This window comes from Struthio camelus, chromosome 1 (genome assembly GCF_040807025.1).
Source record: "Struthio camelus isolate bStrCam1 chromosome 1, bStrCam1.hap1, whole genome shotgun sequence".
NCBI lineage: Eukaryota > Metazoa > Chordata > Aves > Struthioniformes > Struthionidae > Struthio > Struthio camelus.
Window position 1 is genome coordinate 78,116,257 of NC_090942.1, and position 243,553 is coordinate 78,359,809.

General features: G+C 39.6%; 4 protein-coding genes and 1 long non-coding RNA gene across 17 annotated transcripts; 2 read left to right on the forward strand and 3 right to left on the reverse strand.

Annotated features, from left to right (window-relative positions):
* Positions 1–6,802: 6,802 nt before the first annotated feature.
* Positions 6,803–15,318, reverse strand: LOC138067863 (uncharacterized). The gene is made up of 3 exons (XR_011142319.1): positions 14,224–15,318; positions 13,520–13,658; positions 6,803–7,018 (listed from the first exon to the last, which is right to left on the reverse strand). It is a non-coding gene; the product is annotated as an uncharacterized lncRNA (long non-coding RNA).
* A 1,188-nt stretch (positions 15,319–16,506) lies between these two features.
* Positions 16,507–126,199, reverse strand: EFCAB6 (EF-hand calcium binding domain 6). Its single transcript, XM_068951150.1, has 30 exons — positions 126,059–126,199; positions 120,596–120,739; positions 118,603–118,823; positions 117,274–117,362; positions 114,980–115,046; positions 107,814–107,950; positions 99,337–99,449; positions 96,700–96,824; positions 94,865–95,013; positions 89,666–89,779; positions 89,277–89,397; positions 82,590–82,760; positions 80,135–80,295; positions 76,265–76,432; positions 69,754–69,925; positions 64,412–64,526; positions 60,956–61,089; positions 59,632–59,867; positions 57,109–57,205; positions 56,023–56,141; positions 54,180–54,407; positions 44,827–44,982; positions 41,532–41,727; positions 38,205–38,393; positions 28,005–28,217; positions 24,599–24,826; positions 23,623–23,800; positions 22,599–22,783; positions 19,956–20,105; positions 16,507–17,503 (listed from the first exon to the last, which is right to left on the reverse strand). Exons 2-30 carry the CDS (start codon positions 120,729–120,731, stop codon positions 17,381–17,383), a joined length of 4,491 nt encoding a protein of 1,496 aa, XP_068807251.1. The 5' UTR covers positions 120,732–120,739; positions 126,059–126,199; the 3' UTR covers positions 16,507–17,380.
* A 5,823-nt stretch (positions 126,200–132,022) lies between these two features.
* SULT4A1 (sulfotransferase family 4A member 1) lies at positions 132,023–162,478 on the reverse strand. 2 transcript variants are annotated; one of them, XR_011142331.1, is made up of 8 exons: positions 162,194–162,478; positions 145,097–145,227; positions 143,598–143,678; positions 143,362–143,488; positions 139,959–140,053; positions 138,291–138,429; positions 135,359–135,482; positions 132,023–133,728 (listed from the first exon to the last, which is right to left on the reverse strand). XR_011142331.1 is itself a non-coding variant. In XM_068951231.1 (7 exons), exons 1-7 carry the CDS (start codon positions 162,360–162,362, stop codon positions 133,616–133,618), a joined length of 855 nt encoding a protein of 284 aa, XP_068807332.1. In that variant the 5' UTR covers positions 162,363–162,478; the 3' UTR covers positions 132,023–133,615. The 2 variants fall into 2 exon arrangements, 1 of the variants encoding a protein (XP_068807332.1); XM_068951231.1 differs by lacking the exon at positions 135,359–135,482.
* Positions 162,479–170,360: 7,882 nt separating this feature from the next.
* On the forward strand, positions 170,361–217,843 carry LOC104146640 (patatin-like phospholipase domain-containing protein 2). 11 transcript variants are annotated; one of them, XM_068951190.1, is made up of 12 exons: positions 195,214–195,623; positions 197,606–197,649; positions 200,002–200,158; positions 200,826–200,884; positions 201,252–201,484; positions 202,416–202,481; positions 206,232–206,441; positions 207,583–207,643; positions 209,784–209,999; positions 210,990–211,122; positions 212,361–212,477; positions 215,782–217,843. In XM_068951190.1, the coding sequence occupies exons 4-12, from the start codon at positions 200,872–200,874 to the stop codon at positions 216,071–216,073; spliced, it is 1,341 nt and encodes a 446-aa protein (XP_068807291.1). In that variant the 5' UTR covers positions 195,214–195,623; positions 197,606–197,649; positions 200,002–200,158; positions 200,826–200,871; the 3' UTR covers positions 216,074–217,843. The 11 variants fall into 11 exon arrangements, with proteins under 11 accessions (XP_068807326.1, XP_068807263.1, XP_068807298.1 ...); XM_068951218.1 differs by having other exon boundaries at positions 200,002–200,087; XM_068951197.1 differs by lacking the exon at positions 197,606–197,649 and having other exon boundaries at positions 195,212–195,623.
* Positions 217,844–219,218: 1,375 nt separating this feature from the next.
* SAMM50 (SAMM50 sorting and assembly machinery component) lies at positions 219,219–237,091 on the forward strand. Of its 2 annotated transcripts, none has more exons than XM_068951245.1 (15): positions 219,219–219,411; positions 221,627–221,737; positions 222,477–222,578; positions 223,722–223,809; positions 224,744–224,850; positions 226,868–226,998; positions 227,695–227,782; positions 228,334–228,462; positions 229,140–229,211; positions 230,334–230,420; positions 232,846–232,916; positions 233,743–233,810; positions 234,888–235,034; positions 235,928–236,069; positions 236,875–237,091. In XM_068951245.1, the coding sequence occupies exons 1-15, from the start codon at positions 219,391–219,393 to the stop codon at positions 236,918–236,920; spliced, it is 1,410 nt and encodes a 469-aa protein (XP_068807346.1). In that variant the 5' UTR covers positions 219,219–219,390; the 3' UTR covers positions 236,921–237,091. The 2 variants fall into 2 exon arrangements, with proteins under 2 accessions (XP_068807346.1, XP_068807357.1); XM_068951256.1 differs by lacking the exon at positions 219,219–219,411 and adding an exon at positions 219,572–220,232.
* The last annotated feature ends 6,462 nt before the right edge of the window (positions 237,092–243,553 follow it).

Below are 243,553 nucleotides of genomic sequence, written 5' to 3' on the forward strand. Positions count from 1 at the left end.
GTTTGCGTTTGCATGAGAATTTTTCCTCGCCTAACAACCCGTATTATTGCTTACTGCTAATGTACCTGATATATAGCAAATATAACTGTAGATGTTGTTCTCTGTCAGGTACATTCCAGTCCCTTTCTCGAAATGCTCTCTGCATCTGCGATTTTAGAGATATTTTGGTACCCTGAGTTCCCTGGCTAATTATGCGCACTGCATGAGAACAACAGTATTTCGCTTAGCCAGGGACGTTCGCAGCCATTCGATTTTATTGACTATCCCTTTGTTCTCTTTTCGTGTGAAAAGTGTAAACAGGAGTACTCATATGTACCGTCTTTGTGCCATTTGTTTTTTTTTTTTTAATACTACCATTACGTCGCTTTTTACTCACTTCCCCCAGAAATTAAGATAATTTAGGTCTAGCTGTACTCTAATCCTAAGCCTTTACTTTCCCATCTCCGAAACATGTCCTCCCTCTCTCTCGCTCGTTGACAGATTGATTGGGAATTAGTGAGAACAAGTGATTCCTAAAGAGGACCGCCTGGGCCTTAACGTCAAACCATCTGCATACCGTTCTCTGCTACTTTCTTGCCTGATCTTTACCCAGTTCTGTTCACTTGGGTAGGAGTTTTTGGTATTGTTGTAACAACTATTTGCAATACTTAGTGGCGGACTGGGCTGAGCTGCCTGCCAGCCCAGCTGGGTTTTTCTCATTGGGAGACAACAGCTGATTTCCACTCGCGTCACGAGCATCACGTCTGTCATCCCACGGTGCCTTGCAGGGAATGTGCCCACATGGGAATAATCCCTTCATCCCAGCCCTGACCCAGTCACCTGGCTTTGGAGGCCCCTTCACAATCCTCTGTTCTTCTGGTCTTGATTCTTAATTCAGGGTTGCCTCTTCAGCTGAGCACGCTGAACAGCCCCGGGCCCAGGGCACGTCGCTGAGCAGGAGGGTACTGATAGTTGTGTGAAGTTGGACCATTTCTCAGCCTGCTTTTTGCTTTCTCTTCCTTAGCGAGTGTATAACCTGTGACCTTCGCTGCCGCTCAAGAACAGCTCTTTCACAAAGATCTTTATCGAAACCTTTGCAGTTGTCCACACCAATTATATCAGCGCTATCTCTCCTTGCCAGTACTTTGATGTACCCAATACTTTCAAATAGATTAAAGGAACATGCTTGTCTTTTCCAGAAACTCTTTGGCTTCTCCACCCCCAGCAAAGCAAATTCCCCCTTTCGAGCATGACGGGTTAAAACTGAGTGGCGTGATTAACCTCACTGCCTGTCACTGGGCCAGCGAGCAATGTGCCCTCACACTCGGACCATGTGCACTGATAAACGGTGTAACCCAGGCCTGGTTAGCTGACAAATTGCTTCCCGTCACTGGAGAAACCACCGTTGGCTTGCCGAGAGCGAACAAGGTAACGTGTCCGCTTCTCCCCCCCGAGTTGTGCTGTGGGAGCACCGCTGTGTAATGCTGTTAGGGTCCCAGCTAATCGTGGGCATCGTGTAGAGGACATGGGTAGGAAAAAGGGACACAGACAGGTTTGCCATTGCACTCACTCTCATTACATTTTCATGTAATGCTACTCTGAGCAGCTTGAGGAAAGCCAGATGGGAAAATGCCGGATGGTTTAAGCACACTGCAGTGGCTTACGGTAGCATTAAACAGCAAAAGCAGGAGAAGGAGGAACCTTGCAACCAGCCGGCGCCTGGATGCTCCCTGTCGTGCTGTCAGCCTGGCCCCGGCTCACGGGAAACGCACAGCTCGACCGCGGCTGCCCGGCTGGTTTCCATCTGCATTTCGGGTAAGTGGCACCGTCTCTCCACCCAGAGACACAACGAACACAAACAAGTCCCTGTTAGTTGCAGCAGCGCTTTTCCTTCCAGACGTGCGGCGTTACGCCTTGCCTCCAACACGCTGACTGAGGAATCCGCGTAAATAGAAATACTCTAACCCACACGGTGCTATAACCTCCCCCAGTAGGCTGCTGCTGCTGCAATCTAAAATTTCATAGACTTTTGCAAACTTTACCTCCTACTATAACAGCTTGGGCCAAATTTTCTCGAAATAATGAATTTGTACAGGATAAAGCAATTTAAATGGAGTGCGCAATTAAAACCGTACTTATATTGTTTTTGCCGTTTTATAAGGCTCTTGCCTAGCACAGCCATTCCGATTGCATCTGTTACCTGATATTTTAAAGTGAAACAAGAGCTACTTAGCCAGGACGTGTGTTGGCTGCCAATTGTTTTTCTTTTGTCACCGCCTCTTCTGCTTCACGCTTTCGGTCTCGGCCACGTTGTGCTGCTCACAGGAGGACTTGCACAAGCGTGGCCCTGCCACCGGTGCGACCGCGGGGAACGTGACGGAGCCCGAACGCCCATTCGCTGCCCAGCAGCACGGGGGCCCAGTGGGTCGGACCGAAGGTTCGTCCCTGGCGGAGCTCTCCTGGCATCACCCCACAGCTGAATTAAGCCCTGCACGCTGCCCGCCGTTGCAGTCATGTGCAGAAAGCGTCAAGAACAGATTTATTAAAATCATCTTCAACAGCAATCGCAGAACGCTTCTCCAGTGTCTCTGGGGAGCGACACAAAGCCGTCTCACTTCCTTATAAGCAAAGAAAACAAAGTTCAACCTGAAGGAAAATTAACTTTTTGCCAGCAACGTGGTCTGAGAGGGAACGACACCGGCGCGAGGCCTCCGGCGCTCCCAGACAAGTGTGCAGCCCTGGGGCAGGTGACTTGCCACCCAGTGCTGGCCCCACATCAGGCGTCCCAGACCCAGCCGGCATGTCCACATGGCCGCAGCACCTGACTCCTGCACCCGTCCCTGCTGGGGGCCGGGCCATCTGTGCTGCCCGCGTCCCTGTCACTGTGACATCCCACGTGTGCTAGTGAAGCTACCCTGGCTGTTGCACCATGATGCGATTTTCCCCATGTTTGGATTTCTTGAAAGAATACATATTTATTCTAATGACACTAGGTGTACTGAGTGTAATCACTTAAGTACTACCGTATTCCTTCATTTCATTCATTTTAAATGTCAGAATTTACATCAGGCGCCACTTACTTCTGCAAAGAGCCAGGGTTGCTCTGTGGGTTATTTCCAGCCTCTTTGCTGCAGGTACCAGCTCCGTGAAACGTGCCCAGGGTCCAGTGACTCTGAGAGGCAGTGGCCAGCAGCAGCACAGGAGGCTTATTGTGTGTGATGTTTGGTGACAGTGGCATTATGGGGCTGAATAACCGTCTTTCATCTCACTTGCTTCCTCTCAAAATTAGCAAGTGTTTGAAAAGGCCGATTTACCTCTTTTGCAGTCGCTGAAGAGCCCTTGTTAACATTCTCAGGCGGCGTTTGCCCTTGTTTAAGATGGGGAAGGTGTTGCTGCATCCATGCAATGTGCCACCGCAGGGATCCTGTGGAAGGGCTCAGCTCCCTGGGTGCCAGACGGTGACCCTCTGATGGCCCCAGCCTCCAGCACCAGGGTCCAGAGACTCCCCGCGCCGGCCAAGGTGTCTGTGCCAGTCATAAACCACAGGGAACTTCTCTATGCCAAATTTCTCTAGTCTGTTTCTGAAACTGTGTGAAGTCTGGCATGCAGATAAGCACGTGGCCTGCCTGAGCCCTGTCTGTGGGGCCACGCTCTCTCTGGGGCTCCCCGGCAGTGACATCGGCTGCTAACTGTTGAGCCACATGGTGCAGCTCTTTGGCTGCTTGTTTTGAACCTGCCTCCCCCTCCTTTCACTTGGCACCCTTTGGTTTCTGTGCTGAGAGCGATGAGGAACAGTACTTTACCGAAACACCAAGAGTACCATTTTTTCCCACCTGCTATCCTTGCAACACAGCCAGTATATAATTATGTTTATTGCTTTTTCAGGAAGAAAGAATAGCGCTGAAGTGTTACCTATCCAGTTCACTGGATGCCTATAACAATAATTAATCATATGTATTAACATACGGTCAAGAGACTTGTCAAAACTGGAGCTCTCTAGCAGTAAACACAACTCAAACAATTAGTCTCTGTTCTGGAAACTCTTGAATCGATTCATTGTTTCTCCAAACACCTAAGAAAGCAATAACAAGGAAGTAATAAATCATGAAAACATAGACAATCATCTACTCAACAAACTACAATGAAGATATGAAGATACTCCATCAACTGTCTTTACATTTGCTGCAGGGTGCTGCACTAAATATTAGTTCGGCTTGTTACATTATAGCTGTAATGAGTAAGACCTCTCCAATACTACAGTAAACTTGAAAATACTGTGGTGTCTATGTTAAAAGTGGAGAATTTCTTAATCACTTAATTCACTTGCTACTGAGCATATGCTGTCCCTTATAATAAAAGTATGAGGACTTTTAGCATATATATTTTAATCTAAAGCATAATTTTGTTTCAGCCAGGCTGCCAAGGCTGAGTAGACCAGAAGGGCACCTCATGCAGCTGGCTGTTATCCTGGAAGCAGATGCAGCTACCAAACTGTGGGAAAATGCAAACTACAGTAAAAGCAGAAGCAGATCCTTCTACCGATGACAGCCAAGCTCAAGACCCTGGAGCAATAGCATGAGTAAGACACTCTGCTCTCCTGAATCCTATGTATGCTTTGTTATAGCAGCTCCTTTTAACTTGCAGGAAATCAACATTTGCTATAGGAGGAAAAGCAAAAGGACAGCAGTGGCAGAAGAGGAACAGTTCCTCCAAACTTTGAAGCTAGTATTATCTATTAAAAACAACAGAAAGAACTCCAAGCCAGGAGAGGGAAAGTAACAAAACATATAAAAGCAAATGACTTGAATTGTTTTCTCAGAAGTGACCGGGATGCATCTTCCTCCCCATTGGCTCCATTTCTGTTTCTGAGCTAAAAAGGATAGCGTCCTTTTAAGAACCTTGTTGCCTTGATAGTCTCCGCATTCACATTATTAACAGTGTTCCAAAATTGTGCTGTGTTAGTCAAAAATTCTCTGACTCAATTCATCAGAAAATCGCAGCCCGCACATATGGTCAAAATAGGAAGGTGGTGGTGGTGGTTGTTTGGTTTTTTTTTTTTTGGAATAAGGAAAAAAGGACTATGTTTTTATTCTTCAAAAGTTCCTTTTAGATTTGAAAGGCAGATACTTCTCTTGATTCCTGAACAGTTTTACAGTACCTGCCTAAATGTTTTTTCCTTTCTTACGTATGTGGCCGCTAAAGACTACAAAGCTATTCCCACAAGAAGAGGGTGCTTATGCCTATAGGGCTGTGAAGCTGAGCTGAATCTGTGCAAGACTGTATCACAACCCTAAGGTCCATTGTATCTCAAAACTAACTTATTCCATGAGAAGCAAAATACGTGAAGCCCAATTTCAGAGTTGCTCAGTTTGGGCAGGACCTCTGGGGGTACCTGGTCCAACCTCCTGCTCAAAGTTGGACCAGTTAGAGCAGGATGGAGATTTCATAACCTCTCTGGGGGTCCTGTTTCAGTGTTTGATCACCCTCGTGGTGAAAAACGCTCTTCCTTACAAAGGGAAAGTGTGTCCCCTGCTCTGCTGCCCATCCCCAGCAAACCCCTAACCATGTGTGGTTATGTGCATGACCTCCAAGCAAGCCACCGCACAGGCAGAAAGGCCAGGAGGTCACGGCTGCTCCGAATAGGCAGGGAGCTGAGTTCAAACCATCTTTCACTGGAAGTTTAATTTGGTTTTCCCTTCTCTTGCAGACACCAAATGTCACACAGCTTGCAGAAACATTTTTTTAACCTCTCCCCATTTGTCACATCTGATTGAAGTTCTCCAACTAGTTGAAAAATTGTGTTGGTGAAGAGCTGCCAAACAAGTAGCGTAATTACATAAACTTAATGCACTTAAGGACCCACAGCAAAATGCTAGAGCCTGCTGTTCTCCTTCTAGGAATGTAACTCTGACAACTTCAGTGCAATGACTTGATTTACTTTAGTTATTATGAGAAAGCAGAAAGAAGAAGCAGCAGCAGGAAGCAGCAGCAGAATAGTCTATTCTGAAGAAATGTATATTGGATTAAAACAACTTTTCATTTACTTCCATTGTTTAAGTCAATGGAAGTAAAAGCACTGACTTCAGCAAAGCTAGAATCTAACTCCAAAATTTGGGTCAAAGGCATCCTACTATGACTACACCCTGAGGCTTAAGTAATTTTAGGAGCGTTTTCAAGAGAAGCCATATTTAGTTCTGCAAAGTGACTTTTTCTAGCTGGTGTACTCCAGAGAGACTCAAGGCATTCTGCAACATCATTTACCCTGGCCAAGCAAAGATTACGATCCTTTCTAGAAGAAATACTCTGATCATGCTTTGATGAAAGATTCTGCTCATTATGCCTGAATTTACAGTCCACTTCCATTTTATTTTTGTTACTGTTTTCCAAGGGGCATTTCAACTTTCCAAGGGAATAGATTCCACCCCCCTTTTTTTTTTCAGTGCAGAGCAACTTCCCAGCATGGCACAGATCAGTACCCCTGTGTCAGTGGAGCTTTATTTTTGTAAGAGATGCAGACATTCAGAGTGTTTGGTTTTGTACTTATTTGCAAACTGTGGCAGTTTGGTTCAGGTTTAGCTGGGATATGAGACATCAAATGCAGGAACTAGAGCTATAGCAAGCAAAAAGATTTGTTCTTTGAGGAAGGATTTTGCTTTAGAAGTTGTTCAGTTGATGATTGCCTTTGATAAGTAAATACAGTACCCAGTCTTTATTTTTGTCATGATATAAGTGTTAGAAATTCTGTGTACTGAGACAGTGAAATTCAGAAAGCATTTCCTCATTGTATACCAGAAACAAAACAGAAAAAAAATGTCATCAAAGAGCAGGACTGACTCGCTGTTGTGGAGAAGAGGAGGAACAGCATTGTCCAAGGGACTGGTTGGCAATAGAGTGATGAACTGTCACAGAGTCACAACTCAAAGGATGACTCTGATAACATCCTGAATTCAAAAGACATCCATGTGCTGATTGATGGTGCAGCTTCGTTAAAATACTACTCAAAAAGGAGCTGAAGGAGAAGAACGTCCAGGTTATCCTGCTGGAGATAAATGAAGGAAATCAGAAGATGTAGGGACCTGAAAGTGAAAACGTTGCTTAGGTAAGATGCATAAGTTAAAGAATTTGGGGTTTATAGGAAACCAGAAAAGCTGTACAGTCTGGAAGAGCTCTTCCTCCGTGGAAGATTAGGCTGGCTGGAGTTGTTAGGAGGGGATTCAGTTAACAGCAAAAGTGTATGAAAAGAAGGGACCAAAAAACCCTCAGACCATACATAATCTTTGTGTTGGCAACATATAACAAAGATAAAGACTGTGCTGTGCAGAAATTCATAAATTGATTATACATCAAGATTAAAAAGCCCAGGTAATAAACGCAAGGAATAGAAATTGCTTGTTTAGAAACATGCATTTGAACTAGCTGATATTAATGAAAGCTAATAAGATGGCACATGACAGGAATGATGATTAAGTTGTTTATAATCTCTTTAGAAAAGATCAGCTAGGAAAAAGGGAAATAAAACTAGCTCACAGTATAACATGGTGTCACCACCAACTATGAAATCAGTCAGCTGGAATATTTATAGATCGACTGGACCTAAAAAGTAAGGCTTATGGTAGCTTACTAGTTGGTTTACTGTGCACCCTTACAGCATATTGAGATTAGAGGATAACTACTACTTAAGCATTTATCAATGATGTTTGCAAAATTTCCCACACTCATCATCATGAAGCAGTTCATTTCAAACAGTATAAATTGGAAATACCAGTATGTCAACATTTCTAAAATCCCTGGATGACAATTTTTCTAACAAAAAATGCTACTTTGAAGAGGAATAACATCTACGTTACATTTCGTCTCGATGGATAAGGAGAACTTGTTCACAGAACTAAAACACTGAAGGAACTTAGGTATCAGCAATCATGGCTTTGGTCAAATTTACTATGTGAAAATAAAATAAGGAGATATGATAATTCAGAAAAATTCTTTGTGTTTCAAAAAGGACAGTTTCACAGATCTGAAAACTAACAAATCAGTTGGGAGAAAAAACATTTAAACAGGAAAAAACTGATGGTGTTTGCAAACTATTTAGGAAAATTTGCCAAAGAACAGTCCCAGAATCCAGAAAGAGAGCCAAACTAGTTTTCCAAAAAAAAAAAAAAAAACCCCTAAAATACAAACAAAGCCAAAACCAGTCTGGTTTTGAAGGTAAAGAAAAGCAGATCTAAAAGAAGATGTATAGCAAACTGATAAAATGGGAAATTTTTCTTGAATATTGAGAAGGGATACAAAAATAAACAGGAGTATCAATGGCTTGAAACGGTAATGAAAAGAAGATGATGGCTAAATGGAAACTGGAGATTCAGCAACAGTATTATTAAAAAGGTGGAATTCTGCAATAAATATTTTTGTTGTGTGCAGGCAAAATGGCCAGGTGATAATGGGACATTACACAGTGTTGATGATCAAGTACTTTCCAGCCCATAAGTCCTTGAAGAGTACATTAAACAGCAATTACCAAATATTTTAAATCAGCAACTTCGCTTCTAACATTATCCAAGAAGTTGGCTGAGGAGCTTTGAAAATGGCTCATAATGATTTTTCAGACATTTTAGGACATAAGAGAAGTCCGAGCAGTCTAGAGAAATCTGACATTGTGCCAATATCTTAAAAAGGGAAACAGGATGGCCAAAGTTAGTGAGCGTTAGCATGACTTTGATCCTCAGAAAAAAGTAGTGATGGAATTGATTGTACAAGACTTGAATAATAAAGAATAAAAAGAGGCTAATAAAATTAAATGCTAATCATGGTGGGTTTAAGTAAAATAGATCTTCTCAAAGTAATTTGATATCTTCTTATGAAATTACAATTTTGGATGACAAATGAAATACTGACCTAAGGTAATAGACTCCTGTAAGGCACATAACTTGGCACCATTGCATAGTATTTTGAGTAGGAAACTGCAATGATATAAATTTGACACGGCACACGTAAAATGAATTAAAAATCACCTAATCAAGGTAGTTAAATGAGGAATCATCTTTAAGTGGCTATATGTTTTGTAGGGTCCTGCAGGTATTAGTTCCTGTCCTGATATGATTTAGCTGCTAGATCTTGATCTAGAAACCGCTTCTTCCCCCCAAAGCGTTAGTGAAACGTTTTGCAGATGAACCAAGTACTAGAATGCAGGAAATATTGAATAGGAAGGGGCACAGCTATACTGCAATCTAGATTTTTTTTTTAGAAAATGAGGCACAACAAATTAATCCACATTTCAACATGTGGATTATATCTGAAGTCATATCTCCTGACACAAAGGATATGGGCCATAGTGACTCTGCCTTGGAAAGAGCAGCACTAGAAAAGGGCTTAGAGGTGGCTTTGCATGGCAGAACATGCCTGAGCTTCCCAGCTGGGGCCATGACCAGAAGAGCTAATGCAGCAGTTGAATGGGCAAAGCAGGGATAAGGAAGTTATATTTCCTCTGAATTTGGCTGCAATTTGAAAACATCTCCATTCTGCCTTTTCTGATTCAAAAATGATTTTGAGAAGTTGGAGGTGACACCACAAGGACCCATGAAAATGACTATAGGATTGAAAAAATTGCCTTAAAAGGTGAAAATCTAGGGACTTTATTCTGTTTTGATGAAAAAAGAAAAGGTTCAGGATGATTTCACTGTAACCTGTAAATAACTACAGGGTACACAAGCTGAAAGCTGCACATAGGCAAATCAGAGCTGAAATAACATCATCTTAGAAATACATATATATATATTTATATTTATGTACATAAAGTTATCTTTACAGAGAGAGTAATTAATCACTAGAACAACCTTCGAAGGATCATGTTGATTCTTCACAACTGGCAATTTTAAAATCAAAATCTGAGGTTTATCTTCAAACAAAAATTAATTATGGAAATCCTATTCATGAGAAAAACAAACAAATAAAACCAACATGAAGCCCTTTTAGCTTAACTTACTGGGCTGTGGATCAGGCCCTTCCTTAATTATGGGGAAGCTGCAAACTGACCACTGACCAGAACACTCCCACCCCTGTTCCTTTGCTGGGACTATTGCAAACCACTGCAACTAAGAAAAACGCTCCTTTACCCAGTCATGTCATTTCACACCCTGGCAGGCAATTAAAATGCAAATTAAAAATGTTAATTAGAACTGTTTCAACATCTATTCTAATGCACAAGATGGGAATTCCGCATAGAGTGTAGAGAAAGATGCATTGTTCCTCAGGCAAAACCCCACTTCCACACTTGCTCTAGAATGAGCAGAAATAGCTGCTACTTTTTTGAAAAACTGATTGCCGCAGACAAGGAAATAAGGTACACAGGTCTGATTCTCATCTCATACAGGCTGGAATAAATCCACTGAAGTCAAAGTAGTCACAGTACATTGTTGATTTAATGAAACCTGAATTGAGCTCTATAAACATACTGCTATTGAAAGCAGATGCGAAAGGGTATCTACAGCACAACGAGCCTTCTACGTTATACTATTTTTCTTTCTTTATTTTTTATAATCTCAGCCAATCTATGGACAGTGATAAAGACAGACACTAGCTACAGTGAGATTCAAATGCACTGGACTGCAGCCCATGGATAATCTCATGACTGTTGAGTTGATTATGAAATTTCTGCCAGCAAGTAGCCTCAGGGCTGACAGGGCAACATCTAAACAAGACTAGGGGAGCCACCAGCAGCTGTGGGGCACAGAAAAGACAGTGCTGGAAATGCTGGTTCAAAGCAGAAAGAAAGATGGGCTAGAAACAAGCTGGTGGCAAATGTTATAGAATTAGAAGTCTTTTTTAGTATGAACTCAAATTTACTGAGGTGTAATGTAAGCTAGGAGGAGTCATTTGAAGGAAGAAGTTGGCAAATATGGTGGCAAAAAATGACTCCTGTTCTTGGTGTATGTCACAGCAAATCCTTCCCAGGGAGGTGAAAGGAGCAGTGTTACCATTTGTCACAGGAAGTGCTGCTAATATTCACTTCTCAGCTAGTGAAAAAGAGCGTAAAGGCATTTTTCATTTCTTGCTTTTAAAATTTTATGGCAAACATTTCTGAAATAGGAATGTTACAACAGCATTTCACTGTTTACAGACACACAAGACTGTGTTCACCCCATATGCTTTACGTACAGATCTGAGACTGGAGAAGTGCCCGTAGATGCCCCAGTCAAGTACTGCAGCTGTAAAACCCAAAGACCAACTAAACAGGCCAACCAGGTCCCATTTAGAAATAGGTTTTCCATTTATCCATTTCTATATACCATTGCAATGGTCTCAGTAGCTAAACAGACAAGAGAGCGTATTTACCTTGTAAGCAGTAGGGATTTACAGCACTAACTCCCAAAAATGCTTCTGCTAGGTATGAAGCCAAAGCTGGAAGTCACTTTGTTGTTCCAGTCATAAACCTGGCTTTACAAGCAGAAGTCTGCAAGGGACTGGCTAGCTTAGTTTGTAAACCCAAGATACATGGGTCCCTCTGTGCCTATCACTCACTTTTGTGAAAGTTTTTCTCTTTCCAGAATCCTGTTCTTCTCTCACTGCTCCCAGAAAGCGAGGCTGATAGAAAGGAAAGGTACATGTGCTCAGAGAGGGTTGGGATAAATCTGAAACTAACCATAGCAACTATAGTTTGACTTCTTTCGAGCTTTTTGATTTTTCCAGGTGTGCAAGTGCCCCACGCTGGGGCAGGTGGAAGGAGGAGGCTGTGCTATGGTGCTCTGCTCAGCTGCACTTGAGCCCGCCCAGTGTGCTCAGACATCAACAACTCAAACTGTTGCAGAGCTTGCTCTGCCTTGGGGGTATCTTAAATCCCCCCAAAATAGGCAGTTCTAGAAGCTCCTCCATGAAGTTAGATCTCACCCCCTAGCTAAACCAGCAACGACGTACTCCCTTACTGAGCAGTAACAGACCCAGCTTTTTATAACAACGGCTCTGTATACGCACGCCAGCAGTACTCCTTTCCGTGTTAAATACACGGTTGTTCCATTAAGGCTCATCCCAACACAAGTTGATGTTCAGGACAACTTTATTCCCTTTTCCTATTAAAAATCTATCTACATCAAAGATGAAATCTAGATGCTCCCAGAGCTGTGATGAGGTTGTTTTTATAGCTATTTGAGCAGCATGTTATACCTGCTTATTTGAAGATGATGATATTTGTATTGTTGCTAAGAATTCATGCCAAGCATAATTTTGGGGAGTTGTGAAGATATCATATTTGCATATTTTAAGTATTGATATAATACAGAATTCTTTTTATGTCTCTTTTCACAGCATAGTAATGCTTTTTCCATTGCATGACAACCTTGAGTATAGGAAAAAAAAAAATCAAAAAGAGAAGTTTTTTTTTTTAGAAAACAGATATTTTTTTATTTGACTTTCATTTTGCCATCCCTTCACTTTGTCACTTCAGTTTGGAGCATCCCTTACGGCTCATGACCTGCTTTATATCATCTGGATAAAAACAGTAACTGCATATAGATATAGGCACTTCACACAGTAATGCCTTAATCAAACAATGAAATGACTGTATTCTGAACAAGAAGTTTGTTTTTTTTTTTCTAATGCTCTATTTCTGGTCTTGCGGGCTTTATGACAGACCCTGACATAGAAGATAGCCAGCACAGATTCTATGAATCTCTTCCTTCTTTCCTTCCTCTTCTGCCCCTTTGATTAATCTCAGTCCTTCCTCTGCCCTTCCCTCTCTTCAACCTTTAAGTATAGAGAGGCTTTATTTCTGGCCCTGCAGGCTTTGTGCCAAGCTCTGGAATAGAAATAGCTACCACAGCCTATGAACTTCTTTCTCTTTGCTGACCAATTTCAGTCTTTATTTCCCTTTCCCTACTTTCTCATGCTTCTAGTAAATAGCTTTTCTGCCTTGCATTTCTGCCCTGCTCAGAAAGCACTCTCCTGAATCAGCCTCCTGTCCAGGCAGCAAAGCAGCCCACCTCCAAATTAAAGACTGCTGCTTGGCAATAGAAGCATGCTAGCCTCAGGGCAGGGGATTTAAAGAGAGCAAGCAGCTCAGTTGGGCTTCAGGATGTGCTAATGAGCAGCACATGTTACTGGTGCAAGTCTGCAGTTGTAGGAGCTTTGAAGTGAGGAAAAAGCTGAGAGGGAAGGTGGGGAAGAAGGGAATTAAGGGAAAGATATTATCTCTTCTTTTGTACTCTAATTATACATAAGGTTCACTTTCTGGGTAGTGAAGGGTATCTATAGTGTGTTTTAATTGTCTGGAAGCCCTCAGCTGCTTGGCTGGTGCATGCTTTTGAGCTGTGTGGACTCTAGCACGGTTGTGCTTGCAGAGAGCCTGTCCTGCCAGGCAGGCTGGCTGGTCTGTGGGCTCTTCTCTACCACAGTGTCCAGCACCAGGAGCCTCAGCCCTTTAGGGTTTCTTTGAGGAGGTTTCTGTCTGCGTATGGATTTTCAGAACAGTCAGAGTACATAAATGTGTAGTAGAAGTAGCTAGTGGGAGACCTCTGCCTCAGTGGGCATGCAACTGTCCTGTTGAGGGACTTACCAATGAGCACAAGGACACATTGATGGGGCAATGACAGTAGTCTGGTGAATGGATGGTTGGTCTGGCAGTAATATAAGACTCCTGTACAGCAGCAGAATTTGTTAGTCACTTCAGTTTCCTTTCGTTAGCTTATTGCATTCTAGAATTAAAAAAAAAAAAAAAAAGAAAACCTGTAACAATATTGAAACACTGCTGAGGGAGGAGTGTTTCTTTAGCCTTAGAAAAACCTTCCATCTCCAGGTCAGGAGAGGCATACAGACAGCCATGGAGCCAGTTTTGGGGACAGAGCAGTAGAGAAATGCTGAGGTTGGGTAATAGGGCCCAGAAATGCTCTCACAGAGGACAAGTTGCTCTGTGAACAGCTGAATTACTTCCTATGGATTCTCATCTTGCATTGCTTAGGCTTTCCTGGGGAGGTTGCTGAAGCAGGATGTCTTCCCTGATTGAGGAATGTGTTTTACCTCACTTAATGCTCTGCAGGAGCCTAGCAGCATTAAGCTTGATTAGCCCAATCTGGTGCTTGATGGCTGCCTATTGCCAAGTCAAGTGCAAGGCCCTGGTTATAGTTGGGACTTTATGCCCAAGCATGTGGTGTAAGGAAAATACCTTCCTTCCTAGCATGCATTTTAGCATTGTCTGGGAGGGAAGTGAGAGTACTTGCTTAAGAGTCAGGGCTGTACCTACAGACAGCCTCCAGCCCTTACCTTGGCTCTGTAGGGTGAGGAATCATGTAAAGCTGTAGTTGTCCTGGCCCACCTGGCTGCAGCATCTCTCATCCTGTGGCTCTGCAGGTCCAGAGGTGACTGGCCCAAGCCTTGGTACCGACCCTGCAGCTCCTGGAATGACAGAAAATAGTGAGCCTTCTGTAGCAGGCACGGGAGCAGTGTCAGCGGCTCAGAAATGAAATTTCTTGCTTTGCCTTGATGTTTTTATTTTCAGAACTGCCTCAGCATTTACACAGAGCAGCAGGAGACCATTATCATGGGATAATGCTCAATTCCATTGACATTATCTACCTCTTAGTGAAAACAAATGGGATCTCTGCCAGGCAGTCATTGCTGGATGGCTGACCATTCTTTATGGATAACGGTTACAAAAAACCCTCTTTTCCATTACAAAGTTTATGCATCTAGCAGTTGGCAATTTTAATATGAAAAATTACCTAGGTTATTTCAAAATGCTGGCAGTTGAAATTCAGTTTGTTTTTGAGGTTGGATAAGCAGTTGGCAAGTGCCAATCCTGCCTTTAAGAACTCACTAAAAAACCCAGCATGATTTGATTTGTTTGTACAGCAAAAAGATTGTTCTTTAATCCCTTTGGAGTTGTTGGATTTCATACTCCTGCCAGTAGAACTAATGAAAAATCCTCTGCCATGATGTGTCAAGAAATCCAGAAACAGCCCCCTTACAGTGTCACTTCTCCTGAAGAGAGCAGATATCTTGAAGATGGTGGAACAAGAGACACAACTCCTGGATCCTTTCATGAAACACATTAACTGCACTACATACTGTAAAGCAGTTCAGCGATGACAGTCTTATTGTATTTGATCTAAAATTGGACCTAATTATTGAACAGGTGCTGTAGAAGTTAAAAAGAAAACAAATCATTTAAGTAGTTTATTTTTTCTCCTCAGTTAGATCAGTACAGTAATATCCACTATTTTTAAAATAATTATTGTAATATTTGTGTTATATCTTAGGTATTCCAAATAGCAATTAATTCTTTAATGAATATCAATGATTAATTCAGTATGTAAACTGTATGAAATAATAACAGAGATTAATTCAGGCATGTTGGACTGGATGGGCACACTTCTGCCAAAATAGAAATGGGGGGGGGGGGGGAAGGAAAGAAGTTCTCATTAAGGAAGAGAGCCATTTGAAGCTTCACAGCAGTTTTAAGAGTAAAATTAAACAAAAATATAGGCTATCAAGATCTTAAATGGCCTACCCTGCACCTCTCTCAGGTTCAACTCAGTTGCTGAAACATATTTACCTAGTGCAGCTTGAGGTGCCCTAGGACACTGGAGACCTCCCCATGGGGCTGGCCGCTGTTAAGTCAGGACCTACAGAAGGGGCAGCTGGAGAGACTGGTAAGAATATCTAATTCATTCAAACACAGTCACCTACATTCAGGCAGCGGAATCAAGCCCAGTCCTTTCAGTCATGTGCTAAAATGTACATATTTTAAAAATACACCATTCTATTAATGAAACTAGGAATTTCTGAATATTGGTTTAGTACAGGAGAACATCCTTAAATAGCTGTAGTTACAATTTTCTGCGTTGATCAAATAGGTAAGCAGCAATTTCAGAGATTTACAGACAGCCAACAATTTTAGAAAAGAAGTCTAGCCAAGCATTTTTTGTTACCAAATGCATTTGTTTTATACTAGAGTATAAATTACACTAGTCCTAAAAGCTGTAAGAGAAACTAAATACAGACCATCCAAACCGTACAGCTCCAAGTCTAACCTGAAACCTCTTCAATGCCCTTTTTCAGAGTCATAGAAAAATCTCCTGAAAAGTTCCAAACGCAATGAAACGTTTTCTCAAAAAGGTATGTCTTAAAGTGTTCTTATGTCATTGGGAATCATAGCAATGGTTTACAACTTCACCAGAAATAATAATAGCAATAAAGAAACCAAGATTCCATTCCTTTGCCCTTTTCCATTCCATCATGACTTTTAAGAGTTATCCTTTTATATATGGCATATGTGTGTATAGATATATACATACACACACACACACACACACACACACATATTTGTAACTTCCTCCCAATTTTTTTTGTTTGGTTAGTTTTTTGTTGACTCATCTTTATATGCTACTTGGGAGAACAAAACAGACCAAATATATATAGGTGATGAGGACAGGGCTTTCCACTGTACCAATGAAAACTAATTCAAGAAGCAGAAGGTGATGTATTTATCTAACAGCTCTTCAGAGGAGGTGCTTAAGTGCTGATATAATCCCAGGAAGCAGGCTCTAATGATCATATATCCTTTAATTATCACAACAGTTCAACAGTCAAAACAATTATCTTTTAATTTGCTTGTCAAGATCAAAGTGTCTCACAAGATATTCAAACATAACTTTTCTGAATGGGGGAATCTCACCAGAGGTTTTACTTGCAGTTTACTGCTTATTATATAAAAATATGTGTTATCCTTAAAAACAAGCCTCAAGGCTAGAACTGGGAATATACCTCTGCAGTTAAGAAGCCAACGCTGGTTAGTAAAGTAACTTATTTTTTCAACCGTACCAAAGGAGGTAGAAGAATGGTTTTAACAGAAGAAGGTGGCATGTCCATGCACAATTGGCATCTGCTCAAATTTTAACGGCCATTCCATGTTAACATGTAATGTCATTGGCAATACAAATATGGCACTGCATGATCAAGTAGAGGAAAAAGATGGATTGTGAACAGAATGATTTTTTGAATAATAAAGGATAATAAGTTAAAAGTAATACATTTGGAAAATTGAGGAAATTGAATAGTATGCCTTGTAAACCTTTTTACTAAAGTCAGAGGATGTCATTAATAAAATGCATAAAATTTTAAGAAAGAACTTTCTTAAATATATTGCTTTTGGATATGTCTTAGGAAGCATTATTTTGACATCGTTAATCGTTGTCTTTTTCTTTTTGATAAATGGATTATGCAAAATTAATTCCCTCACTATGTAGATTTAATCCACAACACAGGACCACTCTGTCAGAATTGTTAAGTATTTTGAGATTTCTAATGAATAGATACAAAAAGGCCATACTCAATTAATTTATTAGTTTGAAATTTGAAATTATAAATCAGTCACTCTCTTTATCTACTTTATCTACAGCTTCCTTCATTCGACCAAATCCTACTGTAAAAATGCCCGGAGAAAATCATTATAGGATATTTTTGAAGACAGAGTTTTATCATAATATTCCAAGATGTTAAATAACTCTTCTTCAGTTAGGTTAATGCTGTACTCACGAAGAACCTACAAAAGACAAATAGTAAAATTTATTCCAGTGCTTTGGATTAGCAAAAAGGAAAAAATCAGTTTATCTCACTAAAATTTCTTTAAAAAATAGCTTAATGATTCAGCTCTACTCCGTCTTAGGTTTCTCAAAATATTTCAAAGTCAAACCATCCCTATCATCTCTTAGCTTTCCAATGCCGATATTGACTCCATAGGATGCATTCCTATGGATCCATAGCACATAAAGGGATCCATCCCACAAGTGCTGTGTAAGAAAGCACTTTGGAAATGAGTAGCACCCATGTGCTTTGAAGCTGATTTACAGAAAGTATATATTCAAAAGGCTTTCAGTACTATTTGAAGATGGGACCAAGAGGTTGAATATTCTTCCTTTCTACCCTCCTTGGATGATCTGCATTCTTTGCACCCAGAGTAACAGAGGGAATAATCTAGACCCTCAAACTGTGCAAACCTGTATATATGTAATAATGCTCATGAGGCACTCTGGGCTTTTAATTCTCCAGAGACAAATGCTCAGCCTACAAGCACTCTCTCTGAACTCTTCCATGAGAGCCCAACTTATCCAGGGAGCATCTGGTTCAGCAGATGCTAAAAGCCAAGTTAGAAACCTGCATCTTTCAAAAATTCCACCCAGTGCATTTTGCAGCACTTCAGTAGCTTTAAATGTCCAGCCACCAATGCTCTGACATCAAAGATAAAGCATGTGTTAATTTCTGAGGATTACTTCTGGTTTTAGATGCACTTGGGAACTTAAGTCTCAAAAGCGACCATCAACCACTGACTATGTGTCCTTGAGCACTATGCCACTTGTCATTGGTTTTCTAGCAAACTCGGATTAGTTTCCACCTTTCCCTCTTAACTCAGTATCTGAAATTGCCTTAAGAGACCCATTGCGGATAATACAGCCATGATACTGGCGTTACTGAAGGTAGGAGAGGGTAATTTCCTTGTTTCAGTACATTAAGTTACCTAGGAGATAAAGGGATCCATATCCTCTACAAATCACTTGCTGTCTTGTCAAACAGCAGATAAACACCTTTGTAGTATTCTGGAATCGGGGTTGCTTCTCGATCTAGATCTATGTGGAGGTTATTTGGTTTTTGTGTGCATGTGCTTTGCTTAAATCGAGTTAGGAAGCTTGATTTCAAAGTCATTGACATTGATTTAACTGGAAATGGTAATCATCATAGGTCCTAGAGAAACATGGCAATTTAAAAGAAAATGCAGTGGGCCTGATCTTCACTCCCACTCCCCTGAGCCTGATCTGCTGAGGCAGTACCTAAGCACTCAGAATGCTACAATGATAAACAGGGAGTCTCAGGCATAAAGTTGATATAACCACCTTGATACCTGCTGCTCCTCAGCCTTCATAAAGGGGTGGGCAGGTATAAAGAGTTCAGCTACGTGGTGAGGCCAGAGCACATCATGTTCCCATTAAACCTAAATAAATAAAGATTTACAAAGAGAAATTCTGTGACAGGTGCAATCTCACGGGTTTTAGATTGGTTCTAAATTGTGCCATGCGACAAGCTGGCTTTCTCCACTCCAGGGGCAGGGGAGCTCAGAATCACACCTTGTTACCGAGAAGTGCAGTTCAGCATTTGCTTACTGGGACTGAGCATCCTGTCCACTGGCTGATCATTCTTTAAAGCAGCAGTGATATCAAGTGGTGTCCTAATGGATGCAGTATTACATAGGTTTAGGGTCCCATGCAATTTTTTTCTTGCAACGGAATTACAAAGATTTAAAATTACTCTACAACAGATTGAGATTATTATTTCTAGTTAAAGCACTGTCAAAGACTTTGAAATCAATAAAGCTTAGGCTAAGCAAAAATCAAACACCTCATGGATCTAGATGAAGAAGCAATTCCCAATTCAAGGCTTATAGGCATGTTCTGCTGTTTGAGGAGATGCGATATATCAAAATACTTGCAGAGGATATGGATTCCCTGCCTAGTACAACACTTTGCTGCACTCAGAAAAGCAAAAAGAGAAACCAGGGCTAGAGACTCTCAAATGGGGAGTACTTGACTCTGCTACGTATTTAGAAGGGAACACACCAGATCACAGGTGTCACACTGGATCACAAGATCCTAAAGCTGTAGCAGTGACTGCAGGGAGACCTGCCAGAGGGATCCATTCAATGCAGCCAATTCCCTTCCCTTGCATTTGTGAAATCTGCATATTTAAACTCTGTAAAGGGACTAAGATTTTCTTATTTGTATCTATTTATCTTATTTGTATCTAAGTTGCTATTGCACAACCCCACAAAGACTGCAATATTCAAGGAGCTGTATGTGGAGAAAGTAACGCTCAGAGCTAAAGTCACAGTCAGAAGCCAAGATGACTTTATACACACAAGTTCAGTACTGTTTTTCAGAAAACTTTCAGTTAGGAAGCTTAGATTACTGTAATTTTCTGACTACTAATTGCTAAATACAACTTACTTGTCTGAAATCTGGAATATTTAACAATCCAGTCCGACTTTCATCATAGGATTTAAAAGTTCGCCTCATAGGTCTCCAGCAGTGCAGGATCTGGGGTTGAATTCTCAGCATTGCACTGAAGAATGATGTGGTTTGTGGTCCAGGACTCATCTGGCAAAGTTGGGTCAGAAAGACTAGCATTTACTAACACCACGAACACACTGCACATGACTATAATGCAGAATGAAAAGGTGTTGGAATGAAATACTGACTGAACTTGTGATAGGCCGCTGAATACTTGTTTACAAATTATTGCAAGATACTGTTTACACAAGATTATTTTAACTTATAACATTTTAATATTCTTGGGATGTGTAGATGATACGCTTACTTGATTGCTGCCAAAGTCCTATCTTTTTATTATCTGAATCTAATTCTGAAGTCAGTGTTACTTTTTCTAAGATCTCAGTGTTTTCACACGTATCATACTTGTCCTCGTTTCAACTCTGTCTTTCAGTCATTACTAATTCTCTGCGGTATTCATTTTTCAGAGTGAAATTCTTGCTAAAAGGTGACTGAATGCATAAGGCAACTGTGGAGTAATAGGGTATTTAATAAAAACAAAACACCACTATACGTTTTTCCTAGCACATAAAATGCCTTGTGACCAATTTTTGAACATTTCTACAGTTCAATAGCTGGAACATAGAGTTAATTTTTATTGGGAAATGTTTTTTTTTTTTTGTTTTAGCCTTACTAAACTTGTTACATCATTGAACCCTGAATGCATGAAGCGTGAAACTATCCATTATGGCAAAATTCATTCCGCTTGAACCAAGCCGTAATACTTGAGTTATGATTAAGGGACTTCGGGAAAAGTCAGCAAGCTTCAATCCGCCTACAGGGTCTGGATCTCTTGTACTGCCCTCTTTTTCTACAGCTGCATCTCAACTTCCCTCCACATTTTCCTGGTATTATTATAGTAATTGGATTAAGTCAATAGCACCCCATTGGTGCCAGTTGCACATGCTACTAGAATCTACAAATGTCTCATTGTGAAAGAAATGTATGGTTGATTTTACACATCTGCCACCTGGATATAGATGCCTTGCTGCACCTATATGTGTTGCAAGCGGCCTAGGTGCCAGCTGCAGTGTCTTTCTTTGCTCTTGTGTGTTCCTCCTTCAGAATATGCAACTGAGGAAGCAGTGGCTACATGAATAATGCAGTCTGCCACCCAGAATACTGAGTACCCCTGTGGTCTGAAGGGAGGGAAAGAGCATTTTACAGTGACTGTAAGAACTTGGGCTGTTTTCATAGCTCAGAGAACTGGATGCCTCCAAGAAGCCCTAGGCCATTGATTCTCTCAGGCTTTTGAGAATGAGGAGATGTGCCTGCCACAAAAAAAAAAAGGTTTTATTTGTTTTTATTATTCCTTTTGATGTGTGTCTGTATACTTATTTGGTGGAATGGGCTGAGCAATCTATGAAGAAAATTCACTTTGAATATTACATTATATAAAGATGCTCAGAACATGGACTGAGCTCTTCATTGTGTTGTCTGAATAGAATAAATAAAACAAAAATGATTTGAGGCAACTACATAGGGACTTTAAAATTACTGCTTTATCCACTCCAGAATACTGGCACGGAATTTTACAGCATCACATTTGTGTATAAAGGAAACCTTATGAAAGATAATGAAGTTCTTTGATGCAAAACTTAATAGTTTTACCTTACTCTCCCTACTGGCAGGGAATACTTGATAATTCCTAATGATGCTCTCTTCATACCTTGGTAGCAATCTGTTCTACAGTTCCACAGCTGAAAACAGTTCAGTAATGTAATTTCACCATAAAATGCTGTGACTAACCATATCTAAGCTAATTAGGCACAGTCAGAAACAGTCTAAAAATGTAACAGGCTCCCTGAATGAGCAGATTTGGAATCTGGCACTGCTCCTATTTCATAACTTGACTGGGACACAGTTACTGTTTTCTTCTTTCCTGGGCCAATAGACCCAGATTTCTAAATCTCTTCTGATCTTTTCTGCCCTAAACTGGCACCATGGGCAGAGGGGAACAGCCCCTGTGTAACTGTCTTGCTGGGACTTCTTTGCCTGTTCATTGCAGCTTGTGGAGAGGGTATGTATGATAGGGAGAACTGCAAGGGCATAATTTGTGCTGACTAGTCATGGCTATTAGATTTTTTTTTAGAAACCATTAACAGCAGTGCAAGTGAGAGTTTCCTCTGAACTTTTCTTACTGTGTTCAGTGTGGAGCTGAAGCATAGCTCACTGACAATACCTCTAGCTGGGACTGTCCTGAGAGACATTCACTGCAATTTTTACTTCTAGTTGATTTTATGTAGCTCAAAGTCTCTTAGAACTTCAGCTCCTATGTTTTCTATTTCTAACCATTCTTCAAGTTTTAGCAAATTTATCATATAACCTGGATATGCAGAGCATGATCCCAAGGAATTAAATCCTGTAAGTGAAGAAGATACCAAACGAATATCAGGCAGCCAATATCACAGGATTAAGTGGGAGAATGTTGGAAAGTGCCTGCATAAAGTGACTATAGAATTAGGCCATGAAATATTCTGTCACTGCAGCAAAAATTTAAAAAAAAAATTTTCTTTTAATTTTTAAAAGCTTTGTACATACCGGTATTTGTGGCTTCTGTATAATCATTCTTTGTAGCAGTGAGCTTTCCTGTGGCTTTAAAAGCAAGATGCAGCTCTGAAGAAAGTCACAGTATGCAAATTTTCCATTATTCTTGAAATCATATTTTGTTGTTATTTGGTTAACTTCCTCTTCACTTAAATCCAACTTGAACTTCTCTGCTATAGCTGAAATAACAGAAATGCAAAAAAAGAATATTCATTTTGTCATTCTTAAAAACAGCAAAACATTGTATTCTATTGACAAGTTTTAGTGGAGATATGTTGACAGGCCATCCGTTCAGTGACTGCTGCATAAACATGTTATGAAGATCTTGTGCTATGAAGAGATACACGTATATGCCTACACCTATAGGTGTGGCAATTCACATTGAACAAGGTTTTAGCTGATTGATAACATGTTATTATCAAGAAATACTTCTTGTGCAAAATAACTGCAATAAAAGTTCTGATAAGCTAACATGTTTTTATACCTGGGACTTCACATTTGATTATTCAGGTGCATGCTGTCTTATTGCATGTGCAAATGTCTTATACGAAGGCACAGAAAATCATCCCTCTAGATGAGAACACAATAGAAGAGTAGCATAGCTCAGCTCTTCTATGGGCAAAATCTAGGGTCCTTTGAAATTAGCAGGCACTCAGCCACCGAGATCAGTGCAACCACGATTCCACCATAAGTACATACAAGTGTACAAAGGAGAAATCTGGTAAATGTATTTATTCCCATTTAGGACTAGTGTATTGGGAAGGTGATCAGCCATCCTGTATATATGCCATGAGCACCAACAGGCAAAGCCACTCTCCCCTTTCCCAAGGAATAGCTAAGTCTGAATAAGAATGCATTGCACCCAAGGCTACCTTAAGCTATTCTTGCTATAGCAGGATGGAGCAATCATACAGTGGATGCCACTTGCTAGGGGCCAGATGTTCCTATAGCTGAGACACCAGAAAGAAAATGAAACACATCTTAGAATGAATAAAACATTTTTCAGATGGTAACAAACCTAGGAAGTCTGACACTGGGATTTCTCCTTGCTTGCGGACATCCTTCTCTTTGCACTCTTTCAGTATGCCTCTCCAAGAATGCTTGATGTTCTTTCTTATCTTATTTTCTATTGGTTCACAGTTAAGGACAAGTCCAGAACATGCTGCTGTTGTCTGAGGACGGCTGGATGCTGGTATCTAAAAGGAGGAGATAATGGTAATTTTTCATCCCAAGTTTTATTGGTTGTATAGACGAAACCCCAAATGATAAATTCAGTTTCTAGCCTTCCACATTTGAGCTCAATGTACCTTTTGAGCCATTTCTAGGTCTGATTTTAATTGTATCTGTAAAACTGTAGGTAAAAATGTTAAGACAACTCCTGGTGTCAAAATGACACTATGACACAATGACACTCTCAGATCACTGGCCTTCATGACAGGCCTACCAGTTAGACTATCAGCCATTAACAGCTGTAATTTGTCACCCACCAGAAAGTAGAACAAGACCATGAGAATGTGTTTGGACAGGCCAGCAAACACCATTTGGAAAACTGCAACTGCCAATTTTGCCTAGCTTTGGCAGATGACCGCAGATAAACGGTTTATATTTGTTATGTTGCTTTTGCAGCTATAGGGCTTTTGAAATTTGGGCTCCTTACTTTATTCTCAAAAATTCGACTGTGCTTAAATACAGACATTTTATTTGCAGTACAGCTCTGATGTGAGTAAAGTAAGAAGGTATGCTACTGGTATAAATTGATACAAATCCTTTGACTTCAGCAGAGTTAAGCTAACTATCTGACCCAATTTTTGTCATTGTAACACAGTTTTGCAAATTACTACACTTACTTATTAACAGATATTTGTTACGGATGTTTGTTTGCCTGATCTTATTAGCAACTAATAGAGATACCTTCACTGAGTTCCACAGGTATTATTTGCAGCCTATGCACAGAAATGAAAATCCAGAAAATTCCTAAAATGACTGTCACTTACTCTCTTTTGCCCTCCCAGAGAAGATGATGTCTTGGGATGTTCAGGCTGAGAAGAAACCTGTGGCTCCAGCATGGCACCGGCAACTGGCTTGGCAGAAGATGCAGAACTAGTTGTACTGGAAGCGCTTGATGGTATCCTTACAAGTTCTGATCTGAACTTCTTCAAAAAGTCCTGATACTTCAACCGTCCACCAGCATTGACATCCACTGTGTTCCAAAGATTTTCAAACTAATGAAGAAGCAAAAGATGACTTTTGTAAATGATTGATAGTTTAAAAACAAAAATTGGAATCCCCTTAGGTGCTAAACATATGATGAAACGTATTGAAAAGGAGAAGATGGCTTGGAATAGTAGGAATCCTAGAGCCCATTGTATTAAAAAAAATTACAGTTTCTCTGCAGAAGGCTGCACAAGGCTAGGAAAGCAATGAAAAAGGGATTTCTGCAGGACATTTTTAAATTGACCACCAATTTATTTCACCCTGAGGGCAAAAATGAATTATCACAAAAGAACCTAGCAGAAAATCTTTAAGCCTTTAGAATCATATATGGTTACAATATATTGTCAAGAACCATACCTCTGCAGAACACACAGGCTATAGAAGACTTAGGGACAGTTTTTGATACCCTTACTTCTGTTGCTTGCAGCACCTTTCAAGGTCAAGGTGGCACAACGCAGCTCAGGTAGTGTGCCTTCATGGTTACCTATGGCATTCTAAGGAGAAGGTTGTGCTAATCTTCCACTGAATAGCTCTTTATTCCATAAGTAACTGCATTGAATCAAATGGGACTACTCATGATATAAGCTAATAATCAAAGCCAGGATTATCACAGTCTGCCCTTAAATGAGCTGCATTCATTTTGTAAGCATTTCAAGAGCCATCAGTATGCCTTTTTAGGGCCTTCATTATTGATTTTTAATATAAATCTAATTGGGAACTTCAGATTGCTTTTGACTGGATCTTTTTCGGCAGAGACTTAAAGCCTAAAGGAAACTAGTCACCTCTTTGATGCATGTGCCAAGCTGCAGTCAAACTTCAAAGGGCAAAGGATACATTTTGAATTTCCTTTTAACTTTCCCCCACTGGCCAGGCTGCTACCACATTATGAATTATAAACAATTCTATTTTGCGCTTGTGATTATATTTCACACTTCATATGAAGATCTCAAAGTGTATTGCAAACTTCAATTAAATAGAACAATACCCTGATGAGCTGGCTTAGCTGTAGTTAGCAACTCTTTCAACACCCAATGAAATTTAGCCATTTGGGGGACTGCAATGGTAGTTCAAGCAGAGAGGAAGAAAGTACCTTAACGGAAAGGGGGATTTTGGTAGGCAGGATATTAATAAACACCTTGCTTGCAGTGTGTTTACCATCTTTAGCCTTTTATGAAAAAGGTCACAGGATCAGGAATTCAGAAGAACAAAAAGCCTAACATCAGGAAGAAATTCTTCATCCACAACTCTATATAGATTCTAACTGAGCCTTGCTAATAGCAAACAGTAAGCGGCCATCATCCAGAAAAGGATAAAAGAAGACATCATCTGTGGAATCATCCAGGATATGACTATTAGTAACACTTTTGTAATGACTCTGAGCAGTGACAACAGCCTGAGCAGCAGGGTTTTGGATTAGCAGTGGCAAATCCTGTACCCAGATTGGAAGGCTCTCCTGGGGCATCTTCATATAGATCTACGTAGGCATATCTTTGAGAGGCCTGTCAAAATCAAAATATCTCTGGAGATACAGGGCTTGAGTTTCACTCACAGAGAGGCTGCTGCTTATATAAATGAGGCTCCTCAGGCCTGCTTCTAGTTCCTATTATGGATGACAGTTTCTATCATGATTTTTTTTCTTCACTTGTCTGAGGTTCTTTTATGTATAAAATAGCTCCTATTTCTCTTCACTTCTTTCTGAGTGTAAAGTAGACATGATCTAGTTTGGAGGACTTTCCAGCTGGAGAGACCTGCCTTTCCACTTCCAAAAAAAGAAAAAATAAGAGATTTTTCGTAACTCGGTTTGGAGCCTGCGCATTCTCCTAGGCCAGAGCTCAGCTGTGAGCTCACCCCTGACTCTTTGACTCAGCATTTTGCAGGGATGAGGAAAGAGTAACACCAAATTATCACTTAAGTTTTCATCTGCTGTTGATGTTCTAGGCTGAGATCTGGCACTTGTACTTGGTATCTCACCAAGTGAGAGATGACTGCTAAGACTAGAGCACACAGGTCATTTGTTCTTTTATGTTATTTTCAAGGGGGAAGTGGAAAATACTGTGACATTTTTCAGTGCTTTAATCTGCAACTTCTCACATGCATAGCACTGCCTGAAAACATGGCAGACTGTGCAATCTCTTCACTGTAATTACAAGCAGGCCCTGCTCTTGTCTGCAATGTATAGTCAAAGTTGCTAGGTGGGAAATACAGGGCCAAGAAATCAGAGAGTATATCTGCAATGATCGAAGTCCTGCAATAATTTTCTGTGGTGCAGATATGCTTATGAGTTTGGGAGCTCTGTGTCTCTCAGTTTGCTGCCAAATGACACTGATGCTGTTCGGAGCATGAAGGTTAGAGTGCCGCTGAGCAAAATCTGAAATCTTGTAGTTCCCTCTGTTTTATTATTCACCTAGTCTTTGGACTAGGAAAAAAATCACACTGAAACAGCATTAACAAAGATAAAAAATGGCTTCTTTCGTTTTAAGCTTAGCAGAAACAGAATCCTACGAAAGACTGGATTCTCAGGTTCCCCTGAGATTAGCACTGTGCATATCAGATAGTTTGTCCTGCCAGATTCATGTTATTTCTTAAGTCACTCAAGCTAAATTCAAGAGTATCGAAGCTCTGCTGAGGCTGATCCACGGGAATCTTTAACACAGAGCAGTAGCAGAGAGGTGGCCAGGAAATGTCAAACATTTGCCCCTTTCCTTGTCCAAGGAAGGTAGGACAAAATAGTTACTGAGAAAAAGGGATTTACATTAGATCCCCATGGAAATACTTTCAATTCTATGCTGAGAATGCTTTTTTCCCCTGTCAACCCTGGAAGTGAATTAGCTTAAAACTGAGAAAAGAAACTTTTTAAAATACCAAACACACAGATATGGAGCTAGTGAAAGAGAGTTACTATGCTTTAAATTCACACCTTAACCATTAGCATTAGCATCTCCATGAGCTTGCTTCAGAAAGCCTGTGATTATTATAGTTCACAACCATACTCAGAGATAACAAAAAAAAAATTTCCCTCAAAGGTAGCAACAAATGTTCCCGGAATGATAGTCTTAAAACATTTTCATTTCATCCAAATTGTTAAACTACTTGCCTATGCTCAGCACTATGCAAACACATTCCTATAGCCAGAGACAATTTACCCAGTTGTACACTTAACAGTACAAAATAAAATAGTTTTCTTACTTGTTCTTCAGTCAGCAGCAGAAAATGTCGGTTACATATATCCCAGAACTCCTCTTTTGATACTGTGTTATCTTTTGAAGAGTCAATATCTTTAAACTCTTGTGCAATTGTACTAAAGCGAGCAGTCACTACTTCTTGTATCCGGGAGAGGATGCCTTTCTTTGACAGCTCCCGAGAAGATTTAGGTACAGTGACTTTTTGCCCTTGCTTGGTCTAGACAAAACATACACACAGAATCAGTAATGGATCCACTGAATAAATTATAAATCATGGTGTGGCATTCAGCCAGTCAGAGAGGGAAAAATCCATGGAGAAGGTGGCCTTAGAGATCCTGCAGGCAGTAAAACCGACTTCCAGGAATTCTGGCTTGTACCACAAAAGAGAAAAGGGGCCATATAAGTAGTTGAAGGGAAAAAAAGAGAACTCTCTATAAACATGATCTAACTGGTGACAGGCCAACAAAAGCACAGAATTCCAAGACTGACCTAAACTTTTACAAAGGTCTAAAAAATTGGGTGATCTTACAAAGAGGGCTATTCTATTAATGCAGAAAAGGGGAACTGAGTGCTAACTAGTCCAAATATCCTGAAAGTATTCTTCTCATCTGAATAATCTTTAGCACACAGCGGAAATCTCATTGGTTTAAAAGGGTAATCAGTCCTAAAATGAAGGAGATGGCAATTATTTCCCCTTCACTTCTAAATTCCAGATGTATTTGCTTTAGTACTTTTTTTATCTGGTTATCCATAGCAGTTGAAGGCTGCAAATGTTCGTATGTGTAAGGCAAAAGGGGAGAAGTGGTTGGGTAAAAGTGTGTTAACACTAGAGGAAGATGCACACAATCTTTTTTCTTTGTACAGCTTTTAAAATCTACCATTAAACCTCATTACTAACTAAACTCCCCATTATGCATTCTGCAGTGTGAAAACCCACACTGTGAATAAATACAGTAGAATTTCATATGGCAAGCAGAAACAAAACTACAAGATATGGTTGCCTGGAATAAACCCATTTGCAGAGTAAAACAGTACTTGGTTTTTGAACGGACATATTGAGAACACCAAGATCCTACTGTGCTTGCAAAAAGCTACATTTCATAAAATGTAAGCATTAATGAAGTCTATTCAACATTCACTTTCTACCTCTAGAAGCAGTAGCAAATTTCAGTTTTTAAAGTGGAACAAAGTTTTACTTATAAAATTTGTCTCAATGGCACAATGTAGAATAATAATAAAAACAGAACAGTATCAGAATTTTGAAAAGAAACTACTTATTTTCAGAAATGGAAGCCAACTTTCCACCCAGTGCAGTGTCTAAACTAAGTATGTAAAATATCTTGAAAGTAAAGTTTTTCATAAACAGTTTCATAAACGACAGCCAGTTTTACTATAGCTGTGGTAACAGGTTCTGCTAAAAAAAAAAAAAAATCTGTTTTGCTTCAAAGGTATTTCTTTGTAGGACGTTAAATGTTGCTATTATATTTTATACCTCTAAGTTTAAGCATATAAGCTTTGCCACCTTCTTGCTCCATGCAATATGAAATACTAAAAGAGAAACAGATGGCTTTTGGTCCTGCGCTCCTGTTTCCTTGTCACTTCTCACATGATTATTATAACTGAATGGAAAAGAAAATACATTTCTTACAGAACTACAAGAAACCTGTCTCCAAATCAGAAAAGACTCCGCTATCTTCAGATGTAAATATCACTTTTCAATATTAACCATGCTTTACATAAAACATATCAGCAGGATAGGTATTACAGCTGTATTATTAAGAGAAGAAATATGATATGTGGAATTATGCAGGCAGACGTGGAATCAAGTCCACGCTGTTGTCAGGAAATGAAGATTGCCAGGCACGGTACAGCACAGGGCATACTTTCTGCGTTTCTGACATTCTAAAAACCTAAAAAGCGCTACATCTCTGTTTTTAATTAGTCTAATAAAGCCAAAGACTTAGGGAAGATATTACTGCCTGCAATCTTTTAAAGAAACATACTTTGAAAGCACAAGCTTTCCCAATTTATTTAATTTCAAGAGCTTTCTGTTTATTTCATAAGACCTCATCCACTTTGATCTTAAAATTGTTAGAAAGTCAATATAAAAAAAGATTACTTGTTCTTCTTGTAAAGTACAGATTGCAAACTAGAAAATATTCTCTATTCAAGTTATTGCGTTGCACGTCTACTGTATATTCAGTGCATATCTATAGCTTTGTTCTCTAGAACTCAGATAAACACCTATAGCTGAAATAATGGAGCTGAAGCCTAAAATTTTGCGCTCTGGCCTGGGGATCTGGATATTTAAATGCCATTTGTGTCTCTGATACTAACATGCTACACAATGTGGGCACATTTCTTAGCTTTGCTGTGTCTTAGTTTAACCTCCTGAGTAAAAGGAGTAACAGGAATGAATCTCCTTCAGAGCTGTGCAGTTTATGTCCTGGAATGCGAGGGGGCATTACTGTGAGGCTTTTCTCATGAGCCATTCGATGTAGATTACTTGCTGTTCAAAAGCAGGGCTGTTTTCTTTTATTCTTTAGAAAGTTCCTTGCACAGCCTCGTGTCCTTTTCTATAAATGGCACAACCATGCTGATTAGTAATAAAAGAAGGCTCCACCACCCACACCTGCTCAGTGAAGCTCCATTCCTGCAGCTCCTTCCTGGTTTTGGAAGATTTATCTACTAAGAGAAATTTTTAATTATAAAATAAATCAGTACATCAAGACAAATTATAGTTTCTCTGGTCCTGTTCTCTGCCCTACCGCAAGTCTGACCTCTCTCCCTGTCTGGGGATGAACAGAAGGCAAAGGTCTTGGGAAACTGCTTACGCAAGAAGCCCCCTGTTTCTTTTCCCTGAAAGAGGATGCATTTTCCTCTTTGTGCATAAGGATGACCTTTGCCAGAAGTAATAATCCTGTTGAAAGCTTACACAGTTTTAGAAGTTTGTGTGCTTAGCCCGTGGGCCCATCCCTAACAACACATATCTTCCAGTTATTTTCCATAAAAGGTTCTTCCCTAATGATATGTAGAAGCAGCAGAGTTAGTTGCCTAAGCGTGGATTGGGGTGGAAACGCATATTGTTCTAGGGTTCAAATACTGGAAATTCACCAGGCAGCCAGTCCTAGCTTTCACATTCTGATTTAGAAGTTCCAGTGTTATAGAGAAGCTTGTGTTTTATCACTGTGTTACAAGGAGAGCTGTATCCTCATCTGGCAATGATCAGTCTAGCTCCATTAACCTGAGTGCTGATTTACGCCTGCTGAGGATTTGATAGATGGCGTGCAACAAGAGCTTGCAATAATAAACACAATTATAAATAAAAGATGAAAACTCCATTGAGGCTCATTCTGTAATGTACCGTTTTCCTTTTGACCAACTGTTTGCAACAGACAGATTCAAGTTCTGAGGTCACATTTTCAGGATAAAATACTCTTTGTAGTGTTTAGAATTTGTAATGGGATACAATGATTTGACAAAAATGATTTGACACAGTGAGTCAAAGATGACTCACTTACCAACCTTTTCCTTGCCTAGAAAAATTCCTCATTCCTCTTAACATAATTCAAATAGTTATGATATTAAACAAATATGAAATATTAAGCAATATAACTCTATACCATCTTTTTTTTGTGCAAGCTACTCAATTAGGCTACACCTAGTAGCGCAAATGCAAATAGTATGGGACATTACTGCTTCACACTGACTTCTCCAGGGTATCCTAAAGGATCAGGCTATGAATAGGAAGAGCTGCAGGTGTGAAGTTTGATTTGTTTGTGAAGTTTGAAAAGATGTATTTTGCCTCTCAGATGCCAGTTTGAATCTCACAGGAGGATGAAAACTATTTCAGGTTGCGTTAATTTTCCTGCTTGAATCACTCTATATTCAATAACTTCCCTATAGGAAGACCTGCATACCGGCCTCTGGTGGGGATAACTTTTTCCAAAGGACCAAAAGGACCAAAGGAAACAGGCAGACAGGTTAGCCAGGAGCTGGTGGGGGCCTGAAAAAGTCCAAGTTTGTTGACATGGGGGAACTGGGGAGTCTCTTCCCCTGGGCCCCACACAATCTCCTACAGTAGCTCCTTCATCTCCTAGAGCCTTGCACATAAATCAGTTTAGGTTAAGTATCTCTAGGTTTGTTTCTCTAGATTTGTCACTCTTTTCCTCCAAATTCTCACTCCATTCATCTCTCTCTTTCCATATCTCCTCCTAACTTTCACTTTTGCCCATGTTATCTTCTCTAGATTTTTTTGCTCTTTAGATTTTTTTCTTTTTCTCCTCTCTTTCCTGTTTTGTCTTATATTGTCCTTAAGAATATCCTCCAACAGGGAGAGGTAGACCTAGAAAGCATTTCTCTTTAGATAAAAAGCAAGCATAAAATAACGAGCAGTTTGTGCCTTCACTGAACAAAAACCACAGAGAAAATGTATGAAAATGACACTGGGCAAGATCTACCTGCAACCTGGCTAGTGCTAAATGGTGAGAAAGCAGCTAAATATTCCCAGGAAGCTCAGCTGAATCTAACTCCTGCTGCTGCACAACATCCTGCCAGCCACCTGAAGCAACTGTGGAACAGTGTCCTCCCCAGAGCAGAGATGGACCTACATAGCACAGCACAGAGAAGCAGGAGACACAGTGAATATTCCCTATCCCCCTCTCCCCACAGCAGTGTCCAGCAGGGCTTGACAACAGCAGAGAGGCTAGCCCATATGCAAAATATTTGATGGCTTGTTCTCAAAATCATTATCCCTACTTGCTCCTTTCACTCCTCTTCTATTAAATATAGAGCAACCCCGAAAGGCATTCCAAGGAAAAATGTGCTATTTAAAAATTTTTTTTCCTGCCCCTAAATAAAGGCAGAATCACTTTTTTTTTTTTTTTTGGTAGAACTTAAATTCCAAAAGATGCTGTTTCAAGAGGGCCAGAGTAGTTTGTCAAGGAATTTGTTTTATGAAATGAAATTTTCTGAACAGTTTTGGCTGCAGAATAGGAAACTATTGTTTCCTCCAGGTACTTTCATTAGACTATTTTCCTCATCACTCAGAGCAAAGAAGGAAAGAAAGGTACCGCTTCATCAGGTGTTTTCCAGGGGAAAGGATCCCAAAAGAGTTCTCCTGGCACAATGAGGGATAGCACATTGAAATGATGAGGAGGGCAGCGTATGAAAGAGTAAGGGCAAGGAAGGGAAACTTTCAAACTAGTTTCACTACAGAGAAAGAGTAACATGGGGTTAATTCCATACCGTTAGGAAAGCTTTGACATTTGTCAGCTTAAAGCAGATGTAATACCGCAAAATATACACAAACATGCACACATCCCAAGAGGGATATCTCCCCCCAAGCACAGCTGTTGTACGTGAGGACAGTCAGAGTTTGTGGTGCTGCTGACTGAGGGCTGGGAAGTGATCAGTAGGCCTGCTAGTCCCTGCTGCTGGTGCCGTGGGCTGTGACTGATAACAGTTAGTTGTCTGATATGTCTCCAAGACAGGGGAAAGCACCACATATTCCTGGGACAATTTTATAGCTACAGCTTAGCAACTATGGAATTCTGCTCCTCACTCCTGAACACAGTTGGCAAGGATTGGTTTAGTAACCCTGCTGCCCTTAGGAAGCAAGGTTGTAGGAAGACTGAGGATTTCACTTCTCTGTTGCATGTTTTTTTGAGCTCCTAAGTGACCTGGATACAACAGATATACTGCAGGATTGCACTGACTGCATTTCATCTTTCACAGGCAACGGAGTGTTTGAGAGAGTCATAGCACAGAGCCACCCCCTCTTTGTAAGCTGGTAAGCTATGTCAGTGCTGTCCCCTCTGTTGATTTAGGATAGTTTCCAAGATCTTGAGGAGGCTGCGTTGTTTGCATTTTCCAGGAAGGGTTGTAAAATAGCTGCTGGTCCTGATAGCAATGTGATGCGAGAGCAATGGCTTCACCTCTGTAGACTCTCCAGCAGACCAAAAGAGATGACCAAAAGAGATGGAGAGAGCCATGCAATGCTTTTCACTAGCGAATAGCGGACCATAGTCCTGGAGCTCAGTCCTGGGACCTGGAGATACAGTTTTCACAGGGGAGTCTTCAAGAAGAGATGTGTGCTTGCTATGCTGGGAAAATCCTCACAGGACTACTGATGCAAAGAGCTGCAGCTTCCTCTCCTGGGCAAGGACAGCATCAAGCATGAACAAACACACCTGCAGTTTCGCAGGAAGACAGATTAGACAGAACTGGCTGAAAATAAGATGTGCTCAGCTAGTCAAGAAAGCGCTCTGCAGTACGAGATAGACTGCAGGAAAACTCAGAACAGAAAGCTAAACACAAACAAAAATGGAACATTTGGAATGGAAACAGGAAGTTCAGGACAAAGCTAAATGAAACATCTGGTTCAATATTGAATTGTTCTGCATTTTTTTCTGCAAAAAGATCCTAGAAATCAAAATGATCTCCAAATTTCATCATTTTTGATGAAATCACATTTTTCTAGACAAAAAGTTGTATTGACTATATTCCTGCTCACTCCAGTAATTCCTTTTCTTAGCTGAAAGACATACATACAGGAAATCCCTTGTTAGCTCAATTCCTGCCCTTGAATGGGCATGAACCATACCATGGTCTGTTCCTTCTCGCTGTCATCTCCTCAACTTGACCTGCTCTCTCTCCTCACTGATGGACTTGACAGTTCAAGGTTTGCTAAGCTTGCAGCAAGTCACTCAGCAGCAACAGCTTCAGAAAGGCTAAACAGCAAAGTATTTGGCCCTGATCACAAGCTCTCCTTTCCTCACATATTCCATATGTTTGTGCTGCTGATTCTGCGTAAAACACTTGCCGTTCTAGACCTGACCAGCACTCCCTGAGTGACAACTTTTAACATACGTTCTTTATTTTTTTCCCTCCCCAACTGAAATAGCTCACACTGGGAAAGGACATTTGAGCATATTTTCTTTAGGGGAAGGAGGCGTCTGATTCCCAACTGCCACTTCCATTAGACCGGACTGTATTAGCTACTTAATTTAATGTAGAAGAGCTCCACTTAGGCCTTATTAATCACAAGACTAGCAGTCAAGAAAGGTTCATGATGCAGACTTCCAGCTCCAGGGTCAGGATTTTTTACAAGTACCCTCAGAGGGTCCACTGGGGGTTAATAGCATCCCACCTAAGACAATGTCCTCTCTGTCCGTTTCCTTTTTCTTTTCTCAGCTCTTCTGCAGGTGGTTAGTAACATTAGGGTTAAGTAAAGTAATCACAGTTCTTTCTTACCTGAATACTAAGCTACAATCATATTGCTTAAAATACTTTTCATTTCTTTAGTTCTATTTTTGTAGAATATAGCCCTACAGAGCTGTGATTCAGTGGGAACCCTGTTCATATAAATCAGATCAGACCTACAAACGCTGTAGTGTGTATTCTAGAGAATTAATCAGAATGTAAAGCTCATTAGCATATGTCAAAGCCATTAAAAGATCTGCACGACACATAAAACATTTAGAAATAATTTCCGCAATATTTTTTCATCTCTCCTTATTCAGCTGTTTTGTAAGCATAAAATACAATTTAAACCAGTATGGCTTTTGGGTTTGTGAATGTTTGCCTTTGTGGTTGTGGGTTTTATTTATGAGGTGCCATTTGAGACAAAAGTCATCCCAGGCTCATACTTTACTAGTTCAGTAAATTTTCCATACTTTAATGATCAAGCTGCATACTTTACTTGTTACTTTTTAATATACTTCAGTGATCAAATTGTATAGTGTAATGATAAGTTTTCCTAATGTGCCTGAATGAGTTGCATACCTCATTAATTTAGTTACATACTTTACAGGCCAAAATTGTAGTGTGTTTGGATGAAGTGAATAATTTAACAACCAGCCTTCTCTCAGAACCTGCACAGGAGCCCAGGGATATGTGTGAACCCAGGGTGGGATGAAATTGCAAAGGCATGGGGAATTCTGGTTTGAACTCAAATGGAAAACATGAGATTTCAGAGCATCTGGAAGCTAAAACAGCACTGTGAACCTGGATCATATTTGTTTTGTCTTTTAAAAAATGTTCCCATGTGGATTAATTTGGGATTTAAATGATGGATTTATCCCCTCTACCCATGACACAGCACAGAAAAGTGTTCAAGGAGAATGTGTTATACCAAAAGAAGCAGTACAAGCTCCACTCCTTTCATGGTCCAAGAACCTCCTGAAAGATGTGGAGGTGCCCTATTCTCTGCTAAGTCGAGGTGGAAAGTACTCAGGGTCTTGAAGGACTGTTAAAGAGATTTCAGGTTAAAATGTACACTCTTGCAGAGTCTGATCCTGGCAGTGCACAGCTTGTTCAAGTTGTTATGAAGGCTTAGCACCTACTTGGGAAATGAAGAGACTTTACAGCAAAACCTTTCCTAACAAGAGTAGTTACCTATTCTGAAGTTAGCATGTAAGCCTGCTAATGGGTCAATATTAGAGCACACAAATACATTCTTAAAATAATTATACAGATATTTTATATTCCATACGATTGATCTTTGTGCTGGTATGACTCAGTTGAAATTTACCGGAATTTATTAGCGTAAAAGCAGGATAAAGGGCAAACGCAGCATGTTCTAACCTACACAAAGTATTCCAGTGTTTTAGACTTGAGAACCACGTAATCTATTATATCTGTTAAGATTGCATTTTAATTTTAATAAGCTTAAAATATAAATATTTTAAAAATTTTCAACTATTTTTAAAGTAACTCTAATTAAATGTAGTCCTGCCACTAAGGACAAAGTAACAGTTGCGCTACTATAAATATTAATGCTAAATTTACAGAGAATAAAATACATTTCAGCAACCTTATAAAATTTTGAACGAAGCTACGCTTATAATAAACACTCTGGTAAATCTATGCCTATTGGTAACTGACATGCACGTATAAAGTCTATAACACATTCTAGAAGTTATAACGCATCACAAACATTTTGAAGCAGTTTATGGGTCCTCCTTCGCATGAAAACTGTGGTCCCTCTCTTTCCTCTCATGAATCACTGAAGCCCTGCAGTTATTTAAAGCAGAGCAGACTTTTTGACTTGCATTATTAACAGATGGAGATAAAGATCTCACTGGTTTTTCAGTTCCTGCTTTATGACACAAGATTTAATTACCATATAGTTCTATATGGATTTGTTCTGCACAACATTCTATTACTGCCATGGCAATAAAGCGGTAGGCTTTTTATGTGGTTTTCCATTGGGTGATGATTATTATTTTTCTCATTTTATTTGTGCATCAAGCATATATATTGAAAGTGAAACATAGTTACTTCATAGACCGTAAGACACAGGCTACTGCTTAGTTTTTTCAGAACTGCTAAGTAAACTGCTAGAACGTGGCTTTCACACGCTCAGCCAAATTCAGAAATGAACGGCAAGGTAACGTCATTTGTATTTCTTTACATTCAGACCTGCTTACGCCCACTTGCCGCTGGGAAAGGCAGCCTAAGATGGGAGAAACTAGAGGACAGGGAAGGACTGTGAAATTAAAATAGGAGAGAGACTGCTTTTACTTGCACCTTTCGAAATGCTCCTGCTATTTACAAGTGCAGTGAGGATTTCTGCACGTATAGAAGGACGTGAGCATGAACTGCAGGATCTGTTCCTGCAATCTGCACCAAGTGAACAAGATAGAGTGAGACACAGCAGACATAAACCTCTGCCACAGAGGAAAAGCTTGGGTGAATGTGGCACAGTTAACTATTAAGTGAATATTGGTCTCTATACTTTAATTTGAGTTGTTGCAAGATGCATATTCAGAGCATCAGAAGATTATGTCTACAACTGCAGCCAAACATACTTAGGTTTCCATACTAACACCTCTTCCTGCTATATGTACACTGCTATTACTGTTTGGGTGAGCTTCCCACTCCATCCACCTCCTGCTCATACAGTACCTAATAGGTTGGAGAACAGAATTCACTGGGTGTATTTAGATATCCTATGTTCTATGTCATCCAGTCGGGGCAATTTGGCTTCATCTGTGGTCATGCTTGTACAGACCCATATCCGCATAATTGCAAAGCTTAACGTCAGAGAGCAGTTTATAAGGAGGTAAGGACTTTATGGAGTTCAAGAGAGATCAACAGAAAGATACGTGAATTTACATGCTTAGTTAGTTAGACAGTCACTTTTAACACATTAGATCTTATCTTTAGAAGAAATATCTTCTAACTTGCTAGCTATTCTTACCTCTGAGTTGAGGATGATGTTTTTCAGGAAAATCTTCCAGTTTATTGTCAACTCCTCACAAAGATTAAGGTTCTTGAGAAGGTACTTGAATTGTTTGTCTGATAACTTAAAGCAGAAATGGTCAAGTACCTGCCGAAATTCCAGCATTTTAATCACCCCAGTATCTTCTTTATCAAACGGAGAAAATGCCTGAGAAGCAAAAATTCGTATTACTTAAGGAAAGCTAAACATTCCAAATAGATTCCAAGGTGAACTATTCTTTTAAAAAAGAAATGCAATTTTTTAGATAAGGCAAAAACAGCCTGTATCTCTGCCAAATGTATATATAAATATGCAAATAAACAACAACCTGCAGTAAGAGCAGAAAAGTATCATATCAAGTATCCAAACATTGCAGAATAGGCAATGGTTAAGGCAAGAGAGGAAACAAACAAAAATATTTGAGGGCTGCCTTAAACAATTTTTATTAAAAATATTTTAAATTAAACTCAACTGAGCATATTTAATTTGCCTCTTCTTACCAAAAGAAGAATAATTCTCACTGGTTGGGTAAGTTTATTTTCCTCTATCTACTCTTTAAAGAACTTGATAGTCCTTCATTCTCATTACACTAGCTTCAGCTCATTCTGAAGGCTTGTTTGCTTTGATTTTGTTCTCCCTAGCACAAAGCACCCTGCCTATCCTTCACGGGAGTTTTCCGAAGGGCTCCCAGGGGGAACAGATTAGGTTTATCACAGTTGCAGCTGGAGAGCATTGCAGAAGTAGTAGTTTCGGAGTAGTTCAGTAGTTCAAGTAAGAGAGTAGTGCAGCTGAGCAAAAGGAGCACTGAAGTCTAGGAGAGCTGTGGGTCATATCCTCTCTCATTCTGTCTGGCTACTACCAGCTGTCCCCTTGTTTTATTCTGCCACTTATTTATAATATTGCATATATAAATCATTGATTCCATAAATGCAAATAAATATTGCACCACTCAAAATTTGAGGTTAAAGTCCTATCACTCTTCTAGCAGTATAACATTCAAGTATAATACGGCATTAGAACTGTTATCAGTAATGGGTTTAAAGATTTATATTTTTATGTACCTGAACCATGCTGAGTGGCAAAATAAATACTACAATATCCAAATGACATTGGAAAGGCATCCTTGGAGTATGAAAGAGGATCCTGTAACTTCTTAGTAAGATATTTTAATCTTTGCTTAGATATTGAAGATCTTAGGGAAAAAACAAATCACTGAGTATACAGTACGCACTATTCTGAAGTACGGTGAAAATAAGTGGGAAATGATTACACTGGCAGAGAGGACCCATCTGAATTTTTAACTATTTGTTATAAAACTTCAAAGGTTTGTATAAATGTTGTGGATGGAATGTGATTTTTTTTGAACTAGCTGGACTCTAGGAAGTGTGCTTCCAATCCTGCCTCTTTCTAACAAAATATTTTCTTAAAAGCTTATGCTGCTTAGTGTCCCTCTTTACATACATAGCAACAACCATTATTCAAAAAATGGCTCAGAAGCAAAGGGAGAACTTCATATATAAACTTCACATAAAGGAAGTGAGTAAAATTCTGCTCTTCCACAACATGGTGGACAAAGTGTGGCTCTCTGTGGAGAAACTACGTTAGTCTCTAAAGCTATTTTAACCAGCTAATGGCATTCTAAAAGATCAGATGGATGTTTTCTTCATGCCAGAGGTCATTTTCAAATCATACACTCAGCAGACAAAATTGTGACCTTCCCCATTCCCAAGGCACCCAGGATGAGAAGATAGATACTGTCCTCCAGGAAGCCTCATGTCTCCCATTAAAATTTAACAAACACTAACCCATGCTATTGAATTTATCTATTTCTTATTTTAATAATGCAAAGCACAGTAAGGATTTTTTGCTTTACTGTGAAAAATGTGAAGTGCCTATATGAATATTTCAGTATCCTGTTTAATAATCAGACTATCTGGCCAAAAATGGCAAGATGACCCCAATAAGTTTATAAACATTACAGGAGTCTCCAGTGTGAAAAGAGGTTTCTTTAAAGAAACAGCATCTCCTGTGGTATTACTTTTTTTTTTTCCTCACCATTGATATCATTAGTGATATATTTGTCAGAAGCCTGTGTTATTTTTATCTGCATGATACAGTCCATAGATTGAGATTTCAGAAATTCAGACATTGATGAAAGGAAGGGTCTACCCCCACTCCATTCCCAGCTGCTCTTCCCTTCCCCTTCCTTGTGCTGCCAGTAGCTCTCGAGTGCCTGTGCACAACTGATCAGGCCTTTGCAGGTTGAAGGTCCCTGACCCAGATCACTGGGCAGGAACACAAGTACTAGTATTGGCACAAGGCAGGTGGGAGGACCACATTGCTGGGGAATGGGAGGTAGCAAGACCCTGTTTGCAGGCAGAAGCCTGCCTATAAAGCTGCGGGCTTAAACTGGGTCTCACACTGCAGGTGCAGCTGACATGGCTCTACAGTTCCTTGTGACAGAAATGTTTCCTTCAAGGTCTTTTTGATTATTCGTACCCATGCTTGAAAGCAATCTTATTGTGGCATCAAGAACTATTTACTCTGAGAGGCTGCTGCATTTCCGTAGTCAGACGTAACAGTCTACAACTACTTAATATACAGCATTTTTCATTCAGGGTTTTCAAAATTCTAGAGAAAAGTGGTTATTTTTTTTGTCCTCATTTTACAAATGGGAAAACCAGGGGACATGCTGCTTGACAGCTAAGGCACCTTATCTCTCTGTGTCAGAATGAGAAGGGGACAAGAGCATAAATGTAGATAGTTGCAGTGGTCTGGCTGACAGGCGCTATCTTCTGCAGCCACTGTAATGTGCTTGCATCTGATCATATGTCCATATCCTCAGTCACTACATGATCCTTTCATCTTACACTGATAAAACTATACTGCCTCATTTCAGTAGCACATCATATCTATGTGTAATAAGTTTTAGCTTAAGAAACTCAAAAGAGCTATTTGGAAGAGATGTATTATTTACATGCCTAGCACACAATTTAAAGACAACCAGAGGAGAAAAGGGAATTGGGAAAGAAAGGAAGGTTCTGACAATTTGCTCTTATCTTTTTTCTTTCCAATCCTTATAATCACAACACCTCTAGGCTTGATTTGATACCCTTTTATTTGTGGAATTACCAGAATACAATCAACTAAAACATTTGCAGTTGTCAGAAGATGTAATTTCTACAAAGGCCAAGGTTTTTGGTAGCACTCAGTTAGCAGCAGCAAAGTTCCTAAGCCTTTAGGCTGGTCCCCAGCCAGGCAGAAAAAAAAAGATGAAATAAAATGTGATGACCACACGAAACTTACCTTGTACAGCAAATCATAAGATGATGCAACTATTTCTTTTATCTTAATTAGGGTCTTTTCTAAGCTGAGAGCTGCAAAGCTTGCAGGTGGTGCAGCCTGCTTTTGTCTCTGTTGGTATTTAGATGCTCTGCCATCATCAATTGCTCTCAGAAAATCAAAATAAGAGAGCTTGCTGTCATGAATGCTGATTCCTAAGCTAAAAGAAAAACATAGAAAGAGATATCAATGATTTTAAATAGTTATCTCACTGTTGTCTGTACTGATTAATTATGATGATACATTATTTGTACTTCAGCAGCACTTCAGGACATGCCTGTGCTGTCAGTTTGTAAGTCCTATTAGCGCCAGCCCAAGCTCTTTCTCAAGTCTCAGACACCACTCCTATCGATCAAATGCAACCACACTCTCAGACACAGATTTAGGCCAATCTCCAGATGCCCAAGAGGAAAGTCAGAGCTAACTAAGTGCTTTAGCCTGGGCCAAAGTGCACAATATTCCAGTCCATCAGCATTCATTTGATGTTTCTTAAGCATAGCACAGTGTTTTGAGCCCAACCTACTACTGAGCTTACCATCATCAATGTGGATAGAGAACATGCAGGTTGTCAGTCCTGTCCTAAGATCTTCTCATCCTGTCACAGTGTAAATACAGGCTAATAGACTCTGCTGAGGAGCAGATCTTCATTATACCAAGCACTGGTACTTGCCTTCACTTTCAACTTTATAAAAGTAACTTCGACCTGCAGATCGCAAAGAAGCTCTAAAGTGCTGCTCAAGCCTGCCAATATGTCACGATTATCACAATTTCAATACCACATGTAGTCTGGTAAAATGTTACTCGACAGAAGCTAGTACATCCGCTACAGCTCTGTGGTTCACTGCACGGGTCTACCAACTCCCATCTCTACTTGCTCAGTTTCTCTACACAAATTAGTTTTCATATAAAGTTTCTCCTTATGTTTGTGATGGAAGGATGTAACATCCTTCTGAACCTGTAGCCAACCAGAAAATTATTTTACAGAAAATTATTTTACTGGTGTCAGTGGAAGCAGTTGAAAGGTTTTAACCTGAAGTGTGGGCAATACAATGCCAAGTGACAGGCAGGACTCAGCCTCACTGTGTCTCAGGCAGCAAGCCCTCCCTCCCTTGGTATATGCACTGAGCTGCAGAGAAGGGCTGGTGCATTTGGCCCAGCAGCTACTTTCTCTGGCTTGCAAAGCACTCTGGTAAGGAGGTCTGTTCTGACCATTTGTGAACCTAAGAGCCCAGCACAAAGTCTCTGCAGACTGCTCTCGCAACTTTTGAATTTCTGTCTGTCAGCTGAAGCATCTGCTGGATCACTGACACTGGGGAGTTTTACGTTCTGTCACATCAGAAATTCAGTGGGTTACATAGCTGACTAGAGATAGCTCCAGGTAACAACGGTGAATATATTTTTGCATCAAATATCAGCATGGGGAAAGATGAGCTCTTGCATATGATTTTGGGGTTTTTTTGCAGAGGACTTTGTGGCAAAACTAAATTAATTTTTATTCAAGAATGCTTTACAATAAAAAGACTTGAATTAAGGTAAGCTTTATATATGCAGAAAAAATGCAAAAAATAGAGGTTATTTAGCATCAAAGATTAAGTTGGGATGAATAGCATTAACCACAACATGAAAAACTACTTTCTTCCAATGTCCTGTGGCATGTTACCATTCAATGAAATGACACCCAGTACATTTAAAACAAATAAAAGGAAGGACTTCAAAGCTGTTTAATGAGTCTGTATAACTCATTACCACACAGGAGTACAATAGCAAGGGCATGTTCTACACTTGCTTACCCGGTAAGTATCCATCGTAGTCAGTTTATGGAATTTCCTACCACTGAAAGACAGGAAGTCTCCAGGCTAGATTATACTTAGGTCTTTTGATACAGAGCTACAGAGTTACAACTGCAGAGGGATTTTTAATAGACTTCAGCAATTTTATAGGCCATTATCAGAATTGTAGATTCTTCACATACATGTAATAGGTAGACAATTCCTCTGCTGCAGGGGAAAGGCCGGACTTTTTCTTGCTTGCGTTAGGCTTTCTAATGAGAGTTATGGTCAACCAAGTCCTAGAGAGTGAAGCCTTGACAGCAAAGATGGCCCCGATACGTAATAAATTTCTTGTGTAAGACTGAATTACTATAATGTACTTTCATCATCTGTTTCCACAGTAAATCACTGGGGACCAATGCCTCAGCTACCAATCACCAGAATATCCAGCTACAAAAATGTCTAATTAATGGCAAGAGCCAGCAAAACAATGAGGACGCTTTATAGAACAGGCTGGAAAAGAAATTAACTATAGACCCAATATCTGCTAGTAAGAAAAAAATATTCAAGAGCCCTGATTTTGCATCTTGCAGCTGCACAGCACTCCCACATACTACCCGTGTCAAGCTGGCTCCAATACTGGAGACAGTGTGTGGAAAAGGAAATAATCAACACCATTTCAGCAGAGAAATAAATTGCCAAGTGGGCATTAAAATTTTAGTAATAAAACTAAATGCATATGCTAATCTACTCTGTATTATTTAGAAAAGACTATTTTGGATCAAGAAAGGAATAATCTGCACAAAATTACAATGAATAGAGGTGTTTATCATCAAGAGGTCTTTGAGAAAGAAAAAAGCTGCAGATTCTTATTAGGGTTTCAATTCATAAAAAGTTGATCATCCAATTAAAGGTGAACTGTGAAATGACTTTGTTAATTTTATTTCAAAAAAAGAGTCTGGTCTAGCAAGCTCTAGACCATAAAGCCCAGTACTGCCAAGAATATGATCTTTGGGGGGCTGGGAGAACCCCATCTACCTAATATTGGAGCACGTCATTTGTATTCTTCAGCCGCTACATAAGAGAATTTTCTTCTTGCTCATATTAACACACAACATCAAACACACAGCTTTGCATGGCAGCAGAATTTAAAAATTATTACTATTTTATAACCTGCTATAATTCTTTTTCTATTTGGAATAGGATCTCTTTCACACATTTCCTCTATTAAATTGAAATAAATAAAGAAAATAAACTAGCAAACAAATATACATATACAGAACATACTGGTTTTATGTAAGAAGCCATTTCACTCTCATAACCAATAGCCTAGTCAATAGCCTAGAAAGATTTTTCACTCATATACAGTTTTAAGCGTGTGGGTACCTCCATTACTTTTAACAGAGCTTTCTTACATGCTTAATGCTGAGTGCAAGCTTACAGGCTTTGCTGGATGTGACCAGAGATGCTTAGGAGATAATTATACAAACCTATTTAGAAGGCCATTGAACTGATCATAGTCAAGGAAATAGTCAAATTCTTGTAGTAGCCTGTGCAGGTCACATACTGTTATGTAGCCATGTCTATTCTGATCCATTTTTTGAAAGACCTTGTTGAAATCTTCAAAGTAATCCCTAAATTTATCCCTGAAAGAGAGCAGTTTTTTTTTTCAGCTCCTTTGTTAAATCAGATAAAAAATGATAAAAACAAAGATACAACATAGGAGTGGAAGGGCAGAGAAAGATCTTGAGCTTATTTGTGTGTGGTAAGTTCACATAATTCATCCAAAGACTGATACAAAAAAAATTATTGGAGTGCCAAATTGTTCACAAAATTCATACTTTCTCCCCCATCTCCCCTGCTATTTAATTTGCACAGAGAATTGTAATGGTAAAACCTCCTACTGCAAACAAATGACTCTTGGATGATTAACTGACTGCTCTGCCCATTCAGAAATCCAGATACAAAACACAGTTCTCTACCTTTTAAAAGTCTACCTTGATCACAGATACAAAACACAGCTGTTACAGTGATAAGGGTTTGGTAAAATACTATCTACAATTTGAAGTTGCTGAAACTTTGATATAGTAATAGGAACTATTTAACAAAAACAATTAGACCTGAGCAAAACTGTGCCGAGCTCCTACTGACTTATGTGGGCTTTGTAACAGTACCTTAAAACTTCTCTGAGACATTTACCATTTCCTGCACACCATCAAATTCAGGCCTCAAAATCTTAGCTCTTCCTCCCACTTATTTTGTCACTTGTATCTCAGCGACATCAGGAACCGTATGATGAAACTTTGGAAACCCAAGCAATATCCCTCCCAGCCTTGCTACTCTTGAGTCAACACAAGCCTCTCCACATTTTGGCTCAAGACGACCAGGCAGGCACAAACTCTCTCATTACTGCACATTCTCAGTTCACTGCCAAAGTCACTTAAGATTAATGCAAGATCAAAATAGCTGTGAATTATGTCTTGATGGAGATTACCAAGCATAAATAAATTATCTACATATATTTATCACTTACAGGATGACACCCTTATGGAAGAAATAACAAGTTTTGATCTGGGTTAACAACTACAGCTGCACTCCATTTGCTTTGGGACTGCTCTTTCTGACAGCCCTAGGGTACAGAGTGTGGAGTGTAGGTTCTTTAGAGAATCAGGATTTGTGCTATAAAAGGCTTATTACAGAGATAATGCCATTCAAGATTGTAACTCACATAATCAAGCGTGATTCATTGCCTCAGTCTCTTGCCAAGCCTGTCTGTGGATCCCACCAAGAGCTTGGGCCAGTTCATTCTGCTCCCTGTTAAGCCACTGTCAATGGGCCAGTATCCATTTTTTACATTTGCTCCTTTGTACAAATACTGTGTAATTAGTTGTTATAAGACCATTAAAGGACATCTTAAGCCTCATATACTTTTTAGCAATGCTCAGTGAGTCCCCTCAGAGCTCTGCAACCTCTCATGGATCTCTCAGAGGCAATCTGGTCTCAGCTCTAGTTACTGGTGCTGTCTTTCCTCTCATAAAACTGCAGAATCCTCAGTTGTCCATTTATTTTCAAGAGGCTGTATGCTCAGTATTTCCCTTTACAAGATCAATACATTTTCCTTGTCAATTGTTTCTCCTAAGAATCTGTCCTTCTGGAGTTTGTACTTCCTATGAACACAGAGTAATTTCCCCGCAACGCTCAGAGCCCAGGAAATACCATTGTTTACATGAACAGCATCACCTATCATAGAATATTTGAATTATAATATGACTTTTGTGGGTTGTTAGCAATTTATTATACGACTCAGACCCACTGTACCTTCCATTGTCATTTGGACAAAATTTGGAATACTAGGATTGTCTGCTTGACAACATTTCAGCTGGCAATAAACCATTTTTCAAAGATGTGTTCTCAAGTTCAGGAAAAGTATGGGTCTCTTCTGGGCTCCACAGCCTACTTGAACTGTCTTTTAATAGTTTTAACTCAGCTCACCATTGAACTGAGGCTATCTAGATTGGATGGAACATGTTGCAATCATCCCTTACAATCATTTCAAGTCCTAGCTGCTGAACAGTGGACCATTGCTGGACAAAATTTCTGGGATGCCGTACCCAAATAAATAAAGTGTATCCTATGACATGTTCCGATATTAAATTATATCAAAATTCAAGTTCAGGTTAATGCCTAAGTTGGATACCTACAACAGGTTCAGATGTATCCACATATGCTCTTTTCTTTCACATTTCTGAGTAGTCTTATGAGTTTCCTGTACTTTGTGAAGCATGTCAGGTTGTAATACACTGACATTGCTGAGTTGTTACCTCTCAACTGTATGCCACTAAACACAGAAAGCTCTAATCCGAATTGGTGATACGGGCTTGGCATGCAATGCTCTGGCTACCTAACAGGTGGTAATCTTCAGGATTTTTTGCATTGTGCTGTCTTCCCTATAGCCTCTGCAAACCCAGCCCACTTTCTTCTGAAATCAAATAATTCTCCTTTTTTTTAAATTAAATTTCCATGTATTATGTCATTCTCTGTGTTGTTTTCAAGAACAGATTCATTAATGCTCTAGAAAGTATGTCTTCAATCAGTAATTATTTCTCCAGTTTAAACTTTATTGTCAAACTGAATGGTTTTAGCTGAAAAAAACAAAAAAACCACCAAAAAGTCACAACATTTTTATATTCTGGAAGCTAATCTTTCTTTCGCTGTGGTTACAAAGTGGTTTGTATCAGTTCCGACCATAACAGATCAATAAACAAACATGTAACATTTCCTGCAATCATATAGCAGATTCAGAGCCTTGTCTCAGTCTGTGCCTAGAATCACAGTGTTCACAAGTGCCTTAGAGCCACAGGCTGCACATTCGCATTGTTTATTTTTTCAATAATATTGCCTGTAAGCCTTCTTTTGACAACTTAGTCTATCTTCTAGTGTCAAGATACACAAGGTTAGGAGCTGTCTTTACTAATGCCTTAAATTTAGGAACTCTTTTCCCAGATTGCCAGCCCGGTATGTGAATTTCATGTAGCGACCCAAAAGCTTCTTGCACAGATTGTGAGGTTGCGTATAAACTTTCCTGTAACTTTCACTATGCTAACAGGCCTCTGGATGCCTTCCTTACCTTTGTGGACAGCATAGTTGTAATGGCCCTTTTGTGTCTTGTTTTCAGTTAATCTTTTATGTTATTTCACTGTCCTTACATTTGTATTTCTGTCTGATTCTACTTCTCAGACCCTCTTGGGTGCTTTTTTCAGGTTCCCTACTGGACATCTTCAGTATCTATTTTAGCAGCCACAGTTCCTTCAAGTGAATGGCCTTTCTTACACTTCTGTGTGAAAACTCAATGAATTCTTAGCCAAAAGAAAGTCTGTGAAAGCAGTATTTCCTGTATGATGGACTAAAAGTGCACAGTGTTGAACTCCTCTCACACACGGAATTTTGTTTGGATACAGCAGAAGAATATAAATTTGTAAAAAAAGTTTATATACATTTGTGCAAACACATGTAGTTGTTTTCCTCGAAATATCCTCCATAGGAAAGCGTTTGTCCTGACACACATATTTAGCCTCACTGGTTGTAAGGACAATCTGAGTGACTTGTCTTTTTCTCTTACTGTTGCTAAGTGGCTTTTCCATTTTTAAACTTCCCACCATTATTCCTATGTGATCTAGTTCCTTTATAAGCTTCTATCTCACGACCAGAGGAACATTTGTAATAGCACATATTGTGAGAATACAGTTTTATATTCTGTGTCTACTTTATCTCTGACATTAAAGACTCCTGGGAACTGACCCGTGTTTATGGTTCCTTCACCAGATTCATTGCTTTAATCAAGCCTAGAGATAGGCATATTTTTAGACCCAATATTAGCTCTTCATGCCCATAAACTTAAGCTTAAACTACTGTTTTTATCTTTTCTTTTCAATTTAAGTTCATACAATCCTTCAGCAAGAATTTGATTCTCAGTAAACACCCTCAATTTCAATAGTCTTTCTTTATACGCAGAGATTCCTGATTCAAATTTTTACAGTGTTTTTCGAAGTAACGTTGGCTGAGCACCAATTTTGAATTTAGAGGTATTTATTCTTAGTCTGCAGCTCCCTGTTGCAGCTTTTGCAGAGAATCCCTGTGTGGTGTTTCAACGCACTTTTGGTTTGTCATCATCATACAGATTTGAGATGTGTGTTAGGTATTGCTTTGTTTCTGCTTTTCCAGTTGCAAGGTCTTGCAGAACAACTGTATTTTACTATAGCAGCTGCAGTATCTCCAAACTCCTGTACATAATTTAAATCTGCCAATTTTCCCATATCTCATTTTTGCAACTTCTTGCTGTCTCTTCAAAGCTGTTTTCCATTTACTTTTTCCAATAGTCAGCATGTCCTGCTCCCCTTCTGATATCTTCATACTGTCCCTTATGACTGCCGTAGCTTGTCGAAACAGATTTTCCCCTTATGACTGCCGTAGCTTGTCGAAACAGATTTTCCCAACTCCAGATCCTAGCTTCCTGGTATCTTTTCTGTAGCTCTGAACTCTGATTCTAGCCACTATCTGATCCCTTACAATAGAATCAAAATGCCATAGCTACTTGATTGATTTATTATTTTAAGATTAGCCAAAAATTCTTCAAAGGATTCCTCCTTTAGCATTCTCATATAAAACCTGCATCTTGCAAGAATTTAACTTTCCTTGCGAGTGCAATGTTCCTTCAACTTGCTTTCTATAGCTGCATGGTTTGCCCTCTCACCCTGGCTTGGTTTCATACCATTAAAAACATTGATAGCTCCTACGCCTGTAATATTCCTGAAGATAGCTGTGAGCTTCCTTCTGATGAATCTATACTGTATAGAGGTTTCAAAGCATCATGTGAAAGTTTTCAAGGAGCCTGCGATATTGCCGATGTGTTTTAGAGTTTCTAAAAGCCCCTAAAGAGCTATCGTCTTTTCTCTCACTTCCAAATCTCTTTTTCTCTAGTTAATTCCTTCCTATTTTTCACATAATGCTCCTGTTACCATGTGGTATTTGGGTTCCACTCAAGTAAGACTTGTACTGGAAAGAATACAGAAGAATGCTGCAGAGAGTGCTTATCAGAGTGGGGCCAATGGCTCAGGCTGGCTTCACTGTCTTGAATCTCTATGTATCTAACCACTGACTAACCAGCTCAGACTGCCTCATCCTTTTCCTAGATATGAGACCATATAGATCCAATATCTGCTGATTATATGTCTGGGATTCAACTTTTATTATGTTCAGCGGCCTACAGATTTCCCTGCAGAGGTGAAATCTAAAATCTACTGACAGAGAGTTTGCTTTTTTTGAACTACTATAATATCACAACTTACGAACCAGGGCTTTACAAAGAGAGTGTAAAGGGGAATGGTGGAGGAGGCTGGGTGCTGGGCTTCAGTATACCAACACACCAAGACAGTCACACCTTAGGAAGCAGGGTGTAGCAGCCTACAAGTCAAAGACAACTGACTCCTTAAGGGTACTTTGTAAATTCGTTGAGAAATCAATCTTCTCCAGCCCCAGAAGGCTATATAGCACTGCTCTTCCCATATTGTAAGGGTGTGCTTTAAAGGATGTGGTCCACATTGTATCCTCGCTGCAGGAAAATACTGGAATCCTTTACAGTTTTATGTTACTTGAGCGCTATTCTGTTAAATGATAGCACTTCATCACTATTATCTTCCACTTATACCTTGCCAATGAGAGGATGAGATAAATTCAAAACAGTTTTTGAGATTCATATTTTTAGAAAATTGAAGCAAGCAACGTTTTTTGGACTGAGTAAAGGTTTCCAAGCAGTAATTACTCCACTTGCAGCAGTAAATATGTGCATGGAGTACATGAGGTTTTAAACCATAGATCAAATTACACTGCCAAAAAATACATTCTTGCAAATGTTTTGTATTTTTCTTGAAGAGCTGGAGAGCCACTGTTCAATGTCTGTTTCTAATTTGGGATATTTGTTCCTGTGAGTTACAACAAAAAAAGAAAAAAAAAAAAGCTCAGCAGTATGTTTTGAATTTTAAGATGTCCAGAGCCTTTGTCTGCCTCACAGTGCGCAATCACGAGGCACCAACACTGCTCCAAAGCTGTTAGGGTGAGGTTCACAACCCTTGCAGAAAGCCAGAAGAAAGGACACAGGTTGGATGCAGCCACCGTGTAAATGGTAAAGGGAGAGCTTGAGCATGATCACACAAGGGGGTGTGGATGCTGCTGCTGGTGGTACTAAAGTTGGTCCTAGAACTTCACTCCTTGGGGAACTGACTCCTCCTAAACAGAATTTGACAGGTGAAAGCAATCAATTTCCCAACTCATTGAGAATGGAGGAGGGGCTAAGAGCCATGTGGATGATCAGGATTATGTTTTGTAGCCACCACATCTGCTCTCCTGTCCAAGAACAAATCTCCTTACACTGACTTTTATGGTAGAAGGGCATGGTGCCTGTTTCTGTTTCCTGTCTCTCATGCTGTATTTTCTCCTTAAGGAGTAGAACGCTCACAGTCCACTGGATTGTGGCCTTCACAGTCACCACGCAGATGGATTTCATTCTTCAAACAATGACTTTGGCTTAAGACTCATTTACAGCTTTCCAAGGCCCTGTGTGAGGTTTGTCAAGTTCAGAGTCCTGGACTGATCTCCTCTTGCACTTCTAGCTTTCCAGGAGAGAAAGCCACACAGGATCTGCTACCACAGAACCCACTCCCACTGGCCAGGAAGTAGGTAAGAAAGTGTGAGAAACAAGAAGGGAACATTCAGTGGAATTAAAAGGTGGGAATAATTGATAGCAAGACATAATTTTGCAGACCACAAGAAATAAAGCTGTGGGACTCATTCCCAGAAGAAGGCATTGACTCCAAAAATTTGAAAAGATTAAGAACAAAACTGGATATTTTATTTTTTTACATATATATGTATATATATGAGGAAAAGCCAGAATAGTAACAATTAACGAACACATCCTTTGTGAAAGGGATGTGAAAATCTTGTCTGCAGGCATAAACTAAATTCTGTCATAGTCCAAGATGAGACAGCCCTAGTTTAGGGAGCAGAATTTTCCACGTCCATCTCTTATAAGGCTGTTCCACCGTAACCAGAAACATCTGGCTTTGCTTACTACCAGATAACTAAACTAGATGGTCTCTGATCCAGTCTGCCAATTTCTGTTTTCCTTCAAATGATGATTAAGCAATCACTGTGCACTGTATGTATGTATGTATGTATAGGTTTTCCAAAACAAAACAGTTCTAAATGACTTTTTTTTTATACCTTGTGTGTCTTCCTCATTGATTAAATTACTCTCCACTGCCTCAGGATGAGTATCTGCATCTCTGGGCCACGCTGCATAATTTCTGCTTGCAGTACTGCTTTTTCCCTACTTGCAGGATTACTTATTAGTTATAGCATTGGAGGTAGGGCCAGATTGCACTTGGGCTTGCGCTAATGAGTAAGAAATAGATGGTTCCTGACCAAAAGAGCTCTTCATTCAAGTGTAGGATTAGAGACAACTGGCTCGTACAGCAAATGGAATGGAAGATCCCAGCACGAGACAGCTGGGCCTAAGCTTCACATCAGATAGTTGCAAATACAGTAATAACCAACGCCTATGGCACACCGGCTGCCTAGCAACCTCTGTTGTATATTATATAGTTTTTTCACAGGTGGTACATTTTGTTGATACCTGTGTGTATCATGAGCGCAGATTACACCACAGAGAGCTGTAGTGCACGTGGGAGAGTTGTGATGCTGGACAGAAAGGAGAGTTTTGCCCTTCACTCCTTCATGCTATTTGGGGCACTGAAAAATAGCACTAAAAAAACAAGATAAAAGCCAAGTGCTAGCTTATAGGCTTCTCTCTTTTTTGTTTTTTTGTCTAATGATTTCTGAGGATGACTCTTTCCCTGCAAGAGACAGTTTTTCTTCTTTGTTTATGAGTGTAACACCTGTACCAGCAATGTCATGGGGAATTATCATTATTATTATTAATAATAATTTATTAGCTCCTACAACATCCAGATACTTTCCCAGCACAAAGGAAAGGAACTCTGTGCTCTTGGGGCTATATATTTCTATATTGTCTTGCTCCTGAGAGTTTATACTAATTTAAAAAAAAAAACAGCCCTAGAGGAGGGAAAGCATGAGCAGAAAACACGATAAGCACCCAGGTGATATCTGGCCACAACCTGGAATACAAAGTTTTAATAGCACTGTACTGGGGCAGTGGATTCTCCTCCTGCCTCGTTCTGTTGGCAGATGTGGGGATCCTACCCACAGCAGCAGGCTAATTACTGCTAACTCACTAGGGCAAGCACAGATCATTAGACCTCACTCTGAGCAGGATATCGTTTTGTCATTTGTTTGTCAAATGCTCTTCTCAGGAGTGATGCCCTATTCACTCTGTGAGTGTTGATTTTGTTTGAGGCAGAGACTCCTCTTGCTTGGAGACAAGATGTTCATTTCTCTCATACGGAGCGAGGGTCCATCCTTCTTGTGGCTGTTTTTGCGCTGCTTCTGCTGAGGCGTATACTGATGTTTTAAGTAGCTGTTACAAGGCTGTGAAACCAACTGTGACTGCTGCTTTGCTCTTATCTGAGGGGCAGGATAGGATATGTGACCAAAGTGTACTATATGTCCAGCCATTGCAAGAAAAGCCCCTGCTGATCATAATCAGGTAGGTCTACGCCTACATAGCCAGGAGCAGCCTGAGAAGGAGAGAACCGCAGGGCGACAAAACTGCACTTTCTTGGTCTGAGCTGACAGTAGTCAGGACTGTCTATAGCACAGGCTGTGTCTATACCAATTAACAGAGAATGCTCTGGCCACAGGGGCCAGCTGACACATCTCTGCTAGTGAACCTTCTTAGCCACCAAAAGAGAGCAGCTGCCTGGAAACTGCCTACTAGGCTATGGTCCTTGAAGCATTTTTGCTCCCAAACTGTGCTGGGAGTGATCAAGGAGAATATTAATTGACATAGGCCAAAGTGCAGCAAGGATTGTTCCAGCAGTATAACAGCATAGATGATCTCATTTCAGCATCCAGGAATGTTTGTGGACGCTCTGATTTATCAATATAGATGCTTCCATAAAAATCTATAAAAAGAGTAATATACAGCCTTAGAGAATAATTTAAAAATCACTTCACAACACTTGCTGAGCTAGACTCATCTCCAGGAAAATCATGGGAATAACACTACGTATAAACCTCATCCAGTACCTTCTAAGACTCCTTTTCAGGGACTTTTCTGGTAAAATTACACTTGTATTATACACAATGTCATCTTAACAAACTAAACACAAGCTTAGAAAGTTATACGCTAAGCTCATAAATAACTTACTTGATCTGCTTTTTCATTTCGTTTACATGCAGAGCTTTTGTTTGCTGTTTCTGCTGCTCTTCCAGCTTTGAATGCTTCTTTTGCTGATTATTATAATGTGCTTCTAAGTGTGCATACTTGTCTTCTGTGATAAGTCTGCTGAGCCCTGTGTCAGCGGGTGAAAACTCTATCCCCAGTTTCTGTAAAAATTCTTGGTGAGTAAGATATCTTTTTGCATCTGTATCATACCTTGAAAAAGAAATGCTCTTTTTAAATATTCATGTATTCCTCATAGAAAGGCATTACAGATGTCCTTAAGTGACTTAGCAGCTTAAATCTCACTGACTTCCCTTCCTTACAGAGGTGCCATACCACACTGAGAACGAGTGAGTGACTTTATATGAGACTCAAAAGATAGAACTTATGCTTCATAATCACACAGTCATTTCTGAAAATTTTACCCTGAGGACCAAATTGTCAGGAGCATTCTCCAGCTCTCAGTACAGCTGTTTTGCAGTGTCTAACTTGAGACACAGAGCCCTTGACTTCTAAAACTTCAGCCCCAAATGTCTCAAACAGGTCACACAAATCTGAGATGCTCAGAACTGTAATAACCCTTCAGCAATATACACTTAACTTCATAAACATTTTTCATATTTTCATAGATATGAACATTTCCATAGGTTTATCCCCTGCAGTCTCTCCCACTGCTAGCGCTCCGATGCATGGTAATGCCTAATTTAGCCTCAGCTTCACTCTAATTCCTTTATTCAACTTACAGACATATCAGGCACGTAAGAGATTTTATCTATTCTATAAAAGCAGTGGCTTATGGGAGTGAAATTGTGCAGCAGATGACTGCATGAAAAGGATACTCTTCAGTGTGCCACAGCATCCATAAGGAATAAGAATGGAAAGTAAAATCTAATGGAGTAGAAAATAATTCAGAGATGAATCAGTGCTAAGAAAAAAAACATATAGTTAATGCAGTTTGAAACCAAGATGCAATACACTTGGGTTCTATATGTTGGAGAAGGTGATTATTTTTTTAAATAAACCTGTAATGAAGGTAGGCTTTTATATAATGTCACATACAGCTGACATCCATGCCATTTCAAAGACTGTTTATAGCACAGCTCTTCTTAGCTGAGAGCAGACAAGTATTTTCCCCCCACTTCACAACAAATTACTTGTCTATAAAAACATTTCATGATATTACTTGCCATCTTTACACAGCATGAAATTACCTTTCTTTCTTTTGTTATGTATTTCGTATGTAGCATTTTTCTTTTGACTGAATCACTTTTATTTAGGTTGAAAATGTTGCAAGTAAATTTAGTGCTCTGAAAAGGAGAGGCTGGTAGTACTGACTTCAGACAGATGTGTAATACAGACACTCTATGGAGCTCCTTAATGGAAGTTTTGTGTGCGTTTCCCAGCTGACCTGAGACACTTGGAACTGACTTTCACTCAGAACAAACTGAGGTAGGCATTTGCGTGTATAAACAAAATTGATGAAAACCAAGCTAATTTAACTTGTGACCCCAAGGTGCCTAACTTGTGACCCCAAGGTGCCATCCAAGATGAATGTGTATATTAAATTAAAGGGATCAGTAATACTGAAGTCAACAGAAATCCTGACTGTGAATTCATTGGAAACTGATGGATTTAATTGTATTCTTGAGCTTAGTACGATACAGTGTAGCTTCCTGTAACACAGTGTCATGATCTAAGGTCACAATCATAACAAAATAAAAGTTTTCTTGTGCAGTGTAATCTATTGTAATTCACTGCACTGCCAAAGGCTCTGTAATCCTATAAAAGATACATTATTGCAAGAGCTAATCATTTAGGGTTGTCATACCTTGCCCAAAGCTTCTTAAATTCTTCTGGGGTGACTGGAATGCCAAATCTGAACAAGACTTTTTTCAAATCCTCTGGCTGTATAATGCCATTTCCTTCACTGTCGTATTCCTGAAAACTCTGGAATGTAGAAGAAATCATCACTAACAAGAACCAACAAGTTTGACAAAACATTTGATCCCTCTATAAAGTTAATGAATAATGTGAATTGAGAAAGAAATGGAAAATCATGCAAGTCTGAATTTCATTTTTTAACCAAGCCTGAATTTCTTTTTTTAATGTTTTTTTTCATTTGATTTTGAGTATTTCCCACTTTCTACTATGGATGTGCAACTCTCAGAAACATCTCTTGGTAGACTGAGTCTGTGAATACAGGGATGTAAACACTAGAATTGTGTATCCACCTGTGGGTATGCCCACTGCTGAAGCATGCCAGTGGAAGACGAAAACTGTGAAATAGCAGACCTGCAGATTTTCTCCCTAACTTGTTATGTAGCTAATATGTATCAGATTTTGCTTTTTTTTTAACCACTCATCTTACAAGCTCATATCACAAGTACTATTGTCTCACTTACACAAACATTCAATTCAATTTTTCCTTGTGATACTCTGTTCTCCAAGTATTGCAACTATTCAACAGTCAAAAAAACATATTAGAATTAATTTTTATAGGGTTGTTTTATGAGAGTCTCTTTGGATGGTCACCCTTATCAAAGCTTCACTGAGCTAGGCAACAGTGGGTGTGAGCATGGGAATGGGTGTGTATGTGTTTGTACAGCATCTAGTCAAATGGGCCAGATGAGACCAATTACCACTCTTACAATAGAACCATTAAATAAAACCAACAATAGTAAACTATGAAGAAAGTTTTAGGAACAACTATAATAGCAGCTACTACATAATTAACCCCCCCCCCCCCCCAAATTGAATGGTATTCAAACTGTTGGTCTTTTTTTTAACTCATGTAGTAAGTTTTTATCATTAATGGACTGTTTTGAAATGGTCTTTTTGAATATTTATCAACATTGCATAATGTTCTGAAATATATTAGTGCAGTTTATTTATTTAAAGAAAACATTCCTCTTACCCTTGCTAGGTCATGCCATCTGGTTCTTGCTTTGTTAACAAGGTAGTAATGAGCCTGATCACAAGCTAGCTCTGCATCCGTTATCATCTGTTTTTTTCTCAGAAAAGAAAAAAAATAAAATAGCAACTAACTATGCTGTACGTCAGTGAAACCTTTCATCTCCACAAGTTTCCTTTCCTTTTGTTGTTCTTTATGGTAGTGGTGATTTTGCTTCCTAGATTCTAAGATATACATTAAAGACTGTTACTTCACATTTGTGTAAACTTAATTCATTAAATACTGCCTTATTTCCCTAGCTGCAGGTTAGCGAAGATGTTTTAAATTTTGTAATTCCCTATTTATTTTCAAATCAATGTTATTCAATTCTCCCTCAAACTCAAGAGCCAAGCATGGATCGTTTATACACATAGAAGGAAATGTTAATTAGCTCAGAAACAATTATATCCTGGAGTGACTCCAGGAAGATTATCCTTGATTTACTTCAATAAGTTAGATCAAAACTGTCTTTGTGCATTAACAAGACATAGCTGGTAAGTTTAGGGAGTAAGACCCAGATTTGCAAACAAACTCTGTCACCATGATACTTAGCGTTATAAGTGCTGAACTTTTGAGGGTCTGGTGCTTCTGGGGGAGTCCAAGTATGCAGGGATTAACAGATCCTTGGAACAGGATCCAGCAAAGCTATTGCACCATGCAGAAAGCTGACTAAATCAACGTGCTCCGCAAAGACACACCTAATTGGGAACTGGGGGGAAGGGATCTCATATCTCACTGTTCTTTGAAATAGTTCACCTTCCTCCACGTTAGAAGAGCCCTTCTTTTGGAGCTCAAAGCTCTTTAACTTTCCCAAGCACTTTCAGACAGAAAATTGAGGAAAGGCTGCTCATTTCTCTTAACACACACCTGTCCATCTCATACTACTTCCTAGCACCAATTTTTCCTCTGGCTGTTGCTTTTTAAGAAAATGCTGCAGGCATATGGCTTCTGCACCCAGTTCAGCAGCGTTCTTGGACGACACTTCACAGATCAAGATCTCAAATGAGAGGCAGAAGAATATTTAGCCTGCAGACCATGTTAAATATGATCATTTGTGAGCTGCCCACCAAGTTCTCATATTACTCATGGCACGTGCAGAACCAGAACTTAGGTCCTGGATAACTGCAATATTGCAAACTGAGTTACATCTGAACTTCCAGAGCTCCAGGCCTCAACAGCCTTTGCCTATGGCTCAGTTTGGATTTGGCAAAATAAATGCCACATTAAGGTATACTAGGTGCCCGGGAACTTTCTGATTCTCAGAGCTTCCCAACTCCCACTGTATGGGAGAAGATTCCATAAACCATTTAAAGTGGTATAAAGACCTAGCTGAGAAGCTGCAAGCATTCTCAGGGCTTTCAATCACTTTATTTTCACTGTTAGATTTCTAAAACTGTAACAGGTTTTGAAATGAGAAAATTTTAGAGCTAAATCCAAAATGAAACAGAAATAAGAGCAAGGACATTAATTGGTCTCAGACTTCAACCATTAGCAAGACCCAGTGATGATCATCCGTTTTTTTTCTTGTTCTGGATTGATGTCCTTGATTCACTCAGTTGCCCAATTCAGGAAAAAAGAAAAACAAACCAAGCAGATAAATATTTCTAGCATCTGCGCCAGCCGTAACACTGTAAGAGACAAATAAAAACTGGGAAATAAGCCTATGTGTATGTATCACATCTTCATTGCAACAGCAGAGATGAGTTGCTGATCACGAGCTTTTTCCGTCCTCCTGAATCTTGTCATTACTTTTATCAAGTTACCTCTGTTTCCATAGTTAAACATAGTTTCACATTGAGGTTTTAGAATGAATTTTTTAGTGCCTAAGTGATATTTATCATTAAAGAAAAACTCAAGCTTTAAAATTCCAGACATTTTAGACAGTATCACTTCTTGGAGTAAAAGAGGCTGCTGCGATATCTTCCCTATCCTCCACCCACTCTACAGCACTTCAGCATTTTTGGACACCTCACATGAACTTGTCTACCCTCAGTACTTTGGAGTTAAAAAGATCTGGGTCGTGGACCCCCGGACTACTGTAACTCACACTAACGATGATGCTCGTCTCAGAATTGATAGGGACTGTGGCAGGCTGGTAATACCCTAGCTGTTCCTCAACTCAAAATAACATCCCCAAACTGAATGTTCAATTCTGCATGCTCAAGAGATACAGTTAAGTTGTTTAATTTGGGGGTTAGCTCAGCTCTAAGACTCTGATTCAGGTACCAGTATACATGTTTAATCTTACGGATTTGAACAATCTCCATGGGTTATTCACTCATTTCAGCTGAAGGTTGGACTCAGTATTTTATTTAACTGAGTCCTAAATCACTGAGAACTTCATAGAGCTACCCAACCTCAGCACGATAAAGATGTGCTTTCATCTTTTTTCAGTCATATCTAATATCAACTTTCATACATACAGCATATTCATTTCTATAAACACATCAGATTAACGTAGGCACTACATAACTTTCTCTTTCTTACTTATGAGGTGGAATCAGCCAGGGAGGTACCTCCTTAATTTCCTGGGTCTGGAACAGTTGACAAAATTCCTGGTAATTTAACGTGGAGGTCGGGTTCATTCTCAACACACCAAGTAGGCGCAAGAACTCCTCATCTCTAAGGCTAAACAGAAAGCTATCCAAGAGGTGTCGAAAGTCAAGCATGTTGACGATACCATCACGGTTACTGTCTGTGTTACGGAAGGCAGAATAGGTGTCCTAACAAGGAACATTTAACTAAATGTAGTTACCATGTCAACAACATATTTTAAAATATAAATAACAAATGTTTGCTCTAGACTTGTTTTGACAATAGACAAATATTTTAAGGCAGTTTGAGAATATAAAGCATTTATAGTATCACCTTACTAAACAATGCTAACCTACTACTTCAGGCTATATAGGATAGTCTGCAGTAAACCACAGTGCTATTGCTTTCATCACACGCACGCACAGAACTGAGCAAAACCAGAGAACCAGCCCCCTTGCAAATCTGCAAACTGGCCTCCACTTCCCATCAATCCTGATGAAGGACTGAGAGGTCCTTCATTTCTGCCCTTCATCTTACACATGCTTGGAAAACCTGTTATGAAGAGAGGCTTAACAGCAATTAATGCTGCAGCTAGACAGCTTCTCCCATTAAAATAGACATTAAAAGTCCAAACAACTTTAAGAATGGTGAAGAATTTCAGAAATCACTTGTTAGCATGACCAGCTTTGGTGGGGGTGTCCAAGCTGGTTTGAATAGAGGATCCCTTTCCTGAAGCTGCTCTTTCTATTTCTCCCAGGGAACAGGAATGGAATGAATTGAGCAAAAGGCTAATGCCAGTAGCTTCTCTCCTTTTGTGAAATGTGACCTCTCTTATTCTATGTATATCCAGGGCGGGATTTCAAGGAGTATATTCTAATGGTAATTACAGATAATAATAAGCAAAACAGAACCTCTTCTTGATAGACTGTACTCATGTGTTCATGGACTATTCCATGAAGAAGTAGTACAGAGATATTCCATGCTAAGTGCAGAATCTGTAATAGCTACACACTCACAAAAGGATGGGAAAAAATAACTCATTTTTTAACTTTCTGGCAAAGGCTGCAGAGAAGGCAGTTAGAATAAACAGTTTTTGCTTGAAAAATGAAGGTATTTGAACTGTACTTTTCTGAGACAACAGAAAACATGAAACTCATCATAATCTCTAGGGTCACTTTTCTGACAGCTCCCCCAAACCAACTTTTAGAACAAATATTTGTATCACAATAACAACTAGCTTCACTGCCAAAAGCAAACCATGGCTCAATGTATTTACCCCATAGACTTCCATCAGCTTATCATTAAGCTGACTGAGACATTGTTCAGCAGTCATGTAGTGATATTTAGCATTATTTCCTCTGCAGTTTGGACTGTGACATAAGGTAGCTCCTGGCCCATTCAATCTGGCATCTGGAATAAGGAAATCAAAGCACAGAGAACATTGAAATGATGATATTAAACATATCTGATAAATAGCACAGTAAAATAACATAAACAAAACAAGAAACCTGCAATCGTGATTTTTATAGCCCAAATACGACAAAGTACAATAGCTGTATACAGTATTAGTGGCGCCCATCTGATTTCCAGGAATTCCCTCAGCTGCTACGCTTACTTCCTAATACAAGCTGAAGGAAACTTCTAGAGGATAATCTCGACTGAAGAAAGCACAGCTCAGACAGGTTCTTTTCCTTTCGCTTTAGCCTTTTCTAGTTCCTGGTTGTTTTGAGGAAGGAGAGTATCAGACTGGAGGAGGAGAAAATGAATACTAAGCAAGGTGTGATTTGCTGTCACATTGCCTGTCTCTGTAAGGGAACACTGTCTGCAGCTTCTGCAGACAGTGTCACAGAAATTAATTTGTCACATCTTTGACTGTGTAGCACAACTGCTGCATGCTAGACCATCTCCCCTAGAGTAATTGTATTGTGGCTAACGCCGCTGCTATTTTGAACCAACACAGGGTATTTCAGGAGCTCTGCCATCAAAAGACTTCTTACTTTCTAGTTCATCTACAGAGTGTCACCCCGATACTATTTTTCCTGATGTTCAGGACTGCACAAATGGCAGCTTCGTATTGTCACAACTTTAACTTTCATCATCTCACAGCCCAGCAGGATCAGGAAAGTGAGACCGCCAGCTTCCCAGCAGGGCACACAACAGGTACTTCCAGTCCTGAAGGGCTACGGTATTTTTAGGCAATAGAAAAGCTATTTTGGTCACTGTTTGAGATTTTTCTGATTCTTTCTGCTCACTGTACTGGGATACTCTAGGTACCTATTTTGCCTTGCTTTTGGGGAAGAAGAGACCAAATAGCATCTTTTAAAATCTCTTCAAAATTTTAAAATTTTTCTGCAACATATAAGCCATATAGAGAATATACAGAAAAAGTAGAATTGTCACCAGGTAGCAGGTAAAGAGGATTTGCTGGGAATGTGCTCTTGTCCATGAAACCTTCACACTGCATCCCACTGTCCCACCTCACGTGGACATGAACACTGTTCATTGGTATGTTTGGATTGCTGAAAGGGTATTTAAACAGGTATGTTTAAAAAAGGGTATTTTAAAAGGGTATCTAAATCTGTATCTGTATTTGTTTGGGTCGATACAGACAACATTTCATCAAGACAGACACTAATCCGATAAAACTTAGCCAGATGAGCCATTCCCTTGCAGCAAAGTCGTTTACATTGATGAAGCTACAGCAAAATCACACTGTACAACACTCAGCCTCCCAGTCGTTTAAATGTTGTCACCATCTTGCAGGTATGGCTTCCTTCATATGTTTAGCAAATTTCTGTAATAACTTTAACTAATTTGTCTCAGATTTTTAAAACGGGAAAAACTCCCAAAGAAAAATGTACACACTGACATTTCACTACACCCTACTCCTAACCGATTGGAAAGATCCTAAGTTAATGGACCTTTCTAAAGGAATCCATTCATAAAAGTGAAGACAGAAATAACCTACACACAACAAAAGCCTGTACACATACTCCAGTGATATCACTAAACTATATTCACTGTGTCGTTTTCCATTTCTTGTGACTTTACCCTGTAACCCTCCTCCCCCCAACACACACACTATCCCTCCTTTTTTTAATTCCAGTCTCTATTGAGGTCTAGTCAGGAAAATTTCTACTCATGTTATCTTCCCTCTGAAGTCTACGAGAAGAGAATCAGGTCTCTCTTTCAGCACTCTAACTACAGCCCAAGAGGTCAGAGACTCTCCTCCTCTCCCCCACAATTAATCATGAATCACTGAAAAATAAGTCACGGGTTTTTTTCTTTCCCTTCTGGTTTTTGAGACTTTATGTTAAATGTGTGTTACAGTTTCTTTTACAACTATGAGATTTAGTAACCTCTTGAAAGAAAAGCTGTGATTCTCATGACTGTCAAAAGGAAAAGCTTTAAACACAGACAAAACACTTCTGATTCTTGACTTAAATCAGTGTTGTCACACTTACTTTCACCAAGGTTAACTTGTTTCAAATATCTTTTACTAGGCTACTGGATGAAAATATTTTGATGGGCAGATGACTAGCTGACCATACTCACATACTTCTAAACACTACGCCTCAGTGAAGTAAAACCCGAATATTACGTCAGCCTCCCACAAGTCAGCTCTCCCCCATTTCTCAGTTCTAAAGAGAAATAATGACAGCAGCAAATGTGGGAAACAGTGTGGGAAAAGTAAATAGACACCTCTGAGAAAAATAATAAAGAGATACATAATACAGAAGTTAAAACTGGCCTTCTTGAAGTCAAAGGCAAAACTCCCATTGACGTCAATGGCATCAGAATTTTATCCAGAAAATCTAGATTTATAGCATAAAAGAAAAATATATAAAATAAATGAGAAATGAATAACTACCTACTAGACTCAACTTTCAGCCAGCGTTCCAGCCTAAGAAAATGAGTTCAGTTTCAATCAGTTTCAAAGAGTCAAAATGTGAAACCTTTACTCATATTGCTATGAAATCAATGAAATTACTGATGGAGTAAGGTAAGTAGCTCAACTGAAAAAATATTAAAAAACTATTCCTCTGGGTTGCACTCCTCAGCAACAGTAAATCAATGAAGACCACATCCTCATTATATATGTGGACAATATACCTGTGTCTACACAATCTCATTGGGATTCTTCATACTCCAGTAAAGCTATCTATCTGTTACGTTACAGACAACTGCATTTCAGCACCCTCTAGTAGCAAACTCCCTTAACAGCTTTAACATTCAAAAGCAATACTTTAAATTAAAACCATAAACCAGTAAGTAACCAGACCACATCACAGAGCTCTAGTTGCATATGCTGCTACTAAAGCCTATCACTGAAGGCTTACTAACAGAACTTTTGTACCTGAAAGGATTAGTTACTGTCTCCTGGCCTTTTAGACAGAACGAGTAAGAAATGATGGGAGAAGGATCTACACAAGCAGAGAGACCAGTCTGTCACTTTCTGCAGCCTAGTAGTGGTAACTACATCACACCTCTCCTGGCCTTTACTTAGCCCACATCTCACATGTTCCAGTTTCCCTGAACCCCTGGGTTAGACGCTCAGCAGGTTAACCAGATCAGGAATCAAAGAACTACAGAGAGGAAGGCCATCAGTGTCCTAAAAATCACACCACTGATCTCTTCCTAATTTCACCAATAGCCTTTCCTTGAAAGAGAAAGTTCCACATTTTCCAGGAAAGGTTTGTTTTATGCTGTGTTGGTATTAAGATTCCTTTACCTTCAAATATCGCCACAAAATCCAGATAACTCAACCCTCCATCTGGGAATCCTAACTTTTCTGTTAGTAGATTAAACTGATTGTCATCCATTGGCATGCCATGATTCTCCAACACCTGTCAGACGAGAAATAAAATAAGTTATATTAGTATCTATTTTGTTGCTTAACATACCATTTTGAATAGTAAATGTTTGGGGGTTTTATGCCATAGCTCAACTTGAAATCATTCTGAAAATTCATCTCTCTTCCTTACACATACAGTTAACTATTTACATGTAGATCTACTCCATACAACTTCAATTCTATATAGAATTGAACTGAATTTGCAGAGAGCAAAACTTGACTATATTTTTGAGACCGGCATTTTAAGCAAAAGCCTTGAGTGCCAGGCTAAGATTAAACTTCACCTGGAAAGTGGAAAGTGCCAGAAGCAATGACTTCAGTTCATTTAGCAGACTGAGGAAATCTGTCATTTGTATAATGTGCTGCTACCACTTTTTCTCACAAGACCATCACAACTAATTCTTGGACAAGGAATGCTGTGAAGTGGACTCAGGCCCCTAAACCACATACAGCTACAGTGAAGTGGAAAATAGGATTCCTTCTGGATGCTGCTCTTTTTTTCAAAGCAGATTTGGGGATGCATTTTATGTAATCCATTTTGGCAAGGAGATTTCTGACCATCCTGCACTCTACCCATGTCTGCTTCTGGAGATCTCTGTCTCTAACAGGTACAATAGTCTGGAGTAGGAGCAGTAGCAGCAGTCAAACATTATACTCCTCCTCTGTTACCTGCCAGTTGACTCTAGAGGGGTTTTCTACTCCTTTTCCTACCTCCTGCTTCCCTGAATAGCTCCAGTTGCAGCCCTTTTATTTCCTTCAGCTGCTTTGTAACTCCTGATTTGGGCATAATCCTTTAACTATCCTGCACAGCTCTGTCCTGACTTTCCAAGTGTTCCTACAGCAATTACTCTTCTTATTATGTTTTAGTTAATTGTATAGATTAAAAGAAAAAAAATCATTAAACGGCTGAACAGCATAAGGACTGTTAAAAAAGGAAGCGAGCATAATTAGCAAATTATCATTCCTTTCAATGAATGTAAAGCTTTTCAATGAATGTAAAGCAAGCACAGTTTTTGTGCAGTTGAACAAGTATTTACCATCAGATCAAATGCTTAACACCAGCGATAAGGAAATCTGGCCATACAAATCCAGTCAAAGCTGGAGAGAATCAGTCACAATAGCAACGATGGTGACTACAGCCCCAACTATTATCACTTTCATCTAGAGAAAAAAGGTGATAAATCTCTGCCAGATTGCATACAAGATTAAGTTGTATTAAAGTCTAAGACTAGGTCATTGTCCTGTGCTGAACGGCTCACAAAATGCATAGTTTCTGCATATTTAAAGGAAGAGGAAATGATGACCATCTTACAGTGAGGAAATATTGCAAAATGGAGCCAGACATCCAAATTGTGGATGTCACCGAGGTCCTCCGACAGAGCTTCAGTTGCTGTTCTCCTGAACTTGAACTCTATTAATAATCAGCCAAGTTTCAAGGTGTGAAGACAAGCTCTGTGCCTACTTGCCCAAATCCTAAGAGAGCCAGGCCAGTGAAGCCAGAAGTACCATGTTATCCCCACAGCAAAGAAGGTGGAGTTCTGCATCCCCCTTAACCCTCCTCACACCTTTGGTACTCCACAGGCAAGCAGCTAAAGGGAGTCTTTATGCTGTAAGCTGTAAAGAGAAATACAGAGAACTGGCAGTATTGGTATAACCCTGCAAAGGTTAAGCAGTGATTTGGTGTCTACAGTTTTCAGTTATTCAATACCAAGAATACCCTTCAGAGGAATCTAAGGGTGTATTCTGCCTCCTCCCTCCATATCACTCTAACCTAGTGTCATACAAATAACCAGAACTTACCCACTTCCAAGGCAGCAGCATTTGCCCACTTCTATTGCTTGGCCTGGAATAATAAACCAGAAAACTAGTCCCTTTTTATAGCTATCACTGCCACATTATACTATGTACCATTTGAGTAACCGACTCAACCTCTGGAAGACAAGCAGCTCTGTCCAGCTGTACACTACCTCCCTGGCTGCTCTAAATGAGTCCTCTCTTCTGTGAATCAGAGTAGCACTTCGTAAAACTGACATTAAGTTGGAAAATGGAGTGGGCACCACATCTGTCCAGCTACAGAGTCAGGATCTGGTCCAAGAATACTGAACCACTGCAGAGGACTTAAATTTCAGTTGGGCCCCAAAATGCTTTACAACCGACCCACCTGGATGCACTTGGACAAGGTTCTATTCCCTAAATATTGGTAGCTAGCACCATTTGCTGTAGCCTGATATGTCTGAGACATTTCTATGAGGCTGGCAGATGCGATAGAGGGAGACCTACATCCTTCTGAAGCAACAGCTGGAGGCCAGGAGAGATATCCTACAATGCCTAAAATCACAGAATCACAGAATGGCCAAGGTTGGAAGGGACCTCTGGACATCATTTAGTTCAAGTCCCCTGCTCCAGCAGAGTCATCTAGAACACATTGCCCAGGATTGTGTCCAGGTGGGTTTTGAATATCTCCGGGGAAGGAGACTCCACAGCCTCTCTGGGCAACCTGTTCCAGTGCTCTGTTACCCCCACAGTAAAGAAATTTTTCCTCATGTTCAGACGGAACTTCTTGTGTTTCAGTTTCTGCCCATTGCCTCTTGTCCTGTCGCTGGGCACCACTGAGAAGAGTCTGGCCCCATCTCCTCTTAACACCCTCCCTTCAGATACTTGTACACAGTATAGACCTCAATTTCTAGGTGCTCTTCACCTACCACTGAAACTCTACTGCCTCTGGGATGAAAAGCAGCTGTGTTCTCAAACAATATAGGGCAGGGAGTGATGAACATCTCAGTAGAAGCGCCAGGGAAACTGAACTAGGAGGAATTTAAAACCTGCAAGTTGGAATTCTGCCTGGACAACAAGCCTAAAAAACCCTTTCTTTTGCAAAAGGGGTGGAGATCTTTAAAGACCATGAGTGAGAATCAGTTTTGGTTTGCATTTTACCTGAAAACACACATGCACAGGCAGTTCCCTGAGACATGAGGCAGTCTGTCACTTCAGCTCTAACTTTTTAATCACCCTCACTCATACCAGAGCTCTCATCACCATTCATTTCAGGACAGGCTTATTTCCCTCAGCGTAAGGTAGGGCAGAACAGGGCCATTACTGGGAACCTTCCCCTTTTTTGAACGTCAACATCATCATCACCAGGGCATAGCTGCCAGGCAGTATTCTACCCAGATGAACTTTGCTGAGTTTGCAGGGTCCAAGAACATGCAGTGATGCATATCCCTGGATGCAGGTATATGATGTCTTTTTATCCTTTGTGTATTGCCAAAACTTAAGGAATGCATCATCTGTAGCGTAACAAAAGAACAATGAAATCACAAAGACTGACTGTTCAACAGCTTCAGGCAACATATAAGCCTCTTAGCTATCACATTGCAAGTGTTAATCTCAGTAACCAAAGCCTATGTTCCAAAGGTATGTGCCACAGATGTCAGATCTGTATTGGGGGGAAGGGTTGCAATTTAACTAAATTCTTAATAAGTGTATTATTAATAATAAAATATTAAGAAAAATGAAAAATGTTTTATATGATTTCTTCCCTCCTCTTCTTCACCCCCTTCATTTCAAAGTGATTTTATTTCCTGCACACAACTGCAGAAAGATATCCACTAGAGGGTAAGAAGATGCAAGGCTGGATGCAGCTACAATGTCTGCAGCGGAAGGCTCTATAGTAACATAGCCTTCATCCTGTCATATGATGTGGAGCACATACCTCACGGGTCTGTGCCGAGAAGGGTAGAAAGGAAGACTACAGCTCTATCATCTCCTTTCAGTCATTACATTTGCCCCTCCAACAGAAGCCGGTGAAAATATGCATAGCCCATGATACATGGATGGGAAGATGATGTTTATTACTGAACCACAGTAAAAAACAGGTTAGGACAAACTATCCCAAGGGACCATGCAGGCTATTTTCAAAGGTATTTTGATCTCTGCTGATGCCTTATCTTCCCTCAGCATCTAGACAAAGGGTAGAGTATGAATTACTGTCATAACAATACCCAGCAGCAGTTCTTTGCTTGAATTTAGAAAGACGAGGGAAATGTTACTGCCACCCTGTCTCTTTTCCTGCCCAATGTCAACTTTCAGCAAAGTATTTTTTATTTGCAGTATGAAAAGAAAGAGATGTACAGCTGGGTGCCACAAGCATTACAGCTACAATCCCAAATCCACAACCTCACAAGTCCATCCAAAGGACAGCATGCAGAGTTAGATAAGCAATCAATCAAGGCTGTGATGAGCCCTGGGAACACCACAGAAAACCGAACCTCAAAAAAGACACATACAAAATTCAACTACATTATCTGAACACATTCTCATTGTTGTAGATCCCTTTAACACTGAGATGCTGTACCCAAATCAGCTAACAAAGCATCCAAGACCACCCACAGATCAAATAATTACAGTGGAGAATGACAGTGTGGTAAAGTCAACTGAACTCAAATAAGAGCTACAGAAGGGGTTTCCTCTCCTGTTGGGGACCAGTCTGTGCCCTGAAATGCTATTAGATGGCTGAAGGTTTCCCTGACACAAGCAAGCACTGCTGACTCTTTTGAAAATAGTGCAGGAGCGAGCAAGGAAAAGAGTCAGGGATCCCAGGGAGTGTCCCCTAGTCCCAGAGTGACTACAACCAACACTTCAGTCCAAGAGCCTTTCATTGAAGGCTGCAACACTAACTAGCACAGTGAGCTGTTGCAGGAGCTCAGAAATCTGAATAATGGCATATAAATAGCTTAGGTCATTCTCCCAAAGCCATGCTGTATCTGTTAACAGTCTTGTTCTTCACTCAACTATATCCAGTTGTCTATCAGCTACTACAACAGTTACAAAGAAGGCTTAAGGACTCTGAGTCAAGGATGAGAAATTTTTTAAGATATGCCCACTCACTTTGCATAAAGAGTGCATTGTGGGTTGACATTAGATGTCTGAGTCCCATCCATGTCTCCCTAGTCTCAATTCATACATATTCCTTTCGGCACCTGGGAGCTGTGGAAGTTTTCGAGGTGTACTGCTGCCATAGATGACCATTTTTTGTCTTTTTAAAGGAAAGCTGAGAATCTTCTCATATAATAACCTATATGAGGCCTGTTTAGCTCATTGGTGACTGAAACAATCCTGAAAGATTTAACTCTAGCTGTGTGAGTCAAAATAATGCTAAGACAATAATCATCTTTTTGGGAAAAATACAGGGCAAAGAAAAAAATCTAACATTTTCCTACCTTCCGCAAACCAACTTTAGTAATTTTCCCATTTGATTGCTTCTTGTAGGCAAGAAAGCTGTCTTTAATAGTTGCTGCCTGTTGTAACACTTTGTCCTTCAGCCTTTCAATTACTTCATCAACAGTTCTATTCTTGGCATATTTGTTAGCTTGATCTTCAATCTGTTTCATTCTAAAATTGAAAGATTGTGCATGCAGACAAGTCACTTATTTTTTGTAGTTTCAAACATTTGATTCAGCAATAATGAACTGCTTTAATGACAAACAAGACATGGGACATGGGAGAAGCTCTTTTGATGCAAACAGACAGGCTGATCAAATTAAAGCACATGTTGATTCCAAGACCTATATTGTGCAACCATTTCTTAAGTACAGTTTGCTTTACAGGAAAAAACAAAAAGCTGAATGATACTCCCCTGAAGTATTTATTCTGCAAATGGAGATCCTAGACCTCCAAATCACAGGCTTAGTTAGTGCATCAGACTACATCAGCTAAGGAGCCATATTCATCCTTTAATATCCATTCTGTCGCCATAAGAGGGCTAAGCCAACATGAAAGAAGTTAATTAGTCTTTCCATTGATTATAAAAGGAGAAGATATCTCTTATGAAGTTTTCTCTCTTCCTGGGAAGGTGAAACTTCCACTTCATGCATCCCAAGTAAGTCATCTCCACTTTTTTCCCCTTGTGAGGAATGGCCAAAATAACTTTATTTCTCAGGCCCTATAAGAAAGTCCATAGATATGGACTATATACTCTTCCTGATGAAATACCACAACCTTCATCAGTAAGCCATTAAAGTAAGTCACAATCAAATACTTAATAACTTTTAAAGATAGAAAAGAAATTAAATTAAAGAGTATGTAATGTGTCCCACTTGTATCTATTTTACATCTGCTATGGATTTACTATAGCTCATGAAAAGGGAAGTTAAAACAATTATTTTTAAGTCTGAGAGCATGTATTACCATAGAAGCAAAATGCAGAATTATTCAGCAGTCTTATTTTTATAGATTTATTAAGTATGTTTTATAGTATTCCTTAAAATTGAAGTTAATCTTTAAAATTTAACTCCCGTTCTGAAAATACGTTCGTGAAAAGAGTTTTGCTTTGATCTGAGCAGCACACAGAGCATTAATGCTAAGCCTCCCAAGAGTAATCAAAAGATGACAATGATTGGTGACTGCCTCCTGAGGATGCCACATGGACCCATCTGCTGAAGGGACCTGGTCTCCTGAGATGTCTGCTATCTTGCCTGAATGCAAGAGGTTACCAAAGCATTACCAGCTTTTCCCACTCCATCACATTGACCATTATATTCTTCTGTTCATCCACAAAGGCCTTGTCATGAATGACCCTGAAGAGATGAAAAAGTAACCACAGCGCAGGTGATCAAGATAAACTCAGATGTTATTATTTATGCCATTCCTCCTAATCAAAGTTTAAGATGGTTACTTGTAGGATGTCATTAGGAAGACCACCTTCCCTGGCAGGGACTTATATGTCCATGGGCTACTGAATACTACTAGAACACATCTCACCAAAAACTGAAAAGCTCTCTTTTATCTACTACCCTGATAACCTAGCAGGGAGGCCTTGGATTAGGATTAAAGAAAGGAGCTATCATAAAAGCCCATGGGAAAGTATAAACCACAGCAACTTAGCTAACGGCCTAAAAATAGATGAAATTGGGTTATACATTACAGGGTCATAGAAAAGAAAAAAACAGACAGAATGGATCAGTCCATCAAATATGGTCATTGTCTCTATACGAATATAAAAAGAAAACATATAGCATAAGCAACAGGAGCTGGAAGTTTTAAAATAATATAAATTATAAATTAATTGACATAATTAATGGGACAACTCACATGACTGGAATAAGCAGAAGGCTTGTTACTGAAGGACAAGTGAGTTCATGAAGACAGATATATTGCCCTTTACATCAAGACTGCTAGAGAGATTTTTAGAGATACTTATGATTCAGTAAACTAAACGCTACTGAGAGTTCTACCGGTAAAAGCCTATGAGAATATGGGTGCTAAAACTGTGGGATGCCTACCATGCAACACCAACAGGGAAAACAGGATTTGGATTTGAAGCTTTTGGAGATCTGGAGATTTTTCTGAGCAAAAGAGAGGCAAAATCTTCCAGGGAAAGGAGTTGGTTATAATCAGCTGGATAAGGATTACAGCAGAATACAGGTGGCCTAGCAGACTATCAGAATTTATCCGTGACATTCTGCTGATATCACAAAATCTAATGAAGGGAAAGTCTTCCTAAATTTTATCCTAACATGGAGATACTGCTTGAAAAGGTGAAATACAGCTTAAGCAGGAAGGATGATGGAATGACAGAGTTTATGGCCCTCGGAAAAGGAAGGAAAGAGGATAGTGAAACATACAGCAGATGTCTACCTACTCAAGGAACAAGTATCTCATGTGAAATGGATCTAAAGGGAAAGTGTCTTAAGGAGAGCTGCCAGCTCATGAATGAAACACGTAACCATAGTGTAAGAGAACAGCATGAGTATATATGGCCAAAATCTGAAAGGCCATGACACAACATGAGATTTGATATAAAAAATATCAAGGATAATACAAATTCATTCTATTAATACTTCAGTAAAATCAGGGAGAACAAGGAAAATTTTGGCTTACTATTCAACAGGAAGAGACAACTATCAACAGATAACATGAAGGGTTATGAAATACTTAAAGCCTTTGTTTTACATTGCCCTTCAATAAAGAAGTCAAACATAAGCAGATGGCTTGAACAATGAATACTAACAACAAATAAGGAAATAAAGTAGTATAGAATATTGCTATTTATTCAAATTGGTACTTAAAGAACCGGCTAAAATAGTCTCAGATTTGATACAGAACTTTCAAAATTATGAGGAAAAGCAAATACACTACCTAACTTAAAAAAGAGGGCAGGATAAGAGCTGGAGAGTTACTGACATATTTCCAAGGAATCTATTCCTGCTTTCAGGCAGCAATTACACAGTCACAGAGAGTTCAAAGCCTGTTAAGAGACACAAAAGCCACTAGGGATTCTTGAGATCTATCCTGATTTCAGGCAAGCTTGTATTTTAAATTGTCCTCCACCACTTTTACCTTGGTTTCCTAAGGAAACAAGAATAATGCAATCAATCTTTAAATCCACGTGTCTGTCAGCCTTCCCCCCAGAATTGGAGCCATCTACCAATTTCAGTCAAATTGGGGGGGTGGGGGGGGAGGGGTCTTAAGATATACAGGCTTACAAGTTTTGTGAAACTGACAGTCATGAAAAGGAGAGAGACTCCTAGCTGGGAAGGCAGGGAAAACTCACACCATTATCTATTCCATTTGTTAGCAGCTAGCCAAGCAATCAGCATATGTGTTTCCCTGGGCTAACCACCTGCTGTCTCTTGCCCAGCTGCCACCTCGAAGTATTCAGTGAGAACTATAATCTTTTTCTACCTTCAAGTAATAATCTCCAAGTACATTTACGCTGTGTGAGATGCCAGACTGGAGCTGGGTCTCAAAGTTCTTCACTTGGATGTAACGACTGCCGATCAACTGTAACACATCAGCCCTGGATGACATAATGCTTGCTGAAGGTATGGATAATGCTCCAGATAGTGGCTCAGCAGAAGTCAGGGACAGAAATGTTTATTAGTGAGGCCATTGATACATCCTGAGTTTAGTGCACTGTGTCCCATTGACAGAAATGTCATCTGTGTTGGTGATTCATTTGCATTTTTTATCTAGCTAGCTCTCTGCTCTGACAGTCTTTCAGTAGAAATGGCATTAGACCTCTCCGTAATACTAACCTCAGGAAATTTCTGAAAAATCTGTTCCTACCTATAGGAAAAAAAAGCTCTCTTGACCTCAATGACAGGCGGAACAATTTCAGCGTGCAGAAAACAGGTTGATTTCCTGATTGAAGTATAACTCAGATTCTGCTTTGAGGACGATCTTGGAACAAAACTGCAAGATCATTCCACTCCCAAAAATACATTACATAGAGAGTGCTAGCCATAAGGTCTTAGATATCGCCTAGTGTCCTGCAAAAGCAAATTAGAAAAGACCGTCAGAGACAGAGTGAGCCAGCTAAAAACCCTAAGGATTAAGCTGAAGGTCCACTGTGGAACAGAGTCTTTCACAGGTTAGGGACATTAACTATCCCAACCTGTGAAAGAACTTAAGGGTAGAAAAGTGTGGGAATACGAGGGTCCCACCCACTGCAAACTGCTGGTCCTAAATGACAACTTTGATAAGAAAGAGGCCAGATTTACTTTCCTAGAGACTTCAGGTAGTATTTCTTTTCCGTTACTAATCATGATTTCTCATTCAGGAGAGCAGCAGATATAATTTGGTAAATCAGAGCCACCCAGCATCCACAATGTGACAAGCAGAGAGGTAACATTCAGCTGGGTGCTGAAGTTTTGTTTGAGCAGTTTCAGGAGGAGGGCAGAAGCCTTGAACTCTAGGCTAAGAGGTATAGAAGGTGTTGATACCAGAACTGCCTTAGCCAGGCTGGAGTGATCAGAATTATCAATGCCATCACTGGACAACACTGGAACAAGAAGAACGGAAGGGAAGATGTAAGCTAGTGCTCATATACACTGAAGGAGAAACTCATCCGACATAGACTGAAGACACTGATCAGCTCAGGAACCAAAAATCCAAAGTTTCTGTTTTGAATTCTTCAAAATGCCCATGTCTGAAGCAAAAGGATCAAAGTTGGTATGCTCCCAATATAGTTACCTGCTTTCTGCACAAGGGATTGACTCATTTCTGTGCTGTCCTGACATGGTAAAGTGACTCAAGCCATCTGCCTCAGAACTGATGCCATGTGAACTGCTGACAGGTAGTCAGGCAATAGTTCCAAACAGTCGACCACTTCTCAACAGGCAGTGACTGACAGCACGGTATAAAGCAGTTCAATGGCCTCTCAGCCAAAACCCCTTTTGGCAAGAAGGTAAAGGGAAATTGCTACCTTCTTTAAAATATCCCAGAAGGCTCCTAACCTTCCAAGACCTCACTAAGCGAGAGAGAAGGATGTCCCAGTGCCTGAGAGGCCTTTTGAGGATGGGTAGTATGCTTCTCCTCTACTTTGCCTTGCTATAGCATAGTTTGGCAAAGGGAGAGAAGCAGACTCCCGTGAGTGCTAGCTGTCCTTCTACGGGGTCCTCAGAAATCCTGCTGCTAGTATCCTCATAATGCCAATTCTAATGCCAAATACCCACTGCCAACCACTTTTATGTTAATGACAGAAACACGAAAGTCATGGTGAACCTACAACCACCCATTATGTTGTAGGTGTTGCTGAAGGCTGCATTAAGTGTGGCCCTGAAATTGGTATTCAGGGTTAGAGTTCAGATGCCATTGTTTATTGCCCATGTTTGGTGTCCCTATAGCACTCAGTCTTTTTTTCAAAGTGTGTAGAGGTCCTCTGGCAAGCTCTGAGACAACAAAATGGAGACAACACAAATGGGCTTTTTGAGCCATAGGAATAAGCTCTCAATTCTGAGGATGTGTGAATGCACTGACAAGGCAATGTCTAGAGGTGCTTTGAAGGGGATTCAGGTAGAGATGTAGGAAGCACACAAAGATCAGATAGTTGAAGGAAGGAAACAAAGAAGTCTGAGAATTCTGAGAAGAATCACTGACAGAATTTCTAACTTCAGATCCCCCGTCCTCGGTGCTGTTAACAGGAATGTGAGCTTTGCTCACAGCATTCTCTTTTTTATGAAATATAACCCTTCAAATGAGCAAAGACAGGCCTTGAGCATGCCTCCATGGACATACCTGAGTAAAGCATTATCTGGGCTCAAGTGAAATACATGTATCCAGAGTTTGAGCACACATGTAGATTTCCACATTAAAAAAAAAAAATTTTGAGGGAAGCAAAGCTCATTCCATACAAGAGATACTTCTTTCCGCATCCCTTCCCACCCCCCACACCGGCTTATGCAGGCGTTTCCATATACTAAAAAGCAAGAAGTGAAAGGACTCAGTAGCTCATATATCTTTGTAACCTGGGTGCCGGTAGCAATGACGCCAATTCAGTTGGAGGCTGTAGCGATAGCCTGCAGCAGTGACAGCCATCAGATGGAGCGGAGTTCCTGATCCTCTGAGAATGTTCAAATCCAGTTCCTGAGTAGTAAGCCACACTGGTTCTACAGAGGATCACAAGCTTACACTTCAGATGTTATCTAGAGGGTAAACCCCAACTGTTGAATGATGCAGTGAAATACAGTCCTTGTGGACCCTGTAAAGTGAGCTCAATGATTTTTGCCTGAATCCAGGAGTCTTTGATGAATGATCCAGACACGTGTGCTCTCCTGATGCAATTCTTTGAGTGTTGTACAATTTTGAATATATCTCTGTGAAATGAGAGATCAGCCTAGGACAGTACTTACCATTAGACAAACAGCATGTATACTCTGATTCTTTCTGAAAGTATCTGTTCCATGTGTATTTTTTCTTTACATTAAACAGAAAACATTATTAACAGCATACCTTTTTGAAAGATCTGTTTGCCTTTTTTCCTCTCTTTGTCGGCTTCCCTTTGATATATGTGAGCTGATACCATTTAAGTCATCAGGAGAAACAGCAACCTTTAAGCTATTCAAAAGCATGTTGTAAAAGATCCCACCAGAAGAATTATCCTGATATTTGCAGCATAACCTGGATAAAATAAGAATTTAAAATACTTAGAGAGGTTGGGAACAATGTATAATACAAATATAGTAAGACAAAGATGATCAAAGGAACACATTTGCTTTCCATATATAGTTAAGGATATTATTCAGAAGGTTATCTTTAGGCTTTAGAAACCAGCCTTCCTAGACTCCTTCTATAGCCTACAGAGAAATCAGGAACCTAATTTAAACACTGAATAATTATCCAGAGGAGCTCCATTGACTGTAGAAGGAGCCTAAGGCAACAAGCCTCTCCTGCCAGTAGATAGCCTTAGTGAATACTCAGTATCATTAACACTTGCACTATATGGTGGACAACTGGAAGAGACTTGGCTCATCTGACACTGGCCTGTCAAACTTGGCTGCAACAGTGGAAGAGGTAGCTAAGATCACAGCCACCGCACAACTAAACCTGAAAGAAATCATGAATGAAAGCCCCTGTTTACCTTAACTTGCAGCCTGGCACATAAATGTAAAACGAAATCACTAGCAGCTTAAATTAATGCTCCTGGCTGTGAACCTTAACAGCCTAGGAGCAGACACACTGTCTGTACAGCCCCCTCTGTTATGCTAAGGGTAACTTCCAAAGGAGAGGTTGGGTGGGGAGCTCGCTGAGCTTGTTAAATTACCTCCTTAAATCATTCCTGTATAAATTAGCAGAGTTCATGAATCAGAGCCCTTGTCATCACTGTGTCACTGCTTCACTGAGCTGTTTAGCCTTCCAAGATTTCATTCATGTTCATCTAGCTTTTGGGTATTCTTGAATAAAAGCAGAAGGCTCCTATACTTGTACTGCGCACTGCGGAAGCATGGCATTCTCTGCACTCAGCTTATCCCAAGTGCCAGCTCTATTTAGACTGCCACTAAAAAATAACTAAAAAAACACTTGGCACTTAACATATCAAGTGCCTTCTTTCTGGGGGAAAAAAAAACCTAAATCAAAACTTCCTTTTCTTTTGAGAAGTCTAATCTATAACATATACACTGCAGGAGAGAAAGTGTCAGAGGGATGAGAAGGAGGGGAAAAATCTCCATATTCTAGTATTTGCTAAGCCCTACTCAGTTAAAATAAGTGTAGCCTTCACATAGACAATGGCTCTGAACACTATAGAGCAACATCTGCTTTGTGAGTGTAATCCATAAAAGACTTCCAAATGCCCTTAAAAATTGTTCCCTCTTTTCTCCAGTCTGAATGTCATCTTACAGGAAGCCATCTGGGACAACCATCCCAGTTATTCTGCTGCAGCTATAGCAGCATTGTCCTCAGGTGCCTCAGGATGAGTCACATCAAGGCAAAAGTCCAGTTATAGTAGAAGCCCCCCAAAGCGGAAGTATCGTTTCAAATAAATAAGACTGATGAAGCTGCACTCCTGAATTCAGAACGTAATTCAGTCACTTCATCACCTTTTGCTCAAAAACCCTGCACCCCTTAAAGCACCCATGTTAAATCCCCAATCTGGTTATAACACTCCCAGCACAGATGTGATAGTCTTAACCCAGCATGTGTATTTAAAAGAATCAATTGCATCTTCTTTACTTATTATTTTAAAACATAGCATTTTTAAACCTGGCATCTCTTACTACTTAAAGCAGTGAACAAACAGTGCCATCCACTGTTTCTCTGCGTAATCCACAATATTTTCCTAGGGTAGTTTTAAATAAGGTTTAACATAAAAATTAATACCACATTTGAAAAAAACTATAGATTGATAAAAAGATGTGAGTAAAAACATATTTTTAAGGAGTCAGGTTAAATCACTGAATGACAACTTTAAAAATAGATTATCACCAAGTAGATTTTTCAAAATATCTCTTCAGCTGTGGATGAGCCATTCTAACTTAATTAGCTAATTTTTACTCATTTATTTTAATATCAAATATTTCTCCAATCAAGTAGACCATCTTTTGCATTGCCCAGTATAAATCCTCACTTCATTTTACTACAAGAATTAAATTTCTTCCTCAATGTGGTCATTTGCTCTCTGGAACATGGCCCTGATATTGCTAAGAGCAGGGGTTTTTTAGAAATGTTTACTAGAGAAGAATTAGCAATACAGTAGGAAAGAGACTCTGTTTTCATGGACTGAACATGGCCATGATTATATAGTAATTGATGTCCCTGAAGGTGTTTGACAATGGAATTCAAACCTTATCTTTTAGACGTATATTTAAGATGCTGCCCTTATAAGATTACAAACTCATCCCATCTACGGTGAAACTTGTCTGCCTTTGGGAAACACATATTGTTGCATTGTTCAATAGTGCTGCAGTTCGACAACGCACATACAAGAATGTGCTCAATACTCACCATAACAGGAATCCTAAAAGCATTATGCACACCTCTTCTGGTGCTTTGCTAGAATACAACCTTAGCTGCTAGAATTTGCTAGGCTGATCTCACAGGGCTTATCTTCTAAAACAAAGGCAAAATACCCACTGTCCACAACGATGAATGAATTAAACCCCAAAAAATTTCCTTTCATGGCCTTCCTCTACATCATCTTTCTTATAGCGAATGTTTAGAATTTCAAGCAAAGGCCACTTTACAATTCAAAGCAGCTGTAATTCCTGATTTCTCTTATAGTAGAGATCTTTCATTGACACAAATAATACTAGAAATAGTATTTAGAAAATTGTATAACTGCTGAGTCCCAGGTAATTCAAAGGGTAATTATTTGTTCATGATCAATGACCAGTGATTATATAGTATACAACACAGAGCTATAAAATTGACAGATGATGAAAGCATATAGTTATAACACACTGCACTGGGAACATGACTTTCATGAACCCAATGTATAACACCCAAAGTTTTCTCTAAGACATTTACAGAAAGGCAAATGCATACAGTCGAATTCGTTTTACTGATCACGCTCATGCTCATTCATATTTCAGGATCAGAGATTATTTTCTAAAGCCATTTCCTATTGATGCTGTTGTGTTTGCTCCTCATTCACAATGATTAGCAGGACATTGGGTTGTAAAGGGTCAGACTGGAACCGATTTTGATTTTCCTATTATGTTTTCAAAGGTAGGAAAGAATTCCACATCTTTCTGAAAGTCACTGAGAGTGAGCAGAGAAAGCTAGAGCCCATGCGAGAGCAGATTAGACCTGATTATAACCTAATTGAATTGTTATTGCAATAAAATGCCTAATACAGTTCCCTCCTCTTTGGATACAGATATTTTGACTATATGCTCCCCATGCTCCCCAGTTTGGGGTTTGTGCTGATATTCAAAATGAGATTTCATGTTGACAATGTTAAAATTCATACTGCTGTTCATTACAGCAATAATCTACTGAGGAAAGACACAACATTAATTTAATTAATTTTGTATTACACTCCGTTTGGGAATACTAAATAATGTTTGATAATGGCTTGGATCTCCACCATATCAGTTGTTCCTTTGTAGAAAAGGCTTATCTTACCTTTGAAATGGTGAAATTATGCCCAACTCACAAGAGTTTCCAATATAGAATTTTCATGGAAATAAATAAGGGATTTACAAGCTGATCGCATAAGGAATGAAGCATCTCTTCCACTGATTTTTTCTTTTCTATATGCTTAAGGCAAACTGAAATCCTAACTACTCCAGTTATAGCTATCACATTAAAAGACAGGAAAAAAGATATGGTAAGAAAAGAAATTACACTAAATCTGCTACAATTCATACATCATCAACTTACTTCATAAATTGTTGGTCTGACAAAGAAGGGCAATACATCTGTAGAACTTTTCTTAGATGACTTCTGCTAATAGTGCCAGTACATTTAGGATCATAGGACTGCAAAGTCTTATGAAAATCTTTCCAGTTTTCTGTGATTGTATCTGAAAGGATCTTCGCCACCTAACAATTGAATGAATTAGTAAGGCGGGGGGGAAGGGGGAAGAATCCTTGAGGTTAAACTATGATAGTGCTACCACATGACAAAAATGTACTGAAATGACAAATCTAATGTTAGAAGATCAACACCTATTGAAAATGGAGCACGTTATTACATACAGTATTCCATATTACATATAGTATTTCAAAGCAAGATACAACATCAGGCAGGACATTCACTCCCCAACATCTACCTTTGAAAATGTTTGTTCTGAAAAGTGACCGCAAAGTGACTGCGTAAGAAAATGTATACCTCACCTCACAGATCTGCTCTCCCCTCAGTCCTGTAAAACAAAATTCACTAGGACTGAATGAGTTGCAAACAGCACTCATCTTACTCAGGGCATAATTTGAAGACAATAGACTTGCACAGGAGATGATAACAAAATCTGGCTTACTGAACCTGCTTCAGGATCTCTCTGTAGCATTAGCAGTTAGAGTAAAAGTATCTTTTCACTTGTAAATTGAGTATACTAAAAACAGAAGTGTCTGAGAAGAAACAAACATAGACTCTCAGTTTGACAGAGAATCTCAGCATAACTGCAGATCTGACTGAGCACTGCACTATGTCGAATCTCAGGTGAGAGGAAGGAGGCGGAGGTTTGTGTCATTTTAGTTATCTTAGCTGGCTGGGAGCCCAGATTGTTTACAGGTTCTGGTTCTGCCCATTGCTACTTTTAGGTCTCCTCTGACTGAATCATTCCCCAAAGGAATAACATAAATGCAGAGATTTCTTAAAAAAAAATGTCCTCTTTTATTTGTAGAAGCTATAATCTGCCTCTTCTAGAGGATGAGCCATGTTGATGGAGCTGGCAATACTACTCAGCACACCAATGGAAAGGATTCCTGGACACTCAGGCTACCTTGCAGCTGCTCTTTATCAAGAGAAGGCTGCAAACTAGCCACAGAGTCCAGAACTAACCTACTTCTTAGAGCAGAGTCGCTCTCCAAGTGTGAAATCACAACCGCCACGCTCGTGTCATGCAAAGCTACTGTTTCATCCCTGGTGGTATTTCATGCCAGGGTGACCAGGATCTAGGATGTTTAGCATTTCCTTTACCTGTATTCTGTCATGCTATCATTTACCTCATTCGGGATGCTTATTTAAAATGACAAGAACGGCCAGTTTTCTGTGACAATCTCTAATAAGAGCCTAACCAGCTCAATTTAAGTCCAACTTAGTGCGCATTAACAGTTGTGTACGCAGGCAGTGTAGCATTTGTGCTTTCCCCAACATGTCAATTTTACAGCCACTAAAGTTTGTCCCAGAATTTCACCCAGACCTTTATTCTACTCAAAAACAGCTGGAAGGGACTTGAACTGCTGCATCAAATGTATCTATTGTTAGAGCCATCAGAAAGGAATGCTGCCTATTTCAGTAAGTAACATCAAAGTATTTCAAAGCAGTGCACACTATTCAGGACTATTCAATGGGACCTTCTTCTTGTGCATCTGGTGTTTCTCTCGACACTGCTGGATTCCTTTAACATCTCTCAAAAACACTAACCAGACCAGCTGGGACAAAAGCTAAACATGTAATTAGTCAGTTGATATATTAAGGCAAACATAAAAGAGATTCGATACAGAAAATTATGGATAGGTTCTTAATACTAGGAAGCAGATACGGAAACTGTAGCTTATTAAGTCATTTCTTAGTAGAATTCAGTAAGTAAAAAAGTATTGACAATATTATCTCTGTCCAAGGAAACCGATATACTAAACAGAAGTTTTGACTGCAGGATCCAGCATATAACCTATCTGTACACATGGTGAATAGTTCTAATTCTTCTATTAAAAGAAGACTACAAAGTCAGTGTCAAAGCTGTACCCAGGAAAATATGCAATCTCTGTGTAGCATACAGCATATATTTTGAACCAACGTATTATTATAAAGAATAACAGGTAAAACAAGAAACAGGTCTTTTGCAAAATATCAGCAAAACAGATTTGACACCCCAAAGCTATGAAGTATTACTACTGCCTCTCATCTGTTGTACACATGTAACTGAGCCAGTGATTCTGGGGGAGTTTTCAAAAATCTCCAATAACCATGAGATTGTTTTCCAACTGAAGCTTCAGAAGAAAAGAGTCTAGAAGTGGCAATTATGAAGATTTACATTGCTGGAAAGTATGTGAACAAAACTAACGTAGATGAACACTCCATGCAGAGCATAACATTTTACTAAAACATATTCTGGCACTTTGCTGCAGCCATTATAAAATAAGCTAACCTTAAAAAATTAAAAAGAAACACTTACTAGAGACTCTTTTTCTTCAGCCAAGTCTAAAAACTTATGATAGTCAACATATCCAGTCTGTCCTGGATCAATTATCTGGATTAGCTCCTGGAAATCTTTATTTTTTATTTGAAGTAAGAAGTAATGTAAAATATGACGAAGCTCATCTCTTGTGATCTTTCCATCTCGTTTCTAAGACAAAAAAAACAAAGCATGCATAAAAAAGAGCAAATAAATTTACTAAAGCAAGGCTGATCCTAATGTGCTATTTTGCATCTCTAGATCATCCTGACCTACAGGAACTGGCAACTCTGTAGCTTTTCCAGTAGCCTGTATATTTTATACTTTAAATCTAGTACTTCTACTCCAGTTCCTAGTGAGTATTCAACTGGAGCACTTACTGGATGGAAGACTAAAACCATTGAAATGAAACTACAATAACCTTTCTATTGCCTTGGGATAGATTGTGTAGTTTGCTGGTAAACTGTGCCACAGGTATATGGATACATGAAATGCCTTTACACACACTCAGGTCAGCTTATCACCTGCATTTCATTCCTTATTTGCTCTGGAATCAACGGTCACATAAAGTTGTGTCTGACTGAAAGAGGTTGCTGGGTCTGAGTGGAGTCAATCCAGGTGTCTCTGCTTCTGCCTCTGCTTCCAAAAAAGGCAGCTTTGCTGCATGGGTGCTAGCTTTGTCCAGGGACAATACTATACACAGATCCTTTTATTACTTGGAATTTTGTTGCCAGACCTGTTTCCCTATATTGCAGTAAACAGTGAATTAGCTGTATACTTATACTGCAGTCAAGTTTGTGACACTTCAGTGAGGCAACATAAGGAGTTTGTACTACACATGCTTGTGTTAGGCTTTCTCTGAAAGTAGACAAAAATTTTGGTTCCCCAGTTCTATCACCTTTCATGCATCACTAGAGGATTTGTGAAATTAAAAGGTAGAAGTTGCTTTGCTACCATGCAATAAGTTGCTGCTACCACATACCCCGTCCATTGCCTTAATGAAGAATAGAGAAGTCCATTAATTGATGTCCATAGTTATATCTTAATATTGTTCTCAGCATGTCCATAAACGGCACCTGAACCTGTGTTTATCTATGCTTGATGTATGCCAGCATTTTCTTCATGATTAGCTTCAGAACAATAACAGGAAACATTTTGTGTCTGAGTGCAGCTTTTTCAAGGGCTGCAGTTTTCAGCATGATGGTCCATAAGGCCAGAGTAAATTCTCTGCAAACACTTGGGTCATTACAGAGCTTTCAGTTGAAGGTACAACTATAAGAACATGGTGAGCCTTGAGAAATTCTAACTGTTGGTGCATTAATCCAAAACATTTGAAACTGACTGTCCTAAGACTTTCCCTTTCTTTTTAGCATGTTTCCTTTGCATCTTGGTATGCATCCTTTGCATCTGTTACATTGTTAGCTTGGGTCTCTTAGCTTTCTTGACCTGGTTACCGAGGGTGAACCAGTTTTCAGGGGGAATCTGTATCTCGGGCTTGATGCCCTATCACATTGTCATGCAAAAGGGTACCCAATTAGGCTGTAAAGTAATAGGCAATGGATGTGTTCATGCAACAAAATCAGGATATTTTTATGTTGCTGCACTTAAGGCACAGCTTTTCTCTCAGTTCCCATGGCAAGTCATATCCATAATTTATGTGGGAGAGTTTTAAATATGTGCTTGTACCAACTCTTTTTTATGACTGTCTATTGGATTTTATAATTTCCTATTTGTTCTTGGACTTTCACTTTTTAAAATTGTTTCTTTATTTTCTCTAAAGAAACCTGAGGAAGAATAATGGGAGGAAAGAAGAAGAAAGAGTGGAATAAAAGCTTTGGAACAATAAAGAAAATTTAGGAGTAAATAGTTCCTCCAGTGATTGAGTTTCTGGCTAAGCACTAGACAAATATCTTTCTCTTCATAAAATTCACCCTAAGAAAATTCTGTTTCCCTTTAGTCCCCCACAGAGATCCAGGGTGGCAGTAATAATATAGAGGATGAACAATTATTTACTTCATCAGCTGGTCTGGGAAATACTTTAAAGTTCTGCAATCAAAAGATAATGGTCTTGTGAAACTACTATCTGGTATTTGAATTTTCTTCAGAGACTGTTGTCACTGCATTAAATCATACGGAAACAAAATCTGATAATATACCTTCCTCCCCCAGTAAACAAGTTAGGGAATCTGGCACTGAAGCTATAAAGATAGCTTGTGCATCACAAGAAACAAATGTACACAATGACTATGTCTTACCCATGAAGATGAAATATGTTACAATGAAAATAAATTATGTTTTATTCAAAGCTTAGATAATATAGGTAAGTGAAGGTATACTATATCAGGCCTTATTAAGTAGATTGCATTTGCTTATTTGGCTGCTTTGCAACTTTAATTGCATTTGTTTAAAATAGTTTAATTTTATTGCCTCTATCATTACCTGATATAATTCAGTCCAGCATAAGTGATCTCAGTGGGGCTGCACTGATTTATCCAACAAGAATTCATGATGTTATGCATAAATATATGATATATAAATATTATTCTTACATACAGTCCTTTCAGTGTGAGAGACTCCAGATGTTAGGGATGACATGGTTCTATCTTCAGCCTATCTTTCCTTTTCACCTTCTCAAATACCTCTGTGTTTGTTAACAATTTCATTCAATAACGCCCCAGTTCAGTAAACCACTTAAAATTATGCAGTAAAGTGTCTTGCTGAATCATGGCCTGAATGATGTAGGTGTACATACTACAGTGTATGAAATTGATTTCTTTTCTTACAAATTGCTAGGTGAATTCTTTCTTTTTGTGGTCATATATATATATGTATATAAATAAAATACTGCAGAGCTAAAGAGAATAGTTTTTATGTAATTATATTAGAAAGGAATTATGATATATCATCTATATAAAACCATCTAATAAAAAATGCCAATAGTACTTCTAAAGATATGCCCAGTGCTCATTTTCCTTGTGTCAACCAGACTGAAAGCTTTAATTTTTTTAGTCTGTTACTTGCTCATTCAATTCAGAAATACAGACTCTACAATTTAAGAAGTGCAATATGTAGCAAATCAAAGTAATAAAAAATTCCATCTGTCCACTAAAGGCACAGTCACACAATCCAGTGTATGGAACATATATATCATGACATTCCATCAGAAATGACAGGGAGACATTTTAACAGAGTTCAGTACATCATGAAGGCTACAGAACTGGTAAGGATAGATAGTTCTTTATTAAAAGTTCATATTCCAGTGCTAGACATGAAAAGGGAATCCAAACTCTATGAAAAATAAGATGAAGATACTTTTAAAAACAGTGAACTATGCAATTGCATGCTCAATAGCGTCAGCGTCACACATCTGCTACTGTCTACCTGTCAGATGACAGACTGCAAACACAAATCTTTCACAAACACTTGTTAGCACTTTCTATTTATATTATATAATATAAGCCTATAATAATTACTCCATAGTTCTGATTCTAATTAACTTTACTTATCATACTGATTTTATCCTTTCATCAAAACAGATTTACCTTGTCTGGAATTTCTGTGTGCACTCAGGAACCAGGAGGATATATATTCACTGCTAAGCAACGTATTTGGACATACACCCTTACAAAATCTCCCTTCTTTTTCAAGCTACTAATCTCAAATTAAGGTGTAGTCCTATCCTGCAAATATTTATGCCAAATATATATATTTTTTATATTCTTTACCTTAAACGTCAGTCACAACCAATTGGACTCCTTCAGCATGTAATATTAAATAGGTATTCACATTCTGTATTATTAAGTTGTAATACTAGAACTAGTAACTATGTGCCTTTAAATCTATTACAACTGTGGGAATACTAGAGTTTACCTGATGCCAGCTTTCAAAACTGGACAGAAAATAGGTTAGTTTCTTTTACAAATTTCACACATTTTAGGACTTCAGTTAGCAGACTTTCCAATATTACTTGAATTCCTTGCCTTGACATGAAAAATGTACTCCTTTTGTTTTTTAGAGAGACTAAAACGAAAACAAACGCCAATGCTTCAGGTGACTGGGACACCACATGTAATCAAGAACAAAAATTATTCAACATGGCAAACTTTCACTTAGAAAAAAACCCAGCAGACTCGATGAGTTGCCCTTTTATTTCAAAATGCACTCCACATAATGGAATGTATAAAAATAATCATATATGGCAATAATAATTATTAAAATCAATAAAATAAACTCAGCTAATGCCTAAGAAGTTAAATATGTATATTCAGTATTGCCTACCCAAATTATTTTTAATGCTTTTTTTGTTTCTGTGTTTCAGACTTTATGGGAAACCTTTTTTGAGAACATTCGATGCAGGGGCTAGAGAGTTTGTATTAGTATTAATTCCCTGAAATTGAAATACTTGTGTTACAAATTTTTTTTCAAGGATCTTGTTTTTACAATAAATCACAACATTTTGTGAGACTCACAAAAGAATATCAAAGAATATTTCATTTATCCTTTGAAACATCGATCTGACTCAGCATTTTAGAGTCACATTAGTAACTATAGTGACAGGGCACATTACACATCTAGACTGCACAATAGAAAGCACTAGTTTTAAGTTAGGACTTAGTTTTCAAAATATGGATTAACAGGTAGGGACCAGTAGCATTTTAGACGCCAACAAATCAAGAATGATTCAGACAAAAATAGGTTGGAAGAAAAAGCTAGCAGGCAGTTACTGGCAGGCTGGCCAGTGATGTGATGAAAAATTGCCAGCCTGCAGCATAATCCTATTAAAACCTTTTAGATAAGAACATAAATTTACTTTAACTCTTGGAACAGAAGAAGTTTAAAGTACAAATCTATTTCTGTCTCCTGAAAAAGGAAGAGCAAGAAACTTACTTTTTAAATTCTATGACATGGGGAAATTGCTTTACTTGCTTTACCTGTTTTTTTGTAATGACTGAAAACCCTCTCACACAGCTACATAAATATTTAGGAATGTTTCAAATTTATACATATTTAGACATTAAATGATGAGATCACTGGTGAGATCGCTGCTCTGTTAAGACATTGCCTAGAGCGGCTGAGCAGGAGAAAAGTCATTTGCTAAATGATACTGTATGGATCTTAGTGTGAAAAGGAAATTCGCCATCACAGGCTATTCCTGTGATGCTTACATGACATCAAAAACTGTCCATGCTCTTTCAACATTAAGCGTCAAAGCCAGTACGTATCACATTTCATCTCACTGATAAGGAAACCAGCATTTCTGGGAGCTACCACACTTCACAAGAGACCACAGTAGGCAAGGATAGAGACCCACTTGGGCCCTGGGATGGGTAGCCCTGAGCAGGAGGAAGAGTGTGGAGAGAAGGAATGTGGAAGCAGGTTTGGAGATGAACCCCTGCATAATCAGGACACAATCCCCAACACTGAGATAAGCAATAGTACCGGGCAACATGGGGATGGCAACAGCCCCATCTCAGTCATCTGGATCCCTTCCTTGGTGGCGGCAGCTGACAAGGCTGGCCGGGACCCTGACAGAGGCAAGGCAGGCACTGGGGCCCTGCTGGAGCTGCTGTTCTGGGGCAGTCTGCTGCCATAAGTCACCATTTTGCTTATGCCTTGCGGCATGCCATTTTAAGAAATCAGAACTGTACATATGCACATAGCAGCTATCAAACAGATGTGATAGATAAACCAAATAACAAAACCTTCAAATGGAACTGTAGGTAATAATCCATCCTCAGAAAGGCCTATTTCCAGCAAGGTCTTGCAGGGGTTAATTTTCAGCCCTGTTGTTACACATCTTTCTTATGCATACATATGCACATATAGACATGTGTGAGTATGTGTGCATATGTATGTATGCATTAATAAACAATTCTCTCTATGTGTGTGTGTATATATATATGCACACACAAATATATATATATATATATATACATATTTATATACAAATAAACTCAAAAAAAATCCAGAAAACATCAGATGATCACAGGTGACTGAAAGACAAATGGAATGATACATGACAAAGAAAAGAAACCACTGACACAGTGTGATTATTTGGAAATATAAGCACAAGCAGAGAATAACATTTCTAGTAAAGTCCTACTTTGAGAAATGGAGAAAGTACACCAGAACAGATGAGGAATCTTACTTATGAGAACCAGGAACACTTGAGAGACTTGCAGGTCATAATAGATAATCAAAGCATAAATAAACTGCCAGTTTTTATAAAATGCATAGATAAATTGCCTAAGGGACTAAGGCAATCTTTGGATACTTAAACAGGGGAAAACTTACCCGTATCTGGAAAGTTATTTATTTTTCTGATACCAGTGCAACTTCTCCAAAAGCATCATTTCTCATTTCTGGCATAACATTTCATGAAACATGCAGAAAAACTAGCAGGGGTTCAAAAGGGATCTCCAGGGATGATTAAAGAACTGGCCAACATGACTTCCAGGGAAATTCTAGGAGGTCAATCATTTTGGTTTATCAGATAAGTTGTTACAGAATATTTAGTCCCGGTTTGCACATATCTAAGTTAAAAAAACAAAATATGGACTCTCTGAGCTAGCATAACACAAGACAAAGGCTGGTAGCTATCAGATAACTTCAGAGCAGGTATAAGACACAAAAGGCTGGTTGTAAGAGTAATTAACCAAGGCAACACCTAAAAAGAATTGCTCTTACTTCATCAAGCACAAGGAATGCCTGCTTTAGCAAGGGATAAACATCTTGAATGTATCTGCACAGCTTCTGATGAACAGTGTCACCGGAGAAAGTTTCATCTCCTCCTCTAACTGGATTTACTCTGTAGTAGGAGAAAAACAGTCCTCACTATTTTGATCTCTCACTTTCTTCTGCTCATTGTCTTCTTCTTAGAGCAGGAAGAATAAATGGGTTATTTTTTAATGGACGAAAAATAAGAGCGTACGCTTAGAGAAAGCATTGTCAAAAGATTATTTAATTGAATTTAACCAAGGGTGATCATTCAGCGAAGACACTTCTCTCATTTTCAATAAATATGTATACCACAAGTTACTCAGACTAACATTAAAAAAAAGAAACTGCCTACTTACTCATGTTTTTTTCTCATTGGAATTGTCCGCCTGTTTTTAAAGGCGCCCCCAGGATCCCGAAATTTTTCTAAAAATTGTTGCCAAGCAATTTTACCTGTGGCTTTCAGTCCAGCTCTGATTAAAAAAAAAAGAATGGAAACAATTTTTATAGGTTTTCTTTTAAAAATACTATATATCCAGAAAAGAATTTTGAATGAGAACATCACAACTTCATTATAACATCAACGTGTGCAAGGTTCATAATTAGAGTAAGCTTCCATAGCTTTTTTTTGTTACTAAATATATAAACTGAGCCAACTTATTTTCTCAGTTCGAAATGTCTTGCTGTGGAAGAACTGGACCCTGAGCGAGAATTCATCTAACTAAATGTACACATCTGCACCTGAGCAAACCACTCTAAGTTCCCTTTATAGTCATTGGGAAGAAACGGGCACTTTCAGGGCAGGATTCATCTCATCCTAAAGTAGACATCTAAAACTGGTTAGATGAATCCTGCCCGTTGTTTCTCTCCAAGGACTATAAAATAGGGTCTAGAAGGAGCAGTTCAGATGTAGACGTTCACATTACAGATGTCTACAATGAGAGAGCATTTAATGCATCCCTTCTTGTTATTTACATGTAACAGTAGAAAAACTAATTAAGGCAAATAGTTTGATCTTTTCTTTTTAATCTTATGATTCTGGTTCTATCTAAATTTGAAATTTCTGAAAGCCCTGGAAGTGTTAAACTGTGTTAAAAATGCGGGGAGGTTAACTAGTATCACATTGCATGAGCAATTACTTTAAAATCAATAAAGACCTGATCCAATGACCGCCTGCCCCCACCATCATGAAATGTTCGGTTTCAATGGTAAAGCAGAAAGGCCCAAGTGAACATGGCTAAATGTGCCCTACTTCAGATGGTGCTCCATAGGCAATTACATCCTTCCCATATTATCAGAAATGTGCTGACTTGCTACCCTAGCCATCTCTGAAAAAAAGAAAAACTCATAATGCTCCTTCAAATGGTGGCAGGTGGTGTTTAGAGTGTTTGCTAATCCAGGATACATATGATAAATCTGAAAAATTACCAAATGTAGTCAGAGGTATGTAAGACTTTCTAGATCTTTCACAAAAAACCTTCCAATCTTTGGACCTCACAGCAGTTTCTCAAGCTCAGCCAATAAAGCAAAACCCAAAAGTCACAAGAATCACAGCAGTCACTCTTTGGCCAACCAAACCTGACAGCACAGAGCATTTTCTGGTAGGAGACAGAGCCTGACTTTTTACAATGGTCCTGCCTATGAGTAGCACGCACGCACGCACCACAGTTCAGGAGCTCGCAGGCAGAGCATCTCAGATTGCACAAGCAGCGCAAGGCACCAGAGTCCAGAATGGGCTGGGAAGGGCCAAGCACCAAGGTATAAAGGTAGAAGAAGGTAGAGACAGTGCTGGCATTTGAATTTCACCAGGGGAGCCATTTCATTCCCTGCAGGAGGGGCTTTGCCAACAATACTATTGAGGGAAGGGTTATTAAAAAAAAGCTGTGGGAAGGAGAAATATTTCATATCTCATTATTGTCTTGGATGAATGAGTAAGAAACAAACAGTATGAAATAACAGATGATCTTCAAAATTAAGGCCGAGATAACAACTGTTATTTTGAGCCCCCAACTGAGATCCCTTCCCACTCAAATGTCTGTGGTCTACTAAATCACTCAAATCACACTGTAGAGTGCAATTCTGCACTGAAAATGAGCAAACAGCCAAAGCTACGTCAATTAAAATAACAGACCTCTCCACTTCTGTGTCTACCTTCTTTGTCAGAAGCCCCACAGTCTCCACACAGACTTTGGCAAGGACAATTGCCAAAATGCCGGGAGTTGAAGTGGACTTAGCAAGAAATATGAATGCAGATGTGTGAAGGCCTGGTATTATTAGCATTATTTTCTGTGGTGCCATTGATCAATCCACAAGATGCAGTGGTTTTCCCCCTTTCTGCAGGTTGGTAATGGATCTGTTCCATAGGTCTGTCTCTCTGTGGCTGCCCAACACAGCACTTTTTTCTTGCAGGTTTTACCATGGAAAGGGATGAATCAGACCCTCACACAAGTGGCTTAGGAGGAACTCACTAGCATTATGTTTTGTGGATCAAATTGAGGTTCTATTTAGACAAAACTCTCATTAAAGTCAGGGAGACTGAAAACTGAGCAAGGACTTCGGCATATTTTGTTGATTCCAACTCTTTAGAGTCATCACACTGGCCCTCAAATTTTAAGCTGCGTTAGAATGGCAGTAAGTATAGTATGCAGATGCCATAGGTGGAATAAGTGAGGCATAGAAAGATCACTCCATTGCAGAGCCAGAAAAAATACTACATTTTTAGGTGCTAATCCAGCATTTCACCTACTATTGCATGCCAGATAATTTATTAAAGTAATTAAAAACAAGCTACCGCATGGCTTTTTGGAAGTATACTTTTGGTTACGTCCTAGTGAAAAGGAGCATACTTCCAAAAGATTTGACTGATTAGAGCTGTAACAGCATGCATACCTGATAAAATCACGTGATACATCGTCTAGCAGTGATCTGTTACACAATAGTACCCACTGAAACCATCAACGCCTTAGTGTCACGTAAATCAAACTTGAGGGTAACAAAAAAGGTTTAGAACTACCTCTGCTGCTGACAACTGTCGTCACGTTTTTAGACTGATATTATTTTCAGCAAAGCCCTGACTAAGTGAGCACAATGACATTATATCCCAAATAAAGGCCACCAATTAGAAGTCTGGGTAGCCACCAGAAAAGGGAGTCCCACAGGATGAAGGCTTTGGGAAAGCCTTCATACTGCTCACACATGACTTGCTCCCTCAACCTACACTCTCACACCTAAACCTGTGAAAGGACACAATGCACAGCAGTGCTCCAAAACACAAGAATATTTCTCATGTGGGAATGATCACATGTTGTGTAGTTCATTCCTTCAGTTTGTACAACTCTTTGTATAATCTCAAGTTCATGATGTTTTACTTCTGAGTGAAAGTGTTTTCAAGAGGAGAAATGATGGAATTCAGGGAATTTGGGACTCATCTGAGTGATGTCCTTAGAATGAGGTACACCTCAGTGTACGCCTCTGATGTATTTGATCTTGCTGAGGCAGGGACATATAGTGAGAGATAAATGCTTGGGTAATCTGGTCCTAAACCTGTCAGGAATGAAATCCTAGCTGAAGTCTATGGCAAAATTGCATCAACTTCAATAGGCCCTGAATTTCATACCAGGAGCCCATGAGATGTAAATACATCAAACAACCACCAAATGCTATCCTGTATTCTTTCTTATAAACAGCTCCCTGCCCCATCTCATGCCCTATTATTTCAATATAATTTTTAAAATCTTGAAATCTTGTCCCTTGCCCGTCAATTATTTTTAAATTTATTATCAGCTACAATGAAGCTACTTCATTATTAGAATGAGATAACTACGAGAAGTTTTTGCTGTTGTTCTATTCAGCTGTTGGATCTTTTGAACGACATTATCTGAGAAATAGCACCTGAGAAATATGGCATACATAGGCTTATACATTTCTGTTTACAGCATCATTAAAATGCCACTATATTTTTCAAATGCTAGAGAAAGCTCCAGTGGAAGAACACATACAGAAATCTTTTCACTATGCAACTGCTCTTAAGAGCAAGATTTACTTTAAGATTTAAACTATCAAGTGACATGAATTGAAAAAAACTATAATAGCAATTTTTTGACAAAGTAATAGTTGATCATTGTTATATCACACTGTGAATGACTAGAGGCAAATCAGATTTATCTGCTAAATGCACAAAGCAATATGGTTACTGCAGATGATACTCTCATACAGCACCTGCTGCTGTAAAATATATATCTGCAGTGAGGTCTTTAAAGCTAACTAGTGCATATAAAAAAAATGATTATTTTCATGGAAGATTCTATACTTCAAATAATTTAAATATATAAACTATAAATTGTAGAACCCTTAAGTAGAAACACACGATCTGGTTATTGCCTTCCTCATATTGTGGGATTTGGGTGCCTTGTCCTGTTGTTGTAAGCTCAAGCAATATTTTGGAGTAAAAAAGGCTGTCTAAGAGTTAAGTTGTTTTTCTTCCTCTCTCTTTGACTGGCCATATGCCCTTAGCACTGTTGCCAACAAGTATAAAGTATATTCTGGCAGTTTTCTTCTCACAGTTTTTGGTTTCTGAGGATAAAAGATTAACCTTGAAAGAGCCTGGTCTAGATTTAACCAAAAGCCACAAAAACGTCCACTCCTATGATATTTTGGCTTTAAAAAGGAAATATGAGTTTACAAAGTTAGTCTGCTTAAGTTCAATTCAAATCATGTTCAGGAAACGAGATTTTGGAAAATGTCCTGTAACCTAAACAGAGGTCAGCTGCGATTCTTGAGGCTAGGCCTGAAAATGTTTTCTATTCATTTGTCTCCTGTATACTATACTGTCCACAAGATGGTCTGAGTTTTGGTCATAATACTGCAAAGATGCCTGATTAAAGTAAACTAGTATTTTGATTTGAATCTAGCAGTTGGCATGATTCCTCAACCCTCACAGCTGTTTTCATATAAATATTTACAATGTCAACACCTAAGTTCAAAAGATTTTTGTCTCAATATAGTTTAATTTCAAATTTCCAGGAATGAAATCACTTTACTGTGCAGCTCACAAGTATTCCTTTGGTTGTGTTTTTCAGTGACTAACTATGTACGGGACAGAGTGAAAGCTTTCAGCATCAGTTCATTCACTGACTTTCGTTTTACTTCTTCCTTTCATTACCTTGCCACAGAAGCATCTTTAAAACAAGCAGCCTTGAAGAGTTACGCTGTCACTGTGCAGATACAGTGCTAACAGTGACGCTGTTCTTCCAGCAAATTCTCACCACCCCACATCATTATTCACTTGAATGGAAGAGAATAATGTTCCCTTTAAGAAATTACATATGAATTTCTGAACAAATAGAAATTTAAAGCTGCAACTCCATTAAAACTATATACCTTACTGCACAAAACTTGGCTTTTTACACATTTCTATCAGCTTTTACATACTGTGCTTTACACACTGCAACACAGGCACAAATTAGGTGAATTAATGATGGTAGTCACAAAAAGCAATAATAAAGTTATGAGGCAGCAATGCTAAAAAATGTCCCCTAAGAAAATAATATGATTCTTACCTGTTCATTAGCTTCTGAAAAGTTTCATTTGGTAAAGGAAATATAAAGCCATTTATGACAGATTTCAGGTAATCCAAAGACACAAATCCACTCTGACTGACATCAATTGCTCTGAAGGCTTTTTCAATGTCCTTATAGGCTGAACACAGCTGTAATGAATACAGTTTATAGTGTTTTGCTCAGAAAAGTCAAGCTCATGAAGCTTTTAAAACAATAATGCATTTTTTACAAGACCTTTTCAAATGTTCGTCTCTTCGAACTGATCAAATAGGTTACCCTGGCATGCTCTGACTGTCAGATGTTTAATTAATAAGCTCACTACAAAACAGTATTTCCAATCACAGACTCTAAAATGACAAGTCAGACAAGTTTCTCAGATAATAACTCTACCTCAAAATTCAGAGCTAAAAATACTTGGTGGATCAGCCTGCTTGATAGCATCTTTCTTAATGTAAGTTTAAAACCATCCATTGCATAACCTCGTATCAAAGTTTCCTTTATTAAAATGGGTCGTTAGCACAATGAATGCTGGAAAACATTCGGAGAAGAGGAACAGTTAACATAGCTGCTGTATAAACATATTACACATTTCTTCAGTTATTTTTTTAATTCATGGGCTGTTGCAAAGCAGCTATGTGGAAGTGTTTTTGCTTACGGGACTTGTAAAATGCCTGAAAGTTGACTTACTGCAGATTTTGATAAGGCTCATGAAACAATAGGAAGACTGGTTTGTTTTTCTGAAATGTTAGCTCACACTGGGTTGTTGAATACTGCAAGCATCCCCGAGGCTTTTCTTACCTTCCCCTCCCACTTTTTGACAAGTATCCCATCTGCTTCTAAGCTGATTACTGTTTATTCAAAACTGCAGAAATCACACAGTAAAGATAATGTATATAGAGACTTTAGAAAGCCCAAAATAAACATCAAGGACTAGGAGGGTTTGCAAGGTCAGATGTACTCTGCTTCCAATCCAGGTCTTGACTTCTCTATCAAAGATCTAAAAGAAGAAAAAGGGTCAAAATGTCCATGTCCCTGAAGCCTTGTGTGTTTCTCCTCTCCTGCCTTTTCAAGGCTGAGAAAGCTGTTACAGGTCTGTGTATCTGGGTTTGTATTAAAACAGGCAGTTCAGAAGTCTCAGTTTCTGCTTACCTAGAGAGTGAAGATTTCTATGACATAAAGGTGCATAAATGAGCGCTGGAAAATTTGGTTTCCTTTCACCTGCTCACAGAGTAGGTACAACACAGGTAACACAGTGACAATTATGTTCCCCCATCATACTCCCCACCTGTCTTCAGTAAGATCACATCTAAGAGCATGGGGAGAGGCCATTTGCCACGTCTGTTCCAGCTTCAATCTCTTTTCTAAGCTTGCTACCACATATAAAAAATTTGTTTCTGTAGTAGCACTCACCCACTAATAATTTGTTTCATGCAGGTCAGAAAATAATTGCCAGACAATGATAACTAGTCATTACTCAGAGTAAGTCATTACTTACTTTGATCTGACAGAGTGATCTAGCAATTCACACTATGAAGCACCTTAGCCATCAAGCTTCAGTGTACTTCCATTTTGCTTTAGCCTATGAAATATGGAGTTTTAATACATATGTTTTTAATGCTTTGAATCTAATAAACAAGACTGGAAACATAAAACACAGCTATGCTATGCACAACTTCTGCTATCTGGCTTTAAAAGCAAATAAGAAACATCGTGCATGAAATTTCTTAATAAAAGAAGCTAGCCTCCAAACATGGCAATTTTTCTCTTCCTGTGATGCCTGGCTCGGTCCCTCCATCTGTGGGAAGTATTTCAAGGTATTAAGGGCGTTCTCTTACCTTCTCTCTAAATGCCCTCTCAGTGCTATCCAGACTGCACTCTGTCACAGCGCGCTCTTCTGGTGATGGCTGTAGAAGTTTTTTCTGTTTCTGTTCTTTTTCTTTTATCTTCTGGCAGGTTAGTGCTGTTAAGCAAAACTGACTTCAGATGAGTCTGCAGCTTTGTCAGCTTCAGAAAAAAAAAATATCTAAAACTCTTAAAGGTTATTTTTGTTAGCTGGATAAATCTTTTTATAAAAAAATAAAATAAAATAAATCTGAAATACAACTGTCTTGTATTTCTGAAACTTCATCCGTAGGGAAGAATCATGGTAACAAATCAGTGCATTTGTAGTAACGGTTTTTCATTTTGTATTTCTTTAAAAATGTTAATTCACATCACTCACAATCTTAACAGGTAACCTTATTATATTTAGTAGCAGAAGATAATACCAGAAACTAATTCTATCTCCTCGTCAACATGCTTCCAGAATGATCCACTCCCAAAAATATGTTTTCAGGATACGGAAGACAGTTTCCTCATATGCTGTGGATAATAAACCTGCCCACTGACCTTGGAAAGGCTTTTCTCCATTTCCTTCACATACACCTATCCCACTGTCCTTTCTTAGTTCCCACAGTCCTTGGAAGAGCTTCTAGTTACTGTAAGTCAAATATCCCTCCTCAATGATTCCCCATCCACAAGAAAAAGCAGTCTGTGGAACATTTCTTTCAGGTGGAATGACCAGCTCATTTTGTGATGGTGGTTTGTTGTATAGTGCGCTATTCAGTGTGCTGTTTGTGTGTACATTCTTTGGGGTAAAGAGGCTGCTATGGATGTGGTATATTTGATTCACAGCCTAGCAGCAACCAGTATGCTAGACAAGACTCTAGCATTTTGAGATCCTTATGCACAAAGGAATGGCACCAAACTCTTTCAAAGGTAATTCCACTGGGGCTGCATAAGAAACAAAATGCTGTTCAGTATGGACAAGGATACCAGAATATGACTGTTCTGCCCTTAAGGTATACTTTCCCCCTGCTCCCAATGGCCTGATAATACAGATTTTTCTTCCTATTTAACTAAAGCTGTATTTTTAACTGTTTAAACCTAGGCAAATTATTTGTGAGAATCTCAACTCCATTTAAAATTGCCCTATTCAGTTTAGTTTTGGGTGAGTACTGATATTTCTTAAACAAATATCACTAGGTTTTGTACCTCAGAAATGAGTCAGAGAGGTTATCACTGATTTATCTACATGATTTTTAAATGTCTTTTTAAACTGGTGTTGTTTAGTAATTTTTTATAACTACTTCACATGGACAAAGCTCCACTTCTCAAAATCCATGGGGTACTAGAGATAAGACTGGAAAGCAGAGAACAAGAGGTGAAATTAGGCTGAATTCAAGAAACTGTGAGGTATAGACTAAGACAGGACTGAAGAAACACCCCACAAGGCCAGCTCAGAGCGTGCCCACTCATGTGGAAGGTCCTGAATCTCTGAGGCTTCCTATGGTGGAATGAGTGGGGAGGTTGCCCTAGGCCCCGTTAAGTAGCTGGGTTAATTATGAGGATTAATCAGGCACAGTTCTAGGTACTGAGCAGGTACTACAAAGGAGGAGGAGCCTAACTTCTTAAGATTATTTCTCAAAAATGTCAATAGCCCACACAAGGAAATAAACTCTATTTTTGGTAGTTATATTTGCTTTTACTGATTGTTTCTGCACTATCTTTGAGAGCATTGCATAAGCTTACGAACCTCTATAGAGCCACACCACAGCCATTTAAAACGGTGAGAAGACAAAGTATCATTAAAAAAATAGATATTCTAACTTTATAATTTTAAAACAGTTTGGCTTTCCCTAATACTACTGAAGCCAACATGAACTGGCAGCACTTAGGACCTTTGAACGTCACGCCATCCATTTAAAGTTGTTTCAAAAATAATTCCTACCACCCAAGGGAAGGCGTTTTGTCTTCCCTTGGAAGTGGATCATCATAATTCAGACTTCTAGACTCCTGGTTTCTCTTTTCCAGACCAGTATAGATTAGTTTATTCTGTTGTAATTCTCTTCATGAAGTGTTAAAGTTTGAGTAATAGAAAGAGAAAGAAACAATGTTTGAAGCTAAAAGGCTCAAATTTTATCTTATGCTAAACCTGCAAAGTACAGGTAGCTCTTTATTGGCGTTCTTCTGCAGAGCAAAGTTTAAATGCTGTTTTTTAAAATAAAAAGACATGAGAAAATAACTAGCAGTTTAGCCTAGAACCCCTGAATAATCCTATGGTAAAAATATCATGTGTGAACACATGTGATGGAGAAAATACCTTGTTATAGATACTAAATTAAATTTCAAGATATGCAAACATATTCATATTATTTTGGAATGTATTGAAAGGGCTTTTTAAAATTTTTTAACTTGAGCACATTCTTAAACTCATGTCTCCATAAGACCACACACTCACCTTATATGTAAACCTGGCAGACTTTTGCTGTATAACAGCTCAAACACAACCTTTTTCATCCATGCACAGGGCTAAATCTCTTCACTGACTCCAATCATCCAGCAACTGAATTACTGAAGCACACTTGATATCACTGGAAAGAGGAAAAGCCCCCAAATATCCCAAAATTTTCAATCCTTTTCTAAACACATACCTGGAACTTGGTTTTCTGTACTCTTTTCCTTAACTATATTTATGCCAAAATTCTTCAGAAATTCTTTATAATCTATCACATTTGAATCTCTATAACAGTAATGGTTCCACAGCCTAGAAAATAAGACATTTTTTAGAGAACGCTGCTATCCTAGATCATGTTTGTAGCGAGGTGCAGTAAAAATTAGAAAAATTATATATAAAAGAATGTAAAAAAAGAACGAGCAATGAAAGACACTTCTTCTACATTCCCACTGCATTCTTTTCTAGCCTTCTTCCTGTGTCCAAGATTATGTCTATAGTATGTGAGCTGTCTGCATAATATCATTCAAATCCTACATACAGTGCCATTTGGTTGGCCATCTACAGGAACATGAATTTTAATATATCTGCACAGAGACATTTCTCTTTTTATAATATAAGAATACAATGATATTGTTAAACAAATTCCAGGGGAACTTATGATAAACCATACCTAAACACTGTAACAACTTGTCTGGATTTTACAGCAGCCTGGAAATTTTGCAGCAGCTTCATTCGGATTAAATGTGAACTGAACTGTACAATTAGAACTCATTTCCACATAGTATTAATTTTCACAGCTTGGAAATTAATCTCTGGTTGCAAGGGCTTATTTTCTAGGTATTTCCTCTAATCCGCAGTGAAGCTGATAATACTGTTGACAATTGCCATCCTCAGATTTTAGTCAATTGCTTGGAAAAAATGGGCAGTTGTCACCTTTCAGAATGACAGTTTGTTACAGAATTCAGGTCCAGTTTATCACAAGTTACCCAGGGCTATATCTGCAGTCCCCTTCAGACAGCACTGCTATGACTCATGCTCATATTTTATCTTCCTAATCATGAAACTTACAAAGATGTAATTTTTAAAATGAATGTTAAAATTCTGTTGTTTAAAATGGATCCATAAAGTCTAGAACTAAAATGGTACCATTAGAACATCTTCCATACCACAGGCAAATAAATTTCTCCCAACTTCCTCTGAATTTACCCCCATAATTTGTGTCTATACTTGTGTTTAAGCAAAGCAAGTCTGACAGATGCATCCAGTTAGTCTTGATGAATTTGTTCCAAGGACTAATAACAGCTAAACTGCGTGCCCTATTTATTCATTTGAATTTGTCTAGCTAGTGAAGATACTACATCAGATGTGACAAGCTGGGAAGGAATGATTAGCTGTTAAGATCATCATTAATTCAATCACTTTTGTGAGGTACTGAAAGACAGGAATTCCTGATCCTGATATTAGATTCATTAATGCATTTGAGAAGTCATTGACCTGCCTCTTGCCTCAGTTTCCCACCTGTAAAACTGTAATGATAATGCTGCCCTACCCATGCGTTTATGTTGGTTATCATAGTAAACCACATACCTTTGTTTTGATACATTTAAGCTGTGGATATATGTATAATTCATGGAGGAGTTCACTACTTTTCCCCAGCAATTCCCCCGCATCCTAGTTCACCCTCAAGCCTCTCTTTGTATCTTGTCAAAGGGTGGGGATTATCTGTGAATTTATTTTCAAGGAAATTTTAAAGGGATGAAGATTATTTTAGCTATGAGTTGTACATATGGAAATACAGAATGAATGCATAGACAGTACTCTGACATCTGTGAAGCGTGATAGAAACACATATAATAAAATGCATAGATTCACTTCCAGTTTGAACAAACTTTTCATGCATACATTCAAAATAAAAGGAATACTTTAAACACATTTGTGTGATTGGATTATTTGAACATTGACAGTTCTTTTTTACAAAAATGCCATGAGAAAGATCAGGTTAATAGTATACTTCAGCATCAGGAACGACACTTTGGCACATTTTAGGAGTGTCTAACATTCTCCCTTGTCTACAGCTCAATTTTTGATCTATTAAAATACCCCAACACACAACAACAAAAACAAACCAGATGTACACATAAATTACTATGGCCTTAATACAGAACAAGAATACTCTTCAGTCATTATCCTGTGTTAGTGACAGTTTTCAGCAGCTGATGGGGTACTCCGTTTTCTGCAATATGAAAAGCTGCTTCCCTTAGAAACTTTCTATTACTACTCCCAGGCAATTTCTGCTGTTTTGAACAAAATGGCTTATTATGGATCTGCATATATCAAGACTGGAAAGTCAATCCCATTTGATAAAGAAATAGAAATAGAGAACTAATTGCAAAAATTGTTCAAAATTGCACTTTGCCAGCACTTCTTTATACTGCAGCTTCTTACACAGGACCCCAGATCCCCACGAATTAGCAAGGATCACCACTGGTGTTTTGTACATCCTTAGGGAAGGGATGGCATACAACTGGGATATGCATGTAATGCATGGAGATTGAACTGGTTTTTGCAGCAGCCACCGAAATTAGGCCAGAGCCTGCTATAATGATAGAAATCAATAGGATTTTTGCTATTGTTCTCATCTGGGCATATAAAGAGAACACAAATTATGTAGCGTCATGCTTGAGTAACCTATGTTAATATGCCTTAGAATACAAATTACTGGTCCTAATCATCACAATGATCAGTTTGGGTTTACAAATGTATTGACCAAGGACATTATTCCCAAAGACTAGCTTTAAACACTAACAGCAATCTCTTTCATCCTTCTCTACAACAGGAAGGAGGAAAACAAGAACTACCACAGAGTGATTCAGAGATCCCACGTTATGGTCCTCATCTGCACTGCTTTCTAGAGATGCTGATCTCTTTCCACTTACTACAGAGGGTGCCTAGAGTGACGAGCCTTCAATATTTTAAGTTAGCCTTTGGATTACCTTGCCCTTCCTGCCATCAGATGACTTCCCTATTTTTTCCTATGACTTCCCTATTTATTTCCCTATTTATATAACCTAAATTAATTCATAGGTTATCATATGAAAAAATTATTCTAATACCTACTTATGTTCAATGCCTGCTTATGTTTGACCACTGTTTCCTCTATACACCCAGGAAAGGAGGACTGGATTGAACCCAGCTGAAATCAAGGAAAATACATTCATCAAGGGGCGTTGGATCTGACCCTCTCTAATGCCCTGTTCTGGCGAACACACATTCTTTCAGAGCACATGGATTCAAGCCACATTTAACTTTAATGCTAGTTTGGCTCTGATAGGCTGAGGCATCCATTCCTGTACAGCCATAATATCCTTGAATTAATGCCATGAATACAGCTGGACTACCCAGATCCATAATGGGAGATCTTTGCACAAATTTTCATTAAAAGCTAGAAGGCATATATCGCAGTGCTGAAAAGACTATTGCACAAACATCCACAAGGAAGCTAAATACTGTTCTATACATTTTAAAGGTTTGTTTTGCTTTTAATTTCAGTTTATATTCCTGAAGAATCACTCTATCTTTATTTTTTTTAATTAGTAATTTTCAAAAGGTTGAAATAATTCACATTTAATAAGTGCAGAAATGGATTTTGGTTTCCTAAGTATCAAAATATGCTAACTATAAGTACTACTATTTATTATTTTTCTACTTTCTATTTTTAACGCATACCAATACCCTATAATTGTTAAGATTCAAAAACAAGCAAATGTACCCATCTGCTTTTTATGAATCCAGCCCATTGTGCAAGGAAAAGAAATCATTCTTTACACAAAGATTTGCTCTGAAATTGCTGCCAAAGAAAATAACTTTGAGTTATTTGCTGCATAACTGCCACATGAGTACATTAAGGGTGCCTAGGGACAGCTTCGTCTTGAGCATGTGACTTTTAAGAAAAAGCTTTAAAATTCAATACTTAAAAATTGCTACCATATCCCTTTTCTTTCCCCTGATTTTTAAATTAACTTCAGTTATCACATATAGGGAGAAATCAGATGGTTTTTGTTCCTACATTTTCGGTCATTTATCTAACAACGAGGGTTTGCATTGCTTGGTTGCAATGAATTCAGGATATCATTGGGATTGTTAAGGAAACAGGTATATGAACATATGTGTGTGTGTATGTGTGTGTGTATTACATATATATTTCATGGGTATTGTTTCCCACAAAACTGGAGAATGTCAGCACTGGTATGAAACCTGAATAACTTTCCAGCCCATTAGGATTAGATGATTAAGACTGCCTAACTGTGGAAGCCTAAAAGCTCAAGACCTGGGATCTGGACCTAAGGAAAGATATTTTTCACATAATCATGTAAGTCTTTGGATGGGAGGCCAATCTGCAAAGGGCTTACCTTTTCCTAGCCAAGACTTGGTTTCAGAACTGGTAGACTTCTGCTTACAGACAATTTTTAATATCCTTTTGGTGAAGTAATACAATTGCTCTGTCTCTCTGGAGTTGCACTGGGCTATCTGAAAGAAATGCTATGAGAGCAAACAGTGCGCTCTGGCAGGGTTTGAGGATCCCAAACGCATCTCTCTGAAAATGAATATTTTCCCCAGATTATCCCCTAAATGTCCCCAGCCCAGACAGTATATATGGGCAGGGCCTCATGTCAGGTTCTTGACAGCAAAAGCCCTCTTAATAAATATGGGACCAGTCCAAAGTCTATTAAAGTTAATTGAGAGACTTGACATTGTGTCCCAGAACAACCATAACAGGGTTATGGGAAAAAATATTTGTTAATCAGTCCAAGGCAAGTATTCACCAAGCTCTGGCTTGAATGAGAAACAGCTGCAGAGTCCAGAAATAGAAATAATTTCAGGAGACCACACTGTGGAGGGGCAACAGGAAGAAAAGTGGCAGCAGAACTTTGTCCAAGTAGCAATATTGTTTTCTTTTCGTTCTAGATCAATGCTGGAAGAAGCACTTTAAGTGGATTATATTATACTGTAATTCAAAACCAGAAACCTGAAAGACAGCAGGGGCCCAGAGCCTATCACGAGATTCATTTCAGCTAAAAATCACAGCCATAAGCCCATACTGTTGAAGTTATATTGTCCAGAGAAATGTGATAGAGGAAGATATCAGAGAGACGTAGTCTAGCAGCTAGCTGAGCAATCAATACTCTAGAATCTCCCTCGAGCCACAGCTCTGAAGCATAGGTTTTTTAGAACTAAAGAAATATCACTGGAAACCTCAAAAATAGAAGATAATTTATATCCTTCTGATTAAACCGACTTTTTAGGCTGCTGGGTTTGGAATATGACACTCCAATCTTCTGCTATAATACATGCTTTGATACAAACAGTGTGAGGAGAACTGAATGGAAAAAGGCGGAAGAGATACACAAAACACTCTAAAAAGACTGTTAGCATTTCCTTGGCCTGCCTACTTATCTCACCCTGGCAGGCTAAAACATCCTAAGAAGCCCAGGCGTTTTTGTCACACTAAGGGTACAGATTCTTGTCAGAGAATTTCCTGGATGATAATTCAGAGAATCTAAATATTCCATGAGAGACACAGAAATCGGCCACATTTTGCTTAGGTTTTTTGCTGTTTTCTTAGATTTTTCCTGTTTCTCAGCCCTTATCATCACTCTCAGCAGTACTGATTTTTGGAATGGTCAAGTGAATCAGTAAGATTCCCAGTATGCAAAAAAGAAAGCAGTATACTTGCACAATTTATCAGGAATTCAGAGGAAGACAAAGATATACTTGAAAGACAGCTGAGGGCATTTAGATTGGAATTTCTTGAGTTTCCCATGCCTCCTCAACCAACTATGATACAACAAAATAAACCCAGTTAATATGACCTAAGTTTCCCATTTGAGCAATATTCTTTTAGGGTATGATGATTACAGGAAATATAGCTTTTGTACATTAATAAATGTGCAGACAGAAGAGCAGATCTGCCAGTACACTCCTCTGTTTTATGTTGTCCTTGAGATTTAACTGGATCAGTGCAAAATTACTAGCACAGAAGTGAATTTGACCCATGATTTTAACTGCACTTTCAAAGGAAAAGCCTTTATTCCTTTGACTAGGGCATTAATGTCCTTCCTTAAATGTATTATTAGCATTAATGATCTTGCACTTTTACTTTGAGAGTAGAATACACTTTCAGTTACTTTATGGTGCATCCATAATATGAAATTCAGGTATAGTTTGGGCATGCTTAAACACTCTCCATTTTAATAGGCTTCTTCAAAAGAGTATCACAGTAGTTTTTGTAATACTGAATCAGTAAGAAAAAATGTTAAATTTTATGTTTGTACTATTTTTGATATTCCATTGTTTCATACAGAGGTGACTCTGTACCATCTTTTTATTTGTTAAGCTTCAGAAGTTTTATCGGGTAAATTTCATCATTTTAGAGCTTTAAATCCCCCAAATAAAAATTTGTGATCTTTTTTATTATTTAGTACTTATGAGATGTAGTAACATTTTTAAAGATTTATTACCTTTCAGATTGCAATGCCAAACACAAGGTTTATTGTCAAATAAAGTATCATTTTGTTTTTTTGATTGCCTGTGTTAGAAGAGTATGGCTCGTACCAAATTATTTAATTGGTTTTGTTGAGATCTAATCCTGGAAAGTATCCCAGCCAGAAAATATACACACAGTGAAACAGCATGGCCAGGCAATAAGAATGGACTAAAAATTACTTCGGAAGTTGCTCACAATGGAAAACAAAAAATAAAAAAACAAAAAATTGAAATAAAAATCCTCAAGCAATAAAGTACCATCCTAATTTGCTTCATTTTCTTTTAGGCCTTTACCTAGCAAACAGTATCTCCCATAGTATGTCCTGCTGGATCTCATAGACCCCTAAATCCATATAAACTTATTCAAAATTATATGACACTACACCATTGGAAACAAACTACATAGAGTCAGACTCATGTTGGTTTAGGGAGGTGTGTAGCTGATGTCCCTGCATGTCATTGGCATCAATTTATAGGTATTGTCCTTGCTTGATCTCTTTTAGCATTCCCATTCCAGTGGCTTTAACATAAAGGCACATTCTCAGAGAAATCCACCAGCAAAGATACTCAGGAAAAACTCCACATCACACTCTCCGGATATGTAGTCTCCTTCTCTGTCATGCTTGAGTCACACTGCTTCCTGAATCCTCCACAGCAGTCAAAGCTCTGGCTACTTCCCGCTCCCACTTTTCTGCTCTGAGAGAGCACGCTCTGCTACAGTTTCTATCAGAAAAAGCTAGCAGGGGCATTGGATCCATAAAGTTTGAAGTATCATATGGACTTCTAATATTAATACCTAGCATTGAAGAAGTAGGGCAATCTAGTTTCCAAACACTATATAAGCATTAATTAAGTTTCACATCATCTCTTGGAGGTAAGCAAGTACTATCCCCCCATACAGCATCACGGACTCCAGCCCAAAAAGGTTAAGTGATATGTCTGAGTTTCACATTGAATTAAGTGCCAGGCCTGGATTATTGTGCCCCTGAATCAATCCTCTACTTGCTTTCTGGCTTTACTCTTCTTGGAGGCAGACTATGGGTTTCCATTTCACCATATTTCATGTGAAAATTATGCTATGGGGAGGGAAAGCAGATCACAGTATCCATCATGCAAAAGTTCTCTGTTCACTGCTTCAAGCTGCACAGGATGTTAAGGTGTGCCACATTGCCATTTTATTTCAAATAACAGCATTCTCCTACCATGCGGGGGAAAAAAACAGCTGTATTCAAAATACATGCAGCAGTTCAGCAAAAGCATGAAACAGAGTGGATCAGAGCTGCTGCCTTGTTCAAACATTCAAACCTGGCTATTTCAGGATCTTTTTTTCTGGTGAGAGGCAATAGCTCTTGGCTTTCAGCACTCACTGATCTCAGCAGGAGTGGGAAGCCTCTTCCCATACAGAAGCCAACTGTTTCAAATCCCTGTGAAAGAGAGGAGGGGCTCTTGATCCTGAGATCAGGTCTGTGTCCTGCACATATACGTTGTCTTCTCCACTTGGACCACTAGTTCTGCTGAATAATATTCCAGGAAGGTTTTACATATTTCATGTGTCAGCCAAAGAAACTGAATGGGTCAACTAACAGGTATCAGAATATCTTGTTAGCAGAGTAAGGAAATCCTTTCCTCTGCTCAGTACTTCTTTCTCTGAAAGAGCCTCTGGGGCTCTCGCTCTCTCTTCTGTTCAGCTTCTGATTAGAGTGGAACGAGTAGGCTCCAGCATCTCCATTCAGCCTCCTCGATCCTCTTCTGGGTCTTAGGCCAAGAAAGTCCACCCCAAACATCATTCTCTGTGAGACCACATTCAAGAAGAGTGCCTAATGTCTCTCCACTATCTTTAACACTAGACACTGTCCAATCCTTGAAGATCAGGCTGACTGAAGCTGGGTTAAATTCTGATGCAGGCTCATCCCTTCCGGAATGAATCACTATCATTTTTATCCTTATGTGCTATCGCATCCATTTAGTTAAGAAAGGCTGAAGGCTACAACTTGCATACAGGAGATAAACTGGCAAATTAGCCTGCTGCAAGCACTCCCTCCCTCCCCCCAGTGTCATTCAGAAGATCACAAAGGCCCCATCATGTATTAGTATTCTCACAGAGAAATCTAAGCTGTTTTTTTTACTTACTTTTCAAATTCTGAGTCCTTCATCCTAAAACAGGCGATCTCAAGAATTTGCCTTAGTGCTTGCCTCTGTATCTGTCCTGAATGGTTGTAGTCAAAAAGTCTGCAGCTCCTGATAACGCTTTTCACATTCTTCACAATCTACAAATTACAAGTGATTTCAATAAACAGGAAACTGATACTGACACAACTGACACAAATGCAAGCACTGGAAAGCTTTGCTAATATATAATATGAAATGCCATTTTATACCTCTTTCAATAATACAGAACAACCTTTCCTGGCAATGTAGGAAATGTAACAATAACACTCCATAAGAAATAAATATTTTGCATGTATTGAATTTCTAAGGCAACTTCCTTTTCAAATGGCACTGGTAAACTTGAAAACTCTTTTAGGCAAAGCAATGAATTTCAGATACAATTGATATATTTCAAATAGTAGATAAAGGATGTTCTTCCTTCAATGACTGAAACCTAGATATTTTCTAGAAACAAAATATCATCGCTTATGGCAGGTCTACATTTCATAAGTATCAGTGTCTTTCAGAATATCAGTTAATTATTTGCATTCCACATATATTGAAGCATTCTTTTTTTCTTTTCATTTCAAAAATTATCAAAATTAAGGACATGAAGGACCTGATAGAAAAAGGCTAACAAGGGACAAATTGATGAATATATTAACATTTTAGCAATTGCAACTCCCTTCTCCAAATCTGTTAAAAATCTCTGCAATCTGGACCTTGAAGTAAACTTGCAGACGGAAAACTGACAAAAAAGTAATTTTGAAGGGTTCCATGCTTATTCTATTCTATGCTGAATTTGCTCAGAAGCCATGCTTAAAAATATCACTCTTTGTAACTGCTACGTCTGCAACTACAACCTGGGAACTCAAAGTCAGGCTACGTTTTTTCTGGCTCACATAATAGCAGCAATAATTTATTAAGATTCTGCCACTGCTACTTACTCACTCATTCAAATGCAGCTGCCTGAGCCAGAATTAAATCCAGCTCAGCTGCGTATGCTCTGCAGTGCTACCAGGAGCAACAAGCAGGAAAAGTCGTTGAAGGAAATCCTGGTCACAGTGAAGTCAGGACTTCCATAGAGCTAGAATTTTGTATCTTGTTTGTTTGTTTTAAACGAAAGGGTTGAGATTCCAAGTCCAGTACTCCCACTACTGAGCATTTATACAGAGTGATATAGGCCTATTTGTGGCTGTAACTATCCACTGATGTAAGTAAAGGTTGCTGAGAAAAAAGTAGCTATGAATCAAGGCAGCCAGATTTGACTACTCCTTGGCAACTCTGCCTGGGAAAGGGATGGAAGAGGATAAAGCTTTTTCTCTTGCTAGAAGACAGACAGAATGAAAAACAATTTTTATTCATAAAACATGTTTTTTTCCTATGGTGATATATTTAAGACAGCATGGTAAAATTCAAATAAAAAAGGATTATACTTCATCAAACTAGGCTAGAATTTCTCTGTCTTGCCATGATTTGCAAAACATTTCCACCATAACTCCAAGCTCTCCACAGAGAGAGAAATGCAACAATATTGATTAATTTCTCCCTGTATACCAGTTTAACTGAAACGGACCATTTAATGGATGAAGCACAGGTTTGGATACTGTGATGTCTGGCACTTGCACTTTTCTGCCGTTTGGATATGACCATTCGTCTTTATAGGTTAGATAAACTAAGTACCAACCAGTTTATGCTACCATAATCTTTCAGCAGAGACATTAGAAACAATGTTCCTGTTTGTTCTCCAGGGTATTAAGGATATCACAGCACTTTTAGCAACAACGAGGCCTTGCGGTAGTGTCTTTGGCATAATGTTCTCTGTTGTCACTGACACATGCCAGCTGGCTGCTGCTCCCCACCCCTGCAGTGACTGCACTTCAGCAGCATTTATGCATGTGAAGCACTTGGGGATCCCTCGGGAAGAAGTGAGAGAGTGAATATTTAAAAGTATTTTCTTATATTTCAGAAGCACAAAGGGTATCCATTGAAAACACGTCCCTTATAGACATCATAACAGGAAGGACTTCCAAATATACTCTTACGCAGACTGCAATTTACTATGAAAAGATCTCCTGCCACAAATCACTGAAGTTCATTTTGCTAGCAATGCAATTGCCAACTACTATATACCAAGGCATTTCCCTCAGCATGTTTCACAGATCTCAGCTTCTAAGGTGCCACCTGTGTCATGTGTTGCTTCCCCCTCTCAGCCTTCATGGAACCTGCCTGGTGGCTCAAGATATTTGGCAAGGGCAGGAATGAAGATCTGGAAAGGGGCTTTCATACATTCCTGTTGCCTCAAAATCTAGAATTCTGTCTAAAATAACATATACCCCCTTTCTGGCACCAAATGAGTCGGAGAGAGGTTTTAGGGAATGCCTGAGATGAACAAGCCCCTAGCATCATGGTTAGAAAGAGAACTGTGCTTTCCAGAAAAGGCAGCAGGCTGGATGGGCAGGCAGGGAAGTTCTGCATACATGTGCTGACAAGGCTTGCCTATCGAGGGGAATACACACGGGGGAGATAAGGACAGACCCAGTGTTTCTTCTGCAGGAAACAAAAGCTGCTTGCCCTTGACTCAAGGATCAGAAGCAAAATCTGTGTGTTCAAACTTGTGGCTGCGGCCCCTCATTAGAGTTGTTCTGCCACCCTAATAAACAACATATGGGAAATCTGGGTATTATTGTTTGCCAAAAAGCAAAAATAGCAAAATTTTAATGGCAGCAATGGCATATTCTACAAAAATATGCTGTAAGGAGTAAGTTTGGGACACAGTGGTAAAACATGCTGCCTTCTTCCATTTTTGTGAAAATGTGTAAAAAATGCATAAATTAGCAATGAAAAACCCATGCAATAACACCTGGCACCCTCTCTGGCAAAAGGACTAGAACTCAGGTGTGCAAAGCCTGCAACACAGGACAGCCTGGAAGCTTACTGCCCCGTCGCCATTCCTGAAGGGACTGTGCATCAGATCTCATATCATGGGGTCTCCAAAATACCCCTCTGGAGGGAGCAGGAGGTGCATTCTTCCATGTGAGGCAAACTGGACAGGGCAGGGAAAGGAAGACGCTCTGCTTTCATAGTCTATCCCAGGACAGTCTGACAGCGCTCTGTGTCAGTCTCTCTGTCTGACTATCCTTTTCCTTCAACTAGCACACCCATGCACACAGGAACACGCAGATTTCTTGCCCTTCATAGCCCCCTTCTGTAAAAGGAAGAGGAGGGTAAGGGGAGCTTTTAGAGTTATGAGACATGCCTTGTCACCAAATGGAAGATTTCAATCTGCAAAGATCTATCAATCTAGCATATTACACACAGAGAGATACATGCATCATATTTTGTTTGTTTTGTTAAAAAATAAAGAAAGAAAATAAATGCATGAAAAATATTCTTCTCTTGCTACAAACACATCAATGCTCATTTTCTCTATATTCTACTTTGGGCCATTTTGTGTAAAATCTTTAATTAAAGTTTTTCTTTGAAATTGTCATCATCAAACCAGAAGAAAGAAAGTAAAAAATGGAAGGACACAGCTGTGCATATACGAAGTGCTATTCAGTACCAAATGAATTGGAACAAAATAAGTATCGTGACTGTTATGCTCTTAGTTTTGGCTCTGTATTCTCAGTAGCACAGTCTAACTTGTCACTTTATATTGATTCCATCTGTTTACCCTCTGCAGAGTATTGGCTTCCTACGGTGAACATTTCCTATTTACCAGCTGGTAAAGATAGGCCCAAACCAGATAGAAAAGAATTAGACTATTTTCAGATCCTCATAAATGTAAAAACCAAAATTAATGGGGGAGGGGAGATAAAAGGAGGGGGAGCGAGGAAGATATATGGGGCCTGATGCTTGTTCATACTGATAGCCCTTTATACCCTGGTAACAATTTTTAGAGATCTTGAAATTTGTGTAATGAGTATATAAAATAAATCAACTTCCAGGCCCATTTTTACATTTCAAATTTACAATAAGGCTGTTCATGCAAAGTGCATCAATCCTAGTACTTCAGTAATCTTTAAAGAGAAGCAATTGGGACCTCATTCACACAAGCCAGCTAGTAGTGAAAGACCTCCACATAAAATGGATGCACACATGTAGTACAGAGCCATCTTTGCACTCTGACAAACTTGAGTTTTCATTATTTCCTTTTCTTACTTGCTGGATTCCTTTCTTAAGGAGACAGTATCATTTGGAGGAACTGACTCACCTCAGGAGAGTCTTTTTGCTGTTATAAAAGACTACTTCAGGTTGCAACATGGGCTTATTTCTTAAGACTCAGGAACACTGTCACTGAAATCTAGGCTCCTTTCTGTGATGACATGTCCTTTCGCAAATATTATTGGGGATCAAATCCTGTTCCTATTTTTGGAGATCTAGCAGCCAAACCAGTGAAATTTCACTCGATAAGGAGAAAGACGACTTGGGTGCTTGGGAGCTGAGCAGACCTTTATTGAACAGGTCTCTGCAGTGCCAGGGCAGTTGCATGCAGTCAGGGCATCAGCTGGTCAGGAGTATGGAAAAGAAGGGTCTGGGGTTCTGGTGTTACACAAAATTTCTGGTTCTTGTTACCCTCAGCACATAAAGAAGTGTATAACTATCCCAACTACACTGCTGCCTTACTTCCTCAAACACTCACTCACTCAGTAGAGAGGAGCTCTTTCACGCACCATCATTCACATATCCAGGCACACATCTGTTTAGCATTTGGCCCAGCTTCATGGGCTAAGTGCTTTGCTTAGGAAGCAGCACTGGGAATTCTAAACATTGGGGCCATTTTTCTACAGAATGCTGTTACCCCTCTTCCTTGATCTTTTCTTTTTTTTTTTTTTAAACTTGCTTTTCCCAAGATAGTGACCTTCAGTAGTAACATTTTATTGCACGTGACTAGAAACGATGGAGAAACTCCTATAGCCAAAGCTAAACTTAAGAGCTGTGCCCTGGCATTTGAAACATTCAAAATCTTTTCCTACCTTATCTTTGCTTTACTGAGCAGGTAAGGTTAACTACAAAGGCAGTAAGGCATACTTCCCACAAATACAACTGATAACTTTAGCATCATAAAAGCACTCAAGGATATGTTTGGATCATTTGATTAAATGAAGTGTCAGCATGGCTACAGCGTCTAAGTGCAGCAGAGTGATGAGAAATTCAAGGCTGTCTGTCAGGGCTCGGTTCCCTTATGACTTTTCACTGGCTTGCTGTTTTCTTGATTTTGGCTGTTACAGTAGTTATAATGCCTAAATACAGTTATATGTGCCCAGGTTTATGTGGTAGGAGGTCTGAATATGGCTCTCTGTCCCTACAAGGAGAAAACTAGTATACTTTTTTCTTTTTTCTTTTTTTTTTTTTAAACTGAGGGCATTAGGAAGTTCTCTCTCTCTTTTTTTTTGTTTTGTTTTTTAAATGTGCACACACAAATTCACAACCCAATCAAAGTAACCAATATAAACATATCCTTGACTGATGATGGGCATCTAAATGGACGCAGAATACAGTTTGGCTTGGGACTAACCACTGTGACATTTCACAGATGAATATTCATTTCCAAGATTGTATGAGTTCTTCAGTGTATCTGAACAATTATCTGCATACATCATGCACTTACATATGCTGAAATACTTATTCAACTGAATTGTTGCTGGAATATTTATGTAGTGGTAACCTTTCCTTAAGTTAATATTTTCTGTTAATATACTAAAAATACACAGAATAGCTCTATTTCACAATGTCCTTAAAAAACATACCAGAGAACTTTGTAAATTAAATGTGCCAGAACCCTAATTAGAGCATTGGAGGATATTGTACAATTTATGAATTGAAAATGAGATTATATTTCAGCTGTTTCTTTTGTGATAGGAAATGCTTAACATGAAAACATAGATGTTACTCTTTAGTTAGCTGCATATAGCCAAATGAATAAAAGCTATGACATTAATAATAACTATACCCAGCTATGATTGATAGGCTTTTCTACAGCAAGGAAAGATTGTCTTGGATACAATCTGTCCTAACAGCCTTGCGATATGTTAATATTTTATTCAGACTAGAGTGAGGATATATTCAGATGTCCTTCCCAGTATAAGGGAAGCAAATGGGTTGCAAACACTACTGCAGCCTTGAGGTGCAATAACAGCTGTGAAATCAGGAAGATTTTATTTCATCCTCCCAAATTACAGGCCAAGCCCATGCCAAAGCACAGCAGGAGGTTGGATTTTCCTTGGAATTTACATCAGGTTATGCTGAATGTATTTTTTTCTTCTATGAAGAGACATGAGGTAGAGACAGCAGACTCACACAATGCTCTAGAAGGCATGGAATATTTTCCTGAGGACCTCTGTGTCCTTGAAAATAGTAACTATTATCAGGCATGATATCTTGGCATCAGGTTAACTCAAAAATATCCAAATACAAGATCACAACGGTGATGAACAGATTTGCACTGGCTCAGTCTATGAAGAAAAAAGTAAAAAAAAAAAAAACACACCCTAGCTTTCCCAACACCACAATACTACTTCTTCATCAGTCTTAAAAAAAAAAGTTGTTCTGCTATTCAAAACTGCATCAGATATTTCAGTAGCCTGAGCTCTCAGGTGGCTGAATATTTTTAAGTAAAAAGAATACAAATGAATAAAATGCCATTTTTCCGATATGATAAAACATTTTATATTAGTCTTGCAAACAGGTACAATTACAGAAATTGTACCGCCGTGGAGAATCTGGTTTCTTAAATAAATCAGGCCTTGTTATTTGAGCCAGAAGCATTTAGTAATTGAGATATAAAAATCACAGTGGGACTAAGGTAGTCCTGTGCCAGAGATCTGTTGCAAGACTGTTTGAAAGAGAAGAGTGCTTAGGTTTCTGATGCCAAAAAGGGATTCTCAGTGTGGATTAGAGTAGAAGCTTTCAAAATACTACTTAGTACTTAAAAAAAAAAAACACACACAAAAAAAATCAGCAATAACACAACCCAGTTATACCACTATGACCAGATCTGCATTAAGGAACCACATGGCAGCATCCCTCTAAACATGTTATTAAATTAATATCAGTAACATCAGGAGCAGCAAATATTTATTATTATATCCAAAGTGAATTACTATACCAGCATTTAGTTTCTATTACTACCCTGAACAACATACTTTCTCCTTGAGGAGGGATTCCAGTTGATTTAATGTCATTATTTGGCTACCTCGGCTGTTGTTCAACCTAAAAATAAATAATATCATAAAAAAGATTAGATGTACATATAACACAAGTGCATTATAGTATTGTTGAAGACCACTGTAGTGACATTAGTGGGAGTTTTGCCTTAGCATGCGAAGAACTATAAACACAAGAAAGTAGCTTGATCCTGCTTTCATTCTAGCTGCTGTTCACAGCCCTGCACTGCTCCTTGAGCAAGTGTCCACAAATCTAGATCCCTTGGCAGAAGTGAGATTCGGCAGTTGCTCCTCTACCACAAGCATGATAACTGCTAGTGCAGAATACTTGTGTTCAAGTAGCTTCTTCAGCTGCTATAAGGGACATAAAAGGCTATTAGCAGCTAGATTTGGCCCTCGGAATAATGGAGGACATGGGAATCTTGAAGATGGGAAAGTTCCAGTGCCAGTTCTCCCTCTCCCTCTACTCTCGTCAAGTGTTCCCTCAGACAGCAATGAGCACCTCTCCCCCTCAGAACAAATCTGAGATCCACTCATCACCAGGAACTTTTAAAATTATTTTTAAAATAAAAAATAAAGACACATTAATTTGCTTTTACTTTTGCTTCCTCATGCCATTGACTTGCATCAAGCAACAGAACAGGTCATTTTCATAGTCAGCTATTAGCAAAGTTTACATTCACAAGTGGGTTCTTTGGGTGCTGAGTCCTATTCACTGCACACCTTTCAGTGGTTCGGCTTTAAGCACATGCTCCTGAAAAGCATTGTGGAATTTTATTCATATTTGAATTTGTGGAATGAACTCCTAAAAATCAAGCTCTCCCATAACTTCAGCCTCTGAATTCAGTGGAATTGCCCGAGTTTTAAATCGGGAGAGAAAGTAGCTCTAATAATCCCTCTCAGCAAAACTTCTTCGGAAAAAAAGCACCTGTACTGCCCTCCAGTGGTGAAATATATTCACAATCCTACCATTATTTTGGCTTCCCTACATTGCACACATTTTCAATGAAGTTCTCTAACAAACTACCTAGCCAAAAGACAATATCTTCTAAACCTGATCCTTACCTTCTACATTTTAGTAAGTTTAAAAGTAAATCAAGAGTAATATCTTGTATATTCTTCCTGAAAGTTAGAGGGAAAAAAAAAAATCTAACCCCAAGTATATAATAAGCTTTACCATTTTTATTATTTTCTATGTAATTAAGAAAAGATTAACCTTTCACTCCACAAGAGATCCCTCATTTGTTATTTAATTAGTTTTTGCTAATTAATTAGAATTTTTTAAGCTCCTCTGTCTCTCAGAGAGAGTGGCTTAGATCCCTCCCTTTTTCTGCTTTTCTTTTGCTGCTCCTCTTCTTCCTCCTGCCTCCTTTCAAAGTCCTAATCCTATTTTTCTATCCTCAGTATTACATTCTTTCATTCACTCTTTGTCTGAGAGTCTTCTAGCTTTGCCCTTGCTGGGAGCAAAGTTAGACTGGAATTTACATAATATTTTCTGAGACAGCTCCTTATTGAAGCCCTGAACATACAACCCCACAGTACAAACTGAAGGAAAAGGACTCCCTGCAGAATTCCATCTTTTACATTGCACTAGGGGTGGGGAGGAAGAGTGTGGTGCTAGAAAACATTTAGTGCTCCACTGAGAAAGCTACTGTGAAAGTACAGAATTTTTTATGTTATTTATTTTTATGTAGTATATCTCTACTTTCCATTTTACTTTTCAAGCAGCATTCTTCTTTGAAACGGAAGAATCCCAGCTTAATCCCAGTTCACACAAAGTTGGTTTCTCTTCAGCTTTATCTTTGAAAAGCTGCTTGCATTGGAAATGAAGAGGAACACAAGTTGGTTACTTCTAAATGAATGAATCCTGTCACACTGTAACTTTCCCATTACTGAGACCTTTATCTCGGCTTCTATGTTTCACTTAAAAACAGGGCAGGTTGAGTAATACCTTTTGGAATTCCTATTTAATACAATTGTTTATAACTTCTTTCATATTCAATAACTCTTACTGATGAGTCTTAAAGGTTCATGCATTTCCATGAGCAGATCAATGGCTTAGCAGACCATTCCCTTTCCTTTGGCAATCACATAACTTTCCTATGGCAACTACACCAATCACACATACAGGGAAAAAAAAAAAGCACTTTTAGAAAATTTATTGTATCTCTATCTCACTAGAAGCTCAATTCTGCTTTAAAAACTAGACAACTGGCAAGTGATTCATTATTACAATTTAGGAGCAATTTGACTGCACAGTATGAAACACTTACCTTTTTAGCATGCTGGTACTTCTGGCAACTTCAGTGAACTTTGAGAGGAAGTCAAGATAGGGCACAGTAACTTTGCCAATATTTGGGACCTGTATTTCAGTGAACATGGATAAGAACATGGATAAGAACATGGATAAGAACATGGATAAGAACATGGATAAGAACATGGATAAGAACATGGATAAGAACATGGATAAGAACATGGATAAGAACATGGATAAGAACAGATATTTCTAAATACTTCCATTTGCATTACTAATTTATTCTTTTCTTAAAGGACAAAAAATAAATTTATCTTATAATCTTGCCTTTGTTCTGTGCATCATACATTTTTTCTTATCAGCAACTTGTCTAGAATTAAACAGAGCATGAATTTAATACCTAGTAAATCCCCCAACACAAAGTTATAGACTACAAGTCTTTCCATCATGTAAAAGAAGGATTTTTTTTTTATCTAGCTCTGATCTTTTATATCTGTTTGTGAAGGTCTATTCATTCTCATCAGCATCTGCAACACACCCTTCTGTTGTTCAAAAGGAACGTGCATTTCAGCTGTGTATGCATCCCCATATTGACAATTTAGTACTAGCAAGAAGTTTAACATCAATCTTAGCTAAAATGAGGTTAGCCTTTTACAGACTTATTAGTTTAAAACACAGCGATAACATCTCAGCTCACCCACATTAAACAAACAAGAGTCAACAATCAAACTCACTAGATAAAGATATAAACCTTAACATCTCTTACACTTTCCGGACAGTAATTTAATTGCACAATAATGCTGGTGCAGACTGTGCTTCAGAACACTCCCCCATTTTGGATGTGTCAGCCATAATATCATGTGTTCCCCAATGTTCCTTAAAGTCCACTCTGATTTATGCCACCTTATAAACCACAGTCAGAAGTTAGCTGATAAACTCCCAATACAGACAAAAAGCATGTGGTCTTTGATTCGTAGTGTACAACCTGATCTATCCACATTGGTAACACTGCATGTATATTAAACTGCAAGGAGTTTTTCTGGTTTTTGGGTTTTTTTTTTTTTTTAAATCACAAAATCTTACTAGCAAACTGCAACCCTTTCAAGTAGTGAGACAAGCCACACAGAATCCTCTTATAAAATAGCAACGGCCAAATCCAGTGCACGTTTCTTTTGCAAGTTTTCCACTGCTTCCGTTTGAACTACTCGCATAAGGATGTGATCGTGTCTAGCATCTCTTTCATAATACTGGTCTGGAACCTGCTCCCATTGAAACCTGTGGAAATGTTGTTCTTGACATCAATAAGAACAGCCTCTAAATGATTATGAACAGCAATGACATAGCATACCTCTGCCAGCACAGCATCAAACTCGGCTTGGGTTAGAGGGAAAAGAAAAGTTTCAATCACTCTCCTAAATTCATCCTTTGTGATTGTCAGGGTTTGACCAACATCAAGAGTTTGAAATGCTTTTTTCAGTTCATCTTCTTTTTCAGCTGTCTTTTGAAGTAAGATCTGCCCAATGTCCCGGGAGAATAATGTGCGATCTGGGACAGAGCTCACAGATGCAGCTGTAAAATATATTAGGCAGTCATCACACACTCCTAAGCCTGGTGAAGTCACACATTTTTCTGAGAATTCAGTACAAGCCAGTTCATCTCCAGAGATATACAAGCAAATCAGTTATTTTTTGTCCACTGATTTGAAAGCAATGAATGAAAACAATTTTAAGTATTTTAATAAGATACCCACATCTTTTTCTGATACTATAGCCAAAACAGGAACTCGGAATATACAGTTACATGTTCAAAGTTAAAAAAACAATAAATAAAGTCACACTACATAGGCACATTCTTTGACAATAGCCCTCCCACTTGAGACTACAGATAGGATTTCTTTGCCTTGTAAAAGTTAGAGACTTTATTCAGTTATTCAGCCTTGGGTAGAGATATCACCTACCAGTGGGATCAATATTCATTGTCTGTACGTGAAGTCTACCACTGCAGAGTCTTTAAAGCCTACTCAGCCTCCTCCTCCTAAAAACATGTCTGGCAATGAAGAGAGTGAAAGTACCTGACAGTACCACGCAGCGTACAGATACCTCTGGCTCTCAGTAGACTCAAATAATAATTAAACAAGGACCAAAAGATTTGGCCTGATGTTTCTGTTGGCTTAATAATGAGCCAGACTGAGCTATAGCTATGAACATTTAATTAACTACCACTTGAATCAGTGGGGGTTTTATACACAAATCTGAATACAGAGGCTAGTTCATATTTACATTTTTTCCATACTTTCGTCTAGGATCTGCTCTTAAACAAAACACAGTTGCCTTCAGAGGAAGCTTTGTTTACAAGAAGGAAGATGGCAACACATGTTTTTGGTTATTTACAGCTTTGTTGCTGTTTTACAGGAGCCATCTTTTTTCTTATGCTCATCCTTTTCTTACAAAAAGGAAGATGCAATCATGGATGCCTTGTACATTTCATTTTAACTTTTGAGTCATTCTTACAAAAGAAAGCATTCAAACTCACAGCTGGATATAGCTTTGGTGAAATCAATAGAGCTGTCACAGCTTACCCCTGCAATGAGTCTGACCCTAAATCTAAACTACATGGCAAAGAGAGAAGGAAAAAGTGACATGAACTGTGATGGAGGAAGCCTTGCATGATAACTTAAAGTCACTTGCAAGAAAAATGTCCACTTTGGGATTAGCAGCAAATGCATACTTGATTGGAACAAACTGTCGATCTTACTGCTCCAAAAAAAAAAGAGCTTTCTGTGGTAAGTGTATAGCCATTTCAAATGATTTCCTAAAGGATAAGATGTATATCAAGTGTGATAATGGGTAATAATTGGCAAGTTATCTGTAGTGATTTAAGAATATGAGAGAGACAGAGGTCCAAAGCAGGAATCTCTCTCAAGATCCAATGGACTGCAGAGAAGGGAAGAAAATAAAGACCCTGTTTCCCTACCAGAATGCAAGCAGGAAGAGGAGGAGTTAGGTGAGAAGAGCCATGGCTCCCTCCTCCACCCTCTCTCCATAAATAGAACAAGATTGATTCTGTTGGTGTCCAAAGGATTTAGGGAACGTGTTGCACCTTCTCTCAAAGTACTTCACAAAACATGCCTCAGCCAACTCTAGATGGCACAAGGGATCCTTGGCCACAGCAGCTTGCTATGCTGAAAGATACCACTGACCCCAAAGCAAGTAACAGGACAGAAGGAATTGAGGGGGCAATGCTACCTGCAAGCTAGACAGAGCTTATCCTCTCAGCAATTGAAAGATTTTGAATTAAAGTCCCCAGGCTACGAAAACTTAGATCTCAGTACAAACCCGCACCTGATTTAATTGAATTCTGCCTGTCACCACACAACGATGCTCTGCTTTGCGTAGACTGCAGTCGTGGGTTAAACGTGATTCCTTGAGAGAAGGAGTGTAAGGCACTTAAGTCTTCTGCCTTTGTCACTCTGGCCATGGCTTCCCCTGGATTTAAAACAGAATTATGAGAGTACATTAAAATATAGGACAGAAAAAGAAGTAGCATGGCTGACAACAGCAACAAGAGAGACAAAAACTGATTTCTTGACATGAAGCCTAATTTGATGATAAAAAACGTTGACTATGACAATATTCCAGCACAACCACAGAAATTTTGGACTCCTTTCATCTGGTCACTGCTAATCAACTAGAGCTATCTCCTATGTTGGTGCTTTCAAATATGCAGTTTAGAGTAAGTAACTCATTTACCAAATAACAGAGAATTATCTCTCAAAGGGTTTTTGGCTATTACCTGAACGTTATGGACATTTAAAAAATGCACCTTTTTAGTTAAAAAAAAAACTGCTATTTTAACTGAACAGTTAAGTTGCTCAGATGTTTATTATAGACTGTTGCAGGAGAAAAATCCATGTACCAGACACCAGCTCATTACACTAATTACTTTGTTTTACGAAGACCTATTAGTAATTTTCCTCACCAGGAAATTTGAGGCAAACTACTCAGTAAGTATAAACAGAAAAGCTAACAGGGAAAATAATTGGACAGAGACAGTATTGCACAGCATATGCAATGGTTTTCTAAGTGTGGCTCAGTGGTGACCCACTAGGCAATGTTAAGTGGCCTGCATCTTCTCCATGCACCCATACAACTTGAACAGCGCTTACAATTACAAATACCATTATGTGAACTCTTGCTAGAAATTCTGAGAATTGACACTGCTCTGCGCGTCAAAAGTTTGGGAGCTGCTGCTCTTTAGCATATTCAGATATGCTGAGGCGTTTGTACTTGCCTGTTTGGAATGCATCTTAAGGGCTAATAGAATAAGAGGATCTAGCTGACGGTCCTATCATCCATTCTCTTACATACTGTTTTATGGTCATTAGTCATACAAATACTTTCAGATATTTTCAGTGTTACGCATTGGATCCCAAGGTAATTCTACTGTATTTATGTAGTTAACCCAATCTGACACTTCAAAGGAAATGCTTTAAAAGTCTGAGGCCCTATTTTCCTTTTCATAAATGTAATTTGAAACCAGAAATTTGGTTCCCCCTCAGAATGAATGACAGAGAGTGAAATATTTGTTTCTTTCTGATACACACCAATCAGTTACATCTAGTTCCTGCTATTCAGTTACTATAGTACAGAAGGTAAATGTTAGTGCAGCACATTCTCTGATGTCTACAGCATTTTAAAAATCCAGCATGTTATATACAAATAACAAAAGCCATACAGGAAGTTCAGTAAATTCCCTGTAAGGAAGATGAAAAGTAAAAATAAAGCAGAGCCAGCACAGCTGAGTAAAAACAGTGGGACAAGAGAAAGCCCACTAGTAAAAATGCAGCACAGTACAGCAGAGCCCTTCCTTCCCCCCGCCGCCACGCCCCAAAACAAACAGCACATCACACACCTCAAGAGTCTAAAGTTTCCATTGCTTAGCTCAGTGCTTTGAGCTACTCTTAGGAAGAAAAACAAGCAAACAAACTCTTTCTGAGAACTTGAATAGTCTTATTTTCATGTTATCAAACAGAAATTAAGTAGATCTGAGTAGACCACCCCCACTACTTAGCAAGCAGCAAGTTAAGCTGTACTGGGTACCATCCCTGGGCACTGCAACTTCATTCTCTACACAGTCAAATTATTAAAACAATCTCTGGTTAGGTTTTGACCCAAACCATAGCTTGCATCAAGTAGCTTCTTGGGCACATTTTAGGATTTAACTTGGCCAGGAACGATTCCCAACAGGCAGTTTGTATTCAGCCAGCCTCTTAAAAGGATTTTATAAAAGGATGAGAAACTTTATCAGTCTAGACGTGGACTACTCCATGCCAATTCTCCTCAGCGCCAAGAAACACTCAAAAGCACACTTAATTTAGTAGCATAGCTCATCTACAGCAGTAACCCCTGGCAGAAGCCCTAACTCCGTAGCCATCTATTAAAAGAAATTAACCTCCAAGAATCCTTTCTCCACCATTCAGGTGGAAAATAACTTTTTCCTCTTCATCTGATACATGAGTAAGTGTCATCATTACTACGATCACTTGGCTGATGCACTTGCTATTGCACCCAAGCAAGTTTGGCTGCCTGGAAACTGTAAACAAGGAGGGTCCATTTCCCCAGGCCAGGAAAGCTCAGATTGCTATGCTAAATGAAAGCATAGTTCTGGCTGCAAGATCTAACCTTTCCTAAATCTGAGCAGACAGTAAGAGTATTTGAAACAAACAAATGCAAGCCTACTTTGCCATTTCCTTTCTGAGCATCACCACACTATCTCAGATATTGGGGTTTCAACAATAAACAGATTATGCCAGCTATCTGTATCATGCCCAAGCCAGAGAGAAATTCAGACTCTTCAGCACTACTCTGCCCTATTTACTGTTTCCTCAGACATCCTCATGGGTTTAAAATCAATTTATTAGCAAAAGGACCACTCAAACAGCAAAGGCAGCAACAGCCATGTGACTTGGTACTTTGGCTAGAATTAAAAAAAAAATTAAGTAGAAACACAGCCTACTGCTAATGAGGTCATTAGCAAAACTCTCTTTGACTTTACAAAGTCTGGAGGGTGTTTTTTTAGATTCTTAGACATTTTCTGGTGGAATTATACATCCGTGTCCACCCCTGTCTGAAAACAGGCTTGCCTTTCTTAGTTGTCTTTCACAGACTCTTCAGAAACAGTCCATGGACCTTATGGTTGTAGGGAGTCCATGTACTGAAAGTCAAAGATTACTACACAGAACTTTAAAGTTTTATCAGATACTGAGCTTGGATCTCTTCTCATTTAGACCACCTTCACACCAGCAAAATATCAATGCATAAATCAGGAATAACGCAGCTACACTAAATAGCTCCTGATTTATATGTTACATAGAATTCACACTGACACATACAAATATAAGCAGTGGATCTGATTTATGACCTCTTAAGCATGCTCCTACTAGTCTTAGCGCAAGATCCTCAGCTACCATAAGTCAGAATAGCTCTGCTTGCTTTCCTATCTTCAATAAAATTATAGTATTTACAGCCACTGAGGGGTTTGGCCCTCATTTCTTCTCATTTCAATAATTTAACCGATAAAAGCTTCAAGTGTCTATACACGAAGTTCCTGCATCGGAGCCATGTTTGAATATAGTTGTAAGATGGATGGGTCTTACAGAAGGATAAAAATGTATTTCTGGCCAGTCTGGATAGAAACATAGAAGACATTTTACTACTAACAGGATAATGAGGAAATATTATTTCAGACAAACTGTTTCAGCCAAACCAGAGGAACCACGTCCTTTCCTTTTCTAACAACGATAAATGAAGCTCTGCTTCCTTCTTTTTCATATTTATTTCTGTAACTTTCCGTATTTTGTATTGTGCTTGGCAAGGCAGATAACAAGTCTCATCTTCATTTTCTCTTAACTTTTTTTTTTTTTTTTTAAAAGCCTAACATATTCTGTTTTATAGAACTTAAAAGAAAAGGATAGCTGCAACCTTACCTTTTAATGTTTTATTTGCTTGAAAGAGTGCCTAGCCTCTGTAATTGTAAGAGAGCAATTAAGGTTATGAGTTCTCCTGTGCATATCAAGAGTGAATAGTTAGTGGCTTTAGCACAATTTTTTGTTCTCATCGTGGGGTTACATCAAATGACTGGCAGCAGAGCCACACTCGAGTACAAGCTGCTGGGTGATCTGAAATGGGCTACCCAGAGGCTTCTACAGCAAGTCACCCTGGCATCCAAATGGTGGGTGAAGCAGAGACTTCTTGGGGACTCACTGTTATCTCTCCCCTAACAAGTGTTCTTGCAGCTTCCTGTCTCTGGGGTACATGGCATCTCTTTGCCTGTGCTTTTTAGCTATATGAAAGACTTCGGTACACAAATCATAGGCTATCACAGGCTATCCTGTCTTCATATTACCTTACTTTTTCCCTTTTCTCCCTAACTGCAATTCTGAAATCTTTAATTAATGTATTCCCAGTCTGCAGCTGCTACTCTTCCCTATTCTCTTTCCATGGCTGGGGGAGGGGGGAGAGGAAGGTTGATTCTAGAAATCTTGTCTATGCAGAGCCAGTGTTTGTCCTGCTTGTGGGCTGAATAAAGAAGTCTTCTCCTCATTTTGTATAGCCTCATGTAAACCAGGGAAAACAGTAGTGGCACTTGCTCTGTGGGAAAAGCAAAATAGTAGCAAATAAACATGAAAGCCTCTCTAGAAAGAGTGATGGATTGCTTCAACACTGTATCCTCTCCCTCATGTAGGTTCAGCCTACGGGACATGCTAACGCAGAGCTTTTCAGATTCTGGCACACGTATCACTTATGCAGACAAATTACCTCCAAGTGCTCTGCCCCTTAGAAGGTCTAATGTTATCCAAGTGGCTTAACCTCCTCACTTGTGCCTATGTATATCAAAGAAGGCAGCAAAGCTGGAAACATACCTCCTACTGATCAGGCAGAGGACCTGGCACCTTTTAGTTTTGCAGTCAGTGGTGATAACCTTCTCACTGCAGCTGGTGATGGTTCTTGAGCAAATATGGATATTTCCGCTCCAAAATTCAATTCTGATGAGTAATATAAAAGACTGAAACAATCTACAGGATGTATACTTTGTTTAGTTAAGAGAGTTTTATATATCATGAGCTCAGAGACTATATAATTTAGTATTCCAAAAGGAGACATTCCCAAAAGGTTAAATCCAACTTGCAACATTTTGAAAAAGGGGAGTTCAAGACATTCAAAAGCACACAGGCCTCCCCCTATACTGCCCTGTACTTTGCCAATGTGAACAGGTCATTTTGGCTCTCAGGACATGCTCTAGGATGAAATACAGTAAGAGCCTATTAGCCCATCTAGGTCTCGGACTATGCAACTTCTCTTTTCCAGGTACTTCAGAGGAAAGTGAAAGAAGCCCTTTGGTCAAAGGGAACTGTGAAATAACTTACACATAAAAAGTTTTCTTCCCAATCGGTGGAAATTAGAGAAGGCCTTCCCCCTGAGGGCAGGATCGTTTCTTCCCTCACTCTCCGTCAAACGAATCAGCGGGGGCCTCGCTGCCTTTCCCGCAGCCCTACCCTCACCCACGGCCTCACCGCTGACAGCGACCGGGCTCGCGGCCACCTTGCCCTCCGCCCCTCCCCCACCCCGGCCGGGCAACCGCCGCCCACAGCGGCCGCGCGGACACCCTCCCCGCCGAGCCACCGCAACGGGCACCTCGGAGCGGCCCCTGCGCCCGGGCCGGCCCCGCTATTCTCCTCAGCGGCCCTACACCCAACTAAGGCAGGCGGGACTGCTCCCTTCTCCCCTCCCGCGGCCCCCCGTTACCTGCCCGCCGCTGGCGGGAGCCCGGGGCGAGGGGGGAAGGGTCGGAACAGCCGGGTCGCCAGGTGCCGGGCCCCTTTCGCGCTGCACCGAACTTCTCCTGTTGCCGGGACGCTGTTGCCGTAGTAACAACGGCGCTCGCTCCTGATTGGCCAGAAGCGGCCCCGCTCGCATGGCAACAGCAAGGCAGGCCCGTATTGGGCCCGGCCCACGAGGGCAGGGCGCTGCTGTGCTGTGGCTCCCCGGCGGCCGTTAACGTCTCCCGCCCACCTCGCGCGGTGCGGCGGGGGAGGGGGCGAGGGGGCTGCCCGCGGCTGCAGCCGCGCCGCGGGGGGGAGGCCGGGGTCCCACCTGCCTGGGCCGCGCTTCCCCCGTGCGCGGCCCCGCGGGAGGGCCTGGAAACTTCTGGAAAGGCTTCGAAGAGGAAAGTTTTCCGCCAGTGCGGCTGTGGTGGCCGTTTCAGTGCAAAGTTGGGCCTTTTCAGGTTTGATCCTGTGTAGAGTATATGTGTTTATCATGGGATGGCAACCCAGGTAAAGCATTGGAAAGCTGTTTTTTGTCTTGGCTTAGGCTCTTATTCTTGTTAATTCCAAAAGGAGTTTAAAAACTTTTAGCAGCCTGACATGAAAACTGAGCTCTGTTTTCCATGGCAAGGCCATGGAAAATATGCTTTGGTGTATTTTTTTTTTAATAAATTGTGTCAGATATGTTGAAAACTATATTGTAGCCATTGTCTGTGAGAAATACAGCCTCTTGCAGAGTCCAGATGCTGTGGCCACATGTAAGCGATTAGTGGATAATGCTTTTCATTTTCAAAAGTTCATGAAAAAACTTCAGTTTTTCAGTAGTTCCTGTTGTAGACTAAGTCCCTGCAGGGCAGTTTAGAGCTTTGATCCCACAAATGTTTGTATATCTAATTTACCTTTCATAGGTACTTCCTCTGAATTCAGTGGCAGTACTCTTGCAGATGATGTAACTTGAGGAGAAGTAGGTAAGAGTGCAGAAACATAATGACTGTACACAACATCATAGTTATCAATAGTTTTTTAAATGAATGCTTCATCTCGAAGACTTTGTTCAAATAGCTTCAGACTACTGAGTAAAGGAAGTGACCGTCTAATCTGCACTTGCAATTTTAAAAACCTAGTGTTTACAACTTTACTTGGCCTGTGTCATGCCTTTGTATGTATTCCTTTTCTCTCATGCCGAGTGATGAATACGCAGGCTTCTGTGAGATCTTTAGTAATAAAAACAAATTCAGAAATAGTTTTAGTGTCTAATCATGCCTGCTTTTACGAATGAGCAATGGACATGTCCAGAAGGGTCTAACAGTTAAGAGAGACCAACTCTGAAGTGTGAGTAGCTCACACAGGGTGGTTAAGGAACTGAACTTGAGGTTTCAAGTTACGGATCTTCCTAGGTGGGTTTAAATCCTACTAACTATTGGGTAATGGGCTGAGAATCCTGGGGAATGAAGGTCTCTTACAGCATTTCCACGATTCCCTGTGTCAGTAGGGTTAGAACGGCTTTTCTTTGGGTTTTTCAACACCAAAAGAAATTAAGGTGCAAAAGTTAAAAAAAAAAAAAAAAAAAAGTTACATAAATAACCTGGAAAAAGATAAAATCTGCAGTGGTGCAGGTGCAGGCTTTGAGCAGGGAATATGCATCATCATCTGTGCTACCTATGATAACCTTCTGTATATTTGTTAAGCACCAGCCGTGTGCGTGTGATGTGTAGGCAAAAGTATAATATTGTCTTCCCTGTGGAGCTTGAAATCTAAACTTTTTGCTTAGTTCTTATTTTGCTCTAATTGGCTCACTCATGCTGAGTTCTTAGTTCTCACATATTTTATGGCTAGCTCTTTTCCAAAGCTGTAAGAGAACAGATGTAAGACCTGTGAGGGCTGAAGTCTTAGCAATGCTGTTATACCAGCTGTGTAACTGTTATCTTTGTGTAAGGATTAAATTGTCATCTTATGTTCAGTGCTGGCAAAAGCTGGGTATGTGACAGAGATGGTGACAGCGGATTTAATGTCTGAGTGGCAGTTACTTTGAATATCACTCATGTGCCACACATCAGACAAGTCAGCATGTTAGTGGTAGCGATTGGAATCAGTCTGAGTAGTCAGCTGCCATTACATTACCATTCTTTCTGCATCTTGCATGCTGTCACACAGCATGTCTTACTGCAGCATTCCTGCCTACAAAACAACTTCCTCTCCAAAAGTGGGTTTTAGCTAATTCATTCCATGTGACAACATGGATCTGTCTCCCCTTCTTGCTGAAGGACATGATTCCAATCTTTATCAGCCATCTTTCACAGGTGGAATTCAGTCCTTATGTGAAATTTCCTGTTCCTGAGGAGAGACTGTATTTGGCTGACCATAGAGCTCTTTCAGAAGAGCTCTGACAATTATTTGGGGAGACATTACAAGTTATCACCTCTAAGGCAGGGGGGGCAGCAAAGGAGGACATGCTGTGGCTCCTCACAACTGTAGTTCACAAATCAGCCTGTTATCTGAAACCACCATCCATTTCAGTTTAAGTTAATATGTCAGGCTGTAAATTACAGCAGCTGAGCAGCCAGCACACATTTGCTTCCGCTGTCTCTCCTCCATGGTGGCCTTTTCTGGCAAAGAAGCAGAGTGGACAGCTGGAGGTGGTAGCTTCTAAAGCTACTCCAGCATGCATTGCCAGAGCTTGTCATCTGCGCGCAGTGAGAACTCCAGCAAAAGTTGTTGCATGGCTTTACAATTTCCTCATTGATGAAGTAGCACAGTCCAGAAAAATGATACTGGCACAGCTCAGGTTAATGAGGGAACATCATTTAGGTTCTTGCATTAGCAGGGAACCTCAAGGCTTCTCCCCTCGTCTCTATGCTATTGGTATAAACAACTTCACTACCTCTGAAAACAGTTTCTGGTAAGGAGTCCTACCCTGCTAAGAGACATGTCAGGGTCGCAAAGTACAGAAAACAGCCATGCATTTTTGTGAACTTTTTTAGCATTATTTTTTAAAGACCACACAGCTCAAATGTTTTCAGAAGGACTCTGGATGTTATAGGCACCTAAGATTCAAGCCTGAGATCTGGAAAGAGGCTTGTTTCCAGTCTGTCTGCAGAATTTGCCCTTGCGCTCCCATTTTTTTGAGGGATGATTTACATGCAGGTAGACTAGGACAAACAGTGGGGTTAGTATTGTTGACTTCCTTGCCGCCCCCTGAAGACAAAATAGCTATTTTTATTAAAGTATGACTCAGCGCTTGAGGTCTAAACCCCATTACGTTGAAAGCTGTAAGTTTTAAAGGAAGGTGTTTATTTTTGCAGGCTCCCTCTACGTTATCAGAATAAAACAGGATTATTGGTTGCAATTATTTCTGCCTGATCTGTGCCTTCTGTACTATGTCCAGTAACAGAAATAGTCATCTGCATACGTTTTATGATTCAAACACTAGAGGACACCAGTCTGCAGATCTTGTGCTAAAGAAATCAAATGGATTACTTAGTGATCACACCCGTAGTTGAGAAGGGCACAGTGTGATTACTTATCGTTTCTATTCTTGGTCTTGTTGTTGTTGTTGTTGTTATTGTTCTAGTATTATTTGATTTAGCTGAATCTCTGTTTAGCCTTCTTACTCTGATTGGAGAGGCAAATGCTGTTACTTAATCCTCCTTCTAAACCTTTGCTTGTAACTACTAAGTGGAGCTATTTATAACCCAGGCAAGACTGAATGGCCTGTGATAATGGTGACTCAGGCCTGTAAGTCTTTATAATTAGAGTCAGAAGTAGTGGTGCCATGTCATGCTTTTATGCTTACACAAAAGGGCTGAGAATCTTTAATGATTGCGCATTAGCTTCCTTGTTTTTCCTCTTTACTTCCAAACTTAAATGCAATGGACACTTAAACCTTTCACATACCAGGCAGTGTAAAAATCTCTTATCTAGAATTAATTCCCACTCAGTTTCCTCATGTTAACACTTCAGAGGGCCCAGGCTGAAGCAAGCAACTTACTGCTGCTGGTATTTTAAGCGCCCCACTCGCTGGACGTGCAAAGGTAGATAGCCTGGAGCGTGAGCCTCAGCTGGGCCACAGCAGTGCTCATCACAGCCCTAAGGCTCTCTGGGGCTTCTCCAGCCCCTGGCACTACTTCTGAACAGCCTCAGAATGACTCTTATTTCATAGCTCCCAGTGATGATGGGGGATAGAAATGAGACCTCCATCTCCTTAAAATTGGCAGCTTGAGAATTATGGCTGAGGTTTTTTGAGTAATGCTCAATATGCATCTCCTTAGTGATGGGTTGATCCTGTGAGGTCCTATTAGTGCATGGCTGCTTTGAACTAACGCTGAGGATACTCAGTGCTTTATAGCAAATGGGGTTGCCCATTGGTAGTTTGAAATACCACTGCAATGGAGCCATCCAAATCCTCCTCCCGTATCTTGCAGATCCGTATCATTAAATGGGTTCTGAGCTATGTAATTTAGCTATGATGAATCTCACCAAACTGATTTCCATCTGCTGTTCTAACTTTGTAACAGTTACCTCAGTTGAAGAAACTTAGCAAATTTGAATGCTGAGGTGAAAAAAATACATTGTTAATTTTCTGATATTTTTCTTTTTCATTTGCACTGTACCTCAAAGTACATGTATAGGGGTGGGTGTGTTTGTATAGAGAGAGATGCAGATGTACATTCATACCAAGTGCATTTGGGTAATTCCTGAAGGTTGAAATTGTGAAAATATGAAGGAGCTCACCACCTACCGATTTTAATAGAAATGCTTTCAAGGATCAGAAGAACTTCAGTGTAGCTTATCTGGGAACAGGCTTTGGCCGAGCTCTCAACTCTTGGGTGAATTTTACCTAATAGCACAGAAGACAAGAGAAGCAAGGGGTAGGAAAGAAGAGCTCTAGCTTGAAGACAGCCTTGCTGGTCCTAGAGAGCAGATACCTAGCATGCAGCAACTATGTTGCCTAAAAAAAGGAGCTCCAGCGTAGCTGTAGATGCACCATACGTGTCACAGAGACCATTACTATCTACAATAAGGAAAAGCTTTTTTGCTTATACTAGCTCTTCCCCTTCCATCTTGGTGGCTGCTGGCCCTCTGAACAGGCTGTATCTGGTATCAGTATGTGTATACACCTGGTCGTTAAAAACAAGGAGATAGGCTGTGCCTAGTAATGGAAGTAGGATTCACTGGTGTCTTTAGAAATGCAAGAAGCCTTTTTAGGCAGCTAGTAAGGATGTATTGCTCATGTCCTCAGGATTTAGAGAGACAGCAGAGTTTTGGTGATAATGAAGTTTTCCTCTGCCTCTAATCAGCAGGAACTGTTGGGAGATTTTGCCTTTTCCTCTAGCAAGACACTGGAGACATCCTTTCTCTCTCCTCTTCTTGTTGCTCATTGTAGTTTGTGGGTTTTGGTCTCCTGTATGACACAAACAAGGACTCCTCAGCATGAAGTGGCCGAAGAGGTATAAGATAATATTCTGTAAAATCTTGAATGGATTGAATAGTGCCTGTCCATCAACAACATAAGGAAAAAAGGGATATCAAAATACACTGTCTGGTGGCAGGATCTAAACAAAAACAAACCCCACTTCTTATAGTGTGTATTTAGATGAGGAACTCATTGCTATGGGACGCTGTCAATACTGGGAGAAAAAACCCTGTGAAGGGCTATGAAACACAAGGATACAAAATCCTATAGCTCCAGCTTCTGGGTGGGAGACAGTACTAAGGCATTATCACTATAGGTTTGCTCTCTATTATACTCTTGCCTAGTAACTCTTTATGAGCTATTGTCAGGGACAGCTCATTGGGTCAGATGGATCACTGGATTGATTTGATACCATCATTCTTTGGCCCTTCTGCCTTATGTTAGGAGGTGTGTGCAGAAGAGAGGCTTGGTGGCTTGTACAAAGCCTATATGGCCTGTGTAGGAGGTCTATGAAATAAGCAAACCACAATGCATGGAACACATCTTTTATTCAATAAGCAAGCAAGCACAGAAGTATAATGTGTAGTGCTTAATATTCATACAGTACTAAAAATATAAAAATAGAAATAAAATTTCACTGAAAGCATTTTCACTCACAAATATACAAGGAAAAGTGCTGTCAAGCCACATCATGCTACACCACTTGCCAGTTGCTGAACTGACAGTTTGTTTCCCAACATAACTAAAACACTAAATATATGCTAGTCCTTCCTCACGGCTTTTAGTGCGACAGAATAGTGAACTAGCAAAAACGGGCCTCCTGCAGCTGAGAACCTAAAAAACAGATGTCATTAAGTAAAGAACAACAATAAAATAATTCTGGAGGATTTTATTGTGATAGGAGCCTGTTTCAGGCCGTTTGTGCCACTGTCATAGGAAAAAAAAAAAAAAAGTGCGGAAATGAACTTGAATCTTGATAATGATCCAGACTGTTCATGGCTAATAATTCTTGAGACTGTATTCTGCATGAATATTTGTGCAATACTCCCATCTGGTGGCATATTTTTAAACGCTTTTCCTTCAGTGCTGCTGCTGTTTCCTCTGCCTGCTTGCACTGGAACATACATCCATCTTCCACTTAAGTGTGATGGGATCCAGTAGTACAAACAGTGGAACATGCTGAGTGCCCTTAACTTTCGGATTTTGGTAGAACTAGAGGATACCCAGCACCTTGCCTTCTCTTACTGTATCCATTGGGTGAAGTTCAGATCTACACAGGAAACTGATACAGATGAGAGATGTTGATTTGTGAAGAGAGACATCTGCACTAGATGCCTTACATTTAAGTTGTATTTTAAGGCCGTGGACTAGCCTTGGGAGCTTGAGAGGCTCCTATCTATCTGCTGACCTTTTGCACAGAGCTGAAATTCACCCACCACAAAAACAGCTGCATGCTGTTATCATGAAAGCATAGGTGGCTTTTGGACTGGAGTGACAATCTCAGCTATATTTCATAGCAAGGCTTGACTGTCAAGAGTATGGCAATACACAGAGCCCACTCTGAAGTCATACAGATAAAGGGGTGCAGAACTTAATAGGAACCCCACTTTGATCAGTTACTATTTTGGAATGGGATTTATTTTCGTACTTGATATAGCAGCTATAAAAATAAATGTGACAATTAACCCCTGAGATCATTCTAGCATACTGTTTTGGCCTGTTACTTGTTTCCCTCTGAAATAATTTTTATTTGGTTTATGGACATTTATTTAGGTTTTAGTGAAAAGCTCCTATAAAACACATTAAATAATCAATGTGGGGCTGAAAAGGTGTACATTCTAGTTGCATATATGATACATACCTTATATGTATATAATACATTCCATAACAGCTGAGTATTCTAGTATTGTCTAGGAAGTTCTTGCATGTGGACAAAGGATTAAAATACTAAAAGATAAACAGCTGTGTAGGATCAAAGATAATTGCATTTGCTATGGTTTACTTAGATTGTTCTCCTTTCTTTAAATCTTATTACACATAATAGCTACAGTAGTTTGTCCAGCAAGTAATAAATGAATGCATAAAGCACTTCTAGCTATATTTGGAGATCATACGCATGCATTTTTATAAATAAAAATCAAATGTGAGGTCACATTTTCCCATCTTCTGTTTATAAACTAAATCAAATTTCTCATTCATTGAAACAGTGAAGATGTCTTTCCATAGCCCAACTCGGCCTGAAACACAGAGAAGGAACACAGGTCAGACAGCTGACACGACAGGACACCAGATTTCTACAGTCTAATTGTGCAGGGCACCAAATGTCGTCTGTGAGATGCTAGTAAGCTTTAACTTTCATTGAAATTTAAAGAGACCTCAAGGCTGATTAAGTATCTTCCCCAATTCACCCTGCTACAACATTGTGAAGCCTTAAAATAGGTACCATCAACCCTGCTATCTACATGGGGATGAGTATTATATAGAAAGAATTTAGAATTTTGTGAGATTGTGCTCTATAGCGTTAATCAGCAATAACAAATACAGATTTTGTTTTGGATATTAATTTAATTGTGGATTTCTGAGTTCCATGCAAATTACAGTTGTTTAATAATGCCATCAACTAACAGGTATACATTTCAAGATTAATATACCTTCAGCATACACTGGTCAGAGACCCATGCAAAAGGAGTATCAAATAGTGAGTATTAAACCGATCACAATTTTGATTATTGATATAAAATATTGATCATTAATTTCTATTATAGTATGCTTAAAGGTGAATATAAGTTCAACAAATGAATTTAAGTTTCTCACAATGGAGAAAAGCAGTTTGTCAAGTACGAGCGAGTGCCTAGATTACATCTAGGGAAAATGTCCATGATGTACCCAGTTTGTGCCATATACATTTTAATTTTGTGCACAAGGAATAGGAAGATTTTGGAGGCTCTACTGCGGACACTGAAGAAGTTTTCACGTATGGAACAGTCTTCTGTTCTACTGAACCCAACTAATAATATTACCTTACAGCACTGGTGAAGTCACTAGTCCACTGCTGTAGCCTTCTTCCCGACAGTTTCACTACTCTTTAAATTTGTTTATAACCTAAACAAAGTCGGCCAGTGTTACTTGCTGGCAAATCAGTCCCATGGTCCCATGGACTAACCAGACTGAGAGGCCGATTCTCTTTTCATTTCTATTGAGTATAATAAAGAAAAAATCCAGGCTTGTTCAGCTGGAATAAATGAAAGGAGAATTGGGACCATGCTACTACAGAGTTTAATCATAACAACAAGAACAAAACTACACGCAGGGAGCCTAATTATGCATTTGATGCATATGAAGACTACCCATTTAATTACCGTTGCTTTTGTGCAGCAAGTCTATAACTGAGTTCAAGGACAAAACCATCTGAAATTTCCACAAGTTACACATGATGAATTAGTAAGTATGACGAGGGTCGTTTTATAAAAATCAGGACTTTCCTAGAACTCCTAAAGATATGATAGTGTCAAAATAACTTGACACGGACTGAAAAGGTGTAATTTAAGGTTTTTGTCCAATCTCTCCTGTATCCAAGAGGCTTTCAAGAAAATTCTTGTAATCATAAACATCTGATACCGATTTCAGTTTTGCTCTGGCAACTGTAATAGCATAAAGTATAGCAGGAAACAAAAACCTGTATTTCCCTTTCAGTAGCGATAAAACATTTTCTTCCTTGCTTGGAAAGATAAGCATGTTGCTTCTGAATCTCCCTAACAATACCTAAGGACAAATGACAAGTTTTCTAAAGGACTTAAGCAGTGGAGTAACTTTGTAACTTATTTTTTTTAACCATACGGATTGATAACTTGTCAAAAAGTCACCCACCTGGTTTATGATTTGAATCATGCAACTGTGTAAATTATGATGTAATATGAGTCAAATATAAGTAATATATCTAATCATTGTTCTGCTTTCATAGCAGCTCAGGATTATCTTCAGAGTAAATGTGCTAAAAGAAAAAAAATGAAGAACTAAAATAAAGCAAAATAAAGTAGATGCAACTAATGACAAATTAAAAATATTTGAAACAGATTACAATAATCTATCATGTTACTGCCACAATTCTTTGTCACATAAATGAACAGAAGAGGAAAAAAGCGTCTGTTAATGAAGCTGCATTCTGAAGTAACAAAACATTGTAAAAGCCAGAGACAGTGAACAAAAGAAATTCAAAATAAGGATATTTTAATAAAAAGCACACAGTGAGCAAATGACAAAACACGAAATTAACTGCTGTGGCTCCCTTCCTTTTCTATTACAAGCTGGAGCCTTCTGTTTGGAAAGATTTCTAGAAGGTAGAAAAAAAGAGGCTCTTGATCCTTGACTGGAGTCTGGCACAGAATGGTGCACGCAGCAAAAGGAGGCATCAACCTGTTTATCTGGATAGACATGAAGTGGCCAGTAGAGACGGTAGTTCACCCTTCTGCCTGTGGAAGGTCTCATCAGCAGCTCTGCTCTTTTCTCTGGTATGACAATCTCACCTCTCTTTTGCAACCAGGGAGGGCATGGTTGCTGTGTTTAGCATTCAGCCATGCTACTGCTCCACAGATCTCACAATCATCGAGTTTAGGAACAAACTTTGGTTTTGGTGCAACTTCATGCAAGTGAACTGAGGAGAACGTAGCTCTGTTTGTAGAATCTTGCACTTACTAAAGTAAGTGCAAAATCTAGCACACTCCATCCAAGCCCTTGGGATGTCTTACCAGGCTCATTATTTTGTGATGTTGTCTTAACAGCAGAGACTGGGTTGATAACCAGAGTTAGGGAACCTGCGGTAAAATCCTACTGAAAATGAGATGGTCTGTTGTCTTCACACAAGTTATGTTACATGTTAAATTTTACTTTGAAAAAACTAGGGGGAGGGTAGTTTGGGAGTTTAAAGCAAGATATGTAATAGCAGGAAAACACAGCACTTCACTGTTTGGCAGTGAAGACTTTACCAGAAATTATAGGAAATGTATTTGGTCTTTCAGTGAAACTGCAAACTTATCTTCACTGGAATTTTACCTCAAGCCAGTAAACTTGAGGCAGTTATTTCAAGAACTCGTCATTTACCAGAGCATAAGTGAACTGGGGCAAGAAGAGGTGTTATATCACAGTGATGACAAAAGAGCCCTTAGGAGTCTGGTTTCCAGCTCTTACTCTAAGAAGTGGAGCATACAGCCCCTCCTAGAATGTATTAGGAACACTTCCTTACTAGGTTTGCACAGTCACAAGTAACAACAAGGAAGTCTGAACACTGGCTCTTTGTAAAGCTGACCTTCTGGAAAGTTTGTGCCAATGTACAAACAGTACAAGTTACCCAGGTCAGTTACTCTGACGATAGTCTGGGCAGAGTAATAGAAAACTGGCATAAGGCTGTGCCAAAGACGACGTAAAGGTAGTAACGAACACCAGTGAACCTGCTTTCATAGGAAAAGATCGTCTCAAACAATTCCGATTAAGCATTGATAAGATTACAGTCTGACTGATTAAAGGTGAATGCAGAGATACAATAGACTTTTGTAGGGCAGTTGATTTTAGTTTTTTTTTTTAAAAACAGAATTATGTAATCTCACTAAAATGGATATTAAATGAGTGAACAACTGGCTAACTCAAATTTAGTCATCAGGGAGGACTGATGATATTTGATATTTTTATTGGGAATCTGAAAATAATTATAAAGTTCTAGTTGATCAGATTTGCAGATAACAAGAAGAATGGCTCAGAGGTAGTGTGGAGAGGGCTCCCACATAGAAACCTAAGAACAAAGTATTCAGACCATGCTCCTTGAGTAAGGGAGAATAATCTGTAAATCAGTTTCTCTGAAAAGGCTTTTGTGGTCATGATAAACACAAGCTTCATGTACGATGCTGTTGCAAAAAGTGCCAACGTGGAAGGACAAACAAAACAAGGGGGGAGGGGAATTCCAGTTTTAATTCCATTTTATATGTGGATAAAGTATTTGTGAGGCTAACACAGGAATTCTCCATCTAGCTCTTATGCCTTAATTTTTAAAAAGAGCTGTTAAGTGCTGTAAAGCACCCTACAGAAAATAATTTGAGGGAGACTTCTGAGTTCACTTTGTTAGGCTTATCAGAAAGAAGATTGAGAGAGGATCATTTTTCTTGCCGTTTTCAAAGGCCAGATGTATCAGTAGATCAAAAGGCCCTTCAGTTTCCTAGAGAAAGGCCTCACAAGAACAAACAGCTGGAAGCTAAACCTCAACAAATTCAAGTTAGAAATATAGTACACATTTTAAACAACTGACGTAGGCAATGAAAAGAAAAAGCTCATATGGAAAACTGCAGGTTCTTGTCATTTGATGCCTTCAAATTAGAATTATCTGCTATGCTAGAAGATCTGATACAAAGAAACACACAGGCTCACGCCAGGATGAATTGTATGAAATTGTGTGGGCTTTGACATGCCAAAGGTCAGAAGGAGCCAAGCCATCTTCTCAGCCTGAATAGTTGAGGTAAGCCAAATCAGTTCAATCAACTGAAGTAAGCCAAAGACACTTCCTCTTCTCTTACAAAGCAGGTCGGGGTGGTGGTGAACGTGCACCACTGATCGTGAATGTTTCCATTCTTTTCTAGTCACTTCTGCTTTACCTCAAAACAAACGCCACAAACATCCTATTGCACCAGCAATCATTTTCCTCCCATCATTTATAGAGCAATGTTTTGGCAACATCTTAACACATCCTGGAGATTACTAATCTGTCAGCTGCCTCCTGCAACTTCCACAAGAGGTCTACTGTGGGTTTCAAACATACCCCTGCCAACAGGAAGTGCTTCTGCGTTACAGCACTGATCAATGAGTTGATGGCAATGTTCCACCATGGATTCCAACTGTGCTTTGTCGTAAGAAACTCCTAAGAACCTCACCAGTTGCTCAACCATTGTTGCTAGGTCCTGTAAGAGAATGTTAAAATATTGTAAAATAAACTAATTTTTAAAATGAATGTATGTTTTAAATGAGATTAATTTTAAAATGAATTGCGTTCTGATGAAGATGAAAAGTACAAATGCCTAAGTTGCACAAACATCAGTATCTGAAACTTTTACCACTTTTCAAATTGCTGAAAATAAACCCACATCTTCCAACTTATTCAGGAAAGACAGACAAATGGGCAGAAAGCATAGTGACATACACTTGCTTCTTCAGATATTAGAGAACAGGGAACTGCAAAATAATTGTGATGCTTCCCACTGCAGACAACATCACACCCTTAAGAGGTCACTTTGGAATACCAGCATATTTGGGGCGGAAAAAAGGAATTATTTTCCTTTTGAGCTGGGTAAAATGCGTGACTACAATTGTTAGAACAGCTCCTCCTTCACCGTCAAGCTTCTGGAAATGGGTTCATGTAGATTGAAAGGAAAAGATAAGGTGAGGAGGTCTCTGAGAACGAGCAGTCGTTAATTTATGTATCCAGAACCCAAAAGAGGGTCCTTCAGAAATATATGAATAAGACTCTTCTGGGATGGGAAGGAAAAAAAAAAAAGGCAATGTTTTTTTAGGAAGAAAGGTACTGTGATGCCCCCAATTTTCAGCAGCATCCTTCAGTGGACAGTTGGGAATATTTTGTTATTCAGAATGATGGCTTTGAAGTCATTGCTACAAAATGTTTAAAGTTATTCCAGATATGTTACACACACTTTTAGAATCCCACTCTATCAGAAATTCAATAAAAAAAACCCAAATTATAATTTGCTGGGCTTTGAGTTCAAATTCAAATTTCCCCAGCTTTATTGAGTTCTACCCTGCTTTTGCCTTTCTGCACGTTTAGGCATAGGAGCTGGGTTTTTCCTACGTCTGCATTAATTCTCCAGCTGTTAGTCAAATCTGCATTTTTAAATATTTTCATTAATTCTCAAAAGTATATTATTGCAACAGGAAATGGAAATCTACATAGTTCTATGTATTATTTTCAATAAAATCCTGATTGAAAATAAAGTGGATTTGTTAGCCAACATACTATAAGGACCCAAGAATTATGTTCACTTTTTGCCACATTCTCATCCCTAATTGCTTTCAAGATTGGTTCATAGGCACCCAAATAATCAGAATGAATGCCAAATATGTTAGACAAAACAGTTATGAGAAATATTTTTTCTCATTGGTATCGCATACAGAGTAAGAGATTTCTTTTAAATGAATGCCCAAGGCTGAGCGTAACAAGCACTCAGCAGTTACGCCATCTCTCCCTTCTGTGCCAGTAGTTAAGTGCCTCTGGAATGCAGGCAGATTCCTGAGTGCATTACTGGGTTTTCCAAAGTGCGGGATGTCCATGGAAGCTACTGGATGCCTGTGCTTTACAGACGAGATCAAACAGTGGGGAGCGCAAATATGGACAACAGAACCAAGTTTTTTACTTGATATATTTTAAATGCTATGACGCTGAAGTAATCAAAATATCTCTTCGCTAAAACTAACCTACCTTGTGCATATCTTCGTACTTGAGGAAAAGTACGTTGGCATCCATGTGATGTTCCCAGAATTCTTGGACATGTTCAAACCATGAACCATATCCTACTACAGATACAGAAGATATTATGATTTACATGAGGAATATGAACACTTGTTATTAATCCCTCTTCAGAAAGAAACAAAGGAGAAAAATAAATTAACTGGAGTGGTTTAGATACAGAGGCGAACTGTGTTTGGTTTTCCCCATTGCCGTGCATAGCAAGGAACTTAGCTGAAAAAACAGTAAAGTTTCTATCAATTTGGAACATTCAGAAGAACTAACTTACCCCTAAAGATATTCAACTGAAAAAGCAGCATACTTCACGATGGACCTCTTTGGAGCTCAGTATTAATAATGCCTCACTATTGACAGAAGTTCAGTCAACATAAAAACTGCAAAGATATCCTTGCAGGAGGCAAATCATCAGTGGCTCCAGCCTCTGAATTCCTGCAATTAACGTATCATACTGCGGCTTCCTTCACCTAGAAGCTAGATACAGCATCAATGGACAGCTGAATAGAGCATCCTCTACGATGGGCTAAGAATTGCTAACAACCATTGTCCTTTCTTATTTAGACAAGTATTGAGGAAACAGACCTATAAATACGCTTTGCTGTTGTTTCCAGAAAACTAAAAATCTACTGGCAGAATAAATATTCTGTTTATTGTTACATCTTTTGCCCCCTCTAGGGGGCAAAATCTAGGTCTGTTCTCTTTGTATTGCTATTTTCTGAACATGTCCATGCAACTAGAAACATTCCTGTAGATATGCCAGAACATGGTCTCAATTATACTGTTATCAATTATCTCAATTGCAGCAGATACAGTACTATAAGTACAGTAGTATCTGTAGTATAGATAAGTAAATCTGGGCTACAATCAGATGTCTATGGCAGGGGTTGACTACCCCTCCAACCATCAGGTGATGTGATGGGGCACTCCCAATGTATCACAAATTGTGAGCAGGCCCAAGGTACAGGGTTGCCAGTGACGAAAAGCTTATGCCTCCTACCTGCTGTGCACCGCTAGCAGCTTTGACCTCAGTTCCCCACATCTGCTGTGTGGGGTTTGGGACTTAAAGAAAGCTGAGGGGCTGTCCAAGGAGGAGCTGTGCCCCCAGCACTGTGGAAGCAGTGGTTACTGGAGTCCTAACACACCCTTATAACTTTTCCTCCTTTACTTGTCTGATAAGGTCCATATTTGCACTGATTTCAATCAATTTGTTTGGGTCTAGCACAAGTCAACACTTTATCATCTACAGAATACCTTTTGCTGTCAATATTACCAGAAAGACAACCCAAGGAGAAACACATTCTGAATATCCATTTATCAGTGATGAGTTCCCTCAAAGTATTTCAGATAATCAAAGCAGGAGTTAAGTAAGTATGGCAAATAGGTTTTCACATTCTTCCTCGACATTTTTTGCCATCAAATATTATCTTTTCAGCAAAGCAGCTAACAAAAATGTTAAAGTGTTAATTCTTTTAAGTTTTGTATTTTGAAGCCACCTTTTTCCCTGGAAAAAAATACTGTTTTATTTTGGTGGCACATTTTCATTACAGAAAGAGGTCAGTTTTCATAGAAAAAAAATCATATATTGTAGGCCATTTTTAAGTCAGCTGATTCATTTTCAATTTTTATCAAGCTATGTGGAAAAACTCCATTTTTGTTTTTTCTGTTCCACAGACTCCTAAAGAAAATCACGCAAGAAGCCTCACACCGATCAAGCAAAAAAAACGTTCCCAGCTGCTCTTAATGGTAGAGAGCAAAATCCACAGAAGATTGCATTAGCAGAGTTTACCTACATTTTACTTGAGAAATTCCCTCAAGCTTTAGAAGATAACACCAAAGAATTAACATAGTCAAGACTAATCTCCTGCCCATTCAAATGTATACTTTCAAACAACAGAGCTAACATGCAGTGAATTTGTTTCAAGATGGCCAGGTTTGAGGAGGGGTAAAGAGAGTGGGATGGCTCAGTGCTTCTCCCTCCAGAACTACTTTGACTTCTTAAGTAGGTTTTCTGCTTCTTGCATTGCTTCCATGAGATGCAAATATTTAGCTAAATGATAAATTTATTGCATTATAAAACACTCCATTTGCACGATTATGGATACACAGAACATGCTGTAATGTTTTATTGACTCTAGGAGGTTGATAAATCAGCTACCTGCTACAAGATGAAGATATAAATAACTCATGATACACTTAAAGGGAGTAAAGAATCTTCCTGCAACTTAGAAGGCCTTCTAATGTGTTTTCCTTGTCTCTACTCTTGAAGTCCCTGCTCGTGGGCTTCAGACAAACTTCCCATTCTCAGGGAATGCAACAGAAAAAGCTGAAGGTGGGCTGGAATGGAGGGAGAGCGTTTACCCTTTCTGCACACACTTGCATAAGAAAATGGCTAGGGTTTATAAAGCCACATGGCAAGGGTTTATAATTAATCACCACTGGCTGGCTTTTGCTTTTTTTTTTTTTTTTTAAAAAAAAAAAACTCCCTTCAGTATTACACAGTTCCTTTAGCATCGGTTTCTCCAAATTCCAGGTTAAAGGAAAGTTTGCTACACAGGATCTAGGGGAAATCCTGGTCTCAGAGCAGAGAACAAGGCTTCTGGCGAATTCTTAGCGTCACACTAAGGTATCACAGAGAAGATTTTTAGAGAAAGAGAAGGCAGTAAAAAAAAAAATGCTAATAAACTTTTTCTCTTGCTGGCTAGAAAGAATAACAATCCATTGGCAAAATGGTCAGCGAGCAGTTGATCAGTTGTTGTAATGCAGGCTGTTGTACTCTCGCTATAATGGTGCATTTTCGGAAAGTAAAAGCCTACAAGTTTGCCCAACTGCCAACTCAACGGGGCTGACAGCAACTTACTAATGCAGTCCAGATCAATCTCATGTGAGCTACCGATTTTTGTGCATTAACTAGTATCTTGCTAGGGACAAATCTTGAGTTTTAGGATGAAATAACAACATTAAAGAAGTTGCTACACAAATCCCCGGAGGAACAGAATGACTCCAGGGAAATGGCCAAGCACAGTGAGCTCCCATGGAAGTCAACAGATAACTGAGAACACTCAGCACTTTCCATACGATACCTCCCATCTGGCAAACTGAACTTTAGAAGTAGACCAGAGTTTTTCTTGAGTGAAGTGGAATACCACTGCATCCAAATATTGTAAGACAATTATTTACAAGGTATGGCCAGTTTGCATGGACAAATCTAATTCCTTGCAGCCCTGCATTTGTAGCAATCTCCTTGCTGTAGACAGAAAACAGAAATGCACTTTTATGCAGTTCATTTCTGCACTTGCAGAGGGAACGCAGAGATGAAAATAAATGTGTAACAGCCTGCGCAGAGGGAACATCTCCTTACACTTGTCATTCATAAACCTTCTGCAGAACTCCTGAAACGTTCCTCTGTAGCTCATCGTCCTTAGGGAACGGTGAAACTGGTAATAAGACACCACCAGGTCTTTGGGGTTGCGAGCCATGTATATTACCTATGAAAGGAGGAAAAATTATCTTACTGAAAGGACTTTTTCCCCTGTTTCCGAAAGCATGTAAACACCTGCTGCTGGTACAGTTAATCAAAAATGAATTCATTTTTACCTTAGAATTGCCATTATGCAGGTCTGAAGGCAAAAACCGATATGGTAGGTGGCTTTTTATGAGGCGAGGAGATGTCAGTTCCTAAAATAAAGCAAAAGGAGACACATTTCTTGTTGGCACGTTGGCAGTTGTTTGGCACGTCCCGAGCTCCCCTGAACCATCACACTTAAAGCTCTTTATTGTACTGTGTTACATTCACAAATTCACTTCTTAAACTAATAGGGGTCTGGAACCAGGAATTTGGTCAGGGAATTGCATCTGTTTCTTAAATATCAAAAGGATGGATAATGAGAACGTGCAAAAAGTGGTCTTTTTCAAACTGCTTCCATTTGTAAGACCTTTTCAGGAAGGCAATGTAATCGTCCCAAACTTCTTAGTGTCAGACTAACTTTGTTCCCAGTGATGCTCCCACTGAAATTTTCTGAAAAACATCAGAAGCTCTGAATGAACAGAGATTCAGAAAATGTATGCTAAATTTCTTCACTTTAAAATGTTAATCTTGCAATTTATCATCAGATTTAGGCCAAACAATCCAAAGGTTCATCTGAGTGAGTACGCTTTTCACACAGAATATTTTTCTATTGTAATTTGAGACAATAATCGTCTTATGACACAAACCATCTTCCAGTAGTTAAAACTGCATAAATTGATACTGGATCAAGTTGCTATCACATCATATAGATAACAACGTGTAAATTCAAACCAAGGCCAGTCCCTATGCTGTCGTTTATTTGCATTAAACACTGAGGGTCTCATTGCACTAGGCCTCACTCAGATGAAAAAGAAAAACAATCTTTGACCCACAAATACTCTCAGCCCAAAGTAGGCTGATGTTATTGTTGGTGGTTCCTAGAACCATTTTACAGCTATCCATGCTAGCCTTAGCTAGGCACTGTGGATGTTTTAGGATGGAGCCCAGTAGTTTGCTTCATCATTCCCAGATATGTTTGCATCAAAATTAGCTACAGCAAAGACAGGATCATATTATATGCTATGTCATTAGTCTCTCCGTGAATGATTTTTAATAGCATGAAAGACATTTCATGTAGAATATTCCAAACTCCTCAAACTGCACTGCACAGTCTGTAGATCCACAGATCCTGGGTCTACAAGGATCTGAATCTGTAAAACCAGAGTAGTGGGTCTATAGATCTCTCTATCTGAAGTTCCTCTTTGCAAATTCAGGGAAGGGATCAAAGCAAATCTGTCTCATTGGGGCAGCTTCTACTTACATAAGCAAAGGAGGCTCAGGACTCACTACAGAAATACGTTGCCAAGACATTTAGGACATCAAGAAACATATTTTAAAACATAATAGAGTAAATAAGGCTTAATAAAAGCAATTTTGAAGTAACCTAATAATACCCTGAATCATTCCAACAAACTGAGCAAGTCCAGTGATGAAAAGGACAAGGACACAGGATGAGATGAAATGATAAATACGGAGCCTAAGAAAAAGATACCCAAATGCTGGAAGACTTCTTTGAAATAAATTGTACCTTGATGATGTCCAGACCAGGCTGAGGGTACTCTAGGACTGGAAGTTGTTCATCTATATTCATTAGTCCAATCTCATCTGGATCAGCTCCCTGACTCACTAGATATACCACTTCCTGTAGCAAGCCTGTCCCTGCATAAACCAAACAATGAAAGAGAACAGACTGTATTATACTCCTTATCTAAACAGAAGCATATGAAGGGAGACTCAGACACAGAAATAATGACAACTTTCATGCTTGAGAGTCTGCTGTGAACTAAGTCCATAACTACTGTGTTTACTGTAGTGTGTTGGTTACTGTTGTTTTATCTTGAACATGTTCAGATCTCCTTTCACTCAAAATATCCAAGATTTTTCTTTGGTAACACTTTAACTGTAAATCTGTTTGTTTCCCAAGCCTTTCATGTATATGAATTGGAAAGCATTTTGCATACACTGAATTTCTCACTATGAACATTAGTTAGGTAAATTTTACTATTTCCATTTTAGAAATAAAAAAAAAAAAAAAAAATCAGAGATCATTCCAGTTCACAAAATATGTTAGTGGCAGCACTGAGAAACTGACACCATCTCCTCTATTCTCAATTGCAGGCAATTCTACTGCTATGTAATGATTTGAGAATCTATTTATACTTCCATTTTATGGATTGGATAAACCACTGAGTATATCAATGCACAGTGAGTCAGTCATAAGCTTAAGAGGCCCCAATTACGTATCTCTGTCCAGCTTGAAGAAATTTACAAAACAACTAATACATATTTTAGCCTTAATGACTCTACTTTGGAAAATTAATAGGTATTCCAAAATGAAGTCTGAACAGAGGAATTATTTCAACTGACCTTACCTTCCGGCAGGTAGGAGCGGAGGGTAGGAAACCCTCAAAACAAGCAAACAAAGGTTCAGAGATATCAGACCAGAGGCTTATAAAGAGAAGGGCACTGGCTTTTGGTGAGATGGAGGGACGGAACGAGGCAAGGTCAAAATGAGCTAACAGGGAGAGGACCCCATGGTTGAAATGACAAATCACGTGGGGAAAGGAAACCCTGGATATCATGACAGATTGACCAAATCTTTAAGGATTGTGAGCAGTAAGGAAAATGAGACAGGGATTTATCATCTCTCTCTTGTGTTACCTAAAGTAGCAAGCAATCGTTTCAGAATTCTTTAAAAGGCCATGCCTATCCGCTTCAACAGATATGTTTCCATGTTCTTGGAAAGATTAGCTGCAAATTCAGACGTCACGCCTTTTGGTCCTGTTGTAACTTGAAAATTGGTCCTCGGTTAATTCACATTAATTAGCATGACTGTACACACTAACATTTTGTACATATTCTTGTATGTTGTTCCAACACAAATAAAATTAGTGCATCATTTAAAACTTCTTTAGTCTGAGCTAAGAAAAGGAAAAAAAGGCTGTTGTACTTTAGAGGCTGGTTAGAGAAAACACAGTCTGTAAAAGAATGCATATCTATGAAAATTGGACCGTAAGATTCCTCTTTCCTTACCAATGTATGGGTGGGTAAATGAAAATGGCTTAGAAAAAAAGCTTTTACGTTATCATCACCCACAGAGACAGCTGTCACAGACTTAATACAAACCTGCATTTTAATTTTAATATATAAAATATATGTTTGGACTTTAACATACATCTAGTACCAGTGAGTATCAGTCCTTGAGACTCTATCAGCACAACCCTTGTTCTCATTAAATATTTATTCTGACAGGAGACATTGTGGCTCTCTGTAATTTATTTCTGCATTTCCGATTCCACTTGCAAAGAGAAGTGCTATTACAGCAAACTTATTCCATGAAAGGAAAAGGAATAACTGCGTGGGGATAAACATCAACACACAGTCTTTTCTTGCTCAGCTACTCTCCAGGCAAAAAGAAACCATCTACACTGCGCTTCTATGAATACAGGAGGGATGCTGGGTTGAGGCAGGACTGTGCTGAAACATCACCAGTACAGCACATCCACAAAGTCAATCAGATAACTAAGGAGTGAAAGCCAGGCAGTGCAGCCTCCATGGCTTTACTGAGTTCATACCCTAGGCCATGCACTTGACTTTGCCTGTCAGCTAGCAGATCCATGGAGCACTGCAGAGATGACACAGGAGATGGCCTGTGATCCACGTAGTCTAGGAAGCCCAGGGAAGGAGGGTTCTGATTCAGAAGGAAGCGGGCCTTTGGAAGCTCAAAGGTCTTCACTGTTTTTATCTAAATATGCTTCTGTCAGAAAAATGAAAACCTTGATCAAGTGCAGCTTCTTTAGAAGAGTGCTTTAAATCTATGAACCTCAGTGCTAATTATTAGCATGCACGTATGCATACACATGCACACAAATTACACATATTCCAGTGTTCCATCGTACTCCAATTCACACAGCAAACAGTATTTCTATGATACCTGTTTTATAAAGGGAAAGACTGCAGATTGATAGTTTAGACTTCTGGTTTCCAGCCAGCCAGAAGGTTAGTATTTCTCCTCCCTACACATGCATGAGGACCACTGATCCTGAATTTTCCCACTCATGAACTTTTCAGTTTTGTCACCCAGTGTATAGGCCGTTTTCTTCTACCTTAGCACTCAGTTACTCTACTCAGAACGTTCAGGGTCTTAGTGCAAGTGAAAACTAGATGTTTAACTTTTGAGGGAACTGGTTTTTTTTACTTGTCATCCTTAATAAATTATCATTTATTCCACACACATCCCCCAAAGCCTCATATAAAAACAGTCATCGACCTGATTTCCGCTGTGTTTTAACCCCCCCCACAGGGTGATTTGGTTAAAAGTAAAAAACAGATAAAGCCTTTATATATAATGAAATATATACATAACCTCCTTACACCTCTATTAGCACTAAAAACAAATCTAAATTACAGATATAAACAAAGCCGAACATGCTTTTGGTTTAGAAACAATGGCTTAACACAGCAATGGTAGCCAAATACCAGACTTAGATGTCAGCGCAGATCCCAGAGAACAGCAGCTGGCTGGAAAGACAAACTAGGAATACTGTATATACGCATGTGATGATTGACGCAAGCCTATACTGGGCTTAGGAGAGTTTATTAAATTAGCTACTGTGTGAGGTAAATGCGAGTCTTTCAGTGTGGCTCCTGATTCCCCATCTGGGAATAAAGCATAGCAAAACTGACCATTTGAACCAAGTGACTTAAAAAGGATGTCTGCAGAGACGTGTGGGAACCGCCACATTTTATGGGGTATGCTAGAATAAATTGCTGAAACTGAGATTTTTAAAGGAGATATGAAAATTGGGTGTCAGAGCTGAATTTAATCCCCTTTGATGATCCCAATCAGCACAAAACTTGGCCATAACCAAACATCATATTTTGCATCTCTTGCATGTTCCAACATCTTCACCCCATGTTTCTGAAAGTGTGTGCATGCCTCAGTGGGGATGAGCAAGTTTTACAAAGAGGAAACAAGTCACTGAAAAACAGGATTAAGCTGTCAGCCTTTAGGCAAGAGGCACCAGATGCAATATTTGTAAGTACCCAGCAATCCACCCTTCCCTTCTTTCAGCTGCTGCTGACCGCAGATCCACATTTCATCCTGGAGGAAGACTGCTGGCCCTGCTAGATCCAAGGTCATATGCTAAAACAGATGTGGAATTTGTTTACGATTATCCAAATCCAATTAAAAGGAAGCCAGTCAGCATCTGGGGAACTTCAGCGCACTCTATCTGAGAAATGCTCTTCCCTGACAAGCTCATTTGTTATGTCAATACAATGCTTTGGGAGAAAATAGAGTGTTCCAATTTATCACAGAGCATCTGGAAAGAGATGGGATGGGAAACAGCAGTGCCAGAACTGGTAAGTTTTTAGGAGAGTCTTAAATCATCTGTGAACCTGCAATTCTATGTTGCATAAGAGCACGTGCAAACAAAGCCCAGTCAGTGCAGTCTGAAAGCGTGCTGATTGGGCTGCGCAGTCCTTTTCAGCGATACTTAATGATGTGCAGAAATCAGGACTCATCAAGAACCCTCCCAGCCCACACTCCCCACTACAGAAGCCCCTGTGATGAATGGGAACTCTTCATTTGTGCCCTTTTTCACAGCCAGTATCTCAGCAACACTACCAATGCTAGTTCATGGCCATACTGCCTCTGCTTATCAGTAGGTGCAACTGCTCCAAGGGCAACCAGACAGCATAGCAAGACAGCCAATAATACTTCAAATTGCCTCACAGTTATTCCTCTTTATTTCTATTTATTACTTTTAATATCAAATTTAGTCTTTGTAGGAGAACTATTCTTTTATGCTGCTGTTCTCTGGCTGCTCTTACCACTTTCTGACCATTGGCACACTTTCACATGCAGCCATTGAGTGTCACAGATTTGTTCAAGGTAAAATGGCAGCTACAAAGCATGGTGCTTCCGGCAAAACTTTCCTTCTCTCTGTTTCTAATGCAGTTTTATTTCAAGAGTTTTCTCCCCTCCACATCAGCTAACATGGGACAAACTAGCAGCTCAGGGATGCAAGGGTCTTTGATATGTTCCTTTTACTCTCCCCCTTGTTTGGAAAAGCATCCAGAAAAAACAAAGGAATGCTAATGTTAGTATTAAAGATTTTCTAGCACTCTCAATTAGTTGCACCTTATTTGATCTACCAACGCTTGATCAAGTTTCAGCTAATACAATGCAATGGACCCATTATGACTCATAATTTTTTTATAGCATTGCTAGATATAAGTGCTCATTAAAAATGAGGGCTGCTACAGCTGTCATAGATTGGCTTAGCAAGTGCTGTAAAGCAATTCCCCATATAGTTCTCCTAATTGCCTACAAACGTCTTCCACTTTCACCAATTTCAGTGTGTATTTGCAGGTAAGTAATGACAGTTTCATCTGCAGCCTACAACAGTGGAAGAAAAACTAGATTTTCCACTGAAGAAAAAACCCTAAACCTTAAAAATATTTCTTCAGCTCCATACGTTCTGTTTCTCTTACATCTTGGAATTCCAATGGGCTTAAGAATAAGGATCTTTATTGTTATCAATGAGACTTTCAATAATAAAAATGAGGCATACACCTTGACAGCCTATTTCCCAATTCTTCTGTTATAATGTTCCTAGGTAAAACTTAGGATTCAGAATAAAGGCTAAATTGTTATCTTTCCAATATTGAGCGCCCAATTAAATACATAATGGAAGACCTAAGTTTCAGAAAGGGCCAAGTACTCATCCTCTGCAACTTATGCCCTTTTAAGTGGCCTAATGCCCCTAAAATCAATAGTCACTTGCCAGGGAAGTCTATGGAACATGAAGAAACTGAATCGAGATCTTATGAAACTTATGGCAATAACTTAAATAAGACCAGATTTAAAAGAAGAGTTAACTGCATGATTTCTGACAATATTCAGTAAGCAGTGTCTCAGCATTTTGGACTCATAATCAGGTTATTTTTCATTCGTAGCTGCCTCCTTTTAAAAAACAAAACCAATAGGCCAAATTCTGCTTGCCTTTCAATTTGGGGATGCCAGACTTACATCAGAGAACAAAGAAACGGCTCCATTAGGTCTGAGCTCTGTTTTGACTGTATTTAACCAGATGCTGTGAACAGCAAACGACGGAAACTGCAGCCTATAAAGTTCTTTCGGACTAAAACGCACCTTCCGCTTGGCAAAAAAAAAAAAAAAAAAAATCACTAAACTGTTTATACACGTCTTATCTGTAGAATTTTTGCTACTATATGTAATACAGTATTTTAAAGCAGTGCTTTAATAAGGTGGTTACAAAATAGTGTTATTCTCAGCTAATGTATTGGTGCTATTTTTTAAAAAACAGCCTGAATGCTAATACTCCTTTATGCTGAGATGCTAACTACTCTATAGAGAAAAGGATGGAAAGTGCAGAACTAGCTACAACACATTTCAGACAAGGCACCGACTGCAAAGGCTTCACCACTTTCACAAAGAAAGGCAGACGATGCAGTATGTCTCACACACAATACCACCAACACAAGCAGCTCAGAGGAAAAGGCCTACCGATACTTTTGTGCGTGCTGGATCCTAGAGCTGGAGCAATACTAGTAAATAAAACACACCAGGGCCTGTTCTCTGGCCCTGAGGACATGCAGCACAGCAGAACCCACATCCCCTGAGATAAATTCCCCAAACAAGACAGCCTCATCCACGTAGCTTCTTGGGAACGGTCCCTGGCTCTGGCCATCTCCCACTCTGTTCTGGGAAGCATACTGTCAGACAGAGAGCTGAATCACACAGACCACAGCTGTGTCAGGGAACGCGCTTAACAACAAAACAGCACAGATGATGGCCTGCCACTGCATTACCCTGTGTCTTAGTTAAGTTTATCAGTGTGGACATGGTGGTGCAGATATCCAGATTGTCTACTTTGCCTAGTTTAGACTTCATAAAACCAGGAAAAAAAAGTTTGAGTCACTTGCTCCCTTAACATTGAATCTAACCCATAACACCACCAATCTGCCCCAGCAGGCAGAGGTCCACAAGGCAAAGGCCTCTTGCTGAGGACAGCAAGAGCAAAAAGCGTTTCTCTTCTATGCCTCATAAGTCACAACATGCTCACAGCCACCAGCTCTGCAGCGAGAACCAGTTAAATACTAATAGCCCTAAGAAGCCTGAGCCAGGTCCCCAGATTGCTCAAAATCTAGAGATTAAAATAACAACACACCAGCGTGTTTTTATTTGCCTTCTGATTGATGAGTCAGGATTTGTTTTCAAGCTTGTTTCCACATCCACGGCCTTATCATATCTAGGTCTCCCAGATTTTGTTGTATGTCCTTCATTGATAGAATAGGTTGGTATCTAATATTCAAAAGGAAAAGTATCTCACTCATGGACTTTCTCTTTACGCTTTAGCTGGGCTGGTAAAACACGTCCCTATGGATGCTCATCACATCTGCAGCAGATGTAATCACCAGTGGAGCAGTTTGTGTAAAGTTGCCCCAATTCACTTAAGGCTAAATCAGCCCAATTAGCTTAAGGAGTTTATTTTTTTGGCATAAATTCACCTGGCAAACTTTGCCTGAGGCAAATTAAGTCTTCACACAAAATGCTCTATGGGCAGTTTTATACGAACAGTGACAAATAGCAGGTAAAGGGCACTAACAACTTGCACCAGTGCAGATGCTTTTAAAAGAGGATATATATTAGAGCTCTTAGATTATTTCTTTCCGTTCAGTTTCATATATTACCCCAGCAGGAGCTGAACTTAATCTCCAACACTGTCTAAGCCTTCCCACTGTGCCTAATTCCCTTCCATTTTCACAGAGGCAACACAACACTGTACCAAGGATAACAATGCAGAAAAGAACTTTGTTGTAATGACAAGTCATTGTTTTTTAAAATCACCCTCCAGGACTCCACTGTGTTAAAGAGAAGTGCTTAGTTATCTTCAGTACCACTGATTCCTAGGACAACTGCCTCCCTTTCTGTGTTTTGTTGAACAGAGTTGTAATATGGTCTGTGGCTAACTGCAGAGCCTTGTAATGAGCTCTGCTGATAGAAATAGCATCAGAAGCCAAGAGACAGTAAAGCATCCATATTAGAAACCTGTGCTGAGACAGTTCTCCTAGCCTTTGCTGTGAACTTGTTTCTCTCCCCATATGCCTGGCATGTTTGGGAAGATACCTGCCCCTTCCATAAGTGCCTTTCTTGACATTCAGACTTGCATAGTGATCCAAAATGGAATTCTGTGCCCCAGTTTCAATCCCTGGCAGGAAAATTTTAGGCAAAAACCTACCTACACATTAATGTGTATTTGCATATATCTGGTGGTGAAATTACAAGAAGGCAGCACACTGATACTATCATGTGGGAGCATTGCAGGTAAGAGCTATAAGTGCAAAAAATGGAAAAGAAGCATATTTTTGTTTTTGAGGTTCAAGAAACATTGTTTACCTTCTATGCAGGAAACTACATTGCCTCTTTAGTCATCTACTAGCTGTCTAAGATCAGGGAGTAAACCATTTTGTCTCAGACAAAATCCCCCTCAAGTTATTGCTATCCATCATAAGAGCTGCTCTATGCAATATCAGCCTTTGCAAGGTAACTGTGCCCTCACTCATGTTTAGCACACTGTCATTCCATCTGTCTGCTGAACTGCAATTTTAGGCAAGCTACAAACATTTCTCTTGTTGCTTTTCAAAATTAGAAACGGAAGCAGATCTAATTGGGAGGATGAAAGAGGATCTGCAAAGCTACATCACTGTGGGTTTTCTCAGAATTGCAGCAAAATCCTTGATGAGAGTACACTATTTCTAACAGAAAGCACTAGTGATTCAATAGCAGCACGGATATTGATCATTATTAATGTGCACCTCAGCTATATATGCATATAGCAATCCAATTTTAGCAATGCCTGTAGCTGTTTTGTGCTATTCTGCCAGCCCTGACCAACAGTACACAGGCTTTTAACTGGATGGTTAGCCTAGGTTTACGGTCAACATAAGCAGGACACTTGCATCAACAGGACATTGCAGAACGGCCAACGTACTGACAAACCTGTACTGCTGCACGCATAGCCACTGTGTATCTACTGAACATGATTCTTATCTCACCGGCTTCACTCTTTTCTCATTTTGTTGGCTTAGATGAATTTATTACTCATGTACTTGGATGGGCTAATTCAGCACCCTTGTCTACATCCCACATGGTGATCTAATTTCATTATATGCTGTCCAGAACTTGCAGCCTTATAAAGGACGATGGCCTTCACATCTTCCACTGCAAATGGAGGGTGTTTAAGAGGACATGAAATCAGATCCCATTTTTAAAATTATAGATGGATTTTGGCATTAGTAAGAAAAATCTCTCCTCAGTTGGTTCTCCAGTGCTCTTCCTTTTCCCACCCTTCTCTCTCTCAGCTACTGCCGCAGGCTTATCTAGCTCAACTTCCTTTACACACTTTCAGCCCCCAATATGCTTCCTTTTTGACATTCCTCAGTACCCCGTCACTCCCCTCACAGCGGGCTTCCCCAGCCTGCAGACCTATTTGGCTTAAATGTTTAATAATTGAATGGTTCCTCTGCTATGCTATCTTGTCTGTACACACACAGCAAAACATATCCCTGCTACTGAATCTGCAATAGGCTACAGGATTAATATATGACATAAATTGATTTAATTTGTTTTGTGGGAGTCCATAAAGGACTTTGGTATTTAGAACCATAACTATTTCAGCTCTCATGCCACATCCCTCTGCATTCTCCAAAGTGTTACAAAACATTTGAACAGGGTCAAAGTGATGAGATCTTGGGGGCTTTATGTTTTCAGCCCTTTGTTGGTTGCTCCCACTCACTGAGTGGAGAGGAAAAAAAAAAAAAAAAAAAAAACCTCTTTCCTACATACTAGCGTTACTACTTGCTCTGCTTTAATACCTAGATGCTTAACTTAAATTCAGAGCCACAATTTGCTAAGTTTCTCTGCAAAAATATAAATGGCAGATGACACCTTCTGGCCCGGAGGATTTCTTGTCTTCATAAATAACACACACAAATACTGGTAGGAGATGAAACACATCCACATGATTCCAACAGACATTGGAGACAAAGAGATTAAATGACTTATCCAAGGTCACAGGCTCTCTAGCCAAGAAATCAAATCCAGTGCCCCAAGGCCAGCATCCCTTCTGAAGCAACATATATGGGACAACAAAGAAGGTAGAGTTTTTTCTCCTCTGTATAGGTTGTATGAGTCCCCGCTGAAGTAAAAATGAGAAAAGTCTTCTTTTAATAAAAGATTGTATAATGAGAATGAAGAATGGCATGTGCTTCATCTAATTTAAGTACAATGTTCAAGCATTTTGCTTCCTTTCATTAATATCTTCGGTATGAAAGATGAACATTAACAAGAAATGAGAACGACTGGCTGTTGGCTTAGGGATGATTTATGGCATTTTCTAATTCTTTAGTCTTTGAGGTCATTATTGTCTAATCCAGTCGATACTGATTTTGCATATATCCAGAAAATGCTTTCTAAACAGTGTTTTTTTCCTGACTCTGCTTTCAAAAGCAAGTTGCTTGAGTTTCATAGTATTTCACAGTAGAAAAGCAATTATGCTACATTTGCAAGAGACCCAGCGAAACCTACCAGGTAACTGGAGAATTCTTCCTCTTCTGTACCATTTGTTCTCTCCATCGCTAGCAACATCTCTTCACTGGTTTGATAAAAGGCTCAGAAGAGAGACACTGCTAGCTAGATAACAAAAACAAGTATTCCCTACCCACAGATTTTCCCTTCTCCACCATTATTTCCTGCTTGAGGCACATAAGGACCTATTCAATTCCACTCCCTCTGAAATCAGTCAAACACACAAGTGGCAAACTTCCCACAGTCTTCAATTACTTATTACTTAGTGTTTTAATCTATCATTTCTTTGCTTTGCAATAATATTTAAGACTCCAAGTCAATACTAGACTGCCTCTTGAGCTATACATAAATAAAACAAAAGACAGTCCCATTTCAGAAGAGCTTTCAAATCACAGGATCCCAAAGGCCCTGACCCACAAACACTCCTGTGCAAGTGTTACTTTCTGCAGCAGAGTGGTCCTGTTAACTCAGCGGAGTGACTTAAAAGAGCAGAGATTTGTACTCTTAACTCCCGAAAGGAGCGACGGATATGACGTTGGTCACCAAAAACCAAGAGCATGAAACTGGATTCAAATTTGAACACTGCAAATCAATACCTAAAATGATAGCTCACAAAACACATCTCTATCACCTAATGCAATTTGCTGTCCCATTGCTCTTTGCCCAAGAAGTCCATTCTTTTTGGCCAGTTGGTAGGAGAACTGATGTACGTTCATATTGCGTTAAAGCCGTATGATACTGGGGCTTTAGAAATTACTTAAGGAGGAGAAACTGAATAAAGGGAAGTGCTACCATTCTGATTTCTAAGACATTAACTATCACATTCATCAACATTCATGAAACTAACAGAGGCTTTCCAGATATCTGTATTTCCATGGGGCAATACAGCTTCACAAAGCAGAGGGCAGAGGAAAAGAATACCAAACGTATTTTGTTTTTATGATAATCTCATGATTTCTTGGGGCATGCCTCTAGGTCAGTAACACCTGAATCCACTTTTCAAATGAAACCTGGTTAAACTCAAGGCAACAATATCCTGGGAAGAGAATAGGACTTTATAATTCCCAGGCGACAGGAGAATCTGGCTATTTGGCCAGAGGAGAAACTGTTATTACAAAATAACACCAATAGAACCTCTTGGGCAGGTGTGAGGGGGTTCCATATGGGAATACTGGAAATTAAAGCTAATATGCCAACTTAATACACTAACGTCCACGTAGATACTCTCACTCACTGCCCAAGAGCCTTAGCTACAACATCAGGCCGCCTCAGTCTTGCCATTTCCAGGATTAACCTCTGCAGCCTGCAGCTGACTCACGGCACTGTCTGTCTGACAGCTCCCAGGCTAGAAACTTCCCCTGCTTGGGCACATCCCTGGGCAACCTTTCAGCCTGATTCTCCTCTCAGTTACGTCTGCACAAATCAGGACTGACTGTCAGCAGTGTTGGAGCTCTGTAAATCTGGGTAAGTGGGAAGAGAATCAGATTCCCTGTGCTTAGGCTTATTAGTCTCCCATATCACGCAGAGGCTACTGCAAGTGCTAGCCAGCTAGGCAAGTCAGGGCACAGAAAAAGTACAACTTACCAACAGCTTACCAAGCAGCAGCTGGGAATGCTTATGGGCTGGTAAGAGGGGAAAGACGCTGCAACTCCCCAACATAATCACTGTAGCTCTGCACAGACCTTTATCGCTCACTCACTGATTGCTATGGTGGATAACTGCAGTAACCGCAGATGGTGTCTTAGTTGGTGAGTTAGGTGTCTACAGACTGCAGGACACCCCTGCAAGAATAGCCCATGCGTAGCCACATACTATTAAGTCAAGCAGTAAGGTCCTTATTAATCAATAGTAAGAGTATTATTGTGCAGTACAATAACCCTCCAAGACCTAAACCAGAAACCATCCTTACTGGATAAGTGTAACATCCCTGCCAAAAGATTTTTATAATCTGAGAAAAAACACGAAGGGTGGGATTGCACAAGACAAACAAAGCAAGATTTCCACACAAGGCATAGTCATTTGGTGTATTTTCTTTAAAGTGTATTTCTTAAATCAAGGCCATTTCACTGATATGTTTTTATAAGATGATCCCACAAACAACTGAGACTGATGAGAAGGTGAAGGGAAGAAACAAGAGGCCAGAGTTAAGAAATTCTTAAACCAATTTCACAGCCAAAGAAAAAGTACATAAACCTACATCCTTCAAGCATCCCTTTGCCTGAAATAGAATAGCTTCTGATTCCTAAGTCTGATTCAGAGAATATTCTAGATGAGAAGCAGAAACCTGTCGATTTTTAGTGGAAAAAAATCACACAAATGAGAGAAGCTCATTGAACTCCCTATTACATTGAATTCCCTAGTTTTGATTTGCAGCCCAGTGGCTTCTTCCATTGCTATAACTGTCAACGGATCAAAGAACTGTATCCCCTATAACAGAAGAAAAATCACAGGGCACACAGAGTCCCTGGCATGGAAAAAATAATAGAGATTATAGTATGAGGGAAACGAGCCATGGAGGAACGTAGACAGAGCCCTGGCGTGTCATAGAGAAGGGACAGAGAGAACAGTAAACACAACTCCTCCCATCAGTCAAGGAAAAGACTAGGAGACATCAGTGTCCCAGCAAGAGGCAGGTGTTGGATTCAGGGCTGCTGGAAACAGCAGAGGATAAGAGAACGGTATGCATGCAGTGAGAGAGGCGCACACACAACAGGAGGACACAGAAAACCGCAACGTGTGCACTTTGTCAACAGATGCAGCAAAAAGCATGACCTTCTCTACACAGAGAAGCTTTTACGTACATAAAATAACGGACAACTAACTCAAGTGAATTTTCTTTGTCTGATTTCATACAATACCAGAGGTAAGCACTGAGAAAGACTATGAAAGAGGAGAGCCCAATGAACATACCCATCCTTGAACTGATCTGCAAATTCATTGTTGGCACTTATTTAAGCCAAAGGCCTGAAGTCAGCCATCATATCTCCTAGAAGCTCATGGATAGTTACAGAAATCCAGTGCTGGAGGGAAAATTCAAAATGCTGTAAAAAAAGAACCTCCGGACAGTAAAAGGGCATACACAGCACCTGAATTTGACATCAGACAACAGGTCAGAAGAACAAGTGTTCTCATGAACTGACTGGACTTAAAGCTAAGTGTTTCCCCAACACTGACGCTTTCCCACACAGGATTTCTGAAAACTATTTGGAAAAAAAAAAAACAACATGGGACAGACAGCTTTATTATTCATGTAAATAGCTCGCTTTCTGAAATTATCAATTTTGCAAAATACATTAATTTGTGGGCTTTGACTCAAGAATGCAAAATGCACATTCATTCTGATAGACACAAGAAAGGCAACAATTAAGAAAGCTACTGTACATCAGTTATGAGTAAAACAAATGGATGGATCATGTATAGTCAGGGGTTAGCATCAGAAGACATACCAAAATACATACGTGAACTTGGCGCCAATATTATACTTCATTGGTTTAATTCCACGGAAATCATTAACCTTAACAGAAGCATGATCTATCTTTTGGCATGGTGACTGGGGAAATACCAGGAAAGTATTTGTTTATTCATTAATTCTGGAGTCTATAGAGAAGAATTTGAATTTCCAAGTAGGCTACAAAAAAGCCCACAGTGACCAGAGGGTTCCAGGAAAGTTTTGACAGACTGTACAGTGGGTTTCCTGTGGAACACGGCATCCTAATCTCATCACTGAAGCAATCTGTTGTCTGAGTTCCATTTATTTAATGCTATGTAGAAGGGCATTCCACGTTACATTTGCAACTACTGTAAATCCCAGTGGGTCCTGTTCATCTTGTCCATTCCATGCTCCAAATAGAGTCACACAAGAGATTAAACTTGTGACTCTGTTTCTTTAGTAGAGCGGAAGCACACCTGTTTTTAAAAGTACATAGCATGACAAAAAGGTTTTCTCTAATTACAGCTCTAATATATACTTGTATATAAACATATATGCACTACCATATATTTACATAATGTTTGTTTAAATTAGTATCTTGGTTTTAGGCACAAGCTTTTCCCAGTCCAGCAGATGCCAAAAGTTGTTATTATTGATTGGACACAGGTGTCAGGATTAATTAACGATCTAAAGAGTATCATTATTCAGGGATCCATCAGTGGAAATCACATTAAAGCAGAGTCATTCTCCATTAGGCTTATTACATTACCCCCAGTAAAGCCACTGGTACACTCAATTTTCTACCATGATAGGACCAGCTTTTCCTTGGGTCCCTCTCAATTCACCAATATCTGTAACTATTTCCAAGCATTATCTCCATCTCACATGTTTCCAACTGTATTGCAGGGTATAATGTCTTCAAAATGGCATACATACTTCCTCAGCCACTAGCAATACCGAAGCAGCCCTGAGCCCCAGGAGTCACGGGCTATAAGCCATTTGTGTATTTTCTTCACCAGATAAACCAACATATGGTCAACAGCTACTGATGGAGCCTTCTGTTACTAGATTGTAGCATAGGGCCCAGTAAGAGCTAGAAGCTCTGGCCTCTCACATCTAGCAGAAGGGCTTGTTTGTATATTTTTACCTTGATTTGAGCAAATGGAGAGCTGGTGAAACACCAAACAAAACTGATTTTCGTGACAACAACAAAAAAGTTTTCCCTTGAAACTATTTGAAAATGGTGCATTTTTATTTTTTCCTAATCTCTACTGTTAAAAATATTCTTGAAATTTTTCTTGAAATTTCATTCCAATGATGTTTTTTGTTTAAATATTTCCCCAAAAAATTGAGATTTCAAAGGTCCTTTACCCCCCTAAAATTTCATTCTGTATGTGAAATACCTTTTTGTAAACCTACTTTTTGATTACAGCAACTTTATGAGAACTCTGAATAGTTAAGAGCAAAATCTTTATCAATGCTGCTGAGAGACAGGAGGATGGAGCTGTAGTTAAGGTGAGGAGCTGAGAGGAGCTTGGGGTTCTGGATTCACTTCTGGCTTTGCTGTGGACCTCCTGCACGACCTTGGCTAAATCAAGGGGAACCACACTCGGGCAGCCTAATTTCCACAGGCATTCCTGTCTCTAATCAACAGAGCCTCTGACAATTGATTCAGAAGCCCTAAATAAGGCACCAAACTGTAAGAGATGTAGGGTCAGCCAACAAAACAAGTTACAAGGGTCTCTAGAATTTAGGTCACCTAAATGTGGTCTTTTATCTTTTGGGGCTTGCAGAGGTTGTTAGCGTGTTCTAGAGCCTGTTCCCATGAAGGGAATGGGAGATTCCTCAGACCTGTCCTAAATGCTCTCTTTCTTGGCAAGTAAAATACATTGGTACCTATGCTGGTCCCGAGGCTGCCCCTCCCAGCTCATCTACACAGCACTGTACCTAGAGTTTTGGTGTCTCAGTTCTCAATCCTCCTTTTTCTTAGCTTTCTCTTGGCCTGCTTAGTAAACCCTCTCAGAGTAAGCTGTGCCACTAAGTTGGTATGGACAGTGCCCTGCCGCTGATCTTGGTGATCTGAGAGACCTAGTATAGTGCAGCTGCGTTCATAAGATAACAGCAAATTAATACAACTATGCGAGTTGGCTTTCTATGGCCAATTGTATAGCCATGGAAACTAAGCTATTGAGAGCTGACATATTGCATAGTTGTTGTGCCTGGCCGCTGGAAACTGAGGTTAGCTGAGGATATTGAACGATCCGCTAATAGGAAATTGGGGTGCTATACTAACACATGAGCATTGTAAACATAAACTTGCAACACTCAAATCTTAATAAGCTGAAATAATTAAATAGTATTCTTTTGGCTTCCTGTACGCTATAAATCTTTAAGAAGATGGTTTAAAAGAGCAATAAAGATGTAGCTGTCCGGTCTGAATCCTAGCATTTTGGGGGTCATCCATCTATCTACATACTGTCCCTGTTCTCTAACGTACGCATCTATCAAGCACTAGCCAGCATAACTGCATCATTGGTAATGAAACGTTAAAAAACACTGTAGAAATGTTTGAAACTCCTTGAGAAATAAGACAGTAGGCACTGCACTGTGGGAGAGGTGCATAATTTTGTATTATCACACCAGGAAAAACTAGACAGGCATTAGCCATACATCCAACAAACAATGAAATGGTAAGAGCTAGTCGGTAACCTATGATACGGAAACATCATTTTACAAGGGTACTAGGAGAGCAAACACATGCTATCTCTGTGCAACGGACTTTGAATTTTCTAGAAGGGGATCATCTTATTGCCAGGAAAAAAGTCACTCAAGAACGTGCTTAAAAAAAATAAAAAAAAAGTCTGTCCATCCCTGTTTGCTTCGGGTTTTACCAGGTGGGTTACAAAGCTACCATATTGCCTGTCTCTTTGCAGACAGCGCTCTATCCATGTTAATTCAGCTTAAACGTTTTGCTTGGAAACGGAGGGGATAAGAAATGAAGAAACACGATACTGAAAGCACAGCTACCCAGGTGGTACAGAACAGCCAAAGGATGCGTTTACTGGAGAGAGAAACACTTGCACCGTTAACAGGAGACGCTGCCGGCACTGAAGGAGGGCAGCCAGAGCGCCGGGGAGCACATGCTCGCCCAGAGCCGCCCGGCTGGCCGCCCACGGTAAATCCGCGCCTCACAGCAGAAACCCCCCCGCCGGCCGCGTCCTGTTCCCCCGCCCGGGGCAGCGCCGTTACCCCGCGGGCAGGTCAGCCGAGCTCCGCGGCAGCGCAGCGGGCCGGGCGCCACCCGCAGCCCCCTCCGGCCTCCGCTGGTTCCCCACCTCGGCGGGCCCGCCCGAGGGCAGGCGCAGCCTCCTCTCCCCCGCCGAGGCGACCACCTCGCCGGGGCTCCGGCTGACACCGGCGGGCACCTCCGCGGCCAACTTTCCCCCCCGCGCCGCGCCCGCGGCTGGCAGCGGGCAGAGGCCTCTCCCGCCGCCGCCGCCGCGGCCTCCCCGCGCGCCGCTGCCCAACGGCCGCCGCGGGCCGGGGAGGAGGCGACCCCCGGCCGGCCGCCCGCCTACCTGACTTGGGGTAGGTGACGATCCAGACGTCGCTGTCCCTCACCGGGAAATTGGCGATCTCCTCCATCTTCCCCCTGCAGAAGGGCGGCAGCCGCACCCCATTGTACTCGAAGTACTTGCTCTCGAACTCCCCCGGCGTGCTGGGGGTCTCGGCCTCGCTCTCCGCCATCCTCTACCCTCCTGCTCCTGCCGCCGCCGCCGCGGGGGGGGGGGGGGAAGAGGGGGGGTTGGCGCGGGGCCCCGGGCGCTCCTGCGGGCGGGCGGGCGAGCGGCGGCGGGCGCGGCAGCCCCTGCCCCCGGCACGCCCCACGCACGCACGGCGAGGGAGGGGAGGGGGCGGCGGGGCCGGGCCGGCGGCGCATGGGCCCCGCGCGCGGTGATGTCATGCGCGGCAGCCGCAGCGCGCGGCGCCAACGGCCGCTAACCGCCGGTAACGGCCGCTAACCGCCGCAGCGCCGCCTCGCCTCCCCCCACCCACCCCGCCGCCTTTTTCTTCCTCTCTGTCCTCCCCCCAGCGAGGCCGCCTCACACACACACGACCCCGAGCGGCCAAGGGTGAAGGATGGAGGGAGGACTTGCCCACTTCGCTTTAACCCCACGGCTCAGCCCGCGCCACAAGGCTTCACCGCGGCACGGACTGGCTTCGTGATGTGGGGCAGTGCGCTGGCGGTTGGCTGCGCAGGGGACCCGTCCCGCTCCTTGCGCCGAGCCCTGTGCACTGAACTGGGGAGGCGCACACACCCATTTTTTCCCATCAACACAGACCACCGTTGGCTCCTTTTACTGCTCAGGTTTAACGCCATCCCTGCTGGGACGCGATAAACCCTTCATCCTGGTGCCCTCCTCCTGATCCATGGGATGCCTCCTCTCCATATCTAGTAGGGTAAACAAATTTCCCAACAGTGCAGAGGCATTTTGCAGGTTGGCTCAGGCCTGAGCACCCGGACCTGGCCTGAGCACCCAGACCCAGCCTGAGCAGGTGTAGCTGTGCCCAGCGGTCCCCAACCAATTCTGACTTGCTCACTGGACTTACCAGATTGGCCTGAGATCTGACTTACTACCTTACCTTGCCTGATGCCTATCACCAACCCTGCCTGGGTGCTGTTTGGTAAAGGCATGGCCCTGCCCAAGCTGTGGTCACCCTCAGTTCCCAGCTCATCCTTTCTCACAGAGCAGCCCTGATCCTGCTGCTGCTGGTAGTTAATTATCAATAAGGCCTGGAGGACTAGGCTAGAGCTCAACCAGCACTCCTGGCTAGGCCCATGGGCAGAGGGAGTAGGGGTGGAGGGTCCAGGTGCTGCTGGTCAGGGTAGAGAAGGCCTACTGGTGCCTGAGAGGAAGGCATAAAAGGGGTCTAATCTCCTTTTGGGTCTGCCTGCACCGAAGAGGTGAAGGGTAGTGGGGTAGTTTGGTTTGACATGAATCAAAAGCGAGCAATAATTCAACTAAGTTAAACTTCTCTAGTTTCTGGAAGGTCAGTAAGGAGTTTTGTTTTTGATAGCTTTTTTTAGCTTGTAATCATTCTTTACTTTGTGTTTAGTTGTATATGCTTCTGTCATGATATTAAAGTATAACAGAAATTCTTTGAAAGCTTCATATATAAAAAAATGCTAGTAGCGAGCAAGTACTTAAAAAAAGGAAAAATAATAAGTACAAAGTAGCAGCAAAGTGTGTGTGTGCTGTAGAAGGAGGCTTACAATGACAAGGAAATAGGTGCCTCTAAATATCAGTACCATTGTAGCTAATTTAAATTTAATATACAGAACTGTAAACAGCAACCAGCTGGAAGTTGTGTCCTGGCCAATTGTCAGTTCTACAGGAACAACCTCTGGGAAAGCAACAGTGAGGACAGTTGAGGTCAGTAGCTACTTTCTGCCTTTGCTCTTCAATCTACCAGCATGCATAAATCATGACCTTACTGTGGTTTATATATATTTGTTCTTACCGGTAATAAACTCCAGACATTCAAACTGTAATTAGAGCCAGTAAGAAGAGTTCACCAAAAAGCTTCTATCAAAAATACTATTTCATGGAACAAAAGTGGCTTGCAGAAATGTTTCAGTCTCAAAAAACGTTTAAAGAGAGCCCAATTCATCTTGAGTGATTGGCTAACAAGATTTGCCCAAGAAGCTGATAACCTAGGTTCAAGTCCATATGATACTAACTTTAATTTCACACCTACTTCTTCCAGATTCTGAAATTAGAATTAGCTCTTGATGTCTAAAGTGACACATACATACATACATATATAGTTATACCAAGTGGGCTATCAAGAATAACAAACAGTTGAGTATTCTATGTTTCAAGAGAATATTGTAAACTCGCAGTCAACTGGCATTCTGGGACTGGCCCCTCTTGTTCTTTTTCCTATAGTGTTTCAAAAGGTCTGATTCCCTGCCACCCTCCTCCATCAAAAAAAAAAAAAAGCCACACAGATTTCAAAACTTTAATTTTCTTTGGAAAACAGAATTGTAGGTTTCCTAGCCAACCTTAGAGGCAAAATGTATTTATTAAAATGCTTTTTTATGATTAAAAATGTTAAGTTAAACTAGTAATGAATGACATACAAGTCCAACCCGATAGACAATGGCTTGAATTCTAGTCTCTGTTAATATTTATTTCCTTAAATTTAATTTCATTTTTGGAACTGCTAACTTAGCCCTCAGGCATGTATATGGTGTTTGTTCAATATAGCGAGCGGAAGGATCTGATAATAGAAAAATTCTGATTCTGTTTTCCCTTTGAAGTTAATAGGAGTTGTACAAGTGTATCTCAGGGTAGAATTCAGCTTATGTAGAGCAAATAGCCAGACAGACATTATCACAAGGGACATAGCAATAATTAGAACTGTCTCTTTAGCAATGAATGCTCTCACTTATCTTTTCAAATTTCACATTTCAAATGGAAGAACAATTGGAGCCCAATGTGGCTGTGAAGCTTAAGTGCCCTGGATTAACTGCACTTGGAAAGATCAGCCCTATATCAACAGCTGTGGCTGTATCAGGTACAGTAAGTCCTAATACAGGCATATTAGACCTAGAGTACTCAAACTGCACACCTGATATATGCATGTGGATAGTAAACATACTGGGATTTACTGCACAGGTACAGATCACTTGCTCAGTGCTTACTCAGACCTGACATATCTGAGACGCATCAGGTTCACTGGGAATTCCAAGGCAGCTGAACTACAAAATGTATGAAGGCCGTTTGTTTAGGACTTCCCTGACAAGTGACCACAGTCAGTAGCTCACAAAGTGAGGCAAAAGATTATTCACAGGTAGGGTAATCTACAACAAAAATGGTGAAGCTGGTAGACCAACATTCAGTTACTCAAGGGTATATGTACATGACCTGAGTATTAAAGCTAAATAAAAACCAAAAGATGGTGTAACAGGATGAACCATGATGGAGTATTTTACTTAGCTTCCAACTGGTTAGAAGTTGTGGAGGGAGTAACCCACAAAGTCCTTTTTGGTAGACTGCTTTTTTCTGTCTTTTTAAGAGAAAAATCTTAACCGTATTTCAGACTATCTGAATATATTCTGTAACACTTAGACTTAGACCCTTCTAAAATGTAACTGATCCCAGAACTTTTATCTATTCAGTGTTCCCATGAAGCAGTAGGAAGAAACATAGGTGAAAAAAGTTGGATTCTCTCTCAGTGATGTAAATTAGGACTAACTTCACAGAAGTCCCTGGAGTTCTCTCTATGTAAAACTTAGATAGTACTTGTGAAAAGAAGATCCTAGAAACAGAATGAAATGCTGACCTTAGGAGAATGTTGTAATTAAGATCAGTGAAAATGGGATTCAACCCTGGAAACAGACTAGGTGTTGCTATGCTGTTTAGGTATGTCTGCATTTCTGTCACTACAAAAAGGAGTCCTAGACGTCTGTATTCCTGTAGAGCTATAAGGTGTTCCCTTGTCTTTACTTCAGACTTGCCTACTTACCATATGGAGCAACTGAAGAATGTCTCTGTCTTGAAATGTGTGTGCACTGTTGCAAACATAACAATGGGGTTTTGGCTTTCAAAATCTATCTGATGAAAAGATAAGCTTGGCAATGTTTTGTCTTACTTCTTTATTAAACTATTGTTACAGCAACCTGCATCAAGGTTGGAGGAAGGAGGACATCATTCAGGAGGGAAATTTTCAGAGGAAGCTAGACTATTTGTGCATGCTAGGATGCCAACTGAAGTTTAGTTTTACAGATGAGATCTGTTGATGCTATCACAAACGTTATATGAAGCCTCTGTTGTGATGTGCAAAGGACTGCATGTCTTATTATATTAATACAGTACGAAGCATGAATTACAAAATACGTTGCTTTTTGCTAGGGGTTTACATTTGTTCAGGAATACCTGTGAACTTTCAGAAATGTTTTTTTACCGACTTAGCCCAAGTATCTCTTGGCCCTCCAGAGGCTATATGCTAGAGTAGGAGCTGTAGCTTTGTGATATCTGAGTATAGGACTCCAATACAGCATCCTAATTCTTCTAGAGAATGTGGCTGAGGATCAAGCCGTTGATCTGCACTCACCATTGTTTTTCTGTGTCCAGTACCTGCAATGGCATGAGAAATGAGTGTACTGGTCTCATAGCCAGGACACTAGGGAATCAGATCCCTTTTCTGCTACGGATTTATGTGTAGCCTCAGTTAACTCAATCTCCCTATGCTTCCATTTCCCCCTCTAAAACAGTATAAGAACTATAATCACCTCACAAGGCTATCTGAAGATGCATCTCTTACGTCTTATTACCCAAGCACAAGATTCAAGGTCTTTCTAGGAGGCAAGACTGATGCAAATCCTGTATTTCTCTGATGTAATCCTGATCAATATGCCCAGAATGCAAGGGTTTATATTTCTCTCTCAAGTGCTCATAACTGATTTGAAAGAGAGCCCATTGCTCAGTGTCCCAGACTTCAAGACCAGTCAGTATTAAATTCAGTAGCAGTGTAAAGACCCATGTTGCAACTTCCAGAGGCAGGACATCACCATACAGTATCTTTCGCAAATTTACAGTGCTTCTAAATTTGTAACATATGACGTTTCGAAGTAACACGCTCGGATCATGAGTGCATGTAAACTTCATGCATCACCTTTATTCTTGGCACTACATTTCCCAGCAGGTGGTGCAGGGAGAGACTTTTAGATAAGGTGAGCTTGCCTTATCACCAAATTGAGCAGGATAAGGACACACTTGCTCACTTTGCTGATACATCATATGGATTAAGCATGAATTGAGGGCAGGGACACAAAAGGAAAATGACTAAAAATAACCAGCAAGCTATGGTATCACCTTCAAAAGTAAAAATGCAAGAGATGCCAATATTTCAGGTGAGTCAAAGCAGAGATCACATGAGAGGGAGACGAGCAGTAAACAAGTCAGCACTGCAAATTAATGACTTTGCTTTCCTAAAAGGTCAGAATTGCAATTTTGTAATCCTCCACGCAAATTATGCAATGATAGTTCCACCAGACAAGAGAGCAGGGGATAGCTTGCATAACTCAACTAGCTGCATTGTAAATATTCTCAGTGGGCTGCAGACTACTTTCGCCACCAGGACATTTTCAGCTGTATGCTATCCTTCTAGAATTTCAACTTGTGGCTATTTTTAAGAACAACTTGTATTCAAAAAAAGGCCACTGGGGATAATTTTTGTAGTATGACTGTTTATGGCTGGGACTGAGCCATAAGGAAAAGAAAAATGCTGACTTAATCTGCTCAAGGTTGCACTGGAAGTGTTCACAGAAGCAATGTGGCCTTACAGATGGAGTGCTGGCCTGGGGCTTAGTGTACCTGGGTTCCATCGTGGACTCTCCTGCTACTTTCATAGGTGAACTTGGATGAGTTACCTTGTCAGTGTTAGCGTCAGTCACCCTTCATTTTGAAGGAGGACAGGGATTGTTAATTAGACTTATCTGTTCTTGGGGGAAAAACTAAAATTTAATAGTGATATATAACAATATTAATGATGCTTATTAATTAGTAGTATTATTATGCTCATTATTTGGGTTATTATTAAAATTGAAGCCAAATGGCATTGGGATTCATTTAAATGGTCTCTTAAAATAAGATCAGGGCACAGGGAAACAGACAACCAGTTAAGGAGTTAATTAGTGTGGCTTTCACTGTATTCTTACAGTAACTATTTGTTCATTTTCTGTGTATTAGATGAGGCAAAAAACTGAATGACCTTCAGATAGACTAGTTTCATTATCCCTCCAAACTAAGGGCTGTATATACTATCTCATTTACAGCTGGCTTGTTTCTGAGGGACCTGATCTGAACATCTCAGTGATCAAGTACCTCAGACAAATCATCTCTACAGGAGCTTTTGCAATTGTTATGGTTGTAACACCACAGAAATTGCAGCCAAATGTGAGATGAACTGGATATGGCTGCTTTAGAGCTGAACTGAGAGTTATTTTCCTTTCAGAATGCCTCTGAATTTGTTTGGAGATGTTATTTCTTAAAATAAGCTGCTCTAGAAACAACATGGTACAGTTTTCCTCGATGAGAATTAGTGAGAACATTTTCATGTATATTCTTCTAAATATATTAGTAACTTTTTGTATTCACATGTGTATGCATGGAGATGTTAGGATGGATAATCACTCAAGGCCGAGTTCCTGAATGGACCTTCTGAGGCGCATGCTTTCATTATCAATTTTTCTGTTCAAACAGCTGCAGAATGTAATGTGCAATTAACTCTATAACTTGCTTGGAGCACGTGTGTACGCGAAGACACCTTTGAGCTGACTCCGCACAAGCCAAGCTCAAGGAATAGTGCAGCCAGATTTGTGTGGTGATATGGAAGCTGCAGTGCTTACAGAAGGCAGTTCAGCCTTCTGTGTGCTGCTGAGCGACCGTATGTGGATTTAAAGGCTTGGAATGGTATAGGCCTAGGGACTCTGCACTGCACTGTGCAATGCCTACCCTTTAGGCACTTTTTAAAATCCACTCAGATACCTGCTCAGCATCTCTTAGCACTTAGAGCTTCATAAGCCTGGGTCTTAGACTTGAAAGTTCAAGAGATCTGTTAAAGGAGATAGCAGCTTATGGTCTCCTTTTTAGTCTTTCTGGCTGTGCAGTCGCTTTCATAATGAGGCCATAGATAGCAATAAAAGGTCATAGCAAAGAAGGGAGCTGCTCATCTGGACTTCAGAAGTGTCCAGAGTTGCTTTAATCATCCAAAGAGGTGTTGATGATCTAATCATGGCTTAAGGACAGTTACCTTGGAAGGTACTAAATAAATCATCCTAGACAGTCTTATATAAGTTCCGATGGGTGTAATACAACACTCTCCACTCCACATTCATTGCAAAGACTGCCAGGCATTAGCACAGAAAAGAGAAGGGATATGCACAGCTATGAGGCAGAATACATTTACTAACGAGCTTCTGGAAGAGGAAAGGGCAGAAGGAAGGGATTAGAGAGACCAAAGGACAAGCATAAAAAAATAGAGAAACAGAGGAGAAACTCTGCTCTGTGCAGAGTTTCAAAGAAGAAATGCAGTGGAGGTAGACCAGTGTGGGAAGAAGGGAATTGTTTACTAGGTACAGATGGAAGGATCTGGCTGCTGAAATGGATACATCAAGTTACCTGTGATGGTGGGTGATAGTATGGCACCGAGCCTGCTGCAGTCAGAAGTGTTAGAGGTCCCAGAAACATAACATAAAGAAATCAAGAGGGGAAAATAGAAGGCAGTGAGTTGGTGGCCACACCAGGGGCCTACAAGATAGTAAGAGCAGCTTTACGTGACAATGTGATCTCAAACTAAGCTACCTAGATGTCAGCTAGGGCTTAAGATTCAGACATTGAAGCACACACTGCTGTGGCTATTCACATACTTAAAGCGACCATGTGCACAAGTACTTTGTTGCATTGATGTGTAAATAATAAAGGCATTAAAATATGCAAATTTAAGTGGGAACTGATGGGACTAATGTCATTAGCTACATAACTGACATAATTGTTCTGTATGTTCATACATATATGTATTTATTACTTACATGTGCACTTAGCTAGTCATCTACTACTTCAGAACAGATTTGTGTCATGCAAACTATGATGATCAAGAAAACAGTCACTGTTGGTCTCTGTCCTAACTATTCCTTACCATGCTGCTATTCTACTTTACGTTTTGTCTGCAGGTGAGGACATAACCATGACTGTTGCCAAGGTTAGACTCATTTTCAGAAGGCTTTCATCAGAGTCTGGTGTGGTGAGTTATGTCACCTGAGCCTCAAAACATGCACCTCAAGAAAGATGATGAGAAAAACTTTATCTATGCATGGCACTCGCATGGTTCCCACAAATATTTCTGCTTCTTGTTGTTAACTTCTGGACCAACCCTGGGGTAAGGACTATCTTGATTTCATTTGAGACACTAAATAGCTATGAAATGTGTATATTGTGTATAAAGCCTGTTTGTGGTGCAGTAGGAAGCTGAACAAAACGCTTATAAACCTCAGGCTACCGTCAGTGCAACATCTTATGCTTATCTTCTCATGCTCGGTCAATATCCTTGGGGCAGATGGGGCCTAATACCTGTTACGGGGAATATTGAATACAACAGTACTGCTATCCAACACAGTCCTCAGCTGAACATGCCACACTCATGCTCTTAAGATGAAATAGATGGTGCTATGTATGGTTCATTATATAACTAAAATGCAGCTTTCACATCCTCAGAGGAAGCTTTGGGTGTTTTTTGTTGTTCAGGTCTGAATTTCCTATCCTGGGCTGTTTTTCACTTGCTCATTGGGTTCCTAGCTATATGGTAGAGAGAGAGTGTGACCAACCAATAGCTCCTCCAATGGGAGAAGGCTCAGAGGGCAAGGTGCCCCATAAATCTCAAGGACAGTGTAGGATGCAGCTCACTAACTGCAGCTGTTGCACAGAGAACTGACATTATCTCAAGATAAAGGGGATCAAAGGGTGGCCTTCGCCTTAGATAAGCAGCCATATCCGTTACCTGGACTTGGTGTAAGTGTTTTTTTTTTTTTTTTTTTTTTTTTCCTGAGCTGACCAAAAGGATGTGAATGTCTCCCTGAGATTAGCCAGATCAGCGTGCAGGAAGTGGCTCAGCCCAGCGGAGAGTATAAGACCTCAACAACTAACATCAAATTCCCCCCAAATAAACTTTTATATAAAACATCCCACTCTCCGTATGTGTGGAATATCTAAAAGAACCTGGTGAGAGAGTACTGGACTCTGACAGAGATTTTAGGGGAATATTTTTTTTCTTTTTGTGTAACTGTAGTCAGTCAAGGATGACCACTTCTGTAGTGGCAAATATCCTGGAGACCTACCAATTGCTGCTGCTGCTGATACTGTGAGGAAAAGGGGCTGCTAGATTCTAGCAGTAAGCTCAGCAGAAAAACATAGTAGTTGGAAAGAAGCTGAAAAGGCAGAGAAAGTTGGATGGCAGATGCCTTGGGGATGAGAGTTACTCTAAGCACCAAAATGTCGTCTTTACGGCACAGACTGTAGAGATTACAAGTCTCAGGTGTGGACCATAATCTTCCTGCTTGGTAAACACAGGGCAAAGTATATATCTCTCATAATTATCCCAGACACTGGCACAGTCGCAGGCATACTGCTGAAAGGAGGAAGACATGATTTTCTTATACGATTATGAGAGTTACGTTTCTTATTTATGTCAAGTGAGCACAGACAACACGACTGTTAGCACTTGAAATTGTAGGCTAGGTTACGGGCTTTCCCCATAGCTCACTAAGGCTGCTTGTGTGAGTGGCAACAACCACTGTAATATTCTTCATGACATGTCTCCTTTCTGATCTTGCATGCTGCTCTGTGTGGAGTTCTCTGAAGCTCGGTGTGGAGCAGGAGGAGCAGCCAGGGCCTTCTTTCGTGCCACAAAGAATCTGCTTACCAGGAAACAGGAAGACTTGAACAATGCCTACGTCAGTGCCTGCATGGATTGTGCAAGGCACTGTGAAAATAACTCATGGATACCCACAAATGACTGTGAAAGAACTGACTGAACCTTGATTGTATGTAAGGCATGGACACGATGACTGTTCAGTGAGAACAGGAGTGTTAATTGATAGTGACCTCATGTGCAGGTATTTGTAATGGAGACTAAGAAACCGCATTATTATAGGGCATTACTATATGCCAGGTTTCAAGACCATTCTGCCCTGCAGGTTCTGAAGTGGTACGCAGATGGAAGAGCAGGCTGAATGTCTCTTACTGATGCCGTTTAGATCACTGCAGCGTTTGGGAATGAAATAGCTCATCTTTCAGCTGCCAAGTCCACATGTGAACTATTGGCAAAGTTTGGGGATTTTAGTTCCAGACCATCTCCGACTCCATCCTAATACTTACAGCTAGCCATACTGTTTCTCAGATAACTAGTCACAAGGACTATGACACAGTATATGCTGGCACATGGAGGCATCATCATAATACTGCATGTATCATCAGCTGCATCATGAAAGCATCTATGAATAGTTCAGACTGCAAATGGCTGCAGGCATCTTCTGTGGGCGTTAGAGGTTACAATGTTTCAAGAGTATGTCATATTTTCAGTTGTAATTGTGACTTTTATCTTAACTAGACTCATTAATTAGACTGGCAAATAGCTTTGCATGTTTTTCTTGCACTGTTCATTATACCTTCAGCAGTTAGGTCTACCTATTTGCTAGATATAATTCAGTGCCTTTGGAATATAACAACCTGATATTATTAATAGTTACCTTTATTATCGTTGTTTAGGTACTGAGTGCTAAGAAAGCATAAGTGCTGTGTAAAAGACAGTAAGACCACAATTTAAATGCTTAATTCTGACTCTTATGTCACTGGCTTCTGTGGGGCTGTTTATAGGAATTAAGGCTATAGGTGTAGTCTCTAACAGGAGAAGCAATACAAATCAGATATACTCTGAAAGAGAAAAAGTGACTAAGTTAGGCATAGTGTTGTCCTGTGGTTCTAGCAAGTGACTGTGGAAAAGTTGATTTTTAATCCCAGTTTTACTCTAACCTCAAGTCCTTCAACCTCTCTCTCCCTACTTATGAAATGTACGGAATGCCATTGTCTAATGGTGTCTCAGGAGCCTTATTGATGGATTTACCATAGCCTCCTCATTTATAGCAGCTGCCTCATAGCTAAAAGTGAGTGTATGTTTACCACATGGTCAGTGCTGTGTTCCATGCACCACAAGTTCTCACTCAGTCACTTTCTAGCTATTCAACCTTCACCTACACAGCAGAGCAGCAATGACTTGAAGAATGTTATGACAACTTCTCCTTCCTCTTATTTGTCTTTTATTGTAAGCTTAGTTTTGCCCTCCCTCTAAAATTTGCACAAGTATCTCTGATTAATAGGAGAAATTAAGGTACAGGGAAGCTACCTCTGCAACTTAGAAAAACTTGAGCAAAAACTCCCTTTTGGTAGAGAGGCAGCTGCAAAGACCTCATAATTAAAGCCTTCTGTGGGAATGATTTTGAGGAAGTGAAATTTGTATCAAACACTGACACAGAGAGGACAATTGCTAGGGAAAGAGGCTGTTAAAAAGAACCTATTGCCCAAGAAGTTGTGCATTGACAGATTTGGGAGTTTCTGACCTAGTACTGCAAGCTGTCCTGGTTATATCCAGGATATTATGTGGTTTGTGCAGGAAGCCATTCCAGGAGCAATAGGAAGGATGTTTGAGTCTACCTTTGTTCTGATGCCATCAACACCTGTTATATTAAGCCTAAGAAACGGGTCTCCTTTTATTGCAGATTAGCCTTTTTTGTATTTATACTGAAGGAACCTGAATGAGGGCTTGGGCAAACAAGATGCAAAATTCCTTTGTAAGAAAGATTCAAAGCCACACCATCCATTCCCCTGGACTATAGCCTAGTTATCAGATTACAGAACAGACAAGAATGAAGGACCTCCCTGTAGTTTCTATGGACGTGAAAATTCTTGGTGCTAGGAGGAAGAAAAATGCTTCTAATTTTGTGAAAGAACTTTGTAAATGTGTCCCAGGAGTCTTTGGTTTCTTTCTCTGGTACTGGGCAAACATAATATCAAGGGAATATGTACAGGGAAACAAGCGCTCGCCATTGTCCAGTTTTGTGACATAATTCTGAGCAGGATGGGATTGAGTACACAGCTCTAAGGCCCTACGCACTATGCTCTTTTTCTGGTTCTCTCATTTGGCCTTTAAAATCATGGTTCAGAACTCCTTGTGCTGACTATCTTGAATAGCATTGAGTCTTAATGAATACAGTCCAGTACATAATCAATGAAGAGGCCTTCCTTTCTGTTCAGGTTCATTTTAGTCTACTTCATTTTGGGTCTGTATTCCTATTTCCTCATAGTTTAATGGACTGGGTGATGGTATACTCTGCAAAGCATTACACAGGCAGCTCGAAAGCGAGATTCAGCTGTCACTGAATTTCCTTGCCACTACTTTGAGACAGGTAGTAAAGGAGATTTCTTTGGATGCTTATTAGAAATCAACACAAAGTGAGACAGAAGCCAGTCCTAAAAAATATGTGTGCAGATGAACACTAAGGACTTCCAGTTGCTGTCAGTACAGATAAAAGCCTCCTGGGCAATTTAACTCCAAGCTAATAGTACAAAATCAGTGGTGGATATTCTGCAGGGCAGTGGCAGAAGTGCTTTCACTGTGCAGGCTGCGATGGCTAATTTGCAGAGTTTTTTTTTCTAACTGCAAAAGCAATTCCAAGGGTCTTGCTCTGCCCTTAGGGATCTGTCAGAGCCAGAGAAACAGGAGAATGTGCAATGAGCTTCTCAGTCCAAGTTATTCAACCTAGCTTGCTATGGGGAAACTTGTTCCATAAGTCTCTAAATATCAAGGCACAGCACTTTAATTTTTGGTATTGAAGCTGTGAAGTTCACATTGGTATTAGGTAGTGTGGTGCCACTGTCATTGATACCCCAAACATTTTATACTTTGTGACAGTTCTTAAGTCTGATTTTGAAACAGTCAAGGAAAACACACAGGGACTCTAAATTCTAATAATAGTGAGATAGCTCAAGTTCTTGTTATTCTCTTGCTCCGCCTCAATCTTCCAGTTGGTGTGTGTGGTGATTTTTTTTTTTGTTTTTTGTTTTTTTGCTCAGAAGTGTAAGCTGAAGGAGATATTGCTGTATTGCTGCTGAAGTTAAGGCTTTCCTTTGTAAGGAAGGAGGTAAAGGCTTCAGTTATGGTGGTACGCTACTGGCTGAAAAACACTCTTTGGGTAGGTCTATTCTGTCTTTCACTCACAGGCCCAAGTCCACTGTCAAGTTTAAACTTGCTTCTCATTCGTAATAGCAGGCCATAAGCTCAGGCAGTATTAATGTTTCCTAAGCTATTTAGGTATGTACACCTTGAAACCCAATGGAACCCTGGGCAGCCTGTGCAGATTCTAAAACACTACTGTATAATATTTATTACATGCTGTGCTGAACAAGTAGCCTGCATTAATCTTGTCAAATTTAGCTTTCAAAAGAAACTATGTCTCTGACCAGAATCATGGTCATGTTAAGAATGGGTAAACAACCACCTGAAGAAAGAGCCCTCACTTCCAAATGATGGAAAGTTGTCATGGTTTAGGTGGGTGTCCCTGCTTCCTCAGCCAGAGGTTCCCCCAGTCACAATGTACGCTCACTGTGTGAGCATCCCCCGGATCTGCTTTACTACTAGCTCAGTTGCTCTTCTCTAGGAGGTTAAGCTGAAATGGGTGACTTTTCACGGAAGCAAGTAGAGTATGCTCCTGTTCCTTTTCACCAACTCTGCTGTGGGAGCAGTGATCTGCAGCACAAGGGGAGTGGGAAGACAAATGAGACACTGAACTGCTCCACAGATTTTACAGAATGAACTTGTGGCCAGGCTCATAGTTACACAGTTTAAATATCAGGTACTTGGTCTTCAGTGAAACACTGCTTTTGGTTTGCACTGGGATAGTCATTACCAGAGTCAGACTTGCTGTGTTTCAGAATGTTACCTTTCTGAAAGAAAATTTCATGAGCGTATATCCACTACTTATATTTCATCTGGTAGTATTTCCAATGGCTGAAAATACACTTAACAGCGATGTAACTCCAGGCAGTTTTAAAAAAATGTGTACAATTTCACACATTGCAGTTTCAGACAATGCAATTTGCATTCACAGACTGAAAATGCAGTGACTGATGCAACTTCAGATCCTTTTCTTTTTCTTTCAAGGGGATGGTTTCCAGCTGAGAGCCACAGCTGTGACTACCAGATGCCATCCCTCAACACTAGAGACATATTCAGCATTAACTGCATTGTTTTTCATCTCTTTTGTCACAGGGATGAAACATCCTTGGATTAAATATGGATTTGCATTTCTTTTTGTTAAAAGATAACATCTGATAGTCTAAGTAAATAACATAAATGAGGAAAGTAAATAGAAGAAAGGATGGAGTTTTAACTGTAATAGTCTATTTTCTGCACTAATTTCATGTACCACATGACCTAACCTTTGTAGCTATCCTTTAATTATACTGTTGCATTTTCAAAAGCCAGCCACATGTTGAATGGGGTTGTCAGAACACCTTTATACACTCACTTAGCAAGAAATTGGGCCTGCCAGATTTTGAAAATCTGACCTGAAAGGGGGTGTCCATTCTTGCATGACCAGCTAAATCCAGTTCTAGTCTCTTGGACCTGGTTTCTTTTCTCTCACTTGCACAAATTAGCATTAACTTACATGTGAATGAAAGTAGAAAAAAGAATAAGAAAAAAATTTGACTTAATAAATCTGTCTTTGGAATTGAGAATCCATAACTCCTCTTGCCTATGTATGTGCCTGTAGCTACTGAGACTATAATCTCAGCTTTGGGAATAGGACTGCATTCATCTGAGCTGCACTACCTTTCTGGATTACTGCTGTTGGCCTTACCAAGGAAAGCATTGTAGGATTAAGCAAAACAATTACTGGACTATTTTGTTGGCTATTTACTCATAAATACTATGATTCCATTTACTTTATTTGATCTGAGACAATTTATTATCAGCTAAATACCTGGACGCTGTTATCTTCCTCCTGTAAACATCTACTAATACGTCCCTTATCAGAGCATTACAAATCTATATCTAAGTGCAAAGTCTCAACAAACAAAGATTTGTTTTATATGTAATTTCTCATGATCTGCAAGAAATGATTGCCCAAAAGCAGGTCTTAGATCTGCCCTTTGTTCATTCTCTATAAAGGAGGGTAAAGAATGAGAAAAATGGGAGTTATAGGCATGATGTTGCACTGCCGAATAATCGCTAATACAGAAATAACACTCTATGGTCCTTTGAATCTGCTGTTAAGTACGTAGAGAAATCAAACTATTAAAATAATGAAAACAGAGTAAAAGCCAAACAAAATACTCAGCTTGTAACTGAATCTTATCAGCTGCATTTAGTTTTTTTTTTTTATTACTTCTGAAGGCTTTATTCAAAAGCACAATGATATTTTTTTACTTTATTGCCATGTGGATTGTACTCCCTGATTTGTATATGCTTGAAATGTATGCCTCAAGGAACTTAAGAAAACAACATTTATTATTGCAATGCAGTATTCTTTGCACTATAATCAGTTTTCTAATTTTTTTGTTAGTTTAAGAGATGTTTTCAGATTTAAAGGTCATCTTAGGCAGTCCTTCCCTGTATTGTACTCTTTTCCAATTGTCAAATGAGCATTTGACAGGCATTGGTTGCCTTGACAAGGTGTGCAGTGTTCTAAGGATCTAACTCTGTCATTGTTATTGTTAGTTTAACTCTCCACTTAAAAGATGATCATGCATGAAAATTTAACTTCTAGGAAACTGCAAATTCATCAAAGTCACTTGATATCAGGATTTTTTTCTTAAATGAAAAATAAAATCTTTAAACAGAATTAGGACTGTCTCTTCATAGCTGCATGAACGCAGCTATTTTGCCTGCATTAAGCTTAACCATTCCTGTTCTGAAGCAAAAACAGCACATGCCCCTAATCACACAAAAAGCTTAGCATATGAAAGAGCAGTCTGAGTGCAGTTCCACCATAAATTTTCCCTGATTTTCCCCTTCTTTTCCCTACCCTCTTATTTATTTGTTGCTGTGCTACCTTCTCAGCTGTGATATTTGAACTGCTTGTGGGGCTGCCCTTTCATCTTGCAAAATAGAACAGGAAGAGAGAGTAAGTTCAGTTTCTGTATGAATTCAGAGTTTTTATGGGGAGGAGGAAATGAATGATGAGGGGGTGCTGACAATTTTTAAAGGAGAATGGTTTTCTATTAGGGAGTTAGGCTTCTGGTTGGCAGAATATCAGTGAACGAATGAGTCACTTGTAAAGAAACATTTCTTGTTCTGTATACAAGAAAATAAAACAGGAATATGTATGTATTAGGAACAATACAACAAAACTATTTCCTACTGGTATTGCAGGGCACTGTTTCTTTGACCTAGAGTCTGTGCGCTGCTAGTGGGCTGCAGTACATTAGAGTGCACAGAGAACTTGGCAGAAATGTAAACAGTAGTTAGTACGTTCCTATTCTGGGAAAATAAAAAGATTTAGGACTTGAATATTTGGCTGTTAGTACACGGGGACCATGATGGCAATACTGAACAAATGTCCTTTGGTTTATTTTGAAAACAGTTAAGTGGTCCTTTGGTCGTTTCTTGCTTTCTTAAAGGTGAAATGGATCTCTGAGGAGTCATCTTCTCAGCTGCAACTGGAAGGCACAATGATATCTAGGGAGAGTTTTCTTTTCCTTTTTTCACCTTTTCTGTGGATGTTTCTTAGGCAGCTGAATCTAAACTATTCATGCTTTATTCAGAGCTAGGAAGTAGTATGTTAATGCTTCAGTCAGCAGATTTTATGTATTTTGAGGACAGCTTTGATCTGGTTTGATTCCTCAGGAAGGGAAAAGGAATAATGGTGTTAGATTAAGAAGAAAATTGGGACTGAAGTTTTGGATTCACTAAAGCTAATAATAGATAACAAGGAAGGAAAGGGATGCATCTGCTGAGTGGGGGACACATCACAGCTAGCTCACAGGATTAGCAGTTGTAGGAATGCTTCTCCTCTGTAGTGTTTGTGTTTTGAAAGGCTTTTTGAGATCTTGGGCTGAGAACTGACTGGGGCCTCCGCGGTTCAGGGTGATTAAACTACTTGTGATATTTGGGATATGCACTGTATGGGATGTATACAATAGGTCTCCATATCCGACGTTAGACCTTTTATACTTGTAGAATTTATCAATGAGTGAATAACTGCTGGGCAACCAAGAGCTTCTAGCTGGGACTTTCCATTGAACCACAGGAAAAGCTATTTCCCATATATGCTTTTTCTATTGAACATTGAATTTGAATGCAGACAGTATGAAATTCTGTGTTACAGAGAATGACCAGTAACTGCAGACTTGTCTGGTATTGGAGACCCCTTCAAACTGGGGCCCCAATGCAAGAGCCGTGTGGATCTGTGTGCATGAATAGCAGTGATGCAGTGTGCAGCCTGAACATCAAAAGTAGTAAGAACTTCTGGCCATTATTTGTTTCCTATTCTAATAAAACACCTCTTAATGTTACAGGACGTTCATTCCACTGACTTGGTTGCTCAGAGCTGAACATGGCCTTCTCTGTATATTCTTCCTGAGGCCCAAATGGGAAGAGAACATATATGAGCATTTATTTTAGAAATGGTTCCAGGCAGTGATTTGTCTCTCAAAGGGATTTGATCTGTGCCCATTGGTTGTTATCAGACAGTTCATTCAATTTTGGCAAATCTGTCTCACCCATCAGTGGTGACCTCCATGAAAATGGTCTCTGCATAGACTTGAATAAACCTCCTCGGGCTTCTTTAAGAAGGCATCCATGTTAAGTCTTTTTTAGTGTTTTGTTTTCTGTGGGGCAGACAGTTTCTGGAGTACTGACATTAAGGGTCAGCTTTCATAGCCTACCCATTGCCAATGGACGTTTTATATGAGTAGTTTGTGCCTGACAACAGGAGAATGTCCCATGTTTATCAACACTTCCTCTTGGAAAAGCCTCTTGTCCAGATTAACAGGGACAGAGAACTGCAGCATGTGCTGGAGGAAGGTGTAACTGCTTCCTGGTGTGACAGCAACAGAGCAAGGAGTCTGCTGTCTACAAAGGGTAAAAAGGCAAGGGGCAGGAGAAAGCAGCATTCAAGGACAGGCAGAAGCGTAAGTGTTAGCAGTCCTAGGGCCTGAAAGATGGTAGTTCTGGTAATACTTGCCCAGCCAGTGTTGCTCTCTCTTCTAGAAATTATTTTAATTACAGAGCAGCTGATGACTCCCCAGCAGCTGTTGCAGCTTGTACAGCTATTGGAGATCATGAGGAATGAGTTTGGCTTATCTCTTAGAACAGGCTTTGTAAGCCTGGAGGGGTCTAGGGCAGAGCCAAGTGTCTACAAAGCACGCTGCTCCTAATACTAGTGTGTTCCTTCCCAGTCTACCCCACTTCTGTCATTTACCCTATCCCTTGTCCAGCTTTGTCCAGCTAGACTTCCCAGTCTACCCCACTTTTAGTCTTGCTCTGTCATTTACCCTATCCCTTGTCCAGCTTTGTCCAGCTAGACATGCCCCTAAGCCAGCTTCCTTGTACCCTATATGCAGCAAGGTATGACTTGACTTTCTGACTTCCGAAGAGCACACACCTGTGAAGCACCTCTTTAAGATGGTATCTCTCATCATGTCTAGATAGCAGCTAGAAGTGTTCGCTGTTAAAATGTTAATTACAATGCTACTAAGCATACCTCAACCTTAGTAACTATTTGATGGGAAATGTAACCATGGAATATCTATCTATCTATAGAGCTTTGGATATGGAAACACCTGCACTAGGCCGCAGTAGTCTCCTGTATGCTTGTCTGTACAGCAAAGGCTTCTTGTGGACAGACAGATTTGCCGAAACTGAATGAACTGTCTGGTAACAACCAATGGGCATAGACTGATGCAAATCCTGTTCATCATTGTGACAGCTAATTGGGACTGAATCTTGGTGTTTCCAGATGCTGCACCCTACTCTTTGACATCCAGGATTTGAACGCTAGGAACATGGAACAGTAGAACTGAAACAGTTATCTTGCCACTCATAAAAAGGCTGAAAAATGTAAACAGACGCCAAGGTTAACGTGTGTGACTAAGTGTATATACGTATTTGTGTAGTTAAAGCATTTATGCTACTAATCAGCTAAGTTGTGCAGATCTTAATGCATATTTTATACAGGTATGTGAATGTTCAGAAGAAATTAATTTGTGACTAGGTAACACTTCAGCTTATAAAACTATAATGCAATGAAAGACAAAATGTATTTCACAGCTTATACTGCTCTTCTGTAGATACATGTGTTATTTTTGATGGTTCAATGGAGGTACAGAAAGCCGTAGTGGAAGTCTTCTATGAGTAAAGGGATATCAAAACGTGTGCCTTAATTATGCCAGAAAGACAGGTTACCCTGATGATAGACTAAAAGTTCTTGTATAAAGCATGATTTTTCTGAACTAGCTGAACTTTGAAATAACTCCATGAAATCACACTAAGCTTCTAGTTCCGCTTGGCAACTGGAATGCAAGATGAAGATGAAAGCTAGCAAGTGGGTTGGGTGTTGCTTTCTGAATATGCAGAACAGTTCTGCTTGTGTTGATGTTGCCAACAAATGAGATTTAAAGAGGCCATCTAAAGATAAGATTGCTTATCCCAACTACCTGTACTTTCTTCCTTGTAGTCTCCCAGTTAATCTTCCTTTGTACTGCTGAGTGGCTGGGGAAAAAAAGCAGTGCTGTCCCTTCGACGAAGTCCAGAATTAGCTCACCCTTTTCACAGAGCATCCAGAAATGAGGGAACAAACAGTTGACGGTAATAGTATTTTAACAGAGAACATTCCTGCAGGGCCAGAGCTGTAATGAAAGTAGTTTGCTGTGGTAGGAAAAAAGATGTATGAGCCTTTCATAGGAGAGTGAATCCTCGCCCTGGCATGTGTTGCTGTCCTTACGAGCTTCCTATGCTCTTGCTGTATGGTATTTTTGCCAGTTCCTGGGAATAATCAGTATTATCTTCACTGTGCAATGCAATACATATCTCTTGTTCAAGATGTCAAAGGGGTTAATCTCCATCTGGTTATCAAGACTACAGCTTCCTACTCTGAACGTTATATTTTGCTGAGATGAGAAGCAGAGTTCAGCTAGATACGGAGTAAAGGATTTATCTGACCGTATGCTTTGCCTGGGTGTGTATGTGTGCCCAGATGGCTGAGTGGGAAGTTAGTGGGAAGCAGACTGCCAGACAGATACGGGGCTGCCTGGAAGAGTGGTGGGTAGAAGTAGGGAATTTTCTTATTCAGAACTTGACTTCAGTGCGATTAAATTTTATTTTCTGCTTTTGAAATTGACTGAAGCAAATGCACTTTTTTCTAGGGTTGAACAAAGCCATGTTGTGATATTATTTGGTTAAAGACTGAACAGTCATTCTTTTTACTCCTTTTTTTGGAGCAATGTCATTCATCCCACCTGACAAGTCAGGGCCAGATTTATCGTTGGGGTAGAGTTGAAGTTAGGAGTTTCCCTGGATGTACCAACTGGGAATTGAGACCAGAGTATGGTTGTTTCACAACATAACTGACATATCACTCCATGGCCAAATTACCTTTAGCAAGCCAACTCTTGGATGCTGGGATGGAAGGAGGAGATGTCACAGTGACCTAGACTGTTTAAATTTTAACCATTTTAACTTTTGTATAAAGCAGTAATTCTCACCTTCTTGTGTCTTAAATCCTGTTCCATGTACGAGGAAGGCACAAAATCCCTTCCCTCCCCTAATCCGTCCCAATTTACTAATGTGGTCCACTGCAGTGTTTCTCAGAACGCATGCATCCAGCCCCCTGGAGCACATAGGGGAGCATCTGTGTGCCCAGGGTAAGCAGAGGGCAGATTGGGGGGGGGGCGAGGGTTAGGGACCAAAGAAACTCCCCCCACATGCTCTTTTTGTTGTGGCAGAAACGGAGAAACTGCAAAAGACTCCTTAGTTTTCAAAAGAATTGAAGGTACATATAATAGCTGTCTGATTTGCCTGATGTGATTTTTCGGGGGGGGGGGGGGGGGAAGAGAGAAGGGAGAGAAGGTGAAGGTGTCTCATTTCCCATGCCAGACACAGCTGTCTGACCCACTAATCAGCTTCAGCTGGCACTGCTCTGCCTTCCCCCTCACATGGCCCAAGGGAGGGAAGGAGGGGCTGCCCACAAGTTACAACATGAGATTATTATGAACGTGCATCAGCACAGTCTGCCATGCACAGCCTTGCTGTACTGACCCCTTTCCTAAGGTGAAGTTATGTTACAGACTGAGCCAAGCTGACAACTAGCTCCTGCCAAGAAGGGAAGACCAACTCTGGTACTTTCCTGTTTTTTTTGCTAAGCCATTTCAACTTTCAAACTTAGCAAACTATTTACTTTTGTCTGTAACTGAGTTTAGCTAGCCAAACGGGCTAAGCCCAGGGTCGGAGAAATGGCAGAGCTGTTGCAGAAGGAAAAGTGGGTGGGGGAGCATGCCAACATGTGGAAATGAAGGAAGAGGGAAATAGGAAGTGGGAACAGGACACAAGGGGCAAAGGAATGAACTATGGAAGTGCTAGGAAGTGGAGAGTCTGGTCATGTAGTAGAGCAGAGCTGGGAAAGATGTCAGTACTCCTGGTTCAAAGGAACACCTATCATGAGTTGCATAATTACCTATTTCAGAATAAGAAAATATTATCAGCATAAACTGGTGGGGAAGGTTCAAGAGCATAGGGTGTACTCTACCTGGTTTGTGCAAATCTGCTGAAGTAACAAAGTGGGCAAAGTAACTGTTACCAAAAAAAAAAAAAAAAAGTAACTGAAGTGATAAGAAGCAACTACCTGTATGCCCTGGGAATAAATTCCCATATTTCTATTATGAAAAGTATTGCTGTCAAAAGATGTCAGTGACTTTCAGCATGATGAGAGGACAGGCAGTTTAAGACAAATAAAGGCTGTGACTTGCTAAATGTGGCTCTGAGTTTAATTGCCACTGGTTTAATTGATCTGGTTTCTAAGCACAAGTAATGATCAAAGAGGAGGATTATTGTATCTTTCCTAATTTAAAGTTGGGTAAAAGTGTGAACAGTTGATAATGAGAAAAGTTTGATACCAGCTCCAACAACATGATACAGTTATTGAAAAAATAGTTTCTTCCTTCAAGAAACTCAGCTCCATGAAAATAATATATCACAGGGATATGACAATTTCAGCAATTTTCAATAGGAAAAAAATAAAATAAGTTTTTCAACTCTTATATTTAATTTCAGTAATTCCCTTCCACTGAGAAAATATTTCATTTGAACTCATTTGTTTTTAGCTGCATGTTAACATTGTATTGGTCATATATTTTAACATTACCAAAAACAGTTATTCAAATGAAACACTTGAATTTTCACACTGCTATATTTCCAGATAATCATCTCTGATTTTTCTTGTGCATTGCAAAAGAAAAAATCTGACTTTTAAATTCTAAATCATAATGCAAATATAGTTGAAAATATTACTTTCTCATAAGAAAAAAGCTGTAGAATCATAAAAAATGGTTGTATAAAACAGCTACAAGAGGAATGTATTGATTCTGTTTTGGTGAAACAGGAATAGTTTCTATCAGGTCAAGAGGAACAACCTGCTAGGGTAAATTTGATATCAAAGTGCAGCAAATATTTAAAGGAAGATCAGATGCTGCATTGAAGTAAAAATTTGGCTGAGCATCAGCACAATATGTGCACTGACGCTGCCTGTTTAGGAAATCTGCATTAGTCTTGAATTTAGTCAAAACTGTTTGATAAAGGTACATGTTCAGAATTTGTCACTGGAGAAATCAAATCAAATCAAATTAAAATCTGTACTATAAAATGTGTTTTGCGATAGGCTATTCACTTAACACTAGACATTGAGCCTTGCACTATCAATGTAGCGTTGAAATGACTGACTTGCAAGTAGAAAAACAGCGAATGTACAATCAGAGCTTTTATGCAAATTTCTCTTTAAAAAAATCTAGTGTTTGGCACTGATCTATAAAACTCATTCTTAAATGAATTCCCTCTAGACAAAAAAAAAAAAAAAATCAAAGTTCTGGATCACCTGTGTGATTTTGTTACAAAATGATCTGGTTAACTTAGGAAATGAGATATTTGTATTACAGCAGATGTATGTTGGTATGTTCCATACTTTAGATAGTTTTGGTTTCAAATTTGTTTTAAATGAGGCCTTTAACCTGTTCCTGAGAAGGCTGACAGAAGTTTTTCTACTGACAAGGCTCTGCAACCATTGCTTGTGCTTATTGTATCTACCTAGAGTAGTAACCATAGTTACATTTTATGAACATAAATGGCTGGAGAAGAAACCTGTCTTTCAGTTGTCATCTTATGTGCTCTCAAATCCCTCATTAACTTGTTCTGCTGATCTGCTTCTAAGATTGTTACACAATAGTGAGGGAAGTGACAAGTCTTGACAAACGCTCACTTTCTCAAGATATACTCCTACATTTTGTCCTGTGAAACCTAGGCCTTGATCTTCCAAAGCCTTATGCCCATGCTTAAAGGATGTACTCCAGGGTCTCTAGTCAAAGGAGAGACTTCACTAACTTCAACTGTTACTGTAAGATTGGAGCATTAGGATGAATGCTCTCTGGGGGAGAAAAAGTCCTTTTGTCCTGTTTCAATATGGGTAAGGTGTTGTATTGGCTTGAGCACAATAGGATCCTAATCACTGATTGGGAATGTTAGGCTACTTCTTAGCATTATGCATTTAGAAGAGAACAGCTGGTATGGCTACGTGTTTCTGCTGTCAATCTTGACTACCTTCTCCTCTGGTCTCTTCCTGTTTCCTGTTTTCTTTGAGGGGAAAAATGGAGCTACAGCCCCTTTATCTGGGAATATTTGAATGGGAGAGGAGAATGGCAGTAGTGCCTCTCCTGTCATTCACCACCCAGGGCAGCACACTTGCTCAGGATCACAGCTTCTTCCTCACTTCAAACCGTACCACAACTACAGGCAGCCCCTCTTCTAGTTACCTCTGAACCTCAACTGAAGTTCTCCAGCAGCCATAGCAGTATGCCACCTTTAGGTTAATCACTGCTGTCCCATTTTATGGGTAAAGAACAACATTTTGTCCTTCTGGCACAAATTTTACTTTATTTTCCTCACTGAAAAGTAAGGGGCGGGGAGGGAGGGGTTAAAGGTATTCTCAAGCAGAACAGTTTGCTGATCTCTAAAACTAAGTGCAAGTGCACCAGCAGGTCTGAAATGCAAATACATTGATTTGCAGCAATTGAATATCTGGGCCTGACATTTATTTTTAAATGTTAATACCAATGGACGAGTTGCTGATTATAATGGCACTTACACTACCAGTGACATTGGAAGTCTTATGTAGTATTCTTACTGATTGTGAACTTCCATAGTATTCCGTATCAAGCTGCAAGCTTAACATAGTCTCACTTTCTGATGTGTATATCATTTGCTTTTTACACAGCTGAACTATTAGTGTCAGCTGAGTGGAAATGAAATTGGAATTAAACCTACAAAAGGAAGTACATGTTGTTATATTTGCCATTTCAACAGCTACCTTGAAATGCTTGATCCCCAGGATAAAATTTACAGCTCTGAGTTAAGGCCATGCCTGAATTTACTGTGGAGCACTTGGGAAGAATTAGGTATGCTTCAGAATGGGATTCACAATAACCAGAGCACTGCACAATTAACTGCTTAAAATAAGTAGTAGGAGAATGCTGAGGACAGATGTTTATTTTAAGCTAATGTGATGCATAGCTTAGATGCCTCCTCACTAATCTTGAATAACATCCTTCCTCCATAAACAAAGAGGGAAAAAAAAAATCTATTCTTGTGTCCACAGTGACATGACTGTTTGGCTGCTCAGGAGCAGTATTGCTTAAGCTGAGAAACAGCCCAGAAGAGAAGTCAAGTTACTTCTCAGCAGAATAGTTCCTCCAGCCAGTCCCTGGTACGCAGATGCTCGTATGACCACAGTGAAGGGTGGTAGAGGGCAGACAGTGACACAGCGACTGCTCAGGCTGGCATTGCTGCCCAGAAGGTCACTAGGAATTTTTGCTTTGAAAGAGTAAAACCCTCTGAACTCTCTTGGGCAACCTTCTTCAGCGCTTGCAAAATCTCTGCTCATGTTGTTCTGACATGACACGGCTCTGTCAGCCAGCCTGCGGTTTGATTTAGCTATCTGCTAGGTCCAACTGTCCTGTACTGTGTTCTTTCCTTCTTCTTTAACCAGGAAGAAAAACTCCTAAAATTTCAACTCTCTGATATTTAAATGATCAGGGGATCCAGAACTGTCATAACAAAGGTGTATATTTATGCACAGTGCATATGTTTATATCTCGCCCACACACTCTGACTGCGTTTTCATGTATGTTCAGCTCTCTAATCCTCTCTCCAGAATTTCTTATCACATTCTCAAATGTTAAGAGGCAGCTGTTGCGTGCTAAGCAGGTTACTACTGTTACTACTTACACAAGCAGTAATTTCCCGTGATCAGCTGTTTATGTAGCCACAGTTTCTCTACAGAACAGAAATCTCTCTAAGTAGGTGAAAATGATGATAATTTTCATGAGTATTTCCTAGTTGATTAATGATTGTGCTGCAATACAAAATTCAAAATGTACTATAACTGCTAGAAAGCATTCGACCTCAGAAATGTTTACTTATCTACATATCTATCTGTGGAATTATTCCCTGAATTTTATTGATTTTAGACTCAGGAAGAAAAATATTGCTCCTTAGAGCAGTAACAGATTTGAAGTTTTTTCTTCGGCCAAGACCACAGAGGAGACTTTGCCTCACCTGAAAGGCAGAATCTGTCTCAGCAGTGCTGATCATTAGGCCTTTTAATGCCAAGATATTAGGTCTATAAGACATAACATTATTTGCCACCCAGCAATTACTGGATATATTATTATATGTAACAGAAATGCCATAGTCTAAGGCAGAAAGTAGATGTTTTAGTAGCCCTTTACAAACTTGCGTCCTGCAAGACAAGATTTGAAAAATATTTCTCTAGTGGCTAACTGAATTCCTCTTAGAGCTTCAGTTAGCTGTAGCGTATTTTCTTAGTTTCCTGCCTTAAAGAATTCCAAGTCCTTTTAAAATAACAACACTGTTGTCGTCTCACGTTTGTAGGCTATATAAAGCACTGTGGGGTCTTTGGCAATAAACTATTGCCACATACGTATCAGGCCACAAAGTTATGAAGCAAAAATGCTATGAAAATGTAGCATACAAAAAATGGATGACGTTAATGTGAAATAGTATTAAGCTATTTGTTTTATGGAATAGTTATGAAGTTATGAAGAGTAAAGGCAGCAAATTATCAAAACTGAGAAGCAAGTTGTAACCTTCAAGATTTATTTATCTGAGAATGAAAAACACAGATCACCATCAAAGAATTCAAGATATGAAAATTAATTTTTTCTCCCACTAGAACCAGTTAAACGGGTTTCCATCCACTCTCAAGAATGAAAACATAAGCGCTGGAGGATTTTACTGATTTTTTTGAAGTAAACACAAGAAGCAAGGCCCTACTCACAGAAGTTGGTCACTGTTTTGCATTTCTTTAGCACAAGGAGGGTACTTGTACGTCTGCCTATAGCTAGTTCCTGATTATTGGTGAGTAGGTTACAGTGGGTAGGTTATATGTGCTATGGGCTAGGCCCTTGCTTCCCTAGGAGCATAGTGATGCAGAGTGCATGATGCGCAAGATATGCCCCTTGCACCACACTCCTCTCTGCCTGCTGTAATTTAAAACTGCTTCTGTTACTGAGAGGGGCCTGTTTACAAAAGTTTGTCAAAGGTGAATGTGCTGAATAAGTTTTATAGGTTAGTTAACACATGTTTTGTATTATCTTTTTTTAAGTTCAGATTACCACATCTCTCCTCCCCACCCCATCACTTTGAGTAACTCAGGGTTGAGGGTTGGCAGTAGAATTAACATTACAACAGATAACATTTTTAGAACGTGGGATATTCTTAGATTTGAGGAACTCCTACATATTTTGAGAATCAGTAATAGTTACAGAATGGTTCACACAGTAGCAGCCAAAGTAACCAAAGGAAGCACTTCCAGCGTAGCTTCCAAAGTTAAGTTCCCAGTTTTCTGAAAGCATTCAGCACAAAAAAGGTGGCAATGAGATTTTTCAAAAGCTGGCCCTGCTATCCCTGTGCTTCAGTCATAATATTGAGAAAAGAGAGGTCTGCCTCTACAGAAGAGCTTACAGTGTTGGATCCTAACAAAGGTATGTGAAATGGCTGGTGGTTTTTTTTAAGATGAGACAGAGCTGTTTTACTTCTTAAAAGAGATTACGGCAGAAGTCCAGAGAAAACTCTAAAGGTTGCTTTACCTACGTGGTTTTAGGTTTTGTATTGCTCTGAACTTCTTCAAATCATTATGACTGATTTCCTTGTGTGGAAATGTGCCCACAGTCACAACTAAAACTCAGAGGAGAACAGTCCTCTTAGCTTAGTTCAAAGCAGTCATTACGATTATGCTCTGAAGTCTAAAAACTTCACTAGAATGACTCAGAAATTATCAGCATCTACGGTATTAGCTCTCTACAAACCACTTTTGAGATCATCCTCTTACACTTCTACTGCCTCAGTAAGCCCTACCATGATCTCTCAGGAATTTAATCACCAAAACATTGACCTAAACCCCAAAGTCTTGCTCAAAAGCTAACAAGATCAGGCCCAAGGGGAAAGCAGGTCACTATCTTTCACTAGAAAAGACCTACTTTCCATCTCTTGCCAATGAAACCTGAGAGTAGTTAACCTGAGACTGCTGCAGGCTTAATGGGTCATAATATGACATGTGATGAGGAAAAAAAAAAAAAATCCCACATAAACTGCCTGTGTCGTTGGTTAATACCACTGGAAGCCAGTAACGGAGTAAGAACAACTTTTGTGCCAATTATAGCTTCACTGTAAAGGTTAACATAGAGTGTAGTGAGGGCATTTGAATTGGAGTTCCCAAAGTCTTGCAATCAGATGAAAAAACTGCAAGAACTCATTTTGGCCAGGAACATTTAAATATTCTTTTTCTGCCTCTGCTTCTTAGAAGCCACATGGCAGAAATAGGTGAAGAGAGCAATGTGCATGTAGAGTACTGGTGCGAGGACTGAAAAGGCATTCCTTGTCCAGCTCATTTGTATCATAGTATTTGTCCTCAGCCTACCTCTCTCTGTAACCCAATACTTTTACTTCCCTGCTTTGTGGTTCTTCATACACGTTGAATAGTCGATACTTTGGTCTTTTGGTCATGGATCTAATAGGAATTCCTCTAGTGTGTGCCGCAGTAATACAGGATAATCGTGATAAAGGAGCAGTATTCATTTCTGTTACTGATTATAATTCATTCCTCTTACAAATTGGCATCTTCAGAGGTACATAAATGGGAGTAACCTGAATAACAGAGATACCATATTCTTTCTCCACTGATGCCAGTAATTGTCTATCCATGTGTTCACAAGGGGTGAACCTACAGCATCCCACATAAGAGATCTCAAAGGGCATGAAACCCATTCCTTTGTTTTGTTCTTTGGATCCTTTTAGGAACAGGAGAATGAGGCTTCCTATCTTGAGACAAGGTTGGGCTTTTCACCACAGGCACGTAAATTACATCAACTTTGTGTTTCTTCAGAACGTTTTTACAATATAATGTTCCTAGAGCACGGATCATTTTCTATTTTTTTGATGTTTCTATTCATTGAGTAGATCATAAGTTGATAAGGCGAGCCCAAAGTCCTCTCACACACATACACACACATGACAGAGTGTACTAGTGAGTTAAGGTGTGAACTCTAAAAATCCTAGAGTAAGTACTTTGCTATCATTTTAGGCAAGCACTAAGCTATTAATCTGATCTAGCACTCAGGAAGTTAGACCCAGCTTTGAAACTGGCCTTGCTGAGTGATACTGGGCAGACTTCGCTACTGTGTCCTTTCCCCCCTCTCCCATGAAAATGGATATCATGGTATGTCATTTCCTTGTAAAATGCTTTATGAAAAGTGCTATGTGAGAGATCGATGATTATTAATGAGTTCCTCGAAGTTATGGAGAAGGTTCACTGTTTCCAAGCAGGGCTGACGACTTACTTTCTTGAGCTCATCTCCTTCCCTCTCTGGTGAGAGATCAGAGTTTCAAGGTTGGCCAAGATCTCAGACTTGATCATTTGTTACCTGTTCGGTAGTGCTCCTATTTGTACTCTATTCTATGTAGTTCCTTTTTCTATCAATTATATGCCTTCATTAAATTTAGTGCTTAAAACACACCTTTCTTCTGAGGAGTTAAAAGCACTCTGAGGAGTTTACAAATGCCCTATCAGTTTCTCTGTTCTTTTACGATAGTAGATTTGATTTAATCAATATCTTAGGAAAATAACACACCTACATCATAATTAACGTGGCAGCTAAATGGAAAGGATTAATGGAGAAGCTTTCAGGGGCTAAATGATGGACAGATGGCACACCCATACATGCCAGACATTGGTCTGGGTTGACATCTGTTTACAGAACTTTGTAAGCTGTGTTCAGATTTCCTGGTAGGTTTTACCAGGGTCAAGCTACACTTGATTTCTGTACCTGGCCTTTGCGGTCATCATTTCATTTCCCTGTTCTTATTGAGAAATGATTATGGAGTAGATTCAAGAAAGGATTTATATGTCTGCAGTACAGATTGCAGCACAGTATTTGTAGTGATGCTTGAGATCAATGAGACACTCTTGAAACTGCATATTGTATAACTGCAGTAGGGTTGGTTGGTAGTGGCTATGATGAGGTTGCATCAGCTAACTCAGATGGCTCTTTTTTTAGAGCTAGCTCAAAGATCTTTACCCTAAACAGCTATGTGCTGTGCAGACAAACCAATAGTTGGAATTAAGTGCATAAACATTAAAATGTGAACTGAAAAAAAAAAACAAAGGAAGGAATTAGAACAAGTTTTGAGAGGAAGGATAACTATCTTCATAAGCCTGGAGATAAAAGGGAGATGAGCTAGACAGTGATTAGCCAAAAGTATAGTGAGTTAAACTAATCTACCTTTTTGGTAAGATAGCTGATTTTCCAGGGAAAGGAAATGCAATCCATCCTGTCTATTTGTGCCTCTGCTGATATTCTGTCTGAGAAGCCATTTGCTAAGCTGGGGAAGATGGAGGGGGATGTGTACTAGACAAATAGATCTGTTAGGGAGCAGCTTAAGGGGATAGAAATTGGTTTTGAGAAAAGAATAGGTATCAAGCAGGAAGGGGAGCACAGTGTTGGGAGCAAACCTGGTGTTGTGCACTGGGGATAGTAATATATACGTTTAAAAAATTAGACTAAGCTGAGGTGGGGAAGAACCTGTTTCTTCTGAGTCATCCGAATTAGTGATGCAGCTTCCCCACTAAAGATTGGCTCTAGTGAAACCTTCTCTGAAGGACTGGTTACAGTGCTGATCAGGGAGGATTCGTAGCATCTTCCTTGTGAGAGGAATTTAAGAGCTCAGCTGGCTGAGTATCACAGAATGAGAGCTGGCAGGGAATATGGCTGACAGCTCCAAACACGCTGGGGAAAGAAAGGAGCTACTAAAGTAGAAGGACAAAGTTAGTACAAGAGCAGATGGAGATGAACTGGCCAGGTACAACTTAAGAGTGAAAATGAGAAGATTCTTTCTATTAAAAAAGAAGAGGTTCAGGAACAGCCTTCCTGTGACAGTTTAGGAATACAAACTGTTAAAATGAGATGATGTCTACATGAAAAATTGAGGAGTTTAAACCTGATAAACCAATTTACAGGATAATGTTCCTAAAATCCCCTACTCAGCTGCTATTTAACTGGCTCTCCATGTGAAATTTCCACAGATGTTCAAAACTGTCCCTTTCTGAATGCCTCAGTGTCCCTTTCCCAAGAGCCTGGATTAAGAAATGGCACTCTTCTACTTAAGCTATAAGTACAGTGTGTGAGAGGGCACACGGATAGACTAGAGAATGCAGTGGAGCTGGCCCTTTCCTTTAGAAGAGAATGGAAAGAAAGTAGTTGCCGCACTCACCTTTTTAATGAAATAGGCTTCAAGAAGTGTGGGATGTGGCTTCATATCTATTTTCAGCTCCCTCCTTCCCTCTGAAGCAAAATGGGTTTGGTTTCACACCTTCTGCTTCCCTAAATGACAAGCCTAAATGACAGGCAGGATTGGGATTGGGACACTTAGTGCTCTCTCTGTTGAAATGGTAGAACTAGGAATGAACATGGTGCACGGCGCAGCAGCAGAAGGGTGGCTGGAGAGCTAAGTTGCCAAAAGGAAAATTTAAAGTATGGGCCAGTGGTTGTGGTGGTCACTTGGAGGAATCCTGAGTCTCTCACCATATTGTGTGTTTTATCTAGCAATTGTTTGAAAATTTTCTGAGTAAAACTAGTGATTGCTCAGCGTGGCTTCAAACCATTTCAGGCTGAAGGGCTTGAATCAGGCTGTCTCTTCCTGGGAGTGTGCTCTGTATTATTAAGAATTGCACAACACAACCTCCCCCAGCTGTATTTCTGAAGTATGATACTCTGACGCTTTTGAGATGCTGTTAAATTCCACTGCTGGGATATGACAGTGGATGCAAGTAGCTAAAGAAGTTTTCTGTGGCCACGAGTGAGGCAATTAAACCCTAAAGGATTTCAGTGGAGTGCTGTTCTCCGTGTTTTCATAGTCCAGCTCTGGGCAGCTTCCCAGTGGGTGAGCTGGTTGTTGTGGATTCCTCTCTGGGGTGCTCACCCTCTCCAGCGAGGAGGGTGAGCCTGCAGAGCAAGCCTACTGGAGTATCTGGGATTTTCTGGAGATGGGGACAAGGTTAGGTTCACTACCAGTTCATCTCACAGTTTTTAGAGGAAATCAGTACATTTTACAGAGAGTTAAGTCCTACCTGGAAGCGTTCAGATGGCTTTTGAGAACTTCCAGAGGACGTCAGTAGGGCGTATCTACACTTAGGGCGTATCTACAGCCTTGGATGCTACGATGGTATGGCTACACTGATGCAGACAGCACCACCTTAATACAGGCATATTATGTCGCCACAGACAGAGCGCTGCACAGCACTGTGCTAATAAACATATGGGATAACTTAAACATCACGTGGCACTGCATTGAGCAGTATGAATTCTGTAAAGACGACTGCAAGTGATCAAATTAACCAGCTACAGCCAACCAAGCTGTCGGTGTGCTGACAGATTTGTAAACCTGTTCAGGTGCTTAAAGATGCCATTTCAGGACCTCCAAAAGCCTATTGATACCTGGCTCCTGATTTTGCTAAATTAGTCAGTTGAGTACTTTCAAAACTCTATTAAATGCCACTGTGTATACTTAGACTTTGAATAACACTTAACTGCTCTGCTTGTTACTTCCGTCTGCAAAGCGTTGATAAAACATGCCCACTGAACACAGAAATTGCGTAAGTTAACAGTTTGATACACTTAGGAAAAAGCATATTACAGAATAATCTTCCGTTTATAAGTGTGCTAGTATCATGAAATTTCTTCTCTTTAAAAAGTTTATTACAGGATTACGACTTTAACCAGTGCTTGCTCCTAAAGCAGGTAATGAAATACAAATGATTATATATAAACTAGCGCAATGTATTCTTTCGAGCCTCGGATAATCAGGATAATTGCTAAATCCGCGCTTTCCCGTTTTCACAGCATGTATGGGCTACACGCACTCTTAAGCGAGCCCGCGGCTGCACTGGGAGGAGCCCCGGGGGGAGCTCCTGGGGCCGCGGGAGCGTGCTGGGGCCTGGGGCTCGCCGCCGCCCTAGCCCCGAGCCTCCCTCGGGGTGGGGGGGGGGAGCCGGCCCCGCGCCCCCGGCCCGACCGAGCGTGGGGGGGGGGTGACCGGCGGGTCTCCCCTTCGATTGGCTGAGGCGCCTTGTGCCATCACAACGCCAGAGGGGGCGTGGCCAGCGGCAGCGCGGGATTGGCTCGTTCGCACGCTCGCGGTGCTGGGCGTGGCCGGCATGTAAGCGGCCGGACGGCCTGCGCCGCCGTCGCGACGTCCGTCGGTCGGTCGGCTGGCTGGCAGCGGCTGGAGCGTCTCGCCTCGCCTCGCCCGCGACCTGTGGCAGCTCCGCTCTTTCCTCCGCTCGTCGGCCCGCGCCGCGCCGCGCCCTCGCGAGGGACCTTCCCCCACCTGTCGCCCCCTCCTTCCCCCTCTCCCTGCCGGCGACGATGCTGAACCGCGAGCGCGGCTGGAGCGTCTCGTTCGCCGGCTGCGGCTTCCTGGGCGTCTACCACATCGGCGCGGCTACCTGCCTGCAGGAGCACGCCCCGCACATCATCCGCGACGCCCGGCACATCTACGGGGCCTCGGCCGGCGCGCTGGCCGGCGCCGTGCTCGTCGGCGGCGGCTCTCTAGGTGAGCGGCCCTGCCCTCTTCTTCCTCTGGCGGCGGGGCGGGGGCTGCGGCTGGCCGCGGTTGCCGCGTGAGGGGAGCGCGGGGAGGGAGGGAGGGGGGGGCGGCGGTTACTGCTGCGTGAGGGGAGCACGAGGGCGGGGGGGGCGGCGGTTGCGGCGGTTACTGCTGCGTGAGGGGAACGCGAGCGGATGACGGTTGCGGCGGTTACTGTTGCGTGAGGGGAGCTCGGGGGAGGGGGCGCGTTTGCGACGCTGATGTGTTTTTTGGGCGGGGGGGGGGCTGAGGCAGCTGGAGGGGCGACAGGTATTTTTATTTTTCTTTGCTTTCAAACTGCCCCCAAGGGGGAACGTGACTTCTTAAGTTACACTCGAGAGGGTTGCATGGCCTTAGGCTGTAGCTGTTGGACTGTCATTTTTTTTTATTCGCTTATCCCGTGCTCCTCTTACCCCTGAGTAAAACACATGAAGGGTGTATGTGTGCTCAAGGGGGAGAAGAAACAGGCAGTAAAGTTAGTATGCCGTGAGCTCGGTGGGATATTTAGCAACCTTCCAGCCTCGAGATGTGATTTTGTCAGTATCTCACCAGATTTCAACGCTTATGTAGTCAAATATTCCAGGTTTACTGCTAGGTACAAAGATAGATGTGCCTGTCCGTCTGAGGAGCTCTCCTTCCTCCTGGCTTCGGGATTGCAAGACTGGGTTGATGACAATTGCTCTTACCTGTATGTGAAGTAGAGGAACTAAAAACTGTAGGGAGAGCAGGAGGTGGCCGAATCATAACACCCTTCAAAGCAGGCAAACTAATGCTGTCAGTTTGAAATAGGTTCCCTGCCCTTCATTGACAAATAATAAATGCATCTCTTCTGTACTCATCTTTGCTCACCAAGTCTCAGTTAGCTTTAAGTTGCTTTCTCTAAAGCTTCTCCTTTCTTGAGGTAGGGTTTAGAGAGTTAAAGTCACGGCTTAGGTTAGCTTTAACGTGCTTTTCCTCTTTAATCTATGCACAGTGTATATTCCGTAGGTCACTTAAGTATATGATCAGAAACTGAATTGATTTAAATCACTGATTTTAATAATAGTTTAAGTAATAGATTTAATCTTGCTTTGTATTTATACTGGATTTTTTAAATGAAAGATTTCAATTTCCAGCTAAATATAGCCTCTGTGGTGAAATAAGCACTTATTGTCTGGCAATAACAAAAGTATACCTTACTTTCACCTATTTAGGGCTTGAGAGAACCAGAGCATATGCTTATCTAATAAATTGGACATGCTAGGCATTAAAGCAGCTTGATACAAGTAAAATATCAGGTTGTTTAGGACAGTGACTAGAATGCAGTTAAACAGTGTACAAGATATGTGTAGAAACATAAAAATGATTTGCCTTATAAATCAAACAGATCCACTGAACAAAGGCTTGACTAGTTAATGACTCAAACTGCTTTTCTTCACAGTGCCCTTAACATGTTCAGAACTAGAGGATCTTGTAAATTCAGATTTTACTTTACTCATAGATCAGGAGAGGAAAACACACAGCTTATTTGGGATGTGGTTTTTGTTTGTTTTTTAACTTCTGAGGGAACTACTCATTGACTAAAATGAGATGAAGTTCTCTGTATCTGCGAAAGAGTAATGCTGTCAAATGCTAGTCCCCACTGCATAGCCAGTGATCTCTATCACTTCACTTTCTTAGTTTCTTCAAAGTGTGAGCAATGTCTGTGCTACTGACACTTTTTAATTTAAGTTTACTGAAGTGTACTAAAATAATACACTTACATGAGTCGTTATGAGCCTAACATAGGTTTTTAAAGCATATCTACCCATCATACCTGTTTAGAATATAGCCAGTTTTAGGCTTTAAATAACTGTAAATGATTTAAGAACACTTGGATACTACTTAAATATTCAAAATGTTTTTAGGCAGAAAAAGTACATATTGTTTACCTGAGGGTGTGTGATATTAACAGCTTTTTAAATTTTCAGAATTTCGAATAAGTATACTTCAAATTACTCTTAACTCAACTCAGGTGAGTAACTTCACATTACTCTTAACTTCTTTCTCTACAGGCCAACTGGGATTTTAGCTTTTCTGTAAATAACAGATTTACCAGTGAGCGTGTGATCGCTACCCAAAATATTATATTTTACAAGCAAATGCTTTCCTTCTGGAAACTGAAAAAAAGGAAAAGGGAGGGGAGGCTTGTAAATATTTCTCTGTTAGAAGAGACTTTAAAACCAGCTGCTTCCTAAAACCTATGAATCCTTGTAAAGTCATCAAACAAAGAAGGTATTCCGATGTTAATTCCATATCTTTTTATCAATTAGTTTTCTATGAGTTAGAAAAATACTTCTATGAAAATAGAGGATCATAAATAAGCTCTAAAGAAACGTTATGTGGCATAATAATTTGATGTATTTCATTAGTTCCTGGGTATTGTACAACTCCTTTACAATGATATACTTTAATTTCAGTGTTTGTTATTTTCTTAAATCTACAGTTATGGTTATGAGTCTCATCTCATATTTTTCATGACAAAAGTTTTTAGTTTATTTTTTCTCTATAAAGCTGTGCATATGTATGTATATAGGTGTATAGGTTTTTAAATTAAAATTGACTTAACGTATTTTATCTATTTGAGGTATGCAGCTAAAGCACTTTCGTTGTGCTTCTTGTTACCTTTTCGTTGTGCTTCTTGTTACCTGTTGGTTGTGCAAACTTGCAGTGCATAAAATTTCAAGTTTGACTTCATGCGAACCTTAACCATTGAATAGAAAGAAATTGTGCTCCTCTAGATAGAGGAAGACGCTTCCTCTGTTCAGGTCAGGAGAAGGTGAAGGGAGACGCTTGGAGGTGGCTATTCTTTTGAGGATGATGCGTGTTCCAGGCTACTCCAAACTCAAACTGTTAGGATACACTCTGCTCTTTTAGATCTTCCCTATAGATGTCTGGGAGATGAGATACTCTTTTGTTGCTGTGGTCATCCATTCTAAAGTCACACTGAAAAAGTATGGGTGTGTGTGTGGGGGGGGTAAATATAACTTAAGGTTTTACTCTATGGAAACCTTAATAGTTTAATGCGGACATTAATCTCTTCTGTTTCATTAATTAATGCGAATATTAATCTCTTTCTGCCAAGGTCTGCTTACAATTCTGCTCTGACTTGAGCTCTAGCCTTCTGTCCCTTTCTGTTGCCATGGAAGGGTAAAATTCCATTTCGAATAGACCCTTCTAAGAGGTAACTCTATATTTTGGTCCTGTTGAGTGGGGGATGGAGAAGCAAAGGAAGGTGGAATACTTCAACTGTTGAATTAATGAAGTTTTAATTTTTCATGTCATATAACTCTCAAAGAAACACAATGTCTTTTTTTTTTTTTTGGTTAAGAATACTTCTAAGATTTAGAATAGGTTACAATAAACAAAATATGTGGGTTGGTTGGTTGGTTTGTTTTTAAACATTTTTCCCCAAAGGCTACCTCACATGTAATTCCACAATTTTTTTTTTTCTCCTGAGTTTCAGATTTTAGAAATATAGGAGAGGGGAAGAGAGAGAAATCTTTGTGTGGAAGAGATGTGAAATCAGACCTCCTTTTGATAGGCAGTTATTTTCTGAAAGGAGGTCAATAGAAGGGGAGTTCATATCTAAGTTGTTAGAGGTCATCAGTTTTGCAGCTATTTAATTGGGTAAGTAAAGGTGAGCTGATACTTGCCTGACTTTGTTTACAGGGGAGATAAATAGTCATACCACAGGAGTGGTAGAGAACATTGGCCTACTTTATTTTCTTTTGTGTAGAAATAGAACTGCAGTGCAAATGAGTGAAGTTGTTAACATGCTTCATACATAAGGATGCCTTGCCCTTAAATTTTAAAGGATTCTAGCCAGAAAAACAGGGTTAAATCTTGGCAGAGAACTGAGTGTGTGTGTTTTGTTTGGTCAGGTGCCCACGTACCCAGTGTTTCTTGTTCTCTTTTCTAGTGACTGCAACTTATGTAGTTGGTGCAGAAGTTTTTGAAAATATACTTATTTTTGCAAAAAGAAAACACTGTATTTAGTCAGACTGCTCTTCCCGGACAGAGTTCTGGTAGTTCAGTATCTCAAACATCTGAAAATTCTGAGATGGGCCTGATTTCTATCTTTAAACATTTGAGAAGATGGAACATTGCTCAATTAGTTTTATATATATAATGATTTATATCTGAGTGCGCAGTAATAGAATTGCTAAAATTGTCTGTGTAGCTGCTTTTAAAAATAACTTTTTAACTTGCTAGAATGTGACTTGTGCCATTTTTTTCAACTATACGTGAAATGTGTTTTACCAATGTAAACATCTATTTGATCTTGAACGCTGAACTGCATCTAAATTTTTTCTTTTTTCTGGAGTGGGAAGCAGGACGAGGCCATTGGTGTCAGTGTATTCGTGGCCCAAGACTTCACTCCTCAAGGGCAGAATTGAAAAAATCCTAATGGTAAAAATGGAGTATGCTTGGTACCTTGGATTTATTTGGAGATAACCAGCAGTCTATGTTTGAAAGAGCGAGTGAGTGAAGAATAAGAAAGCTTTAGATAATGCCACTTAAGTCAAAAATAACATTGTAGGAAGCTAGTATTTTGAGAAATTAATCCCAACTCCGAGGCTTAAGCGAAGTGCTGTGCCGCTAGTTCATGTTTAGTTTGGTAAGTTAAATCCTATTTATTCTAGACATCAGCTATGTAAGTTAAAATATACAAGTTCTGAACATATTTTTGGATGACCTTGCAGCATATCAGTCCGGATAATGACCTGTTACTTTGCCCTCCCTTCTCTCTCCCTGCCTCCCCATCAAGCAGACCTGTTTATCAAGCAGTATCCCCAAAGTATGCCCTGCAGAGATGAGATAGAGTAATTTTAAATATTTAAACAAAACATTGCAGGTGGGTGAGATGTTATTCTTGTTAACTTTGGCTAGGTGTGTGGTTGCTAAAATGGTTTGGATGTTCCTGAAGAGCAGTTAAACCATTCTTAACAACCATTTATTCGGTAGCGGTTTGATCTAGCTCCTAAAGCCAATGAAAATATAACTGGAGTGAAATTGATTATATGTCTGTTATGTATTGGAGGAAAAAAAAAAAAGACTTATGTGAAAATCTGCGTGAGAGGTGTTAGACCTATTCCTTTTTTCAGGAGAGATACTGTGGGCCTTAAATCTGTTTACTGTACACTGTAGGTTTCCTGGATGTTGCATATGGAACACGTTCATGCACGGATGATTCATGCTTTTGGAAGGTTATTCATCTTTTTCCTTAAAGAACATGCTTCTGGAACTAATGCTTGCTAATGGAAGCACCTTATATAGATATTTTACACCTACAGTCTACTTATATGCATCATAAGCATATGAGCATAAGTTGATACTTAGGACTCATTTTGGTGAAGAGTCAGCCACTAACTAATTGAAAATGGAAAGGTGTTTTGTTTCTTAATCTGTTTAAAAGTTTTTAGGTTTTAATGCTGATAATCAGAGAGAAAAACTGGAGCTCTAGAGATGTTCTCGTACTGGAAGTGTGTAGGGCGGTGGTTGGTTGGTTGGTTTTTTTAAATAACGTTGCTCTGAAATGTTTTCTGATCTTAGTGATATGCTTTTTACTTTCAGCTGAAGCTTGTGCAGATGTTCTGGCATTAGCCAAAGAAGCTAGAAAGCGAAATCTTGGTCCCCTTCATCCTTCCTTTAATGTGATAAAGATAATAAGAGATGGACTAATGAGAAATCTTCCGGAAAACACTCATCAGTTGTCATCAGGCAGGCTGTGTATTTCACTGACTAGAGTGTCGGATGGTAAAAATGCATTGATATCTAATTTTAACTCTAAAGAAGAAGTTGTCCAGGTATGTTGATTTCCAATAACTGTATATGGCAACTTTTTAAAGATTCTGTCATCTTATCTCAAGTCCATTTAGTATCATCCATTGGCTTTTCTTTTTAAACATTTTAGAATATTATGACTTTCACAATATTTTAAAGATTAACTCAAGCTTCATTATGCAGAATTCGCTTACTAGTTTTCCCAGCTAACGTATCTCTGTGAATTGTCAATGAATAGGTGTGAGGGTTCGATTTTGTAAAGGGTAAACTTCTCCCTTAAAGTGCTGTGTATGTAATGAAACTATATCTTTATGAATAAAATAATTTGTAAGGTTATTATTATAAGAAGAATGATCAGGAAACAATCAAAAACAGCTTTTTAAATTCTTAGTGAAAAAGCTAGTGTGGTATGATCCCAGAGTTTCAAGATTTGTGTCCCCAATTAGTTACTTTAGTTATTCAGAAAATGTATAGCTTGAGGGAATGGTTATGGGCTTCTCCTTTGTAATTACATGCTAATTAGCATTACTTGAAATGGTCTTTTTGTGAGTCTTAATCCTTTTTTATTCAGATAGGGTGTGGTTATATTTAAAAAAAATGTATGGGATACTCTACCTCCATGTTAAAATAACGATTGATATTAACTTTTTCCTTTTAAGAGGAAAGAAGATAGAAATAAATAGAAAGTAAAAAAACAAAACAAAACCAAAAAACTTTTTTTTTTTTTTGCTAACATCTGAAGAGAATACTGTGAAGTGCTAGCCTGGAGTACTTTGGGACAGGAAAGGGAGGTGTAGAACTAAAACAGTTCCTGAGTTCACTTTTGAATTAATGTTATGTTGACAATGTGTTTTCTCAGGACCGTTAATTCTTAAATGAGAAAGCATAGACATATGATACTTGCAATAACAGAACAGTTTACCCTTTAATTTATGTGGTCTCATTTCTTCACAGGCTTTAATCTGTAGTTCATTTGTTCCTATTTATTGTGGCCTAATTCCACCATCGTTTAGAGGTGTGGTAAGTCTCTATTCTGTTGTTAAGATCTAAAAGTAGCTCTAGTTATTCTACAAATATTGAAAGACAGTGTACTTTTTTTTTTGTTTTGTTTTCCTAGTATAAAATTAATACGTCTATCAGAGTTTTTAGTACTGCAGCTGTATTTTACGGCCTTTCAAAATGGTGAGGGAACACTATATGTGTTGGAAATAGAAAATCTATTCTGTATGCTTCTTCCCCACCCTGAAACACACACGTGCCCCTTAAATTTCTCTCATTTCTGATGCAGTAAAAAAAAAAAGGTAAAAAAAGGTACTCAAAACTAGCAACACAGTGCGAGATTTTTAAGGATGAATGTTTTAAGACAGACAGAGATAGTGCTTCTTCTTTACCTACCTAAATTTATAGGAAGGGTAACTTAAATACTTGCTCAATTAAAAAAATCTCCTGAGAGCCTATATTGTATACCTGGGTATTTTTGCAATATATAGGTCTGCCTTAAAACTGGATTAAGGTTCCATACTCAGATGTAAATCAACCTTTTTAATGTCTTCTGCTATTGTCCTTTGTATTCAATGCAAGAAAGGTTTCTCCTTAAAGGTGAAGTATCAATGTGATCGTTTCTTTAATTGCTTAACAGGATTTACTGGTTATAAAACCTCTTAATACTTCATTACTATACTGGGTTTTACCTGATCTCCCATTAAAGGGGCGACATCTGCAGAAAAGTTAAACAGTGTGATTTGTTGCAGGTATTCTGAATAACAGATCTGGAAGCCTATATGCATTTCATGTCAAAGCAGTAGCATTAATTACTTTTTGTTATGATGTTATGTTAATTTGCCTTTGCTTTCCTTCCAACTTTGATGGCTCTTTAGGCAAGAAGAGGGGAAAAGTATTGAAGTAAAACTCAAAAGCATCCTTAACAGTGGCTTAGTACAGGCTGTTCTCAAGGCTAACTGGAAGTGCAAAAAGGACAAGGATAGCTATGAAACGTATTTTCTTCTCCATGCTAAAATTAAAAACAGAAATGACTAGAACTGTATGAAGATTTTTCTTTTTTGCATTTCCACATCTTGTATGCCCCCTTAAACCCTTTCAGATTAAAGGTGTTATGAAAACAGAACGTTGAACTCGGTCCAAGGTTTAGGTGGATCCAGACTAATCTGCCTATTGAGTTCTTGTCGCCAGACAACAATGTTATTTTAAAAGGCTTAATTCAGACTATAAAAACATACAAGTGATGCTGTATTTGCTCATGTTTTGAGGGAAGGAATCGCTACATCCATTTGACCTTTGCAGTGATTGTCATATGATTTTAATGTATAGGAGGCTGAGAAAATGTTGCAGTTTATTTTTGCTGTAACTTGGGAAGAATACCACACTTGCATATGCTTGGAGTGACTCTTCTAGGGCTTAAGCACAGCAGAATGTCAGGTATTTAAACTTTGTAGTGTGGCAGCAACCTGCTGTTAACTAGTTCGGTGCTTCGTGCATGTATGCTTTAAAACCAAAATTGGAGGGTAACTTTGAATTGTTGTGCAATGGTAGTAATATGTAACAGCATAGGGTACTGCTCTTGAATTACATACTACAAAAAAATAAAACTCAGGGTGTTTTTAGAGCAATTTCTTCCTGAGCATATTGCATTTTTATACAGTAACACAGTAAAAGGAAAAAGGAGAACGGGTGTTTTTGTCTGAAAATGTTTCCGTCATATAAAACTTTTGTAGTTCAATTTTTGGCCAGTTATTCTGTAAGCAGTCGAGATAGCAAATGCTAATTTCTGGTGAATTTGAGCTCTTTCTCCCTTACTTTCTTCCTCCTCCTCTTCTTTCTCCTTCGTACCTTTAGCAAGAGACAGTCATGTTGTGACATGCTAGCCAGGCAGGGCATACGGCTCATGACATGCTGTTATCAAGCAGATTCACTGAGGGCTACCTACCTGTCTTTCTCTCACGAGGTTGGAAAACAGGGATCAGTTTGGGGTCTCTTCTTTATCTAATTACCAATTGTAAAGTTTGTGGGTGTTTTTTAACTGCTTCAAATATGGCAGTGGTTTTAGATTCAAAAATTATTAGGGGGAGCGGATGGACAGAAACAGCAAAAGGAGTTTAAACTGCTTAGCTGTGTAGAGCAGTGAGCCAGATACATCAGCCGTGCACTTCCACCTTTTAGTAATTTCAGGAGAGGGCTGCATGCTATGGCTCCTTCTTTGCTTCTTGGCCAAACCTGTTGTGCTGTACTTGGTACTTCCGTAAAGCACTTCCTGATTGCCTGTATATCATAGTGTAACAGGACTGTATAGCCTGGAGACAAGAAGGCTCAGCAGGAATCTTATCAATGTATATAAATATCTGATGGAGTGGTGTAAGGAAGATGGAGCCAGCCTTCAGTGGTGCCCAGTGACAGGACCAGGGGCAGTGAGCACAAACTGAAACACAGAAAATTCCATCTAAACATAAGAAAGCACATTTCATTATGAAAGTGCTGGATCACTGGAACAGGTTACCCAGAGAGGTTACAGAGTCTCTGTCCTTGAAGATATTTGAAACCCAACTGGACCTGGCCCTGGGCAACCTGCTGTAGGTGATGCTGGTTGAGTGGGTGTTGGACCAGGTGATCGCCAGAGGCCCCTTCCAACCTCAACTATTCTATGTTTCTGTGTCTCATTACACACCTGTAGTAGGTTTCTCAGCAGCAGCTGCCCGCTGTTGGTCAGAAGAGTGCCCAGGAATGCTGACACAAGGGAATAGGCTGCTCTGGAAGAGTCTGTTGGATAAATTGCTCTGAGCTGTGCTCTTCCTAATTTGTTCCTCAGAGTGCTCAAAGAGTAGATCTCAAGCCAGACTACACTGATAATCCAGGCTGCTCCTGTTCAAAACATCCATGTATTTTACAAGGATCTGCAGATTCTAGTCAGGGCGTGTAGTCAGTGCCTAGTCTGGAAGGAGGAAACTGCAGCCACTAAGCAGTAAAGCTGGTAATGAGGAGTGGTCTTTTGCCACTGTCAGAACAAACTGGCTAAAATTGGTGCTGTTAGAGAGAAGGTTCCTGTGAGTGACTGGATGAGTTCTCTTTGGCCGTAGCAGCTAGATCAGGTACACCATAGATCTGTTGCCCCATTTTAGAATTTTTCAGTTCCTGGATCTTAAAATGTCTGAGATGGTGATGCACTAAAACTACACAAATGGGGTTTTGAACACAAAGCGGACAAAAACATAACCTGAAACAACTTCTAAACTTGCACTCAAAGCGGATCAGATATCTGTGACTGTTGACAGGGTCCTAAAGCTTGTTCATGTTTAATAGCAGTTTCTTCATGTCTGAATATTTATGATGCTTTTATATCAAAAGTTTTTGAAGAGTAATTCTAAGTAACTCTTATTCTAGCTGAATGGTTTAGTATCAAAGAACTTTAGCTTCAAGTGTAAACTGTTCATTTACTTTTGTTCCCCTTTCTACACAAGCACCCTGGTAGCCCTTCACTTGTTAGAATGTATGTTGTGTGGGATTATGCTCCTTGAAATGGACTTGTTCTTTCTTAAACACACAGAAAATCCCAAAGAGAGTACTGTTAGGCTAACTGTGGAACTACAGGTAGGATTTTTTAACTGTCATTAGGGACAAACCATACTACAGTAAACGCTTGGCCCAAGAGCATAGGCAGATACTGTTTTGTTACGGTCTTAAATGCTATTTAATTCTTAAATGGGAAATCTGCTAGTTAGAAATTTTTACTGTACTTCTTATTTCCGCTGATTTCTGTAGCGCTATGTGGATGGAGGAATCAGTGATAACTTACCTCACTACGAGTCTAAGAATACCATCACAGTTTCACCTTTTGCTGGGGAGTGTGATATCTGTCCCAAAGGGAACTCGGCAAACTTCCATGAGATGAACGTGACCAACACCAGCATTCAGTTCAGTTTGGGGAACCTTTATCGTTTAACGCAAGCTCTCTTTCCACCAGAACCTAAGGTAACGTGCTGTCTCATGTAGTTCATAATACAGCATTTCTTCACATAAAAGTTTTACTTCTGCAGAAAGCTACAGTAATCTTAGTATTTCATCTACCATATAAACTTTCTGGTGACATTTCCCCTCTTGTTTCTATTTTCTTAGTCTTTCCTCATTCTCCTTGTTTTTCACGTCTCTCCGTCTAAATATACATGTCCTGCTATTGGCGTTCTCTCTTTGTTTAGAAACTAGCACAGGATTATATTGTAAAGTCAGTAATTGTAGATTAATGACTGTACGTTTGTAGTCCTTTCATGTCTACCTGCTAATCATATGCTTCAGAACTTAGTAGAATATCTGAAGCTGCAGGTTTTTTGTAAACCTATCAATTAATACTTGACGTAGGCGAGTTGCCTTTAAACTTTGCTGAGCACTGTTAATTGCAGAACTGATGAGGAATACACTGATGTATTGCAGTTGATTAAGCTGAAAAAAAAAGAAGAACAAATTTGGCCGATTGTCTTGAGATATTCTACAGACAAGTAATGTTCCTGACTGCTGTAGATGTATTTTCAAAATGAGATTTTTTTGACCGCTTGAAGAAAAAATGTTAAATTCTACTTATGTAGGCTTTAAATATTTTTTTCTTTTTTTTTTGTCTAGGACTACTATGTACATTAGTAAGTGAGCTGGTGTCGCATCTGGTAAAAGATGTGTTCATGTGGAAGACTTAAGTTTGAGCTGGAGCGTGAGAATTGCACAGCTGACTTGTCATAGTTTTGGGAAACGGGAAGGACTGGGAGGAAGAGGGGAACTGGCATATTCCACCAAGCCGTTCTGCCTCATTGTTACTTGCATCTGATAAAAAGGCTAGTCAAAGAAACAAAAGGGGAGGAAATTCTTGCAGACCTAATACAGTTAGAATATTGTCCTTTTAGATGAATAATTTAGTGTATCTGTGATAGTTGAAAGACAAGTTCACGTGCGCATCGTCACAGTAGGTGCATTAACTTGAATCTGTGTTATATTACAGCAACTGTTAATGTAAAATTTTTTTACAAGAACGGAGGGCAAATGGAATTGGCACTTTTTTGTTCTGTGAAATGTTGGTCTTAAGTGGAATCTCCTTTTACTTGGCTGACTCATTTATCTGTGCTTGCAGGTTCTAGGAGAGATCTGTGAGCAAGGATATTCAGATGCTCTTAAATTCTTAAGAGAGAATGGTATGTTACGCTTGTGGCTAATTATCGATGATGTGACCTTAACCTGGATTAAAAAAAGAAAAAAAGGAGGGGAGTTTGCCTATAGATAATAGGGGCCAGATTTTGAAGGCATGAAAAGTTAAGCTCTCCTCCTGAATTTCAGTAGATAGAAATCATACAGTCATAGTAACTATTTACCTGAGGTAACTTGTGCCACCACATAGAAATTGCACTTACAGGTGAGGTTTGGGTTTCTGTCACATATATAAAGTGGATATTAAGGCATTGTTAAGTGAAATTTCCAAAGAATTCTGGCTCTAGGGAATTCAAGTTATTAGTTCCTTTTGGATTAATCTTGAAGGGTAGGATGAGGCTGATGTTTCCCTCTTCTGTGTAACCTGTATGTTATCTTATTCCTCTTTCATATCATACGAGTGAATTTGTCGGTGAAGCCTTACAGTTCGGAGTTGGGAAGCTGTAAACAATGACATTTTATCAGTTATAGACAAATCTTTAGTCTGTGTCATGAAAGATTTTACAAGAAGGGAACTTTAGCAGTTGTTGAGACCCAGATAAGTTTGGGAAGAAGTATTGAAAATTGTTCTGCTTTGCTTTTGGATCCCGGTAGCATATTCTGTATCAACATAAATGTTATTGTCCTGGTCAATTTTGAGAGAGACAAACAAGTTAAAGATAGTAACTTCTTGTTGGTATGAAATTAACCATATGTCAAACATGCCTAGCCCCTCTACCCCTTGGATGCAGAAGCAAACGAGATAAAACTGTGTCAGATTAGGGGAATGAAACTTCAAGCATAATGTCTGTAACATTACAGCTAGTATCAATTACAGTATTGCAATGCAGCCATAGTTTAATGTGCTCACTGCCAATACTCTTATAACTAAATACTCAACTTGTCTTGAAATAATTTCTTCACTGTTAAAGAAGGTCACTGTTCTACTTAAGAGTTTGAATTTCTAGTAACATTATTAAATATATAATCAGAGTCCTGTTTTAGGTATTGTTTCCAGGTGACTAAAAGAACAGATTTTACAAAGAGAAACCAGCCTCTAATTTGACGTTGCCTGTGCTAAGATGGACTCTTCTGCTGTATTGCACCCACAAGATCCCTGTATGCACATTGCCATCTGTCTCTGTATCTGAGATTCCTTGCCATTCTTCCTTTGTGCTTCCCCATGATATCCTGTGTATATCGTACTGAAATCCTTTTCTTACTGCTGATCCTGTGATCACCTTTGTTCTTATTCTGTCAAAAGTTGATCTTGCTTCAAGCTCAATCGGTGATACCTATAGCCTTTCCAGATTCATTCATTATGCATTTCCTGTCTTATTAAATTAAGCTTTTCAACTCCAGGAGTTCCCCCACCCCTTCCAATCTAGAACACCTTAGTTCTTTTCTGCTGAATTCTCTCTATGTCTTTTTTAGAATACTTGTAGGTAGGAAAGAGATGCTGTTGTATGTAGGTGTGGATCCCAGTTAGGTTCTGTAATCTTTATGTAAAAATACTTTCATAATTGTTTTTCTGGAAACTGAGTGTGAATGCCCTTCTTGTATGTGTAACTTTGTGCTCATTATCTTGCGCTTGGCTCTAAGGTATGAATGGTAAATATTAGTGCCATGTATTAATGGGAATGCATCAGTTTTGCGAGACAAGCTGTGTTGATTTAGATCTGAATTTTGGATACATCTTAAAACGATATTTCACCATACTCGCTTTCTTTTTCCCACCCTATTGTAACAGTGCCCCAAAGGTACTTATGTAGTATCTGCCGCTTCAAATTTACTAAACTGGTCTGATATGTGTTATAGGTGTTTTCTTTCAAAGAAATGGGAAATCATTTTTCCTCCTTTTTTAAACTATTTTTATTCTTGCAAGAGAACAACTTTGATAATTGACTGTATGTATCCAGTGCAGTTTCAGTTAATTAGTCTTTTTCCACCTTTTCTTTAGAGCCTGCTTTAAAATGAGACCTAGACCTGCAAAAAAGTATTCAGGAATATGATTAAACGTTCGTGGTTATAAGACCAAGTGGTATTTGATATTGGATAGATAAGGCCAGTTCTGAGGGAATATTTCTACGGTATTTTGCAGCCCTGTGAATCAAGCCTGCCCTAAGTGGAAGTTCTTGACTCTTTCAGGTATTCTGAGTGACTCAATTTATATCACCTTGTCCTTCACGAAAATAAATCCTCAGGAAGCTGTGCAGTGCGTTGATCGTATGAACAAGAAAACTATGTCAGAAAATAATGGAGTAGAAACTTTGAAAGTTGAAGTACTAAATAACCAGCTGAAGCAAAATCCATGGCCTTTAGACAAGAGCATATTTGAGAGTCTTCCTCCTAGACTTCGTAAAGGTACGTTCTTCAGGCTATCTTGTGTAACTTGAACAGAACATTTTGATTTTTTTTTCCCTTTGTTCTTAGCTTTATAACAAACAGGCTTTTTCTTTAATCTTGTAATTCCCTGTGAAATTAGAGACTAGCTCAACCCATAAAAGTTCTTTAAATAGTTATTAGATGTGAACGTGTACATGCTGATTTAGCTACAGAAACAGTATGATTGGAACAAGAGGCAGAAGTTGCTTTCAGCACCATAGAGTCATGACTTAAATTCTTGTTTGGTTTTGTGGATATTCTTTGTATATACAGAATATTTTTCTATGACCCTTTGTTTCATGACAAAGGTGAATCTCGAATGCAAACGCTGTTTAGCTTCACTTTATTATTAAACAAGGCTTCAGTAGGTTTCCGATTGTCTGATTTTTCTGTCCTTTGAATAAGATGTTAGTAGACCAGAACACTTTTTTTTTTTTTTTTTTAAATGAATAACTTTTAACTAGGTTCTTTGTAGATGCTGACTGGTATTGTCAAGATCTGAAATTTGTGATCTCAGTGACCTAGGAGGAAAAAAATGTGAAGTATGAGATCTCTGAAAACAATATGTAACACCTGGAATATGCGGAAGTCTAGGCTTTTAGCAAACTCCTTTTGAGTTCTGTAGCCTCTGACAAGACAAGGATGCTATCTAAAGTACATAATTATTTTGGGGGAGGTGAACTTCATGTCCTCTCATAATAAATTACTGCTGAGACTTACTGCTTAAAGGTTCTGTGGAATACTTTTTTGCCCCTGTAGTATGAGTCAATACTTCCCATATTTTAAAGTACCTTAAAGAAGGTTTACTCTAACAATAACTTGAGATTATTTTTGTTATTCTCTGTCTGATCCTTATTCAGTAACACTTGATAATATTGACTAGACTAAAGATCACCAAATCACTTGAAGAAATTATTTGGACCGTTTACACACAGTCTAACGTCTTTTTGAAAAATGATTATCCTTTAGCACTGCAAGAAGCTTGTAAAGAACAGAGTGGATTCTATGCTCAGTTCTCTAGACTCTTCCCAATACGGGTGATGTCCTATCTGATGCTACCATATACGCTACCAGTGGAGTCTGCTTATTCTGTTGCTTTACGGTAAGGATCTTTTTATGAACTATTTTAGAATTGCACTTTTAGGAATTTACTCATTGTGTGCTTATTCAGTTTTACAAGCACTCATGTGCTCTATAGTTTGAGTGCTGACTGTCCAAAGATCATCGTTTCTACCTAGATAATGCATCCTTCTAAAAACCTCTATAGTCTAAGGCTAGAAAAATAAATGTATTGGAAAGACTTCTAAAAACTTTGCACTTACCTAATAAGGGCTTCTTTTAACCACTAGAAAGAAGCACTGTTAGATGTGTTTTCCAGGAGCAGATTCTTTACAACTGCTATATTCCTCAGTGATATTTGAACTCCATCCGGGTAGTGCTTGTGTTGTATCTTCTTTTTGAAGTCAGGAGTGAAATCTAGTAGTTTACTCGCTATGTAAATTTTCTTACCAGGTTTATTCAGGTTGACTCAAAGTTGTACTGTTGAAATAGGAATTAATTTCATAAGTTTTCTAACTCTAACAAGACGAATTACACTCTACCATGAGCCCTAAACTCAGTGCTTGCTTAAAAGCATTCTAGTCTGTGAATGGCAGATGTCATTAGTATTTATAGAATATATTAGTATATATTAGTATCTTTATGATCTATAGAAAAACCTAGAAAAGTCAAAACATGTTCTATAAATGGAACCACATAAAACTCCAGTAAAATAGTTTATTTCTATACCACTTCACTTTTTTGGAAGGTGGGGAGGAAGCAAGTTTCAGTGGGAGTTTTACGTGGGTTTTTCTCCCCCCTCCTGCTTTAGCGGGGTTGAATTCTCTGAAGAGCATTATGTAAAGAAAAACAGTACCTTTGTGACATTGTTCTGTCTCTGCCTTCCTTTTATTCTTCCATCCTGCCGTTCTTCCTTTGACTCCCGCATAACTTTAAGCTGACCAACAAGTTCCAACCAACGCGCAGAGAGGTCACAGAGACGAGTGTTTTGCAGGCTCCCAAAAAGTCAGGTGTAAACTTGCACGTACTGGTCAGTCATGCAGCATGTGTGTAGGTCAGAGCTGCCCTGCTATGTGCTGCTTGTAGAAGGGAGATGAATGGAATAGATGGAAACGTAGAGGTGTTGGGAGAACCTGGACACTGTATCAGGTGGGGGAGCTAACTTGAGAAGGATAAAAGCTGTGCTATTTTGTTGGAGGTTAGACATGAAAATGTAAGAACGTGCCTCACGTGAGCTCTGTTTCTTACAAAACAGTGCATGTATTTTGTTTTTGACTGTAGGTTAGTAAACTGGTTTCCTGACATTCCTGATGATGTTCGATGGATGCAAGAACAGCTTTGTCGGATTGCTGGTACAGTTTATTCCAGGGCTAAAAGCAAGCTCTTCTGTACATCCAGGTAAAGTGGTGTGCTGTTACATGCAAATGATGCATTTTTAGAGATTTCCTGTCTTAGTCCGAGTGTCAAGTACTGATAAGTTTCTCTCTTAAAACAGGATTTAATGGTTGTCTCAAGGATAACATAAGACAGTTTTCATTGCTTCTCATCTTCAGGGGTTTGTTTGTTTGTTTTTTCCTAAGTATATTGTCTGGAGTTTGTTTGTGTTTAATTGATCAATGACTGCTTGGGGTAGGTGAAGAGCTATTGCCTCCTGGTAGGCTTATGCTTTTTGGGGAAGCTACAGAGCGCGCACTGCACTGAGAACAGAGACCTTGTTTCTGCTTTGCTCCACAGCAGCTGGAGCAGCTGGGAAGAAAAGGGAGGAGAAGCTTACTCCAGATGTTCTAAATCAGATGTGGTGGGTAGGAGCTGGAAAACTTTGGGAGAAAGACTAGGGGTTTAGGCATCTGGATAAGAGAAGGTTGTAACAGTAAAGAGTAGATGAAAACGAGTAGGAAGGGCAGACTTGTAAGATAGCTGGGAAGAATTAAAATAAGTAAGACAAAAATGGAAATTTTCTAGGAACTTCAGTTGTTGTGGAAGATGGACTCCTACTGTAACCTGGTTGTAACTAGTTTCATTATTCTCCTCTTCAAGCCTTTCAGACTTTTTACTTATGTTAATCTTTCTAGTGCTATGTGGATGGAGGAATTGTTGAGAATTTACCCAAGTATGAATACCATCACAGTTTCACCTTTTGCTGGGGCATGTGATAAATGTCCAGAGTGGAACTCTGCAGACTTCCGTGGGATGAATGTGAGCAACACCAGCAGACTTTCCTGTAAAAAATAGGCTTTCAGGCTGAAACAGTGAGTTGCATAGCCATATCAAAGTAGTGCTATGAGCAAAGAGCCATAGACACTCTCTCGCAGGCCAAAATGCTCACAAATATAAACTCTCTTAAGATGTGGTTTAGAAACCAGAAATTCAGGCTTCAGTAGAGTGGGTCAGACGTACTTTACAGTAATTTTTCCAATGACTCTCTCAATTCCTGGAGTTGCTGGGGAGGTAGGAGAAGGGGAAGAGAAACTGGCCAGAAAAGCTATTAGGACTGCAAAGAATTCTTTAACGCTTCTTAAAAGCTTCCCAGGAACATAGCTGTAGCACTGGAGACAGCGAACTGCAGCAGTTATTTCAGTGAGCCTATTGTCGTGTTCTGGATAGAGAGTATGTTTTTTTTTTTAAAAAAAAAAAAAAAAAAGTTTGTTTGAGCCAAGGGTTCTTTAGGTTTTGTCTTCATCTTTGATCTTCCTCATTTTCTATCTTTATTAGTAACAAGAGGATATTCTTTGCCCTTGCAATGCTATACACTGAGCCAGTCAGGAATGCAGATTTGATGCATCTGTCTGAGAAGAACTTGCCTGTTTCTGCTTCGTTATAAGAAGTTGAGCCAGATTCTGGATTAGCATCTTGAAAGTTCTGATTCTTACGCTCCGTCCTTTAGAAGTATGGAGCTGTCAAAGTGAAAGGTTCTGGTCAGAGAAAACATTCAAGTGTTAATGAGTTTGAGGTTTCCTTCCCTCTCCAGAAGCATTAAAAAGTGGCTTTAATATTAGGTTGTTAAAATAATTTTTTTAGTATTGAGTTGTACGGAGACTATGGAAGTATTTAACTCCTGTATGTGAACAGCCTCTCTTTCTTTCCAAAGTGAGTTAAAATCTTTTCTTGTATAATCTTGGTATGCTTTTGAGGCCATCTGTCTGAACAGAGATGGAGTTTTTAGTATCATCTGCTGTCATCCTAGTATCACCTCTTCAATTATTTAATGTCCTATGTTGTCCTGTGACCTTTTTTCTTTCTTTCCTTACTGATGTTTCTGACTCCTTTCCGCAATAAATGTGGGTATAGTCATTTTCTTGCTTTTACATTTATTTAGCAGCTTCATGTCGCTTGGGTTCCAACCTTACCAGTCTTGGGACCCTCTTCATTTGTGGTGGACATTTAGAAGAGAGCACCACAGCTCAACTCTGACGTCTCACAGGCGTTATTTTGTCCTTGGATCACGATCAACTAGAATTGTTGTTTTCCTTTTTGTAGAAAGAGCAAGATCTTGGTCGTAAAACAGGGCATGGTGGTCATGTGGCTTTGGAAGCATACTTTTATGATACCTTAAAGGTGATTAACTCCCACTGAGCTCTTTACGTGGTTGGACTTTTAAGTTTTATGAAGCCTTTCTTTAAGTGGATTCCCTCTTCAGATGGCTAGGTCCTAAAGCTTTGTATGTGGAATCCTGCATTGTATTCAATAGGTGACTCATACTTCATGGGCATTGTGCTTTGTTTTAACATCCATCCATCAAGAACTTACTCCTGCTTTTGCAGAGAGTAAATTCCCCCTCCCCTTCTTTTTTTCCCTTCCCCTTATGTCATCAGATCTTATGTCTACTTCTCTTTGGAATCAAATTTCATAAAAATTTGAGCTGTTTACAGTTTGGAAATACTTTTAGGAAACTCCAGCCTAGTGGCTGGTATCTGCTTGTGTATCTTCTAAACTTCAGGTTGGAAATGGACATTGAAGTGTGTGCATGGTGAGTTTGCTTTTTGATGTTTTTGGTGGGTGGTTTTGGTTTTTCTTTTTTCTTTTTTTTTGGGGGGGGGGGCAAAAAATATTACAAGAGGGGAGAGAGAACTTTGAAGGAAAAAGCTAGGTATTCTTGGTGATAACTGCAGTTTCCTGTTTCTCAGGTTGGAAAAGAATGAAAAACCTGCGGATTCATTTGCTCTTTTCGAGTGTACAAAAGTTCTGTTCAGCCTTTTGGTTGATGATATTTAACTGCTTGTACAGTGAGGAGCAGAGACTGCATTTAGGAAGCTGAACAGCTATCTGTACTACTAGATTAGTAAATGTTGATCATACTTGTTCATGTTTGGTTATTGCTGTGATTGATAAATGATGAAATATTCCGTGTGGATAGCTGGGGAAGATCAGTACTATTTAAGAGTTAATGTATAAACTAAGTCCTCCCTTCTGAACTTACCAGAACACTGTGGTGACTTTTAGTGCAACTAGTCTATACCCTCTTTTGAGGACATTGCATAATGGCAAGGGTGCCCTTCCTTTAGATATGATCATTTCAAGATCCTGTTCCTGTTGTCCTCTATCCTAACTCATTAAACGCATTTAGAATTAACCATTTGATCGACCTTTTTTCCTCTGGTGTTCCTCCTCATATGAAGTTTAACATATGAACTGTAATAGAAACATCATTGAAATAGTACTTATCTCTCTCTTTCTTCTCTTTTTTTTTTTTTTTTTAAAACAGGAAAGACAACTATGTATCACTAAGAAAATGTCAAACCGTCCCTTCTACTGTGGATTGTCATTCTTCATACTGTCATCTTAAAATGCCTCATTCTTCTGCAGACCTTGAAACCTGGCTCTGGGACTCTTCATACTTCGTGCACTCAGCCATGAAACATGCTTCTGTTAACATAAAGCAGCATTCAGACTTGGATTCCTATCCTAATTTTCTCCCAAATTCTGATGAACCTGGGTTGGCGGTAGATTTTGACTCTTCCTCAGAGAAGAGTTTCCAAACTGTTCCAGAATATTAATTTGGAAATAGTTACCTCAGCTTTCAAAATTCCAATTTGGCAGAGAGATTCATATCCTAAAGGATTAAAACTCACTTTGTTTATTGCCAGTAAGTCTTGGAAAAGTCTTTGTTTACAGCTTCATGACAAATCTGCCTTTGGAATTCTATTGTCTAAGGATTATAAAAACAGTGGTTACTATACTAAGTAACCAGTTACACTTTTGTTAAATCACCAGCACAATGAACTGTGGTAAGACTAATGGTGTCTCTCTGGAAATAAATCCACTTTCAGCATAAAAACCCTGTAAACAGTTTGTTGGACAAACATTGATAGCAAAAATCTTTTTAAAAGTATAAGTCTTAACAATATTATGTTATGATTATATTTATGGCACTTAAATGAAATTGGACTTGTACTTCATAAAGGGAATTATACAAAAGAACTTTGTAATGGCCTCCAATGTCTTTGCCTTATGTTTAAACATATTGCTGCATTTATGGAAAAGTTGCCTGCGTGAGATACTGTAGGAACAGTATTATTCCAGGTTATTCTATATATTTCCTAGTTCCTCAGTGGCTCCTTCTCTGCTCAAATACTTCAAGGGAAAAGGTCATAAGAGCTGGGACAGATTCACCTGAAGCGTAAACAGATACCACTTCAGTGATTTCAGTGGATTTTTGTATACTTAACAAGGGCTTAATTCTTGAGTAAGTGTTGAAAAGTAGGTAAAACGGTGACTGTGATTAGCAAGCAGTAATTTGGGAAGGTGTAAAGCTTAATGGCATACCTTAATACATCAGTGTATTGCAAGTGGTAAATGGCGTTTTGGTCCTCCTTCTAATTGTTGCTCAGTCATTGTTGATGACTTTCCTTTTCTTCCAACTTCAGGATTTTTCTCCCCTTCCTTCACTTCCTGTTACTTGAAAAGAGGAAAAAGGGGTCCCATCTGTCTTATTAAGATAGAGTAGCCCAAAGAAAGCTTTCCAGTACTGATTGTCAGACGAATCAAACATGTAAGATGTAAATTGGAAACGGCAATATCCAGACCTGTGTAGAGGTCTCAAATCATGGTTGAAAATCAGCCAGATCATGTCTGTATTGAGTCATGAGGATTTTAAACACTTTCCCTTACAAAGGTATTATATAGTTTTAATGCATTAGTCTATTAGAAGATTAACTGTTTCCTTAATGTCTTGTTATCACGTCTTTGATATGTACATTTTTTGGAAAAAAATAGAAGGAAACTACTATGGCTTTGAAGTTCAATTCGTGCATGTGTTTTGAGGGCAAGTGTGTGACATTTGAAGGTTTCTCATACAGGGATATGAATTTGGTGCAACTCAGCTACCGTCCAGGGAAGAGCCTATAAATGTGATTGATTAGTGCTTATTGAAAGTATCTTGGAAAAGGAAAGGTGGTTGGGTATGTGATCTCAGAAGAGGGAAGAGAAGGAATTGATTTTTTTTTTTTTTCCCCAGAGCAGAAAGTGTTAACTTTGAATATCTAGAAGTCTTTCAGATAGCAGAACCTAGCTTTTCTAATTGGACCAACCTGTGAGCAGTTCTTCAGCTGTGACTTCCCTAAACTTGAAGTGCTAAATTTTACACAACTAACAAGCTTTTCAAATGTTGGGGGGCATGGGTGAAGGTGTCAGGTCATGAATTTTCATATTACACATGACTGGTGCTATTTAACTCCTACTTCTGTTTCTTGTTTTGTGTGTGTCTTCAAATTTGCATAAAAAACTGGAAATGTTACCGTAACTACAATTAAAATATATAAGATCTAGTTTAAATTGTCTTTATTTATAACTTTAAACTTTCTGTAATCTCATTTTACCATGTTCTGTTGAATGTAGGTTTTACCAACATGTTCTAGAATTTAAACATGAATGCCAAGTTATGCTTCCTTTCTGTGTCCTGGAACAGTTCTGCTAACTACATTTGAGTTGACCTGAACCACTTCTTCAGTTCTACACAACAACCCTTTGTCTTACTAAAATAAAATAAAAAGGCTAAGGTCTTTTAAGTTGGCCAAGCTATTGTACTAGTACTCCTCTCTACACTTCTTTCAGCCTTACTTTTTCTGGAGTATGTGACCTAATCCAACTTTAGCCAGAATGCCTTAATTCCACTAAACAGTTAAAGGATTTAATGATAATGAAGTATCATTTTAAATAGTAACTTAAGCTGCTGCCTTAAGTTTAGAGATGCTTGTTCATCCTGCAGCTGCATCTGTAAGTCGTAGTTTAAAGCTTACTGTCTTTGCAATACCTCTGTTTACAAATAACTTTTTATATTTAAAACAGCTATCACGTTAAGAACTTTCTCTTCCTTATTTTTTGATATCCTTATCTGGGTCTGGAGGGATAAAAATGAGGTCTCGTTGTCCATACTATACTGAATTATAAGTTTGTTAAAATCATCAGTCTGCCTTCATAAAATCCAGTGAGCTATTGTTAAGATTGTGAATGCATACACACTATTCCATCAATTTGTTTCCTGAGAGTGGCTGTTAAATGTAGAAGCTAGGTGCTTTGGTCCAATGACTGAGCTGCACCGTGCAGCATGTGGGCTCTTGACATCCTCTGAGATGATGAACGTAAAATCGGATTATGCTTTTAGGCAGTAACTTCCCACTGTGACCTGTTACCATGTTCACCGCTCCTTTAGGAAGGGCTGAGTGCCCTTTCTCCTCCTGTTCGCCCTACTCATGTATTTTACTTATCCCTCTTGGCTGCGGTGGTGTTTCTAAGCGTTCCCCTCTCCACCAGGGCCCAGCCCCTGTCCTCTGTAGTGACTGCTTCAGTCGTCTGTTCCAGTCAGGCTAACATGCACCGTTGGGAGCACTCTGTCTAATTTGAGGTTTCAGCGGTTACAGATGCTCGGTTATGTTCTTTACCTGTGCTAGGTAAAGGGGGGGGGGAGGGCAACTGCCCTGAGCTTGGTCATCTAAAACTTTGTTTTACTGCGTGGGACCTGGGGAGAGGCTGTGCTTCTGAAGGGCCTTTAAGAAGAGCCATATTTCAAGAAAAAAAAACAAAGAAAAAGAAAGAAACAAACAAAATTGGGCACGTACAACCCGCTCTCCCCGGGAAGGGCGCAGGTTGCCCCCTCCCGCCGTGGCCCCGCTCCCTCCCCGGCTCCTGGGGCGGGGCCGGGGTGGGGGAGGGGCACCCTGGCTCCCAGCCGCCTACCTTGGCTACATCCGGGGAGCGCGGCTCTCGCCCCGCCCCTTCCCGCTCCTCCGGCCAATGGGGGGCCGGGCGGGGGGCTGTCATGGCCGCCCCCGCGCTGCGGCCTTGAGGCTGAGCGGCCCGCTGGCCTCGCGCCGCCATGGGCACCGTCCATGCCCGGGTAAGGCCGCACCCTTCGGGCCGGGCCGGGCCCGGCCCGGCCCGGGCGAGCGGCGGCGGCGGCGGCGGCGGTGGTGGCGGTGGCGGTGGCGACCACGCTGGCCCGGCTGCTCGCCCCGGCTTGTGCTGGGTGCGCTGCGTAGGGGCCGGGCGGCGGCGGCGCCCCTCGGGGCCCCGGGTCAGAGCGGCGGCCGGGGGTTGCCGGGCCGGTAACGGCGGCTCGCGGCCGAGGTGCGCGGGGAGGAGCCGGCCCGCAGCGGCTTGGTCCGGCTGCCGCCGGCCCGAGGGACCGTTGGTTTCCGGGCCTTTCCTTCGCCGTGGGCCGGCGGGGGTTGACCTTGCGGGCTGGGACGCAGGCCCGCCCGGCGCACCGGCTGCCTGCCGCCACCTCTGCGAAACGGGGCTAAAACCGGGGTTGTTGGGGCTGGAGGCAAAAATAGCGAGCGGGGCGTAAGCCCTCCCGTTGGGCTTAAAGGTTGCCCCGAGGAAGGACGGGCGGGTTTGAACGTTGGCTGCGTTAGCGCAAGAAAGAAGGGTTGTAACGGCACCCGAAACAGGGCGCCGTAGGCATCAGCACAAGCCTTCGAAAAACTAAAAACGCTTAAGTTTCGAAACATGCGAGGAGGACAGCAAGTTCTTTACGCTTTAAGGCCTCAAAAAAGTTAAGAGAAACATCTCTCAGGGTAAGTTTAGTCCATGCCTGGCTAAGCAGCTTTATGAAACGGGTGGCACAGCCCTGCAGGGCGCGAGGCAGTCTGAGCGCCTAGCGCGGAAAGGGCCAGCCACACTGACTGCGGAGCAGAGGAGTCCTGGCGCGAATCCGTGAGTCCGTTTGGTAACGTACCTTGTGACTTTTGGCTCAGGCCGCTTTCCGCTTAAGCGTGAGGAGCCAACCTCGGGATGTTTGAACCTGTAGTATAGTTGATTCATGCAGGGATCAGGAGTCGCTGGCCTCTTTGGGAGCTAAGAATGGTCTGGATAATTTCTCAAGCTCCCCAGTAGAATACCTCTTTCCTGTGAGTTTGTTGAAAACAAGCAGGCTTCTACACAGGGTTTAATTAGGCTGTTGAATATATTGCTGCAGGGGTTGTTAAGACTCCAGAATATCTAATTATCATAACTGATTTAATTTCCTTTCTATTTTTTCCCGCTCATATTTTTGGCATTATATCCATTTGCAGAATAAATTGATAATGAAATATTTGGTGGATGCCGATTACTTTGTGTTTGCTTGTTGCAGGATATTTCTGTATTTTTCTCTGATCTAACTGTTACTGGGAGTAAGAGAGGATTCTTTGTTTGTTTAACTTGGGTCTGAAATATAATAACAATTTACTATTCCAGAAAAATAGCTATCCTTAAATAATGCAAGTACTGTATTTGTGCCTTAAGACTAAAACTGGATTTAGTGAGCTACCCAGTCCCATCCTCTGCTACTGCAGGTAGCCCTCTATTCATTCTTACTTGAATCTGCTATCTTCTGGTAAGAAGACAATTTTAGGTTTTTTGTTTTTTTTTTTTTAACAAATCTTAAAATATAAAAGTGTATAAATATATGTAAAGTAACATGCTGAAAACCCCTTTTTCTTCAGTGTTAAACATTCATACTCCTCTCTCTCCCAAAAATCTAAACTAGCTAGTGACAACTTGATGTTGGGTTGGTTTGTTTGTTTTTTTTTAAAAGGGTAGAGTTCATCTTTAACACTGTGAGTATGCCTTAAACATAACATTATTTGTAAAAGGGGAAACATTTTTTAAAATAGAATTACTGTCTTTTTTTTCCCAGATTTTAAGGGAAGGAATTTATTCTGCAGAACTGGTTGAATAGTTAAAGTAGCATGTTCTTTTGGTTTTGAAATATTTTAGGAAGGCAGCAAATTTTTTATGCTTTAAGACTTCAAGAAAGTTAGAGAAACATCTCTCGGGATAATTTTAATATGTAGTCCACTCTTGACTATTCTACTTTACAGCCATGTAAGACGTGTGCAGAGTATTTTCAAAAAATCCCTAAACGTGAAAGCTGTTCAGCTTTCACTAAAACTTTCAGCAGGCATAGCAAGCTTCTAATTCCCCCAATTTTAAATCTTCTCTCCCCCCCTGCCCCACCCAATGATCTGATGGGCACAGGGTTAGGAACATAGTTTCTTTACTTTGGAAAAGGCAACTTGCAAATCACATAAGAAGAAAACTGCATTTAATATGTTATATGCTTGCAGAGTTTGGAGCCTCTTCCGATGAGTGGGCCAGACTTTGGTGCCTTGGGAGAGGAGGCTGAACTAGTTGAAGTTGAACCTGAAGCCAAGCAGGAAATTCTTGAAAACAAAGATGCAAGTACCTGAACAATGTCTTGATTTTTCTTAACAGAAATGTCTTTGCGCCTTTGCATGCTTGATTGATTGTTTTCCCTAAAGGAACCCTCTAAAGGAAGAGTCGAGATGTACAGTACTAAAATTACTTCTTTCACATTTAATCTAATATTGTCTATTTATTGTTCTTTTTTCCTCCTACCATAAGAGTTATCTTAAGTGATTATATGACAAGATAAATGATTTTAAGAAAATATAAAACCTCATAATGCTAGCAATCTTGATGTGCATTTTAAACTACAGCGTTCCAGCGGTAGTAACAATTTTAACAGAGTTTAAATATTTATGGCTTGTGATTTGGTGTGTGTGTAGCTGGGCTGAGAAGTGACTAACTACAACTAATTACATGTGTTGCTTTATGTGTCTTAAGATGTAAATGTGATTTTAGCAGTGACTTTGTCCAAACAACTCTGTGACTAAAATCCTGACAGCAACAGTCTGTTACAGTCTCTTCTGCCATAATCAGTTTTAGATTTGGAATGAGAATATCTTTTTTCAGTACTTCTTATGTTAAAGAAACAGTTTTCCAGAATTACAGATAGCACTGGTTTCTGATAATACAGGTTGGTAGTAACTAAAATATGAATCCTTAGTGTCTTTACCTTCACTGGGACAGCAGTTTTTTTTCTGTGCAGGTTATTTTGGTCCTTGTTATTAGATACCAATTCAATATTTATATTTAAACATCTGTTATGTTTAGGTGGTGGTTCAGCATGTGCACTTCGATGGACTTGGAAGGACCAAAGATGACATTATCATGTATGAAATCTGTGATGTTTTCAAGGCTAAAAATCTCATTGATGTAAGTGCTGTAGTGAATATCTTAGATAGACCGACTATCTTAAAAATTCAGATTATGATTTTCTCTTTGTTCCTGCTTTGGGCTACCCTCCTTTAATGTGAGGCAAGCTTGCCAAGTTTTATGATAATTCTAAGCTTGTGATATGGAAGTCAAAGTTAAATAAAAATACTGGCAGATACTATTTCTTCTGAGTTACTCAGCTTAAAGACACTGAGAGTTGGCAAGCGGTATGCTCAGATTTTTTTTTTTTTTTTCCAGCTTCACCGTTGCCATTTGAAAAGTACTGACTAGAGCAGGTGATGCTCAGTTTCAATTAATTTGTTTAAGAAAAGTTGTCAGAGCTCAGCCCAGAGGGCCAGTGACAGTCTCTAACAATAGATCAAAGTGTAAGTTAGGCCATTGTGTTCTTGTGTGGTTAGGTAGCGATTCCTCTGGAGTACGACTGACAGGTAATTTGGATAGCTTTGATTGTTGCTGCCTTTACTGCAACTAGTGCTTGTCTGTTTTGGGACATTGACCACAATAACCGTATTGCTTTGTTTGTGCGGGTCAACTGTCCCATGCAGACCAAATCTTTGTTTTGCATCTTTTTTCGGAGTATATGTGTATTCTCATGCTTTCTGTAATCACTCAATTTATTGTGTAATTCACTGGTTTTATCTCTAGTTGGAGCAAAAAAAGAGGATATGTGCGAGAGTATGTGAAATGTGTACGCAGCTGCCTCTTATTTCTGCGTGTTTGTCATTCATAATGTATGAACTGTTATTCATACTTTACAGGCACCTTACCTGTAAATTAGTTTGTTTCAGCAGAATAGGATTTTTTTTTTTTCCCCCAAAAGTATGGGCCCAGTAAATATGTATATGAGATTTAAGTACTGTAAACCTGTTTGAATAATAGGTGTATTAGAACAGTTAATGGTGCACGCAAACAGAAAGCAGAAATTGAGGTGGATTCTGTGGGTTTAATTTATTTCTTTATTGATTTAAGTGTTAATGTGCTTGTGATCTGTTTTGAAGACACACAAATATGTCTTTGCATACAAAATCTGTGCATGTCATATGACTTAGCTGCATGTTAACTATTTTATCCTAATTATTTTTCAGTAAGCTGAAACACTAAACTTGTTATCTCACTGTGTAGGTAATGAGAAAATCGCATGAAGCTCGTGAAAAGTTGCTGCGTCTAGGAATCTTTAGACAGGTAGAGGTTCTGATTGATACCTGTCAAGGTGTGTATTGCCACATTAATTCTCACCTTTTCCTCCCCTCCTCCCATTTTCCCTATGTTGTAGTTGGACATCTTTCTATGTAAATAACTTACACATCTCTCTTATATATCTTTATATAATTTAGATCTACTTGTAAATATTACTTGTCTACAGGCAAAAATGAGTGAATAATTACGTTACGTGTCCCTTAATCCAAATTTTCAGAAGAAGGACAAAGACTTGAGGAAAAGCTTGAAAATATCTCCTGTACTTCCATGTGTTACACATCACATAACTGACATCGTATCAGCGTATTTTGCTTAATGGAAATACTAGTGATTGTATCAGTGCCTATGATTTTAAAAAAAAGGCTATAAGACATGTGGAATGGTTGAGTGTGCTCAGGTTGCATAGTAAGCCTCAGTCAGCATTTTCAAACTTAGTGTTCCTTTCAGTTGGAGAAAGAGATCCAGCGCAGCTCTGTGGGATGCTGGTGATGGGATGTTGTCCCAGTTGCCTCAAGTAGAATTAAGTGGTTGTGCCTGCTGTGCTTCGGAAGGACTGTGTTAACTGACGCTCTGAGGGGACCGGGCAGCTTGTTGCCCTGCGCTTTCCTGCAGGGTGTTGGGAGCTCTGTTCTGCTGACAGCGTTTTTCTTGCCCTCTCTGGACCACTTCAATTTTTATTTCTTTTAACGTTAAAATTTGTGTAAACCTTTGCTTTTAGTAGGCAGGTAACAAACAAATGTTACTAGTTAATCATTAACTAGTTAATGTTAACTAGTTAATGTTAATCATAATTAAACTGATGTGTTGATAGTTAAAGTCAGTCATGCTCTGATGTTCTGCATATGTATCCAAACAACATCTTTTTCTCAAGTCATCTTTCTTTGTAACATAGACTTTTATTATTACTTGGTTCCAGCAGTTGAGATAACGTTTATTAATTTTTTTAGGAGATGATGCCCTTCCGAATGGTTTAGATGTAACTTTTGAAGTAACAGAATTGAGAAGACTTACTGGAAGCTATAACACTATGGTTGGCAACAATGAAGGCAGTATGGTATGGATGATTTCAAATACTTATGAACACCTTTTGATATTGTTCTCATTTTCATGTTTCAAACCTGGGAATGAATTTGGTGATTAAATAAGTGAGGGCTTGATGAAAGCAAAATTATTTTCTCCATCCAGCTTTTCTAAGGCTTTGTCAGACCTTTGCCTCCAAAGAGACCTTTGTACTAGTCAGTTTTTTTGTTTGGAAAAACCCCTTTTTGAACTAAGGAAAAATGTGAAAACTTCCCACTCAATACATTAATCTGTAGAATTGTTAAAATTCAACTATTTTTGGATAATATTTAAGGTGCTTTATCTACTTAAAGATGGGAGACTAGTAAGCAGTTTGTCATTAACGTCCATCAGACCTGGTTAAGTTATTTTTCTTCTCAAAGGGAATGCTATATGTTTGGCTTAGAATCATTTTTATTTTTCACTGTTTTAGCCCATCAGTTATTTTAGGCTGGAAGGTACTAGGTTTTCCAGAGCCATATATATTGTGGAGTTTACTTCCATTTGATTCACATTTATATAGCCAAGGACAATTACCGATACATTGGGTTAAAACCTTGTGTGAAAAGCGTTACCAAATGACGCGAAAAGTAACACCCAGACTGTGGTTCTGTTAACGTGTCTCAGCAGAAGAGCTGGCTTAAGTAGATCCTGCTTCCGCGTGCTCATTCCTGCACCCGTTCTGCTTTCTCATGCACAGTGCAGCTGTACTTAGGAAGGGTAGGTAAGCCAGATCAAGGGACTCATCCTTTTCTTAGGGGTATTTTTAACCTGGATCAGATACCGCACAGCTCGGATGATGGTGTTGTGTGGGTGTGTGGCGAACGTGAATTAAGACAGTGGGCGAGCACTGCTTGCGCAGCTCTGGTGCTGCATGCAATGTCCAGGGAACTGTGACCGGAATGAAACTGATGCAAGACTCTACTTGTTGGTTTTAGAGCATTTGATAACAATCTTAAAACCACTTTAGTTTCTCTGTTTTGTACTCTACTTCCCCTTTATTTGATTTTCCTTTCTGACAGGGAAGTAAAGCTTTTTTGAATGATTAAAAAAAAAAAGCATGACTGGTACTTGTGCTGGTTTTGGCAGCAGAGATTACATTTCTGTAAGAATTAAATAGATTTCACATTTATTCTAATACCTTGAATTCATCTGAAATTTGTTGATGTAACGTTTCATATCAGTAGGCTTTTGGATTAGTGGTTTCTGGTGAGTTGGATAATTGCGTAGTAGCCATCACTGCAAAAATACAGTTGGATGACTGATGTGCTTCCAATAGCTGTTAGAGAAAGGCAGTCAGGATCTGGTACATGGGATTGGCTGTACAAATTTGACAGCTTTTTAACATTCCTTTAGAAAAGAACATGCAACAATAGAACAGCTCTGGTAAAAGCTGTGATGGGGACAAACACGCCCTGTCCTTTTTGCCAAACGGGGAATTTGTGTCTGAACAGGCAGAAGAGTTTAACTGTAGTTTCTGAAAAATTGTAATGAAATGTTGTATTGCCATCAGGACTAATCGCAAAAGTATCTCTCTTCAGAATGGAAGTATTGGGTAGCGTCTCTGGGCTGATAAATTTCCATTGGCTTTTTGCTTCTGTTCTGATGAACTGTGCCTGCCTGGCAGTTTTCTCGCTGATCAGTTGGAAAGTCTGCAGTTGCAGAGCAGTGCTTTATCATGCCAAAGACTGATGCTCCCAGGCTTCCAAACCAACTGGGAGATTTTACTTGAAATAATAGCAGTAATGAAGATGCGACGAGAACGCTGATTAAGTTAGCAGCTACTGAACAGCACTAAAAATTGGATGATGATGCTAACTGTAATATGTGCTATTGTAGTGGCTTTCATTGCCGGTGCAAAGAGTGCTTATGAAAAGCATATTTGGTTACAACTATTTTTTTATTTTTATTTTTTATTTTTATTTTATTCTTAGTGTAGATATGCTCATTTTCAGCACACGATTATGGTACAAGTTAGCACATGATACGAAATGTTTTTAAATTTTTCCTAGGTACTTGGGCTTAAGTTTCCAAATCTCTTTGGACGTGCAGAAAAGGTAACCTTCCAGTTCTCATATGGAACAAAAGAAACATCGTATGGCCTATCGTTCTTCAAGCCACAGCCTGGAAACTTTGAGAGAAAGTAAGGAATGCATTTTTGAGTATTTCCTTTTTAATGAAGGAATAGCAGTAGTTCAGAGCGTATGTATGTTTTGAAAAGTAGATACAAATAGCAAAATAAAGTTTCTTTGGCATTTAGGCAAATAATTCTTGCTTATGCCAATGTGTGTTGAGCCCGGAGTGGTGTTTTACAAGTACAAGAATGTCTTTTTATTTCTTGCCAGAACTCTTGATGCAATTTGGGAGCTGATTGTCAAACCAGATACTTGCTGAATAATGGTTTATTAGCAGAAACTTAAGCTTTAGCAATAGGATTGGAAATAAAAATGTTAGTAGTGAGGACTTTTCTTGAAAGACCGACATCTGTAAACTACTCAATTTCTTATTTAATGTAGATTTATTTGAAGTAGCTGCTTGTTAAATCTTAAATGTAGGCAGGCTACTATTATTAATAGTAATATAATAATAAGCTAACTTTTAAGTTCGCTGTTATTATTTCGTTCTAATTTATTTCTTACAGTATTTTGCTCTGTATGACAGTTCAGTATATAAAAAACTAGTAAGGTCTCTTCCATTGAGTGATTTAATTTATTGCTTCACTGAGGGTGTATTAGTCTTAACGTAATGTAGCAGAGCTGGTTCTGTAAGTGTTTGTATTAATTTAAAGTTCTGTCTATTTCATTTCACTTTCAAATCTACCAATAACGTGGTGTTTCAGTTTTTCAGTTAACCTGTATAAAGTAACTGGACAGTTCCCTTGGAGCTCTCTTCGTGAAACAGATAGAGGAGTATCCACAGAATTTAATGTAAGTGTAGCACAAGAGTTTGTGGAATACATGCTTCATTTACATTTAATTCACGTCACAGCTAGCTCTTGCAAATATATGCTTAATTTTTTTTATGATTGAAATACTTGTGCACAAGACAAATTTGTTACTATTTGAAAGAGGTCAACAATTCTAAGATGACAGATGTAATGCCTCTTAGTCTTTTTCTTAGAATTCAGTCTTGTTTTGGGTGGGTATAAATGCCAGCCTTTTCCCCCCCCCCAAAAGTATTAATACCTGAAGCATCCTTTCAGAAAGTCAGCTGGTTGCCGGGCCCACTGCATCAACCTAGTTCAAGATATTTGGGATAGATTAAGTAGCGTGCACCTATTCAGAGAGTGAAATCCTCTTGGCTGGAGGACAGTTAGCTTTTAGTCTGAAATGAAAAAAGATTTGTCTCCAATCAAAGGGATTTGGAAAGAAAAAGTATAGACTCATATATAAATACATTTTAGAAAGAAACGTTTTCACAACAGTGTTTATTTTGTAGCAAAATTTTGTTCAAGTTCTACTGAATTCTTTATTTGTAGTTTCCAATCTGGAAGACCAACCACACACTGAAGTGGGAGGGTGTGTGGAGAGAGCTTGGCTGCCTTGCTAGAACAGCGTCCTTTTCTGTTCGAGAAGAAAGCGGACACTCTCTTAAATCTTCTCTCTCTGTAAGGCTTTTTCCTATATTGAACAGTATATATGTTATTTTGACTAATCTAATTTAAGAATGATAGCAAGTAAGACAAAAAGCTGCTTTGGTTAGTAGGTAGTGTGTTTTACTGAAGTGTCTTCTGCCTTGTTTGGCCATTCATCCAGGAGGACAAAAAATAGAATATTTTTTCAAAGTGGACTGTTGCGTTTTGACCGGTGCATAGGCTGGTTCGTTCTTCTGCAGGGCTGCCGCCCTTATCCTCTCCAGTCTCTTTCTGCAGCATTGTCTTGTTTTGTAGAAGAGAAGGGGCAGTCGCGTTCCTCCTCCTGCAGAGTTGCTGTGCTCTTTCTAAATATTATTTCCTGTAGCAGTTGGTTGCTTGCCATCTTTAATTTTTAACATCACAAATTCTAGGAGTTAAACTATTTGCAGGTTACTGTCACAAAATTGGTGATTTTCCCTGGGACGTTGCTGATATATTTCTGATGTGTACCGTGGACAAAACGTATAACGATGTTCAATGTGGCCTCTGAAGTCAAAGCTAAGTTCCCGAATCCGTGCAGCTGCTCTAGCTTTAGCTGGAGCTGTCGTTATCTTCCACTGCGTGTGCAGTTTTTGATAGCAAATGATAGTGTTTCTCTGTGATATTCAACTGGTATGAGAACCTAAAAATAATTGTTTGATTCTTCTCAGCATGCCATGGTAATTGATTCCCGGAACTCTTCTATCTTGCCAAGACGAGGTGCTTTGCTGAAAATTAATCAGGTAGTGTTAAATCACTAATACTATTATTGGATGTTATCTTTTTATGTATTTGAGCAAATCTTACTTTGTCTGGTTAATATTCATGTAAGAAATTGTAAACTTAGAAATTAATCTTAAATTGATCAGGATAACCAGTAGTTACTCTTTATCTTTACAGTGTGTCTTTTAAAAATCATAAAAACCTTTTTATAGAGACAGATATTTTAATTTGTATACCATCAGTCAAACAGTCATTGTGCTGTTTATCTGACCATTAGCATGATATTGTTAGCTGAAATATGTCGTCCCCGACAGCATCCACTCTACACTTGATAGTAGATATTTGTTTCCTGTTTTGTCTCACTACGCTGTTAAGTTACTAGGCTTTTGTCCTGTTGCTCACAAAGCTTCTAAGTCTTGCAATTAAAATTGAAAGGCTGTTAAAAATAGCTCTCAAAGCCATATGCTTGTATCATTTTGGCACAGAGAATGATTTCTACTTGTGTTATGTTTAGAGCTTTTTGTAAAGCTGGCTTTTCTGCTATACGGGTTAATGCTTCGGAAGCATGAACTTTTACAGTGCTTCAGAAGTAGATTGCTCTGGAACGTCATGGTGGGGTAGAAGTGCTGCTGCATGGGCTCTGTTCCTCTAAGGAACAGTGAACTTATTCCCTTTCTGAGTGAGAAGAGTGATTACAACTCAGGTGTTAGTTGCCATACCAGTTGTTAGATGCTGCCCTAACACTGATTGTCACTAGTTACTTTTTGTTTACATTGGTTTAATGCATTTGGTTGTCTTAGGTTCTTCGAGTCCTAGATAAATATAGCAAGAGATTTGATATGGCGTCCTTGAATACTCCAGCTCTGTTCCGTTGTGCCCTCGTTTACAAAACGGTTTAGAAAGCAATAGCTTGGTTTAATATTTAGGGGAGAGAAATGTTACTCCTTATTCTTTGGAGAATATATTCTTTGGAGCTCTTTGGAGAGCTTTTTTATTGATCTGAAACTCAATTGTCTCTCCATACTGATGTTTCTGCGCTTCTTAATAGAAAAGACTGCTAATGGTGATGCAGACTTGCTGAATTTTGTGGGGGAAGAAACATTTAATATCTGTTACAGCTTTTGTAATTCCTGTCTTTGCAGGAGTTGGCTGGCTATACAGGTGGAGATGTGAGCTTTCTAAAAGAGGATTTTGAATTTCAATTGAACAAGCAACTTCTATGGGATTCGGTAATTTTCTTTAAACGATGTTTTAGTAATTGATCTTAGTTAACAAATGGGATTATGAAATCTCCATCTTATGATGATTTTTCACTATAGCTTAGAAGAACAAATCACAATCAGGAAGCTGGGTGGTGTAGGTGTCTTGATTTGTTTTTGGAAGAGTCTTTTTCTTGAAGTTCCTACCATGTACGGTCACTGGAAAAGCAGACGTTTTGGAGAGAAGGACTTGTCTGGCAGCTAACCGTAGGAACTGTTTTCCTTTCAGAAGAAGTGCTAGGCGTGTCTGTTCCTTGTGATCTTAATAGCATATTTTTGAAAAACTTATTGCATCCTCTGTTATCTTTCTTTTCCCAATTATAGATATTCTGGCCCTCTTGGATTTAGTTATCTTTTCTTCTGTCATTGTAAAGTAGAAATATATGGTTCCTGAATTTGGAATCATAGCATTTATTATATGGTAATAGCTTCTTATATGTAAAATTGGTGAGGAAAAAGCAGGAAAGCTGACTTCGCTACAACAGTAAGCTTGCACTGCCACATTTGAACTTCTTCATATTTGTGCACAACGAACAACTGAAGTTCAACTAAGGAAGATGTATAATAGTGTGAGGTTTATATGAGACCACTGAGCATGTTGCAGATTTTATGGTGGGTCTGTATTAGCATTTTAGTTTGGAGTCGTGTGCAGTTTTGAAGCAAATTCCAGTATCGTTCTCATTTACAAAATCTTGATTTGGCTGGCAGAGCAGTTCTGGTGTACGCCAACGAGATTTCTTCAGAGGAGACGACACTGGATAACTTCGCTCCCAAGCTTGCTCCAGCCTTTTATGGGAACATAAAGGCCTTAAACTTCAGGCAGCTTTGACAAGTTGAAAATAGGTGTCTTTCTGTCTTGTTAATAAGAATTTCACTGTGTCCCAAAAATACTTCTGTCTGAATCCAGAAAGAAGTATTTTATCACATGGAGATGATGAGGCAGTATGTTCTTGTCTCATAGCTGAATGGGAAGTTAAACGCCAATTTATATTATGAAGATTTAAAAATTGGAGGTTGCAATAATTTATGCCCCAGCGTATCGAAAAAGAAATGAGTAGAAGATTTCTCTTGATAGTTTTCTAAGAGATAATGGAATAATGAAGGAATTTTAGGAGACCGAAGAACGTTGCTGTTATACCAACAGTGCTATTGAAAACCTTGAAGCTACTTCCATAGTTCAAGTGTCAATTAACTGATTGATGTTGTAAGGATTTGTTGGTCTGCTGTTGCTTGGTTGTATTATGACAAGGCTTAGTGCAATCTTGGGTTAGGCCCAAGAGGCCAACCATACAAGGGCATTTTAAGGCCACTTGCTATGCTCCTCTTATTACGTGATTATTTTTGCACCTTTCATGTGATGGAAGAAAAGGCATTGCCTGATGAGTGCACTTCTAGTTGTCTTTATGAATATAAATTTCCTGAGCTTTAGTTGAGAAAGACAGCATGATCTCCTATGAAGTGATTTAATGACTATGCAAAGAGGACTTTGCTCCCTCCCATGACAGTTAATATGGCTATACGCTGAATGAAAGTGAAGCATATCTCATCCCATGGTGCACAGAATTTTGTGATCTGTTGTTCGTGTGTAGACTTGTGTGCAACTGGCTTTTGCACGTGCACTGTCGTGTAAGCAGATACGCGTGTACCACGTGATGAGCTCCCGTATGATCATGACGGGGGAAGCATCTGGGGGCTTTCAGGACAGAAGGCAGTAGGAACATGCAGTATGCTAGACAAATTAGTCAACATCTTTAGCCTGGCTATTAACAATAGATCTCACCATTTGACAGCAGTACCTCTGTTTCATAGGCAGCAAGCAAATGATTACATGTATGTATTATTTATGATCATGGTTTGCTCCTGAAATCACCCTATAGCTGAACAGTAATGATATTTACATTATTGATATTCATATTCTGGGTTATAGAAGTTAGATGGTTTCTTTAAAGTATAAGGCTAATTTACAGGCAGGTACAGTTTACGTTTTTGGTAGTTATTTGCTGGACATAGCTTCCTATGATTTAAAATTGCCAGGAGTAACTTATGTCAGTAGATTTGGTTTTATTTCAAGACGCGAAAACTGGTGAGAAAGTTAGAGCTGGATGGCTGTTCCCTTTAGATACCGCGAAAGTAGCATTAGGTTTAAAAGTGCTGTGTTGCCTCTTTCAAGGATGCAGCACTGCATAGTGTAGAAAGAGGGCAGCAATGATCAAGAGTTCCCTGAAAATACAGTTACTGAAGGTGTGATATCCACACATAGACTGTGGTCATCAGCAGCTTTGTCAGACTAATGGGACCTCTGCCTCTTACTGAGCAATGTAATTTTACTAATACTGTTTTTAGGAAATTTCAGGAATACGTATTACTAAAAAATTTTTTCTTTTTCTCTCCAAAGGTTTTTTCAGCATCGCTTTGGGGTGGAATGCTGGTTCCTATTGGAGACAAACCATCTAGTATAGCTGATAGGCAAGCAACCTACTTAAGCTCTTTTTTTGTTGTTTTTGTGTTCTCTCTCTCTCTCTGTAAAAACAGCTTCTTCATTGTTTGCAGTCCACCCAGGTAATGTACAAAGGAAACTATAGTAGAAGAGAGAAGGAGGAGAAGCAGTTCTGTTTTCGAGGAGAATAAAATAAACATCTAGTATGTAGCTTTAGTTCCATGTAAATACTCAGGCATACTTTTGATGTTCGTATTGGGGTGGTATGAATCTGTGATTTGCTATGTAGTAGCACTGCCTTCAAATATTTACCATTGTATCTGCAAAATTTCACATCAGATATAGGTAATGCTACAGAGACAGGAGGTATTTTTGGAAGTAAAGCTATCTTGTATCTTTGGCTTTTTAGCAGATTTGGTACTCTAACACTTGTGATTAAAGATCACTAGCTGAAAATGTTCAGACTTGAATTTATTCACAATTAATACCAGGTGTTAATTGTGTTAATTTCACCTGTGATAGCATCTTAACTATAGTATTTCTTTGAAAACTGTTGTAACAGCTTGAGATTCAAATTCAGGGTTCTGATTCTTCAATGTTGGGGCACAAAGGGACTGAGAAACCTTGTAATTTGATCTTTGTAAGTGAGATGTACCAATTTTGTTTTTTAATACTTTATTTTGAAATTTATCCAAAATGCATCAAGATTTAGATTTGTATAAACATTCTTACCCTTTACTAAACCTGTAATGAAGATACCTGTAATTCTGAAAAACGATATTAAAGTATTGCTAGATGTTTTCAAATACTTCCTTTCAAGTGAAGCATTAATTTAAATTTGACTATATTCTCTAGGTTTTACCTTGGTGGACCAACAAGTGTGCGTGGATTCAGTATGTACAGCATTGGACCCCAGAGTGAAGGTCTGAAACTTTTAAATCCTGCTCTGCTGACAATATTGTGAACGTTAGTTTGCATCAAAGACTCAAAATCTGTCCTTATGCTTTCTGTAGCTTTAAAATAATTGTCCTCTTTCTGCACTTTGAATCTTAGAAGTGTTATTTGTCTTTGATCTGTTGTTATTCCATTGTGAACTAATAATATAAAGCCCATTAATTCCTAGTTAGGCCTTAAGCTACTTCTATAAACCAAGCATTTGTTCAGGCTTGCATAGGTGGTTGTATCTTTGTTTTGTATTAATCTCAGACCTTTCATGTGTACCAAAATACATACAGATTTTGAATGCCTTTTCAAAGGGAATTTCACAAGTGCATGACTCTTATTAAATTAAGTTGAAGATGAGCCAGAGCTCCTTCTGTTCTGATAGCTCTATTTCTTTTACTTTTTTTTTAAGACTGAGAGCTTCTAAATCCACCTTTTCATCTTCAGGTTAATTTATGATCTTTGACAGCAGCGACCAGGTTTCAAACTTCTAGTGTGCCATGTTGACTTTTAGTAAACAACCTTCAACCTTAAAAAGCTCCCAAAAGATGGTTATAGCAACAGTCATATCAAATCTCTATTTGATACAGTGTGTGTTCTGATAGTTTAGGGAAAAGGTAATCTGACCTATGAAGGCAGCTTGACAGCCAGGAGGTTCTTTAGTTCTTTTCCTTATTCTGCTGCTGACTTGCAAGTAACCATAGACTAATTGCTTAACTATTATCAATTTCCCTTCTTTAAAACTAGGGCAAATGTTTCAAAGGTGTTCAGGAGGTAGTCTCTGATGAACCACCAAGAGGTGCATGCCCCAGATTGTTTAGGTGAAGGCATCCAGAAAAAAGGGCAAGTCACTCAGAAGGTGTAAAGAATTGTGTAAGTGCTGATTTCTACTTGATTAGTGGTGAGGTTGGAGCGAGCTATAGGCAAATAGCAAGTGTTGCAGTAGGGTGGCAGCGCAGTGTAAAACAGCTTAAGGATGTATTCTTGCATCTTTAACGAGTGATTCTGTTAATATATGTCAGAGTAAATGCTTTGCTTACAACACTTTCCCGAAACAGGTGATTACTTGGGAGGAGAAGCCTACTGGGCTGGAGGTTTGCATCTATACACCCCTCTCCCTTTCCGGCCAGGCCGAGGAGGGTTTGGAGACCTTTTCCGAACGCATTTTTTCCTCAATGCTGGAAACCTCTGCAATCTTAACTATGGTAAGACTCAATAGAATTGTGTGCAAGAAAACCTGCTTATCCAAATATAAAAAAGCAAATAGCAGAAGAGAGGTGTTACACGTCCTTTTCCTCAAAATCAGTTTGTTTACTGCGTATATTTCAGCGGCTGTTAAAAGGCTCTTGCTGTTAACCTACCTCTTTGACAGATTGCCAGTTACAGCAGTAATTTTATTAGCTCGCTACGTAAATTCTAGCACAACATGTAGAAAAGACAGCTAGAATGGTAATTGTTGTATCCCTAATGCGTTGTTCACGGACCAGTGTGGTCGCTGGTTAATGCCTGCTATCTTGGACCGCTCTGCAGAGCGGTTGGAAAATGATGTGTTAGTGGGATTCGTAGGTTTTGTGGGATGGATTAAATAAAAAGCGGTGACATAACGTAGATAAAGGTGTGGTAGCTTATGGGCTCTTCTTCCTTTCCCCAGCTTTTTTCCAAGATACGTTTGAGTATATTAATATTCTATTTTTCAGTATCAATTTAAGCAGTTTTGGGATATAGTGATATTTGATGTCTGCCTTTCCTGATGGACAGGAGACTGCATCTATATGGAAGGGATACGCTTTAAGCACAATTGAAAAGCAGATGGATCTGCTTTGAAATTCGTAGTGACTTGCTGAAGATTTTTAATTCTATGTTCAGTATCCATTTCCAGAATCATGCCCATAGGTACCCCATAGTGGGAAATGAAGATTCAACCAGAATCTTAAAAGTGTGTAGTTTTAATCTGAGATACTTGGTATTTATGGGAGTTGTTTTGAACCTTTACTGTAGACGCTTTTAAGTAATGTCTTGTAACTCTGAAAATCTAGTTAGCCTTTGAACACTTTGACTGCTTACTTTGATTCTTGTTCTCTTGCTCTTCTGTTTTCAGGTGATGGTCCCAGAGCTCATCTGCAGAAGTTGGCAGAGTATATTCGATGGTCTTATGGTGCCGGAGTAGTACTCCGCCTTGGAAACATTGCTAGATTAGAACTTAACTATTGTTTCCCCATGGGAGTACAGTCTGGTGACAGGTTTGTTTTTTTGTAGCTGTTTCTTTAATAGTAACTAATTTTAAAGGTTACTGTACTTCTGTTTGGTTTTGGCAGAGAGAATCCACTGTCTCTTAATTTTGAGTATGCCATGCCTGTTTATTCTTTGGAGATTTTTCAGCACTTGGCTGGCTATGTTGGTTTCGCCATACTTCTTAGTTTAAGACTGTTTATATCTCGGGTTTCAAAGTTCATTGAACTTGAGATCAGCTGTTGAAATATATGAATAGCTGTGCAGCAAGTTTTATTTCTTTAGGGGAAATGGACACTCGGACAGCTCATGGGATTTTCCTAAGCCTTCTAAAAACAAATAATTGGATAAATAACAAGTTTAATGTTTTTGCTTGAAAAATTAATGAAAGTTTAAGTATAGATAAAGAGGAAGGGAGTGCACATTAAACAGTTAGCAACCCTACACCAAGCAAATAGCATGTAGTAGAAAAGCTTCAGGGGGCCTGTTCTTGCCTGTGAAATATTGTGAATACTGTGGGAGATACTCTATATTTTATGCAAGAGTCAGAGTCTGTTTCTGCTTGTCATTCACGTGAAATGTGAATAAATAATAGCAATTTGAAAGTTAGGGGCTTTATTTTGCAAATGTAACTGCTTACTCCATGTAGATAACAGATTGGCAAAGCAGTTATTTCACAAAGCTTTTGTCAGCTAAAATTTGAATTGTGATCTTCCAAAGATTGAAAAACTTGAGCTTGGGGATTGGGAGAATTGGCTTCAGTTTTATCAGTACCTTGTGTATTACTAACATTGTCTGTTTTTTGCTTCTTTTCAGGATATGCGACGGTGTCCAGTTTGGAGCAGGAATCAGATTTCTATAATACAGAAATGTTTTACATCAGGATATGAAATTGAGCTCTGTAATTAAAATCGAGAATATAATATAGCTCGATACAGTTTAAATTTTTTTCCTCCAAAAAAAAAAAAATACATCTGAGTGATTACCTCAGACTTCACAGGAAACTGCATTAAAGAACTATGCTCTAAAGGTGCATTGTACCTCTGCTTTTTATTAAAGATGGGGGAATGTTCATAGGATTTTAGCTATTTTAACTTGCAGCTTTTACTGATTAGTTGTTACTTAAAATGTTACATAGGCGTGCTGGAAATTGGTTCGTGGATACGTTTCACAGGATTATAATTGTCATTGACCTGCACAGCCTTCACATGTTCAACTGCAAGTCTCACAAGTGCTGGGATGACTAGGTATAATAAATATGGCTTGAGTAGAAATTAAGCGGGAACGGTCTTTCTCCATCATCGACTTCTGTGAAGGAATGACCCAGAAAAATTTGTTATGCATCACGAAGGATTTGATACAAAAATAATCATTATACGGGAAGGAAAATGTTCTGATAAAATATATTTTACTATTGTAAAATCATCTATATTGAAAAGGCTCCTACAAATTTGAATTGCTTATTGGAAAAGTTAAGTCCAGCTGCTAGCACAGTAAATAGTAAAATTCAAGTGCAACTTTGAGATTTTCTGGATTCTCAACTTTGAGACAGTTTCGAGTGTTTTAATCGTCTCGGCCAAGCGGTTGATTTGGGTCTTGCCATTTGGATCTTTTTGTAGCAGTTGCAAAAAGTGGTGTCTAGATGTGATCCCATGATACTAACTTGTTTGCTTTTATGTCTGAGGCATGTTCCTTTACTGCCTTCTGTTAGTGCTAATTTCACTTTAAAATTTGTCATTCAGCATATATTCCAGTTTACAAATATATTTTAATGAGATTGGAGTAATTCACTAGCCTTATGGTTCAGCTTTCAAGATAGATATCTATTAATTTTTTATATATGTATCAATCCTAAGTTGTTATAGTAAGAGTCTAGAATCCACTTTCCCTCCATCTGAGTTTGTTTTATTATTAGGTATTGGCAAAATTAAAATCATAATACGAAGAATATTATGGGAGGGTAGAACTTTCAAGCTGCTTTGTTCAGTTTGTCCTTGACTGTAAATCTCCTCGCATAATTGGCTAGGATTGGCTCTCTTAAGTATGGTAGCTTTCATAGTTTCTAGTTGGATTTCTTCTGTCCAGCTAAAGACGTAAGTTTGAACACGTTCAAAAGTTAGGTGGCTTTGTTGCCAAACGGTGTCAGGACTGCCATCAAATCTTGGTGCCAGTCAAGTCAGTCCTGAGACTCTACTCACTGTAAAGAGGTCACAGTTTCATACAGTGCTTTAGCATTGGTATATATTGTTTTTGCACTAATACAGTAACCAAATATGTGGATAACTTTCTAAAATGTATGAAGGTTAGAAATTGGTCTGTGCCTAGTTTTTGCAGAGCTCTGCTGGACTAAACAGCCTTCCTATTTATTTATTTTATAATGTTCCGTCAATGAGGATCACAAGTGTTCAATACAGAAAATGGTGTGAATGACAGAAGTTAGGTCTGTTTCAAATACCAAAATTTAACAGAGAGAACCTTTTCCAGTGTGCATATCTGACAGCTACTGTAGCAGATATGTAGTTAACAAAGCATTTATGATGCTTTTTTGATGTTATGATAAAAAACAAGACCCAACATTAAGAATGTCAACAAATGTTACTGTTTTTTCCTAGTACTATCTACGTTTTGACATAGAAAAATATTTTCAGTGGGAAGACTGGGAATCTTGATATCTCAAAATACTCTTAGGATTTTCTCTCAGGAGTTCAAAGTTTATTTTGGTCATATTGATAAAATTAGATGTATTTTGTTGCCTTAAAAACTCTTTTCGTGCACAGTGGTTGTTATTAAAGGCTGTTCACATTTAGTCCTTTAATATTACATGCAAAAGTACTAAGCTGGTATTGTTTGACTACTTTAGAAGGCCAGGTAGCCTTCCTGAGTTGAATCATAGACTAGGCTTACAGAAATAGCCTCAGTCTGCACGCTAATAGTAAGTTCTAGTCCACATTTAGTTTTGAGAAAACAGTGTTCTATAGCAATAAAATAAGGGTGGGGAAACTTTGTCAAAGGCTGAGTAGGCCTTTCAAGCACACTTGGAAGACTGCAGTTTACCACACAGCATATTATTATTACTGGGTAATTCTAGGAGAAAAACCATGTTACAGAAGCCTTTGTCTGGGCCACTGTTGAAAATGCATTGAACAATAAAATTTTCTCGTGGCGTATAGCAAACGCTCAAAAGTTATCCACGCTACCCAAAGTATTCCTCTAGAAGTAACATGTAAATCACACTGTTGCTTGTGTAGAGTTCTGACATAGTCAACATATTTCTGTTTGAAATTTGTTGCTGAGGCTCTTTATAATTAGGATGGATAAGATGCAAATTAGGTTGAGTAAGATAGAAATCAGAATTCCAGTAGAATCTGCTATAGTACTAAGCAAAATCCATGGTAGAAGGTCTCTGAACAGACCTGAAGCAATTTTCCTCTTGGCTGATCCCATTTCTGGCTGTAGAGTTTATGTCTGTGAAAAGATAAAAAAAGAGGTAAGGAAGGTCTGAAGTAATAGCTGCGATAGCACTGTATTTGCTTAAATGGGTAATTTGGATATCACTTCACCTACTGACTAGTTGAAATGCTCTTGCTTTTACAACCAGACAGAGCAGTTTGGAACAGTAAAATAGTGATAAATGCCTCCAAATAGTGCACCAGAACCTGGACCAGGATGCTTGTGGACTCTTATATGAAACTAATAACACAGTTGCAAATATGATTGGAAGGAGAGTTTGTTCAGCTGTGTTATTGTTCCACAGGGCCCCTTTCTAGAGGCTAAAAGAGACCTAGGGAGGAGAGGAGGGCACTTTCCTTTATACCAAAGGAGTAAGAGCAGCTTCTTGGGACAAGGGCTGCACAGACTTAATGCTGTGTTGAGGGCACCTCTGAGCCAGTAAGAAGAGTATAGTAATGTGTGAAAAGGAGCAGGAATATTTGTGTCACTGCTTCTAAGATGATGAGGGATTTCTTGGAGTCGTTAAGAAAAAAAAAAGTTGCAATTTTTCTTTATACCTAGAAAATCTTGTGCACTAAGCACTGCTAAGGAGCAAGACACTAGGTAGCTTCTGGGAAAGGTGAGAGGTAATGTGATAGGTTGCCAGACTGTCAGGAGTAGGTCTACTATGATGCTGTTGTTTTTGTAGAGCACCTATGTAGGAATTGCTGTCCGTGTCATGCCCTTTGAGAGCGGTGTACAGAGAAAGGAAAGTGAATGTGTATTGGATTAGGCCATCCTTATTGAGTGTAGGTGAGCAGTTCCTCAAAACAATACTCATTACTACTAATTACCGGTGTCACATGGAACCCCCCCCCTCCCATACACACACACTTCTTAATGAGAATAGAGGAGTTGATCTGACATGTAGGAGAGTATCCTGAATTTTGTATGGCATAACAGGAAAATCATTCTAAAATTACAGAACCTCTGTGTATAGGATTCTACTGTTCTTTTCTTTAAAAAGGTAGAACCTGGCAACCACGGTGCTAGCTGCAGTTTTTAGGAGGATTTTTGCATAGCTTCTCTACCATTACTTTGAAATAATAGTGTAATTGAATTTATAGCTGTTTTATAATGTCGGTGCTAAATCCCTGTCTGCAGCTGCATTGCTCTTGTTGATTTTAACTTAATGAAGACAAGACCTTATGCTGAATGTATTCCGTGCAAGTCGGAGCGTTCAACTTTCATCTGTTGTCAGGCAAAAAAAATACCAACTAGCCTGCAGCTGTTGGAGCTAATGTCTGTGTGGAACAAATGGTCTTTGTAAGAGCTTTTTGCTTAAATAGAGTATATGATCTAAATTATTCTGAAGCAAATCAGTTAAGTGGTACATTTCTACCTCAGTACTGAACAAGTAAAATTATTAAACCGAAAAGAAAAACCCTGACAATCAATTAGTATACCAAGAAGAAAACTAATTTTAATAGTGCCTTGTACCTAAGGTATCTGTTACCGTAGAAAAATCAGTACAGGTATTATTATAATAGAACAAGGCTGTATGTAATGATTTTCTACTTAAAACAGTTGCTTTTACTTTGCTTCAGTATTGCCCCGTATATTCAATGAAATGTCACCATTATTTCATGACACATAATTACAGTAGTCTCCTCATGTATGCTAAAATTTTGAATGGAGTATAAAATGTCATAAGACTTAGAGTAGAGGTAAACAGAAGACCTGTATAAAAAAGAATGCTAGCAATGTTAAAATGAGCAAATGCTAATTCAAACTTTCAATTGTTCAGCTAAATATTGAAGTTAACAGTACCAGGCTGAAATCAAAACCAGATTTTGAACTCGGTTGAGTCTTTCCAGGGTACTTCTTTATTTGTAAAAAGATGGGATTAGGCTCTGACAGTTTTCTTAATGAATATACTCTCCAGGGAATCTCATACCTGATACGAGAGAGGGCACTAGAGAGAATTTTCTGCAGCGTACACTGCTGCTGTCTCGTTCAATGTGGCAGGTGTTTAAATGAATAATATAGCTGGCCTTCTTGATGCTTCTCCTCAGACAGAATACGCACTTCAAACTGAAGGCCATGCAACCCATGCAGCAACAGCTGTATCGCCTTTAGATGGCTAGCAGACAGTTAAACTATAAAAGACCAACACATACTTGATGGCGTTTACTGACATAAGCTGTTCATCTCTTATGTAGAAGAGCATTGTTTGTTTGAACCGCTGTGATGCTTCTCAAAATGACTCCAGGTATTCCTTTTGTTGTGCTTTTTTGAAGTATATTTCTACTTTCTTTTGCCCTGGGCTCTCTCTGCTTGTCTCGGACAATCCAGCCTCCTTTTGTTTTGAATAGGTTGCAATACTTTTTCTATTTCCGCTATAAATTTAAGCGGTTTCATTATAAATATATAGGACATCAAAGTTGGAGGAGAAAGGATGTATGTGTGTGTGTCTTTCCTTCCAATTATTAAAAGATATTTGCTTATAAGACTTTACATTTTAGATGCTGTACTTAGGTCAGGGAAGTTTTATGTGCTTTTTTGGGCTACGTGTGTAGCTTGTCAACCAATTTGTATGTTCTGAAGTTTAAGGATTTTCTGATTAGTTTCATAGTCGGTTCTAGTACCTGAATGCTTTTAGTTTTTCTTCAGGGGTTGGATAAAATGCTTTTTCTACAACGCCTAAAAGTTAAATGTAATTAACAGTGCAGTGTGAATTTTATGAAAGGAAACATCAACTCTCCTGCTGTTGATCAACATTCGTGTGTTTTGCTGTTATTAGTGTTTGTTGTATGGGTTTGGGAAACTTTTGATCCATTGAAGGTTGAACCTGCATTTGTAAACTGTCTCATTTGGCCCGTACCAGTAAAATGCAGATGACTTTCTTGAGAAATATTTAATTGTACAAAAATGTGTAATGACCTCAAATGGAATGGGCAACTTACACAGTGCATATTTTTCTGTGTACCTCTTCAGCCTAAGTAAGGCTACCACTTTATTTTCTTCTCTTTTTCTCTCATTTTCTCTCTTCCCCCACCCTTTAATTTTGCCAAAATATTGTAATAGCACAATGTTAACTTACAAAACAGAAAGAACTGCAGGGGCTTTTGTACTCTCAAAGGATGCAATGTATGCCTGAACTTTCTCTTGCTGCATGAGAGTGAATTGTACCTTAAGGAATGAGAAGATAGGTTTTCTGTAACTTTCTCTCTGGATACTTTATTGGTCAGCACTTAAAGCAAGAAATTATTGAGTAAAAATTAAACATGCCCTGTATTTGTGGTCTCAAACTGGTGTCCAGACAATCACATGGGCCCTTAAAGATCTTTGCCATCACCCGCTGGTCACTCTCCCCAGTTGGTACAGCTCTAAAACTTGACAAAGAGGTTGTTTTTAACCATGGGAGTGCCCATATATATGCTAGGGCTCTTATCTGGCTCATCACCATTATTTAAGTGTTTTGAACCCCTTCCATGCAGGGCAAAAACTGGGGGGAAGATAATGACCTTCCTCAGATCCCTTGAGCCCTCATTGTAGGCTACAATGGCTACAGTGCCCGGGTTAGGAAGGGTGGGCACCACAGGTCCGGTCTGGTCTGGGAGACGGCACCACTGGAGGCTGCACTTGAAGCTGGAAAATGTGCCCAAGGCGCTAGTGATATGCTGGTGCACAGGGATAAAAGTTGTCCGAGATGCCTCCTGAGGGCTTGGGAGAAAGAGCAGAGGCAGCTGACCAGAACAGGCCTAGGTACGTCTCATTTGTATGTGCTTCATAACAATTAGACACTTTTTTTCCACACAAAAATAGTGAAGCGCCCGTTGTACTGAGGTGAATGTGGTTTTTTTGCTGGAGTAAAGGCTGCTGACAGGGAACTGCTTGCAGGAGCAGGGCTGGAGGCATGTGCATAACTTCAGGTACCCAGTGGTCTCATTAAACTCAACGGGACCACTTCAGGGGCTTAGAGTTAAGTATGTGCATAAGACCGCACGATGCGAGCCTAGCACTGTAAACTGTTCGGGATCTGTTTTTAATGTGTATTCTGCAA

What these genes read in the sequence shown, in the direction of transcription:
- EFCAB6 (XM_068951150.1), bottom strand. Translation starts at nt 120,731, where the DNA reads ATGGCCAGAGTGACAAAGGCAGAAGACTTAAGTGCCTTACACTCCTTC. An exon ending in GCAGAATTCAATTAAATCAG is followed by an intron (nt 118,824 to 120,595) that starts GTGCGGGTTTGT and finishes TATATTTTACAG; the next exon opens with CTGCATCTGTGAGCTCTGTC. An exon ending in ATATTCCAGATTTCAGACAA is followed by an intron (nt 17,504 to 19,955) that starts GTAAGTTGTATT and finishes TGTCTTTTGTAG; the next exon opens with GTTCTTCGTGAGTACAGCAT.
- LOC104146640 (XM_068951162.1), top strand. Translation starts at nt 195,437, where the DNA reads ATGCTGAACCGCGAGCGCGGCTGGAGCGTCTCGTTCGCCGGCTGCGGC. An exon ending in TCTTTCCACCAGAACCTAAG is followed by an intron (nt 206,442 to 207,582) that starts GTAACGTGCTGT and finishes CTGTGCTTGCAG; the next exon opens with GTTCTAGGAGAGATCTGTGA. An exon ending in AAGCTCTTCTGTACATCCAG is followed by an intron (nt 212,478 to 215,781) that starts GTAAAGTGGTGT and finishes TTTTTAAAACAG; the next exon opens with GAAAGACAACTATGTATCAC.
- SULT4A1 (XM_068951231.1), bottom strand. Translation starts at nt 162,362, where the DNA reads ATGGCGGAGAGCGAGGCCGAGACCCCCAGCACGCCGGGGGAGTTCGAG. An exon ending in TGCATAATGGCAATTCTAAG is followed by an intron (nt 143,489 to 143,597) that starts GTAAAAATGAAT and finishes CTCCTTTCATAG; the next exon opens with GTAATATACATGGCTCGCAA. An exon ending in AGCACTTCCTGTTGGCAGGG is followed by an intron (nt 133,729 to 138,290) that starts GTATGTTTGAAA and finishes TCTGTGTTTCAG; the next exon opens with GCCGAGTTGGGCTATGGAAA.
- SAMM50 (XM_068951245.1), top strand. Translation starts at nt 219,391, where the DNA reads ATGGGCACCGTCCATGCCCGG. An exon ending in CTCTTAAATCTTCTCTCTCT is followed by an intron (nt 228,463 to 229,139) that starts GTAAGGCTTTTT and finishes GATTCTTCTCAG; the next exon opens with CATGCCATGGTAATTGATTC. An exon ending in CTTTGCTGAAAATTAATCAG is followed by an intron (nt 229,212 to 230,333) that starts GTAGTGTTAAAT and finishes CTGTCTTTGCAG; the next exon opens with GAGTTGGCTGGCTATACAGG.